Below are 239,373 nucleotides of genomic sequence, written 5' to 3' on the forward strand. Positions count from 1 at the left end.
ATCAATATCAGCTTTTTTTTAATAGCCTGATAAGACTTTTTTACAAGCCCTAATTGAACCCAGTGCACTAGGCTAATTTTCAGAATATGTGCGTTATTCCTTTCAGAAAGAGCCTCATGTGCCCTCACATATTTCTGTGAGTTGTTTTGTGGCCTGTGCTGGGTTGAAACTCTTTCTGATCAAAAGTGAGTGCAATCTGGTATTCTTCCCAAGAAATAGGTAGGCTCCATCTGAATAAATTGATTCATAGGTGGGGAAAGAAACAAATATCCAGTTATATACACAGTGGCCATGGAAAGGCATGGGGTGAGCTCTCAGCTTGAATGAGTCTTACAGTTTCTCAAGGAAGACAGGGGTAGTGCTGAGGAGAGGGAGCAGGGACTCTGATTCGCTTTTGCAAATATTTTCTTTTCCTATCTGCACTCTCTGTCTACCTCTCTGGAGTCACCAGGCTGACAAGAAATGGACAGTTTCTTTGAGCAAGTCATTTTTGCCTAGAAATCCTGCAGGACAGGTATGGCCTGACTTAGCTGCAAATGATAATCTAGCAATGTCGTTATGCAAGTTGCATGGGACCTGAAGGAACACAAAGCTACCTGCTGTGTGGTCATGCTATCTCCCTAGGAAAGCGATAAAGAACTTTGGTGGAAAGGACGGGGTGGGAGAGAGGCGAGGAGGGCAATGTTTCCTTTGAACTCTAGCATGACACAGAGGGCTAGAATTCTCCACAGCTTGCATTTGGGTTAAACTATCCAGAGAAACCCAAATCTTGCCTTGACCTGGCTTATAACTTCATTCTCCAGCCACATGTCCAAAGATATCTCAGACTACAAAGATCTGAATTGCAGCAATGTCTCCCTGGCTTCTTATGAAATCTCTTCATCTGGCTTCTTAACGAGTGTTCTCACGTTAAGAAGACAAATCCCACTCTGCTTCTTACATCTACATGAAGTGGAGAGCCTACTCCAGGAATGACCATGTTCCTGTCCTGGACTTGCCAGGTGCTGACAGCTGTCACTCAGACATGTCAGTATCATACTGTTTCCCTGAAACCAGGCAGTCTCATTGAGAAATTCTTGAGCATCCTTCTATGCCAACCTCCCACCTACCCCAGTATTGCCGCCACAAATGCTAACCTGGCATCCTCTTCTTGGGCACTGGGGCTCAGGCTGAGACCTGCTTCCTGACAAAGGTGTTTCCTTCCTATCTGGCACATCCCAGGCAGAAATCACGTTTCATAATGTCTCTCTCCTTTTGTTCTCAGATGGCTCCTTGTAGCTCATGTCCCTGTTAGCACACCTGGGCCAGAGCTGGCTCCTGGAACGGCAGGAAAGACTTGCCAGCAAACTTGCCTAGGATGTCTCTTCAGGAGGAATCTTGGGACTGGGGCCTGTTTAGAAATACCAGAGATAATGTGGGAAAAGAAATGCCAAGGCATTCTATCTGAACAAGCCAGAAACCACATGGATCCTTATAAAGATGCCAGGCTTAAGGGGGTGGCAGATGCCCCTTCTTGGTAAGGGAACTATATGTCCCTATGTCTCTTGTTCTGAGTGGAGCAGGTTGTCACTGGCCTTCTCAAGACATTCACTGCATAGCTGGGGGTCCAGCCACCTGAGGGACTTGGAAAGGCCTTCGAATGCCTGCACCAGAAGTCCCTCCCTCTGCTCTATCTTTTCAATCACTAAGAATGTTGATTCATTAAAGTCCAAACTTTTGCTGGCACCATCTTGGCCTCCCATGCCCTGCCTTGGCCTCTCATGGTCACCTCCATAAAAGCTGTGGGTGAGTCAGCAATATGAGAAAAAAGGAAAGAGGTGTGTTTCTGGCTCTCACACACATGACTCTGAGCGCAGAGGGATTGCAAACAAAGGCTTTCGAACTGAAACCAAAGGGTGTGGGAAGCTTTACAGCACGGGGCAAGCAAGCTTGAAGTGGCGTGTTCAGCAGGTCAGACATGTGCACTTTCTTTCCATTTAATAATTAGAAAGGAATTAAGTCCCCACCAGACTGCGGGGCAGCTTCTGATAGTTCTGGTGGAAACAACGCCAGGTGTCAAAACGCCTGTCCTGGCCGGAGATTGGATCTCCTTCCCCTGCGGTGCATTTTCTTTTTGGTTCCTTTTAGTTATGTGTGGTCTAGAACATGTATATCCCTTGTGTTTTCCTACTCCAGCTGGTCTTACAGAAGATAGTTTTTGAGCTGAAGCCGCTGAACTCGAGCAGTGGACTCTCCCTTGCAACCAAGGACACATCAAGTTCCTTTGCCCCCATGGTATGTTTGTGATCTTGAAGCACCACCCCTGAGTGTAATTCAAGTTCTGTGAAACTCCACATTTTCTGTATTGGCCCAAGACAATGTTAGCCTTCTTGTGCCTGTATGGAATGCTACTGGGTAAGGGATGGAAACTCCACCCAAACCCTAGAGTTCCCAATGGCCCCTCATGGACCAGCAGATACTTTGCAAGAATCTTGAATTGTTACCCTCAATATGAAGCTTAAACATCTAGAGAAACATTATGAAATCTGATTTCTATCTTCCTGGCATAGGGGACAACATGGCATTCGGTTGTAAAAGCACATGCACACAGCACTGAGACTGGTCTCAGCCTGTTTCTGCATCTTAGAACCCCTGGTAAATTCTAGGGGAGAGAAAGAAGCCCTAAGCAGGCCTGCCTCAGTACAAAGCCCATCTCCATCAATGAGTAAGTATGAGCCCACGGGCAAGCTACTTGATCTCCCCACATTTGGCCCTACTCCTACAGTGAATGACAGTAACCCCCACCTCCCAGGGCCATTGTAAGGATTAAATTATATTTGTAAAATGTTTAGAGGAATGTCCATCATAAAGTGTTTGTTGAGGGGCTGAGGAGATAGGTCAGTGGGTGAAGTGCTGGCTGTATAAGCTGCAGGGCCTGGAGTTCAGATCCCCCAGCACCCCTGTGAAAAGCCAGGCATAGCTGTGCATACCTGTCAGCCAAACACTGAGAACCAGAGACAGGCAGATCCCAGGAGCTTGCTCCCCAGTGTTTGAGAGACCCTGTCTCAAGAAATAAGGTAGAGACACAACTGAGGAAAATCACCATTGTTGACCTCTGGCCTCCACAGTGTCTATGTGGATACATGTACACCCCACCTCAACTACTGTTGGATAAAGTGAAGGCATGCACTACAATGTATTAGTCTGTGACAGCTGCTGTAACAAACACTACCATCTTAAACAGCAGCAATTTATTGTCTCATAGTCCGTAGGTTCCAACTCCTGAGTTTAAGACAAAGGCAAGATGGGGTCTACTTAAGGATTCTTCTCAGGGCCTGAGGATGGCCCCTTTTCTGTAATATCACATGATTTCCATCTGTGTCCATGTCCAAAGTTTCTCTCTATATAAGGACACCAGAAATAATGGATTCAAGTTGGCCCTAATGATCTCACTTCATTTTTTAAGATTTATTTTCATTTATGTATATAGATAGGTCTGTGAGTGTGGTGTGTGTGTGTGTGTGTGTGTGTGTGTGTGTGTGTGTGTGTGTGCAGGCATTTAACCCAATTTAATTGAAGCACTCTCATAAAACATAAAAACCCTGTCAAACACTGTCACACTCTGAAGTGTTGGGGGTTAGGATGTCAACATATGAATTGACTTGTTCCTCCAGAAACAGCCATAGGCCACAGCAGCTGCTCAGGCACATGGGGAGGAGCACCTTGCCTCCTTGACTTCTCACACTCACTTAAAACTCACATTGTGTCATCTCCCAAGGACTTTACAAACAAGAACGTTTCTTTTTATTTATTCTTCACTGTGTAAAATTTTCCCAAAACCCACCAAATTAATCCTTTTCAAATGTACAGTTCTGTGACGGTGAGTGCATTATTGTGGGATTATCACCACTATCCAGCTCTAGAGCCTTCGCACTGCCCCCAGCTGAGACTCTGTACTCATTAAACACTAGCCATAAAAAGGAGTGAGGTTCTGACACACGCTGCACCAGGGTGAACCTGGAAGACATTGTGGGAATGTCACCGGAGGGCAGGTACTGGATGGGTCCACTCACATGAGGTTCCTAGAATTGTCAAGTCAGGTTTCTAGAGACACAAAGTCAATGGGCTGAGGACTGGGGCTAGGAGAGAGAGGAAGTTAGTACTTCGCAGGGACAGAGTTTCGCTTTTGTAACATGTTACCAGAAGTGAATAAGAATGGGAAGATCAAGTTTCTTGTAGGAGGCTTCTTCCCCTTGCTTGCTGCAGGCATCCTGGCAAAGCTCTGACAGCCCAAAGGCACTCGGAGCTTTGGAAGCCGAGACTTCATTTCTCTGGGTCTGCCTTCGCTTTGCAGAACATGCTCTGCTGGGTCCCAGCACAGTGTCTACTTCCCGCCATCCTTGTGCGGTTCAGCCTTCCCTACATGTATCACCGTCAATGTCGCGGGCTGTTCCAATGTGCTCTTAGGCAACGGCCGTGCTGAAATACAGCACAAGCAGACAGCAGTCCTACCATAGGGCTGGGTGTGTGTCCCCCACTCAGAGAATATTGGCATTTGAGCGGGTGACCACTCCAGGCAGTCTTAGCCATGGGGTGGGGTGGAGGAGAGGGCAGGAGAGGGCAAGTGACCCCAGAATAATAGAGGGCTGAGAGGTACCTGCCCCAAAGAAATAGTCTGCCTCTTCCTTATTTTTCCCCTTCCAAGACAGGTCTACAGATGATCCAGTAGTCTGAGCATCCCTGACCAATCCTCTCTGACAGAGACCTCAGTCTCTGTGGCAGTATAGCTGTAGCGGAAGAGAGCACTTGAGATGTTCTGATGTTTGGCCTCATGTCAGAGTTCAAGTGACAAAGTCCTTGTTTTTATAGTTTATAGTCCCTATTTACAGACATGCTGAGCTCAAAACGGCTGTTTCTTCATGTGCCAACTCTGAAACCATTTACACACACACACGCACACGCACACGCACACGCACACGCACACACACACACACACACACACACACACACACACACCTACTTTACTGGGAGTGCTAAATAACTATTTTGCTGAAAGTGAGTTAGCAGAACCTTCCTTTCAAACAACCCTTTGCATTTCTAATATGAATTCTGGAGGCAAACCTTTGGAAGTCAGTTCTCCATCAAAAAGCATTTCAATCAACGGCACATAGATCTTTCAATACTGCCGGAGTTCAAGCCCTGGGGTTAGCTCCTGGCTGGCATTTAGTAGCCGCTCTGGATACAGGAATATAAACATGTCAGCTCGCCATAAGCCTTTTTAATGATAGCTCATCTATTGTTCTCAAGTGAGACACTAGAGAGCTGAGTGTCGGTCTTCACCCTAATGAATGGGCTTTCTGTTCTCCTGAACCTTGAATTATGTGAAGAAAAGATCAGATCTCCTTAATACATTGTTTTTAATTGCACTTGGCCTAAGGGATCCGCCAACCCCCATCTTTCTTCTTACTTCTCTTCGCTTGAAGTGTCAAGCCAAGGAAAGCAAGACTCTTTCCTTTCGAATACTTCACGCCACCCCAGTTAAAGCACTGACATGTAGCAGGAGAAAGTTGAAAATGAGAATTTGTTGTCCTAGGAAAAACAGCTCAGAGAAATCTCAGACTATAATCAGCAAGTAAAAGCAATGCAAACGCCAATAAAACAACGGCCTATCTGGCCACACCAGCTAGCTTGTGAGAGATGACGAGAGGTCCTTCAAATGCCACATCCACCCTTACAGCAGGCAGAGTCAGACTAACGCTCCCAAGGGGCCTGCCAGTGTGCCCAGGATTCTGTTTTTTCTCTGTTCTCAGGCATTTTGTCCCCTTTGCTTGTCATTTGTAATAGTGACTCATATTTAGTGTTGGACGAGTCACCTTCAGCCATTCAGCTTTCATTGTAAATGTAAAACACACTGCAATTTTTGAATACTAGTGAGCGCATTATGGCAGTGAGTGCATTATGGCAAATCCCAGAGTCATAAGCATAAATAAGACTGGAGTTGGGTTTTTGAAACAAGGTCTTGTTGTTGTAGCCTGGAACTTGTTATTGTAGTTATGACTAGCTTAGAACTTGACATGAACTTCAGACTGCTCTGGAATGAAAGCAGTCTTCCTGCCTCTGCCTCCCAAATTGCTGGGATTACAAGCATCCATCACCATGCCAACGTCAACCTAAGGAAGTTTTATAAAAAAGTATTCTATTTCTTTTCAAAGTGTTATTCGAGGGGCTGAAGAGACGGCTCAGTAATTAAGAGCACTCACTGTTCTTCCAAAGGTCCTGAGTTCAATTCCCAAAACCCACATGGCAGTCCGCAACTGCCTGATACCCTCTTCTGTTTGTGCAGATGTACACATACACAAAGTACCCATATACGTGAACAAATAAATCTTTTAAAAAATGTTATAGACGGGGAGAGACACACTTGCTATGGTGTTCATGAAGAGGTCAGAGGACAACTTTACAAAGCTGGGACTCAAACACAGGTCATCAGGCTTTCAAAGCAAGCACTTTTGCCCAGGGAGCCATCTTGCTGGCCAGTTTTTGTTTTTGTTTTGCTTTTTGTTTGTTTTGTTTTGTTATTCTGTTGTTTGTTTGTTTTAAACACACTAAAATAAATAATATATTCACTTTTTCCTGGGAGCTAAAACATTAGCCTCTATTTCAAGTCTTTCTTAACTTGAATTTCAGTGTATTTGGATAGACTAAGCGTAAGCAGGGCATTAGAGGCCAGGAGGGGAGGGTGCTTTGTCATTAATTAGCACTTCTACTAGAGACCAGTCCTGATGAGATTGAACTTGTCTCCTTTTGCCGAATCGGACGTTTTAACCTCGATGCTGAGAAAAGCACCATTTCTGAGGGTCAGGTGTCAGGGCGTTTGCATCTGTGGTAGATTGGATTGCTGTGGCTGTCATCACATTGAAAAGTCCTTATTAAGCCAGTGCGACTCAGCGCTGCTGCGGTAAGCAGCGAGTAAGGAGAACTACATGGAGGCAATTCCCATTTTGATGGGCACAAAAGGGAAGCTGGTACAGAGACGCAACACAGCAAATACAGTGAGTGAGAAGAGACAGGAGTTTAGAAGAAAGGGGGGTGTGGGAGAGCCCTTCAGTGGTAAGTGGGTGCTGAACCTACACCAGAGCTCAATCTCTAACACCAAAGGAAAAAAAAAGGAAAGAAAGAAATTGGGCGTTTCTTGTTTGTTTTCGTAAATGAACTCATTTACAGACAAAGGAATCAGCTGGGCCAGGTAGCCACGCCCGTGGTCCCAGCACTCAGGAGGCAGAAGAGCTCTGTGAGTTTGTGGCCAGCCTGCTCTACATAGGCAGTTCCTGGCCAGCCAGTGCTACATAGTGAAGTCCTACCTAAAACAATAACAAGAAAAACCTAAAAACAAGATAACCAATCACAGAACTGTAAAAGCAGAACAGACTGTGAGGGTTGCCCAGGCTAGCCCTTTTGTCTGACCCTGGACAGACAAGACTAAACCAAAGTTACAGAAAATTGAACATACCCAGGGTTACAGACTGGCACTCCCAGCTCTGAGTAGAACATTCCACCCATCACCCCACTTTGCCTTCATGCTTTCTAAACACAACCATGGTTGTATATAGACGCTCACTCAGTCAAGATCCAAACTGTTCTTAAAGCTAGCAATTGAAAGATTCGTTTAAATTGGGTGGGGATGGTGGCACATGCCTTTAATCCCAGGCTGAGGCAGGCAGATCTTTGAGTTCGAGGCCAGCCTGGTCTACAGAGTGAGTTACAGGGCCACACAGAGAAACCCTGTCTTGAAAAACTAAAAAAAAAAGACAGAAGATAAAAATGACAGAAAAGAAGAGAATAAGTCTGAGAGAAAGACAAACCTAAGAAGAGGGATCAGGTCAGGCTGCCATCCTCCCGAGGGAAGCAGCCACATCTGTAGAGAGCAGGGAATTGGGCACTGAGTCCAACAGGCCTACTGGGTGTCTCTGGCTGTAGGACCACCTCCATACTTGCTTCCTCTGCAGCTCCTGCTGTAGTCCACTGCCCTGCCCTTCTCTGCTCTCTGTCTGTTTCTCCAGCACAGAAGAGCTGGTCAGTTCCTGAAAGAGAGCCCAGGGTGTGGAAGAGAGACCAAGCTTCCCACGGGACCAGGGGTGCTCCCACGGGAGCCGGAGTGCTCCCTGTTACAGTCTCAGCAGCCTGAGAGCGGGAAGGGCTCTTTCAGTCTTGGTGACTTCTTGACTCTGGTCACACGTGTTAGAGCTGTGAGAGGCAAAACCTTTGCTAGTGGGCTCTAGGGCACTCACATGTAAACATATATGTTACCAAAGCTGTTGGAAAGAGACCTCCCCCCTCCTCCTTCCTTCCCACCCCTTCTCTCCCTTTTCCTCATCTCTTTCTTTTTCCATCTCCCTTACCCCTCTTCCTCCCCATCCCCTCTCCTTCCTTCTTTTCCTCTCCTTCCCCCTTCCCCCTCCCTCCCTCCCCCCTCCCTCCCTCCTTTCTTTCCTTTCTTCGCTCATTTGGTTAAATTCTCCTCCCCTCCCGAGTTTTACGTATGGGAGAATAGGTGAGCTATGAGAATGGCTTGCTCATCTCAGCAGACAGACAAAGTTGCCTTTGGCTGTTGCCTCTTTAGAACAGTGCCGAGGTTCCAGAGGCTACTCAACCCTGCACTGGCCTCAGATGTTTAGTTTTAGTTTTAATGACAATTAGGGCATCCTGATTGGCTGCTTTCTATTGCATTAAAAACAAACGAGAACTTCTTCTAGGTGTCCATGAGAGACAAAGTTGATTACTACAATAAACTGAACAAATTCCTGATCTGGCTTGGAAGTCCTAGGCTACAAATCTTTCTGTTTTTTGTCTGTGCAAAACCCAGTGAACTGACCTATGCGTATGGCCATGAAGGCAAGAGTCCAAGTCATAACTACTGTCAGCAAAGGGTCTCAGCCCAACTTGAGATGGATTAAAACAAAGCCTCAAGCTCCACACAGATCATTTCTTGCGGCCTGAGATAGGCTGTGTGAACATCCAACCAAACCATCCTGAATATGTAGAAATATCTGCAAGGCTCTGTGTGTGTGGAGGCGGCTGTGTAGATGCTTTGTCTGCATGCCATGGAACAGGTAGATGTCTAAACACCCAGATGATAGCCTTAAGGTGTTTTGCTTTGATGTGACATTTTCCAATATTACCAGGAAATATTCCCAATTGATCATAGACACCGATAACCTTCAAGAAAGCACCCATCTTGATTTACCCCAAATAGACATGAGAGCAGAAAGAACTGCACAATTGTGTGGAGTTGGATGTTCACTTTTCGTTTGCAGGTATGAAAAACCATATGCCAGGGAGGTGTTCTGGTGCCCTGAAGGTTTGCTGTTTTTTAGACCATTCCTCCTTGTTACCTATTTTCTGTCTTTTCTTTTTCCTCTTTTTTTAAATATTAAAATTTGTTTTTTGACTTATTGGAATGATGGAGAAAGCTAAATCGGAACAGCCCCTCCCTTTCTTAATCATACTCAGGGCCTGTGCTTGCAAAGGTGGACTGAGACATCACTGGTACTCTTGCATGTGGCTGTTTTTATTGTTTTGTTTTTGACCAAGAAAACTCAGCATAGTTCTACTTAACTTTCAGATTTCTACCAATGGGGGGGGGTGGGGGGGGAGGCATGACAGGGGACAACTGTATACCACCCACACTCTTCTTTTTGGTGGTATCTAACTCTCTGGGGAAACACAGCCCAGAAGAGAACAGAAAGAGGATGTCTTGCTTGGTGGTACCTAGCCTCTTGTGTTTTCCCCATTATACCCTATATTCAGAGACCAGAGACAGCAGCTTTTTCTTTCTTGAATGTGAACACCTGTCTTTGGTCCCTTCATACATCCCATTTCTTCTTTTCAAACATTCCACCATGCTGGAGCCATGACATCCTGGCACAGGAGTGTATTTGGGAACATGTTCCAGATACAGATTTCTTGTTTTAACTCTGTAAGCACCAGCCAGCTGTATCCAACCTCCCTTTTCCTCTCACTCTCAAAACCAGTTCGCACACATACTCACCACTCATGGGCACACAGACCTTCTGGAAGTGAGAGTCATTAGTCTGTTTGGTTCTACCTCTGTAGACTACCCAAGGCTAGGTAATTGGTAGAGAATAAAGACTTAGCAGAGTGTAGTGTAATCCCAGGACTCTGGAGGATGAAGCAGGCAAGCACAAGTTTGAGGCCAGCTAGGTCTACAAAGTGAGGCCCTCATCTCAGAAACAAAACAAGATGATTGAGTAGAGGAGTTATTGTCCCCAGTTCCTAAGACTCCTCTGGTGAGCACACATCCAGGTACAGCAAGAAGGCCAGGCTTGCCCTACCAGCAACCCATTCAGCAATAATCTCTCCCCAAAGGAATGGCGTAAATCAGTTGAAGGGGTCAGAACCCTCAAGACCTAATCACTCTGTAAAGTCCTCACTTTGCACTCAGGAGTAATGTTTTCAACATAGGAATGTAGACGAATTTCTAAACAGTCTTATTAAATAAGAAACACAGAGCCAAATACAGGGGTAAAAGCAGAAGAGATCAGAGAAATAGCAAATAGCCATGACTAGACTTAGCTTACCTCCTTGGGGGAAAAGGAAAAAGTGGAGCCTTTTGCTATATCTAATGTTAAATCAAGATAAACACCTTGCTTTGGACTGGTAAAGTCCAGAACCTGAAATTTCTTAAGTAAGTCAACAACTTTCTCCACCTCATATAAGAAGTTCTTGGATCACATGAAAGCCACAAGAAACCAAACTTGATCTTGAATATAATCAAACTTTTCTGTGGGGTTATCATCTCTACTTCAGTTGTATTTTGGTAACATCTAAAACAATGGAAACACAGGATAGAGGTCTACAGAGCTCAGTGGTGGATGTTTGTCCAGCATGCATGACACATTCTGGGTTCTATCCTCAGCACCCCAACATACCAGTAATAATAACTGAAATACAAAATGAATATATTTTGTTGCTAGTAATCATAGCAAGCAGAATTGGGAATTTTAAAGTGTTTATACAAACAATGTACACATGTATACAAGGTAAACAAAATAACCCCAAGGAACTATGTTTCAAGAGGGGCAGAAGGGTTGTAAGATCCAGAATTCAGGGAGGATGGGGGCAAAAGAATCTCCTAAACACAACAGGACCAACACACTCATGAGCTGTAGCTGCCTGTGCAATCAAGACTTGTATAAGATCAAGCCAGTCAACATTCCAGCATGGAGGGAGGAGGGGCTCCCAAGCTTCCACTCTTAGGAATAGCTATAGACAGTTGATGGCTTCGGAGAGGGAAGTCAGTTTTCTTTAAGGGTGTGACCTTTGGTAAATCAACCATGCTCCAGTGGGTGGCACCATGCCCAGGAGTATATGGACAGCACAAATTGAGATGGGGAGGTGGGAGTGGATCGGGGGGGGGGGGGGAGGTTAGGGTTAAAACTGATCAAAATATATTATATGAAATCCTCAAAGAATTAATAAAAAAAATTTAAAAAAGAAACCACAATTCACGTCCACACACCACCAACCCCAAATTCTGTTTCTTAGCCACTTGTCCCAGACCTTCACCCTTTCTTGCTTCATCCACCTCCTCTCCTGATGGTTCCCTTGGTATTTCTAGCTGATTTCCTCACGAAGCTTTTTCTTTAACCATCAACTTGGGCATTGTCTAACTTGAAGTTGTGGAAGGAGTGAGTCAACACTCTTCCTCCCCGCTCCCTGCACAGTCCTCTCCTTTCTTTCATTCTTTCAATGTAATGTTATCATAAGTTGGGAGTGGGGATGAACAGTTATTTGCATTACTATTACTCTGTAAACACGTCACTGTGGAGCCAAGTGCGTCAACCATGAGTGTGGTCCGCCCCTTTCCTACAGATTTGCTTTTCCTTAGGGTTGATCACCTCCTCCTCCTTTAGTTTGTCTTGAGTACCAACTGTACTTCCCATCTTCTCCAAAAGAAATGTAAAGTTCCTTCCAGCACAGATGCATCAGGCAATTGATCTGCAGGTATCCTTCAGAATGTTGGAGAGACATCTCTCTGGCAGTTCCCTCCAACATCACCCCAGGCAGGGTTAGCTGTTCTTGCTGTCTGTCTGTTCAGTGTCAGCCTAGCCTTCAGTCATCCTGAGAATGGCCCTTCCTCTCTCCAGGGCTGATTCTTCTGTTTCCTGGATTCTTGTCTCCTGTGTAATTAGTCTACTCCATTCTTTTGTTAGAGCACATCCTCCAGTAGTGTCTTAAGAAAAGGTGAGCAGAACACAATTCAAGAAAAGCTCCTTATAAATACCTTTAATTTTGCAGAAAAGCTACAACAAATATTCATGTCTCATCAGTTCCAAACACTTTGCCCATTTTGTTATTATTTGCTTTTATATGTACAAACACAAAAGAAAGAGAGAGAAGGGGGAGGGAGAGAGACTGAGAGAGGAGGTAAGAGAGTACATTTATAATAAGTAAAAAAATTCTGAGCAGTTTGGAGCTAGCTTCAGTGCATATGGCCCTTTATCCCTAATTGTCTATATAGTCTATGTGACTAAAAGTATCATTTTACATATCAGCAACTTTGGCAAATATAATATTGATATAATAATACTTTTATCAAATCTTTCCCTCCTCATTCTAACCTCAACCAATTAGAAATGTGCAATGAGTCTTTCTCTGTCCCACCAACCAGCTCACAAATAATGACACAGAGACTTATAAATGCTCAACCTATAGCTTAGGCTTATTCCTAACTAGCTGTTACAACTTAAGTGAACCCATTTACATTAATCTATGTTCTATCATGTGGTGTTACCTCTCTTTCATCTTGCACCTCCTATTTTCTCTCCATGTCCTCTGGCTTCTGTGCACCTACATTCTCCTCTTCTTTCTTTCTTTCCCTGGAAATCCCACCTATACCTCCTGCCTATCTATTGGCCATTCTGCTTTTCATTACACCAATCACAGTAAATACATCTTCACATAGTGTACAAATATCCCACACTTCCCCCACTTTGTCTAAATAAAAAGGAAAAGTTTTAACTCAAACATAGTAAAACTATATACAATAAGAACAATTAATCAGATAAGAATTACATTCACAATGTCCAGACTATTTGTATTTGGCAAATTCAGAGAAAGTGCTGTATTATCTATCCTATCTTAGTGAGTCCAAAGTTTTGTTCCCAATTCACTTTCTATGCTAATTTGTTTTAACCAACCCAAACCCAAAACTATCTTTTTAGACCCCAACACATTTTGTTTTTCTTGGCTTTTTTGTGGGGGGGGGCAGAGTTTCTCTATGTAGCTTTGGAGCCTTTCCTGGAACTCACTTGGTAACCCAGGCTGGCCTCGAACTCATAGAGATCTGCCTGCCTCTGCTTCCCGAATACTGGGATTAAAGGCATGCACCACCACCGCCTGGTTTCAAAACATTTTCTTAGATAAACAATTTAAGCTTTTATGTCTCTCAGTCTTATACACTTTATATCTTTTATGTATTTTTTTTTAATTTGGTAATAAGGAAAACTGTAACTATAACTATCTAGTCTTCATCCCCACTAAAGACCCAAGAAGAATATAATATTACCCAAGTAAACAGGAAGTACAGAACAAGCAAAAATATAGAAATGACAGAAACAGCTGGCTGCATGGACAGTCCTCCAAGGTTCCTCTGTAATGTTGGGGCATCCATCTTTGGCCTACAGGTCTAGCATATCTTATAGACTTTTCTGTGAAGCAGAATTTTTTTGAGACAGGGTTTCTCTGTGTTGCTTTGCACCTTTCCTGGAACTTACTCTGTAGCCCAGGTGGGCCTCGAACTCACAGAGATCTGCCTGCCTCTAAGCAGGAATTTTGAAGGACAGTCCTACCTTATCTTGGCAAAGTTTAGCAGTTGCCTCCTTTTGTGTCCTGCTTGTCTGGTTTGGACAGCATACTGTCAGCAATCCAGGCAAGGGCAGTTTCTTGCCCAGTGGCTAGCCTTTGGCACACTGAAAGCAAACTCCATATGGAGATTCTTTGATGCCCATCATCCTTTCTGAAGTAGATTGGTGCTGCTAGGAGCAGATGGGTCTCACTGTCATGAAAAAACCTCATGTTATTAAAACATCTTAAATACCATATTCTGTAGGTCTCTGGAATGTTTGAAGACTATCTATCTATTTCTGTTTAACCTTGAAAACATATATAATATGACTACAAGTTTGATTATTATAGATGACTAACTACTAACCTGTATTTCTTAATTATCCTAAATAGCTTTCAAGGACTAGAACTTTACATTACATTTTTAAATGAGTTGCATAGCTACAATACCTTAAACAACAATAGAAACATATATACAGTATAACAAAAGTAACCTTAAATTTTTTATCAATATTTAAAAATTCATACTAATAGAAAATATTTGAGACTAGTGGCTATTCAGTAGACTCAACAATTCACCCTTTTATCCCATCATTTCTATACTGTACGCCCCCTTCCTCTTCAGAAAGAGATCCCTCAATCTAATCTCCTTTGTTTGCTTTTTTCCTGACTGTTACAAATAACAACTTGTAACTCCCCGCCCCAAATGATGACAAACATCCATAGCCCACTGAATGACCAAAACCACCCACCCCCACCTCTTGGGAATGTGGATGTCATGTTCTCTAAACTGCTTAATGTTGTCTAAGAGCAATGACATCTTTAGGGGACCCTGAGAAAATTGAGATTGTGGTCAATCCCAGGATTGCTATCTATATTTTTTGTTGTCCAGTCTCTGTGTGATAGGAAAATTCAGGGCTTATCTGAAATTCTGGCTGGAATACAGCGTAAGGCTGGACCATCTCAGCCAGCAGCTTTGAAGTTGTTCTGGATGCAGAATTTTAAGGAAATTGCAACAGAGGCATTTTAAGAGGCTGGATCACCTAGGCTACTTGTCTTTATTGGTATTTGGTCTTTTTTCTTTGAAAATACAAACTTTTAAAGGTAACAGATATCTATATTGACACAAGTATGGAATTGCAGTGTGTGCACAAGTTAGTTAAAGATGATTTTTTGTTTTATGTTTTAGCAGGTAAAAGGCTTCTGTTAACTTTATAAGTTTATTTGGACTGTGTAACCAAACCTCTATCCATGCCATATGAAAGGATGACATGTAATAATAAGTCATAAGGATTCTGTAGCCAACAAGATTTATCATGTATCATCCAGTCTCAGAACTGTTCCCATAGTAAAGGGATCAGCATATACATCATATGTCTTGTAGTCTTTCTTGGCTTCTTTTTTCATGTCTGTAGCCAAGATTTTCAGGAGGTCTCCCTGGTCAAATCTGATCTTTATTCATTTTGAAGACAACCATAACTTTTTGTTTCTTGTGGAAACAAAGGCATAACCTCTCCCTCAATGCAACATATTTTCTGACTTCATTTTGAAGTTAAGACATTCTTAAAATATATAGGTGGGTTTAATTTAGCAGTCTCCATAATCCAATGTCTCTCAGCAGCTATTGTTTTTTGTACATTAGCATTTAAAGAATTCAAAGTCAACAAAACACCATATAGGATCCAGACACCCTGTGTATTTTCCATCTTTGTATGGCTTTTTTATATTACCTTACTCTCTCCTTAAAGACTTTATTATTTTTTTATAATTTATTTAACTTTATTTTATGTGCATTAGTATGAGAGTGTCTGATTCCCTGGAACTGGAGCTACAGACAGGTGAGAGCTGCCATGTGGTTGCTGGGAATTGAACCTGGGTCCTCTGGAAGAGCATCCAGTGCTCTTAACCGCTAAGCCATCCCTCCAGCCCTTTTTTAAAGACTTCATTATTTTAAACTATTTTTATGACTGTCTATATCCATTTTCTTTTCTTTCTTTAGCATCAAAGCACATTTTAAAACATACTGTGCCTTTTTAGAGGTTTTCTGTGTTTGGACATGGCTTTACTAAGTGCCTGCAGAGTTCTCTGATCACATGAGACAAATCTTAAACTACCATGTCAGCTGTTGCATGGTTCAGCTTAGCACATGGTGCTTGTGGTTGGCTATAGCCCACAGTGGCTGGGAGCTGTGTCTCTTTTTGCCACTGAGCATAGGCCACCTGAGAGACTGCAGGACTATGAATCCACATCAGCTCCTTGTCCAGAACTTTTCTTAGCTTTCTCAGGTCCTGCGTTTGGATATTTGAGCCTCCACATTGGATGCCATATGTAGACAGATTTTTCTTTGGACCACCAGCTCACAAAAAATGACATGGAGACTTATTATTAATTATGCAAGCTTGGCCTATAGCTTAGACTTGTTCCTTACTAGCTCTTATAACTTAAATTTACCCATTTATATTAATTTGTATTCTATCACATGACATTACTTCTCTTTCATCTTGCAACTCCTGCTTCCTCCCCATGTCTCTTAGCTTCTTCTATGCACCTACATTCTGTTCCTCTTCCTTTCTCTCCCCGGAAATTCCACCTATACCTCCTGCCTATCTATTGGCCATTCAGCTTTTTATTACACCAATCACAACAAATACATCTTTGTTTTCATTGTGGGATACAGTGTACAAATAGCCCACAGTGAAAATGTATTTTGGATATTTCCTAGGATCCAGTCTAGGCTCCCATGTTGCATTTAGCTATCCTGAATCTGCTCCTTGTTAGTGATGTTGAGTTTGGTCACCTGGTTAAGATGCCATTCATTTTTGTTTTATATAGTTTTTTTCCCCTCTTGCACTAGGTGGTATGGGAAGACCCTTCAAAATCATGCTGATATCTTCTTAACCATCGAAGTTTCTCCTGACTTTGCATTCATTAATGATTCCTACCAGAATCAATATTTACTAATTCAGTAAATGGTTTATGGCTGCCCTCAACTGGGCCAGTAAATCCTCCACCAAAAGCAAGAGCCCTGCAGCTTGTCTCAAGGGCATCCCCAAAGGCCTATGTGTTACCTTAGCACCCAGCCTGGTGCCCCATCCTTTAAGCGATGGGACCTCCTAGGAGGTTTCACGTCATCAAAGGGATTGTGGGCCCCGGGTTCTTGTTATCTTTTGCTTTGCCACCACAAGATGAACAGTTTTGATCCCTACCCTCTTCTATTAATCTATACTTTGCCATGTGACTCGTGGCTTACCAGTACCTTACATCTCACTTTCATGGTGGCAGCTGGCAGCGTCTCTCTGCCTCAGCCTTCCACTTCCCAGAATTCTCCTCTCTCCTTGTCCCACCTATACTTCCTGCCTGGCTACTGGCCAATAAGTGTTTTATTTATTAACCAACCAGAGCAACACGTTTAACATACAGAACATCTCACAGCAGTCTTTGGCAGATTATGTCTCAGAGAAGGCCTGGGCAGGACCTGCTAAGCTTCTTTGGAGAGCACAGGATGTTTAGAAGTTGGTCACATGGTAGTTCTCTAGGGGAGAACCATCTGATCCTATAATTGGGAAGCATGGGGGAGGGAAAAGAAAGTGTTGGACAGATAGTTAAGGGAAATAAGCAGGGATGCTGGACCTGAAGGCTGGGCTTTTGTCACCGGCTCAGGTACACCCTCCATCACGCCTGTAATCCTGCACTGAAAACCTCTGTCTCTTCCAGTCCTTTCAAAGAATAGGTCTCCTTCCTTCTGTAGGTCAGTGAAGAGCGCTGCTTAGCTGGGCAGACTAGTGGAGGAGTCAGAGGAACTAAGTGTTCTGGAAACAGAGTTTTAAACAATCTTCAATTCTCCTGTTCTAGTTTCACTTCTGTTGCTGTGGAAAACAAAACAAAACAGAAAACCACCCTGACAGAAAGCAACCTAGGGAGGAAAGGCCGGCTTGGCTCACAATTCCAAGTTACAGGCCATCGTTCTGGGGAAGCCAAGGTGGGAACTCAAGGAGTTAGCCACAGTTGGGCAGCAGTGGTGCACTCCTTTAATCCCAGCACTCGGGAAGCAGAGCCAGGAGGATCTCTGTGAGTTCGAGTCTACAGAGCGAGATACAGGACAGGCACCAAAACTACAAGGAGAAACCCTGTTTTGGGAAAAAAAAAAAGAAAAGAAAAGAAAAAAGAAGTTAGTCACATCACATCCACAAGCAAGAACAGAGAGGGAGTGAACACATTCTTACCTCCTTGCTCCCTACTCATCCTCTCCATTCTTATGCTGCTCAGGAACCCTGGGTAGGGAATAGTGCTGCTCACAATTGCCTGAATCTTCCTATATCACTTAGCAATCAAGATCTCTCCCATACACACAGATACAGACATGCCTGCAAGCCAACCTGTCCTAAATATTTCCTCATTAAAACTCTCTTCCCAGGTGACTCTAGGTTGTCAAACCAGCACACTGTCCTTCCAAGGGTCATCTGATGTACCAATTCCTGAACTTTCAGGGGCCCTGCAGAATGAGTTGTCACCCTCTGACACTTAAAGACTTCAGGCTTCACCTTCTGTACTCTACTGTCAGTTTCTACAGGTCCCTCTTGTCATTTCTACAAGCCTTTGCCATCTCCTTTACTCTGGTGTTTATCTGTGGCTATGAAGTCCCTGTTCTGTCACTTTGATAGTGTCTCAAAGGGGGACAGAGGGGAAGGAACGTGCTTGAGTCACTGTGTTTCTCTGGAATCTGAATGCAAACCTGGATCCAGACAAAGGAAGAAGCAAAGTATAAAGTCACTGTCAGCAATGGTGGCCTTACACAGTCCTCTCTGAACAGCACCAACAATGGCGGCCTTGCACAATCCTCTCAGAATAGCGTTAACAATGGCAGCCTTGCACACTCCTCTCAGAACAGAACCAACAATGGTGGCCTTGCACACTCCTCTCAGAACAGCGCCTGGGCTGCAGTGTTGTTAAGTTTGTTTTGTGGTCATAAGGAAAGACATGGCCCTAAAAGTCTCATTTGGGGTGAGGTAACATACAGCAGCTCAGGGAAGGATATGAGATTATATTCTATTTCCCTGAAAGACACACACACACACACACACACACACACACACACACACACACACCCCTCATCTATACTACTCCATACTACTTTGCAAGACAAACCTAGAGAAACAGAGCAACTTTGGAAGCCCTGGTCAGGAGAACCTCATGCCAGTGTTATACAGATGGTCAACATGTCACCATTTACAAGACTAATCAGAGGCCAGGGAGATGGCTCTGAGGGTAAAGGGTATTGCTGAACACACCTGAATACCTGAGTGTGTGTTGTGAACTGCCAGGGGCACACCTGCAGTCCTAGCGCAGGAAGGTAGAGACAGGAGGTTCTGGGGCCCATTGGCCAGCCAGGATAGCCAGTGAGCAAGCGTCAGGTTCAACCAGAAGCTCTGTCTCAAAAACTGAGGTGGAAGGCCAGAGAGACAGCTCAATGGGTAAGGATGTTTGCTGCCAAGCCTGGCAACCTGAGTGTGGTCTCCAGAGCTTACCCACGTGGTGGAAGGGGAGAACCAACGCCCACAAATTTGTTCTCTGACCTCCACAAAGGTTCCATGGTGCAGGCTAAATCAGTAAATGTTCAAAGGTTGTTGTTGTTGTTGTTATTTTTAAATAATAAGGTACAGTACAAGAGAGGGAACAGTCAACCTCTGACCTTGACTTGAGCATGGATGGACACATGTATCTGCACACATACATACAACATACCCCTGCACCCCAACAATGCAAATACAAAATTAGAACACAGGGAGAGGATTGTAGGCAATTCCACCAAAAAAGAGGTCAGCGAACATGCACTGGGTGCCTCTTCTAGCTGATGACTGCCAGCGGCTCATTTCCTGGGCTTTCCTTGCTAGTTACCATTAACATCTGCAGCAGGAGGAAACTAGTGTCTGACAGGAGCCAGACAAACACAAGTCACTGTGTAGCCCTAGGTGGTGGAGCAGTTAGGAAGTGTAAACTCCCTGGGGTACAGTGTGACTTGTCTCCCAGGACATGAGGGTTTAGTCATAAAATATAACCTAGGTGTCTATTTTTTGATTCCATAACTTACAAGAAACTCTGCAATTTGACTGCATTAATGGCAGCTTTGTGAACGTTGACTGATGTGTGTGAAATCACAGCCGGCACATAGTTGTGTTTATTTCTCTAGTGGGTGCAGCCACGCAGCAAAGGGCCATTATGTGACTCATCAGATGGGAACAGGGAGAATTCATGAATCATATGACACTCCGGTAAAACTTAACTAACTCTGAGTTCATACATGCCACCAAGGAAGAAAGGATACTGTTCACCACAATTCCTTCCTAGAGTTTATGGGCCTTGGTGTAATGTTCAACTCCCGAGGCAAGGAGTTGCCGCATAGATTCATGAGAAGCAATGTCTTAAAGGAGATTTGCCCATTTGCAATCGACTTACCCAACAATAAACAGAAACATAAGCAGAGAGGAGGAAAGAGAGATGTACAAATCCCTCAGAAAATAGGAGCAGAGAGTTCAGCTATACTGGAAATCACAGTTCATCAATAGAAAGCTTGCCTGACAGGTCCCATCCACGATCAAGTAAGAGTTACCCCTCAGGAGCTAGAGAGATGGCTCAGCAGCTAAGAGCACCTATTGTTCTTGTAGAGGACCCAGGTTCAGTTCCTGGCACCCACGTGGACAGCTTACGACCATCTCTAACTCCAGTTCAAGAGAATCTGATGTCTTCTCTGACCTCCTCTGGACACTACATGCAACACATGAAGGCAAACGCTCAAACACATAAAATAAAAGCAAACACAACTTCTTTTAAAGTGTGCTGCTGGAACACAAGGATGTTTCAACAGATGCTAATCACTGAGTGTGATAAGCCATATTAGCAAAATGAAAGACAACAGCACACAAACGTGTCGTTAGTGGTAGAAGCATTTGACAAAATGTATGTGGAGCTAAAAAGTTTCCTCCCAGCAGAGGCAGAAATATTCAATAGACAGAAGAGAGGGTCAATGAAAAAGGAGGCAATATTTGCAAACCATAGCTCTGAGGAGGGCTTACTATCCAAAATATGTTAGGAACCAGTACCACTGCATAGCAAAACATAAACAAATACAATCTGACTGAAAAGCAGGCAAGAGACCCAAAGATGTGCAAAGCTATTGGGTTCATGAAAAAAATGTTCAATGTCACAAATCACCAAAAAAACACAAGTCAAGATCACCACATCACCTCACCCTGTCAGAGTGGCTGCTATGACAAAAAGGACAAATGTAGAGAAATAGGGACATCTGCACACCATGTGAGAACAGGCAGGTTTATGGAAGATATACAGATTCCCAGGAAACTAGAATTAAAGCTGCATATGATCCAGCTTCTACTCTGTATCCAAAGGGTTTGAAATCAGTATATCTAAGACATGTGTGCATGCCCATGTCTACAATAGCCAGACAAGAAGGAGGCTAAGTGTGCACCGAGTGGATGAAACAAATGTGGCCTGTGTATACCATGGAATTCTATGCATTCTTTCCAAAGAAGGAATGCTATCATTTTGATGTTGAATCTTTTCTACTGAGAAGTACACTGGGGGTTGGGGAGTGAGGAACCAGACAAATCATCTGGTATGATCTCACTTATGCATAGAACCCAAAACTGTCAACTCATAGATGTAAAAGGCAGAATAGTGGTTTCCATGATCTGTAGGAGAATTTGATGGGGTAGATGTTGGTTGGTGGATTCTGAGGAAAGGAATTAAGTTAGTGATCTGTTGCATTGTGTGGTGACTGTGGTTAATAGTGTGTTATGTATTTTGAAATTGGTGGAAGCAGTCTTTAGTCCTCTCCACCAAAAAAAAAAAAAAAAAAAAGTTGTGGGTGTGGTAACGCACATCTTTAATCCCAGCACTTGGGAGGCAGAGGCAGGCAGATCTCTGAGTTCCAGAGCAACCTGGTTTACATAATGAGCTCCAGTACAGCCAGAGCTACACAGTGAGACTTTGTCTCAAAATAAAAAAGAAAGTTTTGAGATGATGTACATGTTAATTAGCTTGATTTTCTCTTCCTATACTCCATGCACCAACCAAAAGTTTGTATTGTGCTCTAAACACACAATTGATTTTAGTGAAAGGGTAAATAAAATAAGACAAAAAATAATATTTGCTTGACAGAGTAGCAGAGGTAAAGCGAACTTAATTCTAAATGCTGAAGAGAACACAGTGCATGCCTCCCATGAAAGACAGGAGTAGTGTCTACAGAATGGAGCTTGAGGAGATAGAATGTTTCACCCATTGAGCTGACATTCTACTGTTGGGAAACTATCCACAAGGGACAATCAGAGCAGAATGTAAATAATAGTTATGAGACCATCCATTGTGCCTCTAGAATTTGAAAACTTCCAAGAACCTAACTTCACCATACCAAAGGAGTTGCCTAGAGACATTGTAAAACTGAGTCCCAAATCCTATTCAGTGTTAGCACAGTGTTCTGGAAGAACTGTATGAGAAGAATAGATGATGGGAAAGTTCAGTGGTCAGAACAGATCCCTCTACTCATGTTATATAATGATCTGTCAGACACTGAAAATAATTTGGGGACTGGTGTGGCATGGTTTTATGGTAGAATGCTTGCCTAGTTGTCTGAGGTCCTGGGACTCCTCCGTCCCACCAGAGCAATCATAATGATAAATAGGCAGATTTCTTTTTCTGCTTAAAATAACCATAATAAGCACGCACCATCTGATTTTTGTTTGTTTACTTACTTATAGATAGGATTTCATTGTGTGGCCCTGGCTGGTCTGGAACTCTCTGTGTATGTACACCAGGCCTCGAACTCACAGAGAGCTGATACCTCTGCCTCTGCCTGAATGCTGGGAATCAAGGATAAAGGTGCCCACCACCACATCCAGCTTGTTCTATATTTTTAAATTATATCTGTTGTTTCTTAGCCAGGCAAGAGCACATTCTCCACCCTTCTGGGGACACACAGGCCATTTATAATGTACTCCTCACTTTGCTCGCTAGATGTATCATTTATTCATCTTGGTCTTTCTCCATTTCTTTTTAGTCCCACTGAAGTCACAGACTCCCCAGACATGCCATGTTCATTTTTGTCACAGCATTTCTCCACAACTTGGGTGTTTTGGTTTGGTTTGGTTTTTCCTTCGCAGAAAGCCCTAGCCTCCATATTAGGAACAGAGAGGTTCATTTCTTCAGAATTAAGAGTCCTAAAAACAAGACAGGGCCTCCGTTCTAGGGAGCTAGGGTATCATTCAAAGCAGGAATCAGGAAGAGCCCTCCTAGGAGAATCCATGGAACACATTGAAATGAGAGGCAGAGCCCCCAGTGCTGGGCTGTCAGCCTCCTGTGGTCACTTCCTAAAGTGATTGGAGATATCCCAATTAATCTGAAAACTAGCTCAGATGCTGAAGCTAAATTCCAAAAAAGGAATAGCTTGCAATGACCTTCATGAATTTGGGTGTCTGTCTTCATGAATTTGTCACGTTCTCCATCCCCATTGAATGAAACCACATCTAGGCATCCTCTCTGTCAAGCCTGATATAAATACGAGCTTCCCAATCTTTTCCACATCATGTAGCTCATGAAAACTGACTCTCTTTTATGGCGCACAGGAGTTTATCTCCCAGGCCTGTGTAGACAAAGATGACAAGCCCTGGGTCTCTGTGGGCCCCAGCCCTGGCTGGCTTCCCTTAGGGCTGAAGAGATGCTATCACAGCCCACCTGGTCTGCTCTCCCAGGCACCAGAAAATCTAGTCTGCTCGTAAATGTCCTAAGGGGAAAAAAAAAAAAGAAGAAGAAGAAGCATCTTGCCTCTCCTCCTCAGGTACATTTTCTCTTTAGCTCTTCCTCATTAACCATCAGAACAGCAGCCTGAGTCTGTCTTTTGAACCACACATTCGAATGGCTAGGCCACCACTGTCTTTTTATTACTTCTATGACACTGTGCACAGAACCCAGGGCTTCAGGCATGCAGGGCAAGTGGTCTTCCATTGAGCTATATTCCCAGCCCTGTGATTACATTCCTAAAAGAAGCAATTTCCTGACATATTTTCTGTGCTGTGACATCCTAGTGTGACACAGACCTTACCTGGAGCCACCCAACTTCGGCTGCCATCTGCAGAAATCTCTTAGTAAATGTGTCTTTTTTTCAGGAGTCAGCAAAGCTCTAGGTAACTCCAGTTGTCTGTAACAGAACCTTCCAGAGGAGCAAATGGCAAGAAAAAGGGAAGGAATGACAAGGATACCCCACCACAACTTTCTGCTGTTAATTCATTCAGAGCAGACTGAAGTCCTCCATTCTTACTCTCCACTAAAATCTAGTCCTAAAATTGCCCTGCTTGATTTTGGTCATTATATTTCAAAGGAATAAAGGGCATGGAAAAAAGTATGTACAGAGATGCACAATCCAGTCCTTGCCTTAAAATCTTACTATTTACTTATTTGTATGTGTGTGAGTCTGCATGAGTGTGTGTACACCACATGAATGCAGGAGGCCAGATCCTCTTCTCTCTCCCTCTTTTTGTGTAGCCCTTGCTGCCCTGGAATACCAGGCTGGCTTCAGACTCGCAGAGATCCACCTTCCTCTGCCTCCTGAGAGCTGGGATTAAAGCTGTGTGCCACCACCTAGTGCTAGTAATTTTTTTGTTTGTTTCTTTGTCTGTTTGTTTGTTTGGTTGTTTGGTTTTTGGTTGTTTGAGACACAGGGTTTCTCTGTGTAGCCCTGGCTGTCCTAGAACTAGCTCTGTAGACCAGGCTGGCCTCGAACTCACAGAGATCTGCCTGTCTCTGCCTCCTGAGTGCTAGGATTAAAGTGTGTACCACCCACCACACAACACTAGTACTTGTTTTTAAGGGAATAATTTAAATGCTATCCACAAACCGCATGATTTTAGTTCCTTTTCACCAAAGATAAGGAAGGGATCAAATATTAAAATTAAATTTTATTTATTTACTTGTGTGGGTGTTTGGATATGTGGGTGTGTAGGTATGCATGCACGTGTGCACATGCACATACACAATCCATCTGGGTCAGAGAATAGCTTTCATGAGTAGATTTCTTCTTTTTACCATGTGAGTCCTGGGGACCAAACTCAGGTCTTTAGGCCTGGCAGCAGGCACCTTTAGGTAACGAACCAACTTGCTGGCCCATCAAATGTTTTTTGACTCTGTGTAGAGTGTTACATGACTGCGGTCCCAGTGATTTTAGAGATGGAGGCAAATGATCCCAAGTTTGAGGTCGGTGCAAGGAACAAATATAATGAGAACACGTCTCAAACATACAGGCAAACAGAGACAAAGGTGTTTTGGTTCTTTAAACTTGCTGATTACATGCACTGTCCTGAGCGGTTAATGGGAAGAGCTGATGTTCTAGACATTAGACTGTTGTCTTTGCTCCCCACTTTCCCCAGCACACACAGATTAGTACTAAAGATTGTGTATTGTTGTTCGAATCTTAAACAGTCTTATTAATAAAAAATCCTGAATCAGGTATTGGAGTAAGAGCTGAAAGATCAGAGAAGCAGAACAGCCAGCCACTAGTTCTTACCTCTACGAAACCCTCAGCCTAAAGAGGGTGAGTTCCTGTTTCCTCATGCCTTATATACCTTTCCCTGCCATATTGCTTCCTGGGATTAAAGGTATGTGTGCTTCCCAAACAAAGGCACGAGATCTCAAGTGCTGGGATTAAGGGTGTGTGCCACCACTGCCTGACCTCTATGTGTCTAATCTAGTGTCTGGCTCTGTCCTCTGATCCTCAGGCAAGTTTATTAGGGTACACAATGTATCACTACAGTGTATCACTACATAGTGCTAAAGACTATACAACCATCATGTTTTTATTCTAGTGCTTCCTTAAAGTGAGACATGTGCTCTCCTCCCTCCCTTCACCCCTACCCACCCCCTGCATTCTAGAAAGCAATAGCTTCTGGCCTTCCTACGTCCTGATTTCTTTGTAAATAGCCCCAGTAGTGAGTGGGACAACTCAGAAGTGGTTTAGAAGGGGACTTTGGCTCCCAATAGAATTTACCAAATGACTGCAAACATTCAAAGTATACAGTATGGTGATTTTGTGTGTGTATGCTTTGTGTAATGGTCACCTCAATCAAATTGATTAACAAGCTAGTTGACAACACACCTGAAATCCCAGTGCCTCTGGAGACTGAGTCAAGAGAACTGAGAGTTTAAGGCCAGCCTGGCCATAAACTGGTGAGGCCTCATCACCACCAACAAAACCCGACACAGCACAGTGCACCCATTGCTGCTCTTACTGTGCCTTAGAGTTCCTGAACTTGCTTTATAACCAAAGTTTGTATTCAACACATCCTTATAAACTCTCCACCTCTGGCAATCATCCTAACCTTTGCCCTGTGACTCCTTCCTTTCCTTTTAGACTCTTCAGATGTATACATGAGGTCATGCAGTACTTTTCGTTCTGTGTTTATTTGGCATCACATCCCCCACATTATATCCTTGTCCAAAAATGGACTTCTCTCTTTTTTTAATGGCTGTATAATATTGCACTGTCCATATTATAGAATGGGTTAGGTTGACTGTAGCAAAATTCAAGAGATAATGCAGGTTGGCGAGAGTGCAGAGGAAGGGGGACTATTGCTCACTCTTAGGATAACCACTTTTGAAAGCGGGGTAGAAGTTGCTCAGAATTCAAAGCAATGCAGCAATACCAAAGGAAGTGAAATCAGTATGCTGGGTGGGGGAGACCTGCACTTTCATGTCTATCAGTATACCATTCACAGTAGCCAAGATAGAAACTCAGTAAACTATGGGTAAAGAAATGTGGTACACAAAGCTTACTCTTTATGCCTTTTAAAGAACATTCATGCCAGGCGGTGGTGGTACACTCCTTTAATCCTAGCACTAGGGAGGCAGAGGCAGGCAGACTTCTGTGAGTTCAAGGCCACAAAGTGAGTTCCAGGACAGCCAGCCAAGACTGTTAGAGAAACCTGTCTTAGAAGAAGAAGAAGAAGAAGGAGAAGGAAGAGGAGGAGGAGGAGGAGGAGGAGGAGGAGGAGGAGGAGGAGGAGGAAAGAAAGAAAGAAAGAAAGAAAGAAAGAAAGAAAGAAAGAAAGAGAAAGAAAGAAAGAAAGACAGACAGAAAGAAAAGAATATGACAAACATAATTTCCCATCACATCCTTTTAACCCAAATTAGTAATTTCTCCTGTGCATACAAGCTGTTATGTGCCTAATATTTATAAGGTGGGATGTGTAAGCAGATTTTATAAAGCTGTTTAGTCAATATGCTTGCAGCTTGGGTACCTTCCAGCAGGTGAGGAGTAGGACCCATGTTATGGTTTTATGTAGGGCAATCATGTGGATACCTGAAGATGGGACATTCCGCAGCCCAGTCAGATATGTTTCCTTACTGTGAAATAGCTCCATTATGTCTAAGAAGGTCACACCTAGGTGTTTAGCCAAGAGAAATGAAAACACATCTTCACATAAAAACTGATACAGTGAAGTTTATTTCAACATATTGGTATATGCTCAACAGTGGAAACAGTCTAAAATGTCTGTCAGCTGAGTTATGGTGTGTCATCAACTTTCCACTACCATGAAGAAGAAATACAGTTATCATGAGCCAGAGGGCATGTTGGATTAAAGCTGTTCACCTTGGGGCCAGGAAATGAAACTGGGAAACAGGGAAGGGCTGAGTTCCAGTGTCCACTTCAAGGGCATCTCCTCAGTGGCTGAAAGACCTCCATCTCAAGACATGGAACATCCAATTAAATCTGATAAACAATGAGCATGTGTGATTTTTAGAACACAAGTCTCAAATAGTTCATGGGCTGTACTCACATCAAACAATCAATAGCTGTCTGTCTGAAACTCAAAGTTATACTTACCTACGCCTCTGTCTTAGAGTTCCTATCGCTGTGATAGACACTATGACCAAAAGCAACTTGGGGAGTAGAGGGTTTATTTCAGCTTATACTTCCATGCCACAGTCCATCACTAAGGGAAATCAGGGCAGGAACACAAGGCAGGATCCTGGAGGCAGGAACTGAAGCAGAGGCCATGGAGGAACACTGCTTACTGGCTTGTTCCTTGTGGTTTCCTCAGCCTGTTCCCAAGACCACAAGCCCAGGGGTGGCATCTCCCAGAGTAAGCTGGGCCCTTCCCACTTCAAGAAAATATAGTTTACCTTAAAACTGTTTTATGCAAAGGTGGAATTATGGGAAAAACAAGAACTCATTTATCTCAGCTCCAGGGATACTCTGTCTTGAGCCAGATCAGAGGCTCCTAAAGACTGGGTGGAATTAAAATGGGGGTTGAATATGGGGTGTCCTACCTTCTCTGCTGCCAAAACACGCATTGCTTTAGGCTAAGATGGGGCATTTATTAGGAAGGAAGGGGTGAACAGGCAGAAAGGGAGGAAGAGAAGGAGAGAGAAAGTGAGGGAGCATGTGCTTAGCTTCCTCCTTACTTATACCTAATTATTTACTAAGTGAGAGACTTTTTAAAATTATGGGCCGTCTTGAATTAGGTTTGGGATCCCACCCCATGAGTAATCTCTACACGTGTGACCCCTGTGAGTTCAGCTTCATTTCCAGCATCTTTGAACCTGGTTAAGTAGCAAAGGTGAGGGAGAGCTGACTCACCAGAGACAAGGTAAAGTCCAAATAGCCCATCTGAGAAGCATAGTGGTTTTACCAAATGTTAAATGAAAGATGCAGAGCTTGAGAAAAGATTTGTGAACTGTTGATTTATTGATTTATCATAAACAAAAATGGAAAACAAGGGACTGGAGGGAAAGCTCAGTGGCAGAGTGTGCGCTTGGCACACACGGGGCCACTGGTCCAGTCTTTAGCACATACACCCCAAATCTTAAAAACAAGTAAAGAAATAAACAATAATATGGCATTTTACTATTGAGAATGGGAAGAATAATTTCTGTTTCATGTATCTATTTTTTAAATGTGTTTGAATGTTTGCCAGCATGTGTGTATGCATACCGTGTGTGTGCACTTCTTGAAGAGGCCAGAAGAGGGCGTCAGATCTCCTGGGACTAGCATTACAGACAGTTGTGAGCTGCCATGTGGGTGCTGGGAATTGAATCTGAGTCCTCTGCAAGAGCAGCAAGTGCTCTTAACTGCTGAGCAATCCCTCCATCCCCTCATGTATCTATTTTTAAATATATGACAATAGACATTTCAGAGGACATATTCCTTATGTAGTGATAAAAATAAATTCTAAAAGTTGTTTTAATTGAGGTGTGTATGTATTTGAATTCCATCGTCCATGTGCCTGGTTATATGAAGAGAAATGCCTCAAATTATGAAGCAAGAATGGTGAGAAGCCTGTGTGGCTTGTTTAATTTAGAAAGAGGGCTGGAAAGGAGCCAATAAATTTCTTGGCTTTAAATAAGACCCTGGTGACATGTTAAATTTTTATTTCTAAGATTAATTAATTATGGGAAAAAAATCTTAGCATTTATTTAAAGGGTCACATGGGAAAAGTCATACACAAGGAAAGGCCGGGACTGAGACTGAAGGGCATTTCCAGGATGGGATGATTGGCGTGTGGAAAATTACTAGGAAAGAAATAATGCCTAGTGTTCATGGTTTCCAAATTAGAAAGGAAATTTATTTTTGATGCCACTGTTTTGTTTGAACCTTTATAAACATTTTCGAGGCAAGATTATGGAGTACCCTGCAAATGAAAACTTTCAGGGTTGTGGGTTTTTCTTGTTTGTTTGTTTGTTTTTTATTTTAATCTAGCTCAATGCTGGATTTATGCATGTAATTGTATGTAGCTGAGGATTGAACCCAGGGCCTTGTGTTTGCTAGGCAAGTGCTCTACCACTGAGCTAAATCCCCAACCCCACAACCTTTTTAAATAATTCCACACTGTTAGATGTGTGTTCCTTATCTCACTAAATCCCACACATACATATAATTCATAATAATGCAACAATGATAATTTTTAAAAAGAAATTTAAAATACAAGGCTTCTATCTATGTGTCTGAAAATAGTTTTATATACTGAATTTCCCCATTCCCCCCACCCCTGAGCTGAAGAAAGTTGAGGGGTTTTTATACCATGAAGTACAACTAACAAATTACGCCAGGGGTTGGGGATCCACGAGCAAAAGATCTCTTCAGGGAGCTAAATTTGAACTTGTCTTCCCTTGGGTCCCTCTTCTCTCTAGTCTGAGGTCTGAAGAAAATAAACACAATGGCTAAGTCACATGTCTGTCACATACCCGGGTTCTTTGCCAGCTTCCCTTTTTATCTCTTGCCTTTTCTCTCTGTCAGAGCTCTTTGACAACTTCGTAAGCATCTGTACGAGTCCTAATCACAGCTTGTCCCACATTAACAACTTTTGCTAAAAATGCTTGAGTCATAATTTGACTTGTCCTGTTTTAACATCAAATACCTCTTTGCCCATCTGCCTGCAACTTCAGATTTTGCAGCTCTCCTCGGGAATTGCCTCACACTTTGCTGTGAAAAGGAGTTTTCCTTGTGTGTTAGACATAGCTCTCTGTTGTAGCCTGGAAAATGTTCTCCCTGCTTAGTTAGCAGTGTACTAACTAAATCTGGGAAGAATGCCTCCTCAAAAATGGCTGTCCTGAAAATTCTAGCAGGTCTGTGCCAAGAACAAAACTTTCACTTTTCTGCATAGAAGCAAGTGGGACAGTTGATTCTAATTATTTTTCCTAATTTAGGTTGAGTATTTATTCAGCGGCTGCATTTTGTTGGCGGTGCATGGGGATACAGGTGCAGTTCCTTTCTAGATTTTGCATTGTCTGGAATGTTCCACATTTTGGTCCAAAATATACTTTATGTTCTACAAATGAAAGGAAGAGCTTGGTGGTAGGTCTTGGTGATTTTGCAAAACACTGCTGCTGAGTTTTGTAATTTTCTAGCCTGGTTCAGTGTCTGGGGCATAACCAGCGTGAGGCGCTTGCCCGGGTTTGACCTTTGCTATTTTACGAACTCTAGAACTAAAAGTTGAATTTCTACAAAATTCAAAAACTATCAAGGAAAAAAAAAGTCACCGGGACTTGGTGCCTGATTGTGAAGATCTTTTTAACAATGTGGCTTGTTTGAGTTCTCAGTCTATTGAGAATCTGATGCAAGTTCCCTGCTCTGCTCTTGAATATCGTTCTACAGGGCCTCTATTTCTCAACAAATGGGATGCATGGATGGAAGGAGGCATTTTTGTGAGCTGCTATTTTCCCCTCCCAAGTGGCCCAGGCTTTGATTATGTAAAACCGAGAGAGTGGAGACACTTCAGGGATAAACAGCAGGAATGGGGACAGTGTACGTGTTGACAGCTCACCAAGCTGCTTTAGCAGATCTGTGAAGGGCATTAATCTCACACCACTTGCTCCTACAAGTCCTTACCAGTAATTTTAAAATTTTAATCTGAAGGGTTAGCTTTGGTGGGCAAGCATTCAGAAAAGTATTGGGGTATTGAGAAATGGTCCTTGGTGGGTTTAAATCACAAGCACTAGTTCTTATTTTCCAGTACCAATTTGGTTTCGGTAAAATCATAACATATAAATTCCTTCCCTCAAAATGTAATCCTGAATGTAGGGACCATAGTGACCAATGCCCACGGTAGCACAAGTATGCTGCCTTTCTTCAGATAATACATGCCAATCTTAGGCTGTCGCATTTTCATGCTTCGATATCAGCCATTCCAGAAGAGCAGATCTGCTCATATCTTCCAAGGCAGCTCATTTTGTGTCAATATTGTTCATGACCTCCACTGAGGTGGAAATTGGTTTATATTTTTATACATGCCATTTTTTTTATTTGATACTCGATCCCCTGTCTGTATTAATGGTCTGAGTGACTTCCTTCAATTTGGATATTTTCTTCATGCTTTTCAATCAAATTTATCAAAATGACACCACATGTTGCCCTTTGCTCTTTATTTCCCCTCCAGTACACATTAGCTAATTCTTCAAGCTGGGAATTTTTTGCTAAGGTCTAGAAAAAGAACACAGGGACACGGGTGCCGAATACCAGGGACTAAATGGGGATAGTATTTTTGTAAGCTCCATGCACATGTGGAGGGCAGTTTCCACATAAATATCCCTTGGTTTCTCAGGCATTTCACAGCAGAAATGAACACGCTCTCCCACACTACAAAAAAATAATGTCACAAAGGTGAATCAAGACACATATTGACAATAAAGAGCTGAAAGAACACGGTGGGCGAAAGTCCTAACTAACTTGAAAAATATTTAACTGAACAATAATGGAGCCATGCCAGATGCTAAAAGTCACCAGAGATAATTTTAATTGTTGTAGGTATAATGGTGTTCAATGACAGCTGTTTTGGAACAAAAAGGTTACTTCCTGCAAATTTCAGTTGGTTTTCTCCTAAAATAAACTCTCATTGATTGTTAAAAATTACCAATTGTCCTTAATGGCAATGAACATTGTCGTCGGCTTTAAACATGGAGTCACTTCTCTGTGCTTATTTGTAAACATTATCTGGAGGAAAAATTAAAGGCATAATGTGGCCCTGTGTTATTTCTCCCTATGGAGAGATTACAGGGCTCTTATGTAAGAGAAGTCATTGGAAAAAAAAAATAGCAAAACCTCCTTGCAAGCTGTTGCAACTTCCTAGGGAGCCCGGCTTCCCTGATGTTTTCCCTTTAAAAAAGTTAGAAATGACTACAAGCATTTTAAAATTATAATTGAAAAAGTATTAGTGGTAATTCAACAAATTAGTAAATAAATATATGACTATTAGTAGTAATTTAACAAATTAGTAAACAAATTTATGTGTTGTATGTTGGCCCATTTCTACTAAAGGAAACTGTTTTAGATGTATTTTTCTACATGTTAAAAATCCATCTTTATTTATTTTAACCTAAGACTATGATTGTACGCATTGTTCTTAAATGACCAAAGAAATTTATTTACTTTTTCTTTTTCCTTTGATGCAGGGCATGGTGCCCAGGGCCTTGCATTTCTGTGTATGGCAAGCACTAAGCACTGAACTGTACACCTAGCCTGCTCTGTGTTCTTACAAATGTTAAAGGTATGTCTTGATAATTACTTAAGTAAAAGTAGTTTGGGGAAATGCCCACATAAAGAGGTTCCATTTTTCAAGTTTTTGGTTTGAGATAGAAAGTCTCAAATTTGCTGTGGAGCCAAGGGTTTTAGACATTTGCCATCATGGCAGCCTTGTGCGGTGCTGAGGACAGAACTCGGCGCATCATGCATGCTAGACAACTAACTACCCTTGAGCTACACATACGACTCTGAGAGGAATAGTTTGTTTCCTCAAGTCAAGAGACACAGTCCTCCCATGTTTTTGCTACTAATTCACTTGAATGCTTCAGTTTTTTTCTAAGTAGGAAAACCAGTGTGAATTTGTTGCTTTTTAAATTGGGAAATTCGGAAAAAGATAAAGTGAGTGACCGAGTAGAGAGAGTCTACCGAGAAAGCCACTGCTCATACAGTGGGGGTGTGTGCAAATCCATCTTTAAGTAGGAACTGACAAAGTTTTAGTTTAGTTCTAGAGGAAGGGTCTCACCCTGTACCCCTCACTAGCCTGAAGCTTAATTTGTAGACCAGGCGGGCCTCAAACTCACAGAGCTCTGCCTGCTTTTGCCTCTTAAGTGCTATAACTAAAGACGTGTGGCACCATGGGTAGATAAAGTTTTATTTCTGAAAAATATTTTATTTACCAGTTGAACAACAATCACTAACAAATTTTAAAAGAACAATCATTGTCCTTAGATACTATAAGAATCCCCATTATTCTAAAATATTTAGTATTTCCCTTTTTATTTTCTGCCTTATGAGATCCACAATATTAAATTATACATACTCATTAAATAGAATTCCATTATTTTCTACTGAAACATTTCTTTTAAGAACACTTGGTTTTAAGCAATATTGTTTACATAAGACCTTGTGTATATCACAACAACACATTCATTGTTTTTTTTTTTTTTGGAGCTGAAGATCAAACCCAGGGCCTTGCACTTGCTAGGCAAGCACTCTACCACTGAGCTAAATCCCCAACCCCACATTAATTGTTTTTAAAAGTAATATAAGAAAAAATTTTATGGGTGTCTTCTAAAATAAACAATTAAACATAAAAATAATTGATGAAGCCGGGCGGTGGTGGTGCATGCCTGTAATCCCAGCACTTGGGAGGCAGAGGCAGGTGGATCTCTGTGAGTTCAAGGCCAGCCTGGTCTACAGAGCTAGTCCAGGACAGGCTCCAAAGCTACAGAGAGACCCTGTCTCGAAAAACAAACAAACAAACAACAACAACAACAAAAAAAATTGACGTAATTGCTAGCATTTGCTAATCAAGGGCTTTAGAGCACAATTATCTTTATTTTGTCCTCTTACGTAGGATAAATTCTAAGCTTTATTCTTTGCTGCCCTGGGCACAAGAAAACAAATACCACATGTTGTCGCTCCTCTTTGGAAGCCAGAAACACTGGTCTCCTAAGAAGAATGTGGAGTGGTGGTCAGCGCTCAGAATGAGGGGTCGGGTGGAGAGTGAGTGAATCCTAACATCGCAATACATTTAGGAGGAACAATGCTAACATTCAGGAGAGTGAGTACAGCTTATAACAATTAATTTTCATTTTATTTTATCTCACGTTGGGGATTGAACCAGAGTTCTGAGGATACTAAGCACATACTGTAGCATTTAGCCACATTGCTATACCAATTGAATATTTGTAAAGAACTCTGAGAAAGTTGAGCCCTTTCAACATACAGAAACAAGAAAATTTTAAGTAAATAGAAATATCAATTACCCTGATATGGTGTAGGTATGTGTATAATTTTGACACTGTATTCCATACATATGTATAATTACTTTGTGTCAATTAAAATTTTATAAATGAATAAGACTATGGCACCAGTTACTTAGAAGACCAAAATGGGAGAATCTTGAGTTCTAGGCCAGCTTGGGCAAGATAAGGAGATGGCATCTCAAATATATAAATGGGAATTTTCAAAAAGTAAAACATACACAGAGTTTACCAAGAATAGTTTTACACATTTTGATACAAAGAAGGCATTTTTTTAAAGTGAAACATTGACAGAACGATGCACTTAGAATAATTTATGCTAAGCACCAATAAAGGTGTGAGTGTGATAAAGCATGTGTGCGTGTAAGTACATACTCATGCGCAGACAAGAGACCTGGAAATAATGTCTCATTTAGGCAATGAAGTAGGTGGTGGTGGCGGTGGCGGTGGTGGTGGTGGCGGTGGTGGTGGTGGTGGTGGTGGCGGCGGCGGCGGCGGCGGCGGCAGGGGGGAAGCACGAACAATTTGTTCTAGAGATTTCTGTCGTCCTTTCAAAAAGAACATAGCTATACAACAGAGAGTAATTATTTTGAAGTGGAAGAAATAAAGTTACCCAACACGGTTGGTGGTAGGTACTCTGAGTTCTAGGTTAGCTTTGCTTTTCCCTTCTGGGAACCAAAGGAGGACCTTGCGCATGCTCAATGAGTACTTTACTGCTGAGATGCGACCCAGCCCACTGGTCATCTCTGAAACAGTTTAATCTTCTCCAAGAAGGTCAAAATCTCCTGAACTGAGCAAAACCATCACCAAGAGGAATTACCCAAAAGCTCTGAGTATGGATTTGCTTATATATCCTTGTGATAAAATTACAAACAAAAACTGGAATGAATATCCCTTTTCAAGTGTAATTAGGGGACATTGATCTAAATAACACTTAAGCATGTTTGGCATCATAGGGATAAATTCAGGGTCGGGATGCTAATCACTTTCAGGAGCACAGCAGGGTCTGCAGGAAGCACCTCACTGAGCACCAAGGAGTTCTGGGTCATTCGCAGAGTGCCAGTGGAAAGAGGAAGTAGGGAGGTGTTCGGCGAACTTCTCACTCATCCTGAGTCCAGAATCGCCCAGCTATGTAGAACAAGAAAGCTCTGAGATGTGAACAAGAATAAAGTCTATTTCTCCCTAAATTACACCCATTAGATCAGTCAATTCCAATCCCAATGTTTGTTGCTGGTGACTTATTTTTTTGTTTGTTTGTTCTGAGACAGAATCTCAATGTATGCCTGGCTGGTCTTTATCTTCTGTTTTTGATGCTTGGGATTTGAACCCGAATCTTTGTACTTGCCCTACCACTGAGCTCCACCCCCTGGTCAGTCCCTCCACTCTTGGGCTTTCTCCTTAGCGTACGACGTATGCAGGTCTCCTTCCTATTAAAGACAAGGATTAAAAGGTATCTATTGAGATTTAATGCCCCCTTTGTAATCTGCCCCCCCTTATTCCACTGACAGGACTCAGAGCAGTTCCTATTCCATATCCGTGCTTCTCAAGACTGCAGTTGACCAGCAAAGGCCAAGAATTAGATGAATTCACAGAGCTCCTCCTGTGTCCACCTCTTGAGTGCTGGGATTAAAGGCTTGTGTCATTATTCTAAAAAACAGCAATTATTAACCAATTAAAAAGCAAAAAGGAGACAAACCAACCCAAAACAATCACAGCAAAAACATACAAAGAAAGCTAGGTAGAGCCCAGCTTATAGTTGAGGCTGTAATTCCACCATTTGTGATGCTGAAGCAGGGGGATTGCTAAGAGTTTGAAACCAGCCCAAGCTACAAAGTGAAACCCTATCTCAAAAAAACAAAATACAACAGCGTACTGACACACTCCATCACCCCAGCACTCAGGAGGCAGAGGCAGGTGGATCTCTGTAACTTCAAGGCCAGCTTGGTCTATAGAGTGAGTTCCAGGACAGCCAGAGCTGCAAAGTGAGACCCTGCCTTGGAAACAAAAACAAACAAACAAACAAAAAACACTGGGGGGCAGGTGGCTTAACCCTAAACCTTTTTCTAACTAGTTTTCCATCTGTAATTGAGGTCTTTCTGTGCCTCAGTTTCTTCCTCTGTAATTTAAGGCTAAGATTTTAATTTAATAATAAGATTTAAGATTTTAATACTAGGGCTGGAGAGATGGCTTAGAGGTTAAGAGCACTGACTGCTCTTCCAGAAGTCCTGAGTTCAATTCCCAGCACCCACATGGTGGCTCACAACCATCTGTAATGAGATCTGGTGCCCTCTTCTGTGTACATAATAAATAAATAAATCTTTTTAAAAAAAGATTTTAATACTAATAATGACTGAGGTTCAAAAGTGATAGTCAAATGGCACATCTGGCAGTGTGTCACAGCAGATGTTCAGTAAACTGCCCTGACAGTTTCCATCTTGCTTTTCACTAAAGCCACCAGACCTGCCCTGGTTAACCTCTTTTGTGTCATGTGACAGTATTGTTCTCTCTTATGTCTCTACCCCTCCCTCCCTCCTCTCCCTTCCCCCTCCCCTCTCTCCTCCCACCCCCACTTCCTCTGGAGCCAGATCTCCTTAAATCACCCAGGCTAGCACTGAACCTGAGAGCCTCCTCTTATGATCTCATGAATGAGATTACAGGCCTTCACCACAAGTGCCTGGACCATGCCCTTTTTTTCTTTCTATTTCTTCTTTCTCAAACTTGCCTTCCTCTTTCACAGGACTCTTTGAAAATAGGAATTCTGTCTTTCCTGCTAACAGAATACAGGGCAGAGCGACATACCCTGTAGGGTTAGAAAGCCAGCCCCGGCCCAGCCCACCATTTAGCTCAATTAACCACACGGGTGTCTTAGTCATACTCCTATGAGCCTAGAATTTAGCTAGATGATGGTGAGATGGCTCAATAACATTCCAAAGAATTTACCAAATAGTCAATCTGTTCTGAGGTAATTAAGAGTTAACTATATACTAGAGTCCAAGGGAATCTTGCCAAGTCAATAAATTACTTGCTGTTTACTGAATACCAACTGTTTCCTCCACACACTGAATATGTTTACGGTTTCCACAGCTTGCCTTTCTTACCGAGAGCTATTGGGATTATACTTTTTTTTTTCCATGAGAAGGGAAAGATTCTTTCTTTGAGATAGCATCTTAAGTGATGGCTCTCAGATGGTGGGAAAGGCAATTCTCAGCCTTGACTGGGGCTCAGACTCTGCAATTCACACAATAAAGCGCAACGATGAATATCCAGCCAGTGCCTTGAACTCTAGGATGTTTTTAGTTTTTCCATCGCAGAGATGATTGTCCAGTTTTCTTGTGCATAAGAAGCACTGAGTCATGGAAGGAGGAATAGCACCTGGACTGGAAAGGAGGATTTGACTTTACCTTCCTATTCAGGAAGGCTGGCGAGTTAAGAATACTCCACGCAGTTGTTAGAAGACCTGAGTTCAATTCCCAGAACCTACATTGGATGGCTCATAAGTGCCTGTAACTCTAGCTCCAGGCATGTCTGACACCTCAGCCTCTGCTGACGCCTGCACAACCCACACATATACACCTTATTTTTAAAAAGTAAATCTTAAAAATACTTCTAGTTCTTAAATTACTATGTTTTTATTTGTTTGTTGTGTGTGTATGTGTGCACTCATGTGTGCCACAGCCCAGGTGTAGAGGTCAGAGGACACACACTTGAGGTTGTTCTCTTCCTCCCAGCAGGTAAGTCCTTGGGTTCGAACTTAGGTCATCAGACTTGGTAGCAAGTGCCTTTACCTGTTGAGCCATATAGCAGCCCCCTCCCAACATTTCAATAAGAAAAAACATTTATGAATATTTGTGTAATCAAATTCAAACCTCACAGAATCACCTCAGATGCTTAGCTGTAGGGTTCCTGGACTTTACCAGGTGGCTCTAATGAGCCCCTGAGTCCCGGGTCTCATCTCTCAAGATTAGAAACAAATGAAAACAGCCATATTTCCAAAACACTGATGCTTGATTGTTAAGTTTTTTTAAGGCTCTTAAATGTCAGTGGTTCTGGAGTAATACTTCACAAGCAAATGGGTAAAGCAAAAAGAAGTACTGAAGGAAACTATCAGTTCAGAACACCACAGTTCATGCTGAGCCCAACAGTTGCTGACATGCCAGAATTCTCAGATTTATTTCAGTGGTCCAAACTAAACATCACTTCTTTCTTTCCTTCGGAAAATTTCTATTCTCAAGTGTTAGGTGAGTTAAAGACCTGTTAAGTTCAGTGGTTACTAGCTATTGTAATCTTTAGGCACCACCAATAAACAACAATGGTCTCTATCTGTTCATATTTATTCACCTATAAACATTACCAAGTTCCAGGCCCACAAGTACTTGATAAAAAAGTACTAGGATTTGAGGCTCTTCCTGTTTGGAAGAGAGTGTAACTGTGAACATAATAGTAATTTAATAAATGTGTGCTGAGTCACTGATTAGATTTAGTGTAGAAAATACAATTATTTGAGCTCTTTTGAAATCAACAGAGGAATGTTTTCAGAATAGTCTCCCAGAGTAGTGACTTCAGAAATTCGCTGGGGCTTTGCGTGCATCAGTTCAAACCCTGGACCTGTCTTAGAGGGGCCACCATGTGAGTTCCTGAATGTTTGAGAAAAAAAAAGTTTGAGCAAAGAGAACATCAGTGTGAAGGAGCTGACTACACAAGCCAGAAGCCAGCTCTTTAGATTAATTAGACAGCTGGGCAGTGATCTTTGATCCCAGTGCTGGGGAGGCAATGGTAGACAGATATCTGTGAGCTTAGGGCCTGGTCTATAGAGACTCTGTCTCAAAAAAAAAAAGAAAAAGAAAAAGAAAAAAGAGACTAGTCAGATAATTTTCAACCCAATTTGCCAAAAGAAGGCCAAGGGACACTGCACTCCGGAGAATGATTTAGAGTGTAAATCACTACACCATCACAGTCATCTGAAGTACCTGATTTCAGATTCAAGATGGAAGGCTTGAGTAAAGCCATGGACTTACCTACCCTCCCTGCCCTGAATGCTCTTCCGATGAAGGCCACTGCCGGACAGTTTTTTGTGAACTCCAGAGAGGCAGAGCCCTCTTTCAGGAGGAGGAATCGGGGTCTTGGATTTCAGTCCCTCGTGTACCTGGTTGGTTACCTTCCTACAAAGTCAGTCTACCTAATACAGACTGGTGGAACATGGCAGGCAAGCAGACAAGGCTGGAGCATAAACAAGCGAGCTCTACCTGGTAAGGGGAAGGTACAGAGGCACGGTTTCTCAACTTTATTGTTTAAATAGATTTTTATTGAGATACAATCCAAGTCTAATAAAACCGTCCTTTAGTTAAGTAGTGAATACATTTATTTTATCTTACTATGTAGCCGTGGCTAGCCTTGATTTCACAGTCCTACTGTCTTAGGCTCCCTAGGGCTGAGATCCACCATGCTCGGGTTAAATGCATGATTTAAGTAGTTTTCATATAAGTTGTTACTGTCTCATTCTAGAGCAGTGGTTCTCAACCTTCCTAATGTTGAGATCCTTTAATACAGTTCTTCGTGTGGTGGTGACCCCCAACCATAAAATTATTTTCATTGCTACTTCCTAACTGTCATTTTGCTACAGTCATGAATTGTAATATAAGTATCTGTGTTTTCTGATGGTCTTAAGCAAGCCTTGTGAAAGGGTTATTCAACCACCAAGGGTCGTGTCCCACAGGTTGAGAACCACTGTTCTAGAGTATTCCATTACCCTCAAAGACACTCTATACCTGTTATCTGTCACTCAATTTCCTCCCGTTATCTCCAGAAGCCACTCATCGACTTCCATCTCTGTGTATTTGCCTGTTGTGATCACTGCACTGTTAAAGGAATCTTCTGCTCTCGGCTTTTGTGTCTGGCTTCTTACACTAAGCGTGTTTGGGGGAGCATCCATATTGTAGCTTCATTCCATGGTGGGGGTGTGTGTGGGAACCTGGGGCCCTGAGCATACCAGGCTAGTGCTTTCCCACCGTGACCCACTTTCCCCCTTTTCTGACTGAATAATGACCTGTCATAAGTTAGCTGTGTTTGTTTATCTGCCCACCTGCTGATAGACATCTGTGGTCATTATCTATAACCAATGCTCTGTGATGCTTATAATGCTGGTGTGAGCACTCACAGACAAGCTGTCTGACTGTCGTGGAGAAGTTTATGTGACCTCTGGCATCCAAAGGCACCTGTACACACATGGTACATATAAACTCATGAATGCACACACATACACATAAAAAATACATAAATAGATTTCCATAAAAGACAAATAAGTATATTTCTTTACGTGCATTAGGAGACTGTAAAACGCAATTTTACTAAGAGAATAAATGGTTTTTATAAGAGACTAATGCCAGAAAAATATTTTGGGAAGAGAAAAATACATCTATGCAAGAAAAGACATTGCCAAAATGTTTTGTCAATAAACAAAGTATCACCCGCCCCAGAACATCCTCTCCCTCCCTCCTCTCCCCCACTTCACAGTACTCTACAAATTCGTTTAAATATATAAATGTGATGCATGGAGAAACTGCTAGTCCCCCGAACATCAAAAACTCCAGCAAAAATGCAAAACAGAGCTCTGCTCTGTGCCAAATCATCACACCCCAGAAATGAATTCCAAATTTCACATCCTAAATGTATGAAAAATGCTGCTCTGGGTGTGGGTGCCAGGAGTGGCACCCTGAAGACTGGAAGGGAGGTCATCCCCAATGGCTGCTGCAGCAACAAGAAGTGTGGAAGCCACTTGTGGTGTGAGAAGCAGGCACCCAAGTGCAGGGGGAGGGGGGAACCTCTCCTGGAAAGGAGAGGGCAGGATTCTGAAGCTGCACCCTGAGAAAGCCCAGGTCTGGAACCATGCAGAATTGAAGTCAGGCTTCCCTCAAGAGCAAAGTAAGCCGTTGGGTCTAAATGTTCTTAAGAAAAAATATCTCTAAAAACAGAGGTTCGCGGCTACCTAAATAAAGTCTGGATCAGTGGCTGAGCCTGGGAATATGCATACACAAACACCATCAGTTTAATGAATAGGAAGGATGAGCATATGACTTTTAAAGATTTTTTTTTTAATTCTTTGAAAACTTTAATCATTTGTATAATATATTTTGACCATATCCATCCACCACAAACTCCTTCCAACTCTGCCTAGTGTCCTCACCCTATTTCCTCCCAACTTCATGTCTTTTGATTATCATTGTCGTCATCATCATCATCATCATCATCATCATCATCATCATCATCATCTTTTGAGGATTTGAGACAGAGTTTCTCTATGTAGCCCTAACTGCCCTTGAACTCAGAGAGATCCTCCTGCCTCTGCCTCCTAAATTCTGGGATTAGAGGCATGTCGCTGCTTCTTCCTTTTTGAAATTGCTGTTGATAACCCCTCAATCTAATTAATGCTGCCTATATGTGCATAGGTCGGGGTGTGGGGTGGCCAATCCACTGGGGCTTGGGCAACCTACCAGTGGCTATGTGCCTGAAGAGAGTGACTGTCCCCCAGCAGCCAGCAGCTGCCAATAGCTCCTCTGCTAGGGGCAGGGCTGCAATGCATAAAACTTCTATAAATGAGTGAATTGATAACTTTACTACTATGTTAATAAAATAGGGAGATGTGGCTCAGTTGGTATAGGGCACCAAGCCATGGGCTCCAACTGCATCCCAGGTTCAGATTTACATGTTGAACATTCAGAATCTGTTATAGATTACCCCCTTACTTGGTTGGAGTCGTAGTAGGTACAGTAGGTCTGGGTATAAAAAGATGAATAAAGTTTGACTTCTGCTCCCTAGATGCCTGCATTTTAGTAAGGAAGAGAGACCTTTCCAGTACAACCTATACCAAAATAATATGCATCAGAGAAGAGTACTTCTCTCCAGATAGGAACATGTTCACATCCCTTCAGACTCTGGAAGGCACAGCACACATACAGCAGTCTTCAAGGTAGTGAGCACAATTTGCAACATGGCAATAGCAGACATTATCCCTGAACTATTTTACTAGACAAAATGAGAAACCTAAATTCTTCCAGAAAAAAAAGGATGCTTCCCAATATTTTTCTTTCTTTTCTTTTCCCTCCCTCCTTCCCTCCCTCCCTCCCTCCCTCCCTCCCTTTCATTCTTTCTTTTTAGTAGACAGAGCTGTCTTCAAACTTAGAGAGATCCATTTGCCTCTGCCTCTTGTGTGCTTGGTGTAAAAGTGTGTGCTACCCACCCTGCATTTCCCAACCTTAAAAACAAAGAGCAAAATTTTAAGTTAGATTGGAAGTCTTACAATGAAATTTTTCATCTGGCATTTGTTTCAGAATTATGTTTGAAGAAAAATGAGGATAAGAGTTTTGATAAAGCAAGATTGACCTGGAGTTCATTAATATTTTATGTTTATGCATGCCTTGTATTTTTGTAAAGATTTATTTATTCATATTTATGTGTATGGGTGTGTGTGCATGCACACTTGTAAGAGAGTTTTATGTGCACTATGTGTATGTAGTGCCCAAGGAGACCAGAAGAGGGCATTGGATTCCCTGAAACTGAAGCTACAGACATTAGGAAGCTGCTTGATATGGGTGCTCCTGGTCTTCTGCAAGAGCCTTAAGCACTCCTAACTGCTATCTCTCTAGCCCAGCTGGTATTTTCTACTTTACATATAATAGATAATTATGATGTATTATAAATATATTATATATCTTTAGGGGTATATATTAGAAAAATATACATATCTATATATTTCATTGTATAGTACAAGATCAAGGATTTAAACTCTGTCTCTTTCTCTCTCTCTCTCTCATACACACACACACACACATACACACACACACACACATACACACACACACACACACACACACACACACACACTCATACTAGAAAACCATTCCCATAAGGAAATCTTGTATTTGTAGCTTTTTCAAGATTTATTTATCAAACAGGATTTGTTTTGCTTTTTACATATCAGAAAGAAAGAGATACAGAAGTAGAATGCCCATGTAGAGTCTACACTGTAGATGGAAAGCTAGAGGGGAAACAAACATGTGAAAAACATTACATGGTGCTCTGACATTCATGAGTAACTATCAGAAAAAGATTCGCAATGCTTTTGCACGCTTGATGAGTAACAGTTTTTGAGATCCTGCTGGGAGCCTGGACGTGGCATATTCTCATGTCATCTCACTGATGGAATTTTGAGAACATATTATAATTCCATTGTATAAGTGAGAAGACTAAACTTTAAGAAGGTGAATTGGGGTCACAATGAGCAAAAATAAAGGTCAAACACAGAGCAAAATTCTCATGTTGACTTCAACAATATATAGGGAGTGTGTGTGTGGGGAATCTTGTGTGTGTGGGGAATCTTGTGTGTGTGTTTTAAGGTCAGGTCTCACTGTGTAGCACACCCTGTCATAGACCTCATATTCTTCCTGTCTCAGCCTCCTGAGTGCAGGAAGTGCAGACGTGAGCTGATGGACTGCAGGCAGTGAAGCCCCGAGGGCAGGAGAACACAGACACAGGGACAGGACAGGACAGAAGGGGAGATGGCCAGCTGTTCCCAAAACCAAGATTTCCCTTCTTAAACCTTGCTGCTTCTCCTGCCCCACAGTCCTGAGAAACAATCTGATGAACCACCGAGGTCTGTTTATAGGGGAAAGTAGAGGAAATAAGAAGGCTGGGCAACTGGCTCTTTTTTTTAATCTCCTGAAAACCAAAAGTATTATCAAACTGTTACCATGTTTTCAAACCATTAGAACCTTAAAATCTAATTTCTCAAAACAGTTTAAATTATCAAATGGAATTTCCTTAAAATTAAATATCTTTAACATTATCATCGGTGTTTACAAATCATGAAAAATAAAAAGTAATGTTTTTAAAAGTGAATGAGTAAAAGAAAAAAGTCATTACTTTACTCTTTAGAAAGAGTATTTTTGAAGAAGTGGTCTAAATTTGTATTTCTTTCAGTTTGCACCTAAAAGCTCTAAGTTGAGATATTAAGAAAAAATACTAATAGCTATATTCTCCATGACTTTTGTTTGCTTGTTAGTTTGGGGATGTGGATGGTCATTGTATACCAGGCTAGTCCCAAACTCAAGCCCTCTTACCTCAGCCTCCTGAGGGCAGGATTACAGGTGGGAGCCATTTTGACCATCAAGTTGATACACTCCTGACTAAAGGTTTTTTGGTTTTTGTTTTTTCCCTTCCTTCTTTTAATGTGGCCCATGATCAAACCCAGGCCCTGTAACTGCTGTTAGGCAAGTGCCCTACGGCTAAATAGCTAAATAAACCAGCAGAACTTAAGGATTCTTTAATTAAAATGTTCCAGTTTTTTTTTTTAACAATTTATGTATAAGTAACCACTCAAACCAAAAATACAATGTCAAACTAAGCAGAGGTGTCAAAAAGATCAGCACTCTGAATTCAGAAGGAAGGTTCCAAGTTTTGCTTTGGGATATAAGAACTTCTAGCAGACCTCATTTGATAAAGGGGAAAAAGGGCCCTGATAAAATTCCAAGTAAATTTGGGAAGCTGCAGGTAAAATTTCATAGATGAATTTAAAAAAACAAACAAACAATAACTCACATGTGGGAATGTGTTGAGAATTATTCAAATGGAAGACATGTTTGTGGAAGTGTGTGTGTGTGTGTGTGTGTGTGTGTGTGTGTGTGTGTGTGTGTATGTGTGTGTGTGTAACTTGTTCATCATGTTAAACTGGTTTTGATTAATTTTGAATGAAGATCTTCTAAGTCTCCCTGGAATTTATAGTGCCTGGAGATTGATCATGGTTGTCTAGGATACAGAGGAGGCCCAAATGTCAGGGTTGTGCCCAGCAGCTGTAAAGAGCAGAGCAATCCTCTCTGGAAAGATGCACCCCACCCCACCCCCCATCACCTCCACACAGTGAAATATCATCACTAATGCCAAAGCCATTTTACAGCACCCTTGGAAAAGAGAGAAAAATAATTTCGTTATTTGAAATACTCCCCTGTAAAAAGTAATGTAACACTATTTTTAAATTCTTGGGGACTATCCAATTTAAATATAGTTGAAGTAAATGAAAATCAAGTCAGTTATAGTCATCTCTCACTCCTGACTGGACTCGCTTCCCAGTATAATAAACACAGTATGCAAGTGCTGGCCTGGGGACAAAGTGCCACTCTTTAGACAAAAGTTAATGTTATAAATATCAAATGAAACAAACAAACAAACAAACAAAAATATGGGCATCTTTTTGAATGCTGTGGAGGGTCAACACCAATATTTGGAAGAAATTCTTGTGGTTGAGGAAGTTGAATCAGGCACAAGCTCTTGTCTCTAGAAACTCCATACAGACCAGTCTCTCAGTGTGGCGACTATGTGCTGCTCACCATTTTATCCCCTGCACTTAGCAGAAGGCCTGGCACAAAATAAATGCTCAATAAATGTTTGTGGGATGGAAGAATCCTGCAAGTATAGTTTATACAGTGTCTTCCCACCTTATAAAAATGTCATCCGTGGTTAAGAAATCCATGTTACACCAACTGGTACATGTGTTTATATGGTACACATAAACACACACATATGAGAACTCCAAAGCCACACTTTCTTTCTTTCATTTGGGATCCACATTCTGATAGTCTGTGTTTTCTAGTCTGTTCTTTTTATTTGATTTGAAAAGTGTGGGCTTTAAACCACTGAATTGAATTCATAAACCACTAATGGCAAGGCCATAGGTTTGAAAGTTTAGACTATCTTTTTTCTATTGTTTTCTCACTTGTGTTTGTAGGTTTCTAGCCACAGACACTTCGAAAATAACAGATGTTTTGATCCAGGAGACAAATTGTTTAGAAGTAGTTCAGATCAACTCTAAACTTTTGTGCTGTTTATGAATTCTCTGGGGTAGAATTTCTACTTCATGGCTGCTGGTGAATTATGGGAATTTCCTTCATTAAAAGCTGATTGTCCCGGGTTGGGAATTTAGCTCAATGGTAGAGCGCTTGCCTAGCAAGTGAAAGGCCCTGGGTTTGATCCTCAGCTCAAAAAAAAAAAAAAAAAAAAAAAAAAAGCTGATTGTCTCTAACCTCATACCATATACAAAATTTATCTAAGAATGGATTACAGACCCATATTGTAGAGCCAAACGAATAAAATTCTCAGAATTAAACCAAATAATACTGATATAGTATTGAACTTATCTTTCAATACTATAAAATATTATAGTATTTATATATAAAAAACAAAATTAAAGCTAAAATATATCAAAGATTTTTTAAAAAAATATTGTGCTTTTAACAATGTCATTAAGAAAGTAAAAGTACAAGCTGGGCATGGTGGTGCACAGCAGTGATCTCAGGAAGTCGAGGCAGGAGGATCTCCAGTTGGAGACTAGCTTGGGCTACATAGCAAGTTCTTGGCTTAAAAACAAACAAACAAACAGATACCAACAAGACAGCTTATAGATGGGAGAAGATATTTCCAAATTGTATATCTGAAAAGGGATTTGTATACATAGTATGCAAATAAATGTTCTATATAAAACTAAAAACAACAACAAACTGATTTTAAAATGAGCAAAATATTTGAATAGCCTTTTCTTCAAAAAGGTGCACAAATGGCCAGTGACTGCATGAAAAGATGTTCAGTGTGATTAGTCATTAGGGAAATGCAAATCAAAACAGATGCCGTTCATGCCTATTAGATCAGCTAAAATAATTCAATAAGTGCTAACAAGGATGTGGAGAAATCAGGCCCCTCAAGCATTGCTGGTGGGAAAATAAAATGCTATTTCTCATTCCTACAGGCAATGTCTACATTCCTTTAAAACACATTGTTACCATATAGATGAAATGAAATGAAAACACAGGCAAACAATGTTGTCCACTACTGCTTATAGCAGCAGGGTTCAGAATGCCCCCAAAGTAGGAGCAGGGCTGGCGTTGTGGCTCAATCAGTAAAGAGTTTGCTTTGCAAGTTTGCTCCCCAGAGCCTACATAAAAGATTGGGCTGGGTGCACAGGCTTGTAACTCTGTCTTGGGAAGACAGACATGGAGGGGTGGGTTTCCAGAGGCTTGCTCCAGGATAGTCTAAACAAGGAGCTCCAGGTTCAGTGAGAGGCCTTGTCTCAAAAAATAAGATGAAGGACTCAAGAGATGGCTCAACCATTAAAAAAGAACACTTACTTCTTTTGCAGAGGACCCAGGCTCAGTTCCTAGTGTCTGTTTGATAGCTCACAGTTGCCCGTAACTCTAGCTCTAGAGAATCAGGAGCCCTCTTCTGACATTTGCAGACTCATGCACACGTGTGGTGCACATACATACACATACATACATAAAATAAACACATTTTAAAAATGAGGTGGAGAGCAATTAAGGAAGACATCTGATGTCAACCTCTGGTCTCCACTTGCACTGACACATACACATGTGCACACACAAACACGTGCACACGCAAAAAAAGTAGAAGCAGCCTAGAGCAATAGACGGATGATTAAACGTTTGCTATGTCATCCAGTAGGATATTATTTTATAATAAAAGAAATGAAATACTGTCAGGCATGCCTCTAATTCTAGCCTGCTGGAGGCTGGAGGCAGGAGGATTACAAATTCAAGGCTAGCCTGGGCGGTATAAAGAGACACTGTCTCAAATAAATGAAGGATGGAAATAACACAAGCTACAGCCTAGGTGGGCCTTGACAACACTATGCTAAGTGAAAGAAACCAACCACACAGGACTTCACAGTGTGTGATTCCGTTCCTGTGAAATGGCTAGAACAGGAACATCGATCCAGGCAGGAAGTAGAGGGACAGTGAACATTGGGCTGATGAGAAGGACTGTTCATAAGGAGGAAGTTTCTCTACAGGGTGGTAAAGATGTTCTAAAATTAGGTTGTGATGATAATGACACAATTTTGTAAATAGGCCCAAACCCAGTGAATTTTGAATGTATGGTATTTGCATTTTAGGTTATGTAAATTATATCTCAATAAAGGTATTAAAATGTATACAATAAAATGTACATTAAAAGGTATAAAACAAGCAGTGCTACAAGCCTCAGGAGAATAACAGTGAGTTCAAGGCCAGTCAGGGCTACATAGCAAGACCTTCTCAAAAAGTTTTAATCAACATGAAACCAAAACCAAGCAAAAACAAATAGATTGGAACTCCTGGCTGAGCAAAAAGTTGGCCACATACTTACTACATGTATACTGCATATGTACATACTTCCCTCTGGGTGTGGGATGCTGAGCCAAGTCAATATGGCCACTTAATGACAGGCATAGCAATGGGGTCTTTCCATGGTTAGTAAATGGTCTTTAGAGTCCCTGTGGACCTGACCTGTGTCTTGTTATTTTAGGGCTTGAGGGTGGAAGGACATGAATCTGTTGATTCAAGCTCTGAACTTTCTCCATAGTGGTGTTCCCATAAACACGTGCTGGGTAGTGCAGGTGAGAACCTTTGGTACCAGAGAATAAAGAATTCCATACCCCACAACAAATAAAGATGCTGAGTGGAGGAATTTCCTGAGCAAGAAGCACAATAATAAACTCCCAGAAGTCAGTGCCTTCCAAAGGACAGCCAGGTAGACAATAAGATGTCCAATCAATAAGATTGGAAAAGGATAAAAGAAAGGCCTCTGGTGTCCCAGACATCACACCTCTGGGACAGATCGTGACAGACAGAGCTGAGAGAAAAGGAGCTGTCCATCACATGCACTTCAGATACCTGGGACAACAAACCCCAATATTCTCTCTAACTTAAAAACAAGAGATTCTTGCTGGGTGGTGGCGCGTGCCTTTAATCCCAGCACTCTGGAGGCAGAGCCAGGAGGATCTCTGTGAGTTTGAGGCCAGCCTGGGCTACAGAGCAAGATCCAGGAAAGGAGCAAAGCTACACAGAGAAACCCTGTCTCGAAAAACCAAATTAAAAACAAAACAAAAACAAGAGATTCTCAAGTCCTCCCTGTGAGTGAGGTCCCCTGTGCAAGAAATACTGCTAAAGAATTTAAGAAATTCAATGAACAAGTTTAAAAAATAGAGGGCTGGAGAGATGGCTCAGTGCTTAGGAACAGTTAGTGTTTGTCCAGAGGACCTGTGTTGGGTCCCTGGCACCAACCACCTGTAGCTCCAGCTCCTGAGGAGCCAACGCCTCTCCATTCACGTGTAAGCACTTGTGCGCTTGCACACACACACACACACACACACACACACACACACACACTTTTTAAAAGGAAATTGTCTGAATGATTAACATTAAAGTTGTCGCTTTATGAAGGTGTTCATCTTCATAGCGTTCTGAGATTAAAACAACAACAACAAAAACCCTAAGCGATCCTTATTGCAGTTAATGCGTATAAATCTATAAATGTTTTCATGCTACTGAAAAGAACATCTAGAGAACACCAAACTCAGGACTCCGCCGGGCCCTGGGCATCGGGACCCGGCGGGACCTTCCTGGGTCGCCTCCCAGCGGCTGTGAGCAGCAAGGCGGCCAGGTAGCCGGCGCGGGGCGCGGGGCGCGGGGCGCGGGCGCGGGGCTGGCGGCCCACGCGGGCCTGGTGGACGCCGGCCTCCGGTCGGTCGTGGGCGCGGGGCCTCCGGCCTCTCCCTGGGCGCCGCCCCCGGCCCGGCCCGGCCCGGCCCGATCGCTTGGCACGGCTGGTCCGCGGCCAAGCGGGGCTCGCCGCACTCGGAGCGGCAGCTGCCTGGGGCGCTCGGGTCGGGTCGCCCGGCCGCGGGGACGCCCAGCGCCCGCCAAGTAGCCGCCTCGGGTCAGAGTCGCCCGGGGCCACGCGTCCGGCCAGAGGGACGCGGAAGGAGAGACCCGAGGCGCCGCGCTGGGGTACCGGGGTCGTGCGCGGCCTGAGGGGACCCAGAGTGACGACAAGGTGACCGGGCTGAGGAGAAGTCACGCTCCGACAGGACCCAGTGTGACTGACAGCCGGCCGGCCGGACGGCGGCGGCGTCTCGGCTGAGGGGGGACGGCGCGCGCCGCCCGAGGAGCCACACTCTGACAGGACTGCGTGGGCGACCAGGTGAGGCGGGGGCGGGGGTCTCGGCCCGAGGGGACGGGCTCTGACGGACAAGGTGACCGGCTCTCAGCCGAGCGAGCGCACGGACACACGCTGAGGAGAAGTCACACTCTGACCGGGCGGTGTGACTGACAGGCAGCCTAGCCCGCTTTCAACCCGAAGGGACGCGGCTTGGGAAGTCTGACAGGACCGTGGGAGGAGGGAGCGACAGACAAAGTGACAGAATCTGGACGGACGGACACGGACCGCAGGTGGCAAACAAGGTGACGGAGTGTGGGTGTGAGGGGGGACCCGGGCTGAGGAGGAAGCCAGGCTAGGAGACGACGGGCGGGAGAGCGGGACCGGGGCCGGAACAGCGCGGGTGACTGACGGGGTGACTGCCATCGGGCTGAGGGGCACGGGCCGGCCTGGGGGCTCTCCGCGGAGCTACCTCAGGCTCCCTGTGAGGGCGCGCGGGCGGACAGGCAGGCAGGCGGGCAGGCAGGCGGGCGGGCGGCGGGCGGGCAGGCAGGCAGGCAGGCGGGCGGGCGGGCAGGCGGGGGCGGGCGGGCGGCAGCAGGCGGGCGGGCGGGCGGCAGGGCAGGCAGGCAGGCAGGCGGGCGGGCGGGCAGGCAGGCAGGCAGGCAGGGGCAGGCGGGCGCGAGCCCGGAGCCAGCCGGGGGGCCGCCGTGCCCGCCAGCCCCTGCCCGGGAAGCCTGGTCTGGGCGGCGCGGTGCAGAACTCCGGCGGGGACCGTGTTGTGCCGACTTGGGCGACAGTTTTCAGAGAGAGAGGGAGTGGGGGGAGCCGGAGGTCGCCCTGGCGACCCGAGCCGGCCCAGGTGTGCAGACGGTCCCCGAGGCCCCGCCCCGCCAGCGCCCCCTTGCCGTCTCCCCAGGGGGCGAGCCGGGGGACAGGCTCCCAGCCGCCCTCCCCGGGTGGGGGTGGAAGGTGGGTGTGTAGCTCCGGGGCTTTATGGCTCGGGCTCGGGGAGGGGCCTGAGGTGAGGAGGCCGTCCCTGGGAGTAGCCTGGGCTGCTTTTATATAAGGGACGCGGGGAGGTCAAGCCGGGGCCTGGACCTCAGCTGGGGATCAGACGGCCGGCCGGCCGCGGCTCTAACACTGCTCTTCACTCCTCTCGCCTAGGTGAGTGGCCCCGCCGCGCTCAGCGCGTCCTGCTGGAGCGGGTGGTGAGAGGTGGCCCAAGCCCCGGGGTCGTGCCGCTCAGGATGGTTTGGCTGTGTTCTCTCCTCCAGTAAGAATCGACTTCCCTTCCGAAGCTAACGGTAGGAAGGTATTGTGTCAGGAGGAAAGAGAAGAGTTAAGTCTTGGGTCAGGAATAAGCTGAAGGTTTTCTTTGCAGGATGAAGGACAAAAAAAAAAAAAATGTAAAGGTAAATGATCAGTTGGGAAACAAACAAAAACAACCCAGATGAACCATGTTGTAGGATAGCTAACATTTGGAAAGCCTCTTGATTTTGGAGTTCATTGTGGTAATGTCAACGATCATCATGCACGAAGCAAATTGTTAACCGGAGTTATTAAATGAATAACTTAGTCTTGGACTTGGGCAGGTCTTCCACAGATATCAGGTGCTCTGTGGGAGTCTTCCTGCCCATAGCTAGGTGATCAATTGCTGACTGAAAACATAACTCCAGGTGTTACAAGATGTAGAAAACCTGGCTAGTGTAGGACCTGACATTCTCTAGGGCTTCTCAAAGATATCTCTCTGGAAAGTCTGATAGAAACACTCACAGATGCTAAGAGCATTTGGAGTGATGTTCCAGAAGATTCAGCTTCAACTTTTAAGTAAGTTCTCTGCTGTCTTTCTTCAACCCGATTTGCTCTAGAATTAAATACACGCCTGTAATATTTTAATATATGAAAATTTGAAATCAGTATCGTACGTTGGCTGGAGTGAAGCCTATCATTAGGCCATCCAGTTGTATCTTACTGTGTTTTGTCTAAATTTGCTCCCTGTTATGTGCTACTTCATATTTAATTTGCTGAGAATTTGTGAGAAGATCTAAGAAGAAACTGGTGGTCATCTCAATCTTTTGCCGCTCACTAGAAGGAAAAAAAAAATGACAGTTTTATTTTTAAGAAAAAAAATTCCTTTTCATGTGTAAAAGTTTCATCCTCTTAGAACGGCTGTGGAGCAAGGGCAGCGATGGAGGCTAAAAGTTCTACAGAACTCCAGGCCGGAGAGTTTTAGACAGCGCTTCCTCATTCTTTTATGTTTAAAAGAATATAAGAACTAAAATACCCAGAGACTTCAGATCTTTTACTGAATTTAAGACTACTTTGACATTTGTTGTGATAATTATTTCTAATAATTAAATACAATATTTCCTTTAGAGGGACTGGTTTTCATAACATTCATGTCACTACATTTTTCAGAATCACTTTTATTTTAAAAAAATTCCAAATTACATTTTTTAAAAAATCACATCATTATTTTTATTAAATTTCACATTGAATTTCAAAATCCCTTTGACATTTAAAATTCATATATGAAGAAAAGTATGACTTTAAAATTTTGCTGTAGAAATGGATCACTGAGTATGTGACTAATTGTTTTCTGTTAGTACATTTTACATATTTCAACAAATAGTTTCCTATAATTCTCTGAAAAAATAAGGATATTTGTCGTCGGCCTTGTCAAGATCCTCCTGTGTGGGAAAGCTATGTAAAGGCACCACTGTGAGAACATATATAAGTATTAGTGATGTATTTCATTTCCTCTTCAGATTATGAGGCAGTTGCTAACAGCAGGAGACTTTCACAAAATTTTGTTCAAATAATTTCCCCCAAATGTTTCCATATTTTCACAGCTCCCATAGGGTCTGTAGGTGCCCAGTGCATTCGTTGGTCATTCTAATTTGTGTCTTTTTGCTACATTTATTGTTATTTGAGCTTGGGAATATTTTCTGTGTCATAAAGTGAGGCAAATATACTGGAAGAAATTTTTGCTTTCATAGGATTCCACTAAGCAAATATTTGTAGTAGATTAAAATGCACTAGTCAAGACAATTTGATTTAAGTCAATAGTGTATCATTTTAAACATGCTCAGCCCGCAAATTGTCAAACTGGATTTCTCTTTTGCCTTTCTTCTTTTATGGCAAATTTCCCTGTTATCTATTACTTCACTTCACTTTCTTAATGTCTAAAAGCGGCAAAAAGAGCAGTGGCGTGATTGCCTACAAAGATCATTAAAAACGGAACTAAGTTGACCCAAACCAGCAAGACTGGTTAATATGTCTTGCCACCATATGCCATAGATATACCTTTTATACCACACATGAATTAGTTTCATAGCATATGAGGGCTTTTTAAATTAATTTTAATTTTTAAAAAATCTTCCTGGGCTTTCTTTGTCTGTTATTTGCAGTGTTCTCATAATACAGAGATAGATTTTGAAGAGTTATGCAGTATATATTTAAAAGTTATTTATTTAATAAACTGACATATTTTAAATTTTATTCATTCAGCACATGTAACTGCATTTAGAAGATCTCAAACACAATAGGCCGTATTTTGGTGAAATGTATGATTCATGTTAAGATACTATCCACCACTAGTATAGTATATCCTTTAATCATTAAGATCTAGGTTTATATGTTCTTACTGTATCATTCAATTATACATACATGTCAATATTTTAATCTCAAATATTCTGTTTAGAGTATGGGAGTTTATACTATTTTTTTCAATCATTATGAGCTTTCAAAATTTCCGTACTTGGAAAGTTGGAAGTTTTCAAGTTATTAATCTTTGTTTTTGTTTGTTTGTTGATTTTTGGTATGGCTGTAAGACTTTTATCAGCAAGCCTGGATCTCTTCAATGATAAGAGCTTGGCCTGAATTTAACTGAGCTGATATCCTAAAGGCGGCCCACACGCCTATCTAGGTCAGCGCTAACTCGTTCGCAAATCTGACTAGTTTGCTCTCTTACTACTTTTGAGATAACTGTTGAGAAAGATGATGATGCCTGTCACATTATAGCCAATTCAAGAAAAGTTTATAGAAATATTCTGTTTTCAGCTGCAAATTATATTCCCTATTCCCTGATGATTTTTGGACAAAAACAAGTACGTAACATTTTTTTTTTTTCTGTCTTTATGAGTCTTTCATAGACAAGCAGTCTTTGTGCTCATGCTAAGTTTTCAGGGCAGCAGGCTTGTACATTTATTTGATAAACCCTGCTCTTTATGGATTTTTATGGTACACTTTGAGAGCATTGAATATGTGTTATCCAGGGCAAGTTTATTTTACCAGGTATAGTAGTATCCTTCAGCTCCAAAGGTTTATTACAGTTTACAACATCTAAAAAACCAAATAATGCCTTGTGCTAGTTATTAAAACTGTTTGTCTGCTTGTTTTTACAACAAACAATAACCCAAATTAGCTTTCTAAAATGCTTGATAAGTCACTTGTGCCTGCTAATAGGCCACTCACTTACTGGCAGGGAGCAACAGGACAAGCCTGTAAAGGGCCATACATTTGAAGCCCTCCACGGATTAACATATTATTTTAAGAGACTTTCTTTCCTATGCAAGAAACGGACTTGGACCGGATTCGGCAGCATAGGCCGATTCCAGTTAGTACCTCCATGAGTTGTGTGCTTGCTGAGTGGGACGAAAGAGGCTTGTGCGTTGTACTGGGAGTGCCGGGAGAATTGCTGTGGGGCTTGAACAGCGTGCTTGTCTAGGATTGCTGTGGGGCTTGAATTGCACATCGCTGGAGAAAAAAAACAAAAAACAACCTTCCAAGACCTGGAATTACCAGGCTCTAGTAGCGGCGGAGCTGCAAAGTTAGGGCAATGGAGGCAGAGAAAGGCTCAAGCTGATGCTTAAGTGGGGTGAGTGTCTGTGGATTTCTCTTTGGGAGTGGGAGCCCGGATTCTCATTAACTTCTGCCCTCTTAATAGCAAGTACTGTTGGGGCTCCCTAAGAGTCTTGGCTCTCTTCAAGCACATCAGTGACCAGGACAGTGACTGAGAAATCTTTTTTGATAGAGTATAATGGATTTTTCTCCACTGCACCCTTTCAGACACAAAAGAAAGATGCCATCAATCCTTGCAACTTGCATTGGTTATAATAAATTTAAACCTTTCAGGCAGAATTTAAACTACATAATAGAGTGAGGTTTTATTATATTTAGTCACTTGTTTTCATTATTTATTTAGGCATTGGAAGTCAAACTGTGGCCCCTCTCCCAAGCCAAGTAGGGCTCTGCTATATTTATACCCCCAGGCCCCACTTTATTGCTTTTGTGCTGTCCGTTTTGTTGGAGGTACTGGTAATTGGACCCTTGGCCTTGCATCTGCTAGGCAAGTGTTTCATCACTCTCCAGCTATTAGTTTATATGTTTTATGTGGGTGGTTGCTTTGCTTGCATGTATGTCTGTGTACCACTTGTATGCCTGGTACCTGCAGAGGCTGGAAAAGGGTGTCCAGTCCCTTGGAACTGGCTTACAAATGGTTGTGAGCCACTGTGTGGATGCTGGGAATAAAACCAGGGTCCTCTAAAAGAGCAGCTAGTGCTCTTAACTGCTCTCTCCAGGCCCACTTTATTATTTTTAGAAAATAACTTTACTGCTAGGTTTAACTACTTAAAAAAATCTTAATCTATGGACTTATCTAGAATTATAATATGGAGATAAAGAGTATTGAAACAAATCATCTGACCCCTGGGAAGGGTTCTTGTTGGCATGGACCGGGAGTGAGGAGTCCTTCTCAGTTTACTGCAGATAAGGACAAGGGCAATATGAGGGAAGTAGAGAACAGGGGAATACCCTGAGAAGGCAGGTGTAGGAGTAGAACATACAGATCCTGGTCTTCTCTGCTCTCAGGCACAGGTTGTGTGCTTACCACCATGTCCTAGAATGTAAGATTAGCTTGAAAGAATTTCCCTGTTCCTTGGTGACATCTTAGGCTTCTAGAATCACTGAAATTCTAAGGTTGCCTCTTACTGTTACTCTTTCTGGCTCTCAAGTAACTTGTGGAGAGAATCTAGCAAGGGGAATAGAGACTTCTTCCTGTGTGTTTAAGCAATACATTCTCCTTTATAGTGAAGGCAATTGGGAAACATAGGACGGTGAGACTGAATGCTGGGATGAAGTTCTGGAAAGAACTTCTTAACTTTGACCCCACCCCTGCAGCTGTCATTACCCCACTGAAAGTGCATTGTCGTATGAAGGTCTGGCGTCCACTCTAAAGAGCTAGTGTTCCAGGCAGAGTTAACTGACCACCTATCAGCAAAAAGAAAGGTTGCTTCCTTGATTTCTTGTTGCCTGAAAACACAGAACATTCATATGGAGTTGGAAAGAGAGAGTAGAAATCATGTTTGGCAAATGCCTAGAATCATTGCACTTAGGAGGGGGAAGAAGGGTAAGATTGGGGATGGGAGAGTTGTTCATATGTGGAATTGGATAAAGGGGTTAAAGGAGGGGAAATAAAATAAGGTAATATGTCGTTCTTGGCAACGACATACACATGAGACCAACTATGTGGAATAGCAGTGATAAGGAAAGATAAATGATTTATTTGCCTTGAATACATAGCTTTTCTTTTAAAAATCAAGAAATGTACCTAAGAAATGGCTCAGTGGGTAAAGATACTTGATGCCAAGCCTCACAACCTGAGTTTGATCCTCAGGACTCACACGGTAGGAGAAAGAAAGAATGGACTCCCGAAGGTTGTCCTCTGAACACACATATAATAAATAAATGTAATTTTAAAAATTTAAATCAAAACAGATTGCAGATGTTCCTCAAATTATTTTCAACTCAAAAGAAAATAAACAGTTATTGGGTAATAGCATTTTACCTAGGAAATGTCATCAAAGTTCAGAGCTGTGAGCTGGCAGTTAGATAATGTAATCAAGCACTATACTATCACCCCCTCGTTATGCCATTGAGTTCCTCCACGATGTCACTAATTCCCTGCTGGCTTCATGTCTTAGTTCTACCAGCCCTTCAAAGCACCTTCCTAACAGAGGCAGTGAAAGGGGTTTTTCAATCACTTCAGCGGAAACACTTGACTAAGAAGAAGAAATGGTGCTTATGCTCTGGCAGATCCACTTCACACATACTCTGTTTTCTTCTCTTTGGGCTTGAAATAGTTACAGCAGCTCAATAAAGCTCTGTTAGAAACCAAAGCTTGGTGGCCACTTCCAAATCACCCTTATTAGTTCTGTGAGTCTGCTGATTGGTGGGATAGAAATTAAGAATGGCCACCATCACACCCTGTTCTAGCATTACCCGCCATTAGTGTTTTACACAACCTTCCCAGTTTGTGAACCTAAAACTGAGAATCCCAAAGCCTCACCTAACTACATATTGTCCCTTCCTTGCATTTGATAATAACCTGTATAAACAAGCTTTTGAGTGTGTGGAAAAGTATACCCATGTGAGTTCTTATACTTATTTTGTATACTGGTTAAGGTTAATAAAAGAGAACACAAACATGTGAATAATATAAATATAAGTGAAGTTGAAACTTCAAAAAATTATTTGCATATGTCAGAATAATCCAGAAAAGTAGAGAGTGCACCCAGTCAAGCATTTGGCAATGGAGGATTGCTGCATGTTTCCTTGAAGCATTTGGAACGACTTAGAAACATCCTGATTTTATTTAAAGGCAATATAATATTTTAAATTTTATGTTCAACAGTGTTCAAATGCACTGGCTTTTAGGACTGCATGAGTAATGGATGAGAAGTTTCTTAAAGGAAGGTACCAATGGGGTTTTATTCATCTCTCTGTCTCCAGCATATAGCACAGTGATTAGTAAGTGCTCAATAAACTTTTTCTAAAAGAGTAAGGAAGGCTAGGGATGTAGCTAAGATGGTGGAGTGCTTGCCTAGCATGCAGAGCACTCTGGATTCTATCCCCAGCACCACATTAAATACAAACAAACCAACAAACAACTTGGAACCTTAGCGCTCAGGAGGTAGAGGCCAGAAGATCAGAGGTTCACCATATTCCTTGGCACTATACAGTGAATTTGGGCCAGCCAGGATTTATTAGGCTATATTCTTATCCATAGCTTATGTGATGTTCTTTACCATATTTCACTTCATTCATAGAATCCCTGGGAACTAGCCTGTAAAAATCACCCTCACTGGCTTGCTAGATTACTTAGAAAAACTCAGTGCTATTGTCTATAAGTTCCTGTCAAGGTAGGTCAATTGGTTGTTCGTAGCTCCTGTCACTGTAAGCTAACTGGATCTCTGAGACATGATCTCACTGGTTCTTTTTATCTTTGAGTGGCAGTTAGGAATCCTGAGTCTCAAAGATTAGATTTTATACTATCACAGGGAAGGATCTAGCCCTGGAGGACTAGTCTATGTTAAGTACATAAAACAATTCTCAATTCCAGTTTAATAAAAGTTGACAATGAGCCTTTCGTAGAGATTTTTAGTAACAGTTTTGTTTCTTACTCTGAAATTCTGTGATTTGGGGACTGCAGCCAGAAATGTGGTTCAATGCTAGAGGGGGTCATCTAGCACACAAGAGCCTGTAGACAACACACTGTGATTTAGGAGCTGAAGAAATTTGTATTTACGTATCTCTGATGTCACTGTAATTTAGTTCAGGCTGGGTAGAAAGCAGTTGAGCAATGTGTTGTATACTGTAATGCTATACCCCCACTTCTGAGGCTTTTGCCAGAGCACTAGAGGATACAAGAAAAGCCCAGATACAAGAACTTCCTAAAAGCATGGTGGTATGCACCTGTGATCCCAGCACTTGAGAGGCTGCAGCAGGAGGACTGCATGTTTGAAGCTAGCCTTGGCCACATAGTAAGATCCTATCTAAAACCCATACTTGCAAGTGACACAGATATTCAGCAACAAAGAAAATGGTGAGCTTTTTAGTTTCTCTGTGATCCTGATCAGTAAGTTCAAGGCAAAGCATAGGGGTCCTCTAGCTAGATAAAGGCACTATATGAGTTTTAATTGTTATACCCAAATTTTATTTCACACTTAGTTTTGTTTCCCATATTGGATTTACCCATGCTCTTATTTGGGAATGAGAAAAAAACCCTTAAAATCCATCTTTTTTTTTTTTAACAGTCTCACAATGTTTGCAGCCATACATAATGTTCAATTTTGCAGATTTCTTGTGGCCTGTGATCTTTTAGATTTTTAGTGTGTGCTGTCAAATAAAGTTTTGAAAAAGTTTGCGGAATTACTTTCTTTTAAAGCCCTCCTCTTTTAATTTTTTCTTAAAAATCTATGTGTGTATTATGTTCTGTTAGTTTTTTTTTCTCTCTCTCTCATCTAAAACTGAATGACCCCGTGAGAGAATTATTTGGTTTTCCAACTCCAGGCAGAATATTGAACATGTAATCATAAATAGTCACTGAAGAAGAAGCCTGTTAAAGTAAACTTTCCTTATCAATGAGATCTTGGTACAAAATGTGATAGAAATACTGTACATAATGTCTTGAAAATAGCAAGGAGTAGGTTTTCCTAAATCCTTGTGAGCCATGAAAAAAAATCACATATATTTACATAGATATGCACATACATACAGAGTACAGCAATAGTCCTTAGTCTTTTTTTTCTGAAGTATTGTTCTAGAAATTCCAGAAGAAAAAATTAACTGCTTTTTCTTTTGGCCCAGGTTATATATTATTCTTGTCACTTTCATATATATATTTCTATAATGATGTCTATAATGCACACATGCATGTGTATGTGTATATATATAATCAGTGGCTTATAGCTTAGAATATTCTTTCCATCTTAAAGTGTTAAAAGTCTTCTAGAAATTTTATATCAGTGATACTAAATATTTTCTTTGGCTCCCAAGTTCCCGCTGATTTAGGCCCTAATGTCAGCCAATGTGAACTGTAGCTAACAAGACTTCAATTTCTAGGTCTTAGAATCTATTGGTAGAACAAACTCAATGTCTTGACACCTCAGAGTAAATCCCCCGAAGCTTTTCTGTGGGTAGATGCAGTATGAGGCATCAAATCCTGAGCCTTGAGCATGCTAGGTAAACTGTTCACCACTGAACCACCTCCTTGACACCTCACATTCTGTGTAGAATGACCATTCCCTAATCTAGTTATTATAACTACTTCATATTTATGAATTCATAAATTGCCTTATTACCATTTATGTTTGGTATTGAAAATTACAGAAAATATTGACCACTTAGAAATAAATTCTGAACATGAAATGAGGGCAGTACACAAGGAAAATACATTTGAATGAATTTATGTGAAATCAGATAGAATTTATTTTCCATACAGAGTGCTGTGGAATATTGAGAGTACCTCAATGTAAGCATAACCACAACTTTCGGATTTGGCAAATGTTGCAGCATGTTTATTGTATCCCACAAACTTCATCTTTACTGAATGACCACTGACTTTGGGAACCATGTATTATGGTGATATTTTATTTGTTGTTCTGAAATGTGATTTTATTTGTATGTTAATAAAGTGGCTTTGGGGTCAGAGCAAGCTATAGCAGAAGCTGGGCGGTAGTGGTTGCACGCCTTTAATCCCAGTACTTGGGAGGCAGAGCTAGGCGGATCTCTGTGTGTTCAAGGATGCAGCCAGCATGGCGACACACACCTTTAATCTCAATACCTATCATAGAAGACCTGGAGGTCTATACAGACAGGCAGTGATGAGGAGGTCATGTGGTTGGGTTTACAACCAATGAGAAGGCAGAAGAGAAAGACAGGACACAGGAAGTAGGCCTCTTGAGGAGAGGAAAGACAGCAGCAGCAGTGAAGGGTAAGGTTTTCAGCTCTCAGCTATTGCTCTGACCTCTTGGCTATTAACTCTGTATTTGGCTCTGTGTTTCTTGTTTAACAAGACAGTTACATCTACAATGTATCTTTACATTGGGATCAAAATCTGTTTTCTGAAAACACAGTCATATAAATGATGAGGCTGGAGCTTGGGAGACTAAAGATCACAAATGTGCTGACTACAAACCTATATCTAACACTGGGCAGTTAAAGACCCTGGTTCAGAGATGAGAAAATAACAGTGACTGAACATATAATATACTGGCATGACTGCCCATACAACCCATTCCATATGTTGACTACTGCTCAGAATGGTCTCTGACCCTAACAAATATGTATAGATAACTCGTTTGATTTTGATATGAATAGAAAGCTTTAAATATCAGCATTACAGAGTATTGAAATTGCTCTTAATCTTCACCAAAATGAAACGTGAGTGGAAGACAGACTTACTCTGATAAGTAATCTGATACTGTCTGTCTTCTGTACCACATTACATTTGCTGATTTATAGGGAGAGGTGTCATTTCTTTATGCTTATGTTCCTGTCATGCATTATTAGAGTGTAGGTAATGTATACCATAGCTCTTGTCATCCTTTTTACTGATCTGTGTACTATATACCTTCCTAGTTCTGGCTTGCAGCAAAGGACAGGTGCATCCGAAGTTCTTTATATGTACTTCTCAGCTTGATTTTTAGCAATAACTATGTGCTTTTTCAGTATCATTTGCACATGGTTCTTAATATTACTACTCCCCAAATTGTCAGGGAATCCCAGAATTGCTCTTTTTTTAATGTGAATTCACATTCTCTAACATTTTTAGGAAATGTGGAATTAACGTCAGAAGAGACTTTCACTCTGCTCACTCAGATACTCTAGAGCAGGTAAAGTGAGACATGAAAAAGGGAAAAATGTTAATTACAGACTTCAACATTCTGCTTTAGCTCTCCTTGTTGTCCTGGTCAGAGGAACAGGTTTCATAATGGCCTAGGGGCCTGAGCACTGTTTTTTACATTCCTATTTGTAGACTTCCAAGTGCAACTGTGACAAATTCTGTTTAGTACTACAATTGGGAAAAGTTTATAATAGTGCACAGCACAAATGTTGCTGAGACTTACTATCCAGGCATTGTGTAAGACTGATTCCCTTTCATACTTTTTGTCAGGTTGGATAAAACACCATCAAATTTTGACCTATCATTGGCTTATAATAGACAGTAATCTTTTTTTTTTTTTCCTAACAGGGTTTCTCTGTGCAGCCATGGCTGTTTTGGAACTCACTCTGTAGACCATGCTGGCCTCAAACTCAGAGATCTGCCTGCCTTTGCCTCCTGATGAGGAGATTAAAGGTGTGTGTCACCATGCCCAGCTTTTAATAATAGTAATTTAATTGCTCAGCTATTTCATATATGAACTACAAATACTATCATCATAGTTATTTAATAGTTAATCATTTCCAAGGAAGATCTATATTAATGAACAACTTCAAAGTATCAGACTGAGGAACTGATTTACATATAAAAACAAAACCAAAAAATAAGCCTCTTTAAAATATTGCCTTGTGACATCTCTGGACACCCAATTTCTTCCTTGTAGGCCTTCATCTGTAGATGTGGAATGAAGGTAGGAGTCTGTTTGCTCAAGCTAAATGCAGGGAACCTGCACCCTCTCCACCCTTGGGCAACCTGCCATTTTCCTCCTGATCTCACACCTGTTCAGCTACTAGGGCAAAGAAACACTGACTAGATACATGCAGGCCCCTTTCTTCCAGAAAAGGGCCCTACAGAAAGGGTAAAGAGCCAAAGCAGGGTTGAGATGTTCTCTCAGTTAATAATCCAAGCTTCAGTGCCATTTTAGTACTCTTTCATGTCTTGCTGCACACAAGGAATTAAACACCTGTTTATGTAAGTTATTGGTTCCGAGAAAGACACAGAATACCATAGCTGGGAGTCTTGTCCCAAGTCCCAAAGGGGTACAGTTGAAATGGTTAACCAGCAATCCACAGCAACACGATGATTCAGGCCTGAAAATGAATGTGACTGAAATTCAAAGGAGGGAGTAGGTAGCCAGGAAAAGCCCTGCAGAGAAGAGTTCAGAAGTTCAAGAGGGTCACCTTAAAAAAACAATGCAAAAAATGTACAGAGAAAGAAACAACAAAGGAGCCGAATAAAGCAGGTCTTTTCACAAAGAACATGGGCAGATCAGGGGATGAAGTCACTGCTTCATGAACGCAGGTTTCCTTTGAGGATGAGGATGATTTGGAACTATATCAAGGAGTCTTAGAGCTGCAATTCTCTTCTTTTTAATGAAGTACTGAGAATCAAACCCAGGCCATGTGCACGCTAGGCAAGCAGCTGACTACCATGCCACATGCCAGTTCCTGGCTGCATGGCTTTTCCAGTGTTATAGCCAGTGACCCTGATCTGACCACTGCACATTGTGTACATGTATTGAAATACCATCTGTACTGTACACTGTATACAATCATTATGTGTCAACTAAAGACAAAATAGACAAGAATATTCTAGATACTGCTGTGTTACATACTTTGAAATTGATAATTTTATGTTTCCTCAAAAATTAATGTTCCTGGCTTGAGATAGTCAAAGAGAAAGGAAAAAAAAAAAAAAAAGAATCTGCAGTGTAAGAAAACCAAGGCTGGAATGGTGACTAAACACAGCCTCAGGGAACTCTACACAAACCAACTGGAGGTGGAGAATCCAGGGATATGAGCAAGCAGAAATGGGGTTGGAAATGTAGATCTTTCAGACTGATGATGAATGGTCTGGAATGCAGATAGAGGAGTAGGGGTTTTATCTTAGCAGTGGGGAGATTCCAGATCTTAAGAAGAAGTTGGAGATGATTTAGTCAGAAGATTAACGTGGCAGCTGTGTGCAAAGAAAGCCATCAGGAAGCTGTTAAAAAAAATCTGGACATAATGTGTCCAGGAACACCTGTGGGAATGAAGACAGAGGCCCACCTGAGTCATGCTCTGAAGCACAGGCATAGTCTACACACTGATGCACACTGACCTGGAGGAAAGGAGGACAGCTTTGAGGTGACATTGTCATCAAAGTATCTACAGTGTGCTGCAGAGAGAATGCCCTTCACCCTCAAATTAGATCCATACTGTCTTGAAGAGTAAACGACTCTGAGGACTTGCCATAGGTTTTAGGTTACCTTCTCTGTGTATCACTTTATATGTTGGATACAGAGGCTATTACAGTAGGCAAGAAGAGCTGGTCTCTTTCTTTATGGAACTGTTACACGGTCTCTATCAAAGAATAGCCAGCCATTAAAGAGAGTCATAGTTCAGCTCAGTGTAAGGGAAGAATTGTAATAACTATAGCTATCTAGCAGTGGGAAAGGCTGCTGAGTAAGCAGAAAATGCTTTGTCATTAGAATCCAAGTGAATCTCGTCTAAGATGGCTTCCCCTACACACTTCCTTCATAATTAGCTACTTTGGAACATGAACATATGCTAAGTTTTTAGCTTTTTCATCAGTACTTGTAAATAAGCTTATGTGAATGAGCAAATTTGATTTTTAAAAGTATCCTACACTTAGTTCTACAACTGGATTGTGTGTGTGTATGTGTGTGTGTGTGTGTGTGTGTGTGTGTGTGTGTGTGTGTGTGTGTGTGTGTGTGTGTGTGTGTGTTTTACTAGGAACTGATACCAGTTTCTCCTATATGCTAAGCACATGCTATACCAATGAACCACACCCCCCATACTCTAGTTCTCCAATTCTTTTTAAAGAAACTATTATTTTCCAATGCTTTCTCAGCCGTTCATTTATTTCCAATTTTAATATTTATAGTAAGTTCCTCTTTCACGTGATGTTTTTCACAAGTAATGCAAATTTCTGCAGAAGTGAGTTACGTAAATCTAAGTCAAGCTGCTGACCTTTAAGTCATTTGTTTTTCACTCCCATGATGCAATGTCATGATTGAACAAAACCTGATGTGACTACCCACTCAGGGATATCTCTGGGGTGCCATTTTTTTTTCCATTTAAAAAAATTAGCTCTTTGAGAATTTCATTCAGTGTGTTCTGATCACACTCACTCCCCTCACTCCCCAGATCCACTTCTTTGCTGCCCACTCAACTTTGTTTCCTTTTTGATTTTTACCTATCAAGTCCACTTTGGGCTGCCTGCATGCTGTTGGATGTGTGGCTTTCCCCTGGAGCATGCTAGTAGAGCATGCTGGGAGAGCTACCAGTGACTACACTCTTCAAAGAATTGATTCCTCCTCTCCCAGCAGCCACCAATTTCCAATAAGTTTTTAACTAGGGGTGGGACTTGGTGCCTACCTCCCTTTTCCATGCTGGAGTGGGATGCCATTTTGATGTGTGAAAATAGATAGCTTTTATTATTCAGCCTATTTGACTTAGTCATTATAAATACCCAATTGTTTCTCTCAACACCTAGTAACTAGACTTACTACTGATTGTTTGCATTTTATAATATGGTAACTTTTTAGACTTGTGTATATATAGGAGTGATATCCTCAGTATGCTTCTTGAGAAATGTATGAATGTTTTAACCCAGATGAGGAACATTCTTTTCATGGGAATTATTTTAGTGCTTATAATATCAGGTGAAAAAAGAAGGTTGTCTGCAGAAGAAAAAATGCATTTCATTTCATCTCTAGTAAAATACCTTGTTAAAAGTTGCCCCCCATGGTAAAATAGGTTATGCTTTTCACCAAAATGTATATAAGATTTTGACATGTGACCTGCTAGATATTAGGCACTCAAATATTTATTGGACATTGTTCAGTTATGTGACGTGATGGTAGATCAGACATCTCAGGTGAAAACTTAGTGTTGGAATAGGCATAGTAGTAAGTAAGGAGAGTTTAAATTTCGAGAAAAGGGAAGGCACTTTCCTTAAGGTGACATTTAGATATAATTACCATAGTGAAAGTTTGGGTTAAAAAGTTTTGGTGATAACTTAATGTCTATGCAATATTTAAAATACCAATGATAACTAATTCTGATGGTTAAATTCAAAGTGAATGGCTGAATCTGAGCATGCATGTTATTATTGCTGAATGACTAGGAACCTCTGAGCCTCTCTTCTTTTTCTGTCACCTTCCTTTCTGCCCTTTTCCCTTCCTTTCTTTTTTCCCTTTCTTCCTTTTTGTATCTCCCTCCCTCCTCTTCCCCTCTCTCCCTTACCCTCTCTTTCCCTTACTTCTTACAGTATCTCTGGTTATTAGCCCCTCTTCCTCGCCCTATTGTTTCATTCCTGATGCTTCTTATATTCTCTTTTCTGGGGTTTTATAACTGATTCTTCTGAAGATTCTTCCTTTGCATTTCTGTTTTTCAATGCCTATTATTATCTCTTCCTTTGGTCAAGACTTCGACTGCAATGTGGAACTAATGTGTGGTTTTAATCTACTAATCAAAAGATCAAGAACAGAGATGCCTTTATTTTGAATTTTTTCTGGTCTTTCTGACAGAATGTGGTTTCCATTGATTGTTTTCCAAATGGGTTTTTTAATTTGATAGTTCTCAAACTGTCTAAAGGGGACCAATAGGCCTTCACTCACTGGTATCTTAGTTAAGGTTACTATTGCTGTGATGAAACACCATGACCAAAAAGCAAGTTGAGGAGGAAAGGGTTTATTCAATTTACACTTCCACAGCACTGTTCATCATTGAAGGAAGTCAGGACAGGAACTCAAACAAGCAGGATTCTGGAGGCAGGAGTTGATACAGAGGCCATGGAGGAGAGCTGCCTCCCATGGCTTGCTCAGCCAGCGTTCTTATAGAACCCAGGACCACCAGCTCAGGGATGGCACCACCCACAGAAGACTGGGCTCTCCCCCATCAATCACTAATTAATAAAATACCTTACAGCTAGGTTTTAAGGAGGCATTTTATCAGTCGAGGTTCTTCCTCTCCAATGATTCTAGCTTGTGTCAAGTTGACATAAACCCATCCAGTACAACTGGTAAATGCTTGTAAAGTACAGTAGCTTGTTGAAGTAACTCCTGATTGTCCCTAACAACTTTCACTTCCACCCTTTTTTCCCAAACAGCACAGAGAGCAGATGATCCTTGAACCACTGATTTGGGGTTGTGTCCTCCCTCACTTGTGCAGTTACACAAGAGGGTCTGTCATGTTCATCCTGTAGCTCCTTGTCTAGAGCAGCAGTAATGAATAGCAGATGCTTAGCAGATAACTGCTGCTTTAATATAATCATACCCACAGTCTGATTCTGTTTCCCAGTCCTCAATAGCTCTCATAACTCTCTTGTGTAAAATTACTCATTAAGGCATCTTAGTCTATAAATTATTTATAAATGGAAGTATGTGATTCCCTGCTTAGAGCATTTTTAACCCTTCATTGTCCTGCTTAGCCTACCACATAGTTTAAATCTTTAGCCAAAATTTCACTTAATCATCTTGCTGAATGACTGTTTCTTAATTAACTCAAGCAACAAAAGATAAGCTAGTTATTAAGAATTATCATTAATATTTATTGATCGATAAACCTGTTTCAGGCTCTATTTAAAGCACATTGATACATGATCTTATTTTATTCTTCCAGCAGTCATATATTGTATATAATGCTAAGGTTATGTACTGGAATGAGATGTAACTCAGTAGATAGAATATGTGACTAGCATGAATAACACCATGGGTTCCATCCCCAGAACTGTATAAACTAGGGGTGGTGACATATGTCTCTATATCAATCAGCCCATGGGGAAATCAGAAATTCAAGGTCATCCTTGGCTATATAGTGACTTTAAAGTTAGTCTGACCTACAGGAGACCCTGTCTCAAAAGAAGGTGGGTGCACGTTGTGCATTTCGTATATTACTGAAGTCAATGAAGAAATAGGAAGAGACCAACTAAGCTGCCAAATGAGAAAGCTAGGATTTGAACCCAAGCAATCTAAACCTGGCCACCAAGTCCTGCATAAGAGCCTGATTTTACAGTATCAGAGTTCCCAGAGAATGAAATATCTACAGACACACACATACCCCCACTACCATGCCATGTGTAACAGTTAGATGTAATGTAGGCTAGTTGTTCTAGTTCACTGAAAGTCAGTCTAGTGTGTGATAGTGAGTTGGAAATACAGCGTACCTTTGTCTTATTTGTGATAAGGCAAATGAGATTACCAAATCTTTGATGTATATTCAGAAACTCCACTATTACTTAAAATCAACCACTGGGGGCAGGACAACCACTGTTGAAATTGTCTCTCTGCCAGGCAGTGGTGGAGCAACCTTTAATTCCAGGCAGAAGAAGCAAATCTCTGAGTTCAAGGCCAGCCTGGTCTACAGAGAGAGTTCCAGGACAGCCAGGGAGGGCTACATAGAGGAACCCTGTCTCGAAAAGGGAAAAAAATTCTCTCTCTCTCCCCACCTTCTTTCCCTTCTGCTTTTTAATACAAATAAAGTCACTTTATTTTGATATCTGAGGATATAATAGTCAACTGGATAGTAAATTTTATAAGGTTGCCGTAAAAATCTAAGGTTAACTGGTCTTGATTGAGCTTTAGCTCTAAGAAATAAGTCTTCATGGTAAGAAGGGATAGGGCAGTGAAAAGTCCAGTGGAGTTTTTAATCTATGGGAGCTGGCTCCGAAATTTATATGAAATGTAGTATTTGCATATAATCTATCCATATATTCTTATTGCTCTAAATTGCCTTTATATGTCCTGTTATGTCTAATACAGTGTAAATGCTAGAGAAGTTGTTCTACTGTGTTGTTTAGGGGAAAATAACAAGACAAAGGTTGTTACATATTCAATATAGGCACAGTGGTTTTAGAATGTTTATTTATGATTATTCTGGGTATGTATGATATGTGAGTTTGGACATACACATGCCATAGCACAAGTGTGGAGTTCAAAGGATGGCTTGTGCAGTTGGCTCTCTCCTACCTTTACATGGCCTCCAAGGACTGAATTCAAGTCATCAAATGCTTTATTTGCTGAGCTAGCTCCCTGGCAATGTATTTTTTTTTTAAATATTCTCAGTGTATAGTTGAATAACCCTTAGGATACAAAATCCTTGGATATAGAGGAATGACTACATTTATCTTGGAATAAAAATTACTAATTTGCAGCTGGGCGGTGGTGGCGCACGCCTGTAATCCCAGCACTCGGGAGGCAGAGGCAGGTGGATCTCTGTGAGTTCAAGGCCAGCCTGGGCTACCAAGTGAGTTCCAGGAAAGGCGCAAAGCTACCCAGGGAAACCCTGTCTTGAAAAACCAAAATAATAATAATAATAATAATAATAATAATAATAATAATAATAATCACTAATTTGAATATGTTTACATACTTCCTACCTTCACCCAACACATGTGAAGAACACTGTATGATGGAACAAGATTGCTTTCCCTACCTTTAAGGAAAGATACAGCTCAGTTTGGCCATCATGTATGAACTCCTAGGTTCAAGCTTCAATATCACACAGGTGTTTGTACATGCATGTGTACGCACACACAATCCTCTCATGTCAGTTTCTAGACTTACGTGATAAGGTATTAATAAAAAGGGCTGGCCATAAAGTGCTGGCAAAACTGTTAAATTGATGTGCTAAGTCAAAGCTCAAAGAAGAAGAGAAGGAGAGATCTTGAATTTTCTGAGCTGGGAGTGGAGGAAGTGGTTAGGCAGAAGGGCTTTAGGGGAGACTACAGAGAATGTGAAAAGAATTGAAGGGGAGGGCAGAAAGGGCTGCTTGTGGGTAGGAGCTGAATACTATTCACTGGATTTTTCAAAGACCCGGGTAAAAACTTGGAATTGTCTTGAATGTTTTGAAGAATGAAAAATATTCCCATTAAGTGATCAGTTGTGTTATCTTTTAGTCCTCCCTACCTCCTGCCTCAGTTTACCCATGCTCCCCAGGCCAAAGTCCACCTTCCAGCCCATATTCCTTAAGCGTGCTTCTTTGATATTTCAGAGGGAGAAGATAGATTTGCTTGGCTTGTATTAAGTTTGAGATGCTGGGAGCACCTCAGCAAGAGATGAGTGCTCCAGACATAGTGGCCCAAAGACTTACAACTCTTTCTTGTTTTGTTCGGGTTGGGGTTTTGTTTTGTTTTTGAAGCAAGGTCTTCCTTGCTATGTATCTCAGGCTGGCCTAGAACTTAAGAGTTCTTGAGAGTAACTTAGAAACTACACAAAGCAAGGTATACCATGCTCAAGAGTAGAAAGAAGAAAGCCAAAGAACTTTTAAAATGTAATAGTAGGACAGTCTCAGAAAGAACAGGCACAAAAAAAGTAGCTAGAAGGCAGGATGAAACAGCAGTATTCAGGAGCCCATTCAGATAAGCTTGTAGAAATTAATTGTAAAATTTAAGGGTTTTACTAAACCAGTTGTTAGAGACTTCTCATTAAATATTAGATTATATTCAGACAGGTTATGTTGAAAAAAAAACAGACACACAAAAAATATATTTCCTAGCTCTTACATTGCTGAGATTTGTCATTTTATTATGTCTGTATGGTGAACATTCTGCCTCAGAGATATCATGCTGGAAGCTTGAAACCCATGCCTTACACCATAGAAACTCACAAATCCTCAAACCAGAGCATTCTCTTCATATCAGGAGGGCTAATGAGGCATTTTCTCACTTCACCATTTCACCATTGGAAAACAGTAGACATCAAGAAGTTGAATGGGTTAACAACAAAGCTGCTTGTAACTAGTTTCGGTAGAGAGTTGTGTGACATCACCCCAGTGCAATGTATGGAGGAACAGAAAAATGGCAATTGATGAATCCATTTTTCGGGTGAAGTTGGGAATAATGAAGCTATGTGAGTTGCTATTGATGATGTATTGTGTTATTTAATTGTGAAGCTTAACAGAGTAGTTATATCTTAATGTCTTTTATACATCTCCAAAACACTCTATACACACATTTATTTTCTAGTGAAACCTTCACTGTTGGAAAAGGAACTGGTTATTTATAGACTACATTTCAGGAAATGCTACTGTCATATTTCACAATTAAGACCATATTAGTTGTAAGTTTGAAACAGATTCTTGTTATTCAACTTTCTTAGTTTTTAAAAGAAGTATTATCAAGAACAAATGTTGAGTTAATACTGTTTGGTGCTAGGTTTGGGGCCCAGGTCCTTGAGCATGCTAGGTAAGTAAGGTATCACTGAGATACATGCCCAGCCCAACAGTAGAATTATATAGAGGGCTGTTTTTGTATATTTTGAGATAATCATATGGCTTGTTTTAAAACTGGGCTAATGCCATTTAATGAATTTAATATCAATTTTGGTATTAAATTGCCCTTGCTTTTCTGAGATAAATACAATTTGATCAAGTAGGTTTTTAGCATATAATTAAATTAATTAGCTTTACTTATTGTTTTAAATTAATAATAGATAGGACTGATATTTTCAGTGACTTTTGTTACCTTAGTTAATGCATGTGTGTGTGTGTGTGTGTGTGTGTGTGTGTGTGTGTGTGTGACATGTGCACATAGTGAAGGTTAGAAGACAACTTGTAGAAGTTGGTTCTCTCCTTTCACCATGGGGATACTGGGAATTGAACACAGATCATCAGGCTAGCCAGAAAGCTCCCTTACCCAACTCAGTCATTTCAATAGCCCTTATGTGATGTTTTCTTCTGTGGTGAGTGGGAAGTGTTAAACTTTTGTATCAATCTTATGGTACTTAAAAATTAATATGGTCACTGGGTGATGGTGGCGCATACCTTTAATCTCAGCAGTTGGGAGGCAGAGTCAGATGGATTTCTGTGAGTTCGAGGCCAACCTGGGCTACAGAGTGAGTTCCAGGAACCAAAAACTACACAGAGAAACCCTGTCTTGGAAAAAAAATTAATACGGTCAATGTAAAAGTTTTTACTCATCGTTTAAATATGACATCTTTTTCTGCAGCATTTTAAAAGAACATCTGTAAAATTGCTTTTGGCAAGAGGTTTTTGTTTTGTTTTATTTTGTTTTTCCAGCAGTGATGGACATTGAACCCAGAGGCTTGTGGGTGGTAGGCAACTGGTTTACCATTGAGTTATACCTGCAACCCTTTGAGGATATAATTCTTGGAAAGTTTTTGATGATTTCCTTTTGTTTGTTTGTTTGTTTGTTTGTTGTTGTTGTTGTTTTTGCTATCTCTTGGGTCAGTTTTCACTGTTCATTCCATTTCAGGCAAATTAATCTGAATAAGTTGCTCTTGGCCTGTATTGTTATCTATGTGATTCTAGTAGAAAGTCCTATTTCTTATATGAAGCAGTTGAATGAGTAGGCAGAATAGTCTGGCCTATTGTGAGCTTTGTGTAAGTGCAAGGCTCTTACACATGATCAGCCTGGGTCTCCAGGTTTTAGGGAATTAAATGGATTGAACATAACATAAACATAGAATGTGTGGGAGCTCCATACACTGTCCTCAGATTATCTCTGTCCTGTGTCTGTAGATTATGCCTTGAAGACACAGAACAGTCTGAGTGGATCCAGAGAATAGAATGGGATATGGGTGATGGCTGGAATACTGCCTGCCTCCAGAGGTAGTAGGAGCTGCCCTTGTTTTCTGTTTGATCTAACTCTTGGGGTCACAAGCCTTGAATAGATAGCAGTTTCTACATTTCTGTGTATTTTTTAAGAGCAAGAAAGAACATGAAGTTGGATGGGGGAAGGATCTGGGAAGATCTGGAGGATGGGAAGGAATATGACCAAAATATATGTGTGAACATTTTTAAAAATAATAAATGAATATTACTTTCTTTTTGTCTAGTTCTTAATGAAATCATATGTATTTAAGGAAGACTGGGAGCAAGTGTCAAGGAAATTAATATTGCTTAATCTTAACCTAGACTTTTAAATTTTTTTGAGGTAGTGGTTTTGTTAATTAATTTCTTTATTGATATTTTTCTTTTGTTTTCATATTTCTGAATCTTTTTAAAAATTTTACCTTACACATTAAAAAAAAGTCAGAGTAGTGATTTCTTACAGATAAAGCACATGTTAAATGTGCTATTTGTAATAAGCAGTTTCTGTGTGGATTCCTGCCTTCACTGTTGACTAGCAAATTAAGTGTTTATGCAAATCATTATGGTGGAAATCAGCAATCACAGCCAAAAAACAAGGCATGCAGGCAGAAAGTGCTGACAATGAGCTCTTCCTGTAGAAGACTATCCCGCTCTGAGAACAGAACTGTGGCTTACTAGTGATACTGAGATGCCATTAAAACTTGCCCGTTTTCAAGCAGCAGCACTGTGCAATGCTGGAGAACACCAACAAGCAGAGCTCATTGGCTGAAGTTCACATTTTTAAATATTAGAAATAACAGAATGGGAAAACAGTTCATCTTCATGATGTAACATTTTTACACCATCCATCATGTAACAGAACAGTTTCTGTCAGCTCTAAGAAGTCAGAGAAGCAGGTGTTGGAGTCTTGTGTATGTCAGAGCGTGCAGAAGGTTGGGTCTGCAAGCTGGGGCTCTCCAGCCCTCCTGATAAGGCTCTTGGCACCGGATGCTGTTTTGTCTTTACTGAATGTCCTATTCTGGGCTCCCTGAGCATTTTAAGAGACAAGGATGTGAATCATTATTTAGACAATCTGCTCCCTGGACCTTCCTCTGTAAAGTCTGCTTAGCGTGGCGTGTACTTCTCCCACACCCAAGCAGGCTGGGCACTCTACTTTGACCTTAGACTTCTCAACTATGTAGCTTCCAGGTGAAATCAAATTTCAGTAAACATCAGCTTTGCAATATACAATTCATATCAGACTTTCATCACCTCCCACCCGGGAACTGGATATGGACAGCAGGCATCCTAGTATGGCTTCTATCAGTAAACCATACCCAGAGCCCTCAGCCCCGTCTTTTGAGCTTGCTAATCCTTTTAAAGATCTAGTTTTTCCTAAGTCTGAGTGGTGGTATAGTTATTATTAATTTAATCTATTAAATGGATGCAATAAAAAGTTTTGCATCATGTCTGTGATCTGACTGGTAAAGCAAGAGGAGCAGATCAAGCCTATCTGTCTGTCTCTATTATGCAACTATTCTGAGATTTTTTTTTCATCCTGTGTGATGCACAATGAATCATTTGATGGTATGTTGGTTATTTCTAGAGGATATACAGCTTTAAATGTGTAGGAAAAACAAATACTGGGATGAAAATTAATGTATATATTTGCATTTTGGCAGCCTGGGTTGTCTGAGGATTTTGAGTACCAATGAAATTTGAAAATATTATTTCTTTTTAATTATTCAGATTTGAAAGAAGATAACTGTGAACCACTGATATCCAAGAAGGACATTTTTTAAACAAGGACAGCCCTTTACTGGTATGTACATCAGAATTTATTATATTACAGTTATATTTTAAAAACATTTTTTTTACTGCCTCAATACTTTCTCCTACATAACTTGCCTGTTAGTTTTGGTTCATAATAGCATACTTGTCTAAGACAAAACAAAGATAGGAAAATGCCCTAGAAGTTGGGTATAACACAAATATTTAAAAATAGTTATCTAATCTCTTATTTTTATACCCGTGTAATGACTCCAGTGTATTATTATTTTAGATTCTTATACTTACAATTAAAGTTAGATAAATATCTTATCTGGTCCTCATAGGCCATGCAGCCCTAACCTCTAATCAGACAGAAGTATATATATATTACTAGTCAACAGTAAGGCAGTATCCACACAGAAACTGCATATATATATATATAAACATTCTTTTTGAAGAGAACTGCTAACTTCAGCTTATACCTACATGAAGGTACTTTGTCCATGGGACTGACTAGCATGGGGCCTATGGACAAAGTTCTGGGAAATCTGTCATTCCTTCAAGACCTGATCCTAGTGTGCTAAGGCAGTTCTTAGTCCCCAAGTGTGCCTTTTTGCCTGGAGACCTAAGTTACTCTGAAACTTTATACAGTTATAGTCTATAAGGAAAGTCAAGGATGGCCCATTTTTCTGAAACCTGCAGATGCATTGAAAAAATAACTATCAGATAAATACATTCACAAATTTAGTGCAGATTGTGTGTGCATGTGCATCAGTGAATGTGCGCATGTTCCTTAGCTCTGTCCCTGGACAGGACCTAGATAAGAGCCTCCTCAGTAGCAAACTAAACTGTGGAGTCCAAATGCCATTTTCTCCCAAAAGAAACTGGAGTTCTTTGTAGAAGAGGTTGATTCAAAAACTGAGGCAAAAACAGTCCAGCATAAGCCTGGGGGCCTTTGTGATGCTAGAAGCCAGGGTGTACTCCAGAAGAGTCAGGGTGGAGGAGAGAGCCTAGCAGCCAAAACTGAGACAATTTGAGCAATACAACCAACTAACTGTGGAAATGCATTATAGCTCCCCAAGTGAAATACATGCAAGAGTTCTGACTGGTGTAAATAATTACAGAGTAAATGAATAAATGGAGGTGGAGAGAATGATGACTCTTCTTTATAGAAATTAATAAGAAGTGATGGCAATAGAAAGTTGTTGTCAGAGAATCATAGCAATCTTTGCTGCAGGCTGGAGCCACCAATGAGCACTGACTTTTGTGGGTGGGTAATAACTTAAGGAGAAACAGGATATTTGCACAGCTTCCAATTATTTCCCCCATGTGTGTTAATTACAAATGGGAATGAAGAGATTTACAGTGCAGAGTCCTGGCAGACACCAGCCATAGCCAAGCAGCCGAGGTCAGTATCAACAGTAGTAAGACAGTGAGCTGTCTGCCCTGTGAGGTATCCTGAGAGCGACACAGGACGTGTTTTGTATTCTTCCCAAAAGTCCATGACCTCAGCTGAATCATGAGAAAGTATGAGACACACCCTGAATAGAGATAGCTTAAGAATTCCGGAGCAACATGCTTCAACAGCATCAGAGGCATAAAAGACAGGCCAAGATGGAAACCTAAAAGAAGGTCAAGAGACATGGCAAGAGGATGTGGTGGATCCTGGAGCTGAAGAGGGACTATACTAGTGAGAAAGCTGGAGAAATCCAAATAAAGGGGTGAATATCATTATTCAGTTCATTTTTTATAATTGTGCTAGGGTTTGAATATGTGAACTGTGGGGAAATCCACAAGATCGAGATCTGTCACCTTTTTATCTGTTCTGAAAGCCTGAAGTCAAATCATTTCCCAGTTATGAAATGTTTGGTTGTGGTTTTATTTATTATTTATTTAATTTATTGCAGTTCTAGGGATCAAATTCATGGTCTTGCACATTCTAGATGAGCATTCTACCACTGTTACATCCCTAACCATTAAATATGAAGGTTTTAAAAGTCACATGGAAATCACCAAATAATCACTTTCCTTGGTTTTCACTAACTTATACAAGTAGAATTTCTGTTTGTAATTCATAAACAAGCCAGAGGTATGAGGCAGGTAATTCCCCTTTCTCTAGAGTGGCTTGGTTTGTTTGTTTGTTTGTTTTGTTTTTTATGTTAGAGGCTAAATCCAGCTAAATGCAGCTAAGCAGCTTTCTCCACTAAGCTGCCTCCCTAACCCTTTACTCTCTTCTTCTGCTGTCTCCACCCCTTCTCTACAAAGCTATCTCGGGTCAGTCTACTTCAGACAGCAGCCAGTTACTTGCATCTTCTCAGAGAACTATGCTGAAAACCCCACAGGAATGTCCAGGACAGCCGAGGGCTAGAACATCTACCCAGCATGTATGTGTGTTACCCAGCACCCATGACTGGGGACAGGGGGATAACAGATTCCCAACTCCACAAATCTGTACTTCCCTGGGAACTAACTTTTAGCGAATTGTTTAATCTAGCTGGGGACAGGATAGGATGTGAATGTTCAAACAAGAACCTCACACAAGTTTTGTTTTTGTTTTTTAAATCTCATCCATAAGCTCTCGATCCCCACTCTTTATTACCTAGAATCTTATGAGCAGCGAGATGAGAGAAGACTACTTGTTATTGGTAAGAATGTCAGGGAGTGCGGTGAGTACAAGTAACACTAAGAGAGCTTAGATACTCAAAGGAAATCAGTAACAGCATTGAGTTTGCTTTGAAAACTGGTTTAATCTTAGAAAAGCCTAAAGTGATTTAAAACAGAGAGACCAAACCTTCAAAATGAGGCAAATATGCACTTTGGCATCTGAAGGAGTGATCTAAATTCAGTTATTTGGCATGAAAATTAAATGCTAAGTATTTGGAATTTGACCCTGAAATTTTTTTAATCTCACTTGCATGTTTAACCAACTTAGTAAACTGCATCAGTTAACAGTTTTTAGGTGCAAAGAAGACTAGCAGAAGATGCACCTAATGCAGTTAGTCATAGAATGTGGAGTGAGGCCTGCTGAGGACTACTGAGGCTGGGGGCCAGAGTGAAGCATGAACGTGGAATAGGAACAGTTTCCATTGTACAAACTGAAAAAGTTCTGGTGATGCCTGCTCACCATTGGGAATGTACTTAACACCACTGAACTGACATTTCAAAATACTTAAAACACATAAAAATAGGAAAAATGATAAATTTATGTACATGTTACTGTAATTGAAAAAAAAAGAAAATACAGAATTTTTCAGTAGTTACATTCCATTTTTTTTGCTGTGGTGCCTTTACCCTTGGGAAGGTTTTGTTTCTAAACCTAAGGCTGTTTTTCTGAACATAATTTGCCAACTGGCAGCTTAAATGGCCCCTGTGCCATAAATTGTGAAGTTCAAAGAAAAACTCAATGAGTTGCTTGTAGGTTAATTTACAACTAAGGTGGATGAATCTATACAAAGAAGAAAAGCCCCCAAAAGAAATACATTAACAGATGATAAAGGAGAAAAGAGTGTAGATAAAAGATATTTGAACTTGTTTGGTCCTAGTGATTTTATGACAGAGGAAATCAACTATAGTTGTACTGGGTAGAGTGAATCACAACTCTTTAAATCGCTAATAGGACACAACAATCTTTATCGATTTCTGTGTGTGACACAGGCAATATTGGGGCATGTTCTCTGTACACAGCTCTGCCTAGCTGATCTGCTGTGCCTGAATTCAGAGCTTTGGGTTGAAATACAGATTACACATGGCCTTAAAACCTTAACAGTGGGCAATTGGCATGTTCACAGCAACATGAAAACCTGGCATAAATTACTTTGAATTTTAGCTAATGGGTTTGTTTTGCTTTATTTTTTTTTTCTTCCTTTTCTTAATTTGAGAGTGCTGGGGATTAGAACCAGGGCTTTCCAGACTCTTAAGTACTCACTTTACTATGGAGCTATAGTCAAGGCTTATAGTCGTTTGTTTGTTTGTTTGTTTGTTTGTTTGTTTGTGTTTTTTCTAAGACTCATTTTTAGTACATTTAATTATGTGTAGTTATGCACATGCATGTGGAAGTCAAAGATGTTAGATCCCCTGTAGCTAGAGTTACAGACATTTGTGAGCCGCTTAATGTGGGTGCTGGGAACTGAACTTGGGTATTCTGGAAGAGCAGCAAATGCTCATAACCATTGACCCTTATCTCTAGCCCTTTTGTTGTTTTGTGAGATAGGATTTGTACTCTAGACTGGTCTGGAACTCACTATATAGCTCAGGCTGTCTTTACAATCTTTTTGCCTCACCTCCAAAGTGCTGGGATTTCAGGCTGCACATACTCCCATCTATCTATCTATCTATCTATCTATCTATCTATCTATCTATCTATCTATCATCTATCCATCTACCTACCTATCTACCTCACTCTCTGCCTCTCTCTCTTCAGAATGAGTTCCATCACAAGGTTTTTATACATATATACAATGTACCTCTATCATATTCATTTGTCCCTTTGTCTCTCTTATCCCTTCATTATAAACACTTTTATTCCTTAAAAGCTATGAACATATGTTTAAAATAATATCACAATCGCACAAAACTTTCTCTCATAATTTTTCTAGTTCTTGTTAACGGATACGTTTTCCCACTTACATATTCCTACTTGGATCATCCTGCTCTGCTGCTAGGACATTTATATTTCCTCTAGTTTCTGATTGACTTTCAGATGTGCTCTTATGGTGACAAGACTTTCTATTGTAGTGACTGTAGTGACATTACCTAACTTACTAAGCCAGGTTTTTGGTGCTATTTGTTGGTTTTTGTTTGTTTGCTTTGATTTGATTTTTGGATGAAATAATTGATTACACTATTATATATCATAAATATTTCCTGGCACATATTTCATTTAATTTTCAAGGTTGTCTTCTTCAGTTAAGAGGAATTGTTAGTAGAAGTGCTGGGTAATTATATTGTTTTTGTTTCATTAGGGTACACTAGTAACAAATGAACAAATTCAAATGACTTCTTTTTTCTTTGTTCTCCACCTCCCAAATGCTAGGATTAAAGACCTATGTTTCACCATAACCAGCTTGTTTAAATGAATTAGCATTTACCTGTGGTTGTGATTATGTAATAGGAAGGATGTGAGGAGTACAGAGTTTACCAGTTATTTAGGAATAAAATAACACAGTGATTTTTGCTGTTGTTGTTTTTCTTTAAAACAAAAAAAAAGGCAGGGTTGGGGATATTGCTGAAGAGGTAGAGTGCCTCCTCCTATGCACAATCGCTGGATCCCCATCCTTAGCAGTCAAACAAACAAACTAAAAACCAATAAAACCAACAATTACTTTACAGCCAGGACTATTTCCTGCAGAATACTTCCTGAGGCTATGCAAATTCAATTAAAATGTAACACTACTACATGTTGTGATGACTAAGAGGAAGGAATAACAACTTCTGAAAATGTAGATCTAACAAAGTAGAACACAACCCAACTTTGAAATTATATAGATTTATCGAAGCATAACACAGGCCTGTTATCCCAGCACTCAGGAGGCTTAGACAATGAGATCTCAAATTCAAGGCCAACTTGAGCTATATAAGGGGATCATGTCTCAAAAATATTTTTTCCTCAATTGAAAAATTATTATAGGGGGCTAGAGAGATGGCTCAGTGATTAAGAGTTCAATTCCAAGCACCCATGTGGTGCCTAACGTAGTCTGTAACTCTAGTTCCAGGGGATCCAGTGCCCTTTCTGGCCTCTTTGGGCACCAGGCTTACTTACAGTGCACATACATACATGCACTCATACACATAAAAATAAATAAATCTTTAAAAATTGTTATTAACTATTTAAGGGGATAATGGTCTCAGTACCTTGAAAAAAACCCGACTATTTTAAATTTATAATTTAAATATTTGGAAGAATAATTTTAGGTTAAAGAAAGCATAACAGGAAAATTTAAGATAGAAACATTTACAGTTAAAATGAATAGGAAAAATATTAGATTATGGATGAAATTCCTTTTATTGTTAACTTTTTCAGAGGTTGAGTTTCTTCATTATCCTCTGTGTGCATGGATGTGCATGCCTGTGAGTACCTCTCCTTTGGTTCCTGCCAATCATTTGTATGTTGCAAATAATGCATATAAATCACACACAGTTGTAAAAGCTACTGTTACTTAGTGGGGCAAAGGAAAAGCAGCTATGATCTCTTTCATTTTGTTTTAGTTTCTTTTTCTTTAAGCTTATGAACTCCTTGTTCTCTAGATCCTATGATTTCAAATCATTTAAATTATTTGATGTTTTTAACCTTTTATACTCCCAGTAGGCAGAGCATAGGAAATTAAGTGACGTAAACATCTTTAATAATCTTTAAAAGTCACAAGACTTAGCCGGGACACGAAACAATCAGGAATAAATTTCAGGGAAATACCATAATGGCATGGGGTTTGTTTTCTTTTGTTAGTAAGCCACATGGCTTTTCCTTTCAAATCCAAGAACATGTAGCGTGGTCTCCTTTTAAGATTTCATTTTCATCTGCATCACAGAAATATGTATTTCCCTGAGTTTACTCACTATAATTTGTGATTGCTTTTGCTTATCTGTGAAGGAAGTACAGCAGCTCCCACTGGGGAAATACCATGTTAACTTGATCCTAAAATAAGAAATCTAAGGGAAAGGTCACATCCTAATAACTTGTGCAAATCTAAAATTCCCATGGAGCTTTGGAATCATTTTGTAGGAATTGAGTATTAACAATGTGTTATTGAATTTCTTCTAGAGAGTATTGTAAAACTGAAGCACTTCTGTATCCAGAAGTGACCACTAAAGTTTAAATGCAATTGACAAGGTCGAGTTTTGTTAGCTTTTTACAGTAAATATCCAGAGAAGTTTAGCATGCCTAATAAACCACAAAATCTGTTTTTGTTACTTTCATTGGAACTATAAGGATTGTTATTGGGAAGTAGTATAATCACACACAGTGAGAACGGCCTTTCCTGCTACTGTAGATAGGCCTCATACTCAACTTTTTATTCCCTGACTTCTAGAACCTGCCTGTGGTCTCTTCAGGAAACTGGTTAGTTCTAAAGACTTCAGACATCAGTTTCTTTGTCTGTTAAGAAGGAGGGTATTTATTTCAAGAATCAAGTAAGGACAGATTGAAAAAGAGCTTAGAAACTGGTATAGGATTATTACCATAATCGTGATTTTCACATTTTTCCCCAAAGAAACAAAAACAGAGAGAAGTGAGTCAATTCACTCTATAGTGCTTACGTCCATAATCTCCTACACACCCCAGTCTAACCCTTCGTACTACCAAGTCCAAGTCATTCCTGAAAAGGGTGGAATTTTCATGGAAGCCAACACATTATACCAAGTACATATAGATTGTGTTTACAACAAGAACTGTTTTCTAGAACACACTAATTTTTTTTTCTGAAGATGTTATTAGAAAAATGTCTTAGAAATTTCCTTCTTTTTGATTTGGAGGAATGTGCATTGTTATTCCTGATTATCTCCTTATTTATTACAAATTAAAAAGCACAGTGTGTACCTTTTGTCTCTTTTTTTGTTTTGTGGCCTTTTGATGTACTGTTATCTATTTGTTTCATGATAGTGAGCTTCCAGTAACTAAAGATTAATAGGGATATATCTGGGTGCCTTACTTCCTGGGACTCAGTCTGTGGCAAGAACTAGCTGTTTGTTAAGATTATTTACATATATCTGCATTTGTTTTTCAACTTTCGACTGCATAGTAAAGTACCATACAATAAGAAACACACACAATTTACTTATGGACTTTGCGTTTGTGTATTGTTCATTGATAGCATCCATGCTTAGCATATATGAGGTCCAGTCCCTAAGCACACACACAAAAAAATAAAATAAAATAAAACTAACCCAAATCAGCAACTTATTTGCTTAACTGTTTATCTATGTGACATGAGTTCAAAGAATTCCTACAATTCTTCAGTATCTTGTTAATAATCTTCACTCAGGAAAAATATTCTTCATTCTCCATGTTCATTATTGTTACAAACCAACATGAAAAGCATGAAGATATGGGAGGCCTGTCTTGGTGCCCTACTGTAGTACTGTAGTGCACTTTTTTAGTCTTCTCTCATATATTACATCCCAACTGTTGTTTCCCCTCCCTCCCCTTTCCCTACTCCCCCCCCCCTTTCCTCTTCCCCAGATCCATGGCCCTCTGTCTCCCCTCAGAAAAGAGCAGGCCTCCCAGAGACGTCAACCAAACATAGCATAATATGCTACAATAAGAGAGTGGGAGTGGAGGCAGTCGCTGACTCTTGGCCTACTTTTGAAACCCTTTTCCGTCTACTGAGTTGCCTCTTCTAGCTTTGGTGTGATGGTATGTGTCTGGTCATACTGTAGTACACATCTTAAGAACACAGACTATCTAGTGCTTAGCACAATTCCTAAGAAATATCCAAGTTATAAAATTATAATGCAATTGAAATTAAATTATCCAAACATCTTTGTTTCTAAAAAATATGCACAGTAGCATTAGCAGTCTTCACTAAGAATTTTGTGTGTTAGAGGGTGAATGTCAAAGTCAGAGGTCAGCCTTGGGTGTCCTTGTTCAGGAACCCATTGGCCTCGATTCTTCGTGTTGTTAGTTTGTATTTATTAGTATTGTGGATATATGCATGGTGAGGAGGTGCATGAACACTGGAGGACAGTTTTGTGCAGTTGGTTCTCTCCTTCTACCTTTATGTGGTCCTGGAGCTTAGTCAGGTCACTAGGCTTGTGGGGCAAGTGCCTTGCCCACTGAGCCCTCTCATTATCGGCACCTTGTGTTTGAGACAGGATCTTTCACTGGCCTAAGACTCACTGAATAGGATAGACTATCTGTCCAGTGAGCCCCAGAGATCCTCCTGTCTATCTCTCCAGGGCTGGGGTTACAGGTGTGCACCAACATACTCTGCTTTTTTATGTTGGCACTGGGGATCCAAACTTAGGTCTTCATGGTTAACACAGCAAATACTTTAACAACTGAACTATCTTCCCAACCCTTAGAATTTATTTTGAAATTTACCAACCTGAGATCCAAAGTATGCTGCAGAACTGTATTATTTTTTTAAAATTCTATGATTGATCATTTCTAATCTGAAAATCTGAGCACTAACATGAATTCCACACTTCATGTGACAGGTTGCCGTTAAAAGATAGGTGCACCAAAGATACTGTATGAAATTCTTTCCAACTGTGGATCTAAGAAATATGTGATATATAAATGAACTTTATGCATAGTCTGGAGTCCGTCATCCAAGATATCTTAGCATATAATGCAAATATTCAAAAATCTGATATCCAGAGTACCCCTGTTGGATAAGAGATATTTATTGGGGCTGGAGAGATGGCTTAGTGGCTAAGAGCACTTGCTGCTCTTCCAGAGGTCCTGAGTTCAATTCCCAGCAACCACAAGGTGGCTCACACCTATCTATAATGGGATCCGATGCCCTCTTCTGTCATGCAGGTATACCTGCAAGCAGAGCACTCATATACATAAAATAAATAAATAAATCTTTTAAAAAGAGAGAGAAAAAAAATCTATCCTATATTTATTTTTCAGTTGTTTTATTTTATCTTGTTTTTAGACAGGGTCTCACTATGTAGCCCTGACTGGCCTGGAACTCACTCTGTAGACTAGCCAGAAATCTGACTTCTTTGAATGCTGTCTTTTGAATGCTGAGATTAAAGGTGTGTATCACAACACCTGGCCCAACAGTCTGCAACTTTAAATTCTTTGTGACATTTCATTGTTGCAAATATTGAAAATAAATCCACAAAAAGCACATACAGGCACTTTTTCGGCACTTTTAATAATTAGGGATAAGGAACAGTTAATTCACAGCCTAGTTATGGCCTTTCAGCTTTCTGGAGCAGCTGGAGTAAGGCTTTGAAGGCTAGGGTCAAAGGTGGTGTTGCTAGTGAGACTTTGTTGTTGTTGTTCCTATGTGTGTTATTTCTAAAGCCCCTTAGACTTCTTTTACATACAGTACTGTGCAAGACAGAATGGCAGTTTTATTTCAGAGACAGTCCCTAGAAAGGGAGAGAATTAAACAATAGAGCAGCTTTGTGTGTGACCAGGGAGTAGTGTGGTGACAATCCATAGGAGAAAACATACATGCAGAGCCAAGATGCTCAGCACCTGCCTCCTGGGCTTGTTAAACCTGAACCCTCCAGGAAGGACATGAATACACAGCAAGGAGGAAGTCACAACTTCTAATAATAAGGTAAGAGTTCTAAGGTATCAGTAGACCCAGAGTGAAGGATTTGGACTTGATCCAAGGTTCAGTGGGGAACATCAAGACTTGGGGTAAGGGAGTGACAGGATCACAGCTGTGCTCAGAAGGGACCTGTGAAAGAGATCTCACTGTCAGTGACACAGTGTGATGACTGAATACACATCAAAGAGAATGAGAAAAGGCTGAAATGACTTTTTTTTTTAAGTCAAGGCTTTCACTATATTGCTCTGTGTAGCCTAGAACTTAGTATGTAGACCAGGCTGGCTTTGAACTCACAGAGATACTCCTGTCTCTGCCTCCTGAGTGCTAGTATTAAAGGTGTGCAGCATCATACCCTATAACTTTTGGCTGATGTACAGAAGTAGAAGTAGAGGTAATGAAAAGAAACAGGAATGGGGTTGTGTTTGAGAAAGATGAGCTGACTGTGGACTTGATGAAAGGCCCAGAGCGAAATGAAGATGTATGACTGAACTTCATCTTAGACATCAGAAGTAGATATGTCAGTTTGCATATCTCAGTATCAATTAAATAAATCATTGAAAATGAGCCCCAAAGAATCAACTCAGAAGCTAGGTGTGGCACACATACCTATTATCTCAGCACTTAGAAGTTCAAGGCCTGAGCTACTCAGGGAATTCCAGACTAGCCTGAGTTATGCAGTGAAACCTTATTTCAAAGAAAACTAAAAACAAAGGAGAAAACAGTTAATTAGTAAATGTCTATGTATTTTTCTAACTGTAAAATGTTTTTTGGAAGCAAAAATCAACATTGTCTTTGTTATACTTAGTATAGTATATGACACTTAATAGCTAATCAGTGAATATTAATTAGATGAATGAAAGTTAAATTACAAAAGCTGCCAGCAAAGAGGCTTTATGTTATTTTTTTCCTCTTGCTCTCTCAGTCCTTTTCATAAAAATTTAAGGGCTTGTTTATCATGTTTTAAATAGTTGCTTTTTATGAATAACTGGTTTTGCATTATTTTAATTGAATTTTTCATTTGGCTGCTGTGGTAGTTTGAAAGAAAATAGCCCCCAAAGGGAGTGGCACTATTAGGAGGCATGGCTTTGTTGGAGTAGGTGTGGCTTTCCTGGAGGAAGTGTGTCACTGTGGAGGTGGGCTTTGAGGTCTCATATATGCTCGAGCCAAGCCCAGTGTCACAGACCACTTCCTGTTGCCTGCAAGTCAAGATGTAGGACTCTTAGCTACTTCTCCAGCACCATATCTGCCTGCATGCCACCATGTCACACCATGATGGTAACAGACTAAACTTCTGAAAATGTTAGTCACCCCAATGAAATGTTGTCCTTTATAAGAGTTGCTGTGGTCATGGTGTCTCTTCACAGCAATAGAAATTCTAAGTCAGCTGCTATGTTAACTTTTTGTTAAAAGGGAACCAAACTTGGGAATTGACTGAATTTAATGGAAATAAGATTTTCAAAAATGCCTGATGTAGTAACTTAAAAGTTAGTTTGTTTCTTAGTTTTTTTTCACCTTTGGTTAATTTAAAAATTGCCAAGAATGTTTTTATTATAAAAAGGAGCTATATGTATATTGTCATAAGAAGAATATCTAAGAAAACAGAAATCTGTATGTGAACAAATCTAGTGATACTGGTTTAAGAAACACACACACACACACACACACACACACACACACACACACACACTCATCCCAAATTTAGTAATTCTTCCCATTTAACCCATGATTTCAATTGTCCTCTAGCTAGCTTACATTGCCAGATATCACTATAATACCTCTTATTTCCTGTGGGTTCTTGCAACCTTACCCAACCCCCAAATGTGGTGGACTGAATTGTAAAAACTCAAAAGTCGGACAATATAGTTTATTGCACTTGTATTGGAAATGTTTTGCCAAGATGAACTGAGAGCTTGAGAAGTGCATCTGAACTTAGAGCAGCCAAGTGACACCAAGTAACCTTGTCCAGACCACTCCAGCACCACACCCGCCTGAAGCCACAGTACTCTGTACAGTGAGAAAGTGCCAGCTGCAACCAAGTCAGCAGAGCCCTCTGGTTAGTGTTGGAAGTGAGAAAACTGACTGCGAGAATATTTGTCCAAACCCATTTTGTATACTTTTGCTGTCCCAGAATATTATCACTTATTTTATTATCTTGGAGGTCAATGATTCTTTCCATCTTTCTGATCAGGAATGAATGGAGTCATACACTTCACACTTAGCAGGCCAGTTCCAGCCATCTGGTGATTTGAAGATATCTCTGTCTCTTTTTCATTTTCGAGTTTCAAGCTTGGCAGTTTATCTCTGAAACTCCCTTTCCCCCAGGTAGAAATTTAGAGTATTTGTTTATATAAAGAAAAATGCAGATTTTCATAAATGGCTCTTTGGTTCTTGGGTAGAAATTAAAACTCCAAGCAGGACAGCCAGGCAGCTACAAACTGAAGGCTCATTGGGAGCTGCTGAGAAGGCTGGTAAACGTGGCCAGCCTGCTAAAGTACTTGGTAAAGGTATGTTCGGTTTTGGATACTAGCTTATTTTTCAATATGGACAATCACATTATTTTAGAATAGTTGCCAATTTGCTGTGGTATACATAGGAATAACCTTGGAAGAAATGATCTTGCAGTTTAAGGGGTAGAGTGAAAAGAACATACTAGCAGAAGAGACAGAGACTCACTGTTTTAACCCAGGCTGTCTCTTCCTCCCTGGCCTGGGGATTCAGTGGTTCATTTGCCTCCCAAAGACTAGAGCCATGGTGAACCTCTGTGTGGGAGTCTGAACACCTATAAATCAGCAATCTAAGTGGAATCTTGGCAGATGAGACCTTACTCAGGAAACTAGCATTTTGTTTATATTTAGATAATTTTAGCACATGGCCCCAGGCACGTGGTAAGAACTCCAGCAAAAAGAAGTCTGAAGAACAGAGTATTTGCTGTGAGTAGTCACCTTTACCCCTTTCCACTGGGTTTAGTCCCAAGTAGCCTGAGAGGTAAAATGAAGTGGGCAGGGCAGGGAGAGGGGAGAACCCAGCAACTGAGACCACCAAGTGTTAGCATGGTGGCAAAGGGGAATTATTTTGCAGCACTGTTGAGAGAGGAGGCATCCTTCCCCCACAGCAATGAGCTGCTGGTTCCTAAGTACTTCATGATTCTCTTAGATCAGGATTCACTTAGAGTTTAAACAGTAAATAGCAAGCTGTTCAACTCTCCTTTTTATTGTAAAAAAAAAAAAAATTAAACAAAAAAATTACCATTTTAACCAAACTCAGGGGCATTAATGATATTTGTAGTGTTGTACAACTGTCCCTTATATCTATTTCTAAAACTTTTTTTGTCATGGAAACTCAAGCTCTGTACCCTCTGAATAGTAATCCCTGCCCCATTGCTCATTCCTAGCTTTGGGGTTACCTCTCTTCTACTTTCTGTCTTTTTGAATTTTCCTATCCCAGTTGTTCCATATCAATGGAAATTATAATGTATTTGTGGTTTTACTCATGGTTTGTTTCACTTAGCACACAATGTCTTTAAGATTCACTCATGTGTCATAATAGCATGTATCAGAATGCTATTCCCTTTTGTGACTGAATAATACTCCATTTTATGTGTGCATTACATTTTATTCATTCTTCTGTTGCATGAATGTTTTTTTAACCTTTCCCTTTTCAAATTATGCTGCAATGACTATTGATGCTCAACTATGTGTTGGAGTTTCTGTTTTCAGTTCTTTGAGGTATAATATACTTAGGTGTAGAACTACGGAATAGCATGATGAGTTTATCTATTTTCCATTGATCTAACAAAATAGACAAGGTTTGATACTCTGAAAAGAAAAGAGGCTTATTTAGCTCTCAATATGAAGGCTGCAAGGCATAGTTCTAGCCTTGACTGGGCTCTGGTGAGGACCTTAGATAGCATGCTATTACAGTATCAGAAATGGGGGAGACTGCAGAGAAGCCTGGGAAGGGCAAATCTGGCTCTTCAGTAACAACTCTGTAGGGAAAGCTAGCCAGGATCCCAGGAGAGATACCACAGTCACCTCTGAGGGTATTGCCTAACAGGTCCCACCTCTTAACAATCCCACCACCACTTAATATCACCACTTTATCATCACACTGGAGACCAGACTTCCAACACATAAACTTTTGGGAACAAGCCATATCTAAACAGTGGCATGGAGTAATTCCATAGGTTTTGTTGTTATTGTTTTGAGACAGAGTCTTAATTTGTACATGATTACCTTGATCTTGTCATCCTCCTGCCTCAGTCTCTCAACTGTTGAGCTTAAAGGCATGTCTGGCTTGTGTTTTATGCTTTAAAGAACTGCCAAATTGATTTCTGCTACCAGGTCAGCATTCTACATTCCAACCAGCAATTTTTTGAGCTCAAAGTTTCTCTGTCCTTTGGAGCAGCATAGCAGCCATCTTGTCAAGTGTGAAGTATTATCTCACCTTGGTTTTGATTTGCTTTTTGTTGAAGACTAATGACTCTTGTGATTCTTCTCGTGTATAATTGGTTATTTATACATCTTCTTTGGGAAAAAAACTGTTCAAGTCCTTTGCCTGATTTTTAATTGCTTTGTTTGCCTTTTGCTGTCCTTGTTCTCTTTTTTTATTTAATTCATTTTCTCACATCCTTCTGCAGATGGTAAAAACTCTCATCCCATCTGAACACAGGTAGATGCTCTCATCAGCCCCCATTGGCCACACACAAAGAATAAAACTGAGTGCTTTTCATGCTATTGCCTAACAGCATTACTTAAGACTCTATTGCTCTTCAGATGGATTCCTCAGTGCTGTGGAATAGTTTGTGTTCTTTCTAAGACCTAGCTTCACAAGCCCATGTGTGAGACTGATTCACTGGAAAGAAATCTGGAAGATAAATCCCTATCTTTTCTCAGAATGATGAAACTTTAGATCTTAAAGAGGCCATCGATGTCTCAAATAGGGACCCAGAGATTCCTGTAGATCCACACATGAATGTAAAAATATTGTGTCTTTGCGTCATAACATGTCATTATAAAGACTGAATTCCACAAGTTAAGAACATGTCTTAGCTGAGTGGTGGTGGCGCATACCTTTAATCTCAGCACTCAGGAGGTAAAGGCAGGCAGATCTCTGTGAGTTCGAGGCCAGCCAGGTCTACAAAGTAAATTCCAGGACAACCAGGGCTATTACACAGAGAAACTCAGGGCAGGGTTGGGGAAGAAGGGGTGGTGGGGGGAGGGGGAGGAAAAAACCCACAAAAACAAACAAGAAAAATCATGTCTTTGGTGCTGGAGAATACTCAGTGCTTAAAAGTGCTCACTGCTTTTCTAGAGGGCACCAGTTAAGTTCCCAGCACCTGAATGAGATGGCTCACAGCTGTCTGTACCTCCAGCTCCAGGGAATCTGACACCCTCTTCTGGCTTCCATGGGCATTGCTCACATGTGCCATATACACACAAATACACATAAGTAAAAAATAAAAATAGAGCTGATTAAGTAACTTGCACAGCACAAAACAGTGGCTCAACAAAGCCCACACCAAACTCTACTTGCCACTGTTCTTTGTTGCTGGCACTGTGCCACTGCAATGAGTCTACAGTATGATGGGAAAGCAGAAGGCAAGTAAGTTGTCATGAAATGAGGAGTGCCACAAGGGAGCAGAGGGAATATGGTGAGTGGTTTAGAACAGGAGGGCATATATGGTCTTCATTGAAAGAGGTGGCTTTTATACACTGGCAATTGATATGGAGAGTTACCTTGGAGAGCCCTGAGAACAGCAGGAGACAAAGTAAGGTGTGGAGGCTCTGAGGTGGGAAAAGAAAGGAATCAGTTGAGGTTTCTGAGAAAATGGAAGTTTGGGTTTAAGACAGAAGTCAGCTTTAAGTTGAGCTGCAGGGAGGAGAGTGATGTTCTCTGATTTGCATCCTTAGAAGGTCCCTCTGGCTTCAGCAGGAGATAAGTGCAGATGGGACACCTGATAGGAAGGGGTGTGTGTGTGTGTGTGTGTGTGTGTGTGTGTGTGTGTGTGTGTAGGAGTGGGTGGGGATGTGAGGTGGCTGGCCTGAATTACAAGGGTAAGGGGCAGAGAAGGGGTCAAATGTAAATATTTAACAAGTAGAGTCAAAAGGATATAGCTGTTAGCACAGACATGTATCATCTTTTACAGATGATCTACTGGGAGATAAGTCCAACCATTTAGACGATAGGGTTCAATAAAATAGGATGGCATTAGGGGAACTGATGTAAATTTAGTTGATGACCATTAACTCTGAGTTGCCTATGAGATATTTGGATGGAGATGTCTATGGGGCTGGCCCACAGAGACTGTACTGATACAGAAACATAAATCAGTACCACATATCTCTGATATTTTCAAACTTTACATGCTGAGGTTGATAGTCTCAGCCAACAACTGTCAAGGTGAACAGTTTTCCAGTTCTGTTAACAGAGTCTTATCATATGAAGAGGTGGTCAATCCATGCAAGGAATAGATTGTTCTTGGTAAAACTACTGTTATTTTTGTTTGTTTGTTTGTTTGTTTGTAGACAAGTGCTGGAATTGAACTGAGGGCCTTAAGCATGCTAATACTCACCTACTCATCCATTTTGTTCCACCCTAGGCCCCTGTTCTTGGTAAAATTAAATTTCTAGCTAACTCAACGAACAAGAAGGCTCTTTTCATTTCCATTTGTGTAAAAATCTTTCTTCATAGTAAGTCATTTTTTATTTTGGTAAATATTATAGGACAAATTAAAATATAGATTAAATTTGGATAGCCCCAAATTGATGAGTTTAGAACTTTTAATATCATAGTTTCATTTTGGTTAATGATATTTGACTATAAAAACCATAAAGGATTATTTCAGGAAACACTCTAGAGCAGTGGCTTTCATACTGTGTGTCTCAACTCCTTTGGGGTCAAATGATTCTTTCACAGTGTCACCTAAGAACATCCTGTATATTGTAATTTACATTACAATTCATAACAGTAGCAAAATTATAATTATGAAGTAGCAACGAAAAAATTTAATGGTGGGGGGGAGTCACCCAGTACCCTTGTGAAAGGACCATTTGACCCTAAAGGGATTGCAACCCATAGGTTGAGAACTACTGATCTACAATGAAGAAACTGTTTACACCCACAATTAGAGCACAGTTGTAGAGGCAACGTTGGAACACAAACTGTGATGAATTTCTTGTATCTGTACCTCTCTGAAAGTCTGGAAACCTGTACTGCTTTATGCATACACCTGGCGCCCAATGTGGCAAGAATTCATTAAAAAACCACTTGGCTTGGCAGTGGGTCCAGCTTCCCTCCTGGGCAGGCCCGGCTCCCTAGCTCGGGCCTAGCTCAGGCCTAACTTGGGCCTAGCCTGGCTAGCTCAGTTGGTAGAACATGAGACTCTTAATCTCAGGGTCGTGGGTTCAAGCCCCATGTTGGGGCTTGAGGGCTTCCTCTCTCTTGTGGAGAGGAAAGACAGAGCAGCAGTGAGGGGTAAGGTTTTCAGCTCTCAGCTATTGCTCTGACCTCTTGGCTTTTAACTCTGCAGTTGGCTCTGTGTTTCTTATTTAACAAGACAGTTACATCTACGTACACCATGGCCAAACCATTTACCAGACCACTTACTTTAAAGCAAAATAATTTGTTACCTACACTGTCTTTCCTACCCTCACCACACTTTTACATCTTCTCCTTTCCCAAATATTCCATCTTTCTTCTACATGTACTCATTCCCTCTGTCATTTGCTAGCTCATCAGTCAGTACTTATTTATACAATAGTAGACTGAATCAAATGATTAAGAATGACACCAACACAGTCACCTTCCTCCAGAAGCCATGCTCCTAGAGTCTAGATCCTGCTATCCATACAAGCCCTCATGGAAATCCCATATCTTCCATTGGGATTTTTCCAGGAACCAACCCACTTGACATGTTCCTCTGAATCCCTGTGAAATTTTTTAATCTTCCCATTAGTTTGGCAATGAGCCAGGTCTACCTTTTGACATCTCCTCTGGTGTTGGCTCAATTCTTATTCAAATAATAAACCATTGCCTAATGTTTCACTTTATTGTCACTTGTTCCTCTTGCAAGATCACAGATACTTTAAGGACAGACTTACACTCTTGTGTATTTCCCACAGTGTCTTATAGATAGCAAACAGTTTTTAATTTCATTTATTTTGAGACAAGACATCTTTGTGTTGCACAAGCTAGCCTCAAACTGCAGGGCTCCATCAATCCTCTTGCCTCAGGATGTTTGTTGTTTTGTTTTGTTTCTGTGTATCTTATTTTAAGTTGATCTGATACATCTTTGATGATTTTGGTTAAATATTTTTTGTACACATTTCACTTCCTTATTCAGTAACCTGGGCCAAGTTGCTCAGCTTTCTTGAGCTTCAACTTTTGGTAAAATGGGAATAATTTGTACTTCTCAAGATTAAACAAATATTATATATAAAACATGTCCTATAATCACTAAAAGGTTATATCATCATGATTAGTCACTTTGAACTTCATGGTCAGTCCTCTTGTCCTGAATCTCTGGTAACCCTTCACATCTCTGTCCCTACTTGAGTTGTTCACATGATCTACTTACTTTAATCTTTACCTACCAGTTGGCTCTTTACATAAAATGCTGTTATTGCTTTGTTTATTTCAACTTCTTCATTTTATTTATTACCAAATCTATTTTTTTTCTTTAGACAGTCTTGCTATGTAGCCCATGGTGGCTTTGAACTCAGTCTTCCTGCCCCAACCTTCTGAGTGCTGAGATTCCAAGTGTGCACCATGCCCCAGCTTCCCAAGTCTTAATCTTATTTAGAGCTTGGATCAAAATAGTGTGAACTGTACTCCATCAGAAATGATGGCTCCATGTTGTTGCATAGGTCCATCCTTGTAAAAACCAACAACAACAAAGAGCAGGAAGAGAAATTGTTAGTTTTTTTCAAGGTGGTTTAATCTATTTACTTGAAATTTCAGATTGACAGAGTGTATCATTAGGAACTTGCTATTAAGATTTACTCTGAACTATATTAGATTTTGTTGTGGTGGTGGTTATTTGAGGGAGGGGATGTCTTTGTATTTTGTTTTGGCTAGCCAACAGGCTGGCCTCAATCTTGTGCGGTCCTTCTGCCTCTGCTTCCCAGGTTCTGGGTTACAGGCAAGCACCACGCCCTACCCTATCCTTCCCCAACACCAGCGCCTTATATGTATAGCCTCCAGAGAATGAATTAGACCAGTGCTTTAAAGATATGTATTTACAGGTCCTCAGAAGAGTTGGAAATAACACCAAAACACAACTGATTCCCTAGTTGAGATATGTGATTCAGACTCCCCAAGTGCTAAGAATTTACTAAGCTGGATTATCCTGGTTTTTGCTGGTTAATTTCAGTCATCAAACCTAATGTCATGCTATGATCTTCATTGAAATTGGCTATTTTATTCATTCTTGTTCTCACTAAGAGAAGCACTTTGTCAGGTATTTTTAAAAGTATGGTCTCTGTGTGGTTAATGTGTCTCCCCTTTTGGGAGCCTTGAAATGCACAAATTGACTATTGTTATTGTTATTTATGTTGAAAGATATTAAAATGAGATTTGTAATCCAAGTGGGCATTAATTATTTCACATCTGGTGGTTTGAGAAGTGGCCAGATACAACACTCCTTAATGCAAGAGAGCCTAGGGCAAAAAGTGTGCAATTCCCACCTTCCTTTGCAAAACAACTGCCCGTGTGAACCTTCGATGTTTAAAAAAGAGAGAGAGAGAGAGAGAAGAAATTTTACAGCACTACATTCTACTATAGGTCTCTAAAAAAAAAAAAAAATGTGTTGCTACAAGTCCTAGATCAATGAGTGAAATGTCAGAAGGGGAAGATTATGAGGAACAAACAAACAACAGCTAAGGCAGCGCTGACCTAGTTGCTAAGGACCAAAGGCATCAGGACACCTCTCCTCAACGCCTTACCTTGCTTAATCTTAAGGTGATGATGACCTGGTTTGCCTGTGACAGTTCCAGTTCATGCCCAAAGTCCTATATGCATTGCTAACAGTGCCCTGTTTCATTCCTAATACTTGTTCTGACTGGGAGTTGATGAAGTATCTGACCATCTTAATTGAACCCCCTTGTCTCAGCAACATTACTCAACAAAGCTAAGAAGTGGAATGATGAGAATGAAGTCAAGGGAGAGTGGTATTTAAGCTGAGACAGTGCTAGAAACAAAAACTGATCAGAATTCTCAGTGAAATAAAAGCCATAGGTGATGTCATCCCTGTTCTCAGCCCTGGCTGCTCAGGATCTCAAAGCAGGAAGATCATTTGAGCCACGTTCAAGGCCAGCCTGGGCAACAAAGCAAGATCTCTTTTCAAAAAAAAAAAAAAAAAATCTCAGTAATAAGATGAAGGCTGAGATGGAAAGGCTGATCTATGTACACTCTGAGAATCACACAAGGAAGCACGATCATTCTAGGGAGTTGGGAGCAGACAGAGAGGCATGGCAGCAGTGAGGTCAGGAGCTTGTGGTATCTTTTATGCAAGCTTCCTGTCTGTTTTCCAAGTGTGTCTTTCACCTCTTCATACTTTCTGGGACTAGTGCTGCTGCTGTCTAATAGAAACACTTCAGAGAGGAAAAATAGATAAAAGATAAGAGTTCCATAGAAAATGGAAAGACTTGCACTCTCCTTAATAAACCCAGTCATTGAAAAAGCTTAAGCAAACATCACTGCTATTTATCTTAGCAATCTACAGAAACTTCGTTTTGTCAGCTCAGCGGTGTGAGGTTAGTGTGCACTTATTCTCCCTTAGAAAGCCCTCCAGAGTGGTGGCTCTTCTTTTTCTAATGTTGCACTCTGTCCCTATTTTAAGGTAATAGCTGCTATTGCAAAGTCTACAGAAGCAAACAGAGCAAAGAGTTTCTCATTGTGAATCCCATCACCTGGAAGTAACAGCTGTAGCCTCATGGCACAGCTATTTCCAACTCTTAGCATATGCATTTTATTTACTTATCTGCTTACTTATTTATGCTTACGGTGGTGGAACCAAGGGCTTGTGCATGCTAGGCAAGGGCTCCACCACTAAGCCACATCCTCATCTTGCATGTGTATTTTCATATTTACTCAATAAAGCTTTAAAATCATAATGTTTTAAAGGGCATTTTTTTTTAGTGTCTGATCACAACAGGAGAAAATAGTATCTTATGTTTACATAGGAGTATTCTTTAGTTTGGTTTTATTATGTTGCCTGTGTTTTTTATGTTTTTCTTAGATGGGATCTTTTATGTTGCCCAGGCTAGCCTCAAATTCCTGGGTTCAAGTGATCCTATTGCCTTAGTCTCCTGGAATCACAGGAGTGCAACACTGCCCCTAAATAGCTTTACAGAACTCTAAAATTTATAGTTTTTCATACAGTACCATGTTTCATCTTAATGTTTTCTCTACAATAGGACAGTTATTACTTCCTGTTTTTAATAGGAAGAAATTAAAGCCATAAGCACCCAATGACTTGCCAAAGGCAGAGGGATCTCAGAAAATCCCTTCACTCTTAAACTCTTTATTCTCACTGCTTTTTCTATGAAGGACTCCAGAAGTTTGTACACTAGAAGTTTCAAGTATCAGAATCCAAACTAAAGAACTTGTTATGAGCAACCAGTTGTTTTGCTGGGTCAAGGGAGAAGAACATTGTAAATAACAGTCCTCAAGTTTGTTTGGGAAGTTTTTCAGAGAATGAAAACTGTCTTCCTCAGCCTTTTCTAAAAGCGAACAGGAGGGGAGAGCTTCTTACAGACATTTAAGTTTGGGTAGAGAAATTTCCTAAGGCCTTGAAAGACAGTATAATCATCTGTGTGGGATTTAACAGTCACGATAAGCAATCCAGTCTCAAATACCTAATGTTATATTAATAAGTATCATTGAAGTTAAATGCACTTTATTCTCTGTCTTTAAAGGAGTTAATAGTATGTACCTGGAGAGGTAAAACAGACATGTGAAATAAATTAAGGCTAAGTTGTGTGGCATCGACTTCACATAGTACTTAATAAGGAGTATAATAATGAATGTTAATTTACTGGGTGTCAACCTAGAAAACGTATAACAGTTAAATATTGTAGCAGAAATGAGGTCATAAAGCCAGAAATAAGTCCTGAAGGATGACATAAAACAGGAATACACACATCTATTCATTCATATACTCAGTATTTATTAGGCATCTTCTGTATACCATAGGCACACAAGCATGAAGAGATAAATTGTATTGAATAAAATGTAAGTTACATATTAAAAAGTAGCAAGTGAGAGTGGGATGGGGTTGTGCATGTGTAGATTATAAGAATAATGGTAATATTTAACATCGATCAAGTAGAAGAACTCAAAGAAAGTGTTAGATGCCATTTACTGTCTGTCCTCTCCCAATCTCTGCTTGAAAAATGAGGAATTGAAACTAGAGATGTTGTGACTTGGCTCAGTTCATAGACCAATTAATGACATAACTGAAGGTTGAGTCCAGCTTCTCACATTTCCACTTTATACTGTTCTGCCTCTTTCCTCTTCCTCCTTCCCCAAATCCTCCTCTGTCATCTCATCCTTTTTTTTTTTTTTTTTTTTTTTTTAGTTTCTTTATGAAATGGGAATCTCATTTTGTAGCCCAGGCTGGCCTCAAACTTATAGGCAATCCTCCTGCCTCAGCATCCCAAGTGCTGGGACGACCGGCATGAGCTACCCAGCTCTTCAGTCTTGAAATTAACTAAAACATCTATCTTTCCTTCCAGTACTATGAATATCAGACTTCAGAATCTAGATTAAAGATTTAGGTTATGATCCTCATTTGAACATTAACAGAAAAAATATGATTTAGAAAGTGAATGATTTACATGTCAATTTCAACAGACATCTTGTTTATAAAACCACAAAAGGTTCACTGAAGTTAACAACTTAAATTCTGGTTACCATGGTATTCAAGAGTTATGTTTTTGTGGGAGACAGTTGTGTAGCTTGTTCTATTTGAGGGGCCCTGGCAGTGGAATCAGAATCTATCCCTGGTGCATGAGCTGGCCTTTTGGAGCCCATTTCCTATAGTGAGATGCCTTGCTTAACCTTGATTTGGGGGTGGGGGGACTTGGTCCTGCCTCAACTGAATGTACCAGGCTTTGTTGATTCCCCATGGGAGGCCTTATCCTTTTGGAGGAGTGGATGAGGGGAGGAGAGGTGTGGGGAGGGGAGATATGGGAGGGGTGGGAGGAGGTATGAGAGGGGGAACTGTGGTTGGTATGTAAAAATGAAAAATAAATAAATAAATAAGAAAAAAGAGTTATGTTTTAGATGCAATTCAGTCATTAACTTGCTATGTGATTATTCTTCATAAACCACATCTGTATTTATGAAATGAGAGGGTGAGAGGCCATAGAGTTCCCAGCATCCATGTTTGCTAGCTCACAAAAATTGCCTATAAATCAACTCCAGGGGTCCAATGTCCTCTTCTGGCCTCTGAGGGCACACACACACACACACACACACACACACACACACACACAGCATACACTAACACACACACACACTACATAAATAAATATCAAGGATTTTATGACACTGTATTACACTATTCAAGTAAAAATTTTAAGAGAAGATTATCTGTATCTGTGGAACTAAAGCAAGTTTAGTGTTAAGTTATAAGTCCTTTAACATTTACATTAGAAGTACAAGTGTGGAAATGCTACTTAACATTTTTCTACTATCATTGCTGCATATACAATTACACTATCCCCAGAACTCTTCTCTTTTGGAACTTTGACATTCCTTCCTACAGCAACACCAGCTCTCATTTGACCTTCAGTAAATACAAAATAATTATTTATGTATTAAAAGTCTACCTTTGCCCTCTTCATAATCTTCTGCAAAGAAAGTAGTATTACTGGAGAGTTTATAAACTGTATCACTGAAGCTTCTTCTCAGAATTTGGTTGTAAAACCATGCAGATAATCTAAAAAGATGAATTTGTATGTCATCAGAATAACCAAAGTTAAAATTGTAGAATTGTACTTCAGTGCTTGCTTAGAATCCATGAGACCCTTTAGCACTGAAACAAACAAGACCCCAAAAAACACAGATTTTCTTTCATTGAAAAATATTTTCTCTCAAAAATGGGGCAACCTAAATGTTCGTGAGCTACAGATAGTCAAAATACTCTATGTCCATGCACAGCTTACGAGAGGTTGATATATATTAAAACTTAGGAAATAACAGCCAGACACATGGGATTCTTTATTACATGAGTCCATCTGAGTACACTGGTGATGAAAGCAGTCAGTCTCTAGAGGAAGAATAGTAGGTTAGTGCTTGCCTACGGTTGGCAGTAGGAACTGGGATTAAATATAAAGCAGTCTGCATTTGGGAGTGAAAAAAAATTATAAAGCTAATTTATGATGATGGTGTAAAACTTGGCAAACTGGATAGCAAACAATGTGAAACCTAAAAGGTACCATAAAGGCAAGCCTGGTAGTACATGCCTATAATCCTAGAACTTGGGAAGATGAAGCAGGAGGACTGTCATTAGTTCAAGGATAGTCTGGGCCACAAAGAGAGACCTTGTCTCAAAACAACACAACTATATCTCAGTATGTTTGTTTGAAGACATCTTTTTCTAAAGAGCCATAGGGATTCACAATGATAGGTTTATGTTAGTACTCTTTCTCTCCAAAGAAGGCCCAGCTATGAAAGTGTTATTATTTTAGTGGAATCAGAGAGCAGATCTAGTAATTAGAACATCATGGATTCTAGCTTTGATATTATCACTGACACTGCAATATATAAAATGAGGCAATGTGCAAGGCATTCTACTTCTTTGTGCCTTGTCTGAGTCATTTGTAAATGAAGCATTTCTTTGTGCCTCAGTTTCCCCAGCTATTAGCAAGGAGGAGGTTAGAATAGATGTGCTTAGGATTTCTTGGGCTTGTGAAAAGCTCATCCTGATATTTCTACTACCTGTGAGCTCCAACTACCCATTTACTCACCGCCTAAGCTTTTCAGAGCCACTTTATTCAGCCTGCCATGTTGATTCTCACAGTGACTCTTGGTTACTACAGCTTCCTGATTTTAATGCATAGGTCTTTTAAGTGCACAGTTCCCAAAATGTCTATCTGAAAGTTCCCTACTGAACTGAATGCCACATCTTCATTAGTCTCCCAGAGGCTATGTTCTCATCCTATGTAACTCTCTTATGGAAGGTCTCCCGTAGATAACAATACACTTCCCCTTCAGGCAGTACATGGAAGAAACAATGGGCTATACAATGGAGACGTCCTCTGTGATTACACAGAGTGAGAATCTGGCCCATTGTTTTCTCCAGCTGCCTAAGGAAGGAGCTGTACTCTTTGGATCCCCATAAAGATTTTGGCTTGTCCACCTTTTCAGACTCCCAAGTAACAAACAATTAAGCAATCTGGCCTCCTTCCCACTTCTCATTTCAATGTGTAGGATATTTGTCATCTTGCCCAGAGTAACTGTAGGCATTTTGAACTGTTCTTCTGACTGTGTGCAATAGATAACAAATAAAAACATCATTAGAGGAACTAAGTTAAGGCTCAATTTCATATTTGTTTTAGGTGTGGAGGGGGACACCTGTTTCAGAATTGAGAAAATGTTTCTCTTGTCTTCCTGTTTGGTACTCTCCTTCGCTTTGTGTTTTAAAATATTTCAAATGAAGTTTATTACAATAAAACTCACGTTTGTGAACATATAAACAGAATATCCTGCCTCCTATAAACAGAATATCCTGCCTCCTAGATCTTGGTATATCTTCAGAAACCTAGAGAATGAAGAATAAAGTATATAGTTGGGCTATGATTTAATTAGTCCACAAATCTTGGACCCACTTTGCAAAGCTGTGCTGACATTCTAGATAACTTTGGTGGAACCAGTTGAGTTCATTTGCTAACCTCCTCCACCCCACCCCCATCATTAGGAAAACTACTTACTAAAAACTGAAAATCCCTGTGAACGGAAACTTAGGTAAAACTGAAACACTGATTCTGTTATTCAGGGGTTGGTAAATGGTTTTGTGTATGTGATAAAAAGAAAAGATTAGTGATTTGAAGGACCAAGGCACACAAGCCTTACTTGAAACTGTCATAGGAGAAAAATAAAGTGGAAATAAAAATTCTCTAAAAATAGATTGAAAAAAGAAAAAAAGATGTTTTGCAACATGAATAAGAGACACCGATATACCTAACCAAGGAAGCCAGGTATATCTACCTTTTTTTTTTTTTTTTTTTTTTTTTTTGGTTTTTTGAGACAGAGTTTCTCTGTGTAGCTTTGCGCCTTTCCTGGATCTTGCCCTGTAGACCAGGCTGGCCTTGAACTCACAGAGATCCACCTGACTCTGCCTCCGGAGTGCTAGGACTAAAGGTGTGCACCACCATCACCCGGCTGAAATTATCTACCTTTTAAGGGACTTAGACCTGCCTCAACTGAATATACTAGGCTCTGCTGACTCCCCATGGGAGACCTTGCCTTAAAGGAAGTGGGGATGGGGGGGGGGGTTGGGGAGAGAATGCTGGGGGATGGGAGAAGGGAGGACAGGAGAATCTGTGGTTGGTATGCAAAATGAATAGAAAATCTCTTAATAATAATAAAATTTTTAAAAAAGAAATTATCTACCTTTTAATAAAAAAAAATTAAGCATTTAGTCTTTCTTCCCAGTGGGAACTACATTTCAGAGTGATTACCCAACTTACTGGAAGAACATTTTCTCCTATAGAGAACTGTTAACTGAATGATGTATGAATGATAGAAGTAGAAAAACTTCACTTTATAAACTCAAACTATTGATTTGGAGAAAAGATGATCAAGTTTACTAGAACCCTTGGCAGAATGATTATTGAAACAAAGGTAGAGGAGATGGTTAAGAGTCCCTTTTGCTCTTGAAGAGGACCTGAATTCAGTTCCTAATTCCCACATTGGGTGATTCAGCTCCAAGGGATCTGAAACCCTCTTCTGGACTCTGTGGGCACCCATGCACATGTAGTACACATTCATAGAGATGCACATACATACATGGAAGAAAGGAAGTAAATAAATAACTAAATTTTTTAAAATATATATTTTAAAAACTGTGAATGCCACAGTAACTGCTCTTATTGCTTTCTAGCTGCAAGGAGGGGGAAAGTAGCCATGAGAGAGAGAGAGAGAGAGAGAGAGAATGAGAGCAAGAGAGAGAAATGGGGGATTGACCCTATAGCCTTGATCATCAAAGGCAAATGCTCTACCATTGAGCAATAGCCTCCAGTTCTTATTTTACTTTTTATTTTGAGGAAGGGTATTCCCTTCCTAGCCTTCAATGAATAATCCTCCTGCCTTGGCCTCCTGATTGTAGGCCTACGCTGCCAGACCTGCTGTCCATATATCTTCTGTGGAGCTACAGTAAGTAGTGAATATCTCCAGCATTTGTGGCTTGACTGTAGCATATAGACCTTACATCAAATATCCAATTTGTCAGAAACACAGGGGATAAAGAAATGTTATAAATGATGCCGCAATAAAATAAGTGGTCTAATCCAGAAGGTGGGATATTCTAGGTGCCCACTGACCTGACTACTCAGTGGTCTTAACACGAGGGGGATTGGTGGGAGTGGGGAAAAGAGAAATTGTGCTAGATTTAGAAGGGCTTAAGGGGCATGAATCATTTAATCATTATCATGAAGTTTAGGTGGAAGCAAACCAACTGTAAACATTTGGGCCCAGAAAATGTGACTAGGAACTGGGTGTTGTTTGAAATGAAAACATGGAAATTACTGACTTGAAGAAGCAAGTTACTACTAGTAAATACAAAATCTCATTTTGATTAACAACAAATGCCACTGTATTATATATGCTTATATTATGTGTACATGTTTATGAACATACATATGTACAGGAAAAGATCCACAGGAGCACTAAGAACTCAAGATCGATGCTCTCTGGGTAGTGGGAATATATTGACTTCACTCTTAGTTATAGCTGGAGTTTTCTCCAGTCCTGCCTGGCCCAAGGTCAGGACAAATCTCTCTCACCCACCAGTCCCACAGCGGCTTAGACCCAACCAAGTAAACACACAAGGACTTATATTACTTACAAACTGTATGGCTGCAGCAGGCTTCTAGCTCTCTAGTTCTTACATCTTAAATTAACTCATTTCTATAAATCTATACCTTGCCACATGGCTCATGGCTTACCAGTATCTTACATGTTGGTACTCATGGCGGCGGCAAGCAGTGTCTTCTTGCCTCAGCCTTCCACTTCCCAGAATTCTCCTCTCTGCTTGTCCTGCCTATACTTCCTGCCTAGCTTCTGGCCAATCAGCATTTTATTTATACAGAGAGATATCCACAGCACTTAGTAGTCTGCATTTTCTCATTTCCAACAGTGTGAATTAGTTATGTAATGATAACAGTAATGATCAGTCAGTGTATAGCCCCAACTGGCCTTGAATTGTGATCCTCCTGTCCTCTTACCTCAGCCTCTGAGTACTGGGATGACATAGTATGTTTACTGTGAGGGAAGAAGATATAAAGACTAGAAAACATGTTAGCCTCTCTCAGAGCGACAGACATTCAAGATCAAGGACTTGTTAGGTATAAACTATACTATATTTCCTCAAGACTCTCAATATCTTTACCACAGAGATTTCTTTTAACTGTACTATGTGAGGATTGTGTTTAAACAGTAGTTCTAAAATGTTTGGGTTGTTGGGCTTCAGCCCATCTGAAGCGCTATCCCACAGCCTTGGAGTTTTGGATCAGATTCTTGTCTGAGGTGCCCTGTGCTATGGCTTCCTCACTACCCTTGTAGATTTCCCCCATGTAGTCTTTTCTTGTTCACTCTACTCTCTCCTTGCCACCACCCACAGTTTCTAATTCTCTGGGCTCATCTCAAGTTTTCTTCCTATTCTTGAATTCCCTTCAGATTCCCTCTAGTTCCATCCCACTCAGATGGGTGCTGTTCATCTTCTGAACCTCATTAGTACATAGTTTCTACTAGTTTAAATCCCTTCTCAGTCCTTTATTGACTTTGTGACCTGAGACTCAGTTTCCCTACCTGTAAAATAAAAAAACTCAAGGCTTAGTTTAGCATATTCCATGCACACAGTTGGACAGAAACTGGGTTCTCTAAACCTGCTCTGTAGCTCAGTATCTTGTCCTTCTCCTTCTCTTTCATAAGTTCATAAAAGGGCCTGAGAAGTGAGCCCAGCTTACCCAGGATTTTACTCAGGGTTATGTGACACCTTAACTGTGCTGCATGGTATGTGAGCTCCCATTGCTAATCTACCACTGACCATCTTCCTCTCCTAGATTAGGGTTGTCTTTTAAGATCACAGAGTTTTTATGAAGTCTAAACAAAAGTTTTGTGTCTTGGGATGGCACAATATCTGGCAGAGTGGGTGCTCAATAACCACAGCATCTGAATTTTAAAGCTACTTGTTGGTTTTATTGTTGTTCCCAGTCTACTAGCTTTCAGAAACTGGTGTGGCTTTATTATATAAATTCAAACTATAACAGAATTTATAGTGTGTCTACTAAAGACAATAAAGAGATAAACCTTTAGGTAATTGAGTTTTACCTGGTCAATAAACTCAATAGAAAAATTGATGTAAAAACATATTCTATGCTGTTCATTAAAATTCGGTTTTTTGTGAGCATGTTTTACAATTCTATCTCATTCTCTATCAGAGCTTTGCTATCATAAACAGAATGTATTGGCTTCTAAGTGAATTTATAACATCCCTACTTGATCCTGAGGGTTCCATGTTCCACATGTACAGTTTCTTCTTGAAATATAAATGTGTGGCTAAAATATAGGATCAGTGGGTGTGTTACTTGGTGATGGCTCTGTTTATTAACCAAGAATCAAACAAGGGATCAAGGGTTTGATTGTAAGAATTCATATCATAATAATTTTGAGAGCCTACTCCATCCTAGGCACTAGTTTATTTAAGTCATGTCTAACTCTAGTAACTCCCCTGTAGATGAGGAAATAGAGGCTTAATGCATCATAGAGAAAGGACATTTGTGAGCTCTAGCACCAGAATGTAAACTCTGGTCTCTTGCACTGAGTAAAGACACAGGCAAACTTCTTTACCTGCTTTTCTGTATTGCTGAGGATTGTACCTAGACCCTCACACATGCTAGACAAATTCTCTACCTCTGATCTACACCTCTATCCCCTGGGCTCTATACTGAAACTCAATCAAATAGTTGAGTTACTATTACTTTCTTATTTTGCTTTAGATAATATCTCAGCTTCAAACTGGAAATAAAAATTCTGTGCAACTCTAAGATACTTTTTGTTAAACTTTTATTACTACAAAGTAATTTTCTCATAGTATTTTCATAAGAACAAAGGGCTGTGTCATGGGGTGGGTGAGGGCACTGTTAGCATTGGAAGAGCCCTAGAATCTAGATAAAACATGTTAAATCTATAAATGAGGGGAGAAGACATGAGTCAGCAAAATGAATTCCCCAACTGCCCTCTGAATGTCATCACATTTTGTTAGCAAGGTACTAGGAAGCACTTCTTTTCTAGAGAGTCCTGGGTCTGAACTCTGTTGTGAACTCTGATTTCCATAGCTAATTCATCCACATTAAGTGAGTCAGGGAGCAAGATAAATTCAGACTGATAGACTATGATTGGTAGCATTAAGGATAATTGATTGCAACATGTATCTGAATGTTTTATTGTTTCATCTTAATGAGATAGTTTATAGCTTTGAACTGGGAATCAAGAAACTATTTGTAACTCAAACTCTGCTACCAACTCTCTGAGTAATGACGTAGGTGAATCATTTCATGTCTTTGAAGCTCATTTTCTTACAGGAAAAATTAAGAGTTTGTCCTGGTACAAAGTTTTGTCAGTCAATGATTCCAACAGTCCATACATTTCCTTTAGTGCAGTCACAGTCCTGGTAAGCTGCTCCTTTTACAGAACTAAACTTATATCTAGTTCTGTGGCTCTGAATTGCCCTAGTATCGGCTGATTGTCAGTGTGGTTCTCCCATAACAGGATGTTGCCTAAGAAATCTCCATGCAACTGATCTTGAAAAAACAGTTGATAAAAATCAAAATTGATGGAGATACATGCTTTAGAGGGCTAGGATTTCCCACATCAATGAATGTTGATAATATAGGCCATTGTATTTTTATCATGCTAGAAACCCAATTACAGGAGAATTTCAGATGTTAGATATTACATGCAAAGACAAGTTAACATAGCTTAAGTAGGATGTCTTTGGTCCAAAGGCATAGAAACTTAAGTGTTCAGTTGAGCCCTACAAAGTGTTTAGACAGGTTAGGCTCTTTTTTCAAATATTGCAAAAGTTAACTTTTGAAGGAAAAGGGGGAAAAGAGGTTTTCAGTTGCTTTATTCTCTTGAGACATTTAATTTACTATGATGCCATGTTTCTCCTCTCTTAAGACTTTTAATTTTACTATGTAGCCTCATTTCTCTGCATGAAAGGGCCTTTTGTGCTGTCACCTTGTTATCAGTCATATGCAGAAAGGACATAAATAATGCTAGCACATACAATGAATACAATATACAGAGTTCTTGTTCAATTTTTAAATAATTATAGGCATTCTGTTATGTACCTTAGCATGGTACCTTAGCACCTAAAAGGACCTTGATTATTCTTCTGAGGCAGGACGGTAACTTGACCTGTGTGTTTGAGGCCAGTCTGGACAACATATGGAGATTCTGAATGTGTGTGTGTGTGTGTGTGTGTGTGTGTGTGTGTGTACTCATATCCACTGGAGCTGTTGGCCACAAATTAACATCATTTCACTGAGTTATTTTTCTTTAAAACCATATAATGTAGTTTAATATATTAATTGCCTTAAAATTTTACTTTCTAAAAATATGAATGAGATTACTGTTTTTAGTGAAAGAATGGGTTGTGCCTGTGAACAAAATGGCATAAATGTACTGGACACTAGCCTTCCTTCTTTCTTCCTCTGTGAGTATCAGGCTTGCAGGGATGGTATGTAGGATCAGGATTGTTTCTTCTCAGAGCCTGTGTTCCATTGGCACATCATTCCTCCCAGCTGTCTCCTTGTGATGTGAAGAAACCCTGAGTTGATGCAACCAACCACTTGAAGATAAGGTTCTGAACCAGATTCAGTTGAGCTAGGAAAAAGGCAGTTGTTCTGGATAAAGACAGGAGGGAGTTATTTGGGCAGTCAGTCTGCCTGTTACTAGGAGGCATTACCTGGAAATTGGAGTCTTGTTAGGACAAGAAAAATAAAGGACACTATTACCCATTTATTAGGCCCCAACCTCCTTGAATGACATATGAGAAAGAAATGTGGTAAGCAGCTGTTATCTCTTCACCCTCATCATCAACAAAAACAATCCTACTATCTTTGAATGCCAAGCAGAGGCATTGTGCTAGGCTCTGGAGGGCAGAGAGCTATCAGCTCTCAAGTTCCTCCCAAACTTTTAGGAGCTAGCATAAGTATTAGCAGTACTGATAAAATTGAGTAAAGAACTTTTAAGTGAGAATATTAAAAAATACTATTGTATAACAATACAAACATGTTGTTTTATATAAAAGAAACCAAAGAAATCCTAAAAATCTAAATTCAATTGGCAAGATTAATTCCAAATTATTAAATATTAAATTATTAGTTCTATATCATGGAAAGATATTATATGAATCACTCTAACATTGAATAATGCTAAAATATTAATATTGTAATTTTACTAATGAATTTTTGGCCTTTTGATATTAAATTATTCACAAACTTTTATGGGTCTAATTACCTTTCAAATGTACAAAAATTTAGGTTTTTTTTTTTTTTGACAAGTAGGAGATTCCATAATTAACATTCAAGATTTAAATATTAAATAGTAGCCTTCTCACCAAGCATTGTAGTACACTCCTGAAATCCTAGCACTTGGGAGGTAGAGGCAGGGTGAATAGGAGTTCAAGATCATCCTCAGCTACAAAGTGAGTCTGAGGCCTGTTTGTCTTTAAAAACAAAAAAATAAAACAAAAAAAATAAAACACAGTCTTTTTCAAATAGCAAACTACCAGTGTGCTTTCAGGCATCATGAACAGAGATAGAATTAAATTGGCTTTCTGTGCTCACTTTGGCAACATGTGCGTTAAAAATAGGCTTTCCTGTTGAATCCAAGATTGCAAAAAGCACAGGGACAAATAGCCAATCGAATGGAAGCACATGAATTATGAACCAACGGCTGTGGAGCCCCCAGCTGGATCAGGCCCTTTGGATAAGTGAGACAATTGAATAGCTTGATCTGTTTGGGAGGCGCCCAGGCTGTGGGACCAGGACCTGTCCTTAGTGCATGAGCTGGCTATTTGGAACCTTGGGCTTACACAGGGACACTTTGCTCAGTCTGGAAGGAGGGGACAGGACCTGCCTGTACTGAATCCACCAGGTTTAAATGAGTCCCCAGGGGTGTCTTGGTCCTGGAGGACATGGGAATGGAGGGGAGGGGTTGGGGGGAAGGTGGGGGTAGGGGCGGGAGGGGGGAGGACAGGGGAACCCATGGCTGATGTATAAAATTAAAACACATAATAATAATAATAATAATAATAATAATAATAATAATAATAATAAAAATAGGCTTTCCATCTTCTTTGTTGTATCATTCACTATCTACATTCTTCCAAGAATGTAATATTAAATCCACAACCAAATCCACACTCCTTGTGTTTCCAAAATCCAAGGCAAGATGCTCATCTACTCCATACTACACAGAAAGCCCTACATTCCTCCACACAAGTCAAGTCCTCTCTGGTGCCAGCTGGTCTTTTTCTTAACTGTAAAATTACCCTTCCAAGCAGCTTTCCACTGGATCAGTGCTGATCATCTTCTCCACTGAGGTGCAAAATTCTGATAACACATTGGTAGTGTTATGATGTTAATACTGCCAGCTCCTTTGTGTATTTCACCATCAATTTCAAGAGTAGGGAACTAGAATTATTAAGACTAAAGATTAAAGACAAAGACATTTGCCGGGTGGTGGTGGCACATACCTTTAATCCCAGCACTTGGGATACAGAGCCAGGTAGATCTCTGAGTTGAAGGCCAGACTGGTCTACAGATTGAGATCCAGGACAGGCACCAAAACTACACAGAGAAACCCTGTCTTGAAACCCCTCCAACACACACACACACACACACACACACACACACACACACACACACACACAAAGCTAAAGACATTCACCTACATGTCAGAATCTTTATGACATTATTAATTTTCTAATGATTAGTACTGCCCCCTGATAATAACAACTTTACTAAAGCAAATATATTTCCTATACAGATGTAAGCTACTTGACCTTCAAAGTTAAATACAATAAATGATCACTCTTTGGGGGTTTGTTTGGATAATTTTGGTACATATAATTAAATGTGAACCCACTGAAGCTAAAAACTGTGGCTTATTAATGTGTCTGTTGAGGGTGTCTAGAGTAATACTCTAATATAGTAATACTTAATGGGTGGATGGATGGAACTGATAGAAATTAAAATTTATAGGTCTTTCCAATATTTAAGAACAAAACAGATGGACAATTATACAAAAATTCAACTTCTGAATGTTCATGGTAGCAAATAGCAAATTATTTCCTAAGCAACCTAGCACTACAGTATGGTAGTACAACAGATTGACATAAACATCAGCTATCTTAAACAAGCCACACTGTGAACTCTTGTTAGTAGCTTGGGTGTTTTGTGTGTTGCATGGTTTAAATGTGCCATCAAATATGTAAACGGCATTTATTGAACCTGTTCTATGCCAGGCTCTGTATTTATTTAAATTGTGACTTTTGCTTATTGGCTATTTTTGAAGTACATAAGAACACACTCATCTTGTTCATTAGCACCCCCTAGCACAAAGCTTAAGGTCTTCCATCTCTTATATTGTCAATAAATACTTGTTGAACAAATGAATGAAATACAACAAATTGAACAAATAAATGAATAGAAATATAATCCAGAGGAATTCAAGGGAAAACGTAGACTATCTTAGGGCAAGACAGAATGGCAAAACACAATCCTAGGAGTAGATTTTACCAGAGTCAGGTACTGTGGAATAAGTAACTGCTAAAATAATTGTGTGGTTGAATAACAAGCACACAGTAAGAACAAGTAGAGTCTCCAAAAGCCTGGTTAACCAGTAGATACAATGAGTTATATTTTGTCTTGGGAAAGGAAGGAAGGGAAGGAGGAAGAGAGGGAAAAGGGAAGCAATAAACAGAGTCCAAAATTTCATCCCTTGGAGGATGGTTGGAAAGACTAGACCTGCATGGTGCTCTGGATGGGGCCCAGCCCAAATAATAACAGAGACCAAAACAGATCCTGAGAACCAGGTGAGACTGTTGACTTTAGAAACCAAACTGAGAAGATCCACACTGAGTCACACAAAATGAATGAGCTATATCAGCATTGAGGGAATGTATGGACATGGGAAGGAAGGAATTGGGAGACCACCCCCCACTTTCACCATAGTCATTGGTATTGAAAACAGGATAATATAGGTACTCATTAATATCCTCCTTAAGCCTCCTCTTCCTCTATCCTTATAGTGCCTAAGCATTGGAATCTAGTTCCAGTGCAGGACTTGCTTCTCTTTTTAATTTAGAAGACACAGTTATTAACCAGGGGCTTCCCTTTCTCACCTTATCTACACTCTTTCTAAAATGGTATCATTCTGCTATATGTTAGCATTTCAAATACTCATATAATGTTAATAAATGTTCCCCTTTAGATGGTGGGGTACTGAGAATCAAACCCAGGGCCTACACATACCAAGCAAAAGCTATACCATTATGCTATACCTCTCTTATCAGCTGTGCCTATAAAGTTAAATCAGGACCTGGGGACATGAATAAAGGAACAAGTGACATGTTATCTTCATAGAAAATGAGGCTGAAGTTTCCTTTCTAGACACAGATATCAGGGACATCACATAAGAGTATCAATAGATAGAATGGGACTCCAGTTTTTGTTCCATTCTGTGAAAATGTATTTCTGTTTGTTTCTGTTCTTGAGTTTAGTGATTGATTTGACCTGTGAGTTCTACCAAGAAGTTTGGATTCCATCACATCCTTAAGTATTATGTCCTTGTGTCTGTATTCCATCCTTATGTCTCATCACTTTGTAATTTAAGGAAGTTTCTAAGCATTGAGAAGAAAAGAGCAATTCTTTTATTGAGACTTCAAGTTAAATGGAGATAAAATTAACCCTACACAGGGATCATTAGACTCATCATTTGGACTATGGAGAAACTTACTTTAACTTGAATTACTTTAGTAATGTTTTTAGGGGGAGAGTTAAATGATGTAATTGCCAATTTCTCACTTCACCGTGTGTTATTTAGACGCAGTGAACATTTTCCCATTGAGCTATTATTGCTTCATGATTGACAGGGAAACTCTTGCTAGTCCCCTTGAAGAATGAATAGTTACTCAACATAGATTAACTAGATACATGGTTATTCCATTTGGGGGATACCAGGATGAATATAATTCAGGGAATTATTGCCATCTGATATACTGCCTTATGTAGGGGCTCTTTTAAAGTCTGCAAGTCACTGAATTCTATTAGGCCACTTATATGACAAGGGCTGCTCCCATGTTAGCAGTTTGGCATGGCTAATGTCTTTTCTGCCAAAAAGGGCAAAGGCCTTAAGCAAGAAGCCAGCATTTTCCTGATTACAAAACTGACCACAATTCCTTGCCAACCTAACAGGGTAATTTTTTTTTTCTTCTGGTAATGCATTATCCTCAGAGAGAGCTCCAATTTTTCCATTGTGACATAGCATTTATCATTTAACATCAACCACTGGAACATTGCTGCAGTTGCTATTGGTGGATAAGCAAATTTAAACCAAATACTTTGATATATAAAACTGAAACCTTACCAGGCCTTTATTCTGTCAACTGTTCAGTTTTATAGAATTTGGATAGCAGTAACGTTTTGGACCTTTTGTAAACTTGTTGAATAAATCACCTTGAAATATATCATTCATTAGTATGTGGGTAGCAAAATTTATAATAAGAATGTATATGTATTTTAATTCCAGGGTTTTCTTCAAACAATGTGATCAGGAGATTCAACCAAAGATGGATACTTAAGAAAAAATTTACCCAAATAAGTTTATTTGGTATTTTATAACTTAAAGATTAAAGTTTTCCCTTTAAAAAGCCATTGATATATATTTTACAGTTTTAAAAGCAATCAAATATTGAATGATCTCTGCTCTGATAATTGCAAATACTGTACAATTCACACCCCTCACAAGACACTGAACGTGTGGGTCACTGGCGAGACAATGTAGCAACGTTTTCCTTGTAATGTACCAAGTCTTGCCAAAGCAGCAGACAACATTATGACACACCATTTTGTCACAGCTGGCTCTAGCTCAGGACATTGCCAGCCAATTCAGGCCTGATCCTTTCTGTGTTTATTCCCACCTCTCCCAAATATTTGAAAACTGGTGTCTAGGCTCATTAGCATATTCATAAGCTCTATGACCACAAGTCTTTTTCCTTTAACAAACTGATCTTTTGCAAGACATAGACAAAACACCAGTGTGAATTGTACCAAATCTGTTTTATGCTGTTATGGGTGAAACTCTGGGAGACTCTGCTGTTGACCCAGAGCATGGTGCCTTTGCTGATGCACTGCCTGTGAGCACTTCACAAGGTAAAGTCCACTCCTGATGTTGCTGCTGGGGATGCTTCGGGTGCTCATGTGTGGGTGAAATTGTGTGTCTGTTTTCCACATGTTCATTACAGTATTGAATCCTTTGATCACTTCTATAGAGGTCACTTATAAATGTATTCAGAACCTTCAGCACAGAACCCTAACCTAATCCATAGTTTATCTCTGTGCATGGCTTCCATCTCCTGAATTATAAGTGTTGTAGATATTTTGATATCCAAAACCAGACCTGTTCATTTTTGTTTCCTGCATTTGTATACATATTCCAAAAATATGAGTGAGCATTTTAGAATACTTGAAGAATCAGTTTCCCCTCTTTTATTGTGTTAAATATCTTTAATAGCAGTTTTTTGGTTTGTTTTTGTTTTGAACTTTTTGGTTTTTTCGAGACAGGGTTTCTCCACATATTTTTGGTACCTGTCCTGGATCTCCCTCTGTAGACCAGGCTGGCCTCATAGAGATCTTACAGAGATCCGCTTAGCTCTGCCTCCTGAGTGCTGGGATTAAAGGTGTGTACCACCGCCTCCTGGTTCATAGCAGTTTTTATCTCTCTTGTGGAATTTTTATTTTTCTTCAAGTATTTTCTTATTGTACTTTGAAATCTACATCTTCTTTCTCCCAAAGAATTTCAAGCTCCTAGAGCATAGGAACATGTTAGATTCTTTTTTAGAATTTCTAGGATACTCTGAGCCTAATTAAAGAATATCTGTTCTAAGCCTCTCACTTTATACACAAGGAAAATGAGATCATGCTGAATGAACAGTTTACCATTACTTTTATTCAGATTTGTATGGAACAAAATTCTCTTTCTCCAACATTTTTTCTTTTTTATTGCAAAATGTTATGTTCTCTATTTCTATAGCTCCTTCTACTGGAGTTTCTTAAGCACAACTTCTTCTATTTTGTATCATTTCTTATTTGTTCTAGTGTTTCTGTTTGTTTTATTTTTCTCATTTCATAGATTGAATATAAAATATGTTATTTTAGTAGGGTGACTTGTGTTTTACACTGGAAATGTGAAAGCATTAAAATGAAGTGATTTGTTGGTTAAAATGAATAGCTCCACCTTTTAACTTTAATGGAAGTCTACAATTTGAATGTTTGCCACAATTTATAAAACATCAGTTTTTATAATGAAAAAAGAAACATTTCCTGAATTTTTATTCTGCTTTTGTTTTTATGTATGATGCTAAGAATCCAATTCAGAACTTAGTACACAGTCTATCCCTGATCTGATCCCCAGTTCCGTCATTGACTCAGTGTATATTTTTATCATCTGAGTTTCTCATATAGGAGTTTAGTTGCATTATTCTATAAAATATTCTATTTTTCTGTAAGCCACAAAAGTGATTGCTATCCATATTAGTTTGGGCCTGCCTCAGGGCAGAATACCCTGGCTACATTATGAAGTAGTTCTTGATTCCAACTTTGGTAGTTTTGTCTCTTTGAAAAGAACTTGTCTAGAATATAGCACAACTAATACTTTAGGTTGACTACAGAGCAAGTATTGATTATGGTAAGGGATGGTTAGGTGATCCAAGGTTTTTATTCTGTACCAATTTCTTATTTTTATGCCATGACTTTGTCCTAAATGTAATTTCCCTGAGTCTGAAATATCTCTAGTATACTAACCCAAGACTTTCTTTCTTCATCAAAATGGCACAAAATAGGATTATTTGCCAGGTTAGGAAACTGGGCTGGAAATATTTATCATGAACAAGAGCTGGGGCTAGCCTGGGTAACATAGTATCTGGTTTTTTGTAAGTTATTAAAATATTAATTTGAGCTACTAAAGTCCAACAGCCTGTTTGTTACTTCTATTGTGTTTTGTGGTTGACCATTAACTATTTATTCCACTCCTGCTAAAACAACAGATAGACTTGGAAATAAATCAAGTATACAGTCATCATTAGCTATCCAAGACCAGTATTGATGAAGTACTGTAGAGATTCTATTGCTAGCCTAGCCCACCAGCTTAGGTGTTCATTCTTCCCCATCTGAGGCAAAGTAGATTGGGTGGTAGTACTGCAGCTGGATACTGCTACTGAAGAAAAGAAAATAACCTGCATGTTTAGTTTTGGTCCTAGAGATGCAGCTGCCTTGGTCATATCCATAAAGTTAAAGTCTCTCATTTCGCCACTATGCACAAAGAGAACAGCTATACATTTTGTTCCTAGGCTCCATGAGCACTGTGTCCCTTTCATCTCACTCCTTTTCTTTTTCATCAAGAGTTCTGCAGGCAACCCCAAGTAACCTCTCGCTGGCTCTGACTTCCCCTAATCAAAGTTGGCACAGTGGAAGGAACGCTTCTTCAGACTCCTGCTCACTATGCCTCCCGCTCTGAGTGCCAGACTCAGTCCTGTGTGGATTCTATAATTTCGGCTGTTGCACCAGAGCTTGGAGGATGATGACACTTGTCCTCTGGATCTGATTGAGCAATGGAAATGCGCCTTAGAGACATGACAAATGCTGCAATAGAGCCCTTCGAAACCAGAGTCCCACAGAGATGGGTGCAGTGTTGATTACATACCACTTCTATGGGGAATGTTTAAACTGTCTAAGGGGCTCTGGGCAATGGTATGCTTGCTAGAAACAGTAATGGACTGAAGTGCTTACCTGGCCAGAAGTTTAAAAGGGACCAAAATGTAAGGAACAGTCCCATTTTGCCTACAAACAAATTTCATGAATGGAGCAAGTCATTCTCCTTTTTCCTTGTGGGCCTTCTGTGTCCCCATATTTTAACAGGGTTACTGTGAAGATTAAATAGCACAGAGTTTTTGAAGGCAGATCTAAAGCCCTTTGTGAAGTTTATTGTTTTAATCTTGTCATATTTGTTACTGGAAGATCAAATAGAAGACTCTGAGAGGAAAGTGTCTTATTTTTAAGCGGTTTAAAGAACATGGAAAACAAAACCTGGAATCATCTTCTTTGCACTAAAATAAGTAGCACTTATTTGAACAAAAGGGGGCCTCTTGGAAAGTAGCTATGCTCACTACTATACTACCAATGCTAAAAGGGGGCATCTTTGTGAATCCCCCCATGAGTATTTTAAGATGGAAATAATCAAACTTGAAGAAAACAGGTCTATAGTTCATCTTAAAAAACAAAAACAACAACAACAAAAACTTTATAGTACTGGAGATGGAGCCCAGGAGCTTGGGTATGCCAGGCAAGTAAGTGTTCTGCCACTGAGCTTCATATCCAGCCCTGGGTTGCTTTGTTTTGTTGTGTTTAAGATGGAGAAATTACTTCCCAGGGCATTAACATTCATCTTCAAAGAAACTAAACTGCCCAAAATTGAAATTATTCTCTGAGTTTAAATAGAAGCAGTGATTGTTCATTTTGTTCCTTGGAGACATTTTTTTTTTTTTAAAAAAGCCTTTCTAGGTTCCGATCGTCTTTATTTGTTGAAGTGAAAGTCCAGAAAAGATTTGAATTATTGATACAGCTCTGAATTTCATAATCTCCCATGCAATAGCAATTCAGAGAGCTGGAATGTGGCCTTCTGGGGAGAGTACTTGCCTAACATGCACAAAAACCCTGGTTCCATCCCCAGCAGTGAAGAAGGAAAAACAATTCAAGACATTTTAAGAGAATTTTATAGTTGTTGGTATTAACTTTTTCCTTATACTGGCTCTAGTTCTGTCTGTATTTCTGATTTAACTGTTTTGAACTTCTTTCTTAAACTCCAAGACTTGAATTAGCTTGGTTTCTAGACTCGATTATCTTTCCAAAATGGTCAGTTCTCTTATATTCTCCCAAAAATTGTGAAATTAAAGCATATGAAAATCATGAAAGAAATGTCACTTACAAGAAAACACAAGGTTGTTTTGTTTTGGTTTGGTTTGGTTTGTTTGTTTTTTTAAGGCAGGGTCTTACTATCAAACCTTAAGCCCACACTCTTCCTGCCTTCTCCTCCTTTGTACTGGGATCACAGGCAGGCCCAACTCAGCTGGCTGACTTTTGTTAATCACATTATAGTTGGTTTTGAAAGCAACCTAAGAGCAGTTATTCTCTCAAATTGCTAAAATATGAATAAAACATGTAGTATAAAATATGATCCCTTAAACAAAAAAGTACAATCATAGCTCTGATATTGCTAGATCATTGTGTCTGTGAGTACACTCCCTTAATTATACCTTTACCATGAAGAAGTAATGCTGGAGAAATTCTAAAATCATAGTATATTGTTAAGTATACATTTTTTGGCTCAGAGAAAATCTGGGCTGAGTAAATTTCTTCACTGACGTGGAGGACCAGAACTGACCCGCAGTTTCATTATTTTAGTTTCTTTATACACACACCAGAGTAGTATAGAAGTTAGTGAATGCTTCCTGTCCATCTACTGGTGCTGAGTATTTACAAAAATATATTTGATAATGTGTTGGAATCCGTTGAATAGAGTCTGTATATATCTGTACATTTCTACTGGGCTACTCTTTCCTTTGTATGCATAGTTTTGCACCTGTAGCTAATTTACAGACACAGAAATTGCATGTGCAACTGACAGCAGCTGCAATCCCACTCTTACAACCCCAGAACCGAGGTCACATGGCTGTTTGAACACACGGTGCTTCAGACCCATGTAATTTTTATTTGAATAAGAGATTGCCAACACAAGATTAAGGTTCCCACATGTGGAAAGCGCCATGTGTGGTTAACACCAAAAAGTGGATTTATACAGTCAACTATCAGTTACATGTGAGTTAACTCTCCTTAGTCTGTGCCAAGTTTCCTGTGTGGCCTTTCAGCTGCTCTCTTGGGTAGAAACTCTTAGTCCACACTAGACTTGCAGATGAACAGCCCCTAAGGCTTAACTGTTACAGCAGTCTTAACTGTTACTGAGTGTCTGCTGCTTGCAAGGCATCATAGTGTTGTGAAGTTCACACCTTTGCCTGTCTTTCACTGCCTTTTGGTAGCTTGGCTCCAGTTCATATATTTTACCTTCCTTCCCACCGTATCCTAGGAAGGGACCTGTCCAGCTCTCTTCAGACTAATCTCATTTTGCAAGAATACGCCCACATTCCCTCTTGCCTCCAAATTTAGTATGTCCTTAAATGCCTTTCCCAGTTGTCCACCTTTTCAAATCCTCCCTGTCTTTCAAGGTCAGGTTCAAGGAACTTCAACCTGTTCCATGAAGCTTTCTCTGAAAAGTCACATGCAATGGTTCTTGTCTGCTCCATTCTGAAAATGTGCTCTCTCCTCTACCTCCTAGGCTGCCAAAGCCTGATCCAATCTACTGTCTCTGAACCAGAGTGGTCTCTTGACAAGTTATATTTCTTTGTTTGTTTAACACCATTCCTCCCAATATTGTTCTCCACTCACCTCCTATCCATCATGTTAAAAAGTCAGGCCTGTCCCTAGCTTAACACCTTTTAGTGACTTCCAGTTCACAGGTAATGAACAAAAGCCCAAATTAGCCAAGAATTACCTGCCCCACCCCAGGAGACTTCGACAGTTCCTTTCTTCTCCTTTCCATCTCCCTTTGGCTCTGATGCAGCATCACTAGCATCCTTTCTAGCCCCTCAATATTCTATGCATTGTCCTGGTGTCTCTCTCCCAGCTCCTATTCTTCCATGAGTACCTTCCCTCTGACATATCCTTTACTGTCTCTCTCTTAGCCCCTCGAGTCTTTGCTCAGATCTTACCTCCAGTAAGAACAGCCTTTTCCACCCTGTCCTTCCCACTGCCTTTCTCCTCTTCTGTTCTCCAGTTTTCTGTTTCTAAAGCACTTGTCATCTTCTATACCATATAGCTCATTGTGTTTATAGCTTATAGTCTGCTTTGGCCCTCTATACTACAGCATTAGCACCAGGGAGGCAGAGATCTTGGTCAGGTTGCTCATCCACATAACACATATACATAAAATTTTCTTTAATAAATATTTTTAAACTACATAATTTTCCCTTTCCTAAAATACTTGAAATTATATATTAAATATCCCTTTCAGATTAGCTCCTTTCCCTAAATGATAGAAGCTTCTTCCCTGTTCTCTCATGACTTGATAACTCATTCTTTTCAGAACTACATACTCCATTGTCTGGCTGTGTTATGGTTTATTCACTCATCTGCTGAAGGGTTCCTTTGTTACTTCCAAATTTTGGCAATCATAAAATTGTAATAAGCATCTGTGTGCCATTTTTGTGTGGACCTAAGTTTTCAGTCTATTAGGAGTGTGGCTACTGAACTGTATGGGAGGACCATGTTTAGTTCTAGAAGAACTGCCACACTGTCTTCCAAAGTTGCTTTCCTCCTGATAAGGAGAGGGTATTCCTGTTGCCCTACAGCCTCGACAGCTTCTGGTGTTGTCAGTGTTTGAAGGTGTGGCCCTGCTAATCAGTGTGCAATAGCATCCTTTTTGTTTTCATTAGTAATTTCTAAAGACTTATGATGTTGAAGATCTATCTTCTTGTTCAAGTCTTGTTTGTTTTCTTAAGTTTTAAGAATTCTTTGTGGCTGGGTAGTGGTGGTGCATAGCTTTAATCCCAGCACTCAGGAGGCAGAGGCAGGTAGGTGGATCTCCGTGAGTTTGAGGCCAGCCTGGTCTACAAAGCAGTTTCAAGACAGCCAGGGAAGTTACACAGAGAAACCCTGTCTCAAAAAAGCAAAAAAAAAAAAAAAAAAAAAAGTTATTTGTGTATTTTGAAGGAGACCTTTATCAGATGTGTTTTTATAACTATTTTCTTGACAGTTTTGGGTCAAGAAAATAGTTATAAAAACAGAGCCTATAACTTAAATTTTAGTAAAGTTCAGTTTATCTTTCATGGACCATACCTTTCATGTTATATCTAAAGAAATCACCACCACACTTACCTAGGTTTTCTCCTATGTTATCAATGAGAAATTTTATGCATAGTTAGAATAAATAGTATATAGAAATTTTGTTTTATGAGAGTATATCTATGCAGCTCTGAATGTCCTAGAACTCTCTATGTAGACCATACTGGCCTCAAACTCAAAGATCTGCCTCCCAAGTACTAAGGTTAAAGGTATGTGAAACTACACCCTCTGTTCAGTTTCTTAACATTTTCTTGGAGATTTTTGTGTCTATATCATGACCAAGTTAGTTTGCAGGGTTTCATCCCTTGCAATGACTTTTTCTTATTTTGATATTAGGATAATGTTGGCCTCGTAGCATCAAGAATTATTACTTCTGGGGGCTTGGAGAGATGATTAAGAGCACTGACTGTTCTTCCAGAGGACCCAGATTTAAATTCCCAGCACCACATGGCAGTTCACACCTGTCTGTAACTCTAGTTCCAGGGCTATGGACACCTTCACACAGACATACACACAGGCAAAAACACCAATGCACATAAAATAAAAATAAAATTTTTAAAAAAGAATTATTACATCTGTTTCTACTGGCAAAAAATTAGTATGATTTCTGCCTTGAATGACTGATAGAACTGACCAGTGAATGCACCTTAGCCATCTGTTTTATAAGGTTATTAATTAATTATTCAATTTCTTTAACATATAGGCCTATTCAGTTGTTTATTTCTTCTTGGTTACATTTTGGCCAACTGTGTTTTGAGAAATGGACCCAAGAAACAGGCTCACTTCATCTAGGTTATCGATTCTATATTATAAAATTGTTCATAATGTTCCTTTATAAACTGTGTGTGTGTGTGTGTGTGTGTGTGTGTGTGTGTGTGTGTGTTGTACATTGTGTATGTGTGCTAAAGATTGATCCAGGGCCTTATACATACCAAGAACATTCTTCTTTACTCTTTTTCTTATTTTAAATTATTTATTTATTTTCACTTTATGTACATTGGTATTTTGCCTGCATGTATGTCTATGCAACGGTATTGGATCCCCAGAATTAAGTCACAGACAGTTGTGAGCTGCCATGTGAGTGCTGAGAATTGAACTTGGGTCCTCTGGAAGAGCTCTTAACTACTGAGCCATCATTGTAGCCCTTTTCAGAACATCCTCTACCATTGAGCTACACTCCAGTCTATTTATTATCTTTTTATTGTCCCTGGGACCTATAATAGTTTGCCCTTATTCACTTCTGAATGAATACAATTCTTTACTTGATGCCAGTGAATACTGAATAAAGTAGTAATTTCAATTCAACCACACTAGCTATCAGCAGTTAGTCTTAGTCTCAGTTAGATTATTACTAGAGTCTCTCTTTAGAAAAAAAGAAAATTTAACATAAAAACCATAAGCCATGCTTGAGCTAGTTTTACTGCAGTGGGAAAGGATATAAATCTGTAGGTAAGGAAGCAGAAGAGATGGTCAGTATGATCTGGTCCTCTTTCCTTCTCCAAATGCCTCTTGACAGGCTTAAGCAAGCTACCTAAACAGCCTGTGTCCTGTAGCTGGAGTTTTTCTGCCTGGCCCATAGTCAGGACAAACCTCTCTCACCCACCAGTCCCATAGTCATTCAGATCAAGCACACAGAGACTTATATTACTTACAAACTGTATGGCCATGGCAGGCTTCTTGTTATCTACTTCTTCTATCTTAAATTAACCCATTTCTATTAATCTATACTTTGCCATGTGGCTTGTGGCTTATCAGTACCTTATCTCTTTTCTGTCATGGCGGTGGCTGGCAGCGTCTCTCCCCCAGCCTTTACTTCCCAGAATTCTCCTCCTCCTTGTCCCGCCTACCCTATCCTTTCTGCCTGGCAACTGGCCAATCAGCACTTTATTTATTTTACCCAATCAGAGCAACACATCTGGCATACAGAACATCCTACAGCACTTCCCCTTTTCTTTTTTTTTAAAAAAGGAAGATTTAACTTTTACATAGTGAAATTACATATAACAAAACAATTATCAAGCAAGAATTATAGTTACAATATCTAGTCTATTTGTTTTGGCAAAATTAAACAAAATATTTTATCTATCCTATATTTGTTGAGTCTAAGGTTTTTATATCTAACTTATCTTTTATCATAACTGAGGAAATTATAACTATCTAGTCTTCAACCACATCAAAGACCTCAGAAGGGTATATTATTACCTGAGAAATGGGAGAAGGATGCAAGTAACTTTCGGGAGTCTTGCAGGGGTAGACAGAGACAACTGGCAGCCTAGACAGTCACCTAATGTTCCTTTGGAAAGTTGGGGCATTTGTCTTCAGCCCACAGGGCTAGAGTCTCTTGGTCACTTATCTCAGTGTCCTGAAGAATGTCTGGCAGTTTCCTCTGCAAAGCAGGTACCTGAAGGACCATTTTGTCAAACAAAGTTTAGTGGTCACCTTTCTATGGGTCCTGCAAGTCCAGTCAATCAAGCAGTCCAGGCAAGAACAGTTTCTTGCCCAAATGGCTATTTTTGCCAAGGTGAAGATAAGATATGAAGTGTCTTCAATGCCCATCCTCCTCTCTGAAGTAAATCAGTATTGTCAGGAACAGACATGTCTCATTTTCCAGAAAGTCTAAATTTTAAAAATATTTTAAATGGCATATTCTGTAGGTCTTTGAAGTATTTGAAGATTACCTATCTACCTGAAATATCTCTATGTATACCTAGAAGACTTAACTAACATGTCTACAAGTATGATTATCATAGATGATTAATTATTAATCTATTTTTAATTATCCATTACAATTTTAAATGAGCTATACAAACATAATACCTTAAACAAGAGTAGAAATATACACACAGTATAACAAAATTAACTTTAAGTTTGTATCAATAGACTAAAATCTATACCAATGTAAAACATTTTAAACAAGTTGTTGCTCTTTAGAAGTAAGTTTCTTAATCTACCCTTTTTTCCTGTTATATCTGTATCATATCCCCTTTTCTTCTTTAGAAAGAGATCGCATTTATAATCAACTGCTTTAAATAAAAATACTGGTTTTTTTTTCTGTCCCACACCAAAAGGCTCTTCTGATTTGGGACACAAAAATCTCTTAACCTTTTCTTTTAGCAATATGTTTGGGTTTAGAGAAGGAGTGAGCCAATTCCATCTCCAAAGTCAGCTTGATAATTTTGGGAAATTGGGCGTAGTTTTTCTTACTACTTCCTGCTAGAGGGGGGCACTGTATCTTATGAGGACACAAAGAAAATTTTAGGATTGTGGAGTAGTCCATGAGGGTAAACCTCTGAGCCAGTTGCCTTGAAACCATTCTGGATGTTGGATCATCTGAGCCATTGTGTCATTGGAGACCTTTTAGGTGGTCTTGGCTGATCAAATCTGATGTATCTTAATCTGGAACAAATCCATAGCCTCTGGCTTTCTGTGGAAACAAAAGCAGAGACTCTTTTCCAAAGCAACATATCCTTATATCCAAATTTTGAAGTCAAGGTACCTTTAAAATTTACATATTTATTTAATTCAACAGCTTTTACAATCAAATCTTTTTCTGTAGTTAAAAATCCCAAAGACAACACAAATCAGATTCTCTGTGTAATATCCATCTTTGTAAGATTGAAACACCGCTGTGGCTGCTGGCTCCGCCCACCTCAGCTTCCCAGCATGGCGGTGGTACAGTTTATCTCCAGCTCTGGGTCTGGAGCCATGTGTACCATCAACTATCAGAAGCAGTTCAATCAAAGCAGCAAAATAGCCCAGAACCCTTTTTTTTCTTTAAAGTAGCAAAGACTAAATCCACCATGCAGCAGAGTAATTTCCACCACACTGTAGGTCAGACACACACACCAGGAACTCGTCATAGTAGCTCAAACCTGCAGGCTGCTGCTAACTTGAGAGAGACACCTAGGAAGCTGTTTTATTATTATTATTATTATTATTATTATTATTATTATTATTACTATTATTATGTGTTTTAATTTTATATATCAGCCATGGGTTCCCCTGTCCTCCCCCATCCCGCCCCTACCCCCACCTTCCCCCAACCCCTCCCCTCCATTCCCATGTCCTCCAGGACCAAGACACCCCTGGGGACTCATTTAAACCTGGTGGATTCAGTACAGGCAGGTCCTGTCCCCTCCTTCCAGGCTGAGCATGTGTCCCTGTGTAAGCCCAAGGTTTCAAACAGCCAGCTCATGCACTAAGGACAGATCCTGGTCCCACAGCCTGGGCACCTCCCAAACAGATCAAGCTATTCAATTGTCTCACTTATCCAGAGGGCCTGATCCAGCTGGGGGCTCCATAGCCGTTGGTTCATAATTCATATGCTTCCATTCAATTGGCTATTTGTCCCTGTGCTTTTTGCAATCTTGGATTGCTGTTTTTAGCTCCGTTTTAGAATCTTTTTTTCAGGTTTTAGGTGGAAATTCTTGCCCCACGTTGGGCGCCATTTGTAGTTAGATTTTTACTGCCTGGCCCACAGTCAGGACAAATCTCTCTCACCCGCGAGGTCCATAGATGCTCAGAACCACAGTTTCAATAAAAACTGTACTTCTAGAGATAAAACATGAGTGTGTTTTTCCTTATAGAGGCTAAGGCTAAGGCTGCAGTTTCTCTGAGACTTTGTTGATCTGCATTCAAGCATTTGCTATGAGCCTTTTGGCTTATTATAAAGAAATGTGCAAATAGCAATACATATTAGATACTTCATCTTCTGCCAAATCCACCAGTGGAAAATCAAGTCAGAGAAACACTGGGTTTGGTTTTTAATATAGTCCTAAGTAGACAGCAGAGTGAAAATATGTTTTCTTATATTAAATAAACAATACAACACAGAATTACTTTCTAAATCTTTTCTGTAGTCAGAGAAGCCACAAATGAATTTAAATTCCTGCTGTAATATCAATTAACTGTGTGATATTATGCAATTTATTTAACTCTAAGTATTTTTGTTTTGTTTTGAGGGTTTTTTTGAGACAGGGTTTTGTGTGTAGTTTTGGTGCCTGTCCTGGATCTCGCTCTGTAGACCAGGCTGGCATTGAACTCACAGAGATCCGCCTGGCTCTGCCTCCTGAGTACCTGGATTAAAGGCGTGTGCCACTGCCGCCCAGCAACTCCAAGTATTTTTAACACTATTAAGTGATAATAATTATGTATGCCTTCCTGGACCATTTTATATACAAATTATATTTTATGTATCATATACACAAAAGTGGATGCAAGATGGGCATAAGATATAATGCCTGCTGCTTAAGTGATTAAAAATTGTTAGCTATCATTATTAAATTATGCTTCTGCGAATGAAGTTCAGAGTCATTTTCCTGTCTTAATAAATAAAGGCCCATAACAATAATCAAGGATAAGAAAAAAATTGACACAGAGGCTGAGGAAATGGCTCAGTTGGTAAAAGTGCTTGCCTAGAAGACATGAGAACCTGAGCTCAATCCCAGAACTCATAGTTTTAAAAAGCGGGCACACATTTGTGATCCTAGTGCTGAAAGGGTAGGAGCAGACAGACCCCTGTGGCTCAGTGGCCAGTCACCCTAACCTAATAGGTGAGTTCCATACTAGTGAGAGAAGCTGTCTCAAAACTAGGGTGAATGATGTGCCTCAAGGTGAAATGCAACATTTTCCTCTTGCTTCCACACATAATCAGACTCCAAAACACATATGTACACGTGAGCATGGATACACACACATACACAGATACCCACAACTTTTTAAAGTAAATAAATATAATTTTATTTTGTAAGTGTGTTACTCAGAAGGAGAGCCATCTTTTGGTCAAATACCTATTTTTTCTTTTATTTCAGTATCTTTTCTACTTTTCCATATTATTTACCCAAACATTCCTTTATAACAACACAAAGTACATGCAAGTAATAGATTTACTTCCACTTATTAGGTGAAATCATGGGGAAATATTACAGTTAAAAGGTATTTAAGAAGTTGGGGTAGCTGGGCAATGGTGGGACACGCCTTTAATCCCAGTTCTCAGGAAGCAAAGCCAGGCAGATCTCTGAGTTTGAGGCCAGAAGGGCTACAGTGTGGGTTCCAGGAAAGGCGCCAAAGCTTCGCAGAGAAACCCTGTCTTGAAAAACCAAAAAGAAAAAGAAAAAAAGAGAAGAAGGAGGAGGAAGAGGAGGAGAAGGAGGAGGGGGGGAAATTGCGGTATAGTTCAGTGGTAGAGTTAAAAATAAAGGATATCCAACTTAATTTTTAATATACTCAAATGAATATACCTTTTTAAAAGAAATCAGACAGTATAAAGACTTTAATTTAAAAAATATATAAAAATCCCCAGTGCCACCATAATTCTGTTTCAAAGTTATTGATATTTAACTCCAGAGCTCTCTTCTGGCATTCACCTCCATGTCTTGAGAATCACATGCTTGGCTGCTACTTTTTATATTGTGTTCACCAACTGTTGACCTCTAACTGTAGAATGTAAGCTTTCAGCCCTTTTACTACCATCCTGCCTTTCCCCACTACTCTTCTTTCTCCTCTCAACTTCACAGTGTAGTTCCTGTAATTTGGGGTTAAGTCAGTTGTCCATGATTACACTATAAGAACTTTGGAAGGAATATTTAAAAGCTCCAATATCAGTAGACTGTGGTTTCATAAACAGTTGTCCTTCAAACAGTAAATTGTCCTACTGCATGTTCCTTTCCCTGAGTGTGAATCATGAGTTTAAGTCTTGCAGTCAACATGTTCAACCTTGCCTAACCTAGACTTCCTAAATTTACTTGACTACCTGATACTTTTCTGTGTAATGATTTTTAAAGGAACATCATTAGCATATGTATAATACAGTTGGGGAGATGCCAGATAAGAAAGACTTTCCCTGCCACAAAGGAGCAATTAAGCACTGAAGTAAGTACTTTTGAGAAGCCAGGCACTCTCCTTTACCAGAGGTCTTTAAAACAGGACATCTGTTTTACCCATAGTTCTGTTTGAACAATAGCACTCTGCTGGTGTTTCTTCCTCTTCCTGGAGGCTTTTAGCCCACCTTTTATGTGACGGTGGGACTCTGGCTACTAATATGTACAAAGATTAAATCTATTGTTTATTTAGAACTTAGTATCTGTCCCTGTGCTAGGTGTTTTACAGATATCTCATTAATCTTCGGAACAGAACAAGATAGCATTATTTTACAGATGGCAAAATTAGCTATATAGAGATCATGAAACTAAGGCCTCCAAGGCAGAATCTGAATCCAGGCATTGGACATAACAATGTTCCTTCCTTCTTTATTGTTAATGTTCAGAACAACAACCTACAAAAGTAACAAATAAGATAGAGTTATCTGTATTTATTATGTGAAAACTCAGACCACTGCAATGCTTAATTAGGAGGTTATTATTTTTGTTAGTGTAGTGCATACTTTTCTCTTCACTGTGACCAAATGCCTAGCAAGCAATGATCTGGAGGAAAGAAGGATTTACTGGGGATCCTGGTTTGAGAAGATGTCATTATGGCTAGAAATGGCAGTAGGCAGCTCAGACTCCTCAAGTCCTCATCCCTCTAGGGAATAAGAAGTAGAAAAAGACTTCAGGATGAAGTGGGGCTGGGCTAAAACTCTCAAGGCCCACCCCTCAACAGCCTGCTTGCTCCAGGTAGGCCCTTCCTCTTAAAGGTTCCCAATTGTGCATGCTGGCTGGGGACCAAGTGATCCTATGGGGTACATTTCACATTCAAACCAGAACAGGAACAATTCTGTTGCATGTTTCTTCTGTATTTTATTCTGTGACAGTCTGTCATCTGGTAAATGGTTTCTTGCATGAGGCTGTTGAAATTTGATGTAACTTGTATATATTAATTAAGACCAAATACATCTTGATCTATGAAAATTGGCTTAGGATGAAAGTCTCTTTTTCAACATATTATATCAATATAGTAACAACACTCAAAGAATGCTGGGCCGGGAGACAGAAAAGATGTGTTCTTGCCCACCCAGTCTCTCACTGTCTGTATTCATACGCAGATCATTATGCCTGTATTCTTTTACTGTCAAATGGGGAACAACAATTATTTCAAAATGGCTTCTTCCCTTGTAATATTTCAGGACAATTTTTATCTCTGGATGTTGGCTCACAGATGGGAAAGGAACTATATAATTCCCAAGTTAGTTTGTACTATGCTGATTTACACAGATCAGTAAAGAAGGGCTAGCTAGATAAACAAGTAGGAGCTATACTTGTGAGTACCATGACCTTAACTAAAACAAGAGGACATTGAAAATCCATGGTTGAGTGTCTCTTGAAAGTCATTGCTAACCAAGTTACTAAGCTCTAGAGAATCTATGGGATGTTGCTTCATTACCCATCTGAATACGTTTCTCTGAGTTACCCTTCAGTAGTCACCACCAGCATCCTGTGTTAGGCCTGGCCCAGCAGGGGTTGTTGAAATGTGTTGATGTTTAGTGTAGACCTGGAAATTAGGAAGAGAGATAGTTTCCTAGGCAGAATGGTTTAGTTTAGGAGGTTAAGTATATGGCCACAGAGCTTCTGACATTTGTGCTCAACACTCATCTCTTCCTAATAATTGTCCACAAATTACTTTTGTATCTGTGCCATATTTCCTTCAATGCTTCCAGAGCTGGACTTGGAATTCAGCTGTATGTATGTTAGGCAAGTGTTTATCCTTGAGATACATCTTCGGCACTTGATTACACCTCTTTAAGAATTTTGAGTACGTGGTGGTATATGCCCATAACCACAGCTCTCAGGAGGCAGAGGCAAGAGGATTTCAAGGCCAGTCTAGTCTACAAAGTGAGTTCCAGAACAGCCAGGACTATGTAGCAAGACCCTGTCAAAACAGGAGAAAAAAAAGAAAGAAAGAAAGAAAGAAAGAAAGAAAGAAAGAAGGAAGGAAGGAAGGAAGGAAGGAAGGAAGGAAGGAAGGAAGAAAGAAAGAAAGAAAGAAAGAAAGAAAGAAAGAAAGAAAGAAAGAAAGAAAAATTCTGAGTATTCTGTACAGAGATGTTGTGAGAATTAAAAGAGATCATTGCAGTCCAGTATCGAGTATAATCCTTTCTGAAGACTGAGGGGTCTATTTGTATCAACCACTGTAAATACTGAGGGGGTACAACATTAGCTCAGGTGTCCTTTTTCCCCCTCTTTTGGGGTACTAGGAATTGAACCCAGGATCTTGTACATGCTGAGAAAGCATTCTACCACTGAGCTACAACCCCAACCTCTATAGAACTTTATACCTTGGATTTTAAAACAATCATGGTATAGATTTAATGTTGTCATTTCCTTTTTTTTTTTCTGTACTAGGGATTGAACCTGGGACTTCACTGATGCTAAGCAAACTCTCATCACTAAACCACACTCTAGCCCTTTCCAGATTTTTAGTAGAAATTTTTCTTTCCCTAGAGAACATCATAATCCAAAGGCAAACCATATAGTCCTGGTGCTTGATTCCATAATCTGGTATCTTTCTGACCCACTTCCATATTCCCAAATAGAGCCTATTCGGTTAGAGAAGTCACTTTACTCTTGCGTGAAATTGATTGCACTTTTGTTTGAAATGCATTCTACTTTGGAGTAGTATGAGAAGACTGCTCATTAACCATAACAAAATTGAAAGCCAAATTTGAAGGTCAAAGAGAAACAGCATAGAGCTGTGCCATTGCACACAAAGTGTGTCTAAAGACTTTCTTGAAAGTTGTGAAATTGAAGGATATGCCCTGAGGCAACAGGACTCATGTCACCCAGCTGGAAAGTTAAGACACTGAATTATTCCTAAGAAGGACTGTTGTTCATGCAAATATTTTGTCCATTTGCTCTTTCATGGGTAATTGCACGGGGTAACAAAAAACACCTACTTGACTTACAGCTTGGCAGCAACAGAAGCTTATGTTTTCTAGAGACAAAATAAGAAGCAGCTTTCCTGAACCATCTCTAAGTCAAAGGAAAATAAAGCATGTTTGGATCCCATGCCTCCCAATAACCATGTCCATGGAGTAATACCATTGAGGTCAAGGTGTCCCAGAATACAGAGATGGGGGGAGGGGGAGCATGTATTTCAGCAATATGTCTTCTTAGAGATGAAGAGGCAAATTCTTTTCTTCCTTTTTTGTCCCCCATCTTAGAAAAATAAGAAAACTTGAGCTAGGGTATAACTCAGTAGTAAAGCACTTACTTATCATATGGACAAGTCTGGGTTCAGTGCCCAGTATGACAAAAGAAGAAAAAAAACCTTAGTTCTAATCTTCCTGATAGTCCCCAAAGGGAAAAAAACTAAAATACGAGTTTGAGAGCAGGGTCTGAGCTCATACTGTGTCTTAGTTATAATACCAAAGCTTAATCTTTCCAGGGAAGCTTACATCTCAACAAAACTAAACTACTGAGGAAGTATCTTAATTTTCTTCTTCCTTCTAAGAGAAATGAGAAGTCATTTCACTCTTCTTCATATAACATTATTACTTAATTGGCAAGTTTTAGAACACAACAACTATGCAGAAGGACTAATGGGAAACAGGATGATAAGGTGTCTCCTCATTCCAGACAACATGCAAATCCAAGTGCTATAGTGTCTATAGCATTTATATCTAGTATTATATACTATACCTATATATCTATAGTATAGATACTTAAACAGATCAGAAATTATGTCAGCATTAAAGAAGAGGAGAAGTCATGGCTTCATGGAGAAAGTAGTGTTTAGCTTTGAAAGACAAGGAGGAGTGTGGTGCACAGAAATGAAGGATAGGGAAAGCTACAGTGACCTCAGGAATCTGCATCTACAAAGAAGGGCAAGAGTAGGGAACGCAGGGCAGGGAGACAGCATGGCACATCTAGCAGTAGGACATGCCAATCATAGAAATAAGGTCTGAAACAACCAATGGAAAATAAGACTGAAAAGCAAGTTAGGGCTGTGCCCTGGAGGACTTCTAATGCTGTGGTGATTTATTATACAAGTTGCTGGTTGTACTGCTTCCCTGACAACATATCCTTAATAGTAGAGCTCAGTGAGTCAACATTCTTTAAATGAAGAGTAAAATGAATACAGGAATGCAGAGGTTGGTTAGAACAGAGAAGTAGTTCTGTACGATACTGTAATGATGGACACATCACATTACACTCTTGTTACTGTCCATAGACTTATTTATACACAGTGCCTAATATAGACATGACTTTAGTTCATAACATCATATCCATAGTGGCTCATTAGTTATCACAGATGTGCCACACTAACACAGGACAATAGCAGGGGACACCTGTATCTCAGAAAGTAAGACACTATATAAGAGCTTTACTTTTACTTAATTTTATATAAATCTAAAAAGCATTTTTAAAATCTGTAAAGCCTGACCTGATAGTGCACTCTTGTAAAGCCAGTGCTCAGATGGAGGACTAAGAAAATGGTAGCACATTTGCCTAGCATGTGCAAAGCCCTTTTCCAGATGGAAAAAAGAAGTAAACCAATAAAATGATAAATGACCAATTTTTCCTGTAACCTATGTATCTTTCTTATTTTCACTTCTCAGTGTCTGTACAGAGGCATACCCACTACCTTTGACTCACTTATCAGTCACAATAGATGTCATGGGAAACATCCAAATTTAAGGGTATTATAATCTGGACAAGAAAGGAGATCTTTTGAGATGAAAATAACTGATAGCAAAGGGTAAGGACATAGAGAAATGAAAATTAAACATGCTAGGGAGGGCAGCAGAGTAAATGCAGTGACTTGGGTTGGGTCCGTGTAGATGAATTTTGAAGCAAACAACATAGTTTTATGGGTGCGCCTGCTAATTAGGAGCACAGAATTCTTTCTAGATGTCACTGAGACCAGGACGTCCTCTAAGTTATCACCAATGCACATTCCTCTTTTTTGGTGTGCAGTGTTTAGACAGTAACACAGACAACTGAAGGTTGTTTGGGTATTTATTATGCAGATATTTGGCATGGGAACCCAAATGTGCCTAATGAACCCACTTGCAGCCACAAAGCACATCCACAGAGCCAGTCTCCTTATTTGTATCTACAAGGCACTATATTTCTCATGAAGACTATAGCTGAATCCCTTCATTTCATGAGGCCTTTGTGAAAAAATTGCTTTAGTTCTTTGCATGCTGGAAAAAAAGCAAAAGAACCATTCCCTGATACCCCTATGAGAAGAGTCCATCTTCCAGGACATTTTTATCAAATGAGAGATTATTTGAAAGGATGGAGTTTCTGAGTCAGCCTTGAGTTTGAGTCACCCACACCCACCCAGCTCATGGACCTTGAGCAAGTCGTGTAACCTGACAGGACAAATCCTATCTTATTGATCTATAAAGTGAAGATAGTTCAGCACACGTGGAAGAAAAGATAGATGTGTCTGGTACATGGGAGATACTCAGTGGGTCTATTTGTTTCTCTCCTTCCCTGGCCCTCTGCTAAATAAAAGTTCACAGTTACCTCCTCCAGCCATCAAGTCATGTAATGTTTAGTGGATAAATATTTAATGAGCATCTACTGTGAGTAAAACCTTTGTCAAATGCTGCTAATACGATTACAGCCACGATAAAATTTATGAGTTCATTTTCTTTGTCACCAGGGTTAACAATCTTGAATTTACATAGCTCTGGAGCATTTAGAGTAGTGATTACTTTTAGAGGCACCACTCTGAATGGTGAGCTCATTTCAAGTAAACCAAGTCAGACTTACAAATGCATAAAGACTTATAGTCTGTACAAACCAGTGACTCACAGTTCATTCTCAGTACTTGGGACCCAAATGAGTCAGAGCTTTGTTTTACTTACTATGGTAGCAAATCATACTTAGAAAAATGCACACTTGCTGCCCTTTCAGAGGTCCCTGGTTTGGTTCCCAGCACCTAAATGGCAGTTCATAACTGCCAGTAACTCCAGTTCCAGGGGATCTGACATAATCTTCTGGCCTCCTCAGGCACTGAGCGTGCACATGGTACACATACATACATGTAGGCAAACACTCATACACATAAAATAAAAATAAATTTAAAAAAAAGCCAGGTATTGTGGCATACACTTTTAATCCCAGTACCTGGGAAGAAAAGGCAGAAAAGAAAAAAGGAAAAGGGAAGAGAAAGAAGAATCTCAAATATGCAGGGCTAGGAGAAGTATGGCTCAGCCAGTAAAGTGCTTGTCAGCATGAGAAACTGAGTTCAATACTCAGACCCACGGAAAAATACCAGGCATACTAGTACACACTTGCATTCCTGGCACTGGGAAGGTGGAGAAAAAAGATCCCTGGAGTTTACCACCAGCCATTCTAGCCTAACTGTGAACTTCAGGCAACAAAAGACCCCATCTCAAAGGTTGTGAAAGGTGTTCCTGAGGATGACACCTCCACACACACAGGCATACATGTGCATGTACACACACATACACACAAATAAACACAAACACAAGGAAAATCAGTAACAAAACACCAAAAAGATCTCAGTCCAAGACAATGCACAAAGGTTCATAGCTATTTCTAAAAAGAAAACATACAAATGGTCAATAGGTGTATGAAAAAGTGTTCAACATCACTAATACCTGAGGAAAATGCAAATCAAAACTACAATAAAATATACTGTTCCACACTTGTTAGAATAGCTGGTACATGAAGAGAAGACAGGATGTAGAGTAACAGAAGACTTTTTCATGATGTATACTGGATACTGTGGAGCCATTATAGAACACAAGTGGAGAGTCTCAACAAATCAAAAGTAGAATTTCCACGTCATTAGCAGTCCCACTGCTAGACATATGACCAGGGAAGTAAAGTCACTAAGTCAAGATTTCTATGCTCCTGCATACATGATGACACTATTTGCTATAGTTAAGAGGTGAAATTGACGTAAGTGTCTAAGACACATGAACAAATAAAAACTAACAATAAGGGGCTGGAGAGGTGGCTCAGAGGTTAAGAGCACTGACTGCTCTTCCAAAGGTTCTGAGTTCAATTCCCAGCAACCACATGGTGGCTCATAACCAACTATACTGAGATATGGTGTCCTCTTCTGGCCTGCAGGCATACATGCAGGCAGAACACTGTATACATAATAAATAAATAAATCTTAAAAAAAAAACTAACAAAAACCTCTGTAGTACGTATATTCACACATATGCAAAATGTACACACATACACATGCATGTACACACACACACATCATGCACATACATATACTGGAGTACTGTATAACCTTTAAAAAGGAGAAAATTCTGTCCCTTGTAGCAATATAGATGACCCAAAGAAACACTGTGCTAAGGGAACTAAACCAGAAGCAGGAAAGCAAATGCCATACACTCTTGCTGGTTGCCAAGGCCCAGGCATAAGGGAAATGGGAAGACTGGCCACAGTTTCCATTAAACTCTGGAGACCTGATGGACAACAATATGACTACAGTTAGGAATACTGCATCATTTAGTTGAAATTTGCTAAGAAAGCGAATCTTAAGTTTTCTCAACACAAAGACAAAAATAATTCTATAAAATGATGAATATGTTAATTAAATTGATGATGGTAATTATTTCACAGTGCATACATATATCAAAATATCACTATAGTGATCATTTAAATATTTTATCAGTTATATCTTAATAAGAATGGAAACAATTTGAAGTAAGAAAAATAACCATTATCAGATCCAGCTGATGACCTGTTGTAGAGGACAGTGTGAGCAGAACTCATATTTAGATGGATTTATTCCATGTAGCTACACACTGTAGGGTGTCTGCTAGTATACTCAGGTAAAAGCTGACTTCCTTCTCACTGTAAAGCCACCTGGATGGTGCTAGGAAGGCAGTAATGCACTCCTCCTTCACTGGGTATGCTTTATGAAGCTCAGCTTCCTCTCTATACGTCCTTAGAGGCTGCTCTTAGAGGCCTGCTCTCTCCGCCAGAACTTGACTCACATCCTGTTCTTTTTCCATTTCAGAAATTACCATGGTTGACACAGAGATGCCATTCTGGCCCACCAACTTTGGAATCAGCTCTGTGGACCTCTCTGTGATGGATGACCATTCCCATTCCTTTGACATCAAGCCCTTTACCACAGTTGATTTCTCCAGTATTTCTGCTCCACACTATGAAGACATTCCATTCACAAGAGCTGACCCAATGGTTGCTGATTACAAATATGACCTGAAGCTCCAAGAATACCAAAGTATGTCCACTTTTCAAACTACTAAGACTAGAATTAGACAAATCTCTGAATAACCCTAGAATAAATGCTCGAGAGATTAGCACTCCAAAGAGAAGGCATCTTTATTCATTAATCCATTGCCCTTGGAATTCTAGGTATCTGTGATAGGCAAAAAGAAGACAGCACATGAATTTCTGTTCCCAACCTTTTTCCCCCTTTCATTCTCCTCCCTCTCTTCTTTCTTTCCTTTCTTGATACCTTCTTAGGAGCATTTCTAACAAGGTTACATTGCCAGTCGTGTCTTAGGCTGAGAGTCCATCATGTAAACTTTGAATTCTTCCAGCTTCTTATTAGTTAATAAGTCACAGTTGTAGATCAACTTTTATGACCAGTCATCACTAAGTTACTATTACAGCTGTATTTTTTTCCTAGTCTGTAGTTTGTGAAATTCATACCAAACCCTAGTTTGGGGCACAAACTTACATTTTAACACTGTAGCTAATTGACAGATCATCATGCCATTAAGTAAATTACCATCAAACAACAACAACAAGAAAAAAAAAAACAGAACTGAACTTTTCAAGATAAAGTATCATTTCTCTGATGCTGTTTCCTTGATTTTTATCTTGTGGGCTGATGTGCTGGTTTTCCAGAGTCACCCCTGTGTCACTGGCAATCATTACTTGATAATAAGTAAGAACTTCCTGTAATTTCTAGTTGTTTTCTTTAGATAGATAATATACGTGGTTGTATTTATCTGTGTGGTTCTGGGTTAAAGCCTAATATGGAAATTCAATAGGCCTGAGCCACCAGCAAAAGCAGTACTTGCTTCACACAGGTTTCTCCTGCTCTCTACAAACCACCTCTTGACTCAACCCTGTTGATAACCTGCCACCTCAGGCTGGGCTCACTGTGACATTTTCTCAGCCAGGTTCCTTCTGTGTTTCTTTTTCGAGGAAGGTTTAAAACTACTTCTAAAGAGCAACATGTCAATAAAACCCATAATAACAGAATGAGTGCCAGATGCAGCCCATCCTCTTGCCCAGTAAGCTACACTGCTTCAAACCTGTGCTCTTAATTCCCTTCCCGCTTTATTTGTGCAGGTGAGGCTCTGGGGTGTTGGGACTTGCCTAAGATGATAAAGTTTTCCTTTTCCTATCTGAGCACCAGTGTGTTTTCATGCTCCCCAGAACCTCTCCTCCAAGATAGTAAAGTTATGGCATGAAAATATGAAGGCCACCATGGGAAGCCACGGTGCCTCTTAGGATTGTCTATCATGAGATAACCATCTTCTTGAATTTTCCAATGCACAGGTGCGATCAAAGTAGAACCTGTATCCCCACCTTATTATTCTGAAAAGACCCAGCTCTACAACAGACCTCATGAAGAGCCTTCCAACTCCCTCATGGCCATTGAGTGCCGAGTCTGTGGGGATAAAGCATCAGGCTTCCACTATGGAGTTCATGCTTGTGAAGGATGCAAGGTAAAAATAGATTTTAAAAAAATGATCCAAGAATTTTCTGAAATTTTACTTACTCCATTTCCTGTTGCAAACTCACTCTAAGAAATTAAGATAAAATTGTGGGGATTTTTTTTGGCAGAACTCATTCTTCAAATAATATAGTATTTGAAAATCTAAGAAAAGCTGATAAAAGCAGGTTTACCCTGCCCCTCTTCTCCTTCTCCAACATGACTCCTTGAGACACCCATCTAAGTTATCTTACAGAATTTTTTAAAAAGTACTTGTCCAAGGTGTCAAAGCAAGACAGTAAGTGGTGAGCCAGCACCAGGACCTGAATTCCCAGATTTCCTTTGTGTGTTTTTCATATGCTATATAATCTCTTATACAAGTAAGAATTGACAGATTATATGTGAGTATTACTTATCTGTAGAATAATGCTGTAATATTGAGCATATTTCTATATTATGGCTGTAGAAATTGTGAATCAAAGGCACGGGGTCACTGGAGTGAGAGCATCAGTGGTAGAGCATGTTCAAGACCCTGGATTTCTTCCTCAGAACTGCAAAAGGGGAAATAAAATTATGGATTAGTGAGGCTTGTCCCTACCAAGCCCTAAGTTAGTGCTGTGTTTCTTTGGCCCAGCGTCAGCCTAAGACTGTGTAATAAGCAAAACAAGACAACTAGTTAGTAATATGCTGCCCCAGTTATAAGGAAAATACATTAACACATGCATGTTTTTATGTAGTTTAAAAATAACTTTAACATACTCAGGGATAAAATAATATTTAATTGATCATGTGCCATAGACTACATTGTTTATCAGTACTTGTGTTATAAATATTGAGGGGTGTGGTAGTGCATGTCTCTAATACTAACACTCAGGAGCAGAGGCAGGAGCATCTCTGTGAGTTCAAGGCCAGCCTGATCTCCATAGCGAGTTTCAAGCCAGCCCTGTCTCAAACAAAATCAAACATAAATGAATGAAGGAAGCACTGCTTCACTTAGATTTTTCAGGGGAATGAAGACGAAGCACACCAGGTAGGCGTGAGTCAGGACTTCTGGCTTCTAGATGATGATAGGTCAGGAAGGGAAACTAGTTTTTATTACATTCTTACCCCAGCAGATATTACATAAATATGGGGGGTTATTGTTTAACCACATTCTACAATCATGTTCTTATCTGTAAAACAATGAAATTCAATTAGGTGAGCTCTAAGATTTTTTCTCAGTCCAAAAGCAATCTAATATGTTAAAAAGATAAAAGCCAGACTCACTTCTGCCACTTTTTAAGTCACAGACTGCCAGTCACATGAATGCTTTAGCCCTCAGTCACCTCATGTGGAAAATGATTTGATTGGGTTGGCAGCCAAGGTCTTACATATCTCTAAGGTTTGAATTTCAGAATGAGTCCTTGAAACACTCCTGGCAAAAGATGCTTTCATTTAACCCACTAAAGCCCTTTCATAAACCTAGCATGATGGCACATGCCTGTGATCCCCACTCACAGAAGGTGGAGGCAGAAGGACAGCGAGCGACCTTGTTTCAAAAAAGCAAAAACGATGAAATCACTCTGTGATTAAAATAGCTATGAAATTAAATCATTATGCACAACCTTAAGATTCCTGTAAGTAGTAAGAGCATGTATTTAATGAGCAAGTAGTTAATGAGTAAGGTTCACACAATTTTATGAGGTTACTGAATTCTCGCCATATTTATCTGAAGAAATTGTTCAGTTTGGGTCATGCTGGTCATATACATTAATGAGTGTAAACTGTCTGATTGCTCAGACTTCATAGTAATTTATTTCCTATATGATGGTAAATTAGAAAATTAGAGCCTGCAAGCAAGTAATTCCACCCTAATTCTAGTCACACACTCATTGGAGTTAACATTGATGAGGACAGCTGAGAATTGAATGTCAGAAACAATTTCAGTATTTGGTGATAGACATAAAAGTTATGCCCTGAAGGCACTAAAACTCAAAAAACAGCAAGCAAAAAAGGAGGAATAATATCCAAATTACCTTGTTGTAGTAGGAATATCAAAAGATCATATTAATAAAATCAAACCTGAAATCAGGTATTGGGGTGAATGCTGGAAGATCAGAGAAGCAGAACAAGCCATAGCCACCTCACCTTGCCAATTCCTTAGCTGATCCTGTTCCCTCAGACTGGAAGCCTCTGAGTTCTCATCCAAATGGATCTCAGTGGAACTGCTGCTAAAAGCCTAAAAGTTTAACCAGGCTTCTAATTCCTGGTCTTCATGCCTTATATACCTTTCTGCTTTCTGCCATCACTTCCTGGGATTAAAGGCTTGTGTCACCAAGCCTTGCTGTTTCCAGTGTGGCTTTGAACTCACAGAGATCCAGACAGATCTCTGCCTTTGGAATGCTAGAATTAAAGGCATGTGTGCCACCATTTTCTGGCCTCTATACCTAGTGGCTGTTCTATTCTCTGGCCCCAGATAAATTTATTAGTGTGCACAATATATTGGGGAACACAATATCACCACACCTTGTGATCAGGAAAGGGTAGAAAGGGAACTGGAGGTGTAGCTTAGCAACAGGGCTCCTGCCTAGTGTGTACAAGGCTGAGTTCCATCCCCTGCAATGCCAAACAAACAAAACAAGCAGACAAGAAAAACAGGGTGGAAGACAGAGATGCAGAGCAAACAATAAAACCAACAAAATGCATGTAAGTCCTTACCTGTCATAGACAAAACCAACCAAGCAAAAAACTACAAGAAAACCAGGAGTATTATATTTAACTGTAATAATTTGAAAGCCTCCCAAAATGTAGAAGATGGAATTCCTAGACAAAAATGAAAAAGTTGTGCTTTCCTAGGAAAGGTAAATAGACACATACAAATATTATTTTATTTTTTGTTTTTGCTTTTGTTTTTCAAGACAGGTTTTCTCTGTGTAGTTTTGGTGCCTGTCCTGGATCTCGCTCTGTAGATCAGGCTGGTCTCGAACTCTTATTTTATTTTTTGAGACAGGCTTCAGACTCAATATTCATGCCTCTGCCCACCTTGCTGGGGATTGCAGGCCTGTGACACCACCCACAGCAGGAGACCTGTATATTCTAAAGATGAAAAAACATTAATGGGGAAAAACCATAACAATGCATATGTATAATGATGGCATAACAGGGCCCACTGGTGTGTCATGCACTTAAATTAATAACAGAAATGTAAAAATGCTAATGATGTGATTGGCTTCTCCATGTCACAGTTCTCAAAGTTAACACAGGGCCTCAGAAGTCCATGAGACTCTTTCAAGGCAGCCAAGGATTTGAAATTATTCCATGGTGTTAACACTGTTTATTCACCTTCCCTCTCTCATTCTCTCACAAGTGTGATTGAAGTGTTATAGAAACTACATGATTTGGGGTGATGGTAGCTAGTGTAATATATGCCCATACATGTGATTTCTCTGTTGGATGCTGGTACTTGTATTTGTCATTGTTCTATTGCTGTGAAGAGCCACCGTGACCACGACAACTCTTAAAAAGAAAGCATTTAAGTGAGGGTTTGCTTACAGTTTCAGAGGTGTAGTCCATTATCATGGCAAGGAACATGGCAGTGTGCAGATGCTGGAGCAGTAGCTGAGAGCTACATCCTGATCCATAGGCAGAGAGAGCAAGACTGGATCTGGTATAGGCTTTTGAAACCTCAAAGCCCACCACCAATAACATATTTCCCCCAACAAGGCTACTCCTAATCCTTCTAATCCTATCCAACAGTTCCACTCCCTGGTGACTAAGCATGTAAACATATGAGCCTCTGGGGCCATTCTTATTAAAACCACCATATTACTGTAATATGTACACATAGTCCCCAGTTGCTGAAGAGGCTGAAGAAAAAGAATCATTTGAGACCAGAAGTTTGAGACCAGTTTGGGAAACACAGATCCTGTCTCAAAAATCAGCTGTTCTCACTTTTAATTTCTTGTCTAACAAATATCTGTAAATGAAGCCTACCTAAATAAAAGCTCTTTAAAGTCATCACAATAATTTAATAGTAAAAAAAGTCGTGAGACTCAAAAGTTGGATGCCCATTTATTACAGGGCATGGGGCCTGAAGAAACACAACTTAAGCTCCAAACTACTGCCTCATTCCCAATACATTTGACCAGTGACTGTTAATAACAAAGATGTCTGCTCAGCTTATCACCAATGCCCCTGAGAACTAAGGAGAATGAAATTAGCAAATGTTTTGTCTCACCTGTACATAGCTTAAAATGCACCTTGGCAATTTAATATTTCCATTTCCATAGTGTATAAGGTGCTCCCATAATTAAAATTCAGTTTACCATAAAGCTTATGGACTCACTATGGATCAAAAGGAATATTGCCTAAGGTAATTATTATGGTTTTCTCATGTGAGAAGATTAAGATGCCAGTGTATAGCTCATATCTGTGATTCCTGTCAAACTTCAAACAGAAAGGAGCAAATGATTGGAGTTGATAAAGTGACATAGTGACAGGTTCTTGGTGTGTTGTTACTACTGCAGACTTATATGAAATAAAGCATCTTCCTTCTGAGAGTTTATACATGGCTTAGACCTCAAAAAAAACAACTATCATTTGCTACTTGCAAATACACATGTTTCTGGTTTTGTTTTCTTGAGTGTCTCATTGTTTTAGGCTCTTCTTCATTAGTAAAATGAAATACCTGAGGCTTCATACTTATAAAAAAGAGATTTATTCTGGCTTGTGGTTCTGGCCTCACGTTGCAAGTCCACAACTGGTGATTGCTTTCTTGACGCAGAATTCTAAAGTAGTGTAGGACTTTATACAGGTGAGAGACAGGAAGTGGGGAATGTGTGTGTGTGTGTATGTGTGTGTGTGTGTGTGTGTGTGTGTGTTAGTCTCTCTTCCTCTAATAAAGTAACCAGTATTCAATCACAGACTCCACCCTAAAGGCCTTATCTAATCTTAATCACTCTCCCAAGGCCCTACCTCCAGCTTCCAACAGTCAGATTAAGTTCCACCCTCTTCCACTTCACATAAAGATTAACACTTAACACTTGAACCTTGGGAGACACACTCAAACCAGAGCAATCATACTTTGTAATCTCTTCTGAAAGATCATTTAGAAGCAACACTTACCTAAAGCTCTGAGTAAATATAATCTGCACTACAGCACAAGGAACCTTACTTCTATGTTGGGCCCTGTCTTGTGTAAATGCCTTGAACACATTCCTGCCTGCCTAGGGTAGCTCAATAACTCAGCTCCTATTGGCTGAGTACTTCATGAGAAGGCTGCATATAATCCCAGCACAGAACTTTTAATCTCATGGTAAAATCAATACCATGCTAAGCTTGTTGTATATTAAGTTTTGTTAAAAATAGAAGAATTGTGGAGCTGGAGTTAAAAATACTGACTGTTCTTCCTCAGGTTCAATTCCTAGCACCCACCGGGCAATCTAGAACTCCAGTCCCAGGGATCCTATGCCCTCTTCTGGCCTCTGTGGGAACGGCATGCATGGGGTGTAAGAACATAAATGCCAGCAAAACACCCATGTTTTTAAAAATAAGGAAAATATGAATAAAATAATTGAGCCATTAACATGGCTCAGCAGGTAAAGGTATTTGCTGAACAAACCTGATAGCCTACCCAATTTAGATACACAGAACATACCTAAAGGTGGAAAGAGAGAATCAGTTCCACAGAGTAGTTATCTGACCTCCACATGCACATATCATGGCACATAGGTACCCTTCCCCCACAATAATAATAATAGTTAAATAAAATAATTAAAGAGAAACTGGGAAAATATTTAAAAACAAGACATAACAAAAGCCAGAGTCATTTTCTCACAGGCAAATTGGAAGACTTTAGAATCGATGTATACACAAGAGCAGCTTCTGAAACAGTAACCTACAAACTTCATTACATTTTCACTGCATGGTAATCCAAAGGGTTAACTGTGAAAAGGTGAAGAAAAATAAAAATTTCAACTGAAAATACACATTGTTTTATAGACCCTAAACTACTAAAGAGTACTGTTAGAGTGTTTCCTTATTAGTGATATGAAGAAACACTGGGCAAGCCAGCTTCGTTCTTCAAATCAGCAAATAAATTCACAGAAAAACACTCAATGATATTCTTATATCTTCCTCTTGTTTCTTGAAAGAGTTAAAGGACATGAAGACAATTGCTTATCATTAATTTAGAGGATAATAACAGTAAAAGCAAGTTCTTAGATATATATTCTATATATATTCAGATTAAGAATTTATATATGAAGTTGAGCACAGCAGCACATATCATTAGTCCCAGCATTCAAGAGGCAGAGGAAGGCACATCTCTGTGAGGCCAGTCCGGTCTACACAGTGAGTTCCAGGACAGCCAGGGCTACACAATGAGACCTTGTCTCAAAAAATTTTTTGTATGTGTGTAAAATGCATAGATGATATCCAGGATGATTATTTCTTAGCAATAAAGGACTCCAAACCTTCCCAAAATGATTCATTTTTTATATATATACATAAATATATATGTATATATATTTAATATGAATCAAGCTAAATTTTTTATCATTATGGTGATCAAAATTTCTCATCAGTATGGATCAGGAAGAGTGGCTTTGCACATTAACTTGCTGCTAATCAGCAGCATTGGCACAGTATTGGGACACTTTGAGAGGTAACAGGTTTCTATTACATCAGGTTCTTCATGGAAAAAACTCTTGGGGATACTGCTGATATTACAAGGAGTAACATAAATTCCAAAACAACATCAAAGACAAAACAAGCAAACAACAGAGTTCTCTGTGGGGCTTTCCAGAGGAGATGCTCACAGAGCTGGGAAGGTGATGTGCTGCCATGCTCAGAGCCATCAAGTGAGAGGAGCTGAGTTTGGGGATTTGCATGGACCCAGGATTCTCAAAGGTGTTAGAATGTCATAAGTCAGTGGTGCCTGGACTTCCAGAAGAAGCATCTTCAATTTCTCTTTGAAGGAAAGAATTTCCAATTTAGACGTTATAGGATTTTTACAGTTTATGGTCAAAAGATAACTTCAAAATAAAACATCAGAAGCCACATATGAAAGCAATCGTTTTGAATGACATCTATCAAAAAAAGAAAGAGACAGACAGACTAATATTGACACTATCTACCCATCTCCCAAAAGCAGGTGTAGAGCAGATCTGTAAGACTTATTTTCAAAGGGGGATAGGATCAAAGCAAGGAACCAGCCAAACAGACCCCTCAAGAATGCCCAGGCTTAAAAAAAAAAAAAAAAAAAAAAACAGATCAAGTGAAACTTCTAAAAGTTTAATACATAAATATCACAATGAAAAAGCCAATGGAAAGCTCAAATGTCATTCTGACACAGAGGGAAAGATAATATCCACATTACCAAGAATAAGGATAGCAGTGTTCATGTTGGGGTTGGCTAGATTTTGAAGGCTCATTTAGTCCTCAGAGCTGGTCGGTAGTATTGTTGAGAGTTAAAGTATGCTTGCACTAAACAGTGTCAGAGTGAATTCAGTAAAGTCCTCACTAGTAAACTTTGGTGAGAAATATTTGTTTTTACTTTCATTGGTATAATTGGGTTTTTATGTGGTCTTGTTTGATTGATATTCTGATTTTTACATATGTAATCAATATTAGTAAACAAATAGGGACAAGAACATGGAAAGCACAAAAGAGAATTTCATAAACACAAAAGCTAGCACAAGGAATAATATTTGTCTAATTGGAATCCCAAACCTGATGAACAAGGGAAACCTAGATTCAGAAAACACAACCAAGAAAATAAGAAAGTGAAAATCTATGCCGACACACACTGTAGTAAGCCTATAGAGTGCTAGGGAGGAAGAGAATATATAAAAGCAGCCAGTGAGACAGAAAGATCTCCACCAAAATACTTCCCACAGCAACAATGGATGCAAAAATACAGCAGGATTCAAAGTATTAGGGGGTGTGCCTGTCGTCTCTCAAGAACAGACATTAAATGAAATGTTTACAGGTTTTTACAAACACTGAAAAAAATCTATTTCAGCATAAAGCCAGAGAGGAGAAGATACTTACCAACACATGTGACAGACATCAAATAAGCATCTAGATCATACAAAGAATGCCTGATGTTCAACTTTAGATAAGATAACCCGTTACAAACTTGGAAGTAAAAAGCCAGGGAAATATATGTTGAGATCACACTTACATTTTATACATAATAGATTCTCAATGAAATCTGACAACTGGGCATGGTGTCATGGGTACAAGGGAAGGTTGAGGAGGACAGCAAACATAAGGAGGTCTGACTACACCAAGCAGTAATGGGACATTCAAATTTTTATAACAGCTTAGAGGGCTATTAAAAATATGGCTATTTTTGAAAATAATCTTGCATTATCTTATAAATACATTATTAGCACATCATATAATATAGAAATTCTGGCTAAAGATAACCCTTGCATCTATGTAAATAAATTGTGTACAAGGAGCTGAGCATGATGACACATGCCTATAATTCTAGCACTCAGATGGCTAAGGTAGGAGGACTGCTGCAAGTTTGAGGCCGGCCTTACCTCAATAAGTAAATAAAACTTTACAGTAATGCTTACAGTAGAAGAGTACTCATAATAGCAAACATCAGTAATTCAAACAACTATCACAATGTGAGTAGATTAGTAAACTGTAGCAAACTCCAAGAAAGACCAGGAGATAAAACCACATGTGAGATTTTTATGAAGTATGTTGTAGGCGCTGTCTGTGTCCAGTGGTAAAGAAACAACTCTACCCCTATGGAACTCACAATTTTAAGTGGGGAGTGAGGAAGAGGCAGAGAAGAAGCACTTAGACATGCATGCTGAGCACTTAATCCCTTAGGTAGGTGATTTCTGTGCTATGTTAGAAAGTTACAAGTACTATTAGAAACAAGACAAAGTAAGGAGTAAGGAGACCAAGTTCCAGAAGTGGAGCACATATAGGGACAGGACAGCAGCATCAACTTAGAGATGAGGCTGATTGAGAAGTTAAGATGTTACCAAAATTTATAATGAAGGAATAGACATATGTATACAGATTGAGTATTCCCAATCCGTAATATAAAATCCACAAGGCCCCAAAATTTTTGAGTGCCAATGTAATGTCATATGGAAAATTCCATGACTGACTCATTTAACAGGTTGCAGTCAAAACATGAGTTCACTAAAAATACTGTGTAGAAGTATTTTTCAGCTACTCATGGAGGTATACATCCAAAATCCCAGCACTTGGAAGGGCAAAATTAGAAAAACCCAAGTTCAAAGTCATCCTAGGCTACATAGTGAAATCCAAAGGCTCAGTAGCTCAGAGATAGCTTGCCTAACATGTGCAATGCCTTGGGTTGACCCCTATCACCACCTTCAGGCTCTGTGTATAAAATGTATGTGAGCTGATCATAGTAGCATCTGCCTTGCAACCATAGCACTTGGGAGACTAGGGCAAGAATATCATAAGTTTGAAGACAGCCTGGGCTATATAGTGAAACCCTTTCTCAGAAAGGGGTGGGAGGTAGATCAGTGATAGAGTGCTTTCCTAGCATGCACAGGACCCTGAGTTGGAGTCCCAGCACAGGAGATGAGGTGAGGAGGAACACAGATTTAACATCTACAGACTCAGGTCCATATGCTCCCCTAAGACCAAGATAATTTACTTTGTGTATGCAACTCTTCTAGAGAATTATTTTTAATCTTAAATCCAAAGTACTTATGCTCCCAAATATTTCAGATCATGGAATATTAAGCCTGTATTTAGAGAAAGAGCTAGCCACTTGAGGGAAAGAAAAAGATCGAGTAACTTCAAGAGGGAAAAAAGTCAGGATGACTGCATAAATTTTGGCTTGAGAAACAGAACATGGGGAGCTGCCTCAGCTGAATTGGAAAAGGCCACAGTGAAGGAGCTTATAGGGAGGTACAGGACTTCATTTGTGGACAATGAGTTGAAGGACTCTTGAGCTTTCCAGTAAGGATGTCAAGCAAGCAGTTGAACATGGCTGTTTGTTTAGTGTTCAAGAAGTCATGTTCAAGAAGTCATGCTAAAGTCAGCGAAGTGGCTCATTCATAACATGCACAAAAGCTCTAGGGAGGTGGATTCTGGACAAAGTCAAAATTTGTGCCAAAGCAGAGCCAATATTAATTCAGTAGGTTTTGTTTTTTAATTAAATTTTGTTTTTATTTATAATGTTGTCTGTGTATTGTGTTTGAGTATGAGCATGTACATGTGCCACAGTGTTCATACAAAGTCAGAGGACAGCCTTCAAGGGTCCATTTGCTTCTTCCAACATGGCCTCAGGGATCAAACTTGAGTTGTTAGGTTTACATGGTGTTTTTGCCTGCTAAGCCACCTTGCTGACCCAATTCTGAGTTTTCTATAGCTAACAAGACCAGATGAATTTGAGAGAAATGAGTTATATTAAGATGAACACAATAACAAATGAAAGAAAACTATGGGAACACACACACACACACACACACACACACACACACTGGAGCTAGAAGACATCTCCAATTAAATTTTCTGAAGTTCTATCCAAAATATGCAGTAAATTCAGATGAGCCCTCTGTTAGCCCCAGAAGGACGTATTGCATTTTGAAGTAGCAGATTTTCTGAGGATTTCCCAATTGCTTCTCGTATTATTTCCTGCTATCTCTTTCTGCTTGCAAGCTACAATAGTGGGGGATTCTTTCAACTACATAAATAAATAAAACAAATTCTGCAGGAAATTGCAACATAGAGAATTCCAAAAAGTTATCCACATGTGGATTTTTATTGGCTCTGATCATCCTTTAGAAGGAAATGACTATAACTTTGCCAAGCTGCTTAGCACAATTATGAAGGTTGGAGTACACTGCTGGAATGATTTGCTGAGAGACTGGACTGATTACATGGTGTTTTATTTACATTACATTAAATCCAGAGCACTTCTCAGTGCATGCTGAAAACCAAATGTAGAGCCAAGGTATACTGAATGACATCACTGGGATTTACTCAGTGTCTGAGAGGTAAAAAAGGACCCCAGAGGATCCTCCTGTTCCTCGGTTTACAGCAAGGACCAGTAAGCCACAGAGAGCCACTTGTGCAAGGCCCCCATGTGTCATAAACCCACCTTTTGTTTGATAAGTATATGCATAAGTCCATGTATGTGAACAGGTGTACATATTTATAAGGTACAGATGCATATGTGCGTGAAAGATGGAGGACAGCCTCAGGTATCATCCTTATGAATATTGTCAACCATGCTTGAGACAGGGTCTCCCACTGTCCTAGAGCTCACCAATTAGACTAAACTGGCTGGTCAATGGGCTCCAGGGTTCTCTGGTCTCTGCCTTCCAGTCCTGGAAGCACATGCCACACAGTGCCCAGAATCTTTACAAAGGTTCCTGGGGATTGAACGAAGGCCCTTGGTCTTGCAAGACAAGCACTTTTCTGATTGAGCTATCTTCAATCCAAATCTACTTTTTCTGATATCTAGGTCAGTGAGTGTGTCTTTATTCACAGGTTGCTGCTCCATGTGTCACATAGACTAAAAATTGTTTCTTTTCCATATCCCCTTGCAGGGTTTTTTCCGAAGAACCATCCGATTGAAGCTTATTTATGATAGATGTGACCTTAACTGTCGGATCCACAAAAAAAGTAGAAACAAATGTCAGTACTGTCGGTTCCAGAAGTGCCTTGCTGTGGGAATGTCTCACAATGGTAAGTGGACACTGAGGACCTATATACACCTTGTTACTCTCATGGCCAATGCCAGGTCCAGGTCAGTAGGCACTAGGACAACTAATGGAGATGGGTACAATTCTTTTATGAAACCGCAGGTTTCAAAATCATCCTGATGAGAGCTTCTTCGTGTAGGCCAATGACTTCCAGCTTTTAAACAGAATCCTCCTCTGTTTGGCTGGACACCTGCAATAACTGGAGAAAGGACTTAAAACTTGGGGAAAGGATCTATGGAAAACTGTAATGTTTTAACACAAATTGAATGATAATCATGATTTTTATGTTGCTCTGAAATATTTTTAGAAACAATTTGAAAGCTAAATTATACTAAAATGCGTTGGTCACTTCTGCCTGCTTTAAAAAAAATGCTGAGTGTCTCTGAGAAGTATCAGAATTAAGTAGCATATCAGAATTTAGGCTTATGTATTTTCTTGTTTTTTACCATACAAGTATGAGTACAGCACTATCCTTGACTTTCAGAGAACACACAGACTTGTAGAAACACTCACAAATATTTTTTAATTTCCACAAAATTTCAATGCTACATAAATACAAGAAGATAAAACTTCACACTTTTTAAATCCCTATTCAAACTCACAGGGGTACTGAGTGTTTGTATAGTACATATGAGATCCTGGAGTCCCATTCCAGCATTAAAAAAACAAAACCTTTGTTGGCTTCAGAGAAATAGTAGAAGACCCATGTGTCCATGAGCTGTGGCACTCATTCATATTAATCATAGAAGATCTATGCCTATTAAAAACAAATTCACTACCATTTGGTCCTGATTGGTTGACTGGCCCACAAAACTAATTTTAGCTGTAACTTAATAGTGTTAGGTTTTTCAAGTCTTATTAGTCAATTCTTTAAAAAAAAAAAATCCTATGGGTTCAAGAACTAATATATACTGAAGTTAATGATAAGTCTGAGTTTTATTTCATTTGATATCCAATTTTTCCCTCCCTTCCTCCCTCCCTGCTTTCTTCCTTCCTTCCTTTCTCCTCTTTTCTTTCTCTCATGCAGGAGATCAGAACCAGGGTCCTGTGTGTACTAAGTATGCACTTTACCACTGAGCTACACCCCAGCTCCCACCTTTATTTTCTCTTACTTTCATCTCTCGAAAACTGATCTGGTAAGAAGATAATCTTTGAACTTAGTGTTCATCTATGTGGACTCTAATATATCTGTAAAGAGTAAATTTGTGTCCCATCATGAAGATGTTTGTTTCTCATAGTGGGAACCATCAAGATGCTTGTCAATGATCAACTGGTTGATATCTACCCTTTGAAAGAGGAAAAGCTGTAGTTGTCATTATGGGCCAGTTCCTTTCAAAGCAAGAGTACATTATGAATAGAGCTATCAACAGCACTGGACAGGAAGAGAATTTGGTCCAACTTTCCTCAACATTTGACCACATCTGCTTTGTAGCAGTGTACAACTGCAGTCATTGATTGCAAAATAATTTGCTGGTTTAATTCCATCAATTTCCTTTTTATTTCAAACCTCATAAAACATAAGAGCAAGTTTTAAAGCCAAGAGCTTTATTTTAGTTGATGCAATCAAATTGCAGCAAATTTATTTCATCTTTATGAAGAAATCATTGTCTTTGAGGTCATTATCATCAAGATAGTCTTGGAAATCATGCCAGTACTGCTTTTAATGCTATTTGGGTTCCACCTATTTTTAAAAATTGTCATTTCTCACATTCATATGAAATATAGTTCTTAGTACTTACAGGTACTACAACATTGATGTAAAATATATTTCCTGTGGTTTACAAGCAAGCACACCTCACATGAAATGTATCTCCAATTGTTTAGCATTCACAAGTAAATAGTACTTAAACTATATGTGGAGAGTGTAGCTCAGTGCCAAGCTTAGCATGCACAAGACCCCAAAATCCATTCCCAATAACCTTCCTCCCAAAAACTGAACTTATGCAATACAGATAGTATAATTTTCTCCACTCAGAAAAATCAAAGAAAGCTACCATGCACTTACTAATGAAATCTTCATTTGACTTTATTTAACAGTTATTTTGCACTCAGGAAGCAGGGGCAGGCAGATCGCTGAGTTCAAGGTCAGCCTGGTCTACATAGCAAGTTCTAGGCCAGCATGGCAGCATAGTGAGATCCTGTTTCAAAAAGAAAAACAAGTAAACAAAAAAAAAAACCATTTCACTTACTCTACTTAGAGGGACCAATCTGAACAGTGTGCTCAGTTTGTTCTCACAAAAGCAAGGGCCAGTGGGAGTTAAATGTCATGGTGTCAGAGACCTAACAAGCTTGACCATTAAAGGATGTAAAGGGGACCAACAAAACTCCTCCTCAGAGGTTTTCAGAGACCTGTGTTTGCTACACAATAGAGGAAACACCCATATAGTCCATGCACAGGAAGGGAATCTGCAGTAGGCTTTAATTAGGTCCTAATGAGGAAACATTTCTGAGTTGTGGTCACACTAGTCAATGTGAGCTAACAGTATGAAGCTTCCATCTACTTTATAAAATGCCTTTTTAAAGTTACCATAGGAGACATCCTACCTGAATGTGCACTCTACCTGAATATCAGTATGGAGCTGTTTTCACTGTATACGAGAATGAACACTCACTCTCCAAAGCCAACTTGCCCCTTTATTTTTAATTTTTTATTTATCTGTTTTTGTTTTTTCGAGACAGGGTTTCCTCTGTGTAGCTTTGCGCCTTTTCCTGGAACTCACTTGGTAGTCCAGGCTGGCCTTGAACTCGCAGAGATCCGCCTGGCTCTGCTTCCGGAGTGCTGGGATTAAAGGTGTGCGCCTGGCTTGTTTTATCTGTTTTATCTGGAGACAAGGTCTCACTGTGTAGTTCAAACTGACCTGGATCTCACAACCCTCCTGCCTCACTTTCCCACAAGTAGGCATGTGCCACCACACCCAGATTCTGTTACCTTCTTTCTGGTCTTTGCCTCTGTTTAGCCCACTTAGCATGTTCAGATTTTCTCATAGCAATACCCTTGTAGCTCTGAGGGGAGATTCTGCAGTGACCTTTAAGGATCCAAAAGACTCTGGAAAATAATGCCAAAAGTCACTGAAGCCAGTGGTCGCTAAGTCCTTTCAGAGTTGACAATTACCTCATTTTTTATAATGAAAAACATAACTCATTGAATTCTTCATTTTTCAGCCAGCTAGTCCATATATTTTACTAGACAATGTTAGAGTCTTCCAAAAACATCTGAGCAGTTACCTGAATTTGAATGTTTCCTCCTATATTTTTTGGTGCCATAAAGACAAAATTTGGGCCTGAATCAAGTCTGTGTGTGTTGTCAACTGCTCATCAGCTTATGGCACTTAGCATAATGGCTGTACAGTGCTGCCAGCTAGAGTAAAAACCTGAAGCTGTCTGCCTAAAAAAGTACACAGGGTCCATTTCAACTTTGTGTCATTAAAGGTTGATCCAGGGTGGTGGTACATACTTGTAACTCCAGACTCAAGAAGCTGAGGCAGGAGGATTGTGATGAGTTCAAACCTACAGGGACACATAACTTGTAGGGTGACTACTGTTCATGTGGTGAGCTGGCTTGACTATTGAGAAAAATGTTTCAAGGATTTTGTTGGTTCTTCAGTCAAATGAGCATTTGCATGTATTTCTTTACCTTTTAAAACCTATTTCTATAGGAAAGACCTGCTATCACATCCCTAGTATTTACCATATTTTTTTAAATCTTGATTTTTATTAAAAATACTTTAGTCGTAAAACATTTTGAAGAGTGAATATTTCATAGTCAGAACTACTTTTTACACACAAACTAAATAACTAGGTTTAGGGTAAATACATTTTTAAAAATAGTTTGAAGTAGAAAAGAATTAGCTTGTGCTACTAATGAGTCATTCAGTCAGGTTTTCCCTATAACATTGAAATTTGATAATAATGTTTTTGTATGTTTAAAAGTTAGTGAAAGCTTTGCTGATCAGGATGTCCTATGATACAAATGATGTGGGGGTTTTCTTTTTATTGAAGATAAAAAGTGGACAACTTTAAAAATAGTTTCTCTGTGGTTTCATAAAAATCTGAAGGAAAAAAAGTGGTTTCACAATTTTTTGTGGCATTCAGCATATCTGAGGTAGTTGTCCCAGTGCCTGGGAAACAGTAGCCCTAGTATGTAGCATGAAAGCCTAAATGACAGATTTAAGTTTTATTACTCAAAAAAAAAAAATCCTTGCTGTAGTTTAGATCAGAAATGAACCCAAAAGACCCCATGTTGAAGGCTTTTTTGCCAATGCCTAGTGCTATTGGGAGGTGATGGGACCTAGTGAGGCCATTGGGGTGTGCCCTTGAAGGAGATGTGAGGCCCTGGTCCCATTCTGCCTCCCCCTTGCTTCCTGGCCACCATCAGGTGAACAGGGCTTTTCTGACACACACATCTATCACAATGTATTCTATCACTCCATGCAAAAACAAGAGCAATCAACCACTGTCATCTTTATGGTGTGAAGGAAAAGGTGGCAGTCGTAGTACACAAGGCACCTCTGTTAACGAGTGGTACTCATGATCTTTCTCCAGGGCCCCACCTTTCCTCCCACTCCTGTCCCCTTTCCACTTAGACTTCAAGCAAACTGTGTCTTTCAGTACCCAGAAACAGTGTTTGTGCTTATAAACACTGTTGCCTCTAGATCCAGTCCCTCTGTTCCCTACTAGACTCCTACCTGACATTCAAGGCCCTGTTCAAATGTCTTTTCCTGAAGACTTTCCTGATTCCTTGTGCCTGCTCTTCAAAGTGGTTTGTATCCTCCTGGTATACCATATTCTGCTGAGAAAGACAGACAGACACATACACAAACATACACACACACACACACACACACACACACACACACACACACACACACACACATAGATGGAAGAGAAAGAGAGAGAGAGAGAGATGTTGTTTATTGGCAGTGGTCATACCACCATCAGCTACGTCTTGTGTGAGTTACATGCAGTGAACATGTATAGGAAAACCTGACCAGGAGACATATCTTTACTGCTAAAAGTCTGCTATGACTGCAAACTCATCCCTTAAAAATTGAAAGGAAAAAATGTCTCTTTTTATAGGATACAACTTTATTCTTCTATTTTACTTGATGTATTATCTTGAAATTCCATTTTAATATTCCTTTGTAATTAAGTAGCATCTAACTTTAACATATTTACAATTAGGTAAGTATTTTGAAAATATGTTAGTGTGTTTTAGCATGATACTCAGATAAAGATAACAAGATACTTAATTATTCTACATGCACAAAGTTTATAGTGTATCAGTACCAAATATGAAGTGAGGAATCTGTCGTGTGCTAATAGTATATGGTGATTATATCATGTATATATTATTATATCTTTTAAGACAGTAATGAGCTTTCTCAAACCTAATCTTCCTGAAGGGACCTACCAATTTTCATGCTGATGATGTTTTTTTAACTGAGATACATTTCTCTTATATTTTTGGTTATGAGCCTAGCCTTTAATGGCTGAGCCATCTCTCCAGCCCAAGATACATTTCTCTAGATAATTATTATTTTCTTTTCTTTTTTTTTTGATGCCAGAGACCAAACCTGCTAAGCACATGCTCTACCACTAGGCCCTAACAACCTGCCCTCTGTAGGTGACTACCCCAAATATAAAATTGAAGTTGCTGTATGTGACAAGTGCTACAACAAGCAAAATTCACCTTTTTGATTTTGTAAAGCCTCAAAGATGTGACAAACTGCTTTAAAAAAGAAAGCAAGGTGTTTTCCTAAGTGCTGTGAGTGTGGTATGGTTAGATCTTTGTAGTGTTTTAGAACTAAATATAGAGATAAGAAGGAATCTTGAGACACCTTTTCCTAGTTCCTCTTCTGCAGCTAAAGTAGTTGGAGACCATAAGTATTACATAATTTTCTGTAAATCATATAGCTGCTTTATCACAGAGAAGAAATCAGAAAGTTGACTTCCTGACAACAGTGATGGCAGTGTCAATTCTACTGCCTTCCAAGAGGCCAGACCTCTCTCTTAGTGACTCAGAGTAACACAGAGAACATTTTCCTTTCGTCTTTGGAAATTAATCATCACTGGTAGAACACTATATACATACCTGGTCTCCAATGCATAATGGCAATCTTTGTTTCTAAGCTTTAACTTTAGCCCTCTTGGAAACAACTGCCCAACTACCCTGTCCTCCTTTGATTCACCTCTCAAAGGGTGGGAACTGGGCTGGTAATTTAGTTCCCTGATAGAAAACTTGCCTAGCATGTACCAGACCCTGGGTTCCAACCTTATCACATCTTAAAAATAAATTACTAAATTAAAAACACCAATCCCTAACAACTAAAAAAAGTTAAGAGCCCAACAGATAAACTAGATATTGGGGTTTGTTCTTTATCTGCTGGGGGAGTAGTGGCTGCCAGTCTGAACTATAACACACAGAAAGCACAAACCCACACCACTTCATCCCCAACAATAAAAGCCATGTTAGGAAGCATGAGTTTGGACAGGTGCCTTGCCAAACCCTGTTTGTGCCTTTGCTCAGCATTCACCTGATGTGAGTGTAGCTGGAATTGCCTGGGACTCCAAGTAAATGAATGTAACTAGCATTCTCCCCTTTAAAAAACAAAAATTCCAGCTTTGGGGGCACACCTATAATTTCAGTACCTGGGAGATAGAGGCAGAAAGATCAGGAGTTCAAGGTCATCCTCAACTACATAGCAAGTTCAAGGCTAGCCTGAGCTATATGAATCTCTGTCTTGTACAAAGAAACAAGTAAAACGTTTTTCTACTTCAGATCTGTCACATGCAGATTTAGTTCCACCAAGCAGGACCTTATCTCCTTCCTTTGCTAAGCCCCTGATGTGTAAAAATGCTAAATCTACCTGAGGATCAAGTTATGCCTAGCTTGTAACAAAGTTATTTAGTGATACAGACTATTTATACATGAGATTTCGCCTTTTTTGAGAACTACAACTTATGAAAATAGGCATTTGTTCAAATTCCAGCAGGGCACTACTTTAATGTATCCCAATAAAATGATTTTGAAAGGTTTGTTAAGTGAAAGAAAGCAGCACTGTCCATGTAGTAAGTGCTTTCTTTGACTATTTAAATTAACTCTTGTGATTGCCCACTAGGAAAAAGAAAATGCATTTTAGGCATGTTAATGTCCATGTATGTTTATAGTTCCTTGTCTATAAAATTTTAATCATCGGAGGGGCTGGAGAGATGTCTCAGTGACTAAGAGCATGTGCTGCTCTTACAGAGGACCTAGGTTTGACTCCAAGCACCCGCGTGGTGGCTCACAAGGGTCAGTAACTCTAGTTCCAAGGGATTCTATGCCTTCTTCTAGCCTCAAAGGCATTTTGCATACATGGTATAAATATAAATATATATATATATATATATATATATATATATATATATATATATATTATTATTATTATTATTTGCCATGCTGGGGATCAAACCCAAGGCTTCCTCATGAATGTTAAGAAAGCACTCTACCACTGACCCTTATACCCAGCCCATAATTTCTTCATCTTTTAATATGTCATAATTCTTACTTTCTCTCATGTAAACTTCCCAATGTAAATATTGACTCATCTTCTGTCTATTTTTGAACTTGGTGTTTTAGAGTTTAATTCTTCACACATTTATTATATGTTTATTTTGTTACACCCAGGAGCAAAGATAAAACCTGGTATTTGTATAGTTTCTGTTCTAGCAGAATAACTAATGTAAACCACTTAGAAAACATCACACTAATATATGCATACAAGAAAGACTAGCATTTAGAAAGCTTTTTCAAACCCCAAGTTTGAGAGAAAGGGGAGAGGGGAGAGAGAGACAGTGCTTTTGTATATATATATACAAAACTCTATTTGGATATAGAGATGACTTATTAGAATGTTCCATGGGAGACACATAATTTTAAAATGTTCCCAAGTGGTTCTCACATGCTCTGCCCCCTTTTCTTCCACATTGCCCAAAGGACAGCAAAGCAAATGATTAGTTCTGTGTGAAAGAGGTGGTGGTTAAGAATGGCTTTGCAAGGGACTATAAAAGGGTCTTCTACATGGTTGTTAAATTGTTGTTGTTTTGCATATATTAATTAATGGGTATAATTGTGGCATTTACATATATGCATATGATATTCATCTCCATTGCCTTTTCTTGTCCCTTTCCTCTTCCAAACCAGCTAGTCCCCTTCTACTTCCATGTTATTGTCATCCTCCTCCTTTTTCTTCCTTCTCTTCTCCTTCTTCTTCCTCTTCTCCCTCTCCCTTACCTTCTCCCTCTCCCTCCTTCTTTTATTTTGTGACCTAGTGAGTTTACTTAGGAAAACTTACAGAAGCATGTATGAGGTGTTATTTACAGGAACTTAGGCAACTTACCAGTGGCTACACTACTGAAGAAAATGTCTCTTCCTCTACCAGCAACCATTAACTACTGATCCTCAGAGAGGAATGGGGCCTTGTTGAGCTTGGTGAACATGTGTTTTATTCATTTTATTTCAAAATGCTCTATAAGTGCTTAATATGTGCCCAACAATGAGACTGCAGACTGGAGGGAAAAAGAAAACATTACTGTCAACTGCTGTGGCCAGAGTTATAAAAAACAAGAAAAGAAAAGAAGAGTGGTGTCAAGGTCATAGACTGAGGGAGCCCAGTGGATCTGGGGACCAGGTGGGAAGGCCCTCAGTAACCTGACATTCCCTATCCCAGTGCAGCTAAAATGGAAGAGAGTAATGGAAGGCTGTAATTTTTACTTTAAAAAATGGCAGTTGTTTAAAGATTTCTATTTGAAGGAGTCATGTGCAAAGGTTATATTTACCAAAAGTATCTAAACATATTCTGCTTTAATGTAAAGAGAGAGCCAAGCATCTCTTTCCCTCTAACTCCTAGCAAGGTCTTTACTGAGGCCCCTGAAGTGCATTAGTTTTATTAGTGATAAAGTATAGGGCCAACTGAGATGAATTTACACAAGGGTACAAATCAATCTTTTCTCTAGAACAAAATTCAGCTGGGCGTGGTAGTGGCCTGTAAAACCACCACCAAGGGTGCTAGTGCAAGGAGTTTCAAGTTCTGGGCCACACTGTGCTATGCAGCAAGACCTAGTCTCAAGAATATAATATAAAATATAATAAAAATAAAAGCTGAGTTCTAGTGCAGTGTTCAGCATGCACGAGGCCCAAGAAGGTATGAAAAGAATGTCAGATCCCCTAGAACTTGAGTTATAGATGGTTATGAGCCACCAAATGGGTGCTGGGAGTCAAACCAGGTCCTCTACAAGAACAAGTGCTCTTCAGCACTAAGCCAACTCTCTAGCACCCCCATTTTAAATTTAGTTTATTATTTTTTATAAATATTTTTAAAACAACAACAAATAACGACCTCAAAGAAAAACATTACTCAAAATGACATTTTTACAAATGATAGCAGAAGAAAAGTGGGAAAACTTATTCAAGTTGAAAACCTATAAACAGATTGTTATTGATTTTATTTCTGGGAATGAGATGCAGGCCGTACATGTGCCAGGCAAGTGTTCTGTCCCCAGACAACAACTCTCACAGATTAATTCCATTAGGCTCTATGGTCTCTCTTCAATCTTTCTTTTGCATTCACACTTCCTCACTCCTTGAGAAGCCAAGGATAAAGGTGTTGTCTTTCTGATGAACCTCAGTAAGGGGTAATGCGCAGAGTCAGAGATGAGTTCAACTCCATCCACTCGATGTCCAAGTTCCCTGGTCTACTTGATTGGAATAAAGCACCATCCTTTCTTCACAGCAGGACAAACAGATCACACAAACTGCCTGAGAACAGAGCCTGTGTTTGTACAACTTGGACTTCTATGTAGCTCCTTAATTCATGAAACATGTAGATCCTCCTACCTGACCTTTTGTGAAGTGCAAAAGTTACCAAGATAAATAAAATAAGACAGTGTCTCTGTCTTCAGGACATTGTTCTACAGAGGGACAAGAGGCATATAAAGTCATAATTATAGTACAGTGTTGACATTTCAATCATTGAAGTGCTCAGGGTGGGTAGAATACTGGGAAGAAATAATTAGCTGTCCTTAAAAACCTTACAAAGAAGGTGACTTTGCATTGGTTCTTAAAGGATGGATAGGAATGGTCTCTCAATTATTCATATTTAAACGAATATGTAGTCCTGTTTGCTAAACAGATTCTTCCAATTTCCTAACAGGATCATATGTTGCCTTTTTAAATTGAAGAAATAAATAATTCAGTTTTCATTTTTCTGTGCTACTGTTGTGAAATAAAAACACGAGCAAAGTGGTAGATAGAAAGCAGAACCAGCGCTGGGTGGAGAGAGGAGGGGCTCGCACACTGTGGGAACCAAGGCTGGGGAAGAGCACAGTGCAGAGCCATGGTAATGATCCAATGATTCATCCTGTCACTCCTCTTCCTCTGTAGCCATCAGGTTTGGGCGGATGCCACAGGCCGAGAAGGAGAAGCTGTTGGCGGAGATCTCCAGTGATATCGACCAGCTGAACCCAGAGTCTGCTGATCTCCGGGCCCTGGCGAAGCATTTGTATGACTCATACATAAAGTCCTTCCCACTGACCAAAGCCAAGGCGAGAGCGATCTTGACAGGAAAGACAACAGACAAATCAGTTAGTTCCCTTCTGCTCTCTTCATGGGGTTGGCTGGGGCTGGGGGTTCTTTCCTTTGACTAAATGGTTTGCCTCAGTACGCATGTGTATGCAGCTGCCGGCTGTTAAAATCGGGTCCAAAACACAGGAAATGTCTTCAAATAGGATAAGTAAACATTGTTCTGAAAAAGGAGTAACTCCTCCAAGCTGTAATTTAAAAAAAAAAAAAAAACACATTTGCGAGTACTACAAGAACTCATAGGTCATCTCAGCACTCATGAATGAATGTGAAGCCCTCTCAGGCTCCTACCCCCTTTCTAGACCCATCTCTTTGCTCAGCATCAAAATAACTGGTCAGAATACAGTGCCTCAACAGCCATGGAGGAGGCTGAGCAGGTGTAGAAGGTGTTGGGTCCCACTTGTACTTTTCAAGGTTTCCAGAGTCATTTGTCCCAGGTTCAAAGTGGGCACAAAAGTACATCCAGAATATCATGAGACCTATTTCTTTACAGTACTGAGCTTTATTCCTGGGAAGCTGGAGGCTCTATCCTTTTATTATATACATGAATTCTGCTTTCTACAAGGAGCTAAGCTGCTTAAGCTACTCCAATGGAATATTTTCTTTTGTTTTACTTATAATTATGGGAGGGGGTTAATGCTAAATATTAGATTGAATGCAAGGCTTCAAGCATGCTAGGTGTGTGTGTGTGCTAGAGCTGAGCTGCATGCCCAAGCCTCAAAGAGGTCCTTAAGAACCTGGAGGTTTGTTGAGTGACATTGTTTAGAAAATTCATAATAGCTAAAAATTATTGTTGAGTCCAATTTTCTAGGAAGCAGAAAGCTTCCAACATGAGGCTGAGAATCAATACCAAATTAGATTCAAATGAAACCTGCATGCTGCTTCCCATTCCGCTGTCAGCTGGGAACATGACCTGGGTCACATCTCTGTCCCTCAGTTTTTATAGACAAGGTCTGGCTTGGATGATATGGTCTACAGAATGTTCCTAGGCAGTAAGAGCTGCAGATCCCATGCAGAAGACCTGGATCCAGCTCTTGAAAGCCTTGTGTGTAGTCATGGAGAGCAAGGCAACTATTAGGTAGATACATGTAACTTGATGTACATTCAGATTTTAGAAAAAAAAAACATACTTTGATGACTATCTCGAGTTATTTCTTTCTTTTTAATTAAATGATGTACAGTGTAGTCAGCTAATAGCTGTGAGAAAGAGCCACATGCCAGTAAGAACAGTTGAGTTGCTCCTTGCAGGAGGGGTGATTGATACCTTCACAGTGATACGCAAGGGCCCAGGCCCTACAATTCCCAAGTATTTTATACATTCTTTACATTCCAGCCACAGGGCCCTCTGAAGGCTGCTGTTGTGTATTTCTATCTTCATTTAAGGAGGAGGAACTGAAGTGGAGAGGCACGAGCACATAGAAACTGAAGGCTATGATGTAAGCACTCTCAGCATGCTAGTCCCAGGACCGCAGAACAGTGCACTCTGTTCACTAAGCACAAAAAGCGGCCACAGCAAGTGAAACACGCTTGGAGACCTGTCCACAGCTAATCTGACTATGGGAAATAAGCTTACTTCATTCCCAGGTAGAACGTCAAGGAAGAGTGCAGCCACATGACTGAAGAGAGTCAACACTTGAAGGCAAATTGCAACAGCGTGCCAAGAGCAGGTGCAGGAAAGAGGCTGGAGTCTGGGATCTACAGAACTAGGCTCTGAGCAGGGAGTTGCTGAAAGGCGAGGAGTCTGTAGTACCCAGTTCAGTTTTACCTAGAGCCATTCATTTCGCAGGCTCTGGATTCTTATTGCCTTACCTCCAGTGCACACCTGAAATCCATGCTGCAAATCCCCTCAATTTATATGACTCTAAAGCTAGGTGGAAGAGACGGAGGGAGGGAGGGAGAGACACGGAGCCCACCCTAATAGGCAAGAATTTAAATTTATATAATGGGTAGTCAATGTATTCCTATCTTTGTTCTGAAAGACACAGAGCCCAAACCACTAGAAATCACTTGGAAACTTTATCCCAACTGTCTTTTTGGTTCTAAATCTTTGAGTTAAAAATAAAATAATTGGAGGCCCTTTGTGAAACAAATAGCTATTAAGCTATTTAAGGAAGGAGCTACAAAAGCTTGATTATAGACTTCCCAGTTCAGAGGCCAAGGGTTGTCATTTTTCCCTATAGTAAGTAGGCTTGTGCTTTGCCCATAATAGCTACTCAGACTATTTGTTTAATTGAATTAAAGACTGTTGCTTATGCCCTTTGAAATTATGGACTTTCAACAGAGGGCTTTTCACTAGCCCAATATTTGTTCATCAAACTAGACATCATTAGTGATTGGATAGTGACAGAATTGCCTCCAGTTAGGGTCTAGAAAAAGAAAGAGGCCCAGCCAAATATAAACAACCCATTCACTCACTGATTATACAGAACTAAAACCAAATTGTTTGGCACTGTTTTCTCCTTATCTGGTGAAATCAAACTGAGCACCAATGAAAAGAAATAGTTCAGTAGAGAATATGGAAGAGAAACCCAAAATGTGATTTGCAGTGAGATTTGTTCTTTATCAGCACGGTCCTATTATTCATTTGATAGCATCTATCTCAGGGGTGTTATGTTATCTCTTGGCCAGGACTGCGAGAGCTAAGATTTGCATTGATAGGGAAAGTTTTGCTAAAGTGTGGCCTCTCGAGATGATGGGGGATGTGAGAAAGTGACTGAAGCCATGAGGAGAGCAGCATAGGTCTCATTATACACACAGCTTGCAGCTGATGTCATGGGCATCAGTTAGGCCAAGCCTGGGGGAGGCTGCTCAGTGTAGTGGATGACCAATTACCCAGAACCCTTGCTAAAGGAAAAGATCGAACTGAACGGGCCATTCTTTATGTTTATCTCCCTGCTCAATTTAACCATAGCCTGTTAGGAACCCACAGCTGCTGCCCTCTTAGCCTTTGCCTTTAGGCCATCAGGGGCCACTCCCCTTCCTCAGCTACACTTCCTCCTTCTATATCTTATCCCCTGAGGCCACTCACACCTTTCAAAATAGATAAATTAAGCGTTCCTCCTCTCCTCCTATCAACTTTAACATCATATCTTTAGGATAAGATACCAATAATTTTCATCACCTTACCTCCAAGAATATGAGCTGAGTATTCTAGGCTCAGGGGATGTGGGCTACAGAATCACTAAAGAAATTGTAGGAGCAGTATGCCTTTCGCTGCCCTCAAACAGTATGGAACCCATTCTCCCACCACCTGCTTTTCTTCAGTGGGTTTCTTCAGCCACAGCCACTCTCTCACTGAAGAAATCCTACAGATCGCTGAAGCCCACACATGTGCTGGAACTAGAGCCCTCATTTCTTGAAGGCAGTTTGATAACTAAATGGACTTTGGAAGTTCTGGATGTTTGACTATCACATTGGTGCAGTGGTCACATGATCCCATGTTTGTTGATGAAAATAAAGAGTGGTTTTCAAAACCATTCTCAGTGCCGTGGCTTGTCATAAAACAATAAATTGAAAAACCTTGGATATGCTTGCCAACTCTTCACTACATATCCAAGAGTGATGGCTGGTGAAGCCCTGGCTGTATTCTATCTACAAATAAGAAATAAAACTTTTTATTTGTACTATGCTGGACTTTGGGTTCCAAGGTATCATGTTGTTTATGACAGGCACATGCAAAGTCACTGTTCTTATAACAACAGGGGCAAACTGGTGCCATTAGAAAAATGGTCATTCTTAATAGTATATGAAATACAAAACCACTGAATCATAAAGCCCATGCAGAATTGTAAACTGCTATGGAAACATTTCTGTGCCCATTTACATTTAAAATAGACAGAGGCCATCATGTTGGACTGACTCAAATGATGGGAAAGATATGTCTTTTTAAATCCTACTCTTACAGCTAAACAAACCATAATCCCTCCCTTTAAAAGGCCTGAATGAATGTAATACCCTCCCCTGAGGAGATAAATACTGAGAGAGCCCTTGGAGAAAGACTTAGGAACCCTGTTAAAAATGAAGCAGAAAACAGTACTGAATAATCTCCACGGCTGCTGAAGTTAGGTTCCTGGCATTGTGATCCATCTATCAATAGTAATTAAAAAAAAATTCTCTTATGACCAGAGTCATCAATAATAGCCAACAACATGACAGATCTGAACTAATATGAACTAGTGGTTTTTTAGAGAAGAAAGAAAAAGAATATTATTCTAGGTTTGGGTGTATAACTCAGTGGTAGAACACTTGCCTACATATATAGGGCTCAGGGTGCCATTCCCAGCACCAAGCAATAGCAATAATATTCAGTATAGTTAAGGAGGAAAGAACTTGAGCTTCTTTACTTATTTTTTATTTTAATTTATTTATTTTGGTTGTTGGATTGAGTTGGCCAGTACTCTTATTTATCCACTGAGTAACTGTTTGGCTGATATTGAACAATATTTAAGAGCTGTGGTTATGTGCTGGTTCATTTGAGTGTGAATAATTCTTATTAAGTTTTCATTTGTTTGTCTTAAATCACTAAACCACATGGGGACACAGAATTACAGCTAACAGACTTTCTAACTTAACTTCTATCATGAACAGCACTTGACTATAGGAAATATCATTCAAAAGGTACTATCTGAGGACCTTGACACAGAAGAGCTTGGGTTTTAAAAGCCCCAGTTCTTTCCAGAAAAGTGATTTTATTGAAAAGGATTAAAGCACGTGGAAAAGCCAGAGAGAAGCATTAGAAGAGAGACAGGGGGATGTGCCAGTTCTAGTCAGGGTTGCTATAAAGAACTCTCAGACTTTGGAAAGTGTCTTACCTTTCAGTTTCTTCACACCTAGATGTAGTGATGTGTTCTTTCAGAAGAACCTTATGTTCTGTGGATCCCTTGGTTTTCAGCACAGCAAAACTGAAACACAGGAGCAAGAACAGAAAGGAAGTTGAGGAAACCAATGTACCTGGAGTTAGCCTTCATTAACTGTAGTTCATAGAGGACAAGGTGTGTGCCTGACATTATGAAAGCCAATTAACACAAGAGGACAGAAACAAAATGTAAAAGATAGGCTCTAAGAAAGGAGTGTTCTTTGAAAAAGTCTAAAAATCTAGAAAGGCCCATGAATTGAGGCCCACGTTTTCCCAAACCTGGTTTTTGTTGTTGGTTTGGTTTGGTTTGGATATACAGTCTCATGTAGCCCAGGTTAACCTAAAATCACTCTGTAGCCAAGATGAACTGGACTTCCAGATTCTCCCGCTGTTGCCTCCCAAATGCTAGGATTGCAAGTAAGCAGCACAATCCCTGGCCTCCAACTCAGCTGTAATTCTGCACTGTTATTATCATGGGATTTTTTGTGAGCAGGTCAGCTACTGTGCAGATATGTATGTGGTGGTAAATTAGAGAAATTACCCAGAATAACCTGAGCTGTGTTAGCCAATCTTTCTTATTTACTTCCTTTAATGGGTTGTTTTATTAGTCAAGAGGAGCTGACTTAGCACTTTGTATAGAATCTCTTCCATAACTCAGATATTAACATGCAGATGGTTTACTAAAAAGAACATCCACACAGTGTTACAGGCTGTGGTTAGCATTTATGAACCCCAAGTCCAATACCTAGTACTAAAGAAGAACCTTTCTGTGGCCAACAAAGCTTCAGCATCAGAGAATCCCATTCCTAGAGCCTTGGCCACTGTTCTGGGAGAAATTTTGTTCTCATCATTTGCATATTTTTCTTAGATGGTATATGCATTTGGGGCCCTAAAAAAACCTAGATAGGCCCCTGAGCATGTCTAGTTGTAGTTTTCTTTCCTGGTAAGTAAGGATGGCCTACCCAGCCATTTGATGCCGTTTCTGGAGGTAAATACATTATAAACTCAAAATAGAAAATCACTGAGTCAAATTTTGAAGACAATGTGACTCCTCCTACAAATGATGTATCATCAGAAAACACTATACAAACTAATCCAAAGTACTCACTTAGCTTTGCATAAAATACAAAAATGTGATTAAAGACATACCGTTCATTTTATGTAGACTACTGTGCCTAAAGAAGGCTGTTAATGATGCAGTGTGTTAACAACTCAATTCTCAATAAGCAGGCAAGCCACTACTTTCTTAGTAGGTTTGAGGATGAGGAAATCTCAGTGAAATGTGAAAGTGATGCCTTAGTGGATGGTTTGCCGTATGAGAACTGGTGAGCTGGTGGCCTGGGAATCAATCACTCTTACAGTTTGACAGATCCACACAGAAGCAGAAAGAATTTATGCAGAGTCCAAAAAAAGCATATTAAAATATAACTAGGAAAAACAACAATAAAACCTCCACTGGTGTTCATTTGCATGTCAATGCTAGAACTCTCTGTCAGCTCCCAGTTTTTCAGAAATGTCCGAAATGCCAAAGGGATTTAAAAAAAAAAAAGCAAAACTGTACTGATTTGGCATGATGGTGGGGGTGCTGCCTCTTTTCTCTGTCCTTGAGTATTTACTGCCAGGATATCCTGACCAACACTGATTGCCAAGGGGTTAAAGTCACATTGTTGTTAAATTGGGAGAGAAAATTAGCAGGATTTGGTGCCCTATGTTCGCTATCCCAGAGTTTCAAAAACAGGAACCTGGGGCTTTATATGAGGGGCAGGGGAAGTCAAGGAGAATCACAAGGGTGATGGACCAGGGCAGAGTTCCAGATAAATTGCTTACTTGGAGGTGAGAGAATCTGATGCTTATGCTCTGCCAAGAACCCACATGACTGAGCAGAAGCTCACCCAAAGGCTGAAGGGGCAACTCTGGGTACAGTCTGCCTGACTGTGAAGTGAGAGTTTACTGTCTTGATTCTGTGCTTGTCTTTTCCATCCTGGGGGTGGAACTCAGAGACTTGAGCATTCTAGGCAAGTACTGTAGTGGGAACCATATACCCAGCTAAGGCAATGATTTTATGTTCATGTTATCTGTAGCCCAACATGTTTGGTTGAATGTCTTTCTTTGTTGTCCACATTCAAATTCTCCCAAGAGTAGAGAAAGTCAAGGGACTAGGGGTATGACATGCTTGGAACCCTGTACTTAATCCCTAGCAAAGCATGAGCCAGGTGTGGTAGTGCCTGTGTAATCCCAGCACTTAGGAGGTGGAGGCAGGAGGATCAGAAGCTCAAGATAATCCTCTGGTACATATCAAGTTAAGGCCTAGGTACATGAGACTTTGTCCAAAAATGTTTAAGTCATTTATATTTTGTTAATATAAATTATAATACATTATAAAATGCCTAGAGCATCAATAGAGGAGGAGGCAGGAAGAAGGAAAACACTTTTTCTAAGTTCTGTAAAATCATCTTATCCGTTCAAATTTTTCTCATGGTTAGAATCTGGCCAGAACTCAGGGATAACACAGTACATTTTAATTGATATAGTTGACTGTGCCTTTCTTTATTTTCTTCTTACTAATGATGCCAATTGTGAAGACTTGGGGTAAACAGAAGCAGGGTGTCTGAGAAACAGTGAGCATGATGTGCTCCTAATTGTCTTGAAGAATCAAAGGTGGCAAACAAACCACCTCTGAGTCCTGAGTCTCTCCTCCCTGAGGTGTGCTGAGCACTGTGGTTGAAATGAATTGAGGGCAGCAGGATTTCTAGAACAGCTCAACTCTGAAGAGTTTGTATAATGTGTGTATTTGGAAAGCTACTCAAAGTCTAGGAATCTTCAGTGTAGAACAGAATGAGCTTGGTGAAATCTCTGGCCAGTACATCTTGAAGCTGGCTACTGTTGTGACCTATCCACCACCCCCAACCCTGCCATTTAGGAAAGCTCCCAGAACCTCTGCTCAAAAGACATTACTTTTAGTACATCAGAGAGTTTGTGATCTTGTGTCACATACATCACATACATACATACACACACACACACACACACACACACACACACACACACATACACACATACACACACACACCCTGCCACCATACACACTAGAAATACAACTAGAATCTCCTCTAGAAAAGAAATAGAAACCTCCAATTTTGTCAACTCCCAGTACTGTTTGAGGTCACAGCCTAGATAGCCAGAGATACACAGAGAAACCCTGTCTCAAAGGAAAAAAAAAAAACAACAACTGGAGACTTTGGAAGGGTAAATGACTTTCCCCAAGTCATGTAGTTAACTAGCCCTCACACAACAGCAGACAAAGTTCACACTCATCTATAACCCTGGTCCCAGGGGATCTGACAGTGTTCTGACATGTACGAGCACTAGACACAAATATGGTGTGCATATATGCATACAGGTCAACACTCAAACAAACAAGATAAAAACAAATCTTTGGGTGCGAAAAGTTAACCATAGAACCAAACCCAGGACCTAATAGTATTAGTTTTTATTCCAGTGCTCAGATATATAATATTTAATAAGATTGAGGTTAGCTCTTTTCTAGGGTTCAGTGCATGTAATAAGTGCAAAATGTTCCTTTTTCCTAGTTGCTCAGCCTTGAGACTTTCACAATGATCATAAGCCTTTGGTTGTTCTATACAAAGGAATAGAGAGTAGATTGTCATGACAAATATGTGTTGCTTTTGAAAGGAGCCTGTTGCAAACCTGAGTAATCGATGCATTCATTTATTTATTAGTTGACCCTTAAGAACAGATATATTAAAATTTAAGTTCAAGGCTGGGACTACAGCTCAATGATAGAGCATTTGCTTAGCACACATAGGGCTCTGTGGTTAAATTTCCAAAACTACAAAAAATAAAAAGCTAAAGAACCGTTTTTATTTTACTACTTTTTGTAATATTTTACCTACAGGCCTCCTACAGCTGATTCTTCTGAAACAGATGGCTTCCAGAGCATTTTTTTTTAAAGAGAAAAAAGAAAAGAAATAGACATTTTCTTGGCTCAATATTCTTAATCTGCTTTGAGTGATTTTTTATAGTGAAATATATTTTATATGTATACTGTGTTTCTTTTGTGGTCTGAGTAAATTTCATCTAAAGCTGCAAGGTTAGTTTATGTTCAAGTGGATTTTTTCAATTATAACTTGCTTTAACTATTTTTTTTTTTAAATAGGACTAAATGTTATTTTCATGAAATTCAAGAAAAACAACAGACTTTTTGTCATTTTAAAAATCTAACAAATCAAAACTGTTAGCTAGTCCCAGAGTAACATGGTGGTGGTATAAGTTGAAGGGAAAGAGTTGATGGAATGTTTGACCACAACAGACCACAAGGATGAACAGGAAGAGCCCTTTCTCCTGATAAGTCCCTTTAGCCTTCCCAATTTTACTCAGCAAAGCAATACATACACAGGCTTTGGAACTAGGATGGTGTTCTCACAGAACAAGGAATCACCAACTCATCCCACTTTCCCCTGTCTCATCTGCAGCCATTTGTCATCTATGACATGAATTCCTTAATGATGGGAGAAGATAAAATCAAGTTCAAACACATCACCCCCTTGCAGGAGCAGAGCAAAGAGGTGGCCATCCGCATTTTCCAAGGGTGCCAGTTTCGATCTGTGGAAGCCGTGCAAGAGATCACAGAATACGCCAAAAATATCCCTGGTTTCATTAACCTTGACTTGAATGACCAAGTGACTCTACTCAAGTATGGTGTCCATGAAATCATCTATACAATGCTGGCCTCCCTGATGAATAAAGATGGAGTTCTCATATCAGAGGGTCAAGGATTCATGACCAGAGAGTTCCTCAAAAGCCTTCGGAAGCCCTTTGGTGACTTTATGGAGCCCAAGTTTGAGTTTGCTGTGAAGTTCAATGCACTGGAATTAGATGACAGTGATTTGGCCATATTTATAGCTGTCATTATTCTCAGTGGAGGTAAGAGCCATCTTTTGATTTTGATTTAGAAGGTGGGAGGGTGGTGGGATTGCATTTCCTTGGTGTTCTGTGTTCCTTCTTACTGACTGTACTTGTGCAGAACATGCCAATGGCACAGTGCCATGATGTCGCTCCCCAAGCTGCATACCCCAGTGAAGGCTGTGGGGATCCAGGCTCCTTGCTTTAATTCATCACACTACTTTTCCTAGCCAAATCCAATCATGAAAGACAAATGCCTTCTTTTCTTTTTTTATGTTCTTTTTCCTTGTCTTTCCTTATTGCTTCCCAAAAGGCTAATTTGGTCTTCAGTTCATTTTAATAATGACGCATGTAGCCTAACTTTGATGATGCTCCTGTGGCGCAGTGCAGGCAACTCTGATCTTGGCCCACTTTCCCTGCAGCAGGAATCAGGGATGTGCATGTGCTAAACTCCACCTTCTCTCTCATGTGGCTTCTTCTTGTGGCTTCCTTTTTGTGCCTTTGTAAGGCACTTGGCTGTGATTACCAATACAGTATGAACCAAGAGCACACCACAGAGAAAGAAATTGAGTTACTTGGCACAGTTTGTCGAAATTTTGGCCTTGCAAATACATGATCTAACTAACCAACTCCAAAAGCCATATTTTATACCAAATGTTACTTCCAATGGCATCTCTCTTGTTCCCAGGTAAGTAGAACTTTCTGCTTCTATCTCTATCTATAAAAATCGCTTTCAGCCAGACATGATGGTGCACACTTAGAGTCCCAGCACTGAGGAGGCTGAGGCAAAAGGATCTTGAGTTGATGGCCACCTTGGGCTACATAGTCTTAAAACAAACAAACACGGTTTCTTTTTAAATGGTGAATTCTTATATTGGAATTAACTTTAGGTACACTTTCTATGTGAACTGTGCAGCAACCTATTTGTGAGAGCTCACTTGTAGGGAAGGAAATCGGTAGGTGTAATGGTGTATTATTGCTTTGTAGAAAGAACATACTCCAATGGTTAGTCTTGTGCAGTTGAGAGAAGATGCTTTCAAGTAAGGTGCATGGTAATTAGTAATGTCAGAAAGAGCCAACACTGAGGAGATACCTCTAATACCATACAGCATTCTGAGCACTTCCTACACAAATCCTCACAACAGCTCAGTGAGGTGAGAGCCAATTTTTTAAGTGAGGAAACCAAAGCACTGGGCGGTATATGCCCTCGCCCAGTGATGTGACCAGTGTCAGGTGCAGCTGGGGAGTCAGAGATAATGATGCATGCCTTTAATCCCTGCACTCCAGAGATGGAGGCAGGAGGCAGGCAGATCTCTATGAGTTCAAGGCTAGCCTGGTCTAGAGAGTTCCAGGCCAACCAGGCAGCATAGTAAGTGAAACCATCTAAAGAAAGATGCACTGGGATTGTGATCTGCTTACATAGTCCATGCTCCAAGCTTCCATTCTGTGAAAGCAAAGCTGCCTGCCATGACTGGGGAGTAGAGAGATAAGCAGTATGGTAAGGGTTAGTCAATATCAAGTGGTAACTCACTTTAAAATAATTGTGTTGTCTTTGTCAGTTGGGATGGAGTCAAGAGGCAGGCAAGCAGTGACCACTGACAAGCAAGCACCTACATCCCAGGCACAGCACACTCTCAGACACTGAATCAACATGGTTTTGGAGTTGAGTGCTCGGGATTAAACTCATGGCTTCAGGCATGTCTACCACTGAATTATACTCCCAGCCCTAGAAGCACCATTATTGACTATAAAATACTCTACTTTACAGAGGGTCTCTTATAGACCAAATCATCTCCCTATATATTTACATTATTATTTCTTTTTGAATGACAGTGAAAACATAGAAGAGTCCCGAAAAAAATGTATTCCCTTATTTTATTTTTTATTTCCTTGTTTAGGTTTTTGAAACAGGGTCTCAAGTTACCCTTAACTCACTATGTTGCTGAAGCTGGCTTAAACTCCTGATCGTCAGTGCTGGGATTATAGGCTTGTGCCAACATGTCTTTCTTTGGAAAGTGTTCTTAATTTTGATTATTGAATATTCTTCTATATAAATTTCTATCTAAATCTCAGATGATTTTATTGTTGTAAATTTCCAGAAATGGAATTCATAGCTATGAGCATTTTTAAGTCTTTTATTTCATCATTGCCAGATTGCTTTCCATACTGTTTTCAGTCATTTATAGCCACAGACACTAAGGGAAGCATTTGGAAAAACCCATTCAAATGTCTTACTTTGTAAATAGGAAAAGTCTGAACAAGAAACAGTCATGATGGGCTGGGAACAGGAGCTCAGTGGAAGAGTGCTTGTCTGATACATGCAAAGGTTTCAAGCACCACAGAAATAAAAATACACACATACATATATACATATACATGTGTACATATACATACATATGCATATATACAAACATACATACATACACCATTCATCAGTTGGTCAAGAAACCACACCATAAATAATGTGCTTGGATTTGATGCTGTAGTTCCTAACTCATGTTAGTTTATGAAAGTTAGAGTGGCACCAGTGGTAGATACTCTACATAAAGAAGTCCCTTTTGGCCTTTCAAAAAAGATTGTCTTCACAAAAGCCAGGATCCAGATCTCATCTGACCCACACAGCAATGAAAGATAGCAAGGTAGCAACCTGCCAGATTATTAAGATCTTTTCACCATTGTGAATATTTCTAGACTTCCTCAAAGCAGAAGATTAACCTATGACATGTTCCTACATCACAAAAAGTGAAATCCTTCCCTGACCAAGATTGACTTTTATAGATGAAGTCTAAATACAGGCAACAGACAAGAGTAAAACTGGCCTATGTTTGTAGAGCTCACAGGAATGGGATTCTCTTCTTTACTTAGGGAGGCTGGTTGGGTGCAGGCCAGGCAAAAGCTGCCCAACAGCCATTCCCAGTCTAAGACTGGCTTCCAGTGAGTTCTCATCATCCATAGATGTGAGATCAATACCCCAAGCCCTGCTTTGTTAAAGAAAGACAGTTTCCAGATTAGCCTTTGCTTGTTGATTGTTTTTCCTTACTCTAAAATCCCAGGAAGAGAAAACATCATGTAAATAAGAGGCTTTAATCCAGAAAACAGAGTTCTGTCCATATCCAATCTTAGCAAGAGTGGTTGTCTCTTCAGCACTTGAGAAGTTTGTCGGTTGCTTTAATTTTGGAAAGCAGTGCTTTAGGCAAGGACCATTTGACACCTTCTGAGCTGGAGCCTTGGCTCTAGTGAAGGTACTTAGGTGCTCAGGTTAGGGAAATGATGAGGAAGATCAGAGCTGAGTTGGAGAGGGCAGATGGGGTTCGAGGGACCAAAGAGGAAGATTGTTGATAAAAAGTATCATTTTGACCCAGCTCAGGATTTGTTGGGGAAATAAGTGTCATCACCCACTAAACACTGCTGACCCTGTTGATCTGATTCTTAGATTTGAACTGTGTTTAGCAGCTCCTCGCATACTCGGCTCTTGCACCCAGCTTACTGAGATAGATGACCTAGTTCTCAAAGGCTTCTCATCTGTCTCCTCTGAGCTGGAGCAAGAGATAGAATAAAAAGGACAGTGGTGCTTGAGAGTCAAAGCTGAGCACTTCTTAAGAACAGTTCACCTGTGTTTTTATTCTCACTTCACAGGCAGAAAAATAAGGGCCCTGGACTCAGATTTCTACAAGATCTGATGCCTACTGAACAGCAGTAGGACTGTGATAAAAGCCTAATGTCCATCCTAGCCCCTCTGCTTCCTTGCTAGAGGATCACGGTTCACTCTCTGCAGCTGGTAGCTTCAACCCACACTCCCACCCACACGTTCCTTCCTGAAGGCCAGAACCTGGAAGCTAGGGGAGCACTTCCTTGTAATCCCAGCAAATAACAGCTTCTGTTGCACCCTCTAGTCTTACTGCTGGGGAAGGTGGCATTGAGAGTAATAAAACTGAGTCCAGCAAGGAGATGTTTGCAACTGGCGCCATAGAGCCATGCCAACCTTGCTAGCAAGCTTTTAAGGCCTGCCCCATGGTCAATGCCAAGTGTGAAGATCAGGAAATCTGGCAAACTCCAGGATACTCCACTGGACACTTAGCCTCCTTGTGTGCTGTGTAGTAAAGAAAAGCCTAGGAGGGTCCAGCTGGAACTCTCCAACAGGGAAAAGCTCTTGCTAATTCAGAACAGCTTGGAATCCATTTCAATTCATCCTAAACTTTTAAGATATGAGGGAGGAAATTCACTGGATTATACAATGTATTTTTCAAGGCAAATTGCCACAGCTGTCTGAGTGACAGAGAAACTGCAACTATCCCTACAGCAGCAATAGACGGTGAATCATCAACCTCCTCACTTACCCTCTAGAGTCTAGCTTGTGCCAACCACCTACGGAGTGTCCCCTGCTCTTTCCAGCAGACCCAGCAATGTCCCTTCTTCAGAGCACTTCTGGATGGCTGTTCTTGGAGTGACTGACTGTTGAGTGAGTAAAAGGAGGTTATGTTCCCATAGTTATACATTTGACCATGAAAGAAGACTTGATATTATTTGTCCATTTGACCTTGTTCTGTCAAGTCAATAGCTTGAGGCCCCATGGCTTCATCATGGACCATGACTGGTGGATACACTTTTTAATTTATTGGACTTAAAACAGAATCGAAGCACATCACCTGCAATAAGTTGACAGATGCTTATGATAAGTAAAATGGCAACAGTAACCCCCATTTGTTAAGTACCCCAGAGATCCAGAACATGTGCTCTATTCCTAGTCTTTGGTCTGTCTTTGCTGGAGCTATATGTGGCCTATACCCCAGTTTACAGATGGAGAAAATGGGACTTCAGAGAGATCAAGTCACTTGCCTCTAGTCACAGAGCTACTAATTGATAAGGCCAAGTTCAGATCCATTAGTATAGCAAGGCTAGTGCCAGGGGTGTAGCTCAGTGACAGAGCCCACATTGAGCATGTGCAGAACTGGGTTCAATTCCCAACACTGTAATTATCCTCCTCCTCATCATGCACTTCCCTGTGAAATTCTGTTGCCTTTGGAGTAATTAAGATGAAGAAGGATCTTAACTGCCTTGATCTTAGGGTTCTTTAGAAGCTATCAAAATAAATATTTCCATGCTATCTGTAAGTATTTATAATTAAGAATGTTCATGTGCAGACAGTGGTGGCACATGCCTTTAATCCAGCACTTGGGAGGCAGAAGCAGGTGGATCTCTGTGAGTTTGAGGCCAGCCTAGTTTACAAAGTGAGGTCCAGGACAGGCTCCAAAGCTGCACAGAGAAACTCTGTCTCAAAAAAAAAGAATGTCCATACATTGTTACTAATATTCAATGTCCTTCTTAAGAGACAATTTTAACTAACTAGCAAGCACTTTTCTCACTGTGCAACTTACCAGTTGCCTGGCTTTGAAAAGTGCTGGGGAAAGGCCTAGAGCTGGTGATAAGCTGAAGGCTGGTGCTATAGTTCTTCTCTGTCATATAGTAAGAACCTGGATACAATAGTTTGCAAAGCTTCCCACAAAAGTAGACGGTAATCTTCAAATGGCTAAGTAAATGTGTTTCCACTTAACCAGACACCATCATATACCGGGTCATAAGAGAGAGAAATGGTTACCAAGAAAGTTGTAAGAGCAGGCTGGGGAGATTTAGCCAGTGAAATGCTTGCTATGCAAGCATGAGGACCCGAGTTCAGGTCTCCAGCACCCATGTCAAAAGCCTTCTGCTGTGGCATATGAGTGTGGAATCAGCACTGAAGATGCAGAGGCAACAAGATCCCTGTGCCTTGCTGGCCAGCTGTACTAGCTGAATCAGCAGGCTCCACATTCAGTGAGAAACCCTCCCTTTCTCAAAAAGTAAGGTGGAAAGTGAGAAGACACTAGTGTCAACCTCTGGCCTTCTTATACACATGTGCAGGAGAGGTGGGGTGAAGCACAAACACACACACACTCAAGAGAGGGACTTAAAGCTGTTAAAAATACTCTTCAGGATCTTCATTTCTCTGCTCTAGAGAAGCAGCTGAGCAGATGGACACTTGCTCTGTGTAGATGGACACTTGCTCTGTGTAGTTTAAGCAGATAGACACTCACTCAGGGGAGCTGCAGAGCACCTCATCCAGCAGCTCAGACCCCAGTGACCCACTGCAGACCATGTGGGGCAAAAGGAGCACCAGGTTTGGGGGTGTCCCTCTACTGCTGTGCCTTAGTTACCCTTCAGACCTTGGGTATATGTGTCATGTCATGCTTCCACTTTACTCAGAATGATTTCTGTAAGTTACAGTGGATAGTATAGCACATTTCTCTGGGGGAAAAAAAGCTGTGTGTGTCTAATTGGAGCCCTAAAATAGTCACACTCTTGTCTCTACTCAGCATAAGGACCTTTATATCCTCTTCAGTTTGTGAGCATCTTACATGGTAGTTAAGTGAAAAGGAGACAAAATCTAAACTACTTTGAAACTTGGACATTAAAAATAAGTATAAATAGCAATAGACCAACTTTTTATGTTTGGTAGCCCTAGGGATTGAACCTATGCCCTGGTGCATGCTGAGCACAGGCTTTCCCATTGAGCTACAGCCTCAGCATTATGCCAGCTTCCTACTTCTTCCATGCCAGCTAAATACTTAACTTCCTTCCCCATTGAGAACGTTGTTTTTCCAACTGTTTTTCAGATATTGAAAATAAACAAGGACATCTAATTTCTCTTGACTGGACAGCCAGTGTTATCATTGTTTCCTATTCCCCATCAGGCGATGGCCATGTCGCAGAGTAATAGGTGGTTTGTTAAGGACTAATATATCTAATGGGCTTTACCTACACTGTGTATGAAGAAGGCTTGTGTGTGAGATTGGCAGAATGGCTTTGAATAATGACTCAGTTTGAGTTATCTAGAAATGTCCCATTAGTTCTCTGTTTTCATAACCTCATACACTTGGTATGATAGGGGTGGGGTATATTTATGAATTTGCAACTGGCACCCAAGTACTAAAAACCAGAGAAGTGGGGGCAGGGATGGGAGAAATAATGAAACACCTTAGAGTCACCTCATAGATAGAGGTGTATGTGAGAATGTATGTGCAGGCTCTTGTTTGAAGAGTATAGAAGACTCCTTATCTGTAACTGCTCCAGAAATAAAGCTTCCTCCTCCACCCAGGCTGGGTAAGCTGCCATCATCTTGGGACTGAGCAAACAGTGGTGTTCGAGACAGACATAGGATTGAAAGTTGAACTGCTGAGTCATTCCTGTCCACACTGGCAGTCTTGGAAGAGGCTCCTTAGCCAGTCACAGGTGGCTTTTCAGAGCACTTTATCATTTTGGACTCTCAAAATGTGTATTTAAACTCTGGGTGACCCCAGGCAGCCTTCCAGATAGGCACCATTCAGCAGCAAGTGGGGAAGTCTGAACCCAGATCCTCTGGTCACCTAACAGGGAGGCTAGACACAGCTGTGTGAGGTGCCATGTGGTCCAAAAGAAACTTCTCATCTGGTGCAGCAGCTGTGGACAGGTCAGGGAGAAAGCTCCAGACCCACACAGGAGAGTCTGAAAGCCCCACTCCCTCACTTCCTAGATGTGTGGTTGCAGCAATTATTTACCTCCCTGGGCCTTAACTTCCTTATCAGCTCCCCAGGCAAGTGAAATAGCATTATATGAAGCTTCTGGCATTGTGCCTGGCACACTGTTATGCACACAGTGAATGCTAATTTCCCCTTTCTCCTGTGTGATATCATTTGAAGTAGCTCCACTCCATCCTGCCAGTCAAATGGCTTGAAATTCCACCAACCGTCCTTAAAATCCCTTCCTACAATATAAATACCCCTAGGGAGCTCTCAGCTAATCCTTTTATCAGCTATCACTTTAAGGGGATTAGTTGAAGATTGAGAACAAAACCCAAAGGGAAAGAGATACAGAGAAGGAGGAGGAGCCGAAGGAGGGGGATCAAAAACCCCTAGGGGCCTCCACTGAGGCAGGGGAAGCTAGAACTGTGGAGTCCCCTCCCCAGAATTCCTTTGACTTAGGTATTTAGAAGGTTCTTTTAAGGGCTAGAGAGATGGCTCAGAAGTTAAGAGCACTGACTGCTCTTCCAGAGGTCCTGAGTTCAATTCCCAGCAACCACATGGTGGCTCACAACCATCTGTAATGAGATCTGGTGACCTCTTCTGTATACATAATAAATAAATCTAAAAAAAAAAAAAAGAAGAAGAAAGAAAGAAAGTTCTTTTAAAAAAGAAAGGAAGGGAGGAAGGGAAGGAGAGAGGAAAGGGAGAGGGAGGAGAGGGAGGGAGAGAGAAGAAAAGAGGAAGGAAGGTTGGAAGAAAGGAAGAAGATGGGGAGGGTGCAGAGGTGGGGAATTTGAAGTTGACAAAGCTACTGTTGTCATGAGTCTGTCAAAAAGGTGCTCTTAGTCTCCCTGTTCTCAACCCTTCCTCCCAGAGCAAGGCGTGTCCTGCTGGAGGGGGACTCAGAAGAGGACATTCTCCTATTTCCTTCTACTAAACCTTCTCTCTCTACCCAGTACCCCGACCCCAGCCAGCCATCAATCCTGATGGAATTATCTGAAACAGAAAGAACAGAACTGTAGTGGCAAACCACAGTAGACTGCCTCTTGGTCTGAAAAAAAGGGAGAGGAGCCGAGCACATGGATGAACCTGTGGTGACTAGTACAGCAGAGCTAGAAGAATCACAAGGACTTCCCAAGGCCAAGAGAGAATTCATAAGACCTATTTCCATCCTCAAAGACCTTGAAATAGAACCAAAGCCAGGCTCTATTCCCTGAGGGACCCTGTCTAGAGGGACAGATTAGCTTTGACCAAGCGTAGAGAAAGTGTCACTGGCCTTGTCCCTAATATATTCATGTTCAGGAGCTGGCTCTGTGGAGACAGGGACTGAGGAGTGTTGATGGGCAGGTACCAGAAAATATTGACTAGGCTTGATTTCATTGTGATTATCCCTCCATCATCCTGCTAAATCATGTTGTTATCCAACATAGAGAGAGCACTGATTAATGTGAAATCATTACTTGAACAGGGAAGTATAAGAATGTCTCAGTGCATCAGAGGGAGGGTCCACCAACATGTGCCGCAGCAGGCAGATGATATCTATCTGTGAAGCATTTGCAAGGCTTCTATTTTACTGCATCCTGGCTTTTCTGATAGAAGCAGTAAACCACCCCATGCCTCTCATTAATTTAGGTTAACTCTGCTAACATGCCTAATAAATCCTCAGCAAGGTACAGTCCCGGATTGGGAAGAAGAAAACATCTGTAACAGGGAAGGTGAGGGAAAGCTAAAAAAGAAGGGAGTAATTAAGGAAAGAAGAGCAGGAAAGAGAGAACCCAGGAAACAAAGGGCCTGGCAGAAGTGAGAGACAAGCAAGGGAGTAACAGCTGAGGGAAAGTTCCAAAGCCTGCTGTGTGCCCTGAGAACACTGTGACTTAGTTTACCATTCCAGCTCTGCTTGAAACCATTATTTACTTTCCTGATGAGCTGAGGGAGAGCTCAGGTGGTAGATAGAGTAGCTGCCTTCTATGCATGAAGACATGGAATTCCATTTCAAGAGCCCCGGTGGGTTTTGTTCATTTTGTTTATTGGCCTACTGTGAGGCTGGAGAGATGGCTCAGTGGTTAAGAGCACTTGCTGTTGTTCTTTCAAAGGACCAGGGTTGGTTTCCCAGCACCCACATCAGGTGGCTCACAATGCACAACTACCTATATCTCCAGTCCCAGGAGATCTAACATCCTCTTCTGGCCTCCTCAAACACCCACGCATACATGGCAGATACTTACCATGCACACATACACATAAATAACATAACTATATTTAAAAGCCAGATATGGTGACCTGTACTTGTAATCCCATTACTGGGAAAGCAGGGCAGATGATCCCTGGAACTCTACATGGCAAACCCAGTAAGAGTCCTTGTTTCAAAACCAAAGAAAAAAGTTGACAGCCCCTGTATAATGATGCCTGAGATTTTCTCTGACCTCCATGTGCACATGTGCATACACTCACACACATATGAACAAAACTATTTTTGCAGTGCTATGGATTGAATTCAAGTGTTCTAGGCAAGCACTCCAATACATCCCTAGCTCCTTATTTATTTATTATACAGGTTCTTGGTGTGTTGCCCAGGCTGGCCTCAAATTTCTGAGCTTAAGCAATTCTCTTTCCTCAGCCTCTGAGTATCTTGACTACAGGTGTGTTCTGCCGAGCCAGCTTCCTTTTTTTAAAACAGGAAGACTGAAGTATGAAGAGGTTCATAAATCCGCCAAAGTCAAAGCCTCTCAGTAAACTACTGCTCACTGAGGGCTACACATTCAAACACCAAGAGCCCTGAAACTGATCCATCCCAGGTCAAGTACATGAGACACATATATGTTGTGTTTAATCTCCCAAGTTCATTTTAATATGTCACCCAAACTGAGGATCCCTGTACTAGATCTAGCTCCCTTGTACAATATGTCTTCCTACAGAGAGGACAGTGGGAAGAAATGGCCACAGACCATGTGATAGCTTACTTTGCTCTATTGATAGTCTATCTAATGTTCACTATGACTCTGAAGTATAGACCAGAAAAGCACCCTAGAATCTTTAGTATCATTTCTACAAGGAATACATATCTGGACTACTGTGGCTGTTTTACTCTATGCCTATTGTGGAACTGTCTTGCCTACGTGTTTTCAACTATGAGAGTGAGAATTTTCCCAAGCCCCAGACATGTCTGTATTGGAAATTATTTTCTTATACTCCCAAATTTCCATTCTTACCAAGAGCACCTCAAAACCTTCCATTTCCCAGCTGTTGATGCACCACCCCACCCTTACTGACCTGACCCCACCCTGTAGCAAAGGTTCGAACAAACACAGAGTAAGAACTTCTAGCATTCTTACCCCTGTAACTCAGCAAGGCCTTCAACATAAACCATCCCCAGAAAGATCTGCTAAGTTGTCCAAAAGCACACAGAAACTTAAGTGGAAGGGAGATAACACTCAAGTTTTCAGGTTCCAGGTCCAGGTCCCTTTAGAACCCATCCTGGAGCTTATGGTATAATCCAGTAAAGGAAATGTTAGAGCGAGTGGGAAATGAAGTTAAATTGCAGAGTGCTAAGTCTCGGATAGCCTTTTCTCCTCCTCAGTATTCACCTCACACTTGAACTAAAGTCGTTTATGGTTATGGGCCAATGTATAGCTGCTCCACAAACTGAGATCTCCCCTTAAAGGACCTAAGTACAGTCTACTTCAAACCAACCCAGGAAAACCAACAACAAGGTGGGAAAGGCTCAAACAGCATCTCCCAGAGACCAAACAGGTCTGGTCTATGTTCTCCTGCCCATCCTTCAAGAAACCTGATGTGTATACAGCCTGCTGCTGTGGGGCCTAACTGAGCCTCCTGAGAAAACCTGTGCAAGGGGAATGCAGCTCAGGTGTGTGTGTGGGGGGGGTGAGTTTTATCAGGACCAAACACTGAGTCCGATTCAGATAAGCCCTATACTCAAGGCAGAATCAGATCTGGATAAGATAGAAGCTTTGTACATTTGCCCAAATTAGTTACTCTCTAATCAATCCCAGGACTGTGTGAATGAAGACTGGAAAGGTTCTTTCCCAACTCTCTGCAGCCCAGGGAGTAAGGATGTAATAATTGACTCCAGCCTCCTGGAGTGTGTGAGTCAACAGGGCTTCCCCAAAGGGCCTTCTGGGTAGCCCTAGCCAACAGAGAGCCCTTGACCCTGAGCCTACTCTAGACCCGCCTCTCACCTCAGCAAGGTGCAAGGACCTCAGATAGCCCTTCAGGAAACATCGTAGCAGTCCTGGAATAGACAGAAGGGAGAGGATGGGATTACTCTGTGGGCTAGTCTATGGTACAGTCTCAACTTAGTGAGGGTCTAAGGGAATGTGGGGAGGAAGGTGGAAAGAGAAACACAGGGAAGAGAGCAGAGGAGGTCCCAAAGGCCATGAAGAGCAGAAGCAGAGGAACAATTGATATTCCTTTTGCCCTTGACCTAAGACCAAAAGAGGCTAGCTTTTGTTTTGGTTTTGGTTTTAAATAAGCCAGTTCTAAGTTTAATATGTGAGCTTATGAATACACTTTTCCAATTCAATTTTTATTTCCCTAGTTGAATTATGTGAATTGTGTACTAGAGGGAATTATAGATAAGAATTTATCTTAGAACTTTTGAATTGGGATTTAGAGATCATTGATAGAGTGTACAGAGGAGGGAACTGAGCCCAACAAATTTAATCAGTCGGACCCAAGGTCATGGAGCTGATGAAAGACAAAACAGGAGAATGTGGCCCTTTCTACTCTGTGGCCTCCTTCCCCAAACTGTATGTTCCCTTGACAGAGGCTTGTGCAGGGGACAGCCAGGCTGATCTAGTAGATGATCTAACTTGTCACTGGAGAAAATATATTTAATCTGTGGCCACAGCATCTTAGCCCTTCAGCCAAACATCATCCATCACATCATAAAGAGTAACTTGCCAAAGAAGAGTTGGAAAATCCAAACCAGATCCTTCCCCACTCCTGGAACGGCCGGTCACATTTCACTCCCCGAGCCAGGTTCCAGTCCATCCTTTGCACGCTAGGGTCTTATTGTTTGTTAGAGACCCTGTGTTCATTCATCTGATCTCTTTAGCAGCTTTGTCCTCACTGGTACTGCTCAAAAAGGAGGAGGAAGGAGAGAGGGCCTGAGAGCAGAGGCTCCAGAGCAGGCCACATGGGCCCAGGGTACCCCACTCAGCTGTGCACATTCACATAGCCTCGGGCTTTCAAAACCCCAGATATTGTTGGGGGGTCAGCAGTCATTACCCCAGAGACCCAATTCAGAGTTCAGCTTTTCTTGAAGCCTCAGTGGTTTCTTAACTTTTGAAATGTTTATTTATTTCTTTTTAGTGGATGTGAACATCCACGCACACACATGAAAGCCACGAAACACATGTGGAGGTCAGGGGACAGCTCTGTGGAGTCCATCCTCCTTCTTCACATGGTTCTAGGGATCAAATTCAGGTCACCAGGGCCACACAACAACAAGAGCTCTACCTGCAGAGCCGCCTCGATGGCCCAAGTGATTTATTTTACTGTGGTGTCACAGCTGAGAAGCCACACTTTCAGGGGTGGACTCTCTAGGCCAGGAATAAACCATGTGTTCCATCCTCAGAGTCTGGGACTTTTCACTGTTGTTATTTTTCCCATTGTCCCCCATTTAATGCTGGGATTTCAAAGGAAACTGTACTTAGTTCAATTGATGGGATATGTTAGAGAAGAAAAAAAGTCAAACCAAAGACATTTCCTCCTGTAATGAAAAAGAAATAAAATTGAGAGAACGTTCTCAAAGTCCCACCCTGAGACCACATTGTTGTCCTGAGCCTTGTGTCCGTGGATTAAAGGTTATGAGAGTTTGTTAGATATGGCAAAACAAAGCACCATTCATGGCAGACGTCTTTACCGTGTGGTGATTCTGCCTTCAGGGTTGGTCACCAACTAGAATTATACTCTTCTATCTGGGACTTTTGGCCAGAACAACCACTTGCTTATTAACTCAGCCAGCTGAGGGATTACTGGGCATCCATCCATGGTGGCTCAGGGACATCAGGACACCGCTACTTCCTGGGCGCAACAGGAAAGAGAATGCAGTGCTGACAACACAAGGGAAGGACTTAAGTGTATGGTGTTTGGATCAGATGTGCGCAATCCTGGGAAAACATAGCCGTTCAGTAAGCCTGCCTCAAATGTAGAGATCTGAGTGGTCATAAGGTGCTCTAGGGCCCAGAGCAAAAAGATGAGGACAAGAGAAAAGGGATGAGGTGACGGGATTCCATCATACTGGTGCTCCATAAAGCAGCTGCATCCACTGTGAAGTGAAGAGGCTTCAAGCAGAAGGCACTGAGTCTCTGTAGAGAGTCTGATGGTCTGGATGTTTGAGGAATTTGGAATAGTGTGATTGGAGCAGAAGGATAACTGAGGCTGAGGCATAGGGACAGCAGCCGATGAGAAGGATCTAAAGATGTGAGTAAACTTATGGTGAAGGAAGAAGAGCTGCAGTATTTAACAGAGAGAGCAGCCTGCAGGGCTAACCTGTAAAATCAATAGAAGATGCCGGGGTGTGTCCTAAATGTTGTAGAAGAAGCCTACTTCAGTAGGTCTTAAGGAGAAAACTCTTATAGTCTAACAAATGCAGTAAACTTAGAATACAGGAACCAAAACCAAAACCCTTTATTCAGAAATTTTACAGCAGCAGGTGTAGTAGAGCACACCTTTGATCCCAGCACTCAAGAAGCAGAGGCAAGCAAATCTCTTGTGTGTTCAAGACCTTCATAGTTTACATAGTGAGTTCCAGGCTAGCCAGAACCACATAAAGAGACCCCGTCTCTAAAAGAGAAGAGAGGGGGGAGAAAATTTAAAACACACTTCTGTGTAGTTCTTGGATTACACAATGAAGGCAGCGTTCTAAGACAGGCTGTTTGAAAAGAACAATGAGAGCCTGTTCCCGAAGCCTGTGGGATGAAACCCCAGTGACACTGGGAGGAAAGTTTAGAGTCTTAACGAGTTCACTAGAAACCGAGAAATCCCGTAAGTAAAAGAGTACAGCATTCAAATCAAGAATCAGGAAAGGAGAAAAAAAGAAAAGGCACAAATTTATTTTTAAAAAGGAATTAAACATTGAAACAAATATATGATTTAGAGTTGATTAATAAAACTAAAGGTTATATTTTAATGAAAAAATAAGGAGGACTGTATAAATGGCTCCATGGTTGTGAGCACCAGCTGCTCTTACAGAGGACCCACATTCAGTTCCCAGCACCAACCAGTGGTTCACAACCATTGGAATCTGATGCCTTCTTCTGACATTCAGAGACAGCAGGCATGCATGTGGTGTGCATACATAATGCAGACAAAACACACAGATATCTTTAAAATGTTTAAACAAAAAATAGGTAAGTCTTTTACAAGTAAGATTTTTTTTTTAATGAGAAAACACACAAAGAGAGTTCAGCTAAGGAGCATAAAAACAGTAGATTCCATTAGTTCATAAAACAAAGTAAACAGGACAGGAAGTAGCTGGGAAGAAGGACTTAGCAGGAGTGGAATGGGACCGTGAAGGGTAATGGGGGAGAATATGGTCAAAGTACATTCTATACACATGTGGAATGTCACGACCAAACCACTCACTATTGTGCATATTAATCTAGTCTACAAGAAACTTCAACGGTATATAATAAAATAGGTTCCAGATTATAAAAGAATATTATGTACAACTCCATTCAAAAAACATTTACTAGTTTTACTTTATACATTGTAGAAAGCCAGTTAGTGAAGTATTTGTCACGAGGGCCAGAGGGCTCTTCAAACAAATTCCAAGAAACCACAAAGGAGCAGGTCAAATCTGAAGGAAAACAGAATTCTACTCCTAAGGCTGGTTCACAGTTATGACCTGAACAATGGATGGCTCAGATGATAAAACTCCAGCCATATCGCCCACAGTTATTACTTACAAAGCCCCAAATAAGATCCTAATAGGTGAGTGCAAGGACATAAGGAAGTCTATTAATGTAATCCATTACACTAGGTGAAGATAAAATCATATCTCTTCAGATAGCATATCTCTTCAGATATAAAAAATTTAAAAGCCTTCAATAAAATTTAACCAACATTCCTGACTAAAACAAATTGAAAACTTTAAAATTCTTGGAAAATCAAAAGTAAAACATATTCACCATAATCTACAGCAAATGTCACACTTGTGGCAAAGCATTAGCAGCATTTGCTTTTGTGTTAGGTAAGGCCAACACGAGGGTGTCCTACCAAGTACTGCACTCCTGTAGGCACAGACTGGGAGGCTGAGCCAGGGGGCTGAGAGAGCCCAGGAGTTTGGGGCCTGCCTAGGTAATCCCGGAAGACCTCCCCTCAAAACAAAATGGAAAGATAGAAAGGAAACAAAGAAAAAGAAATGTTAAGAATTGATGAAAAACACCTGCAATCTCATCCCTCAGAAGAAATGTCAGCTACACTGTAGGGAGGAGAGTCCCTCTAAAGCGAAGCAGTGTCTTATCTTACTGTCTAATCTTGCTGGAAATGTGATGTACGATGCTACATAAAAAACAGCAAGGCTTACACTTGAAAGCTTTTCTGAGGTTGTTATGAGAATGTGGGTAGACGCTATAGAAAGTTCCATCCAGGAGGATCAAAGGTGGAAATGTGATTTCTGAGACCAAAAACTTGTTGGCAGGAGAGGCGTTGGGTTGAGAACAGAATGCTCCTGATGGTGTCACATCACACCTGAATGCATAGCGCTTTAGCCTTGATTCCATCCTCTGGTCTTGCCCGTGAGCTGCAGAGCTTCATCCTCACCATCTTAAGAACTAAGGCAGAGATGGGGTGGGCGGTGGGGCTTGGCTCTGTAGTAGAGCATATGCCCAATAGCTTGAAGAGGGAGTAGCCTGAAGCTGCCCAGGCCTTAGAGCCAGCCCAGAGAATGTTTGACGGAGCCTCCTTTCGTCTTTCCATTTCTCCCAGACCGCCCCGGCTTGCTGAACGTGAAGCCCATTGAGGACATCCAAGATAACCTGCTTCAGGCCCTGGAGCTCCAGCTCAAGCTGAACCACCCGGAGTCCTCACAGCTGTTCGCCAAGGTGCTCCAGAAGATGACAGACCTCAGGCAGATCGTCACAGAGCATGTGCAGCTCTTGCATGTGATCAAGAAGACGGAGACGGACATGAGCCTTCACCCCCTGCTCCAGGAGATCTACAAGGATCTATATTAGCAGAGAAGTCCCACTCGCTGACCTTTTCCTTCTTTAAATTGCACTAATATTTTGAGGGAAAAAATTTGACACCTAAGAAATTTACTGTGAAAAAGCATTTTAAAAACAAAGGTTTTAGAACAAGATCTATTTTATGCATATTGTTTATAAAGATACATTTACAATTTACTTTTAATATTAAAAATTACCACATTATGAAATTGTTTATAGTATTTAACGATTGAACGTATGTCTCCCATTCCACTGGGGGCAGATTTCTCCATTTTATTTCTTTCCTCCTTTCTTCCTTGGTCACTTTTGATGTATGTGTGCTCACATTTGTGTTTATGTGTGTGCATGTGCATGGAGGCCCAGAGACAGCGTCAGGGGCCATTCTCAGGAGCATCATCTACATACTTTGAAAGAGGATCTTTCATTGGCCTGAAGCCAACAAATAAGACTAGACTAGCTGGTCATTGAGACCTGAGGAGCCTCCTGCTTCCACCTCCCCAGCACTACCCCATCTAGCATTTTTATGTGGATTGGGAGGAGGGGTGTTGAACTCAGGTCCTCATCACCAGCAAACTGTTTAACATGTTGCCATCCCTCCTTTGCCCTGGAGTCTGGTTCCAGGTAACAAACCCCATGGGTGTTCACGATTTTATAAGACCGCATGTTTGCATATAAACTATGCACACTCTCCCCTGTCATTTAAGCCATCTCTATATACTTACAATACCTACTATAGTGGAAATGTTGTACGCTGTAATGCAGTGGTGTTTGGAAAATAATTATGAGATGGGAAGAGTCACAAAATTCAATCATTCACAAAAATGCCCCCCAAATATTTGGCCTATGGATGTAAAACACACAGATATGTAAGTCTGACTACACTGTCTACTAATGGGACACCAATGTGTCATCTTAACACTGTTAGAAGCTTCAGAGAACACAAATGTTTTAAGAGTTAGCACTATGGGTCTGGAGGTGTATCTCTGACAGCAGAGTGCTTACCTAGCAAACAGATAGCTCTGGGTTTGATCCTTACCACTGGGAGGGAAAATCACATTGGAAGAAACCTGTAATTCTAGCACTCAGGAAATGGAGATAGTAGGATCAGGAGTTCAAGGTTATCTTTCAACATGGCCTATATATCAAGTTCAAGGCCAGCCTAAGATACATAAGACCCTGTCTTAAAAATCAAAGGGAGGGAATGGCTGGAGAGATGAGTCAGTGGTTAAGAGTACTGGCTGCCCCATTCACTTCCCAGCACCCACATCAGGTCATTCACAACCACCTATAACTCCCAGCTCCAGGCTGTCTGAAGCTTTCTTTGGGCATCTACACATACATGGCATATACATACCCATAAATAAAATAGTTTTTAATTTTTAAGAAATGAAGGGGCAGATGCCTCAGCAAGTAAAAATGCTAGTCATGTAAGCCTGACCACCTGATTTCCAGCCATGGAGCACATATAAAAAGTCATTGGTAGCATGCATCTTTAATCCCAACCCTGCTGGAGTGAGATGGGGCCAGAGACAAGAGAATGTCCTGGAAGCTCTCAAGCCAGTTAGCTGGAATATTCACAGAAGTAAAAACAAGAAAATCCCTGCTTCAAAAGGGGACAAGTCAAGAATCAGCTCACAAAAGTTGTCTTCTGACCTCTACACACAAATAAAAAGTAGATAAATATTTTTAAGTCTTTAAAGAGTTGAAGTCTGCCAAAATGAGCCTACCATTGAACTGAGAGGAAAAACATGACCCTTTCTTAAAACATTATAATGCAGGTAATTAATTATGTGCCAGATGAATGGTCAGGGCACTTAGTCATGTGCTAGGGAATGGTTGGTCTGCAGGAAAGTGAAGATTCATGAAGTTTGAAAACTCAGGGTGGAACCTGTGGACTTGGGGGCAGGCCTCAAGGACAGTGTTGAATTGAGAATCTGCACAAAAGACAACAAAAGACATTGCATGAAAGCAAAAGAGCGAGAACTACAGGGCAGAAGAGGGGAGGCCTTGCTGAAACCTGGCCCTAGTCATAGTCAGCAGGGATGCTGTGACTCTTCTTATGAGCCTCCCGATGGCCATTGCCCAGAGATCCCTTACTCTACCGAACTCAAGGGCTCATGAGCCATCATGTTTACAACAATTGCCAGCAAGCAGACTATAGATTGTTCCCTACCGTAGAGGCTTCTGGGTTGGTTAAAGCCATCAGATTCACGTTGACTCTTTAAGCATGCCCTGTGACTGAATGACCACAAGGCCTCTACTCTCCAGGATGACTGTTCCCATGCCCTAACTTATCCCTTCATTTACCTTAACATATGGCGTTTCTACCCAGGAGGCTCCAACTTTATAGAGTTGGGGGCTGTCAAGCCAAAACATCAAGTAAGATCTTTCCATCCTCTTCTTGGAAAGAAGTGCATCTCCAAAGAGTGAGATTATGAAAATGAATCTTGACTCCAGCTCTAAAATTATACAATCCCTAAGCCCCTCAGAAAGACAGCCTCAGAGTCGAAACCTTTAAAATGACAGATAGAGCTAAGCCGCATTGGAAGCAGAGCCAAGGCAGGGTCTGAGTGACATCCAAACATGTGGAAGGGAGGTGACAAATTCACTCAGCCATATGGCGGTTTCTTTCTGCCTTGATGAAGCGTATCCGGGGATTTTGAAACATCCAGATGACTGGCGGGTGTCTTCACAATGTTGGCACCACATTGGGAGTTTATCGGGGAGATGGTAAGAGAAAATGTGCAAGCTACAGGCAAGGTGGGGCTCTCAGAGGGACCTGGGAGGAGATCCCTTGTTTACAAGGTTCTCAAACAAAAAGCCTTTCAGCTCTCTGCATGATCTCGGTTCCCACCAGTGCTCCACAGTCCAGCCAAGCCCTTTCCACATTTTCAAGCTCTGTTGCCAATGGAGTGGGGAGAGGGATGCTCTCAACTCTTTGGCACTGATGCTTAGCGTTAAATAGCTTTTAAATCCTGGCAGCTTTCAAATTCCCATCTCTTGGATTTTTCCCTGTGGCTTGGATGATCATTTGCTAAATATTTTACAACACATTATATTCATCTCTAAAGCTCCTGCTCCCCCCACCACCACCCCCCAGCATGATTCACAAGTTAATCAACACATGCATCATTGGTTATTCATAGCACTTTCTCTAGGCACAAACATGCTTAGGGATGCCTGTTAATAAAAATAGGAAGAAAAGTAACTATGGTCAAGAGTCAAGCCCTTGTCTCTCACCTCCTCTGACCATGGCCCAGCATCCTCTGACACTGTTCTGCGGTGAGTGGGACACCGGGATAGCAGGCTCCTCAGCCTTTTGTCCAGCCATGGGAATCCTGAGCTGACCTGCGTTTCCAGGCTGTTGCTGTTGTTCTGTTTCTTTGGCTTCTGTGTTTAAATCCAAGTGAGGAGCAAGGAAGCAAGAAAGTGTGTGTGTGTGTGTGTGTGTGTGTGTAGGGATGTGGCTCAGAGGTAGAGCATGTGCTTAGCCTGTGTGGGGTCCCCTATTCTATCCAATGTGTCCCTGTATGGCAATGTTAGCTGGTGTCACAGCTGTGGATCTGAAGTCAGAAACCAGAGGGATGGCTACAAAAGAAGGCAGCAGCCACTTCAGTCCAGTGACTTTTCTCAGCCACCAAGGAGCAAGTTCTTGCCATGAGTGGGCTCTGTCTTGTGTGATGTCTACTACAACTGAGATGCTGAAGAAAGGAAGCACGATGACAGAGGCTGGGTACCTGTGGCAGGGACAGGGGGATGCCAGAATAAGGACTGGGATGGGGCTCTTTATTGCCAATCCTGAGGGCAAGAATCATAGTTCATTTCCACCATGACATCACAGTGCTATCATGAGGTCAGAGCTGAAGAATCTGACCTTCACTAGATAGACACTTCCCCTGTTTTCCTCTTTTCTCACTCCATCTTGGTTCTTAGCTTGGCTCCTGGGTATCTCTGTGTGTGTCATTATCCTATTATCTGCAAGTTCCCATCCCTCATCCATGACTGCACACTTGTACAGAGAAAGAGGGGGGGGAGTAAATATAAAGTTTTTTAAAGTATATTAAGAAGCAACTTCCTAGTGGGGAGGCTGGCACAGGAAAATTGCTTGAACCTAGAAATTCGAAGGCAGCCTGGACAACAAAGCAAGACTATGCATCAAAAACAAATAAACGTGGACTGGGAGATGATTTAGTGAGTAAACAGCTTGTTGTGCCATCATGAAGACCTGAGTTCAGATCCCCAGTGTCTGAGTAGAAGCTGTATGCTGGAAAGCACGGACAGGAGAACCACTTATCCCAAGGACATAGTAGGCAGCCAGCCTAGCAAGCTCCATCTGGACTTCAGACATGCACACACATGCTTCAACCCACATACACACATAAACAAATAAAGCCAGGCATCGTGGCACAGCTGTAGTCCCTGCACTTGAGAATAGGATAATAGGCAGGATAATTAGGAATTCAAAGCTAGTCCCAGCTATTTAGGGAGTTCAAGGACAATCTATGCTACTTGAGACCCTGCCTCAAAAATATATAAATAAATAAGTAAACAAGCACACGAAATAACAGGATCTCAGAGTTTAAAGATGGTCAGCCATTATCTAGTCCCATCCATAGTTCATACTTGGTAAAGTCTATCCGGGAATGAAGGTGAGGAAACAGGCCCTGCCCTCAAGAGGTCACAGTCTGTGGATGAGTAGATAGAACCCAGAAGTGACAGCTGCCTAGAGATGCAGATTCATAGCAAGTATGGTGGATATAAGAGTGTCCCAGCTCTCCAAGAGGGTCAGGGTGGAAAGTCAGAGGGGCCAAGCCTGGGTCAGACTGGGATGCAAATCCACCCCATGGTAAGGAGATCTCTTGGACTGTTTGGAGACCATGGGAATCCAGAGGACGTTGCCAAGCAGCAGAGGGAGATGATCAAATTTGAAGTTTGGAAAGCAGGCTTCCCGAAAGTCAACTCTGCCCAAAGTATACATTCCCTCTCCAAAGCTCCCCAGGATGACCCAGCCCTGGATGGCTACCTGGAGGGATGGACCCCTTGGGGACATTCAGCCCATAGGCCTGGCCCTGCCCCTCGGTTCCCACATATCATGCTTATTCATGCACCCTGAGATTCTGACTCACTTTAACCCTCTAATAAAGTGACAGTCTTCTGACCCACACAATAGCGTTCCCTCTCTAACTCACCATCCCCTCCCATTCCCAGGAGCCAAGGCCTCACATACCCCCAACCTACAAAGGCCTTCTGCTGCTCACCTAGCTCACGAACATCTCAAGGTCATTTCGATTCCTGTCTCACACCTACTTCAACGTCTGTTTTGCAGAAGGATCCTTTGGCTGAGAATTAGGGCTATGGTCACATTTCAGTGGACAGACACTTGCCTAGCGTGCACAAGGCCCTGGGTTCAGTCTCCAATCCCACAACAAAGTAGTTACATAGGACCTGAAGTCCTAGGTGTCAGCCGAGATGCACATATTCCAAGTGTTTGTTACACCCACACTCTTTCCAAATGCCAGTACTACCACCAAAGGGGCTGGCAGCTTAAGGAGAAGATCCCCAAATGAGTAGAAACCTAAGCACCCCTGAAGGACAATGGAAAGAAGGGGAAAGATGGATCAAGCTTCCTGGGCACAGGTAAGCTCAGAGATTGTTACACAAGGCTAGTGAGAGCCTGGCAGGAAATAAGTCCAAATAACAGCCTCCTGGTGCAGACTTCAGAGTTATACTGACTGGGCTTAAAATTCCAGCTCTACCATGCTCCGGTCTAATGTCCAGGGGAATATGGCCAGTGTCTTAATCTCTTTAGGCCTAAATTGCCCTCAGATGTAAAATGAGGTAATAACTCCATCTCCAGGGTTATTGTGAAGATTAGATGTGATACTGACTGTAAAGCAATTCTCCGAGTTTCTTGGCACATCTCAGTCAGTCTTGCTTACAGGCAGTGTTATTGCTGCCATTTTTTTTTTAACCTTTCTAGAGCTTTATTGGGAGAGAGAGGGAGAGAAACAGAGAGACCATGCGGAGGGAAGAGAACAGAAGGAGAGAGTGAGGCAAAGAGAGGATTGCTGCCATTTCTAACATGCCCTTCAAGAGCTGGGGTGCTGTTCAGAGACGGAGCCTTTGCCTAGTGTGCAGGAGGCCTTGGATTCATCCCCAGCACCACAGACTGCCATTAACTTAATTTAATTTAAAAAACAATACAACCAAGAGCTAGAGAGATGGCTCAGCAGTTAAGAGCACATGCTGCTCTTGCGAAGGACCTGAGTTTGGTTCCCAGCTCTCACGTGTGGTGGCTCACAACCACATGTAACTGTAGCTTCAAATGATCTGATGCCCTCTTCTGGCCTCCGCAGGCACTGCAGTCACATACACATACAACCAGAGAGAGAGAGAGAGAGAGAGAGAGAGAGAGAGAGAGAGAGAGAGAGAGAGAGAATAAGAGAAAGTATTTTTAAAATACCTGTATAAGTTAACACCCTGGGTCCATGGAGGAGGTTTTTCTATCTTAATGTCCTTGAGTCCAGAATATGCCACAAGATAAAAACGAGAATTTTGTTTTGTTTGTTTGTTTGTTTGTTTGTTTTTCAAGACAGGGTTTCTCTTTGCAGGCTGGTCCTGGAACTCACTCCATAGACCAGGCTGGCCTTGAACCTCCTGTCTCTGCTTCCCAAGTTCTGGGAGTAAAAGCATGCACCACCATTGCCTGGATGACAGCCTGCATTTTTAAGAGTAGGGTGAAAATATATTCAAAAGAGTTTGTCCCCAACCCACAAGTATTAGGAGGGGGGACATATTTCAAAGACAACTGTTCTGTGTTCTGATTTAGAACAAATGCAAAGGATGAGGCTAAGGGACCATTTTCCCCAAAAGTAGCAGGGCTTTTCTCTGGCAACTTCTGCTCCTAATTTTAGATAAATATTACATAGTTTAAATTTCCAAAGGGGTTATAATGAATAAGAAAATTGCTAATTTGAGTCTGTAGGGAGTGGGTTGGGATATTTCCATCCCTCTTGAGTTTTGTAAATATGTTCCAGGGCAAATGTTCCCAGGAGAATGTCATTTCTGGGATCTGTTTAGAGCCCAGCACTGGTCTCAGGGACAGCACAAGTAGCCCCTGCAAGAGTTGGAAAGTGGACCCCTAGGCCCATTTTCCACTCACCTCAAAGCATGGAGTACGGGTGAGAGGCTCCAAGGTCACACCAGCAGGCTTGCCACTTTAAGCATGAAGCTGTGGGCAAGTCCTCTCCGAGACCTGGGATCTGGCCTGGAGAAGTCCCTGAACATCCATTCATCATGAGTCAAGGATGGCCTCTCTGTCCACCTATCTATACTACTGGTACCTAGCTTGCATATTTCCTGGAAGATCAAAGGAACCAGGCCCAAAACTTTATCACCACTGATTGCAAATAAGAGAGTTAGACTCCCAGTGAGTCCAGGGAGCTAGCCTAAAGGTTCACAAAAGGTGGAAGGCCACACCATTCCGGTTATCTTTCTTAGTAGTGTTACTTGGGAAAGTGAAAGAGCATAAGCTTAGGGAGGCAGGAACCAATTACATTTGAATGCTGGCACAGCCTGATCCCTGCTGCAGCTACCAGGCATGGTGATTCCTCTCTGGGCCTCAGTTTCTCCATCTGCACAGTTAGAAAGCTGTTCTGTCTTCCTTCCAGCCCTAACAACCCAAGACCTCAGGCCTCCTGGGGAGGCAGGCCAGAGGACAGAACTCTGGCTGCCCATCAGAGGTCCACGTTCTTTGCTGCCTGAGCGCGTGTTCTCAGCTCAGAGCGACCCAGGCCTGGGCCAGGCCACAGCCAGTGCTCATTAAGGGGCTGGGGCTGCTCCAGCCTGAGCTGGCTCCCTCCAAGGGCAGGGGCGGGGACACCGGATGGATGGTTGGTTCCCACCCGAAGCCAAGCAGCCGAGAGAAGGGCGTTGTGCTGACTCAGTTGCTGGCAGCTCGGCCTGGGGTCCCTGGCCACCCTGCTTGCCAGATGGGTCAGCGCCAGAAAGGCCTCGGAGGAGCCCGTGTTATGCCTCGGAGGAGCCCATGTTATCGACGACGCTGCCGTTGCTGCCACAGTGGTGGGCAACATGCCTTGGAAAAGCTGCACCGTGGCCAGGCCTCCCAGGGCTCCTGGGGCGGGACAGCTGCTGATGAAGGGGGACTTTTTTAGGAGCTGCCTCCTACCGGCCAGATGCTAGCCAAGGCTGTCTCCTTGCTCTGTTCCCTGATGAGGGTGACTTCTCTCAAACACCATGCTCACGCTTCGCTCATAAACTGCCTTTCCACCTCCTGAGTCCTGGCTCAAGCTTAGTAAGGCTGTGAATAGGTCAGGGCCCGGCCAAGAGCAAAAGGCAAGGGTACCGAAGGCAGAGGAGCCTCTAACGCAGAGGCCACATGCCAAGTGTGGGCAGTGCCAGAGGAGCCAGCGGAAGAGGGTGGTCAAGGCGAGCTGGGAGATGAGGGAGACGGTATCAGCCCCGACGCTAAAGGACAAGGGGTTACAAGGCCCTCAGACCTCCAGGAAGCTACAGCCTTGCAGAAGCTCCTGGGAAGAGACTGCAGCCTGAGGGAGGACCCAGAAAACTCCAGGAAGGAAACAGCTCATAGGAAACAGTCTGCTGAGGCCACAGCCCCGGGGAGACAAGTAGGAATGAATTTGCCAGTCGCACTAGGCCAAGAACCAAAGCACAGGCGCGGGGTGCCGCCCCGACAACCACAGACGCTGTGCATGGATGTGTAAGACAGCGTAGTATTTGCATAGGACCCTCAAACGCCCTTCTGTAAATGTGAAACCATGTCTGCATTAGAACACTCAGCCTAGCAGAAGTGCCACATAAACAGGTGTCCCACCAGTTTAGGAGACAATGACCCAAGTCTGCACATGCTCAGGACAGACACAACTCTTCCCTAATAGTGTACACAAAATTAAGTCCACTTAGGTGGAGGCTGAGGATACCAAGAGCTGACTTTTTTTTTTTTTAAGTTTTAAAATCATGCTTAAAATATCACTTGAAAGCCTAATTGCCTCACTTGACTCTACCTACCCCAGGGATTTCAAAAATAAAAACTCTCCCCAAGATGGGGTGCTCCCTTTCTCTTACGGCTTTATAAACCCATGAGACAGGGCTGTGTACCCCAGTTTAAGAGGCATAAGCCCTATTGACCTTTAAGAAAAGACTTGACTTGCTCCTCTAGCCATGCAGAGTCGCCATTAAAGAGTCTGAGCTTGGGGAGAGGCAAAGGAAGGGGAGGTGGCCTGAGGTCAGCAGAGGAAAGAAGAGAAAAAGATAGAGCCCAGTGTCAGTAAATGCTCACTGGCCTTGCCTGTCCCCAGCTCTCCTCAGCCTCTAGGGACACATAGATAAGGCTGGTGTGACTCAGGCCACCAAGGAACTCACTTTCATGGAGATAAACACAGAAGCTGGCAGCCACAGAACAGCCTGGCAAGCAGAGGAAGCCAGAGGGCTGGAGGCAGGGCGGGTGCAGCTGGATAACCTTGGGCAAGACTTCTGGAACCTTCTTGTGATTCTTCCTCCATAGCTCAGGGAGTGCGTAGCTACCCCTGGAGGTCCCAGTGAGGTGGGAAGAGAGGGAAGCAGGCCAGCACTGCCCACTCCACTCCCTCCTCAAGTGCTAGTGTTGGGGACAAATTGCAATTGAAGCATCTTCCAGCTGGTGTCTCTGATATCGTAAGAATTTCCCAGGCAGTCTGAGCGGTGGGCTTTCCATTGCTGTGGAAGTGGGGAAGAGAGTCAACTTGGATGCAGAGGGAAGCTTCACAGAGGAGGTCAGGTTTGAGACAGAGTAGGGGGGACTTAGGAACAACCTGGGCAAACAAGAAAGAAAGAAATGCTAGGTGAGGGCTCGTGTGCAAAGGTGCATGGCGTGTGGGAAAGAGAAGTCTTTCTGTTTGACTGAAGTCTAGGGTAGTTGGAGGAGAAGCTGAAAAGCAGACTAGAACCAATCGGGGTAAGAGAGCAGCCAACTAGACAAACGATTGGACTTTGTCCTAGGGAGAGTGGGAAGCCATGGAAGAGTTTTAGCCGGTGTGTTAGCTCTCCTGAGAAGTCACATGTATAAAGAGAAAGGTTTATTCTGGCTCACACCTGGGGTGGAGGACTGTCAGATCCATGATTGGTTAGTCACATTTCTTTGGGCTGTGAAGAGGCTGAACACAGTGATGGTTCCATCCCAAACCAGAAAACAAAGAAAGGAATAAGCCGGAGCCCTACAACCCCCTCAGGGAATACCCCAGATGGCATAAGACCTCCAAGGCCCTGCTTCTCAAAGGTCCCATTTCCTCCTCACAGCATCACCCTGCAGACCAGGCCTTCAACACAGATGGGCCTTTGGAGAACACCCAAGAACCAAACTTCCAGGTAGCAGGGAAGATGAGTGTGAAGGGGTGACCACCAAGGGGCTGTGACTGGTGTGCAGACAGGTGGTAGCAGTGGAGAGGAGAGGAAGGGATTGGCCACAGGGACAGAGCTAACAGACAGATGTGGAAACAGCCTTGGGGGAGCACAGAAGAGGAAGCTCAAGTTTTGACTCGATGACACAGGCTGAGAAGGGACACACTCTTTCTCTGGGGAGTTGCTTCCTTCCTAAGTACCTGCAGGGCCCCAGGCCGGGTGTCTGCATGGCTGTGGGATGCATGGGGAGCTGCATATTCAGGGTGCAATGAACTGGAAAATACGGGATAGTCATGGAAGAAAGTGATTAACAGCCACAGTGATGGGCAGTGGAGGGGCCTTCTTGACTCTCCAAGCCCCATTTCCCCACTGAAGTGGACAGGCAGCTTGACACATTTATTTTGTTCTCATTTTCTTTTTATCCCTGAAGAGAGTCTCCAAATATTTATTGGGTACCATTTATGTGGTGGTAGTGCTGCTGCTGCTATGAAGAAGCCATCTCCCACCAGCTGCCAGCTCCTAAGTCTTCTCTAGGCAAAGATGCATGCCTTCCCATTTCCACAGCCAGGTAGTACTGTTTGCATTCCAAAGCTTCCTTCAAAGGCTAGTTAGTAATGAAGCTAAGATTCGAAGTTAAGTCTTCTAAGATCAGTGGCAAGGACAACCCTTCAAATTTGTAGAGCCAAAGACCCCCAGGACTGGAGTGTTGGAGGTCTCCAGGGATGATGGTTCTCATGCCAGATTCAAGCATTCCCACCCAGGGTCTCTACACAGACACACCCAGGGTCTCTACACAGACACACCCAGGGTCTCTACACAGGCACACCCAGGGTCTCTACACAGGCACACCCAGGGTCTCTACACAGGCACACTCAGGGTCTCTACACAGACACACCCAGGGTCTCTACACAGGCACACCCAGGGTCTCTACACAGGCACACCCAGGGTCTCTACACAGGCACACCCAGGGTCTCTACACAGGCACACCCAGGGTCTCTACACAGACACACCCAGGGTCTCTACACAGACACACCCAGGGTCTCTACACAGACACACCCACCACACCAGGACTGTGCCTTGTCCTGCCTCCTTCATAAAACCTTATTCTCTCTGGCCAGGGGAAGAAAACTTCCCAGGGTACCTATCTCACCTTCTGGAGAGAGTTTTATAACCACAAAGCTGGGCCCCAGACAGCTGGCAAGGCCCAGGGGCATAGTCCTTTCACTCTTAAGTCCCTTATCCCTATTGGTCCAAGTCTCGTTCCCAGCTCAGGAAACTCCCCCTGGGCACCTCCACCTTGGCCCAGGTCCAAACTTAGATTTACAGCGGCAGACACTGAGCAGCCCCGCCTGTCTCTACAACCTCCTCTAGCCCTTTTCTATCCGGAAACTCTGGGGCCTGTCTTCTCGTCCATGGGGTGGAGGTGAGGGCCTTGTCTCGGTCCTACAATGCCATGTAGGAGTCCCATGGGATGCTGGGAAAAGAAAGGGCCCAGAGAGCCTTAGAATTGCTGTAGCTCTGCTGTCTACACCAGCCTCAACCTTGCCAGAGTCAAGCCTCAGGGCAGCTACTTAAGGGTGGAAAATGACACTTGGCTTGTGGGCTGAGAGGCCACGTGTCCTCCCTTGGAGATACCAAGGTCCTGAGTTTATGAGCTCCATGAGAGGGCTGGTGCCATGACTAATCCCCATCACAGGCTTCCTGTGTTACCCTGCCTACCATGCAGGAAGTCAGTAGGCCTCAACCACCCCCCCTTAATCACGGCCACCTCCCCATGACCCGCCTCAATCACGTCTCTTTACAGTTGGGCAGAGCCGGCTGGGCCTCCTCAAACTTCCATATCTGCACCTCAAGATCACTGATAGGCCTAATGGCGTTTGCTTGCCTCCACGCCCTGGGCCCAGCATTCCGGGAGTCACGCAATCCCACAGGCCCAGGGAGGAGACTGTTCCCACAGCCTCAGGGCCTCGGGGCCTGGGGAGCCTCCCCACCACACACAGCATGTGAGGTGAGCTTGCTTTAGGGCCACCTGCCCAGGGAGCCTCAGCCGGGACTGACTTCCCTTGCCCTGCCCAGTCCTGCCCACCTCCACCCAACCCTTCTATCCCCATCCTGTGTCTCTCTCTCTCATGTGTGTGTGTGTGTGTGTGTGTGTGTGTGTGTGTGTGTAAATACAGAAATATAGATATTTCTCCATCTTGCCTTCTCTTCCCTCCCCCTCCCCTCCCCTAACCTCTCCCCTCCCTCCTTTCCCTTCTCATGTGGACCCCCCTCCCAGGGGTCTATAGAGTCCTAATTTATCCTCCCAGAGAGAAAAGTGTGCTCACATGGCCACCACTCTATTTAATGTCTTCTCCACTAATTCATCCCTTTCTTCTGACTCACTGAGCTTCCCTGGGCCGGGCCCTACTGCTGAATGGCGGTAACATAAAGACTAGTGACGCAGATCCTGTGCAGTGTGGTGGAGCTGTGGCTGGAACGGGCACTCCAGAGTAAGGGGGCCATGGAGAGGCTGCCACAACTACACCCCTCACCTTCCACCTGGCTCCCAGCCTGCCAGCCCCAATCCCTCTGCCTGAGACCCTTCTCAAGCCATATGACAGACTGGGTTCGCCAGGGTCCCCAGAAACCTTCACTCCAATCAGAAGTAGATGGGATAGACAGCTCCGTTCCTGCTTCTCTATGTCCACTCACCCCACCCCAAGCTTCATTAGTTGCACCCACATCTCTGTGGGGGAACCCACATCAAAATATCAGGTTAGCATTCGTGGTGGTCAACGTGAGGGCAGTGCATACACCCAAAAACATGGTGAGCATAGGCAGAGCACCTACTGTATACCAGATCCTGGTTACTGGGACACTTGGGTAAACATGTTGGGAACATGGGTGAAGATAGAACTCATGGGATTCTGTGGGAAGCAAAGAGAATCCCTAACCCAGTCTGAAGCTCAGCCAGGTCTTGGAGGGCCCTCTGAAGTCACTCTGGGGGAGACAGTACAGAAGAAACGCTTCTTTAGTAGGTAGAAGGAAGAGGAACGCAAGGGCAGTGATGCAGAAGCAGTCACGCCGGGTCCCAGAAGTGCTGGGGGTGCGGGGGCACCCAGGACTCTCATGACATCACAGTGCGAAATGAAGCAGAGTTTAGATGCTGAATGTCCTCTCGGACACTGGCATGTTTGCACTTTCTAAAGGGAAGTGTGAGTAGAGGGAAGTGTGGGCTCCAGGAAGCTCACTGGGGAATGAGGACCTCAGACTCACAAGGAGCTTATGGTGCTGCAGAAGGTTCTTCTGCTTCTGTTTCCTGAAGCTTCGGGGGCTTGGCTGCAGGGGGTGGGGCAGTCTCCCGTGATGACTGCCAAGGCTTTGGAGGGAAGATTTGCTGGGGAGATGAGTACCACCACTCTCTCTCCCCCTGCATGGCACCTCCCTGCACCCAGCAGCCACTGGCCTTCTCTGGGAAACTCATGTGGGAGCTCCACTTCTGGGAGACTGGTACCTGCACAGGTCCCTCTTGTGAACCAGGAGAGCAGAGTCCATGAGTCTGTCCTGGGAGCCAGAAAAGCACCTCCTCAAGTGTTAGGGTAACACAGTTCCAGGAGCCAGCTGGGAAGCAACTCCTAGGTAAAGAGAGGTGCAGTCACACTTGGGAAGTTGTCCCACCTCCCCACAGCCAGCACCACTGATTTACACCTGGGCCCCAGGACAAACAGGGCCCCTGGACAGACAAGGCCCCCAGACAGACAGGGCTCCCGGACAGACAAGGGTTGCTTTAAGCCCCTGCTTCAGGCTCTTTCCATAAACTGATCCCTGAAGAATCCACTCGAGGTGCCTACTAACCACTGTGCCTGCCACCATGCTGTGCCTAACCCCATGCTGTGCCTGCCACCATGTGGTGTCTGCCCCCATGCTGTGCCTGCCACCATGCTGTGCCTGCCACCATGCTGTGCCTGCCACCATGCTGTCCCTGCCACCTTGCTGTCCCTGCCACCATGCTGTCCCTGCCACCATGCTGTGCCTGCCACCATGCTGTCCCTGCCACCATGCTGTGCCTACCACCATGCTGTCCTTGCCACCATGCTGTGCCTGCCACCATGCTGTGCCTGCCACCATGCTGTCCCTGCCCACTGCAGGTGGAACCCAGGGCCTCTCCTGATACTACTAATCCATACCCCAGAACCATGCCCCACTTTAAGAAGTAACTGAGAGGGTTGGGGATTTAGCTCAGTGGTAGAATGCTTGCCTAGCAAGCACAAGGCCCTGGGTTCGATCCTCAGCTAAATAAATAAATAAATAAATAAATAAATAAATAAATAAATAAATAAAAAAAATTTAAAAGAGAAGTAACTGAGGCACAGAATTACTGAGTTTTGTCCAAAGACATTAAAAAGACAGAGGCATGGGCCCTGCTGCCCCTCAGCTCAAGATGAAGCTTTGACATCACATGAAGTTCAACACCAGTATGGAAGTCTTAGGCCAGAAACTGCAGGGATTCCCAGATAGCACCTGTCAAACTTCAGCCTGATTGGCCAAGCCAAGGTCACTTAATACAACACATAAATAATCACTGTGTCTGAGGGTTGAGGAGCTCCTTTTGATGTCACACGTCCATCCTTGGAGAAAAACTAGGTGGAGCCTCGTATCATACCGTGGGGAGGAGGTCACGTGGAAGTGGCCTGGGAAGGAACACACTGCTAGTTAGCGTTACAGCTGCTTGAGCAACATGTCACTCTTCCCACACAGCGAGGGACCCTGGGAACAGAACTGGGTCAGGACCTGCCATAGAGCAGCAGCTACACTGGAGCTGGGCCACTGGGATCATTTACTGACTGGTAGAACCCAGGGCTTGAGAGTCCCAGAACATGAAAGGGAACTTCTATGGGAAAACGACATCTAGTCACGAGCCCAACTTTGGTCCGAAGAGGTAGTCAGCCCATGGGGACCATGTAGAAGGGTCTACAGAATAAGCCCCAGGTCCTTCTCTTTCACTTCCTGGGATCCTACGAGTCCCGTTGACTGAAGCCATCCAGAGCCAATAGGTGCGGGCGGCATTCATGAGAACTGCATAGTCCAGAGCAAGGCCTGCCCTGGGGCGTGGCAGGGTGGAGATACTTGAGTGTGGGCTGGAAAAGCCGTGAAAGGCGTCCCTCTTGTCTTATATCTCAGCAACTTTTGGAAACCGGGCTTTGGCCCATAAACTGGGAAACTTCTGGAAGCCGCATTCTCCATGTGAAGGGTTTCCTAAGGCCCACCCAGAAAGTTTTCAGAAGCTCTGAGCCAGAGCTTCATGCCATAAACCTTTCCCCACCCTCTCTGTAGGTCCTTTAGAAGGCAAAATAGGGAATAGGCTTGAACTTGTTGGCACAGGAAAGGACTTTCTGAACAGAACATGATATCACAGACACTAAGACCAACAATCAATAAATAGGACCTCATAAAGCTAGAAGGCTCCTATACAGCACATGATACTATCATTTGGGCAAATTAATGGTCTACAGAATGGGAAAAGATCTCTGCTGATCATACATCTGAGAGTGGTTAGTATCTAGAATATAAAAAGAACTCAAAAAGCTGAACATCAAGAAAACAAATAACCCAACTTAAAACGTGGGGTACAGAACTAAACTGAGTTCTCAAAAGATGAAATAAGTGGCGGAGGGGGGGGGAACAAAGAAATGGTCAATATCCTCAGGGAGAGGCAAATCAAAACTTCTCTGAGATGAGATTTCATCTTCACCCAGTCAGAGTGGCCAGGATCAATAAAACAGCAGCTGCTGTTGGGGACACAGGGAAAGAGGAGCGTGTATCTACTGGAGTGCAAACTTTACAGCCTCTGTGGAAATCAGTATGGTGGATCCTCAGGAAGCTGGGAATAGATCTACTTCAAGATCCAGCTGTACCACACTTGGGCATACACCCAAAGGACTCCACATCTTACTACAGAGACACTTGCCCATCCATATTCATTGCTGCTCATAAGAGCCAGAAACTGGAAACAGCCTAGATGCCTATAAGCTGTATGGATGTAGAACGGAAATGTAGTGCATTTACACAAGGAAATATTACTCAGCTGTTAGGAAAAGTAAAATTATGAAGTTTGCACATAAATGGATGGAGCTAGAAACAATCATCCTGAATGAAGTAACCCAGACCCAGAAAAGACAAATATTGCCTGTTTTCTCTTATATGTGGATATTAGCTTTAAGTTTTCCATATGTGTGCTACAATCTGAATAACCACAGAGGTTAGGTACCAGGGATCAGGGCAAAAGTGAGGATCTCCCAAGGAATGGCAAATAAATATAATGTTCTGGAGAGAGAAAGGGGAGAAGGGTTAGACAGGGGGGGATGGGAGAGGAAAGTAAAGGAGGGAATATGGAATGGACAACTGACTGCTGTGGGATGTTCTGTGTGTTAAATGTGTTGCTCTGGTTGGTTAATAAATAAAACACTGATTGGCCAGTAGCCAGGCAGGAAGTATAGGTGGAACAAGGAGAGAGGAGAATTCAAGGAAGAGGAAGGCTGAGTCAGAGAGACGCTGCCAGCCACTGCCATGAAAAGCAAGATGTAAGGTACCAGTAAGCCACAAGCCACGTGGCAACTTATAGATTAATAGATATGGGTTAATTTAATATATAAGAACTAGATAACAAGAAGCCTGCTGTGGCCATACAGTTTGTAAGCAATATAAGTCTCTGTGTGTTTACTTGGTTGTGTCTAAGCAGCTGCGGGACTGGCAGGTGAGAGAGATTTGTCCTGACTGTGGGCCAGGCAGGACTGAAGAAAACTCCAGCTACAACTAACACTAAAGGCCGTTTGAAAAACTGCATAGAAACCTGCTCCTGCCTCCTAAAACATATACATATGTCAAAAGACTCTAAAGGGAGTCACCAAATAACAGAGGCAACAATGCCCCAACTAGACATCTCATGCCACCAAGTAAAACCTCTAGGGCCATGAATGGGTTACATATTGTTGAATCATTGGCCAAAGGAATCCCAAGGAACTCGTCAAGCATCTAAGGCTGTAGGTTGCTCTCCACAACCTGACGGTAAGGACCTTTTGCTGAGGACAGTGTTTATATCATCAAACATGGAATAGTTGAGCTGACACCTACCTAGAAGCTTCACTCCTACTAAGTAGTGTCTGTGGTACTCAAAGGTACCCTACACATGACTGGAGGGGAAAGGGACTCATCAATACCATCTAGCTACAGACCCTGCGATCTGCAACAGTGACCTGTCTGCAAGATGTACTGGCCAATAGTGGTACAAATGGTATGGGAGTCACCAACCACATTTTTATTACATTTAAGTTCCATTCTGTGACATGGAACCTATACCTTACACTGCTGAAGTGGCCAAGAACCTGAGACTACCGGCGAGGTGGTGGTGCACACCTTTAATCCCAGCATTTGGGAGGTAGAGGTAGGTGGATCTGTCTGAGTTCAAGGCCAAGAGTGAGTTCCACAATAGCCAGGGCTACACAGAGAAACCCTGCCTTGAAATACTTTTAAAAAAAGAGGAGGAGGAGGAGGAGGAGGAGGAGGAGGAGGAGGAGGAGGAGAGGAAGAGGAAGAGAGGAAGAGGAGGAGGAGGAGGAGGAGGAGGAGGAGGAGGAGAAGAAGAAGAAGAAGAAGAAGAAGAAGAAGAAGAAGAAGAAGAAGAAGAAGAAGAAGAAGAAGAAGAAAAAGAAAAGGAAAAAGAAAAAGGAGAAGAACCTGAGACTAGAGAGGTCATGGGCCTATAGGAACACCTACTATTATTATTCTACTAAAGGAGAATAACAATAAAAATGACTCCTAATGGTACACTGCTATACCCATAGATCAGTGCCTCACTCAGCCCATGCCAGAGAAGTTTCTTCTTGCAGTAGATGGGAATTAACACAGAGACCCACAACTGGACAATGTGCAGAGAGTGAGAGACTTTGGAGCACTTGGTCCTAGATGGGATACAGTCATCAAACCCCTCCCCTCAGGGCTCAGGGAGCTCTGTGGAAGAGGAGGCAGAAAAATGGTCAGAGCCATAGGGGAAGGATAATTCCAAGTAAACCGAGTCTTCCAGACACAATAGATGCACATATGAACTCACAGAGACTGGCATCACATACAAGATCTATACAGCTCCAAGCCAGATGGGGTCCTAGCATTGAAAGCAGGATGTGGAACCAGGCTGCCACCCCTAACCAAGAAGCTATTTGTGATTGATACCTGCTGGCAAAGGGAAAGTCAGTTTTCTCTAGAACTAGCAACCATACTAGATCTAGCATCACTAGATCTAGCAACCATACTCCAGGGCAGGCTCCACGGCCAGAAGCAGTTGCCCAACACAAAACAGCCCCCCTGTTTGGTTTTGGGGTTTTCTTGTGAGGAGATACCTTTTTGTCTCATTTTGTTTGGTTTGGTGTTTTTGTCTTATTTTGTTTGTTTATTTTTATCTGGGGGAGTTGAGAGAAAAGAGAATATGAAGTTGGGTAGGTAGGAGGTGGGGAGGAGTTGGAGGAGGGGAAATATGATTAAAATATATTGTATGGAAAACTATACATAAAAGTTTCCAACAATTTTTAAATACATTGATTTGGGTTTTTTAGGGGCCTGGGATGGTTCCATGCATCCATGGCATATGTGTGGACAATGAGGACAACTTGAGGTAGTCAATCCTTTCCTTCTACCACATATGTCTCTGGGATCAAACTCAGGTCATCGGGCTCAGCAGCAAGTGCCTTTACGCACTGAGCCATCTTGCCAGCCCCCAGTAGGTTTTATAGTGAGGTCAGCAGAAGGCAGAGTCTGAAATGGATTGAGAGCAGGCATGCCTGGGTGAGTGGAGCAGGGGACTGTAGGAAAGGACGCAGTGAGGACTGAGAAGAGAAGCGTTGGAAGAAGCTGCTTCTGTCAATAGGTAGATGCTCCCCCATCCATTTCCACCTCCATTGGCTGATGCTCATCCCCGGGCGTCCTGTGTAAAGATCCACTGGGAATTCCCCCACAGAGCCTTTACTTCACATAGTGTCTGAGGCTCAGAAAGTTGGAGGCAGTTTAGCTGAGGAGTTGGGGCTGTAGCATCTGAAGGGGGATTGGACCTGGGGTCTGCTTCCAAGATCGCTCATTCCCATGATGCTGTGGACTGAATTGTGTCCCCCTAACATTCCTGTGTTGAGATCCTCTCTCTGTGTGTGATTGCATCAGGAGGTAGGACCTTCAAGGAGGCAGTCAAGGTTAGCTGGGGTCAGGAAGATGGTCTCAATCCAGAAGGAATGTGTCCCTACCAAAGGAGGAGATGACAGAAGCATCTACACAGAGAAAGGTCATGTGAGAACACAGCGAGAAGCCAGCCAGCCGTCTTCAAGCCAAGATCCTGCTGGCACCTTGATCTTGGCCTTCAGGCCTCTTGAACCAAGAAAAAAAGCAGTCCATGTTGTTTAAGCCACCCAGACGGTGATATTTTATGATGGCCTTCACAGACTGGGACACAAGGCCAGCAGCAGGGGGATCACAGTTCCCCCACACCCACTGCCTGAGTGTCCTAAAGCAGCAAGGTAGGCTGGGGTACAGCTCCGTACTAGAGTGATTTCCTGGCGTGCAGGAAGTTCTGGGTTTGGTCCCCAGTGCCATAAACTAAGCAAACCATAAACAAAACCTTTATGGTGTAGGCTTGGAGGAAGTAGGAGTCTACCACTCCCTCTAGGTCTTCTTGGTTCCAGGGCCCAGCCTGCTCACTATGAGGGGACAGTGCAGAACCATCCAGCACACTGGCCAGCACCTCTCCAAGGTGGAACAACATTGGCAGGTATGGGCGCCCAGATGGTTTGGGTTACTACTAACTGGGAGCCAGCCCAGGGCAATGCCTACACCTCAGTCCCTTCCTCAAGAGCTTAGATTACATTGTGAAAGTTAAGCAAGAGATTGAAGGAGAGGTGAGTGACAATCTGGCACTCGGGAAAGGTTCCAGTGGCTGAAAGTGGCTCAGGGACCTTGCATTAATCACAGGCTGGGACCCAGCTGTGCCCCATTAGGGACCTGCACAGGGAGGTCCTTAATGCTTGGAAGTTGGCTATAAGAAGCTGCTGGCTTCTTTGTCACTTGCCCTTGAGTGAGTGACATTTTGCCTTGTTCTGCATCTCTGTTTTTCTCCCAGTAATTGATACCACCCAAGACTGTCCAGTTTGGGACCAGCTCTGAGACTCTGAGATCTAGAGAGTGCCTCCTCACCCCTGAGAGCATTAGGTATCATATGTAAAGAAACTGAACTCAAGAGAGGGAAAAAAAATCGATTCAAGGTCATCAGGGAAATTGTTACATGACCAGCACATACTTTGGACAGGGCCTAGGGTGAACTGCAAGGGAGAAGTGTGTTGTCCACAGGCTCAAGCTTAGACTTGGGGACCATAGACTAAAACTCAGTAAAGAATGGGACCAAATGAGAGAGGTCACAGGTCCTGCGCCCCTACCCACATCAGACCCTAAGAAGTGTGTATATCCCCAGCCCCACCCTGAGCTCTCTGTATGATGCCAAGGTCACAGGCGGTGTTTAGCAATTCTTCAGCAGAGCAACCCGCCTGGGACACAGGGCACAGGGACACCAGCTCCTGGCTAACTCTATACCCATTGCAAGAAGAGCAGCCACCATGTGAAGCAATGATTGCCACATGCACAGAACCCAGCGTCTTAGGATCAGGCCACAGGGACTCAGGGGACCCAAGTTCTGGCGCAAAGGCTCATATGATCAAGATCAGCATTGAGCAACAGTTTGGGTCAAGGGTTTGCCAGTCAGAGGCTGCAATAAACAATGCTGGACCCTGGATACAGACACAGGAAGCCTGGTCCATAGAGTAGTAGCCACAGGACAAGACAGTGGACCTACAGGTTTCGATGGCACCCAGGCTTTCACATATTCCCAGCATCCCCAGGATACAGGAGGTGTCATCACTTCCTCTTACAGCTGAGGAACTGAGGCCAGGCACAGGGCGTGACAAGCCAAGACCTCAGGTTACCAAGTACAGAGATAAGAGTTCAAGTCCTTCTCCACAGTTTCTCCTACAGAGATGGGATGTGTGAGTGGAGTGGGGTCATCTCTTTACATTTACCCCAGGTCCTTATTATAACCCCTCCAGGTTCTCAGCTTGGCCCAGGGGCCAAATGTAGGCCAGTCAAGCCTAGGAGGCTCATGTCCTATCCTATCCACTCAGCAGCCTAGTGGCTTCAGTCAAGTCCCTTGACCTGCTCTTGACCTGAATAGTCATTTCCTCATACCTGGAGGAGGCACAAGAGCTACAGGGGTGCAGGCTGCCAGGAGAACACAGCCAGCCCCTGGAGACCCTGTTGGAAGCTCCGCAAATGCTCGTCTTCCCAAGGATACTTGTAAATACTTTTTAAACCACAAATAAAACTTTGTGTATGTAATATATATATATATATATATATATATATATACATATATACATATGTATGTATGTATATATATATATATATATAGTTTTATATACACATATGTATATCCCAGATACATGTTTTGGATTACACACACACACCTCACACACAAATACACTCAGTTAATTAGTGTACTGATGTTGGGTTTTTTACTGTGTGAGACAATGCACATGTGTGCAGGTGCATATATGTGTGGGTATATTCAGAGACCAGAGGACAACTTCAGATGCCATCCTCTGGAAGGCCATCCACCTCCTTTGACACATGGTCTCTCACTGGCCTGGAGAGCCCCAGTTAGGATAGGCTGGCTGGCCAGCAGGCCCTGGGGGTCCTACATACTCAGTACCCTTTTTGTGGGTTCTGCGGATTGATCAGGCCCTCATGCTTGGGAAGCAAGCTCTATACCAGCTGGACTATCTCCCTGATCCCTATTGGTGATTGTAATCAACTTAGTCTGCTGTTCTCAGAGACCAGGGATCAGAGGCTCTGTACAAGACCTACAGTCGCAAATGAGTCTATAGCCCACGAGTTTTCTGTCACTGTGACAAAATGCCTGAGCTAATCAACTTGTAAGGAGGAAAGGTTCATTTGGGCTCATTGCTTCAGAAGTCGTAGCCTATGTTTGGTTGTCCCCATTGCTTTTGAGCTGTGACAAGGTAGAACATAATGGTGGGGATCAGTCGATGCTTGCCTTATAGGAGCCAGGAAGCCAGAGAGCAGGGAGGATAGGATAAGAGCCCACTGTCCCTAGTGTTTGTTATTTTACTCATTGCAATGGCAAGATACCTAACAAAATCAACTTAAGGAAAGACAGTTTTCTCTGGACTCACAGTTTGGCAGAGCGTGAGGAGCTGCTTACACTGTGTCTTCAGTCAGTGAACAATATGAATGAAATAAGAAGTTTATTCATTTTGGGACCCCAGCCTAGGAGATGGTGCCACCAACATTTAGAGTGGTTAACCTAATCTAGATAATTTCTCACAGATGTGCCCAGATGTGTATCTCTATGGTGACTCTAGAGCCTGTTAGGTTGGCAATTATCAGCTATCACAGTCTGCATGGGTATATCTCCAATGACCTTGCACTCTCCCACCAAACACACCCTTAAAGGTTCCATCATTTCCCTAGATTATATAGTGATAGAAAAATACTGGAAAGACTAGAACAGGAGGATTAGTGGTGAGGGAAAGGAGGAGGGGAATCAAGGAAAGATTACTTGGAGGAGTAACTTACACTGAGGGCCATATGAGGGGTTATATAGAACCCTCCCACTGTGGAAGTATCTTAAAATATATACGAATATGAAATAAATCTAAATGGACTTTGCAAATAGCAAGGGAGACAATGTCCCAACTAAACATCTTTTTCCACCAAGTGAAACCTCCAGTGCCAGAAATGGGTTACATCTAAATGGGCTGTTGACCAAAGAGGCCCCATGGAAACCCCTAGACAACTCAGGATATTGCCCAAGCTATTGATTGCTTTCTACAAATTAACGGTAAATCCCTTTTACTGAAGACAACACTTACATATCTCATTGAACATGAAGAAGTCAAGCTGGTGCCTACCTAGAGCCTTCACCCCTTCGGACTAGTGGTCATGGTACTAGAAGGTACTCTGTGCTACCAGAGGAGAAAGGTAACAACTAGCCCAGCTACTGACCCTGTGATCTACAATGGTGTCCTGCCTGCATGATACACTACCGCAATAATGACACAAACATTGTGGAAGTAACCAACTACTCTCTGGATTTAAGGCCCACTCCAGGAAATGAAACCAATGCCTGACAATGCAAATGTGGACAAGAACTTGAGACTAGCTAGGCTGTAGATTTAAGGGAAAACCAAATACTATTATTTTCCTAAAAGAACATAGCCATAAAATGACTCCTAATGACATACTGCTATTCCATAGATCAGAGTCTCACTCAGCCATCATCTCTTGCAGTAGATGGGAACATTTCCAAAGACCCACAACTGGACAAAGCACAGAGTGAGAGACTTTGGCGCACTCAGCCCTAATGAGAAGTCTTCATCACAGCCCTCCCCTCAGGGCTCAGGATGCTATGCGGAAGAGGAAGCAGAAAGATTGTAAGAGCCAGAGGGGATAGAGGACACCAAGGAAACTGTCCCCCAGGCACAAGAGGACTGACGCACACACATACTTGCAGAGACTGTGGCAGCATGCACAGGGCCTGCGAAGCTTCAAGCCAGCTTGGGTTCTAGCACTGAGATGGGGAAGTGGATACAATCTCCCATCCCTAATCAAGAAACTATCTCCAACTGACAACTGCTTGCAAAGGAAAAACAAATCAGTTTTCCTCAACAGAGTTTCACTAGGCATTTAAACCACACTTACGGGCAGGTCCCATGCCCAGAAGTGGATAGCCAACACAAAACGAACTCAGCGGCACTTTTGTAGACTTTTGTCTTTCATGTTGCTTTGTTTGGGCATTTTTTCTACTACAGTTCTTTTGTTTGCCTGTTACAGTTTCCGACGTTGTGTTTTTATGGATTTTGTTTCTTATGCTGTCTCATTTTTTTTGTTTTTTGTTTGATTGGGTGGGTGGTTTGGGTTCTTGGCCTGTTTGTTCTCTAAAGGGAGAGAAAGAAGGCTTGAGCTGGATGGGGGTGGGGAGGTGGAAGGATCTTGTGAGGACATGGAGGAGAGGAAACTGTCATCAGAATATATTGCTGAATTTTCAATTAAAATAAAATAAAATACCATAATGAAAAAGAAAAGAAAAGGCTCCATCATCTCCCAATAGCTCTGCCCTGGACCTCTGGAAACGTACCAGATCCAAACCGTATCAGTCACTGTCTTCTGAACCCATGTATCTGCCTAACATGGAGCCCAGCACATGCCATTGGATGTGTCAAAGCCCATTGTAAATGTCCCCACCTCACAGAAGCCATCCTTGATTTATTATCTCCCATTACCACGTCCTCGAGTCTGTGTCCCCAGCACCCTGGACCCACCTGTGCTGGGATATAGTGGACAAAGAGAAATCTAGTTTTGTGACCAAGGAAAGCCGGACCTTGCCTCACACACCCTCCTCCACATTCTAGCTGTGTGGCCTTGGACAGAAGCCACAACCTCTTTGCCCCTCCAAATCCTTTATTGTAAGATAGGAATGATGACCCCTTCATCTCAAGGTGAGTGGAATGCTGCACTGTTTGGCTCCAAGAATCCGCAGACAAAAATCAGAGCCATCTTTATTACCTTTCTGTGAGGATAATGTGTGAATGCTCTTCTGAGGGGCCTGTCTCTCCAGGTAGGGCTGTTGTAAGAGGCCCAAAGGAGGACACAGGGCCTCTATGGGGCAACTATGCCGGCCATCATTCCGTGGGGGCAGGGCTTGCCTGTGCATGAGAACCCATTTGAGGCTGGTGACAGCCCCCTGCAGAAGTGATCACATCTCCACCATCCTTACTTAGGGCTGAGCTACAGCTCAGAGAGGTGATATAACTAGCTGAAGGCTGCACAGCATGGAAGATACGTAACGAGGATTCCAACCCAGGTCCGGCTGAAGAAGCTCATTTGCATACTGCCCGGCAGCTACCACAGTCATCTCCGTGTCCCACAGCCTGGCATGGCAGAGATGCAATGCTTGTAGGATGGAGGTCCCAGAGAGACCCCTGTCCAGGAACCAAGACCTTCCAGCTGCACCCCTTGTGGATAGACAGGAGCCCCGTTATCCAAAATTAGATGCAGATGCCCACACTGGCAAATGTGGGTGCCTGCTGGAACCGGCTGCAGCGAGATTTTGCCACCTCCAGGCCTTCGCTTAGTTCTGAGACCTTCTTCTTGCTTGGATTGTCTGGGGAGGGAGGAAGCGGCTCCTCACTTCCCCTCAGCCAAAACCTAGGCCAGAGATGGCACCCTTCATGCAAGATGCCCCCAACTTAGCCCTTTCTGTTCCAGTCAATACACACACAAAATTTTAACCAAGATTCTGTTTGAAATCCTACTCCATCCTCTTAAAATGCTTTAGTTGTTACTCTCAGCTTTTCCTGTTTTATTTTTCAGACAGGGTCTCATGTAGACCAGGCTAGCCCCAAACTTTCTACGCAATCAAGGATGACCTTGAACTCCTGATTTCCACCTGCTTCTATCTCCCAAGTATTAGAATTACAGGTATGTGCCACCACACCTGTCTTAAAATCTTTTATGTTAAGAATGATTCCAGCCAGGTATGATGGCACATACCTGTGACCCCAGAACTGGGAGAGGGTCAGTGGGAAGATTTCTGTAAGTTCATTGCCTGCCTGGGCTATGTAGACAGATTCAGTCTCAAAGTAGTAGTAGTAATAATAATAATAATAATAATAATAATAAGAAGAAGAAGAAGAAGAAGAAGAAGAAGAAGAAGAAGAAGAAGAAGAAGAAGAAGAAGAAGAAGAAGAAGAAGAAGAAGAAGAAGAAGAAGAAGAAGAAGAAGAAGAAGAAGAAGAAGAAGAAGAAGTTGTTCCTGGTTATTTTAGACATAGTACACACTGAGGCAACCAGGATGAGTGTACACAGCTGTGGCTGGTCTCAAGCAACTCCTCCTCAGTCAGTTCTGTGCCTGTGGAATCAGAGAACACCTGAGCATAAAAGTGAGCACATTAAGAGTTTGTCTTTAGGCTGGGCGGTGGTGGCACATGCCTTTAATCCTAGCACTCAGGAGGCAGAGCCAGGTAGATCTCTGTGATTTCGAGGACAGGCACCAAAACTACACAGAGAAACCCTGTCTCAAAAAAAAAAAAAAAAATAGTCCAGGTCACACTCAAATGGAGAACAGGTCTTTTCCAGGGTCCCCAGACTCCAATGTCTATCCCAGGTCTGTGTGACCTTCAGCAGCTCAGTGTCTTTCAGGCCCACCTCATCCTTCCACCCCAGGCTTTCTGTGCCATCCATGTCTGAGCTGCCTCCCCTAGGGCAGCCCACCTCTGTTGCCCTCTCCCAAGCAGAGGGGTTGCTTGGGAGGATTCTCCCATTTTCTTGGGCCTTTTACATTCATAAGAACAAGTCAGAAAATGCCAGGTTTTGTGTCATAGGCCAAACTCAGGAGCCGAAGACAGGAGCGTTCCAATTCCTACTGGCAAATTAATAAGATCCTGTCTCAAACCGTTTAAAAGGTATGGGGGTGGGAGCTGAGAGACAGCTCAGTGTAAAGTGCTTACTGCACTGGTGGAAGGAACAAGTTTAGGTCCTCAGAACCCGTGGAGAGGATGAGAGGGCATTACAGACGCCTGTAATCCCCATCCACAGACTCCCCAGAGCAAGTCGGCTAGTCAGTCTAGCAGACACGGTGAGCTCTGAGTCCAGCGAGAGATCTGCTCACCATCGGAGGTGAGAAATGATGGATTAATACACCCAGCACCAGCCTCAGGCCTCTACGCGCATGTGCACATACATAGACAAACACCCACACACATGTAAACACACACACACAAACACAGAAGGGGATATACAGGATATAGAAAGCCTACCTAGCAGGCAGGAGGCCCTAGGTTCAATCCCTAGTACTGCTTTATAAAAAAAAAACAGAGGTCAGAAATGAATGCATGCTCACACACTCCTGGTAAGAACATCAGCCTGCACTGAACAAGAGATGCTGGCAGGACTTCTCCATCCTTCTCAGTCACCAGCCATGGTCACCCCCTTCCTGCCGTCCTTGCTCAACTCTTTTGAGACCTTAGGATTCAGGATGAAGGATCTTAGGATCCCCAGAGAGGAACATGAAGCACTGCTCTCCACACTGGCCTGAGACGTGTGGTGTGAATGTATTCCCAAAGGTCCCTGCATTGTGAACTCCATCCCAGGGCAGGGGTGTGGATTGGTGAGGCTGATGTGAAATGCTATTCTCTAAACATACCATCCTCATCAGAGCAACTGTGACCACTTGCCACCCTCAAAATCAGGCCTGTGGTCATCCCCTCATGGAAGGAGGAGGTGGTGAGACCCTAGTCTTGGGAGATGTTAGGGTACATCAAAGTGGAAGGTTCGCTGAAGGGGTGTTCCATCTATGCAGCTACAGGGAAGTGGTCAGTTATGCTGTGGGGAGACTTCCCAATGATACAATTTTTTTTTGGGGGGGGGGGCGGTCAGCTATGCTCCTGTAAGTGACCATCTCACCTGTGCTCTGTAACTAAACCCAATGAGTGGGTTGGGTTGCCATGGACTTGAATGGAACCATTGCTTTAGTCTGTCACGGATGTCCTGTCTGGGGTGAGTAGATGTCCGTGTATTAGCAGAGACAGTTCACACAATAGGGGCCTTTAGAAGTGATTTAGGTCTTGAGGGCTCTACCCCAACAGGGGTATTGAGTTTATTATGAGAGGGACTACCTACTAGAAAGGTCAGTTTGCCCCTATGCCCTCTCTTCCCTCTTCCCATCCCCCCGCCTCTCTCCCTTTCCAAGCGATATTCTCCAACATGTTATGACATAGCACAGCCCCTCATCTGGTTCATCCCCTAGGATCTTGCATCTTCCCACCTTCAGAACCTTCCATTCTTCATAAGCAACCCAGCTTTGGATATTCCATTATAGCAACTGAAACCAAATTACAACAGAGAGCATTAACATGCCATGGGTTCAAATCTGCACCTGTCTTGTCCCTGCCTGAGCAGAAGCAGCTCTCCACCAAAAGTCACACAGCCAAGCAGTGGCTGACTAACTCAACATCCTACCTCCACCAGCACCGTGTGGAAGTCCCTGCTAGGATGCACCAGCTGAGCCAAGGCAGCAAGGATGAACCTGGTGTCTTTGACTCCAGCAGGATAATGGGGAAGCCAGGCAAGGCTGTGTTCTCCTTTTCCATGGCTACAGCGTATGGACACCCAGCTGGCAGCTGGGCAGCCTGAGCCTGGGCATAAGAGATGGAGGCTTAAGATTCTCTGGTCTGGAATTCTGCCCTTTCTCCCATGTTACCACCTGACATGGGGCAACCAGGCATCTGCCCACAAAAACAGGACTTTTAACAAGTCATCTGTAACCCAAGAGGCATCTTTCCCACAGGGTCTCACAATTGTGACCATCTCTTCCTCTTCCATCTAATGTCTAATGTCAGACAGGCATCCCTAAACACCTTACCCCTTAGGTTACAACTGCAGTGAAGTACTCAGTGGTTCCTATGTCCTCCATAGATAACGTTAAAATGCCCTGTTCTTCAAGACCCTCACCATCTATTTCAGCTGCCTCCTGCCTCACCTCCTGCCCCCCCAAATTCCAGCCAAACAAATCCTAGCCCTGCTGTCCATACCCCATCTATCCTCCAAGGTCAGAGTCCCCCTCAGATTCCCCATGTCACTTTGACTCTCATCCTCAGCAAAAGCAAACCTCAGCTACCACAGGACTTTGTCCTGACCCTAAACTGAGACCCTCCTGGGTACAGTGGCTTTATCTCTACATTTTCAATAGCCCGAGTTCCAAAGGTATCGAGAAAGTGGCTTCTCTACTTACAATGAGGACCTAGCAACTATCTAGCACTTTCCTCCAAACGGGTCATGAGTTTGCTGAGCATCGAAGGCAGAGCTCTAGAACCTGCATGGTGTGTAAGTCACTCAGCTTCCTGGAAGCAGTGTTCCTCAGACACAGTCCCACTGCTGACCTCCCGGTGCAAGGGGGAGCCTTAGTCCACCTGGGGGTGTTTGGGGGAACCCCTTCCAGATGAGGCACTCATACCCTCTTCGCTGAATTTTATTCTCTAGTTGTCAGGAGTCATGGCAGCCACGTGAATAAGCTTTGGACAGAATACAAAGACAGTACAAGGCAGGTGGCATCGTGGTAAGTCTCTTCCTTCCTTCATTTCTGGGTGTGTGGCCTCATCCAGCCAGTTGATGTGGGGTGGGAGGGTAGCCTCCACCCCATGATGCCCCTCCTGTCTGGAAGGAGGGGAAGTAGCCCCCAGGTTGCTGAGGAGATGCGTGTGTTGTGGGCTCTTGGGAAATGCTGGGGCCAAGGAGGAGGGAGCAGCCGGCCATCACCGGCGCCTTAAGCAAGCTCCAGGCGGTTGCTCCATCCACACAACAGGGCGAGGAGGCCCCAGGGTGGGGCATTGCATCACATTCTTAGAAAGCTGCCTCTGTACCCACATTTCCATCTGGGGCCTGGACTTGGTTTCTTTAATTGCTGCTTTTTCACTTCCAAGTTTCGGAGGACAAATCTGGACACAGCTGTGGTGAAACGACAGTTGTTAGCCAACCTTCTCGGGCAGTTAATCAGAGCTGCACATGGCTGTGACTCCTGGGGGTGATCTTTGGGGAATCCACACACTCTCCTCTGCAGTGGGTATGACACTGGCCCTCAGAGAAACTGAGGTAGGCCTAGGGAGACTAGGCAGCTTGCCCATAGCTACATAGCTCATGCATGGTGGAAGCCCGGATGAGACTGTTAACTGCTCCTTAGCTCTGTCTCCCCTGAGACAAAGTGATCTGGGCCGTGGAGTCAGACTGCGGTGATGTTGGAGGTCAGCAATGCTGTGGGCCCCCTGCTGGTCAGGGGTGGACCCTTTTTTCTTCTCCAGGACTCAGTTTTCTCATCTGTAAAGTGGGAAACTTGAGCAGACCACTAGTTATCAAGTGTGAATTTTTCCTTGTGTTTTTATTTGCTGGGAGTGCAACCTGGGGTCTTGTTCACACTGAACCAATGCTTTCTCACTGAGGGTCAGACCCTTGCCCATTCTCTCTCTCTCTCTCTCTCTCTCTCTCTCTCTCTCTCTCTCTCTCTCTCTCCCTCCCTCTCTAAGACAAGGTCTCTATGTAGCCCTGAATCATCTGGAACTCACTGTGTAGACCAAGCTGGCCTCAAACTTAAGAGATCTGCCTGCTTCTGCCTCCTGAGTGCTGGGGTTAAAGGTGTGCACCACCACACTGGACTCTGTCTTCACTTCTTAAACACCAGAATGCTTCAAGCTAAGGTTGGCTGCAAACAGGCAGGAGGAAGCTCTGTGGGATGAGGAGAACTTCGAAGACGGGATCGGGATGGTTGTGCAATTCTGTGTGTTTTCTAACCATACACTTACAATGAGAGAGTTTTATGGACTGTAAATTACGCTTCAATAAGGCTATAAAGAACAAAAAGAATGTTTTATGAAACATCAGTATTCAGACCTTGGGCTCCAGGGATCCTTGAAAACCCGGTGGCTGCATGATGGTGGATGGCCTACTCTTGGCCTTTCCAGGGTGCTGAGAACACAGACCGTAAGGGTTCCACTTAGTCTCCCTTCCCTCTTCTGTGCCTCCTACCCAACCCCCTCACAGCCCCTGGAGTGTGTGGAGGCCCTCAAGGCCCTGCTGGAAGAGTGAATGACCAAAGCCAGCACTCCTGTGCACTGGCCTTAAAAATATTTGGGTTTTGGTTTGGGGTGATTTTTGGTTTCTTTTGAGTGTGTGTGTGTGTGTGTGTGTGTGTGTGTGTGAGTGTGTGTGTGAGAGAGAGAGAGAGAGAGAGAGAGAGACAGAGACAGAGAGACAGAGACAGAGACAGAGACAGAGGCCAGAAGAGGGTGTCAGATCCCCTGGAGCTGGAGTTATAATTAGTTATAAGCTGCCAGATGTATGTTCTGGGAACCAAACTCAGGTCCTCCACAAGAGCAGTCAGTGCTCTTAAGCCCTAGGCCACCCCTCCAATCCTCGCTGTGAATTTTTGCAGGGCTGTGCTAGCCCTGGAACAGTCTGGAAGTGGGTAGGTGTGTCCACAACTAATCCTCCACTCCTTCCAGCACTGAACTCGTGGTCCCCAGCAAGTGTGTAATAATAGGCTGTTGACTATATAAAGCAGTGAGTGAGTGAGTGAGTGAGTGAGTGAGTGAGTGAGTGAGTGAGTGAATGAGTGAGTAAATGGATGAGTGAGTGAATGAGTGAGTGAATAAGTGAGTGAATGAATGAGTGAGTGAATGAATGAATGGTTCAATACCTCCCCTGAGAAGAGCCGAGAGGATATCCACAAGTATGCACACACTGGATGTTGCTCCAAACACCTGACTTGCAGAGAGCAGCCAGCTGAGTCAAAGGCATCCTCCACTGGGAAGTGACAAGGAGAGACCAAAGTCACGTCTTGGGTGGCAGATCAAGTGCAGCACCCGGGCCTAGTAGAGGCCTGTCTCTTTTCCTTTCCTTTTCTTTTTAACTGTACAGGGGATCAAACTCAGGGCCTTCATACTAGGTAAGTACTCTGCTACTGAACTATACCCCCAGCCCTCCCTTTGGGTAGCTGCCACAGGATTACAAGGCCCTAACCACTTGGCAGTCTTGCACTATCCCTTAAGATATGGATTCTGAAAGGGTCTCTGATGAGCTTCACACGGGCCAGAAACCCTCCATTGGTCAAAAATCATTGGATGCAGGCCCAGTGGTGGTGGTGCAGGCTGGGAGGCGGCGGTGGTGCAGGCTGGGAGGCGGTGGTGGTGCAGGCTGGGAGGCGGTGGTGGTGCAGGCCGGGAGGCGGTGGCGCACGCCTTTAATCCCAGCACTCAGGAGGCACAATCAAGTGGATCTCTGTGAGTTTGAGGCCAGCCTGGTCTACAGAGCGAGATCTAGGACAGGCACCAAAACTACACAGAGAAACCCTCCCCCCACCCAAAAAAAAATCATTGGGTGCCTGTACTAACAGTCCTGTGAGGGACACTCCTAATGACAGGGCTGCGGAGTGGACCTCAGAGCCAAACATGGGTTCTGATTTTGCAAGAAAAGGTGAAAATGCTGAGCAGATCAAAATACCGTGTCTTCTGCCCACTGGAAAGTTCCACAGCGACAAAAGATGAGCGTGTCTAGATCAAGAGCAGAGGTTTCACAAAGCCAGGTAAGCTGGGGCCCTTAGCACGGGACACGCCTGGGACATGCCTGGGTCACAGTAGGTACAGGAGGCAGAAGGAATTGCAGACAGGCTAGGAAGCCAAGGAGAACTGGATGGACGCATTTCTTCTTTCTCCCTTAAGCCTCTTGGCTAAGTCACTGACCTGATACCAACAGTCATATCTGCACCAGGGCCATTTCCTCTAAAATCTTTAGGAGCCCTGTGGCTCTGATGAAAAGGTCTTCAAGGGGATGGTCTGAGACAGGCACACTATCAGTACTTACCCGTGAGCCCCAGTTCCAACTTACATTAAGAGTAAATAGGAGCTGGGTGGTGGTGGTGGTGCACGCCTGTAATCCCAGCACTTGGGAGGCAGAGCCAGGCAAACCTTTGTGAGTTCGAGGCCAGCCTGGTCTACAGAGCGAGATCCAGGAAAGGAGTAAAGCTACACAGAGAAACCCTGTCTCGAAAAACTAAAACAAAACAAAACAAAAAGAGTAAATAGGAACCAGGCAGTGGTGGTGCACACCTTTAATCCCAGCACTCTGGAGGCAGAGGCAGGTGGATCTCTATTTGTTCAAGAACAGCCTGGTCTACAGAGCTATTTCCAGGACAGACAGTACTATGCAGGGGAGGGGAGGAGGGATAAATAGGAATTGATGAAGTCTACAAATGTCTCCATGGCACATGCTCCATACCTGTTTTCTGATCAGTCAAGAGTCCACAAGGAGAAAACTGTTGACCCATTTGATGGCTGGGACAACTGAGGCTGAAGTGACTTGCCCACTGGCGAGTGGCAGAATTAGAATCTGAACCCAAGACTGGCTAGTTCCAAAGAGCTTGCTCTCATCTCTACAAGTGTTTTCAGACAATGTCACTTCTCCAGACTTCCTCAGCTACAAATGACAAGGGCCTGAAAGAGACAGCCTTCTAGGCAGATTGAGCAGGAACACTCTAGGTGAGGGCCGCCATCGTGGCCCAGGGGCTGATGTTGTCTTCACATCTGGAGATGACTGATTAAAGCGCCTCTTCAGCCAGAGAAGCAGCTCCCTGTGGCTGGAGATGAGGCAGAGCCTGTGAGTCACCATCCTCTCTCTGCCACCTAAAGGATGGGGACCACCCCTGACTGGCCTTCCCAGACCTGATCTCCGCCCTCTGGAGTGTCCATCCACCGGGCCCAGCACACTCAGAGTCAATCTGGAGTACGTGCTCAATCACACAGACTTCACAAACAATGCAGGGAAATAATGTTCTTACAGGAAACGTCATCATATTGACTCATGACAGACCCATCCATAAAACAACTGGGGTACCTGGGCCAGCTCAGGGTGCAGGCCTGGGCCTCTCTCCTGAGCCAGGAGGAAGTAGGTGCTGCTGGGGGGGGAGGGCAGCTTCCCCTGGCTGCCTGGAGTCTGGCTGGGTCTCTGAATTATTTGTCAAAAAAGGAAAAAAATTATTTTTTTAAAAGAACGAGTCCCAGAGCATTGTGGTCTCCATGCCTTGTCTCAATAGCCCTGTTGCAAAAGCCCCTCTTCAGACCAAGGAGTTTTGCAAGCCATTTGCCCTGTTCAGGAGAGAAACACGGCCCTCTCCAGGGGCCTGTGTCTTCATCTGTCCTTCTTGGCAAAGCGGGCCCTGCTGTGGCCTTAATCCAAGTCTATTCTCAGACTTGGGAAGCAGCATTGAAGTGCCCAACAAATCCACTTATGTAGGACCTCAGTTTCCTCATCTGCAGAATGGGAATAAAGCAAGAGCCTGGGTGCAGATCACGTGGCATGGTGTACTCTTTCCTGACCCTTCCTGAGCCACAGCCTGGAAGCCCAGCCTGGGAGTGTAGTGACTACCCTGTCTTCATCCAGGGAGCTTGGGCTAGCCCCTCTCTGCCTTGACCTCATCCAGCAGCCCTGGCCTGCCAGCCTCCCAGGGTGTGGCACAGCTATAGGAAATGGGTTGTCAATCGGGCTTAGGACACTGACCTGGGAAGGATCTGAGGACTGCCGTAGCACCCCTCAGCTGAGCAGTGGCCATTTTTTCTGTCCTGGAATATGAATGACTGAGCGTTAGGGAGGGAGCATGTCTCCTCTTGGTTGCTGAGGACTGAGCTGGTAGCTCTGGGTAGAAGACACCAGTAGTATAGGAGATAACTTAGTGTCTTTCAAGAACACAACCAGGTGCCTTCCGGTCCCCAGTCCCTGGCACAGCGTTGGATTATCACATGCCCCTGGCCATGGCTAGCACTGGTTGGGCCTTTGTGTGATAACACACCCAGCTCTGCTCTCTTCATGGATTGCCACACGTGGAGACCAAGGCGCCCTCTCAAAACCATGCTCTGAACAGGCCACTCCCCTGCTCCAGCACTCCCAAGTAATAGCCCTAACTCCTTAATTCAGCCCTCCTTGAATCCCGGCCTCTGCTGAGCTTACCAGCTTTCTGCCACCAAGCTACAGACTCAGTCGAGGGCCTGCAGGTTCCTCACCCTAGCGTGATACCCACCTGGTGCCTCCTGCTCATCTCTGCTTTCTGGAATAGTACAATGAACTTATATATACCCCTCAAGGCCCAGCTCAAATGTTCCCCTTGCTAAACCATGGGCTGTGCACCATGCCCTCTCGTATGCGGTCTTAGATTCGCACTAGGAGCTTAATAGGATAAGGCCTTTATCACCAGGTTCCCAGCCTGCAGCAGCTTAGCCTAGCAAGCAAAGCTATTCACCGGAGGCAGAGGGGTCTGGAGGGTGTGTTTGCAGGCTGTTGCTGACCTCCTTCTGAACTCTACCTACAGGAAATAGCAAAGACTGATGCCCTCCAATTTCTTCTTCAAAACCTTCTTTAGTACAGAATGCTATTCGGAGGCTGCAATTTTTTCCTCAAAACCCAGGCAAGGCGTGCGGGCTGGGGAAAGAGCTGTACACAGTTGGGGGAGGGGAGGGGTGTCAGGGCTCAGGCTGGGTCATCCCCTACCCCTGTCCAGCTCCCAGGACGCCAAGCTGCCCCTGCACCTCCACCTCTCAGTCTGTCAGAGGGTGGCTGCAACTGACTTTCCAAGGTTGGGTGAGACTGGAGAGGTCAAAGGTTATACAGACTCCAGTGGTCATTTTCTGTGTGTGTGTGTGTGTGTGTGTGTGTGTGTGTATGGGGGGGGGGGGGCTGTGTCCAGAGGATCAATCTGGAGTTTTGTTCTCCAGGTGTCAACTCCCCACCCCACCCCTCCTACCCTTCTCCTCTTCCTCTTCTGTTTTTCACCCTATCTGACCTGGAACTTGCAATGTAGACCAGAATGACTGACTGACCTTAAACTCACAGAGATCTGCCTTCCTCTCCTTCAAATGTGCTAGAATTAAATCATGCACCACCACACCTGGCCATCTTTTTGTTGTTGTTTTCTTTTTTTAGACATCATCTCTCACTGGCCTGGAGCTCACCATGTAGGCGAAGCTGACTGACTGGCCAGAGAGCCCAGAGATCTGTCTGTCTCTGCCTTCCCAGACATTGAGATTACAAACGTACATCACCATGTCTTGCTGTTTTGTTTTTGAAATGTGGGTTCTGGGGGTTGAAGTCGGGTCCTCTTCCAGCACGGCAAACACTCTGGTTGGACTCTTTTCCCAGCCATACCCTTGCTTTCCAAACACCCTCACTGCCTTGGGCAGCATTCCTTCCTCCAGCAGCAACCGAGCAAGCTGTCCCAGCACCAGGGCTCTTGAATAGGCTCAAACATACAGCCCCCTGTCTTTGAACAGAGCCAGCGTTGCCTGGAAGCCCCATTAACTTGTTTGTCCACTGGGTCTGTGTGGCCAGCTCCCCATGCCAGCTGATGCATGCCTGCATTTTAAAAGGTTTTAATGTGTCACTGTTTAATTCTTCCTGGGGAGATATATTCTAGGCGATAGCGATATTTTGTAAATAATATACTTATTTAATATCGGGACCGTGGGGGAAGGCAAGGTCAGTGTGCAGCCAGGGGAGCTCTTTGCAGCCTAGGTCAGCCGGGAGGGAGGACGGAGGCACCTGAAGCCTGAGCAGTGGCTTCTAGGAACTACAGTGGGTCCAGGCAGTGTCTGGGATACTTCTAGGAATCATGACCTGTAGTGGCAAGTGTGAAGACTAATTAAAGAACATCAAAAGACAAGTGACCAGGAGGTTCTGGCTGCTAAAAACAAAGGTAACCAGTCTAGGACTGCACAGTCACCCTCCCCAGGATACCTCCCCTCCCAACCCAAGCACACTTGCCTTTGCTTCCCCTGACTTTCTGCCACTGATACACAGTGACTTGCAGATGTGACCTATAGGTGTGGCCTTGTTTGGTTTTTTTGAGACAGGATCCCATGGAGTCCAGACTGGCCTCAAACTCTATATGTGGTCAAGGATGACCCTAAACCCATAATCTTCCTTCCTACACCTCCCAAATCCTGGGATTACAAGTATGCACTACCATGTCGGGACTCAGGGTAAAGAATCCAGGGAATTTACTGTCTGGCTGGATCCAGGTAGGTGATCTCCACCTGGAAAAGTGGGGGACCAGAAAAAAAAAAAAACAGGGCTAGGACTGGGCCCTTCAGCCTGTGACTCTCCAGACATGATGTTTGCGTCACTGGCCACAGATGAGAAGCTCATGGGCAGCCGTGCGAGGGACAGAAGTGCCCAGCAGAGCAATATCTAGAGGAATGGAAGCGAGCAGCAGTGGGATGGCCCAGCAGAGGAGGCATCTAAGGAGCTTTAACAGGATTCCTCAGTTAAGGGGGAGAGGGGATGATGAAGAACGAAACACAGGAAGAGGGGATTTCTTTTCAACCTAGTAAATATTTAGATTAGTGGTTTTACTTCTCAGTTGTTGGTTTGGCTACCTAGTTGATTGCATTTTTGGTTGGTTGGTTGGTTCGTTGATTGGTTAATGATTCAGTTGGCTGGTGGATTGGTTGTTTAATTGGTTGGTAGCTCAGTTAATTGGATGATTGGTTGTGCAGTTAGTTAGTTATTCCATTGGTTAGTTGGTTGATCATTTGGTTAGTTAGTTGGTGGATTGGTTACTCAGTCCATTGGTTAGTTGTTTGATGGGTTGGTTACTCAGTCCATTGGTTAGTTGTTTGGTTGGTTGGTTGGTTGGTTAGTTGGTTGGTTGGTTGTTCCATTATTTGTTTGTCTATTTGTTTGATTGGTTGATTGTTCAGTTGGTGGGGTGGTTTGTTTGTAGTTCAGCTGTACTTGTTTTGTGATTCAGCTGTTTGGTTGGTTTGTTATTCAGATGGATGATTGGTTAGTTGGTTGGTTGGTTGGTGGGTGGGTGGGTGGATGATTCAGCAGGTTGGTTAGTTTGTTGGTTGGTTGGTGCATTGGGGATTGTCAATATGGACAAATATTAGGTTCTGTTGCCTATTTAAAGTATTTCCTGGACTTCCTGACTTAAGAAAATTCCTTCAGAGGCCGGGATGTAGCTTAGTGGTGGAGCACTTGCCTAACAGGTAAAAGGCCATGGAGTCCACCTCCAGCACCACAAGGAAAACAGAGAAGGGGTGACAAGAGTGGGGGAAACGGAGAGGGCCAGGGCAGTTCCAGAACCTAATCTACCTCCACTTACACGAAAGCATTTGTCCATTCAAAAGAGATTCATCTGGGCTCCCTCTTACAGCCCTATGCAGGCCATTTGATGATGTAAACTCCTTATTAAAGTTCATGTAAATTGTCCACAAAGGAGTTTCACTTTAGTTCCAAGGTCATAGATGTAGTAGGGATGCTACCCACCAGGGACTGTGCATATCACACATACACACACACACACACACACACACACACACACACACACACAACTGACTCCCCTGCCTCACCATGAGCTGGAGGCACCTAGAAAGCTCACAAGGTCTCTGGGCTGCCAGGCATGCCTCCCAGTCTCCAACATGTCTGGCCTTTCCTGATGGCTGGCGATAGGGCTCCTTCATGGGCCAACCTTCCCCTGCCTTGCTTTTCAGCAAACATTCCAGGGGGGTTGATCAGGCTGCGGTTAATGCAGATTGCCATTCATCTCATCTGTATCACAGCCTGGAAGCAAAACAAACAGAAAGCTGTGTTAAAAAAAAAAAAAATGTCTGGTTGAATTTGTGAGAACAGATTTGCTAATTTCTTTGTCCTCTGTGCTACTCAGGTACCGGCATGGAGGCAGTTTTTCTGATAGCAAAACCAAGACAGCTCCAGGCTGTTTCTGCCTTCCTGAATTCCCCTAGGGTCCTCCATGGCTCTCCAGAAGGAAGGGGTCTAGTAGGCACAAAAGCAAACAGGGCCTAAACTACCTGCAGATCCCAGGCTGCCATGACCACATGGCACACTCTTTGAAAGAGAACCAGCTTTGAGCTGCTTTGAGGAGCAGCTTTGAAGATGCTATGAGCCAGAGTAGGCCTAACAGAAGGCCTGCCTCTCCCCTGTCAGGAGCCGGGCCCTGTGCACGCTGCCTACATTCTGTCCCTTTATCCTCAGAGCAAGCCTTTATCCTCAGAGGTAGCATTCCTTGGGTGGCCACCTTTATCTGCAGTTTCTCCATCCAACATGACTTAAAAATATTCAGGACAAAGGATGGCGTCTGTACTGAACACAAACAGATATTTTCCCATGTTGTTCTTCCCTAAATACGGTAGATTGTCCTCTACAACATGTGCACCCCATTCAGTATTTGATGTAACAGTAGATTTAAAGGTCTCAGGAAGCTGTACACAGGTTTTATGCAAATACACTGTCGTACTACATAAGGGGTGCTGGAATCCCAAAGCCATCCCAAGAAGATGAGGTCGGGGGTGGGGGTGAGATCCCATCCTCATCTGTCAGATGAGCGAGATGACGCTCCAGCAAGCCACCCTGGGTTGGGGGTCACTGTGCCTGGGGTCACAGCGGGCTTTGAGTTCTGCTAGGAGCAGTCAAGGGGCCCAACTCTGAGACAAGCTGACTGTTTTCAAAGAAGCCCCAGGCTTGTTATCCTGCTTCATCTTCCTGTACCGGGGTTTCTCTATGTCTCACCAGCCTGTTGGTACAAATGAGTCACCTAGCCAACCCGTTTTCATCTCACTAGCCCAGCCCCACCCTTGCCCCCCACTCACCAGGTCCTTTGGCACCTACCTCAGCACTTCAAAGAGCAGGAGTCCCCGAGATTTTCATGGACTCTCCTCCTTCAAGGTTTACCCGGTAGAGGGCACTGTCAAGGAATCTGGCAGAGTGGGCATTCTAGGGCTAGAGAGATGTGACCCACTAGAAGCAGGGGACCAAGGCTCTGGTGGCCCTGTGAGTGAGCAACCTCAATGCTACCCCCACCCTCTAGGAGCTTTGCTTTTTCTTATCTGTAGGGAGAGGGGGTACTGTTGGGTGTCAGTTTGTCCTCCAGACAACTACGGACTTTGACATGGGCCCTCAGTAAGACACACACTAGTAGTTACACCACACAGCCTCTGTGCAGTGAGGAAAGCTCCAGAAGCAAAGGAGGCTATTGTGGAAAGGGATACACCTGGCTGGGTAGCACATACCACCAGTCCCACAGGAGCTAACTGGCCAGGTTCTGTGCTGTTGACTTTGACTATCACCACATCACCTGCTCCTCCGAGCCAAGTCGGGTAGGAACAAGGAGACTGATGAGGCTCAGAGAGCCAAGCCACTGGCCTGAAGTCCAAAAGCTAATGAACAGTGGGCTCCTATAGATTTAGATCTGAGTGTCCCCCTACTTTACACTCATGAATGTTGTCTTTACAGTTGAGAAATCAGCTCGGCTCATCCAGTCTTTGATAGAAGTCCTTACTACATTGACTGCAGAACCTAGGATAGGATCTCCCCACCCACACTGTGGCAGGACAGGAATTCCCTGAATTCCAGCAGGAGTCAGAAGGAGTGTTTTCACTCTGTGGCTGGGGATGTGGCTCAGTTGGTAGAACACTCGCCTAGCATGCTTGAAGCTCTGGATTCTGTCCCTAGTACTGCATAAACCAGGTGTGGGACACAAGCCTGTAATCCCAGCACTTGGAAAGGAGAGGCAGGAAAATCAGAAGCTTGGGTCATCTGCACCTACTCGGGGAATCTGAGCCAGCTTGGCTACATGAGAGGAGTGAGTGAGTGAGTGAGTGAGTGACTGAGTGAGTGACTGAGTGAGTGAGTGAGTGAGTGAGAACGAGCTAGAAAATAGAATAAACATTGGCAACCATTTCAAGGTAGACCAAAATGCCAACTTTTATCACTTAAGTAGATATAAGCATTTTCTGTCCATTTAAAAATTAATTAATGCAGGAACCTGGAAGATAGCTCAGCAGTGAAGAGCACTGACTGCTCTTGCTAGAACCCAAGTTCAATTCCCAGCACCCACACGGCAGCTCACAACCTTCTGTAACCCCAGTTCTAGGAATCTGATGCCCTCTTCTGACTTCTGTGGGCACCAGCCACACATGGTGCAGACACACATGCAGGCAAAATACCCACACGTGGTTTTTAGTTCATTCAAACAAAGTTCTTCAAAATGAGCTAGTACTCAGCGAGGTGGCATGTAGCTGCAGTCTTGCAAGCCACCAGCACCCACCCTCTGTGTTCCCAGCTGTCTGTGGCCCTATATCCTGTCTTATTAGCACCTTGCCCTGAGTTTGTCAATTTCTGTTTTCTAGTTCTCTGGCCAGACTACACAATTGAAATACCTGGGATACTTTTTAAAATGCTGTCAGTAGGCCCGGGCCCATTAGATCAACCTCCCTAAGGCAGATCCACCCATGCTGCAGAGGATGGCTGCAGGCGGCTCCTGGGTGCCACCTGAGCCTCAGTTTGCCCAAGTAGGACCAGCCTGGGGACCAGCAAGAGAAGGTAAAGGCTAAGGGAGGGGCTGACTTCCCCTGAGCCTCCTCCCCGTCTCCTTCCCTTCCATTCTCCTTTCCACCACACCCAGGAAGTGATCTCCACCCTCCCTCCGATGTGGCCCCATCTCCTGGTTGTGTCGTGTAAGCTTTGCACACAGTAGGTGTTCAGTAAACCTTTGGGAGCAAATCCAGGAAGTGGCTCCTGTGGCTGTTCTGTGTATGCACACAAGTGTGTGAGTGTGTGTGAGTGTGTGTGTGTGTGTGTGTTTGCATGTGTGTGTTCTTATATGGAGGTGTTGGCATATGTGTGCCACAAGGCACTTGTACTGTGTATGTGTGTGTGTGTGTGTTCTTGGGTGTGTGTTCTTGTGTGTATGTGTGTGTGTATGTTTGTGTGTGTTTGTATGTGTGTGTTCTTGTATGGAAGTGTTGGCACATGTGTGCCACAAGGCACTTGTACTGTGTGTGTGTGTGTGTGTGTGTGTGTGTGTGTGTGTTTGTATGTGTGTGTTCTTGTATGGAGGTGTTGGCATATGTGTGCCACAAGGCACTTGTACTGTGTATGTGTGTTCTTGGGTGTGTGTTCTTGTGTGTTTGTGTGTGTGTGTATATGTTTGTGGTGTGTTCTTGTATGGAGGTGTTGGCATATGTGTGCCACAAGGCACTTGTACTGTGTGTGTGTGTGTGTGTGTGTGTGTGTGTGTGTGTGTGTGTGTGTGTATGTTTGTGGTGTGTTCTTCTATGGAGGTGTTGGCATATGTGTGCCACAAGGCACTTGTACTGTGTGTGTGTTTGTATGTGTGTGTTCTTGTATGGAGGTGTTGGCATATGTGTGCCACAAGGCACTTGTACTATGTATGTGTGTGTGTGTGTTCTTGGGTGTGTGTTCTTGTGTGTGTGTGTGTATGTGTGTGTGTGTGTATATTTGTGTGTGTTTGTATGTGTGTGTTCTTGTATGGAAGTGTTGGCACATGTGTGCCACAAGGCACTTGTACTATGTGTGTGTGTGTGTGTGTGTGTGTGTGTGTGTGTGTGTGTTCTTATGTGTGAGTGCAGACACATGTGTACCACAGTGCACTTATAGAGGCCATCAGGGGTTGGTCCCACTTTTCTAGTTTGTTCACCACAGAGAGGGTCTCTTTGTTCTTGCACAAGCCAGGCTAACTGGGCTTCCATTCATTCCGCTGTCTCCACTTCCCAGCTCCTGGGAGTGCATGCCGGGATTACCACCATTCAGGCTATGGCTTTTCCTTGGAGACCTGAACTCAACACTTCAGTCCTGTATCCTTGCCCAATGAGCCTTCTCCCCAGGCCCCTTCAGCTATTCTCTGGCAGATGAGTGTCTCAAATGATCCTGTAGAAACCTAAAGAATTGCACTGTGAGAGAGCTCGGGGTCAGAACACCTGCCTGGCATTCAAGGGGCCCTGGGTTCCTTCCCCAGCACTGCAAACATACCTAAGAAAAGAAACCAAAAGAAGCTACATACTGAGACCCAACGTTCCAGGGTCATACAGGCAGCAAGATCTCCCACAAGCTGGGCATGAGTGTGCCCCTTTCACCTGCCTTTCATAGCAATATATTCTGATTCCAAAAAAGTCTTAAGGCCGGCTGTGGTGGCATAAGTCTTTAATCCCGGCACACAGGAGGCAGAGGCAGGCAGAGCTCTGAGTTTGAGGCCAACCTGGTCTACAAAGCAAGTTCCAGAACAGCCATTGCTACACAGAGAAACCTGTCTCAAAAAAAAAAAAAAAAAAAAAAAAAAAAAAAAAACAAAACAAAAAAAAAAACAACTGTAAAAGGCTTGAGGCTGGAGAGATGGCTCAGGGGTGAAGAGCGCTGACTGCTTTTCCAGAAGACCCGCATTTGGCTCCTAGCATCCATATCAGGTGACTCACAGCTGCTGCAACTGCAGCTCTGGGCGCATCTACCCTCTTCTGCCCCTCCCCACACCATGCTGCGCTCACATGACATGTCCACTTTATTTATCTTATTTTATTTTGTTTATTATTTATTTTTTAATCTTTTTAAATCTTTTTTTGTTTGTTTGTTTTGTTTTGTTTTGTTTTTCAAGACAGGGGATCTCTGTGTAGCTTTGCGCCTTTCCTGAATCTCGCTTTGTAGACTAGGCTGGCCTCGAACTCACAGAGATCCACCTGCCTCTGAGTGGTGGGATTAAAGGCGTGTGCCGCCGCCACCCCCACCCTGCTAAATCTTTTTTTTAATAGAAGTTGCCAGATGTGGTAGCACACACCTTTAATCCCAGCACTCAGGAGGCGGAGGCAGATGAATCTCTGTGAGTTTAGACCAGCCTGGTCCACATAGCAAGTCCCAGGCTAGCCAAGGCTACCTGGTGAGACCCTGTCTCAAAAACAAACAAATCAGTCTTTTCTGATGGAGTAGGTTGGTGATAATTTGGGTTTGGGTTTGAATTTATGTTTCCTTGAATCCTAGAGAGGAAGAATTTTTGTTACATATTAGTCATTTCCATGGCTTCTTCTGTGGATTATCTGTTCCCAATTTACTAATTTATAGTGAGAAATGTCACTGCCAAAGGGACCTGATACACGTGTTTTGCTGCCAACACTTGAGCTCCCTGTAGGCACAGTCCCCAGAAAGCCAAATCAAATCAGAGCAATGCTTGGTGAGCAGGAGGCTCAGGAGCGGCTGGTGAGGAGATTCCAGTGGCTAATGGCACCAGAGACCTCCCTGCCTCTCTCTGCTGCCTTCCTGCATGTCCAGCCTTCCTTCAGATGGACATTTTGAGTATTAGAAATATTACTGTAGGAGCACACCGTAACCCCAGCTCTTGGGAGGTGCAGGCAGGAGGTGCAGGGTGTTCAAGGCCAGCCCTGCCCCAGCTATGGAAAGAGTTTGAAGCCAGCCAGAGCTACACAAGACTCAGTCTCAGAATAAGAAGGATAAACTAATACTATTGCATTCAGAGCAAACCCCTGTCGTCCTAGCTGCTCCAGAGGCTGAGGCAGGAGGATGGCTTGAGCCCAAGAGTTTTGAGAACAGCCTGAGCAACAGAGCCAGAGAGGGAGAGAAGGAAGGAGGGAGGGAGGGAGGGAGGGAGGGAGGGAGGGAGGGAGGGAAAATGATGGCATTGCAATCACTTAGGGCTCTCTCTGGTCTAGCACACCCCATCCCCCCCTTTTTTTCCTTCTGGTTTTGTTCCTTAAAGACAGGGTCTCACTCCGTAGCCCAAGCTGGCCCGGAACTCATGTCAATCCAGCATCTCTTCCAAGCCATGCACTTGACCTCTCAGAGGACAAACTTAGCTCTCTTTGTCTCCTCAGCGCATTCCCAGGACATTTACAACACACAGCTGATACCTTGGGGGTGTCTGCCTTCCCCGGTGTTCACAGGCAGAAGTGGTATTGGGGTCTGTGAAGCCTGACGCCATGTTCCTTACACAGAGCAGTTGTACTCGGCGCCTCCAGATTTCCTTTCCTCGGTCTTCAGACAGCTCTCTGACCTCTGCAAGGTTAAGACTCGCTGTGACTGACTGAGGCCTTGAGCATGCAAAGGAAGGAGGGAAGAATGAGAAGAGCCGGACAAACATGAAGTTCTGGGTTCAAATCCCAGCACCACAGAGAGGGGAGGAACCAGAGAAGGAGGGTGAGTGTCGAGGAAAGACTGTCATGGAGGTGGGAGGAAACAGGATGTGGGGTGGGCAAGCCTGGGGCCCTCTTGCCTGCAGCTCCTAACAGTCTCTTGCGCAGGGCCCTGGGCCCTCTGGTTTGTTCTCCAGCCTAGGCCTCCACTGTCCAAACCTGACTGAGTCACTCCCCCTCAAGCCTGCCAGGTGTCCCTTTGTATAAAGGACACCAGGTGAAGCCCTTCACAGTGTGGCCCCAACTCTTCCTTCCAGGTTTAGAGAATTCGATTTCAGTTCTGGTCTGCCACAGCTTTGGTTATCAGATGCTTTGGCCTGTCTGGACCTGGCTCTGCATCTGCGGAAGAGGCACATTGGGTCCTCTGTCTTTCAGGGGTGTTGACTCTAAAAGGCGTCTTCTGATGGTGAACCACACAAACACTATAATAATAGGACAATGATGTCATAATGGTGCTTATCAATATAATCATGCCTGGGCTGGTAAGAGGGCACGAGCAGGTAAAGGCCCTTGTAACCAAGCCTGCCCATCTGGACTGATATGGTAGATGGGGAGAACCAACTCCTGCAAGATGTCCTCTGGCCCCCCACATGAGCACCCCCCACACACACACACAGATACACACATAAATAAATGCAACTTTAAATTTTTAATATCATTATTTCTATTAAATTGTAAATATAAAAACTAAAATCTTGAAGCTACTTGAAGCCTCAGTCAGGAAGGGTGGTAGCCACAATCGCTCTGGGACAGAACTTTAAAGTCTAAGGACATGGTATACTCTGTCACACAAAGCCTTATGTGGTGCTGACGAGGCCATGCCGTGAGGTAAACACACACGATGACCAGTGCAGCTCGGGTCTCTGAGCTCTGCTACCCTACAGCTGTGTGGCCTACAGCAAGTTACAATTAGGGGTCACCTACTGTCCCTGAGAGTTTGCTGCGGAACACAGCAGGGCTGGGAGCGTATGACTATTCTAAGTCCTTGTCCTCTTAGTCCCAAGGATAGCAAGCTATTCAGGACGAGGGACTGGACAAGGGGTACTGGCCCTCTGAGCCTCAATTTCTGTATCTGCCAATGCCAAAAGGGGAAACTGAGACCTCCCGCAGCAAGCATGCTGGGTGTTCCACGAATGTCTGTATCTGCCCCAGCCTGGCAAGGGCGTGGACACTAGCTCCACGGTCTTGGCAGAAAGCATGGCATTTGGTCCCGCTCTGTAGACGGCTGAGAAAAAGTACTCAGAGAAGGAAAGGGGTTTGAGGAAGGTTCCGGAACACGTGACCGGCTGCTTCTCCCATCAGCAGCTCTTAAACAAACAGCGTGCTTCCTCCGTTTGCAAGTCGTGGGGACCGCACATGAGGAATTTTTTTTTCCTCTCCTCCTTTTTTTGCTGATTAAGTTCCCCCAAAACCCCCTTAAGAATTTTAATAAGAAATGCAAAAATCAACAAAAGTGCAGCAAAGCCTTTCCTGTTATTAAATAAGGGAAAGTAAATATTGCAGATCAGACATATTTCATAAGAGGATGTTATGTTTGGGTGGGAAAAAAATGACAGAGAAAAGAAAAGGCTAATTTGCTTTCTGGCAGCAAATGTATCTTTGCTGAAATTTGATTTCAAATTTGATGACTGGGGCATTATCACTGGCTTGCCTGGTATTTAGGCCTTTGACATAGGAGGTGTGTGTTCTCCAATAAGCAGGAAAGCTGGGGTTTGGAACTCTGTCCTGTGAGCAGAGAAGAGAATTCTTTAGCCACCCAGGAAATTATGATCCTTCGGGGGCCACATGCAAGGCAAAAGCAACCTGGAACAAAGAACACTTGGTTTTTAAGAGAGATAAGACAAACGTTCTCTGTAGCACCTTTTTAGAATGAGGGGTGGAGTCCTAAACTGATAGTGATGCAGGCTTAGCACAGAGAGGGAGGCTGCGGCTGCTGCTGCTGCTGCTGCTGGAGTCCAAGGCTTTGAACGCTGCCTCTGCTACCTTGGGTAAAGTGCACAGCTGTTCTGACTCTCGCTTTCTTCATCTTTAAAACAGAGAGGGGTCCTTGGAAAGACAGCGTAGTGGGTGACTGTTCTCACAGAGGATGCTGGTTCAGTTCCCAGCACCCACATTAAGCAGCCCACAACTGCCTGTAACTCCAGGGGGATCCAACATTCTCTTCCATCCCCACAGACACTGCACGCCTGTGGTGCACATACACACGTGCAGGCAAACACCCATACCTATAAAACCTAAAGAGAATAAAACCGGATGAATAAATGAATGAAATGGAGTGAGTGAGCATCACTTACTAAGAGAGGTGAGGTGAGTGTGAGCTGCTGTTCTTGTTGCTGCGGAGGAACTCGTGACAGGAGGAACTTACGGGAGGAAGGGTTCATCTTTGCTCACAGTTTCAGGGCACACAGCCCATGGGGCGTTGTGTGTGGCTCTGTAGTGGACGCTCACAGCTTCCCACGCCGTGGTAGAGCAGGAGACAAAGGCTCAGGCAGGAGCCCCATGACCCAACTCTGCTAGCTATGCCGGTCCCTGAGATCCCATGGCCTCCAAAACTGCCACTAGGCAGAGACTGAGTGTGCAAATACACAAGCTAGCGGGGAATGTTACACGTGCAAAGCCTAAGAGTAAGTTATAAAAGAGCAGGAAAACGGGCTTCTGAAAGCACCACACTCAGCTCACGATAACAAGGGCAAACAGGGGAAAATGTAAGAGAAAAAGGTCCCACAGCTGTGCTCCTAAGAATGGAATGTGCGCTGGGCGGTGGTGGCGCACGCCTTTAATCCCAGCACTCGGGAGGCAGAGCCAGGCGGATCTCTGTGAGTTTGAGGCCAGCCTGGGCTACAAAGTGAGTTCCAGGAAAGGCACAAAGCTACAGAAACCCTGTCTCAAAAAACCAAAAAAAAAAAAAAAAAAAAAAATGAATGGAATGTGGAATGTGCTACACATGTCTCAGCCATCTAACCTGAACACCTCGGCTCCATGGTCTAGCCTGTCGCACATTAAGGCTGTCAACTCTAGCCTGCTACACACCTAGGCTGTATGGTACACCTTGCTACATGATGGGACTGCATGGTCTAGCCTGCTACACACCAGGGTACAGCCTGCTGCCTCCATCTGCCATCAACCAAAGCATCATTATACAGCACATGGTCACTTGATTGGCTCTTTCTCTGCTGTGATCCACAGAACACCGACACATGATTTTGCATGCTGGTCAGCACAGTTCCGGAAAACAAAAAGCCAAAGTGAAAATTGAGTTTACTTTCTGGCTGGAGCACCTGGCGCAAGAAAGTGGGTGCCGCCCTGCAAGGACATGCATTGAGAAATGGTCTGTGTGACCAGAACTTCGGGGAAAATAACCAAAGCAAAGGACAGAAGGGAAGTGGGCTCAGGGCATGGCCACTGCCAGCCAGAGCTTCCAAGATAGAACCACATGGTCCCGGCCTCCTCTGTCCTCTGTGTCCCCACTGAGGGGTCCAATGGTCTCACCAGCCACATCCATCTCCCGTGAAGGGATGAGAGAAGCAGGGTGGGTACCTGGAGATGCTCATGAATGGGACCTCACAGCTAAAAATCTCAGTTTGTAAGACCAGAACTGGGGCTTGTCCTTCCCGCTTATCCTCAGGCCCCTGAACACTGCTGCTGCCTTCAGATCCTAGACCAGAAAGCCAGGCTTGGTGTCATCTCATTTGAATTTACTTCCCTGGAGCCTCTCTTGTATTTACATAAATAATAGAAGAAATAATGTGGCAATTGCTTGTATACCTACCACCCAGATTTATTTCCATGGTTCTTTTGTTTCTTTATTTAGTTTTTATTTTAAGAAATAAAGTGGGGGTTGGGGGTTTAGCTCAGTGGTAGAGCGCTTGTCTAGCAAGCGCAAGGCCCTGGGTTCGGTCCTCAGCTCCAGAAAAAATAAAAGAAAAAGAAAGAAAGTATTAGAAACAAAAACAGTCCCCTTATCCACTGCCAAGTTCCATAGGAGACTGGGGCATTGGTATATATATGAACATATCTTTTTGTATCTTCAGTGTGTGGTGTTGTGTGTTTTAGTTTTCATAAGTAGGATGTATATTATCTTGCATTTTGCTTTTCTCATGTGTTTGAAATGTGTCTACTGATATATTTCTGTAGGTGCATATTCATAACAGTTCATTCGTTCATTTTTGTTGCTGTACAGTATTCTGCTATATGGGTGTTGTACAGTGTGTGTGTGTGTGTGTGTGTGTGTGTGTATGGCACATTTTATGAATGGGCCTTCCTTCCAAATAAAGGAGGAAGGGGCTGGAGAGGCGTATCAGCATGTAAGAGGTCTTGCTATCCCTTCCAGAGAACCTGAGTTGCATTCCCACACCCACACCAAGGGCCTCAACCGCCTGTCACTCCAGGTCCAGAGGATCCAACAGCCTGTTCTGGCTTCCCCAAGCAGCTTGGTGAGTGCACACAAACACATACACGTAAATAAAAATACTTTTCTTTAAAAGGTCATTTGGGCTGAGAGATGGCTCTGTGATGAAGCGCACTCACTGTTCTGTCCGGTGCAGGATTGGAGTACAATCCCCAGTACCTGCATCAAGCTGCTCACAGTTAACTGAAATCCATACACAGCCACATATATATACACAGTGGTCAAAAGAAAATCTTTGTATCTCTTTGGGTATAGACACACAGTTTCGCTAAGAAATTGACTCCACAGAAGGACATGTGTGATTGTTAAAGAAGGGCATGAAATAGGTAGGCGCAGCAATCCGGGGATCCAGCATCCTCTCTGGTGTGTCCCCTCTGTGTGACCTTGGACAAGTCCTTCCAGTAAAACGGGTGTTCCCATCTTTAACTCGGAGGACCGGTGTCTCTCTAAAAAGCACCAGGAACCGACCAGGTGGCTTATCCCTCAATAGTACTATGGTGGTTTGGGGTTATTTTGGTTTGGTTTGGTTTTTCTGACAACCACAATAGACCAGATACCATGCAAGGAACCCTGTCCATCAAACCAGAACCTTGAGAGCTCCGGGCTCACCCTTTGCCCCATGGCTCACCACGTCCTACCAGTTGAGTTAAGGCAAACCTCTACTTCCCAACTAGTGAAATGGATGTGTGACCCACTGAAAGAGCTTCCAGCTGCACAGGCCAACACGGGTCTGTCCTTCCCTGTAGCTCAACAAATGCTCCCTCAAAGCTGTGAAGGGGAGAAGGCTCTTTTTAGCAGGGTGAGGCTGGACTACGTCCTGGATTGGGTAGATTTGGTGTGTTCCGCAGCTCTGGCTGATGGATGGTGCTCACCAGGAGTGGTTGAAATTTGCTGAAATACCGCCATCTGGTGGTCTATATGCAACACTGCAGGGCCCGGCCTCTCAGGAAAACAATGGGGCGACAGGGGCTGCCCAGCCCTGCTCAGAAATGTGGCCGGCTCCCCATTGTCTGCGGGGTAAAGTCCGAAAGCCAAGCCTGGAATTCAAGCGTCTCCACAATCAGCCTCGCCTTACCTATTTGGCCTTATCTCGGCTCTGACCTCCTGCCCTGGCCAGGCCCAGCTCCTCCCCGAACCTCCAAACTGGGTCCAGCCTCTCATTAGGGCCAGCCAGATGCCCCAGACTGCCACCAGCCCCGCTTCTAGGCCAGCTCTTCCAGGAAGCCTCCCAGATCCATCACCGCATCAAGGCTTCCTCTTTTCCCTCCCGCCAACTCTTGCAGAGTTGGTTTCAACACTGAATGCTGTGTGTTGGGTGCTGGAGCCAAGCCCTGGCGTCCCATGGGGTGATTGAGGTTGCTCTGCTCCCAGCCACTGGCAACAGAGACAGAGGTGGTGGCACCCAGTTTGCGGGCCTGCTATGACAACCACATAATGGCCACGGTAGAGGTGGCAAGGATGGCTGATCTTGAACTTCAGATTAGAAAACTGTTGAATCTAGACACCATGGTGTATTTGTATAATCCCAGCATTTAGAAGGTGGAGGCAGGAAGATCAGGAGTTCGAGGTCAGACATCCTCCACTACATGCAGAGTTTGAAGCCAGCAACACCACACTGTTTCAAACCCTCCCCCTGGCAAAAGGAGGGGGAACAACTTTCTTTTCTTTCTTTCTCTCTTTTTCAGTATATTTCTAAAATTACATGATGCTTCCATTCATGACTCACATTAAGGCTTGGTGTCCATGGGCAGTGTTGGCACGTGCCTTTAATCCCAGCACTCAGGGGGCAGAAGCAGGTGGATCTCTGAGCTCAAGGCCAGCCTGATCTAAAGATCACGTTCTGAGACAGCAAAAACTACACAGAGAAACCCTGTCTGGAAAAACCAAATTTAAAAAGAAAACAACAAAAAGGAAAGACTTGATGTCCATTTCCAGCTGTGTTTAAGTAGTAGTAGACAGACAGCCTTTATACTGTTAGGAGTGTTTGTTTTAGTCTATCAAAAGTAGTCTGCCTACCAAGGACTAAGATTCCACAGATCTCTCCTACCCAGTGAAATTTTTGTTTATGCAAAGCACTCCCCCCACCCCCCACACACACACACTTGGCCACTTGGCGGCCTGCAGCTCCAGCCTCTTCCCTTCACTGTCTTTGCCTAGGATTCTTTCCAAACTAACCAATAGCAAAAGTCTGAGAGCTCAGACTCCAGCCAATGGGGAACACACAGTCATCAACCGAAGTTCCCGACCCCATGTGCTTGCTAGCTTGCTGTGGGTCTTGACACACCCTTTTTGCAAAAAGAATTGCATTGCAAGCTACTTTCACTTTATTTGTGTGTTCCCTTATGTGACATCTAGGTGGTTTTCTGTTTGTTCTAACACTATTCTGGAATTCCAAAATGGAGTGTGTGTGTGTGTGTGTGTGTGTGTGTGTGTGTGTGTGTGTGAGTGTGAGAGAGAGAGAGAGAGAGAGAGAGAGAGAGAGAGAGACCTCGAAATGAAGGCCTCGCTTTGCAGTCCCTCACAGATTCATACACACACCCAGAGTCAGCCATGTGCACACGATTTCTGCACTATTGTGTTTTTTACTTGTGATTGGAGTATTTCAAATGCCTCAAGCAGAATGCTGAGGTGACACAGTGTAGCTCAGCCAGGAAATGTGATTTGCTGAAGGAAATACGGCTCAGATGAGACCCTGGCATGCATGTTACTTCACCGCTGGCTCTGAGTTCGGTGTTAATGAATCAACAGCAGATAATACAGAGGGCTTTAAATAGAATGAACAGTATGAAACAGGTGTATAGTGACCACAGGATGGAAAGGCTGTGATTACAGGTTGGCAGAAGCCAGCCCTGTGTTCTCCCGTGAAGAACAGGTCAATATTTGCTAACTCTATAGAATACACATGACTACCAGAAATAGAATCAACTACACAGTTGATAGGAGTGTCTGTGTCTGTGTTACATGTGTATAATACTGGGATATCATGGGTGAGGTTTTACATGATGTTTGAGGTTCTTGTTGTCTTATTTTTTATTTTTAGATTTACTTATTTTATGCATATGAGTGTTGTGCCTACATGTATGTCTGTGTACCACGTGTGTGACTAGGGCCAGAAGAGGGCATCAGGTCCCCTGGAACTGAAGTTACAGATGATTGTGAGCCACCATGTAGGTTCTGCAAATTGAACCCACATTCTCTGGAGGGGCAGCTAGCACTCTTAACCCGAGCCTCTTCTCCAGCCCCCCTGGCTGTTGTTGGGTTTTTGTTTGTTTGTTTGTTTGTTTGGTTGGTTGGTTGGTTGGTTGGTTGGTTTGGTTTTCTAAGACAGGGTTTCTCAGTGTAGCCCTGGCTGTCCTGGAACTCACTCTCTGGACCAGGTGGGCCTCGAACTCAGGAGATCTGCCTGCCTCTGCCTCCCTGAGGAGTGTTGTGATCAAAGTTAAGCACCACTACTGCCTACTTCATATGGTTCTTTGCCTGGCCTTGAACTCACAGCCTCAAAGGATGCTAGCCCCTCAGCTTTCCTAGTAACTGTGACTATAATACACACCATCAAGCCTGGGTAGAGATTATTTTCAAATACTTCACCAAGGAAATTAAAGTTGGGATGTGAAGAGTATGGAAGAAACAAGATACAAAAGGTTGGAAGTTTGAGAAATAAGTTGTTTGTTTTGTCTTTAATGGACCCCAAGGCCTCTGAATGCTAGGCAAGTGCTCCACCACTAAGTCACACCCCAGCCTGAGGAGGAAAACATTAAGCCAGGATCTCACTATATAGTCCTGGCTGACCTGGAACTTGCTAAGTAGACCAGGCTGGCCTTGAATTCATAGCGATCTGGCTGCTTTTCCTTGCCAAGTGCTAGGACTAAAGGCGTGCACTACCACATCTGGCAGAGATTATCTTTCTACTGCCGGTGTGTATTCTTTGTTTTAGTTTATATATATATATATAAATATATAAATATATATATATATATAAATATCTTCTGTATAGTCTTTGACAGTTTCATACATATACACAGTGTATCTTGATTATAGCCACCCCCAACTGTCCTCTCCCATTCCCCTACTCCCCCCTACACCCCTTCATACCCCCTGCTCTTTATCTTTTTGGTAATCCATCAGATCCAATTAGTACTGCCTGCTAGAATGTTAACAGAGCTTGCGGGCTTGATCATGTCCAAGTCCTGTGCTCTGAGTTCATGAATGCCATGGGCTCTGTCACGTCCAGAGGACAGCACTTCACAGCGCTCCTCACATCCTCTGGCTCTCACCTTCTTTCTGCTGCCCCCCACCCCCCCCCCCACCTTCTTTTTCAATGTTTCTTCAGCCTTGGACAAGCAAGAGTTAATATACATATCCCGTCCATTTAAGGCTGACCACTCCATAGTAACTTCTCAGCACTCTGACCATTAACCCACTGCAGAGAGGTGCTTCTCTGGCCATGGTGAGGGCAGCACTAATCTGTAGGTATAACCAAAATAGTTAGAAGTAAATTGACATCTCCACTTAACTAGACAGCAGTAGGTTTTTTTCCCCCAGAGGCCCTATGACCTCCTGAGACAGACTTTTGATCAGGTTTACAGTACCAGGATGAATTCTTTCCTGTTGGTTGCCTCCATAACCTTCACACCATTATTGCACCAGCGGGGCACATCTTCTCTGGTAGGTCATTATTGTAGCATGCAGGGTTCATTACTGAATAAAATCTCGTGTCATATTGAGAAGGTTAAGGGCACTCTTTGGGGGCAGGTCACTTCACATCTCATCTGTAAAAATGGATTTTGTGTTAGACCCGTGAGGTGGTGAGCATCTTTTTTTTTTTTTTTTTTTTTTAAGGTTTTTCAAGACAGGGTTCTTGTGTAGCTTTGCGCCTTTTCTGGAGCTCACTTGGTAGCCCAGAATGGCCTCGAACTCACGGAGATGCACCTGGCTCTGCCTCCCCAGTGCTGGGATTAAAGGCGTGCGCCACCACCGCCCGGCTGTGAGCGTCTTTAATCCCAGCATTGGGGAAACAAAGGTAGGTGCATGTCGGTGAGTTTAAGGCCAGACTGGGCTACACAGTGAGTTCTAGGTACTTTTTTCTTTCTTTCTTTTTTTTTTTTTTTTTTTGTTTGTTTGTTTGTCGGAGCTGAGGATCGAACCCAGGGTCTTGTGCTTGCTAGGCAAGCGCTCTACCACTGAGCTAAATCCCCAACCCCG

The 239,373-nt window shown here is 42.3% G+C and overlaps 1 protein-coding gene across 5 annotated transcripts; it reads left to right on the plus strand.

Moving 5' to 3' along the window:
* Positions 1-50,132: 50,132 nt before the first annotated feature.
* Positions 50,133-184,930, plus strand: Pparg (peroxisome proliferator activated receptor gamma). Of its 5 annotated transcripts, none has more exons than XM_036181415.1 (9): positions 50,133-50,646; positions 51,769-51,908; positions 74,611-74,683; positions 134,225-134,452; positions 135,745-135,914; positions 147,445-147,583; positions 158,021-158,220; positions 167,567-168,017; positions 184,481-184,930. In XM_036181415.1, exons 4-9 carry the CDS (start codon positions 134,233-134,235, stop codon positions 184,726-184,728), a joined length of 1,428 nt encoding a protein of 475 aa, XP_036037308.1. In that variant the 5' UTR covers positions 50,133-50,646; positions 51,769-51,908; positions 74,611-74,683; positions 134,225-134,232; the 3' UTR covers positions 184,729-184,930. The 5 variants fall into 5 exon arrangements, with proteins under 5 accessions (XP_036037308.1, XP_036037309.1, XP_036037310.1 ...); XM_036181416.1 differs by having other exon boundaries at positions 51,769-51,877; XM_036181417.1 differs by lacking the exon at positions 51,769-51,908.
* The last annotated feature ends 54,443 nt before the right edge of the window (positions 184,931-239,373 follow it).

This window comes from Onychomys torridus, chromosome 3 (genome assembly GCF_903995425.1).
Source record: "Onychomys torridus chromosome 3, mOncTor1.1, whole genome shotgun sequence".
In the NCBI taxonomy this organism is placed as follows: domain Eukaryota; kingdom Metazoa; phylum Chordata; class Mammalia; order Rodentia; family Cricetidae; genus Onychomys; species Onychomys torridus.

Bases quoted from the DNA above. Each gene is read 5' to 3' on its own strand.
- Pparg (XM_036181415.1), top strand. From the start codon at position 134,233: ATGGTTGACACAGAGATGCCATTCTGGCCCACCAACTTTGGAATCAGC. The intron at 147,584-158,020 runs GTAAGTGGACAC...CTTCCTCTGTAG, and splicing joins TGTGGGAATGTCTCACAATG to CCATCAGGTTTGGGCGGATG. The intron at 168,018-184,480 runs GTAAGAGCCATC...CATTTCTCCCAG, and splicing joins TGTCATTATTCTCAGTGGAG to ACCGCCCCGGCTTGCTGAAC.